We start from the raw sequence: 211985 nt of genomic DNA, 5'->3' as shown, positions 1-211985 counted from the left end.
CTGAGGAATGCAACCGCGCGTTCTCCACTTGTGTAATTGCTTTTCCGAGTTTTCCGCACAGCTTTCACAGATAGAGATACAATCCCCCTTTCGTTTTAATCCACCAAATCCGCCTACGAGGTGCGGCATAACAGGAGGACGGCAATCACCCCGTGCTCACGTAAATACCTTTATGTATATCTATACAGTGAAGGCGCGTGGCACATCGTGGGCGTCGGTTGCCACGCAACCTGCTTCTCTCGCTAACGTGAACTGTCCTATCCTCGTGAACTTCGACCACATCATCGTGGCGATGCGCTCCATCATGACCGCTAGAATGTCACGACGAGGGCGTTGTATTTTCGATAGGGCGAGCTAATATCTAAAAATATCAGCCAAATTAGGAAATTAAACACGAATCAAATTTATCCGTCCAATTTATTTATTATAATCAAGTTTGCGGGATGTAGATATTATGGTGCGATTAGCTTTTTTTTTATTCCAAAAATAAATATATAATAAATGTCATCTTCAAATCTCAAATAGACTTATTTATATTTGTCTATTAAATTAGCATTTATTTTTTTTTTTTTAAATCGCGCATCTAAATTGATACAAGGTCTGAGATTTGTTTAGCGTATATTCGTTACGAGATACTGCAACGCATTGTTAAGTCCGAGTGAATTCCCAGACGTCGGGCTACACTTCTACCATTTGTCGGTCAGCGTATCGTCAGACTATGGATTAAACAGACAAAAAGAGAACGAGAAAGAAGCTGTCGGACAGAGATCGACAAGGAGCCGTCCACTAACAATAAACCGCTGAACAGAATTTGCTGTTGAGCGCAAACGCGGTTAACCCGAAGGTCGCTCGTTAATTCGCGAGTGTTAGTGTGCTATGAGCTATCTCACCGTACCGCAGCAATTATTATGCAAAATATTAATTTGTGAATAACATTATCTGTCTCTATTTTCAATCTTTTGAAATATACAAGATGTATCTAGTCCTGACAAATCTATTCCCATTTTATCTGGCCATTAATTTTGCGTTAAAAACGAACGGGAGAAATAAATAAAAATGATAGATGCCAGCTAGTTTCGGATATCGTGCTCATTGTCCGTCTCTCGTCCGTTTGCTGATACAGAATAAGGGTATTATCAATAGAGGGGATGCTGATCTCGTCGAATATATGTCTGCGACCTCGACCGGACCTTGGACGCGCTCCTCAGCTGAGACACAGCCTGCGAATACGGCTTTTATAAGTGGAAGAGAGAGAAGAGAGCGGAAGTGCGAGGGACGGGACACGCGGCTTGGTAATGTGAGGGCGTCCTACAGGCTAAAACCCTGTCTGGGAATGTACTTCTCTTACCCAGGGACAGCGCGCATTGTCGAACACCAGTGAAAAGGTAGCCTCGAGCCGTGTACGTCGCTGGAAGGATTCCTCCGCGAAGATAATGCCCTCCAGCGTGGCTTTCCGATAATTGGATTCTAAGTACAAAGCCGGCCCCCGCAAACATAAATCGCGGACGCAATCGGGGATGATCCTCAGCAGGTTTACTTTTAGATTTCTAACTAATTCTATGCACTAGCATTAATTAGAATTCATAACAATTCGTAAACTTTGCAAATAAAATTAAAAGATACAGATTTATTCTATATACACTGTTTCTTTGACTGTTCAAGAGATAAATTGCAACAATATAAAAATCCTAAAAAACATTATAGAAAAGTTCATGATATATTAAATTTTCCTGTTAACAAAATTATTCGATCCAAATTATTCCATCTTTTCAAAAAGCAATATGAGTTTCTAAGCAACAATGTTTCGAGATGATTCACGTTCAGATTATAGCACGATCCTTTCATATTGTTGTGTGTGTGTGTGTGTGTGTGTGTGTGTGCGCGTATAAAATGATATAATATAGAAGTCCCCCTTTATTATCTCTCTCTCTCTCTCTCTCTCTCTCTCTCTCTCTCTCTCTCTCTCTCTTTCTCTCTTCCGGGTTAACGCACTTTCCTCCTTCGATGACCTACCTTGTCGACCTCCGCCCTTCGACAGTCATCCCCCTCTTTCTACGTTCTAGTTTTCCACGTGGCAAGGTCGTGACCCTTGCGAAAAACCATTCTTACGCACGAAATAAGCTCGCTCTGACCCAAGTTTTTTCACCCCTCACCAACCCGAAAATTTACGAGCGGCACGGCCTTCAACCATCTTTAAGAGGCACATGCGTTGCCTTTTCGCGATTCTTTCCCGTTGATTCTCAAGGGTTCTTTCAGTGTACTCTTCTAGGGACGAATTCATGTATCATAGCCCTCATCGCGATGGATTTCAGACGTAGTAGTCATCTTAATTAAATTCATTGCATAAAACTTATATAAAACACTTCTTTTACGTATAAGACACATTGTAAAGTTTTGCTAATTTAAATATTGAAAATAACTGGAATACAAATAATTAGAAAACGCATTTTTTTTTTTTTTTTTAAGGAAATTGAATAATTATGCTTCGTTGAAATAACGGCAATAATTTTGACTAACTCAATTCAATTTTTTGTACAAATAATTTCTGCAAGCTGTACTAATATATTTCTGTAAAATCTTTCAAGTCTTGACCGCGAGTCTCGATAAGTAATCTTTCTCGTTACATATTATATTCTCAAAAAACACAATGTACGATAGAAAGAGAAAGTTTAAATTCCACGTAGAAAACAGTGAGGAACGGGATAACTGCACCTTGACCTACCATCCTTGGCCGTCATACAAGGTATGGATTAATATTTGTGCCCCACGGTGCGCGTAAAGAGTCGGCCAATTCGAGGGGAAGCTAAGACCTTGAGCCAACAAAGAGCAAACACTCATTATCAGCCGCGAGCAATGTCAAGTGACAGGCGAGTTTCTCTCCTCTCACTTTTCGCTCTCTCTCTATCGGATAGATTGCGATATCGAAGTCTTGGCGATGCGAACAATATTAGTACGATGTACGATTAGCAAGATTACAAAGATTAATAAGATTAGCATTATTGCTGCAACCTGTGACACGGGATATATCTCTCTTTACCATCTGATATTTATTACTTGTAACATAATAGAATATATGTATAAGATAAATAAAGTCTTATCGTCATCGTTAAGATATTATTTACTTTGTATTAAAAAAAGAAATGTTCAAAAAAAAAAAAAAAGTTTTACCTCAATGGTTACGTCATGTAAAAAAATTGTGACAAAAAAATTATTAAAAGAAAATGTTTTGACCAGACAAACGCATATTTTTCTTGATATTTGTAAAAATGTATAAAATAACCGCAATTTTAGAGGTTTTTGGGCACTAACTTTTTAAGGAAGTATTTTTCGGTGTTTTCCATGTTTATAGGAATTTTTTTACTCAGAATTAAATTTTCTATAAAATCTCAAATTTTGGACGAAACGTTTGGGCACACCCTGTATAAAAGCCCATTAATATATTAATACAAATTTTTTACATGTAAAAAATTTGTATTAATATATTAATGGGCTTTTATACAGGTGTGCTCAATCTATATATATATATATATATATATATATATATATATATATATATATATATATATATATATATACGATATATGTGTGTGTGTGTGTGTGCAAGGATAATATAAAAAATACGCGTGATTGTATTATGCATCAACTGATATAATATCTAAACCGATCAGATGTTGAGGTTAGCGGGAACGAGATATTGAAATCAGGGTTACGGACAAAATATGATAAGTATGTCGAGCAACGAGGATTGAATTGTAAGTAGGGAAAAGAATCTTTTATTTAGCACGGAAATATTAACTGAAGAAAATTCCTTATTTCTTAAGTACACGAGCACAATACTTACTAACAAAAGATTCATCTCCCCGGCAATCTTCGCCCCGGCATAAAAATGACCAAAACACAATCCATAACGTCGGAACACGTTCGTGAGAGATTTATCTTGCTCGCTTACATGATCCCACAGATTCAACGATGATAGACGATTCAGGTTATCCATGGATCTACGCAATTTATTATTCATGATCGAACCGAGGGTAAGAAAAAATCCCGAATACTCGGCTCTTATTTTCAGAGAAAAATATAGAACGGAAGTTGAAGCAAGAACGCGGAAGTCGGGAGAATGTTTGTTCCTCTATCGACATCAAAAGAGATGTATCTTCGAGAATAAAGTCATAAAGCCATAAAGCCATAAGCCTCTTGAGGATCGGAATAACAAGCTGTTTTTTTTTCAGATTCAACATAACGAGAATCTATCGATTATCTATTAATATTGATAATGTACAATAAATAATGATAAAAAATATACTGGAAAAGATTGAAATTATATGCGAATAAAAGAACGCTTATATCAAGCATGCTTAAGCTGTTATGGCAATTCATATTGCGATATTCGCATGCGAGAGTCTCAGTTAAACTTAAACTTTCGAAGAACATGAGTTCTTGAAAAGATAGTGTCGATTTAATTGCAATATTCTGTGCAGGCGCGCATTTAATGAATGCAACGAATGCGTTTTCACTTTTCCAGTGCTTTCACTCTCGCGAGTTGAGCCACTTTTTCCGATATCGAACACATTCACCCCGAGATATCGTGTAACTTATATCGCTAGAATTTACATGACGCGATCTTGTAAAAGCGAAAAAAATTGGCAACTGTTTCCAGAAGAAAATGCATGTTTGTCTAATTTTTTTTTTCTCCAAATTTTCAAAAAATAATACGGTATACAATGTTGTTAAAATTATTTGTTTTCCACGATAGTCTTTTCCATGCGCAGTGTTTTCTTCAAGTACACATATATCTGCTATCTATATTAATTATTTCGCGCCACGATCGGATGGAATTTCAATCGAGCATAAAAAACAACACTGATAAAGCGTAATTAACCACAGAGTGATTTCAATTCAATGTTTTTGCTTTTCCTTCTTCAACGGCCAGGTCATTAACCTTTGTAAATCTTTACACGTATTTTAAGGTTTCTAATGTTGCTAGATATAACGGAGCCCAATCTCTTGGATTAACTAATTAATTAATATTAATAATGCGCAAATGACATTTTTTAAAGATATTTTTTAGAATATATCATCATATATCATAATCTCGGATCGGAATCTTGTTATTAAAATTGTTGTTATTTGGTACCTTTCCTTAAATCTACTTCCTCGTTTCTTCCGTCCCGAGATTCATTTCGGTACTGCATCTCTGCGGCACGATTACTCACAGTCCCGTTAAAACCCGTTGATATCGACTCCGGAGAAGCCCCGACTAGTCTGAATCAACGACCCACTTACCTCGAGAGCCACGCGTATCTTTTGCGTAAGTCTCACGTTTCGTAGTAGTCTACAGTAGAATTTTGCATGTCGTCACGTGAAATATCGTCTGATATATCTGTAAGATTCAACGTCTGCCGCACGACATTGTTCTTGCGTCACTGAACGTGACATTTTTATTCATTTGTGTAATCAAACTTTAAAACGCGCCGTGACGTTTTTCTATCTGTGTGACAGTTTATCTTACAAGATAAAAAAGTACGATAATATAAATCAATATCTGAAATTAAAACACTGTTTTTCATTTAATTAAGCAAATTCTAAATAAAGTTTAATTTTATTTGCCGCTTAATTATCTAATATATCTAATGCTAAAACTTTTTGTAAATCTTCACAGATTTTTGATAGCTCGGGCCACTCCGCCGGAAGTAATAACTAGCAAATCTTGATTAAAGAAGGATCGATACTTCGAAGAGTCTTCGTTACTGTTAGCCGAGGCCATTCTTTTGATTCGAGTCATATCTGACTTCAGGGTCGATGAACGCCGCGGGATTTCCTCTTGTCTTCGCCGCGGTGACGAGGCCGAGGTGACCATACGGTATTTCCTTTCGGTCGGGCAAGAGCGCGGGAGTGAACGCGAGCGCGCGTTTATTGTTAGAGAGGAGGAAGAAGTAGTTGGCGAGAAGGAGGAAGGAGGAGAGGCGAAGGAGAAGGTGGAAAGAGCAAATGGAGGAGGAAGGTATAACTGTACCATCTTTCCGAGGCCTGCCAACTCTTTTCAGGGTTCACGAACCTTGTCGACCGGACCGAATTCGAAGGTCATTGCTCCAATTCCAGTTTTCGCGAGGAATCCCCGCGCGTCGCCCTTCGCGAAATCGAAATGGTCGGTTACTTCTCAATTTCTCGACTAAATTCGCAATGTAAGTTTCCCTCGTATATATGTGATATATATATATTTTTTTTTAATTAAAAAATTTTTATATATATCTATGTACAAAAATATAAATTTCTTTTTTACAAACGCGTACGGCAACTTTATGCAACTTTATTGCAGCAATAAAACTAAACTGAAAATATATAATAAGAGACTGCTCGTTCAAACTATGCAAGGAATAAATATCAATTCAAACGAGACTAAAAGTCAATTGCACCAATGGCCTTTATTATTAACCCTAATTAGCGATTCTGTATATTTTTTTAGATTAGCTTCGAGCTGTAGCGTGCACGAAAAAAGAAAATTTAGTTAATTACGGTCAACGCTAATCAACGTTAATAGAGACGTCCCTAAAAATATTGTTTATTTGGGTTGCTCGACCACACACCAAAGCGTCGGTCAATGTTCGACGTAAGCACAGTCCTTGATAGAAATAGTCATGGCGATGTGATAAAGAGCTAGCTGTAATTTGAGCCGACGTTTTGCTGAAACGATAAGGCTCATGTCGGGCGCTACGCGTTAAGCGACCCTGAAAGTTCAAGAACGTCGGGGTGAATGGCCGATATTCTAAGTGATTTCGCCATCGTCGCTATTCTCTTCAAGGCCAAATATAAAAAAAAAATTAAGAGAAGATATAAACCTCGACGGATGTGCGCGGAGATAAGTGTCAATCAAATAAATCGCGCGAAATAAAAAATTATTCTAGGCATAGAATGAAACTGTTCGCTCGTCGAGCAAAAATATTCGCTCGCAACTTGTTTTTGATTCATTTCATATATCCGATATTATTACGGTGTTATGATAAAACCGCTATGTTTATTCCATTTTTGTACATTCTTTTACAATCTATAATCTTCTATAAATTGTAAGGAAAGTGAAGGAAAACGAAATTTTAGGGAAGCTATAAGTAACAATTAACATTAATTTAACGTTAATTTCTCTAAAGTATCTCATATCTATGATCCTTCGTTTAAACACGTTAATAAATAAGTTAGAACTGTATTAACTATTCAAAGAGGAGAGCGAGTTCGCGCGTTGCTCGTTTAATCGACGGCTTTCAATGCCCGGAAACTCGTCATCGGATTACGTCGCACCCGCGATGCGGCGCAAAGAACCGAGCCGGTCATTGACCGTGCTCCTTAACTGGTATATTTTCGTCATCTTCCCGAAACGCTCGCCAGTCCCGGGGTCTTTACGCTTTTACGTTTCGCCGGTCGAGTAAAGCTACGTACGTCGTTCGTACGGCGCGGCGCGCGAACGCCAGCGAAACCGTGTCGGTCATTGAACCCGACGACTGTTACACCACGTAAACCACGTCTCATCCTCGGGAACGTTGCACGGAGAGAGTTTATCTGGTGGGAGGTGATCATCGGTTTCGTTGCGCGATATCGATCTCGAAACGAGCTCGTCTCTATGCGCGCAATATATAATCAGTTTATACAGCTACGTATAAAGAATCTTCAATCAATTGTTTATAAATAAATGTACATATACATATATATACATAGAAAGAGATTTATTTATAATCATATAATTTATATATGTTATGATATATTAGATATTCAAATTGATGCTAATTGAATTAATCCTTTTTTCTCTCTCAGAGTGATATTTGAATTTTTTAAAAATAGATATTTATCTTTCAATTATTCTATATTAAGCTAATTTGTCACGTAATGCTCTAGAATTTTCCTTGTAAAAATATATCATTTTACTTCAGTAAAGCTACTGACTTTTTGTCGCACGTTATGTTCTCGTTCTGATTTAATGTACAATAATTAACACCCGGTTAGAAGAATTCGTAAAATTAATCACTGCATTCCGCGTCGTAAACAGAATGAGTTCTTCTCTGCACGCGTATCTAGACAAATGAAATACAATACGAGTATCACGGTAACTTGGCAGAAGTGCGAAAGAGATTCTTGCCTGCAAGTCAAACAGTAGGTAGTTGGCTCAAGAAATCACATATACTTATTTAGTTGCAGTTTGTAACAGATGATAAATATAGGAATATGAGTTAAAATTAGAGAAAAGAAGTGAATATTAATTAATAAAATAATAATCATTACATAAAAAAATTATATGATTACTAGTAATTTTCGTGGTATTTATTAGAGTGCATACATTGAAAAAAAAATATTTAAAATACATTTTTTTATATATTTCTTCTCTTGTATATATAGAAATACACACGCACATATATTATATATATTTTATTTCTCATAATTTCTCTTCCTCTCTCTTTCATTAAAAAAAAATAAAAATAATTGCTAGTTCTTATTGTTTTCTATTTAAGCTTCTCTGAAATGCAATGATTTTTATCTGTAAATTCTAATAAAGCAATATAAATTATTTTATATATATATATAAATATCACTTAAAAAATTTATTAAAGATTTTCCAAGTGTGCAACCTGAATGGTATTGTGCGCGTAGAAAAACGTGCTTCTATGTATGTTTCTAGATAGTAATATTACATATTATTTCTATTCAAATCCGTATGTACTAAATTCTGCTATCCTTTGTTTGCACTTCAAGAAGAAATATTGCGATGGGACGAGTTGCTGCCAGGAACGAGCACTCGGAAGTAACGAGATACAAATAGAACCCCTCGCGCGATTGCAGCGGTATAGTAACGGGTAGAGGTTACTGCCCCCGCGCGTATTAGGTCACATTTGCGCCCGTTTCAACTGGCACTAGTGAATTGCTCGACGATTACGTCGCCTTCGCAGGACCGCGGAACCGTTGACCTCTTGTTATAGCAAATCCTCGAATCAATATCTATGCTTTATTTGGAACAAGCGCGCCAAATAAAGAATATATGTATAATACCTCCCCAAAAAAAATAACTGACAAATATTATGTTATAAATCGTTTATAAATATTTGTGAACTAAATCAGTGTTCGTGAAAAAAAATATTGACGAATTTATACTTTTAATATGCTCGTAGCAGGAGAAAAACTAGTTAATAATTTTCTTAATAAAGCGCTTGCATGCTTTCACTTCCTCACATGTTACTACATCTCTCTGCTTTCTTTTTTTCCTTTCACATTTACTTTTCATAGATTCTATAGTCTATGTCGAAAGAAACATCGCCGTAGGATTATCAGTTTCTCTTAGCATTTCCCAGAACTCTTTATTATATAAAGAATATGATTGGGACATTTCGTAAAATCGATAAAGTTTTGACGTGGCGAGTACATAATGATAGCTGTGTTATTTCTATCCGAAATATCACTATAGATTGACATATCAGCGAAACGTCAAGATATCTATCAGTGATTAATCAAACTCCATATCGAAGAGTCGCTTTCGAAACTTTCTTTTATATCGAAAAAAAATGTGACGAGCATCAATATCAATATCATAAAAAATAAAATCTTACTATTTACTAGCACTTTCAAGTTCTTTGTTCTCATTTATATATATTAGGCCGCAATGAAAATTAATACACTCAAAATAACATGATGCGTTTCACCATGGCTGTTCCACTTTTATTCTAATAATTTCGGACGCGTATATACATTCGTATCGCTGAGTATACTCGAATATATTATATGGTTCGGTAACGCGGGAACGTGGAGATCGACTGTGTCATAATTTCGAAGTGTCACGTGATACTGTCGTGGGGCCCATTTGTTGGTTGAACCGCGACCAACACACATAATTACACGGTCTATCGTTCGAAAACGAATTGGTTCACCGTCAGTATAGTCATTTCAATCTGTCTGCACATCTTCCTCCTATAAATTCCTTATAAAATACACACAGTAAAAAAATTACGCCCATCCTGCATTGTAACAATAAGATGATCGGATGAAGAATTGAGGAGAAGAGAGAAATAAAAATTTTAATTCAATGAGACTAAAATCTCCGAAAAAAAAAAAAAAAACAAATACATTACATTTATCGATCTCTTTCACACGGTCTCACGGCTCTCTCTCGTTCGTGCACGTGAACGAGAAGGAAATTGGGCGCCGTGGTATCGACCTCTGGCACTCTCTCACTTCGACTCGACGCCCGCGCCAATGCCTGACCAGCGAAGCGCACTTGCGCTGAATAGTGACGAGGCCATTGACACTTGTCTACGTACGTACACGCGAGTGCAGAAATAGCTTCGACGCTCCGCTGCACTCATCACCGCGCGATAGGTGCCGGCCTTATTTGCAGGTATCCTCATTTTAAATTCTATCACTCTAGAATCTCTCTTAAGATATTTCAAGAAGATATCTTTTTATTAGAAAAACTAAAAGAGATGCGCAATTTTCCGAACACACTCCAGTCGTTCGTTGTTCTCATTCTTACATGGAGTGCGTTGGATTTGCAATCGCGAGGAGAATGATAAAATTGTATCGTTCCCGAAACAATAAACATCTCGAAATGCGACGTTGGTTGCGTAACATCGTTTTTATTTTTACGGCGAAACGTCGTCCTTGGATAAAACTCGCGAGCGATTAATATGCGACCAACATGCGAATATCGTCCTCTGCCGAGCTCGAGATTATCTTGTAATCAGCGAATAAACGAACAATCGAAATTCGTGTCCGTAAGCCGATTAAATTGATCGATTAAATCGGTCAATGATAACGACGCATAATTTTTAATCATTAGCAAATTATCCGTTTACATATTGAACGATTGCGTCGCATTGAGTCGTTTCCTGCTCTCAAGGACTCCGTATCGCGAATCGATATCGACCGCTGCGTGTTTATCACGAATGTTCCAGCGTACAAAACGAATCGACGCTTTATCGCGAATAGAGGGAAGAGTGTTATGCCGCGCATAACGGATGTATAAAGACACACGATACGCCTGATCACCTGTCGTCGGCACTATCGCGGCGAGGGTGTCGTAATTACCAAACTAAAGTCTTAGCTTATACGACGATACCCAGCTCTCCTCAGCCGTCCGGTATCCGATTTCCTGTTATTCTATGTGACGGAGGTGTCCCCCTGACACCACGTGATACCGACGATCCCGATATCATCCGATTGTATATCCACGCACGTATATACGCTATCGTTTGATATTTTTAGCCTTATCGATTGATGTCCGCGCTAGGAAAGTTTATACCGAGCGATCGATCAATAAAAAACTTTTTTAAAGAAGAGATTTTCCACGAAATTAGTTTAAAATGTCAAACTGCGGCCACAATAAATTTCATTTATAAAAAGATGTTTGGAATAAAAAAGAGATTTAGAAAATATTTTGCATGATCATTATATATATATATATACATATATTTGTTGCGTCCTTGGTTGCAACAGGTTAGCACGCGACGCGGAGTCCTTTACAGTTATTCGTGGTGGCTGCAGTTCGTTGCATCGTAACGGAACTCCAGTTCTTCCGCAAAAGATCAGTATCCGATCGTAGTAATTACGTAAATGTACAATTACTATGGTCGCGTCGCTTTGCAAAAAAGGGTAGAAACCTTTTATCTTTCACACGCTCGTTGTCAGGCGTTAACTTGTCAAGGTCTTAAGAGCGATAAAGATAAAGATTTGCATAATATGTTATGTTACATGCAGATTAGAATATACAAAGCTAATTATAATTATTTTGTAATTACCGCTACGCGATTAATAATATGTCGATAATTATCATAAACGGAGAATAAAAAATATTCTAATTGACAAGGAATTTTCTTCCTCTTTTCTGAGAAAATATTTGAATCCGTCATTTTTTTTTTTTTTAAACTTCTATTAAACTATAATCTCTTGGAGTCATTAAATCACTCAACGTCATTGTGTTTATGGTAAAAACTACAACGCCATATGCACAAATAAACCCACGAAGCACAAGTGGGTCATCATGTCGAACGTGTTGCTCAAGCGCGTCGAAGCGAGCCGTTGAAAAGCCCTTCGAGGGGCGAGTCATACGTGAAAGCGCCGGAAGTCACGCCACGTAACCCAGTTGGGCGCGTCAAGGTCTCTAAAATATTCACCTTAAATAGCTCTAATTATCATCCAGACAGGATAAACGCGTACGTATACACCACACACGCACACACACACACACACATACGCGAACACGAGCCACAAGTCTGCTTCTCTGTTGCAAATAACATGACAGAAGGAATGAAACTTATTTTCATAAAATCATTAGCGACAAGAAAACGTCTTGTTCCGTTCTGGAATTCAATGAATAATCAAGTGAATCGTGCGATTTTTAAAGAATAATACTCAACAATGAATAATCACTTTTAGGGACAGGCACGTGGACGGAACACGTGTTCGAGAGAGAAAAAAATATGTACGGTTGTTTGTCATCGACATTTAACGCTTATAAAAAGAACTTACAGACTCAACTTTATGAGCTCGACGATGATTAGAGGGTGGATGGAATGGCAGTCTTATAGAGAGGGAAGGAGAACACGAAAGCTGACCTTGCGCCTTTTCAACGATCCGGCTAATAATAATATAGCGGACGTATTCAACGTTCGAAAACGCTAGGTTGCGCGTGTCGGAATCTCCCTTGTCTCTCTTTACGCTTCGTCCTCCACTCTCCTCTCACCTTGGACTTCGTACGTTTATTCTATTTCCTCTTCTTTGAATATTTGAAGTTTTATGTTGAAATAACGAATGAATGACGATATCAAAACGTATATGATAAGATAAAAAAAAAAAAAATGAAGCAAGAATATATTTTTATTCCCATTGCTACACTCTCTTTCTGGCTTCGATTAATAGCATCCTGTGATCCAAACAGCTAATAATCCTTATAATATCTTCATTGTGACTATTATACGAAAATGGATTGCAGTGTCTTAATTAATCTACATATCACGCCGCGACTGCAGACTCCTTTTCTTGCTTTTTTTTTTTTCTCACTCGTTATCCGCGATTCCTTCTACTTCGTCAGCTTCTGCGTTGCCGCACACGTGTCGCTGCGTTAAGTATTTCGCTAACCAAGGTCAGAGATAGCAAATTCACTTCCTAGAATCAGGGGGGCATATCGCTGATAACCAATGGCGCTCGTTCGAGATGACGACTCGTGACTCGAGGTGCTCGGATTATCTTTCTTCGCGGGAAAACAGTTCTGCTTAGATCTGGACCTCCGGTGGACAGACGATCCACACACGTGTCAGAGAGAACGATAATATTTATAATGGAAATACTCAACGGATTACTGAGCTTTTTATTCAAATTCCAAATTCAATTTCACTTCAAGGTGAATAATTTTAGACTACTACATATCTTTGCAAAACGCTGATCAAACGTAGACGATAGAATCGTTCGTCGAATATATAATGCTCAAAGTTAAGGTGCTATTTATATACATCATTGATACGACAGCTCGAATCCCCGATATACATCATTGCGATATATATATATATATATATATATATATATATATATATATATGTGTGATGTGTGTGTGTGTGTGTGTGTGTGTGTGTGTCGGGCGCATTATTATTCATAAATATAAAAGGAAGGCTGACGCATGGTCGCGGGAGCTGCACTAATCGTTCGCAGTCGGTCCGATGCGACCGCAGCCTCGACGCCGTCCGATAACGAGGAAAGATTATGCTCAAGGACAAGGCCGCAACCGCGTCTCGTCTCGCCTCGTCTCGCCTCGCCGCGCCGCGCTCGCGCTCGCGCGCGTTCGCTCCGACTCTGCCTCCAAACGACACGAGACATTGCGACAAATCCGCGACGCGCAGATATATACGCGTGCACGTTAGCAATATGCTGCGCATATGCGTGACGATACAACATTGATGTGTGCGCGGTTGTCCTTGTGATGCCGCCGCCACCGCTGCCGCCCGCCACCGCCGTCACAAAGTTGTCAACAAGAACAAACTGTCAACCAGAATTCCGAAGTACATTCGACGCACGCGGTCTTTTAGATATGCCAAGTTCTATGTGACGTTCTCTTCTAATAAGACATTGATCGAAAAGATCGATAGAAAAGGGGAAGAATTTCCGAAAAAGATTACACGATACATATACTTAATATAAATTTGTGAAATATAAAAAAAAAATATTTAATAAGTTAAAAAACTTTTTTTGACTATAAATCGTAATTATATGGCATGCTTGAATTACCGGTTCAATGTCGCGAAAAGGCATGTATACCCTAAAATAGCATCGGTTTCTATTGGGTCATCTCGCCGCTCAGCTTGCCCCCCAATTTGCTCTTCCTACTTGATGTCTCTAATTTTAAGCGAGTGTGCGCGCTTACACATACACGATACTAGTTTGTAGCGAGTAATCTTACACTGCCTCCGTGTAAACTAGCCGTAACACGTAACCGCGCCTCCCTCGCGCGGCAACAGTGAGTCCGAAACTCCTCGAAAACTAAAACTGTCGCAAGGACGAAGACCGAAGGCGTTGGACTGTTTTAAAGCGTACGTCGCGGTATTTGACGTTTGACCTTCGACGTGATTTCTGGTCAAAAAGATCGAACATCAGCCCTGGCTGCTACACGTAATGCTGACATAATATCTATATGCGATTCGTTATACGGCGCGTCCAGAAAAATTATATCAAATTTGACGGTCCCGAGAGAATGAGTCTCGAATTGCGCGAGGGATAGCGGCAATTACGATAAAATAGAGAGAACAGAATAATGAATTCACTTTGAATCTGCGATATAAGCCCATCATCGAGGGAATTCGGAAAATAAAGTGGTAAAGAGAGCAGAAGATAAAAATCGAAAAGTGAAAAGAAGTCAAAAGTAAATTAGTCGAGGATGAAAAATTCTATTACATTATTATTGCAACTCTTGTTTGGCAAGTTTCGGCGCAAACAACATTATGTAAGCGCTATACATAAGTTTATTTAAGAACTCGTATCACGCGGTATGTTTTCTTTGTATGTTGTCTCATTAATATATTATTCTCTAAATTTTGAAACTTCATTTCTCATTATATATATATATATATATATATATATATATATATATATATATATATATGTATGTATGCAGAGAAAAGATACATTATCCAGATACATAGATTCCAGATAGATAGATATGTATAATATTTTACAACTGTAATTTTTTTTCAATTTTATGCGAGAAAGAAGTTTTGATTAACATTCGATGAGGTAAGAAAAAAAAAATACATAATTAAAAATTATAATTGTTAGATGTATTGCAAAAACTATTGTGCTTCGTAATCTTTCCTCATAATCGTGTCCATGAAACTACTAGAAAATAACATGATGCAATCAATGATGTGCGTTTGTGTTTCGCAAAAAATTAGTTCACTTAAGAATATATGGTGAGAATTAAATTGAACAATATGTTATCTGTCAAAATATCATACGATATGAAAAAATATGATATGAAAAAAAAAAAACTCACTGGACCACAAGAAATTTCCAGAGATATCGAGCCGATATCACAAGAGCATTAATCACGCCGCACGAGGTTAAGATCGCTTGAATCTGTACTTGAACTCATCTCGCTGAGTCACTTACAGCATTATCATCGGTCTTGATAACAATGAATACACGGCAAAGATAACCTTCGGCGTGCTAGCAAAGCGCAACCAGGTGAACTGACTTCTGCTCAGATACATCCGTTTAGAAACTCTCAATGCGATCGGTATAATTCAATAGTGCAAGATATATATTGATTATTCGAGACTAATATAATTGAGTTTTATATATTTATCGATGCGTCAGAAAAGACGCGCGGGGGAACCCGTTTATTAAAAAAAATTATCTCATTTGCAAATAAAAATTTTAGATTATGAAACAATGTGTATATTAAAAAAAAAAAAAAAAATGCGAAAAATCATGAGCAATAATACTGGGATTCTCCTTGAAGCAAAAAAAAAACAGACTTTACATTATGTTGCAACTCTAACGTAAAGTGACGTTACGAATAAATCTACGAAGAGATCAAATGATAAAGATTTTTCTCACAGTTTCCTCAAAGTCTGAACGCGATGCACATATTTTTACCGACAATTTATGGGAAATCAACAGGATTTTCCACTATCTTTATAAGAAAAACATATGAGATAGAAAGAAGATTGGTTTTCCTCGCGTTAGTCACATGCAAATTCGTTCGGTACGGCGTCTCGATTCATCGTAATTTTATCTTACATACGTATACACGTAAGCGTATATAAAACGTTCGTGTGTACACGTGCGCGCTCTTCTCGCGCCTTCCTCTCCTCTCCTTTCCTCGTACTCGTTATAGGAAGGTTCCATCGGCAGAACCGACGAGTCGGTGGCACGTAGTGCTCGATGCGACGTCGTACAAGGACAAGGCCACGTGGTCACGGGCGGCCGGGGCGGACACACGTCGTACAGATATATATCGACTACTGGTCGTGACCCCCGCCTTTCCTCCCCTTTCCCCCTTTCCCCCATCCCCCACGATGTCGCACCGCGCGACCATCACCATCACTACTACCTATCGACGATATATATGTATACGTATGTCATGATTAAATACGCGCTCGATACATATGTGCGCGCACGTCGTTTGACCCTGTGTCGCGGTCTCGTGGATCTTCAGGGTCACACAATACGGCAGCGCAACAATGGTGTGTGGTGTGACCCCCTTTAACCCTCTTTAATACTAAACGAAGGTAAAGAGATAGCGAACCGGCGGAGTATTGTATTCGCTTGAGAGTTTTTCGTGTATCTTTCGTCCATTAGCGAAGTCATTATGTTTAATAAAAAAAAAAATATTAACATTGATTCTAATATAGATCTGATGTGTGGTTAAAAATATTTTTTAACACAATTTTATCATTGGAAATTCTCAAATTTAATTTGTTCCAGATTTACGCGCGCAATCTCTCCTTCAACTATTTTAAGTATATATAATTACGTAACATGTAACTTATGTAGTGCGTATATTATCGTGAGATTAATTTATTGCCCGAAAAATTACTTTGGGGAATGTGATGATTTTATTTCGTCACGTTTCTCTTCACGTGAGGAATGGAGGCCACACTCGACATTAAAATGCCAACAAAAATGACGAGAAATTAGACTGAAATATTTCGATACGCGAAGTTTAGAAATTAGAAGAGACGGCTAATTGACTTCTTGCCAAACTGTTAGATCCACAAAATCGTACACAATGTTTTAGAAAAGTAGCTCTTCCATCATGCTCATTCAAAATATCAGCTCAGTGGTGCCATGCAGAAAATATAACAAGGTAGAAAATAAATTACGTAACTCGCACATTCACACACACACACACACACACACATGCATTTAGATTGCTTGTTTTTACATTATACGTCTGTCGTTATTCGCTGACGGAACACGTGTCTAGAAGAATATCGAGGCAAATTTTTTTACTTATTCATCGCTTCAATATAAAACTGTATAATTTTTTTTATCGGCGACGCCAAGTCCGAGATTCGACTGAAAATAGACCCGGAAACGGGCGAGATAAAACGTAGGGAACGCATACTTTTAACCTTGACTCGCCTTATCGCAAGGCCAGCTTTCGGAAGCACGCCTAGTGGAAGAGGTCAATGTGGCATATTGCGCCACATCGTCACGTCGATTGTTATCACATGTTTTTAAGATTGCATGGGTCGAAAAAAAAATGCAATATTTCAAAACACAATATTACTATAAGAGATGCCGTTTATGATCAATTAGGGGAACAATATATTATACGTGGTATAAATTTGCTGGTAAGAATCTAAATATAAATCATTGTTCGTATTGTGTAAAAGAACGCGGCATCGATTATTCATACTTGGTAAAGATACCTACACGTACTGGAAAACCTATTAATGTTTCAACATTTGACGAAGCAGAAAATAATGTCTCTTTATTCTCATCTATGTTATTATCTATAATTTAATTATACAAAACTTTCACCAAGTTTTTGCAATGCTGGCGCAATCCCGGTGCGAGAAATTGCAATCTCACCTCGACTTGCAATGCCAGCCAACGACCTTGGCCTTGCCCGAATAAGACGCGGCCTTGGCGGCCGATCGATGCGACTATCAGCCGGTGCAAGTGCAGCGAGAGGGAGGAGCGGGAGGGGGAGGGGGGGGAAGGAGGAGGTGGAGGGTAGGCAGGGGGAAAGACTGGATCTCTGAACTGGTTCTCACGTATTCCCGGTTTAGATCACATCGCGTGCATCAACTGCCACCATCAGTACGAGCTCAGTCGCGCTACAGATCTGTATCACGCGTCATATTTGCCATCTTTTGAGCTTTGATCCTTCACGTAAATCGCGCGCGCGCGCGTATATTGCTTATAACTGCGCTCGTTGCATATTGCGCAGCTTGGCAGCAGTCACGAATTCCGATGCGGCGAACACCAGTTTCATCCGGAGACGAAAAGTCCTTTAAGAGAGTTCGGCAAAGCCGTTTACAACGTGTTTGCAATATTTCCCGGAACGTTATTCTTTATCGATGATACGATAATAAACGATACAAACACGCGGCCGATCATATGATGATAAAGATACAAATTAGTTTGCGTTGCCAGAAAGTGAAGGACGCGTTTCAAAGAACGTATTTTTCACTCAATATCGATCCTCTAATCCGATGCTTCCAAAATAACGATAGATATTATTAGCCTTATATCGAGCTTGACTTTCCATCTGTTGATCGGAGTTCGGAGTCGCTGATTCGACAGAAACGTGAGAAAAGAATCGGCGCGCGATCTCGGGAAGAAATCCACAACGACGAACATGCCCACCCTCGATGCCCTTGGCACGAAGAAATAACGTCTCTCCACGATTCTGTCGAAAGATTGCATAATGTTACGCGAGACGCGGCGGCTTAATTCCGCCGTGTCTCTGTATATATATATATATATGTGTGTGTGTGTGTGTGTGTGTGTGTGTGTGTGTGTACTTCGGCCTCTCTGTCCTTTTTTTCCTGCGCCCCTCACCCCTCGCGCATCACCCGCGCAGACGAACACGCCGTATCCCCTCTGGATCCCTCATTCGATGACGATAACTTCGAAGTGACATGCCATTTTTTTTTTCTTTCCAATCCGACGGAAACGAATAATCGCGTCGCGATAAATTAAAGAGAATAAATACGCTCCTCGCGTATTTATCAACTTCGAGGAAATGAAGATACGCGGGGCGATCGGTTTTATAAACTTGTATCAGCTGCTTGCGCAGTCAATGGTATTATGGCAACAAGTAAGCCGATGTGACATAAGAGGGGAAATGTTAAACTACACATAAAAATTTGTATTTACGAAGATAGATGCATTCGTAGAGAAGAACTTTTATTCGTCGATTTGTGCATTACTCGCGAACGTATATGAAAAGAGTGATGTTTTTCCTGCTACATTGATGTCTAACTGTTGAACTTAATCCCAATTTATTTTCGACGATAACGTCACGCACACATTGCGTGATACGAAAACACGCGCGTTATTAGGAACGCGCGTTAATTACTTCCGGCCTGACGATCATTCGATCACGGACATTCGTTATAAATGCGACCTTAGATCAGGCCTTGGATGCTCCGCTCTAAATTTCAAATCCGCCGCTTTAATCAGCTAAACTTCGCCGCACGTGCATAACGCTCGTAACACAAACAATGTACACGTGTACACGATACATCTAAATAAATAAATATAATAAATCACGAGAGGCAAATTCGACATGTACCGTCAAAAATTTGGATTTTAATAGAAACGAATGGTAAAATAATTTAGTATTATAATCGTTGCTTATATCGTTAATTAAAGATCGTCAATTCGTTTCCATTGACGCGATCGTGCCGAATCTAGCTTGATATCGTTGGTTATTTATCGAACGACCTCGCTCATACATTCGCGATCACTTGACGTCAGTCGATGTAAATCGAGCGCCGACTTATCGATTCCATCTCGCGTCATCGCACGATGGATCCTCGGACAATACAATTTGTTGCAAATAGATGTTACCGTGGAAGACTATTATGCTATTGAGAATCGCTTTGTTGAAGCGTAATCGCGATGTATCGTCGCTATAGTCAGCGTAAAACTGCCAAGTCAATTGTTACATCGTAAAGCAGAATAATAAAAGGCAAACTTACAAATATTGTTAACTCAGCAAAAAAAACAAAAAAAAACTAATTACGGATTTTGAATAATCAAATCATTATGGAGAGGTTCCGGCAAATATTCCGCGACTATATTTTTAAAATTAATCAATTTTAAATATTACGTTATTTATCGTATAAAAATGTTATCACAATTCATTCCTCGTTTTAATAAAATGGCACTTAATAGAATTTTTGCCGATGAGAAAAATGAGTTATTTATCTGTAACTATTAGCGATAACTCTTAATCGCGATATATGACATTACTTTTAATTATATAAGAAATTTTAAACGCTATAAACGCCTGTGAGGAATGAATTATAACAGCATCGATTAATCGTCCAATTTATAGTTTCTTACGTAATTAAAAGTAATATCATATATTATAATAACACTTACTGATAAACAGTTACATAAAGAACTTATTCTTGAAAAAAGAGTGCCATTGCGTTATATCTTTTCATGTCAGTATATATTAGATGCTAACTAAAGACTACGCGTCAAAATGCTAAATTTGATCTAGTTCAGCTTAACGCAAACGAGACGGCTTTTCTATATACATACAAGGTTTCTCTACGCAAGTTGCAACTTAAAAAAAATGGGTTATGCTGAGGTCACAATGACAGTAATATCTGCGGTTGAAGAGTCAAGGATTCGAAACCTTGTAAAGTTTGTTGCAACTGTCCATACATATTGCAATTGTAGCGACGTTGCATGATTGGCGTAAAACAGATTGCGTCAATATGATGCAAATAAGTATATTAAAAAAAAAAAAAATCGGAATTTGTTAATCGAAAATTATTAAATCTGAGAATTTATGGAATATTATAAAACATGCAAGAGACTCTCAATTTATATTAAAAAAATTTTCATCACATTATTCATGATTTATTGACAATTTAGAGCGAAAACTTTAGTTTTACGAAATGTGCGACGATTTAATATCGTATAAAAAAGGATATCTGTTTTAGTCATCTCTCTACGCGCGCGCGTCTCATATAATATTCTACCATTTACATTTATTCGGATTCGGTTTGATCGAATTCGGTTAGGCCGAATTTAAGTTCATTATTTTGGGGAGAAAAGGGACAAGACGGCATTATTCTCACTGAAAGTTTGTATCCTTGACACACAAAAGCTATGACGACGTAACCTGAGCAAAGGGGCCGTACCGTTTGCGAATCAAATAGGCTGGGACAATAATGCCTGAGATGCATAAGATGAACTCCGCAGTTTACGATGGCCCCTAGTCCACTTTTTCAAAATTTAGTACGTTTTGTGTCAAACATATATTCAGTAAAAAATTATAAACAATAAGAAATTACGAAACAAAAATATGTACATTATTTAAAAAAAATTTTTAAAAACTTCTCGTTGCTTAAATCATTAAATAAATGCCAGTTCGCCTCGAAGAAGTTTTGTTTGACAGAACATTAGTTTTTTTTGATAGATATCTACGATAAAATCTGGTTTTGTTTTATTACGGAAAGCAGACTCTGGAGTATATTTCACGAATAAAGCAACATGCTGAGTATTCTAAAAATTCTGGAACTCATCATTTTCTTCAGGGCCATCGCGTCTTGGCCCCTTCACTTCCGTCCATGACTAGGTACTACTCGATGGTTCCTCATCCATCCATCCACAATTTAAATTATCAAAGATTAAACAAGGCAATAGCATCACGCGAGTGTAAATGTCACGAAACCGGAAATATATGTCATCATGAGAGAGACTAGACTTTAGTTAGGCTTCTTTTTAATAATAATAAATCATTATATCAACATTATCGAATCTAATCAGTCATATGATGAACACATGGCACTAACATAATGAACGATAATAGAGTTCGTTTTTTATACATTATGCGCTTCAGAAAGCTACTATATACGGGATCAAGGTTGCTCTGCAAACAAGCGCTGACTTTTAGTCGCATGTTTACCCTATAGGTATTTGTAGCTTATCGGACATTTTAGTATACAACGAAATTAACATTTCAATCATCGAGCTATACGCATGGAATAATATGACTATAAATGAGAGTTACGGCAGAGTGACCTAACTTCGTTCTACATTTCTTTTGTGTATTTTTCTCCCAACTTTTTCATGTAAAATAGATTTGTATGACACAGAACGTATCAAAGAATGTAAAAGCGCGTGTTTAATTTTTATTAAGAATTTTAATATATATATATATATCTTGCATTACAGTTTCTCGAGTGTGATTCGGAGCAATGTTGTTCGAGCGTTTCTAGCCGTTACGATAATTAAATGAAATGAAAATCAGCAAGATTCCGTCTTGTGGAAGCGAGATTGCGTTATCGTGTTATTCCGCCAATTAAAATCGATCGTTCGACATTTGTTGCCCCAATAATTCAGAGAACCAAGACGGCGGATCCAAGGCCGCGTAGCGCGTTTGTGTAAACGTACAATACGATTCGCATTGATTTCTGACGGCAACTCTTCAAGGCTAACCGCAGGAATGCGTAATGCTAATATCGCGTATGAGTCTTTAAGGGATAATGAGAAATTCGTTTTCCTCCGTGATAGAGATATAAATTAATCTCTCTTCACTTTCGTATAATAATTAAAAAGATTAATTTTTAACCGTCTCAACTCTTATCTTGGAACATAAGTCCGTTTGCAATCCAATTCCTCGGTCAGGTAATCTCGGATCCCCGTGTCCTTCATATTCTCAGACTCTAGGATCTTTAGCCATTAACCGTTCCAGTATATCCGGAGGGAGACGTTTCTTAGTCCGAGAGTCCGACCGCTATTTTTAGACGTCATTGACATTTGCACGTAGATACGTTCGGCCGTACCGCACGACGGGATCAAACTTATCGCGAATTGTCTTGATCGTCGGCATTCATCGCCGAGAAAAAACGTAAGCTAGCTCTAGAAATAATTAAACTTCTTAATTTGAGAGATAAAAAAATTATCCGTTTTTTATCGCGACGATTATTCAGTTAACAAGGGGGCTCGTTTCTAATATAAACTTTTAAATTGGACAAATTGGATCCTCACTTTCGATCGTTCCCATCACTACTTAACGCCCTCTCGGTCGCGCGCATTTTCGCTGGTCCTCGCCCACGCGTACCCTTCAGAGTACGCTTCTACGGTCGATCGGGCCATAATAATAAGGCGGAGGATATAAACGCAGGCTTTCTCATTGTTCGAACTCCGGGTGTGCGGGTGTTTTCGCGATATTTTTGGTGTCCCCCGTGACGGGGACGGCCGAGAGAAGCGAAAAAAAAAAAGCGCGGATGCATCGTGTTTTGCGAAGACGATTGTCTCGTTTAGCCTCGTATGTTCGACGCGTAATTTTCCAAAAAGTATGGACGGTTAGCAGTTGGCAAGTTTACGATCACCATTCTTGGCAAGAGTCAAGACCTTATATCCGTCTGCGAAAACTCGGATACGAAAGAATCTAGGATTTTTAAATATATTCCACAAAGATATCACATCTTCTTTGCGTAAACAAAAATTTGAAATTTGATTATCTATGGATCTAAACCAAATAAGCTACAAAGCACATTTTTGTATATAATCATTTAATAATGTTTTTTTTTATATTTATAAATTATAAATTATTTTACATAAATATTTACCATATATAAATTTTATAAATATATATTATATATTTATTTATTATAATATTTAGTTATATTGTAAGATTAAGTATTCTAATTTTATTAATAACATTCATGTAATCTTTACGATATTAATAATCGTAATTTTTTACCGATCATAAATTTAAACTTTGCATTTAAAAAAGCTCGTTATCATTTAGATTCATAGAATGATATGCGATAGCAAGAGAAAGAAAGTTTCACCAACTGGTTGGCAGCTGTTGCGATTGTTGTAAAACTACGGTGTGAGTGACAGTATAGTACATGAAGAGAGAGAGGGGAAAAGACCAAGTATAATCTACTTTACTTTCACCGAGTCTCTACCATAATGCGGATTTCCGACCAGTGAGAGTTGTATTTCGCACATTTCGCACCTTGGAGAGAATCAATCTTCTTTTTTTCTCAGAATAAATTTGATTACTATCTTTCCTTGCTATTTCTTATTTTTTGATATGAAATATATTTGCTATTCGCAAACATCAACTTATAAAGCTATTGGGAAAGAAATTTTATTTAAAATTAATTAAAAATTTAACATGTTTACCTATTACAATTTTTATATCCTAATTTGATATTTCAATTTTTTTACGTCACCGTAATCAAAACTCCTGTTAAATAAATCGATGTGAATCGTATTATTTTTGTATCATTCATCAAATTCGAGAGAAACGTATAATATTGCATAAAGCAAATTCTATTTAAAATTAATTAAAATTTTAACGTTTTTTATCTATTTCGATTTTTATATCCTAATTTAAAGTTTTATTTTTTATATTATCACAATCAAAATTTCTATTATTAAAATAAATCGGCGTGAATCGAATCATTTAACAAATTCGAGAGAAGTGGAACGTGTAATATCACCGATAAAAGGCGCTCTTTATCAGCTGTTGATTTATTGCGATCCACGACTCGTAAATTTCTCCGAACGTATTCCATTGGATCAGTGACAGGTTGCGAATCTAAAGAAGCGAGAAAATCTTGAATATCGCGAGGAACCCTAATCGATTGACGCCCTTGACACGTGCTCTGGTTACCCGTGGCAAGTCAATGCCAGAATAATTACAGACGGGAATCTACATTGGCGAAATGGCTTGGAACGAACCATTCGCTTAACCTTATTAAATATCATCATCAAACACACGTTAATACACAATATTAATACGCACGCGAAATTGAATGCCCTACTTATTTTATTTCCATTTTTCGACAAAAATATAAATTCGTATTTGTCACGCAAAAATTAATTTTTTGGCTTTCCCTCTATTATACTATTCATTATAACGTTTTTATTTCTTTTTAATATATTTTTAAATAATATATATATATATTTATATACCGTAATATAAATTCCTTTAATATATATTTTTTGTAATATTAGATCTGATTTATATAAGCGTCCTATATCACGTACTGTAATGTACGATTGCCTATTATGAGCGTTAAGAGTTCGGTATCCGCGATATCCCATATAGTTTTACTTATTACGTCTCACCCTATGACACAATCAGGCTCTTTGGCACGTGCCGTATATGCCCTCACATCGGTTTACAATGCCGGGATAATTACAATGTCTCCCGCGATTCATGGACGATCGAAAAGCGCCCGCGACTACTCGCCCACGTGCTGTACACGTCGTGAAACTCAAAAGCGGCCGTTCACGTGGGCCACGTGGCGTGAGTGTCATGTGTGTGCCTCTCACGCTTTCACGATGTGTAACCGCCTTGTTCCGCATCGACACGACGGGTCATCGCCCTCTCGGTATCGTCGCGTATGCAGGTTGTGTAACGCGAAACCAAACAATATGTAGGTCGCGCCTATTTCGTTTGCTTTTGCCCGCCTCGGTCCACCTTCCCCCGATTACATCAACGATCGGTGCGGTCTGTTGGCCGAATAAAAAAAAAAAATGCCGTCAACAAGATAGTCTTCTCTTTTATGGTTACGACTTTGCTCAATTGGACGCTTCCTGTGTTCGCGTTCTAATTCTTCCGCTCTTAAACGCTTGCCTAACAACTATCAACGAATACAATGGAAAATTAGATTAAAATGTGAATAGTTGTCGAGTTACATAATTTCTAGACTTTAACTAGATATAACAAAGCAACTTTTTTGTCATTGATATTGGCCAATACTCAAGATATGATATTGATATTTAACTATATATATTTCAGCAAAATATAATATATGTGGATTCTTACATATAATACAATTTATTACCCCAAAAGCACACGTGCTATTTTTAGCTTTATAATCACAATCTAACTATAATTAAACATCTCTCTGCTAATTATATTGTTCCAACTGTAATATGATATCTATTCTACGAATATGTATCCGTTTTCAATTAATGCGATAGAATCCGAGCATATACGGCACGTCGATACAAATAACGTCAAAAGATAAAGGCCTGACCTTGTCAGGCGCAAAATTGATAAGAATTGTAATTCACAATCATAACCTTGGATTACGTATATACAAGTCGTACATATATCACCTTGAATTGATTAATTTGAAACAAAATTCTCGAAATAGCTTTGAGATTAATTTTGAAACATTTAGCCATAAAACGGGTATAGACGATATCAAAATTTCGCAAGGTTCAAACTTCAATGATTCGCGATATCATAATCGTATTCAGCGCACATCTAAAGTAAAAAAATTTAAACTAAAAAAATAATAATATTATAAAATAATATTTTTATGTAATGAGAAAAAAAAAACAGCGATAAAGATATTATTTTGTTACTGAAATTTCGTTCAAGTTAAGAACACAGTTATGTTACAGTAAACATTTAAAATTTTTTGATATTAAGCAGGCATATATGTACGATTCAATCTCTATATATAGATATATACACATATATAATATATATGAATATGTGTGTATATATATTAAGATATCGTATAATTTTACTCACAGTACGATGCGCAACAACGGAGTTGTGGCAAATATTGATCTGTAAAATAAAAATATAATATATATACAACTTTGTATAAAACAAATTGTAATATACATGGCAATAAATAGCAATATTCAGAATAATTAATATCTCGAAAAATAATTTTTATATTAAGTAATAACAATAAATAAATAATTATAAGTCTAGAGCAAAAGAATACTATATTTTATTATATTTCTATATAACAATATTAATTATTAGAAATATTTTATTAAAACATCTTAGGTATTTTAAAGAAATCTAAAGTATTCTATATACATATATTATGTTTCACAATGTGTGTGTGTGTGTGTGTGTAATAAAAAATTGTCATCGTGGAAATAAATGAGCAATTACTTTCACAAGCAGTAAATAATAAATTAAATAAATTATAAGTTGCTTACCCTACGGTTGCTCCGCCGTCGCCCGACGCCTCCCCGGACTTCTCCTCTCTTCTTCATCCTTTGCTGCTTCATGACATTCACTCGCGCGCGTATTAATAAAATGCGATCATTGCGCGGCACTCCCCATGTTAATCGCACACACATTTTATTATATTATGGAAAAACAAGACAGAAACCCATATAAGTTAGATATTCACTCCGAAATCATACAGGCAGACACTCGTTGCGGTAATGCTTTTATTATTAACAAATATACTTTTAAAGCTATTTTACTATCATGCGTTATATGATATAAGTAAATAAATACATAACTCAAAGAAAATATTATCTTATTATCCGTCGAATTATTCGCAGTGACTTTCTCGAAATGCTAGGAGACGCCAAACGCAATTATTTTCTACAAACACAACACAATTAGAGATTATCAGCCCGCGCGATTAATCAACTCCCGCGATTTACTCGTAGATATCCGGACAGCGGTGAAACAAATATTTATTAATCAAAGAATATTTTTTGCGTATATTGCGATCTTTATAAACAATAAATAATATTTTTTCACAATGGATCTTTTAATAATATTAAAGTCAAATATATTTAGCTTCGCGTTTTGAATTTTTCACCTATTAAGTACATTTTAGTCGTCATTTTTCAATTCATTAAACAATCATTAAAAAATCAGTATTGTAAGTATATTGTTTCTTTAATGCATAAATCCCGTAAAATATACGTATATCATTAATATATATATTATTAATAAACAGTCAATATATTATAATTTTTCATTAAACGGCCCCATCGTCGTACTTTCGTATGTCGTTTATCATAGAAATTAATTAATTGCGCGGATTGATAACTACTAATTCCAATAATTGGAAGAAATAATTGCGTTTTAAGAGATAATACGAAGATATACGCAGAGCGACTCACGCCGCTGCCTGCCCGCTCGAGTGTCGCCGTACGAATGCCAACAAGGCCACGGTATGTAAACAATAGCGCGCTATACCTTACAAAAACAAACGCTAAACACTATGATTACATTCCACTCGGCAATCACAATGCTCGTAGAATTCTCATTTTTATTGTTCACCAAAAATTAACTAAAGACAAATAATGCTTGTGAGCATTGCGATCATCAAATGCAACGTAGCTTACGTGATGAAGGTTGTATTTCATTGTCACTATAAAATATTTAACAAACTACAAAATAAATTCGCGCAAAATTTTCTATATTCATTAAATTTTAAATTAATTAAAATATAAAATATTATTAATAACCGATTGATGTATCTCACATTTTTTTATTACTTTAAGCGCCTGATTTTATGATCGTATTAATGTAATACATATATAGATAAATATCTATAAAAGATGACACCTCACCGATTCTTATTTTGATACAACAAAATAACATAGTTTTTTTTGTTTTGGTTGGAGCTTGTTATAACGTGTTATTATTGAGTGGTACGACCGTTTTGTTGTCATTCCCACGACGACACTCAAGGGTCGTAATATAATCGCAGATGGTAGTGGTACGATTCGCTCCATATATATCATCGCATTAATCTTTAGAAACGCAATCATTTCCTGCAATTATTAGAATTAGTAATTAGCAGTCCTCGTAATTAATTAATTCCAATGGCAAACGACACGCAAAAGTATTACGGCAACAACTATTTGATTTAATTTGATGAAAAGTTATGATGTACCGTTTATTAATAATATCTATGCTTCGAATTTATGCATTAAATCTAAAATATATTTTTATAATACTAAAATTTTTGCTAATATATTTTCGAATGTTGTTTTAAATAGATATTAATTCGCTAATTCGATATCAGAATATTGTAGATATCAAGTTTTTTATTATTTTTATTTTTATTACTTAAAAAATTTTTTTATTTTTTTATCAATCGCTCAATTTTGCGATTCGTACATTATTTCGAGTTCTTAGTCCAAAAATGACGAGTAAAATATATCACATGACTATTTTTAGTTGTTTGTAGAAAATGATCGCGTTTTCACGTTTTCTAATATTTCGAGATTATAAAAGCTATACTTTCTTCAAATTATGTATTTATTCTTATGTTATATAACACAGCTGGTAGTAAAACAGCTCTGAAACGTGTATTATTTGTCAATAATTAAAGTAGCATAGCTGCAGCGAGTAAGATCATGAACCTACTCGTCCGATTTTCAAGTTAGTTTAAATAGTTAGTTTCGTATGAGTTTTTACATAATATAATAAAATGTGCGTATGATTAATATTGGAAGTGCCATGTGAAATTCCGCGCGATGATCGCATTCTATTTGTAGACGCGTCAGTTATCGGTAATTATCGCGAGTGAATGAGCAGCATAAAATGAAGAAAGAGAAGAAGAGCCCGGAAAGACATGAAGCAGCAGCAGCAGGACAATCGTCAAGTAAGCAAATTATAATTTTTTATTTAATTTATTATTTGCTATTTATGAAAGTAACTGTTTATTTATTTCCATAATGACGATCCATCATTGTGTAATATAATATATATAGAAAATACTTTAGAGATTTCTTTCATTTTAAAATATACTTAAGATATTTTAATAAAATATTTTTAATAATAAATATTTTTATATATAAAAAGGATCGATGTTTATATATATATTAAAATATTTAATATGAAATATGGCATTGCAGATTCATATAATTATTTAAATTAATATCAAAACTTTATATAAGAGTTAGATTTTTATTGGTATTATATATATATGTATCATACAGATATATAGAATTAAATTGCTATATTTTTATTAGCGCAACAAACACGTGAACGTTTATATGTTATATTTATCATACAAAATAAAAGCGCGGTTCCCTGTAAAATAATTACATGTAAAGAAAAAGAAGCAAACTTCTTAGTTTACGAAACTTATTGATGTTGATGCAATCGTACAAACTATAAGTTGTGCAAAGAGTGCACTTTCCGAGATATTTCTGCGCCGATTGCAAACATCCTTGACGTCGAAATTTACAAAAGATGAAAACATTATCAAAGGTTTCACGAGCTGCTTCTTTTCTCTTTGACTGTTCGGTCAATCGATCATTCATATCTTGATCATTCAAGCTCTATCGAAATAGGGAACTTAAATCAAGAGAAAGAAAGAGAACAAAAAAAAAAAAAAGAAAATTCTGTAATAAATACTATAATTCTGAGATATATTATAAAGTCGTGCGCTTTCTTTTCACAAATATAAAATCATCTGTATAGCAAATTTTTATTTTATGTACACTAGTTTTATTTCTCAAATTTTTACTTTCTTTCTTTTCTACTTTCAAAATTCAAATATCGTTAAGTCAATTGAAGAATAACTGATTAACGGAATTTTTTTGTCATTGCATTCGTAAAAAAGACTACTAGAATATAATTTTTTGTAAATATTATACAACAATAGAATCTAAATTGATAGCATGATGCAATGCACCACCTCGTCGTTGTTGCAACCAGGAAATGAATCAGATAGAGTTGAAAATTTCTCGCGATCGTGACTGCTGCAAATATGCCAATTTAAAAATGAGAAAAGGGCAAAACCGTGTGCTCTGGCAGATATGTATAGCCGAACACGAATCTTTACGAATGCTAAAAGGTTGAAATATTTTACGCAACTCCAATCATAATTAATAAATTATTTAAAATCATTAAAATTCTTAAAATTTAATAATAACATAATTAAAATTATCTAATTATTTAATTAATATATTTAAAATATTTGCTTATCTTTTTTATTTTGTAAGTTTTTTAATATAACTAAAATTATTTTTTTATATATAAATAATCATGTATAATAATGTGTAAATAGAATCAAGTTCCAATAAAAGCTAAAGAACCGAGCTGCGAAAGATGCAGCGAGCGTGTTACTTTCTCTCTAGTAAAAGTAAAAGTTGCGATATCACCAACGATAAATGTAATTCAGCAACGAGTTCAGCATTTTACTTATTTAAGATGCTTTCTCTTAAATATAGCTATATAAATTGTGACTAGATCAACAGTCATATCATCTTTAAAGATTAATTAGAGAATTTTTGCTACGATCGATAAGTATCATTCACATAGGAATATATGCGAAAATTAATTATGCAAATGAGACAATAATAAGAATGCGCTGTTATGCATTTTATTGCCAACTTGTTACATGAAAGATGTAAAAGAATATCATTGCATTCATGTTTTTAAATTATTATAATTTTCAACATCTTCATAGTACAGTCATCTTTGCCGAAAAACTTTTTGTGACCTAAAATTTTATATATATGTATAAACATGTGTGCACATTTGCAAAAGTTTAGAATATCAAAAAGATTGTTTCCGCCCGGGATCGAACCGGGGACCTTGTGCGTGTGAAGCACACGTGATAACCACTACACTACGGAAACGATATACCTCTGACTCTGTTTTGAGCGCTTGAATATTGAGACAAACACAGTTCTTAGTCAAAATTTCATAAAACATTATGTTCTGTTTTCCTTGAAAATTTAAAAAAATATTCAATATTTATAAATTTTATTCTAGTACTCAAGTGTCAAATAAAAAGCTTCTGTCAAAATCTACTTGGAAATACGAGACTTTTGTTATTTATTGGCAGTAAACATGAGATTTTGTCGATGAATTCTCGCACAAAGACGCAGCTAAAATGTGGATTTAGGAAACGCTGATCTTTGTGTGCACACGAGAAATCTCATATGATGGTATGAGAATGGCGGATCGCCGGGGTAGAGCAGGTCGAGCCGTCTCAAGGCCACTTAGGCACAAGGGCAGCTTCAGTCTAGTGTGAACTCGACCGCGCCCTTCGAGGTCGTGCCATCCCATTCTCGCACACGCATCTTTATTTTTCTTTCGTCAAGTCAACGCGATCAGAGTTTGCCCAGTCTTTGTGTGTTTCAAGAGACGACGAGATGAATGAGAATGAATCAGCCCGGAGAGATCGATAATGCTCGCGAATAAATTTAATTAATTAAATCTACGAATGAATTTAATTAAATCATTATTTGATATTTATCATTATTATATTGATATCTTATTATTTTTTTTTATATTCTATGGTCATAACAAAAAAAAATAGATATCGATTACAATGTATGATAAATGACGATGATTGATAAATGATAAATAATGATATAATTAATCTATTTACAATAAGATTACAATAAGATTATCGATTTCTGAATTAATTCATCTTCATTCATCTCGTCTTTTAAAAACAATGAAGTTGTATACAATTCTACTTGAATCTTCTATTCTATCAAATTTTAATATGAATAAATTTCTTATTCGAACGACATAATATAAAAAAAAAATCAGTTTATCAATTGGTCACAATATGATAGCCTTAATCGTGCCAAAAAGTCTCTTTCTCACTGAATCGAAAGGTCAATTTTGATTAGTATGAGAAGCTCGACGATTGTCATTGAATTAATTGCTCGTCGGATACGACAGATAAGTCAATAGACGTATCTCCCTTCGCTCCCCACGTTCCCCAGAAATACCGAATTATAATTGGACGTCACGCGATAGGGAACGAGGAACAGATCAAGGTTTTGTCGATGAAGGAAACAAGATTGTTTCGGCGAATAACTCGATCTATTTCGAATTTATGGTAGGCTGGATAATAATCAATTACAATAAACCATTTTGTCGAATAGAAAACTCGGGTAAAAAAAAAATCGATGTTTTTAATCAGACAGACATCTTAACTCTCGAATACTCTAACGATCCAAAAAAATAAAAACTTGATGATTATTATTACTGCATTGTAATTGAAATTATATAATCAGTTCAATTCTTAAACAAAGAAAATTTGATTAAATATTGCTAATTATTTTGATTTATTTGTAATTTAATTGATGATACATTTTTCACGGAAAGGAAAAGATGCTGTGGTATAAAGTGGGAGCGAAAATATATATAATAAATATTGCCTTTGTCTGGAGGCCATGATATAAATACAAGACAGAAAATTTCGAGAGTTGGCGCAAAGGGGTGGAGATAACAAAATTTCTGACGAAAAATGGCTGAACCGAACCTTGACTGAGAGAAGAAACAGCAGGATAGAAAAAAGGGCGGCGCAGCTCAGCGAGAGAAGGAGGGAAAGGGAGACAAAGAACCGAAGGAGCCCTCATTCCTTTAGCACGCTGCACGCTGCATGCTCGTTCTGAGCTCCCGGGGTTAACGCACTACGGTAGACACAAAAATCCCCCCAAGGCCGGTGCATCCCTGTTTGTCGGTTTGTCCGTTCCACATCGGTTGACCGTCCCTTACCCCACCCCTCGGACAACCCCCTCAGCATTCAGCGCCCCTCCAACGGGGCACCCACGCGACCGATCTTATTCGATTCCAGGGACGTGCGAACGAAGAAAGAGAAATTTGCTTGAAGAAATTGTGTAAAAGCATCGATCAAGTTAAATTATTATATATATATATACAATTGTATAAGATGTTAAAGTTTTTATATAAAAATCATCAGTGGAGTTTTCATCAGAAAAAAAATCCGACTTGAAAAAAGTATGATCCGTAAGATCGATAAAAAAAAATGACTCGTATCTTATACAATAATCTCTCAAAGAGATATTTGAAAATTTGCGAATGCAGATTTCTCGCGCTTTATTAATGTTGTATCGTGAACACACCGTACAGCACAGAGAATGAAAGAAGAGGAAGGAGAGGAAAAGTATAATCGAGAGCAAGGATCACGCGTATGGATTGGCGTGAAGCGACGAGTGCATCGGGTGAACGGCCGGCCGTGCATCCAGACTGCAGACGTCCAATAAAAATATCTTACGTTATTCTTTCTCTCTTTCCTGACCATCGTTTTACCCCCTCATTTATCGCTAAATTATTTTTATTACCGAATAACCGTGCGTGGTACTTCTTACCAAACATCGTTGGTCAAATGATGCTTTTTAACAAATTAAAAAAACGAGTAAAATAAAAGTAGTAAAAATTCTTATTACTCGGAGATATTAAAAAAAAACGATTTAGATAGTAGAAAAGATTTCGAAGTAATGGAGACAAATTCTCATAGCACTTTCGTTCAACAAAAATTTGAAAAACTATACGTCGATCAACAGCGATTGAAATATATATAATTAATTATAAAATCCGTATACAATTTTTGAAAAAATTTTTGCAATACTTATAATGTACTAACTCGTTTTAATTCTAACAGCCATGTTTGGTGCTAAATATTGCGATAAGGGCCAATGATCCAGATGGACTTTCTCTTTGTCAAGCTCGAGCGCATTATCTCCTCGTTATTGATACGACCGTAGGACAATGCACTCATTCGCTGCAGACGTAAATAAGTACACGAAAAGACGACGATCGAAGTTCTTAACTCGCATTGTCGGGATCTATGATTATGCCTCCGTGGATAAATTCTCCGCGCCTCTTCTCGCAAAAGGCTTCTGATTCACTTTAAATTATTACGAACCAGCCGAAGAACGGTGTATTCTGGTCGAACAGTATATTGTTTCTCTGCGACGCGATGTCGATCGCAGATCTTTAAAACGGTCGAACGTTAATCCCGCGTCCCGACTTGATCCTAAAAATAGGATCGGAAAAAGCGCGGTCGATGCGTCCCGCTAATAATGCTGATACGCAAATAAATGCCTTAAATATTTTCTACGAGATATATATTTGCAAGAAAATAAAAAATAGATATCTTTAATACAGTACAAATCAACATGAGAAAAAAAACATTTCCGATCATAAAAATATTTTTCAGATATATTTTATCATAAATTTTTTGACAAATTTGAATTTGACGTTTCCTCGACAAAATTTTATAAAATAACTATTAAATTATTAATTTTGATAATCTATTCTCTGCTGTTTGCGGTTGAGCGAATCGGAATTCATTCACAAATATATACATAATTTACATGCTTTATAAATAGATTTCCTATATAAAGCTGTGATTTTGATCCGTTTTGGCATCGTCGTGTATTGCTCGGTCGCGACTGTCGAGACGGTTCACGATATGAGTCACTGAGAATATAATCCGAATATACGGCCGACTATGACGCACAAGGTCAAGGTTTCAAACGGTTATCGAGAAATAAATTAAAGTACGTCCTCTCTTACACTGTCTATGGCATCTAACCAACGTGACGGGCAAATTAAAGATAACGATGGCTCTATAACGTGTGTGACTAAAAGTATGCACAAAATTGCATCAAATTATTTCTCAATTATCTTCAAGTATATATAATTTGCAAAACAAAGATTTATTTATATACCGCTATGATTAATTTTTCCTAGTTATCTAAATTTAACACATTATTAGACTTATAGACTCGTATTGATCGATATTATAAACAGTACTATAGATATCTATTTTCAAAGTTGACACTTATGACAACTACATATATTCTATATTATTCTAAATAGTGTAAAAAAATCACCGGTTAAGCAGCAATATAGCTTAAATTGAAATAATTATACGCGCAATTTAAAAAATTTTTCTGACATTAAATATATTTTATCGCACTAATCTAATTAAAGATACAATCTGGCAAATTTATTACATCAAGCAATATAGCAACGATTTAGTGTCAGCCTGCCTATATCTTGATAAACATTGTTCTCGGGTCAATCGCCATTCTGAGGTGATTCCCTTAACAGAGAGCGGGGAAGGTAAATCACTCGACTGACCTCCGATTAAACAGCGTCAGTAAAACGATCACGGTGACCCTCAACTTGCTCTTACTTGTTCTTCGTTGAAGAACAAATCGATGCCTCGAGCAGTGTCAATGTCAGCCGTAGGGCAGATGCGACCGGCGCCGGGGAAGCAGCAGCAGTCTTTGGCATTGCGTCATCGTGACGTCAGTTAACAACCCCTTCGCCGCTAGACTTGCTCTGGCTTGCCCTTGCTACGAACGATCGATCCTCCAACCTGTACTAGATTCTCCAACCTGCGGCGTGGACGCACCTTCGCGTCAGTCCAACCTGTTGATCTAACTGAGAATAAACTCGATTCCTCCCCTTCCTCCCTCCCCCCCCCCTCTCATTACGGAAAATACCGAGATCTTAATAACATAACAACATAAATGTACGTTCTCAGATATCGATTACATCCATCATCGAGAATAAAAAAGTGATAAAATGTATCGTTCGATTCATAGAAGCGATGTCATGCCGATTTCTCTTATAATCTATAAAAGTCAGATAATTTAGCAATAAAATTTTCTTAATTTATGTGTTTTGCGTTTATGTTACAAAGTAAAAAATTGAGGCATAATATTTTTATTTGCAAAGGCTACTGTAACACAAGTTAATTATTAAATTCGAAGTATTAATTCTTCGAAGCACACTTCTTCTGATAACTTTATCCACGCTCTATAAATCGTTCCAAGCCATTGATTCTCAGAATGACAATTGAAACAGGATGAAATAAGATTGCGAACCGGACGCCAAGGAGACAGAATAAACAAAAGGAAAGATGATAGAGAGAGAAAGATTACACATGCAAAACGGCTCGGTACAACAAGAAAGATCTTGCACCAAGGATTCTTAGAAACATTTTTGCTATAATCGAAAAGGATGCTTCCTCCCCGACATTCAAAGCTCTCTTGCAAAGACAAAGAACGTACTAACGTACAGGATATCAAGCTGGGTGGCACATGGTATCGAATTACCGTGGTTTTACTGGACAGAGGGTTTTCGGGTGGTCGAAGACCGAAAAAAAGCTACATGCGAAAGACTCACGACCGCGTTGAACTCAATCCAAGTTGCCAAGGTGGCAAGCGAGTCTTTTTTTTTCGTTTTGCGAATCATACTTGCGACCACCTGTCCAAATTCGAAGGTTCTGTCGCTTTTCTCGTTGGAAAGCAATAAAATATTTAATTCATTCTAAGCAATCAAATAGAGCTCTCCAACAAAAAAATCTACGAAAAGACGAAATTTATATTTATCTTAATCTTGATTATGAGAAATTAAATTCTACTTGTTTAACAAAATATCAAGATGCCGCAAACCGCAGACGGCAAGCAAAGGTGGCAAATATACGGTTCTTCCTCTTCAAGATCATTCATCGCCCGTGCCGCATCACCTGCCTGTTGATGCAGCCGAGCTTGCACATTTCTTCGATCTTAATGCTTATTTTGTAACGGGAGATAATGACTCCTGCATACATATATGTATATACAAAATAATATAATATAATATATAAACAATGCTCGCTTTTAAAAATGAGATATAAAAAAAAAACATTGACTCGATATTATTTGCACAATAAATGACGATTAATTTGCATCGATATCAAAGATTTGTGAGCATAAACGCGACTAAAACTCGTGATATGATAAATTACAATAATCCATTTATTTCTCGGTTCGCGTTTGAGGCAGGAAATGAAATATTGAAAGAGCATTCAAATGTGACAATTTAGATATTATTCTGACCAATAAAATGAGGTCATTTAATTTTTAACGATCCCCCGAGAGATTACGAACCACATGCAACCGTCTGTCGAGGGTCACGTAAACGCGGGTGCGCCGAGGGCCAGGTGTTTCACGGCGTACGCCGATTTTGTAGGTCGTCATGGCGTACAGACACCCCGAGTCCTGCGTTTAGCATATGACTGGCGGCAACATGGTTTGCCCCGTTTATGTAGGTCGCAAACTATGCATGGGGTTATAACATTCAGGGCCGTACAAATCGAAACAGCCGTCAGCTACTTCACTTATATATCGTAGCCGTCTGATATACCCACAAAATGAAACTTTAAATACGCTTTCCTCGATAGATTTCCGTCAAAGACAGACGGTTATATTGAGAAAATTCTGAAGCAAAACTCAAATCTAGACAGAGAGACAAGAAATAATTTATATTCAAAGCGATACTTTTACTGTATATCGAATGAAATGAAAAAAATAAAATTCCATAAAAAAAACTGTAACGATAAAAATATTTGGCGAAAGTTTCTCGAAAGACTTTTCAAAGTTTTGTTGATATCGACGAATCGTCATAAAGCAAAAGTTTCAATCTGAAAGAAAATTCTGCGAAAAAATTTCATCATCGCGAGCACGAGCCTGATGTATGCGAAATGCGGTTTATTCGAGCAGGTGTTACAAGTAACGAAGCACCCGTTGCCAAAAGAACCAAACCACCTGTCCATTTTTATCAAACATATTACATACGTTATACGTTCACACTTCGGAGCAGCGTCGGTCCGCTCCTCCACGTGCAATAGGAAATGAGGTAGCTTCAGTCCACATGCTTGGAAGCAAACCGATCTGTCTTTCATTTACCGGTCTTTTTAACGAGGTTAAGGAAATTATTAATTATATTGTATTATATAATGAGAATAACTAACACAATGATAAATCAATAATTTTTAGTTATAACTAACGAAAAAAACATTGATATAAATTAAATAACAAAAATAATTTAATTAATTTTTTTATTTATTTTTATAATATCATTTCGCGTTCAATAATAAACTAATTTCTTTCGATCAATTTTAAAGAATCCGATTAATTCATTTAATTTGAAAACGCTAAAGAGATATCTTAAAAATCGAATTTATATGCAGGTGTACAACCCCTTTTATTAAGTTTTTCTACTTTCTGCATTCTGACTTTTCAAGGTAAGCTAAGAAAGAGAAATCGTCCTTCGTCTTTAAAATTAACCATTAACTCCATTGATGAAATAACCAATAGGCGATCCTTTAATCGGACACAGATGTCGTTCCCTTTTCTATAATCGTGAAGTTACAAGCTAAGGATGGACGAAAGATGACGATTGAATGACAAAGAGCCAAACTTTAAGACGTGATTATTACGTTCATTGTTAGAAGAGGCCTTGAATAATATGTAACGCAATTGTTCGTTGTACCTCCTGAGGACAGGGTGACAAGACCTGACTCCTTGGAACTTTGCCGCCATTGAAAATCTACGAGACAGGTCAATCTATTGATCTATTCATTAGCACGTGTTAATTTAAGAAATATTTAAAAGCATATACGCTGCTATCCCAATCATTTAATTTACTTAGTTGCTGATAATTATCTTCATTAAAATTATCTATGGTTAAAAATCACAATTTCTCGGATTGCAACCTTGTTAGTATCCTTGCCAGTGAAAAATCATGTCAAGGTTTCTTATAATACACATTATATGTATACATCACATTAGTCGCATGCAACGTCGATATAGATAATAATCCTGTTTCAATTCTCCTGAAGTAATTACTTTAGATATAAAAAAAGTAAAAGATAGAGAGACAAAACATGCATTTTTGCCAATGAATTCATATTTGATTTTATGGATTCTATTGGATCGATAAATTGTAGAACATATAAATATATGTATTTTTTGTCACTTTTCATATAGTTACATACTATTTTTTTTTTTTTAATAAAAGTAATATAAAGACAAGCCATAGATATTGTTGAGATATCTTTGATTAATTAGAACTACCGGAAATTGAATATTGACCTCGCTTAACATCGATCTCGCTATTTCGCGGCATCCTGAATGACGCTATGAGTAACACGATGAATGACTAAGATTTCTTCTTCCTACTTCCATACCGCTCTTTAGATGATATCATCGCCACGATCTACATAACAATTGAATTTTACCCATGCAACATATTAAATTGACTCATCAAATAGTTCATAAATAATCTGTAATATAGAATGAGCCCAAACATTCCAGCCAAACTTTAACATTTTATTACAGAAAATTTATTATATAATTTCTGAACAAAAAGTTATTTATAAACATGAGTCAAAAAATGTTTCTTTCAAAAGTTGACGCTCAAAAGCTGACGCTTTTACAATTGTATAAATAATACAATATAATAAAAATACGAAATGATATCGTTACATTATGCGATAACTACTCATCAGAATTTGCGATGGAAGTATTCAATTATGCAATTATTATTACTATAATTGCACTAGCCAATCTTGCTCGTTATACTTTAATGTTTGATATTACTTAGCTTTTCTCTTATCTTATGTCGTCCTCTCACCACAAGTGCTTTCAGTTAAAAGCTCACTTGCGATCAAAGATATTGCTATTATCAAGATCCTATTACAAGTGACCAAAAACGAAATTAAAGTGAAGATGATAAGAGCGATCGATCACCACCTCTTCACACAATATGTGTATATATTTTACAATATTAAATATTTTTTATTAAATTATATTATCAATAATCTCTGAAGTTGCACATGAAATATATCAATATTTTAATGATTTACATTCAATAAATTGAATCAATATAAATCAATTTTTACTATTAATTATCATTTAAATTCTAATATTATTCACATTAAACAAACTAATTGGAAATATATAATTTGCACCAAATGAAAATTTGACGATATAAATATATTTTAATGGTTACATTCATAAAGTGTAAGATGCACCGTTAAGATTCTTCCGCGACCTACAAGGACACGTGAGGTCAATATGCGTGGGTTGTTGCACTGGGTAGGGTTGGATCGATACAGCTTGCACCGGGGTGCACAACCCGGCTAGCAACGACCCACCATCATGACCCACCTCCTCATCCATAGCAACAGGCAGCTATTTATGCGTGTCGAGTTAACCCCTTACGCGCGTGTCACTTTCTGATTAAATGATGATAGCGAGATCAGCATTTCGTATTCTTAAAAACATTGGAATCTTATAATTATATAATCAGCATGCAAATTATAATTCATGCAAATTACAATTAAATATATTGTTAAACTATTTCAGAAATTAATTTTTTTTAATAACTATTTTATATTAGCTGTTACATAAAAATTTAAAAAAAACGGGTGTAAAGCGTTTAACTAAATTCTTGTAACATCATTAAATAAATCGTTTAGAGCAATTTATATGTAAAAAAATAAGATATGATTTATACTTGGGTAAATTATGAATACATTATTTGGGAAACTTCTTTTCGGAAAGTTTTATAAAGACTGGAGAAAAAAGGTAATGGAAAAAAATTTATGACACGAGGAAGACATTTTGTTGATTAAAATGTAATCAATGAAACGGTTGGTGTCGTGCCAAATATCCGGAAATGTCTGTGTTGGGTAGAGCAGCGATTTGACCTTTCGAGAAAACTCAGTTAACTAAAGCCACGTTCAAAGTGGGTGTCATAGTAGATGGAAACGCAACCGCGAAATTGGTTGAAGGTCAAAGGTAAAAGGTCACGATACAGAGCGAGTGCTCTCATCTCTCGTGTCATCCCGTTTATTCTCATCTTTTCTACTTATCGAGATATGTTCTGTCACCTTTAAAAGCGATTGAAAAGCAACATCGAATATTTGTCTCTCTTTTATGAATTTCTAAGGTTATATTTTTATTTTTATTAAAGATTAGAGTTACAAACTGTACAAACAACTATATAATATATTGTAATTTTTTGACGTTTGATATTTTTAATAATTATGCTTGTAGAATACAAAAATAAGACGAAAATAAAACAAGTTAGAATTGAGCCTTGAGACGAGAGCTAAAGTTTTCCAAGAGGGTGGCGAGATCCTTAATGGTATACGAGTAGGGAGAGGAAGAGTAGAGATAACGCGAATGTGTATCAGAGGGTGGGGTCATTTTCACAGTTAGTGACCTCCAAATTCCCCAAGAGCGCGCACGTGCCTACAGTATCTTCTCGCTTGTTCCTTATCAAGAACGAAATATTTTCCATCCCCACTATTATTTTACGAACAAAGAGGTCTCTTTCTGAGCCTCAAAATTATAATCTTGAAGCCATCGACGTAAGAAAGAGGATCGTTCATCAATTACTTATATACTTTCTCGCTGATTCGATAATTTCGATAATATATCGTTCTACAAAAAAATGCAATTTCTTGAAAATAATCGTACAATAAAACAATGTATAAAAATATACATATACAATTTATATTGTAATTTTTTTTTTTGTATTCAAAACCAACATTTTCAATAATTAAAGAATAAAGTATGTATGGTTTCTCTTCTTTCCTCTTTCTTACGTATGTTTTTTCCTGTAAAAGCATTTTTCCTGGAAGACTGGTCATGTATTACGACGACATATTACTACGTCTAGTACTAGTATGGCAGTGAGGCTGGTTGGAGGCCAAGGCCATTTAAAGTTCGCCCTGGGAGTGCCTCTATCCATTCAAAAGCTTTTATATGGCTCCTTGACTCGACACTCGACACTCATCACACAAAGTTTTATAACGATCGTGACAATTGAACTGCGTAATTTTTCGACTCCGCCTTAATATAATATTTATCGAGAAAAAATGAGCATATATTTTCTGTTATTAATATGTCATTTTTAATTTCAATTATTAACATTCTTCGCGACACATAAAATACTATTTATTATTATTTGCTTCAATATATGACCCTTATATAATCAAAGTAACTAAAAGTAAATAAAATATTATTTTTAACGCTATATTAATGACTAAGACTTGTTTCGTCAAGGTTAATTTATGCGTATTATGTCGTAATCTATTGATATTCATAAAAGTGGTCGTCCTTTCTCGTCGCCCATGTATTATCGAAAAAATGACAATATCCGATAGAACATATCACGGCACGATATTACGGTCTCGTATGAAATAGTTTGCAAATCGCAAAACTCAAAGAATATTTTTGCATATATTCAAAATCATATCTCAAGAATTTACACAAAAAGTATTTTTAGAAATCAATAAATATTAATTATCTTATAATTATTTCAATAAAATTAATAGGTAATATATAATATTTAATAAATCATATGACGGTAAATTTATTTTTTTTTCTTAATTTTTATTTAATAAATATATATAAATATATATAAATATATATATATATATATATATATATATATATATATTTTTTATTTAATAAATATAAATACAGATATACATACACAAGCGTAATATAAATTTCCAATAAACTTAAACGATAAATAATTGCCTCATGAAGAAATTCTTTTCTTGATATAAATGCTTTTATCATTTCGTGGATATAATGTTACATTTTAAGCAAAATCACTGCAAGGCCGTAATGTGCATCATATCAACACGTGATTCGATCGCGACCGTGAACTGAGTCAGGAAAAGTGAAGGAGAAAATGCGCACCGGTGACAATCGAATCTTATCAGTCACGTGGCATAAATAAGAACAGGTTGAATGCAAAGAAGCTTATAGAGGAGAAAAACGGGAACGCGGGAAAACGGCACAATGCCAAGTTCAAGAACGCAAAACATATGACTCCCCTATCATTTTAGTATGCGCAACTGAAAGAGATATATGATAATCGAAAAACCGCGTAATATGCGCTCTCAAATATTAAAATTTACATTAATATTAAAATAGGCTCTATATATATATATATATATACTACCCGAAAAGTGTTCTTAACGTAAGTGTACATTTTATGAATTCTCTCTCTAACAAAGTATAGTAATGATGAAAAAATTATATAAAAAAAAAATATTTTATATGATTTTTTTAACAAATATTTTAATGGCGATGACATAAGACTGGATCATCTTTGACAAACGAAGCAAATGCAATATATTATTCACAGAAGCTGAAAATACGTGCACAAAGATCTTAATGTTTCTGAAAAGTAGAGTTCTTTCGCATGATAAAAGATCACCTTGGATGACAGGTGCATCTTACCTCCGTACACATGGCAATGCATTCGCCATTATTCGTATATATATATATATATATTTATCGTCAGTCTACTCGAATGTATTTTATTCTACTAAAGAAAGTGCGCAACATTTTCGCGAATACGTAATAAATTTATAACACAGATTTATCTGTCATGGGTATATAGAGTGTATTAGACAAATAGAAATAGAAAGCTGTTAAACGATATTTTGCGCAATCATTCGCGGAAGGAGAGAAAACTTTCCAAGTTTGAGAGCAGAGCTTATAGCGCGAACATTTACGGGTTAACGGCGCAGCACGTTGAAGGTTAAACTCCTCGACCTTCGACGATACGTCGATTACTTGAAAATAGCCGTTGTTTGTTGGAGCAATGCGCGCGACACACGATGTCCTACGCACACTCGTCTCATCAGAGACGTCCTTCGTATCCGTTCTTTTAGCGACGCGCACGCACATTATCAGCCACGTATGTTCCAGCACTGGCATCCACGTGACCGAGATTACACATGAATATAGCGCACTTGCAAAACTTTTCAATCGTTGTAAATTAAATCGCAGAAAAAGTTGTATGGATTAATTTTTTAATCCATTAACAAATGCAAAACATTTTTTGAAACAAATTTTTATTTTTATAATTATTATCTTGCAAGTGCTAATCGTGATTTTACTATCGTACGTATTTGTGTGCATAATCAATTGACGCATTACGTTATAACGTATGTCTATACTCAGTATTGCTCTTTTTCGCGATTAAGCGATCAGAGTCCAAACGCGACCTTCGTCGGAGCGGAGAGGACGATATCCTATTGATAGGTGCGGCATAAAACGTTGCCCCCTCGGGGTTTTATCAGAATGTTTCAGTGACAACGTGACGAAGCAGTACTGATTCTCGAGTCATCACTTGAATATTTTAAAAATAGAATATACAAATCTCTCAAAGTTTCTTCAAGAGCCCTTTGAATATAATTGCGTTTATAAAATTTTCAAAATTTATCTTGTAAAATTGTTTGTGACATTTAGAATTTGTTCTTATTGTTATCTCTAAATGAATATATCTTCACTTTAAAGTTACTATTTAGATTGTAGACTTTAATCAAAATATGACATCTTTCGTTAAGCTTTTTTGCTAAGAATAATTTTAAATAAACACATTAGTTTTGACTTTTCTTCAATTTCTTTTTTAAAAAATTTAATTAAAATAAAATAATTCATACAAAGGGTTATCAATTTCGCTGACACATGAAGAACAGTCAAGGCCGCAGACCTCTCGTTTGAATATAAATTGCACAAATTAGACTCACCTTTATTGCCGCCGCGTCTGTTTGTTCGCTGATTGGTCGAGATTACGGTACCGCTATCGCGCTTTAACTTCCGACACTTAACTCCATCGCAAGGTCAAAAGAAGAAGTGTTTGCTCTTTTTCTTATTTAAGCAAAGACAACGCGACGGAAGTAAGATTCTTTTGAAGGAAGGGAAAATAGCATATTTATTCTTTTCTCTAAATTTATGTATTTAGAGGGAGGAAGAGAGATGTAAAATATTTTTAAAATATGTTTTACTATTCTTTTTACACAATAAATATTAAAGAGTAGTGTTTACAGAAAAAATAATATTTATTTAAAAAATTGCACTAAATTTTATATTTTAAGCATTTTTACAAATTTTTCATATTCTTCAAACACTTCTTACAAATTGATTTACTTATCATAGAATTAATGCTTTAAATTTTAAATGAGCATGTATTTGATGTTACAGAAGATAAATATATTCCCGAATCAGCAAACTGTATAAGGAAATTGCGGTTTCTGCGTGATCGTCGTTCCCACAATCATAGATGCATTGCAATCGCAAGATCATCGTCGATCTTGAAACGTGACACGGGATGTTGTGGCAAAGAGCTATCTCATTTTTACCAACGCTTCCGTCCGCGTATGTAACGTTTCACGAGATTAATTACAAGCGTGCGACCCTTGATATGATAATTACAATTGATTAAACAATATTGTGCACTCTTTTCTGAGACAAAAAGAAGCTTGACATTCTTAACATTGAATTTCTCCAATTAATTATAGTATTACAGACTGTGATCTCATGTGACAAACGCTACTCCGATTATCAATGCGATAATCATTATAATATTAATCGCGCGTGTAATGCACAGCAGATTTCAGGATATCGATCGTAATATATCTGCATCATTTAAGATTTAAAATTTAAATAAAGTAAATATTTTGTTAAATACCCCCCGATAAATAAGCATTGTTACTCAATCGTAAACCTACTTTCTCGCGACACACACACACAAACGCGAATAAACGCACAATGAACCCTTTTCTCCTCCGCAAATGCTCGTAATCGTGGAGAAAGTCGCAAACATACTAAAATCGCAAAGAAGTTTGTTTGCACTAAAGCCAAGAGTTTGCATTTTTTTGATTCATATGATATCGTAGATTTGGCCTTCATCAATATGCTATAAAATGATATTGTATCACATCGCAATATTAGATTAGAATGTTTAAATCTCGTATAAAGTGCCCGAACGTTTCGGTCAGACTTTGAGATTTTATAGGAAATTTAATTCTAAACAAAAAGTATGCATACTTTTTCTGATAGTTGTAAAACTGTATAAACTGTGATTTCAGAGGTTTTTAGGCTCTAACTTTTTAAGGAAGCATTTTTCGATGTTTATAGGAAACTTTTTGTTTAGAATTAAATTTCCTAAAAAATCTCAAAGTCTGGCTGGAAAGTCCAGGTTTGGGCCCACCCTGTATATTACAAAAAGATTCGTAAAATAATTTTCAAAAGAATGATCAAGCGACATTGCTGTTAAAAAAAACGATAGCACTTCGATACTAACAAAGGATACCTTTCAAGTGAGAGGATAGCGGTACTCGAAAGCGTTTGAAAAACATGCCGGATCGATGATTCACAAAAAAAAAAATAATTAATAAAAATTAACTGAAATATAAATCAACTAACGTTCTCGATTCATGTGACTGTCAACATTTCATATTTTCAGATTAAAATTTGCGAAAAAATTTGGAAAAATTTTTTTCGAAAAAATCTTTGCAATGTTTTTGACAGAACAATTTTATGAAATCGAAGATTCGCGAGAAGATATACGAAAACGACATTCAAAAACATATCGGTTGCACAAAAGCTGGGAAAAGGGATGAGGAAGGGGAAGTGATCGCGCGCGTTTTTCATTCACGCCTGCAACGGCATGTAACGGATTTGCGAGATTATTTATGCGATCTCACAATGGCAGTTACGTAAGACACACTGCGTGGAACTGGAATAGCGGGAACTGGTCTCGAGCCAATAATTGCTGCGTCTTAATCGGTCGACGTCCTTCGGGGAAAGTGGTCTGAAAGAGAAACCTGGGAGCAATCTTTGCCGGAGACGTTCTTTATTTATCCGCGTGAGTCGAACGCTTCCGGCCTTCAGTCGGAATTTTTTCTAAATCGTCGTCACGACTACTACATAGAAACTTAATTAGGGACATCGACGTAGAAATTATTACTATATCTCATGCATTCAATAATGCGAAATATCATCAACGAACTTAACATACTAATGTATTACGTCCAATTATTATGTTTACTCTTTTTTTTCAATCTAACTTCAATAATTATTTTAATAAATTACTGATTAATCGAGTTCAAGGTCGATGATTAAGGCTTAAACCAGACATCACGTATACATCTCCCCCTTGTGTAACGAAGCGATTCGGGCATTGTGTGAGACAAAAACACCGTAGAACCTTCATCGGCACAAACAAACAGATGCTGTCCTTCTTGGACGCAAATTACCTTTGTCCTAATTCCGAGTTTCAATGATATTTTAAAAATATCATTAATTATAGATTTAAATTCATTAGTAAGGTTGATTATATGTTCAAATCTAGAATGGACATTTCACACTTCATTTCTATCGAGATTTTTAATCATTTTTAATATAATTATAAATTATTATCAATAAATTATAATTACAGTGATAATCGCAAAGCGATCATTGAATGGTGATTAATTTCTAACCATGTGCATATATTTCGATTGCTTGTGCTGGTCGAATAAACGATTCGCGCACCAAATGAAAATGTGTAACTTGACTGTATATTCGCGCAAACAATGGGACGTAAACTAACTTCAAAGTAGGTGAACAGGTCACAATGATTCGCAGTGGAAGCGGAGTGCTATATCTCCGCGCTCTTTCTTCGCGCGATCAGAAAGGCTCGAGCATATCGAAAGTGGAGATATATTATGGGAGAGCCACAGGAACGATACACTATTGAAATTCGTCGCTTTCGCCACACGTACAGCCGCACAGTCGACCACATTTATTGTAATCCTAAGTAGTCCCATAAGTTTCAAGATGACTTTTATGAAGATACAAATTTAATTCTCCTCGGTATAATTGATTACCTTGTCACGGTATGTTTTTCTGTTAAACAAATTCATCTAAAGAACATTTCAGAGAATATATGTTACGTATATCACATATACATGCAAAATAAACAACATCGTAAATAAAACTCACGGGATGAAATAACGAGTCCCGCGCTAAATGTCAAAATCTCGTCGCATCGCTTCTGATTTATCGTTTAACATCTTTCACTTGGACACGTCGAGATATCAAGAGATCCTGACGCGAATACGATTATTTAAATAACAGCTGCATCACGATCGAGTGGCGCTTGATTGTACTCTCACTTTCTCTGCGATATTGCTGTCGCGGCGACCCGATTTTCGACGACACAATTCGCTCTGGCAAATGGGAAAGTGAACGTCGTTGTTTTTATGTTCGCGCGAGAGAAATTCTTTCCAAAGGAGAGGCAGTAGTCGACTTAATATAATACTACAATGAGAATAAATATAGGCAACTACTGTACACAGAATTTAACACGCAATATCGTTATTAGTCGTTCATAATAATATTCATATAATTTTTTGTATTTTTCATTTTTTTAGTTGCTTTATAAGGAGTCGAAATCATAGAAAAAGAAAAGTAATATTTCGCGAGCTTTTCGAAATTATTATAGAAATTCTCGACACACAAAGAAACTTTGAAATGCCAAATCGATAAACTTTGAAATGCCAAATCGAGACTTTGTACATGTCAATCCATGTGTTGACAAAAACATTATGATATTTTCGCTTTTACGAGGTCATTCGAACATGGCCCTCGCGTGCCATTCACAGATTCATATATTATTGACACCGTCACCACGTTATTGATAACGTCACCAAATGGCATTACCACATAATTATCGACAATAATTGTGAGCAGCTGATAATAATGCGACACTTGATTTTATAGAAGGGCTCTTAACATTTGCCTATTATTTTTCAAAACCAAAGCTTTTTTTTGTGAAAATTAAATTGAATTAAATTTTTTTATTACTCGATGTTTGAGAATAATATTGATGCTTTTCGATAGTATTTTCACACATTTTTATAAGCAGGCCATAATCTAATCTACAAACAAATAATTAATATGTTAAATACAAGACGACATAATTAATAATTAATGACAATATAAATGCTACCATTAAACATTGCTCAGTATTAATAGTCGATATTAGAAATCCCATAAACCAAATGTATTTTCTAAGAATTTTTTTCGCTCGAATCTAAATAAAGTAATGTAGGCGATAGGTAATCGCTATAATCAAACAGTCGTTAATATCAGTCCACCTTCGCATCATTTTACGTCCGTTACCGCGGCGTTTACTATACCCCCGGAAATAGCTTTCACTTTCTCCTCACCGCTTCGGCCGGTTAACTTTCCCTGCCGCTGATATCGGTCGCTACCAACGAGTCTGGATGCACGCACGTATGTTCTCGTAGACCGGGAAAGGGGGAGAGGAGGGGGAGGACGAATCGGGTTTCTGGGTCGTCCCGATGGAACAAAGAGCCTAACCGTTTCTCTCGTATACTCGCGATGATTCGTGAACTCGTCATGAACCCGAAAATACTCTTATTGTGCCACACTATTGCCTTCTCTCTTCCCCCTCAAATAATATAACGCAGAAAGTGAGTGAGAACCGCACTTTCTATATGTATTCTATTTCGTTGATTAAACGCGAGATATTTTACTGCGTCCTTAAATGGCAAACATTTCATTTTGGAACTCGAAACTGGAACGCGAGATCGAGTTGTAATAATGATAAATTAACGATCCCCCGTTTCTTTTCTAAGTCTGCTTTTAATCCAGAGGAAAAATCAAGTTAATGAGAGTCAATTAAAAGAGTGTAACGAGCTAAAATATGATTTAATATTTACACATCGTTTATTACAAGATGAAACAATAACGATGATACGATTCCTCAAAGAGAAACAATAACGATGATACGATTCCTCAAAGAGAAACGATTTTTTGTCGAATTTCCTTCGATCATAACAAGACGTTTAGGATATGTGTATGTGGCATCGCCCTCTCTCTCGAAGAGCGAAAGGAGACGAGAAAGTGGAACGCGGCCAACGGCCTGCTAACCCGGTGACATACATTTCCCGCTCGCCTCAACGAAAGTGAAAAGAATCGCTCTTTTATCGACTCGCAAAATGGTATTTACAAGCGGAGAATACCTGACAAATTGCATTTCGCAAATTCACCGCCACGTATGCCAAATGTGAAACCGATACAACCTACAGAGATACATAAAACCGCTACTGCATGGTTAATATTACATGAAATTTAATCGTGTTTATAATCATTGGTCATTAAAAGAATAAAGAACTTCTAATTTCCTCGATTGAATTTTTGAAGATTCGAAAAATTTGTTATCTGTGGACTAATTTCTAAGCAACATGATATTTGAGCTGAACTAAAATATTTAAAGCGTGTAACCGTAAAGGTTCAGCAACTGCGTGCACATTGAGAAGTTTATTTCGAAATCTCGTCCTTGGATTCTTATGACTTTGGTAAACATTTGTGAAAATATCTGACTTTTACCACACACAATAATGGAAGAATTCTTTGGAAAAATAAAAAGATTATCATCGCCTCCATGAAGCATTGTAAAGACGACATGACAAATGTAGTATCAGTGAATGAATTTTCAAAATAATTTTCAAGAGAAATACGCGCGCATACATGCACATTGTACTATAAGAGTGAAATATTAGAATAGGTTACATGAATAATTTTAGAAATTTCGCGGCAAGATCCTTGGCGGATATATCGCGATATCGTGCTCGAATCACCCTCTCCTTAAAAGTCCCGATATCCTTGGTTTCGCTTTTAGCATTAAAATGTGAACATAAGTGCACTTTGGTCTCCGCCTTGAATTTACATGTATACATCATTCTGCTGCAAAGCACACATATGTAAATTTATTCATTCTTCTAAAACATTATTGCCGCGGAAGATGTAATCTCATAGTTTCACAAGCATACGAATCACTTCGCAAATATATCCGTTAAAAAATAATGGAATTACACAGAGTTGACAGAGTGTCAACTAATTTTTCCAGGAAAAATCCTATTCTGTCAATAATGTAATCATCCTCGTAAATTAACTTCACAAATTGTGCAATGAAATAAATAAACAATTAAGCATTTCCGTAAACAGATTTATACATATAAATTACTCTCGTCTCTCTTGGCACGTGTTATATGCCTCTGAAAGCTCGCCGCGTGATTTAATTATGTTCTGTGTGGTATGGGGAGTATGCGGCTGTTTGACAAACAACGACACTGCATTTAGCGCAGCTCGCATTTCTACACGAGCTTCTAAGAAATTCTCGTCTAACGTGAATGCGCGAATGTCGCCGATGCTTCCGGAATTGTGGGAATTTCCGTTGTATATTTTAACCGTGATTTTAGACGATGACGATTACGCTATTAATACAGCGATTCACAATGAGGAATCGACCTTGGACATACAGGTAGGGAAAGAAAAATGTAATCACGAAATAAGTACAAATCTTGCAAAGATCACATCGATCGATACGTAACACTAAGAAAATGTACCGTTCGCACGCCAACTTGAACGAAAATAATATAATGCCATGCACTTTTTCTCTTGCGAGAAATTATATTAATGTTTTCCGATTAATGCGAGAAATTCTGTATGTAACAATATATTTAAAATTATTTAAAATAAAATAAATCTATATTTTATTCATAGAGAAAGAGAGAGAAAAAAATTGTAAATTAATTTTTATTCCTTAAAAGATTGTAAAGACATTAGTGTTATTTGTAACAAAGACGGTCGCCGTCTATCTATCTTCCAAACTGTAATTGAGCATGACTGAAACTAGGAGAATCCTAACAACCGTAATATAACTTGTTTGTATTTTGAAAACTTTGCAAAAATTTATGAGAAACCATTTTTCTAAATCGTTACATAGGGTACTCGATTCTCAAGTTTTGCTGAATTGCAGCTGATTAATGTCATAATGTATCTCCGATTGTCAAAGAGCGAAAAGAAAGTAACCTTCCATTTCCAAGTTACTATGGTTTGTTTCCTAGACGCACGAAAAAAAATCTCAGTTGAAAATCAATAAGTACTGTCCCACCCGCTAAGATATATCTATTAAAGTAATGTGATATTTACGAGCGGGCCGTAAAAAAACGGATATTTATGTCCGCGTCCTTAATAAAATGGATTACCGCATTCTCTCACGATCGTAGTTATAATATGACTTAATAAACAAAATATCTTATTTCCGAGATATCAAATATAAATAAATCAATGCAAATATGATGCAAGATACGCAGGACTATTTAACACTACTTAAGATTAATTTAAACTTTAATTTAGATTTTGTTTTCAAAAGAAATATAACGTGTATGTTACGTAAGAAATCTTATCTATTTTAAGTATAAATTTCCCACAAGTTTGTAGATAGAAAGTTAAAGTTTGCAAGTTTGTTCTATACAATTTTTCGCGCTAAATATGCTTCAATACTTGAGTTATATTTGCAGCGCGATTTGATACGCGATTAAATTTAAGCTCCATGAATAGCATACACAATAAGTCTAATTAGAATAAATCGGTTTTATATGTCATTTTCGTGTATTGCATCGCAACGATAATATGAGTGACATATACGAACATTGATGCGCCCACGTGGGATAGGTATAGATGTAGCCTCGAGATTTCAGGTCGATAGCCGTGACGTCAGTGGCTCGCGCAGGCGAGAGAGAGAGAGAGAGGGACAGAGAAACGGCGGAGATGGAGAAAGAGAAGAAGCGAAAGAACTGATGAAGTTCAAGGTTACCGCGCTCGAATGCACGTCCTACGCGGAAAATAGGAAAAGAGGGCGAATGGATTTTCCAGGAAAAACGTCAACGCCTAGAAGAGGCGCGCTAAATCCGCAATGGAGCTTATTAGAGGTAAGGACTTACGCTGTTAAAGGGGCGCGTCTTTTAACGATAAAATAAATAAGAGCTTGTGGCCATTAGAGATAAAATCAAATGAAGGAAGTTCAGCGTCCGAGTTGTAATGTAAATATTATATTTTCTAAGAAAATATTTTTGATAAAAATATAAAAAAAAATATCTTCATACACACATTTCTATTTTTTCAGAAAATATTAAAAAATATTAAAGAAAGACTTTTAAAGTATTAAAGATTTTTATTAATGATCTCTCGATCTCATGTATGCTGCCACATACGATAACATATATCATTGCGATATATGTATATTAATATTTTGCGACTTCGCTTAGTTTCATCAGATAATGTTTTGATGACATCATCGTAAAACAATAATTCACTGACTACGCGGAATAATGACGCAGATGGTCACCGACTACGCCATGTTATCAGTCGATTGGCCGATTACATTGAAAACTTTATCGCATTCGTAACATCGTATGACATGAACGTTTGACGCAATCGACTTTGTTGTTCGTCAAAGTATATCGAGCCAATATTAATCGTTGAGTTTCTTATTAAATTTAGGATAATGTTTTTGTCGAAAAATGCGACGTATTTTATAAACTTGTTACATTCAATGTTACGTGCATATAATTCAAAGCAATAAACGTAATAAAATATTCTCTAATCAATTCGCTGGTTGAAGACCGAAAAAAATCTGATGTCTCGATTCTCGAGTGTCCTCGAAATCGTATTTGCGTTGGCACGTCCGGACGTGACCCGGACTGAGCAACCTTGAACTTGTTCGCCCTCTCATACAATTTACCCTCAGCTTCCAATCTTCCACCGCCTCTTCTTTCTATTTCTTATCAAAGAGAGAGAGAAAGAAAGAGGCGCATGTACATATATATTTATAATATGTAATATTATACAAAAAATTAATACATATATAAATATTTGTTAGAACGCAATAAATATATTCTTGACAAGTAATAAAAAAAAAAAAAAAATACAAATCGATAGATCGTGTAAGATACACGGAGATACATGAAATGTGAGAATGGCACGAGGAAAAAATGTTGATCGACGTTATATTCCGTTTTAAATGCGATGTCATTTACAGGATTCGTTTTACCCACGATTCCCATTTACCCCTCCGCTTCCACTCGCACCCGCCCACGTTCGTCGTATATTCCGCGTGACAAAAAGTCGTCCTACCATAGCGAAGGGTTAATAGCGGCGTCCTACTCCCCAGGACGAGCCGACCTCGCGCGCCTCGCGCCGCTCTCGACGAGCAGCCGCGTATAACGGGTTTGCCCGTGACCAACGAGGACCTTGGCAATGGCTCACGGCGACGGAGGAAGCGCGGCGGCAGGGTCGCCGGCGTCGCGACGCAGACGCCGAATGCGCGCGCAGTTCGCTCGATGCATCCGGAGGTCGCCCTCGTGCGCGCCGGGAGCGATAACCTTGACCTTATACGCGCGGCCCGGTGGCGAACAAGGTCCATCCACTCTTGAACGGTTGAAGGTCGGCGGTGCCGCGGCCGGGAAGGGGGATGGTGGCGAGGGTAAATGCGGGGAGAGAGGAAGAAACCTAGCGAAATCTCTAGCCATTCGCTCGATCTCCCTCGAGGACGCGTTAACGATCCTCAATTACCGCACCCTCGTCAATTCTCTCGCTTATTTTCTCTCTCTCTCTCTCTCTATCGTTGTCTTTCTCTTTTCCTCGCTCTCGTTGTGGATTATATTCGTTCTTCCTTCCCGCTCTTTCTCTCTCTCTCTCTCTCTCTCTCATGCGCGAAGATTTTTATCTTCTATAAAAAAAACTTGGAGGCTATAAAAGGGAACGTCAAGTATATATTCGCGTAGGTTGTATGAGAAATGAAGAGCACACGCGCGATAAACTTTCTCACCGCTCTCTCATCTCGAATTTTTAATGCCCGATTTATTCAATCTTAATTCATAGTTTCACAGTGTATCAAGGACGAGATGCGTAATTAATGGACGAATGATAGATAACGTTGATAAATAAACAATTGGCAGTTGATAAAATATATTAATTAATGATGTACTCACCATCCGCCCGACATCGCCCTCCCTCCCTCTAGCTCTTTCTTCCTCTCGCTCTCTCTTGTTTGTTGTCGATTCTCCCGATTGTTTCGAACACTTGTCTGTCGAAACTTGTTCACTCGCAACACGCACATACGTGTAGATAAAACCGTGATTGTTTATCATCGGAAAACGGACTAAATCGCGATTCGCGTTTTCACTTAAGCATCGCGACTGGTGCACACTACTTCGCCGCGGTTCATTATTACAAATAATTCATTCACTCGCGAATACGACTCGAATTAATACGCCCGTCACTTTGCACGACATTTTCGACACTCACTCGCACTCGCGATACACATCGGACGCGATAAATCACGCGAAATACGGGGAGATGAGATCCGTGCGATCTTCGTTTATAGGCGACACGATACAACAAGCGATTTGAAAAATTCCGTTTACGCGACGATTTCATGCCGGTGCCTGATAGGTGGATCGTAGCGTCGCCTAATGTCACTCGGCTCGCGACACGAGGGATACCAACCTGCTCCGTGAACGTGCCCCGAATTTTTTTATCGCGAAGTTGCCGTTACGTATTTTAAGTTTTTCCGCAACCGCGACGCGTCTAATGCCGCGCACGCATTGGCTCGTATGTCTTTTTGCCAATCATCTCCTTTTATGGCTACGTCCGTCTCTTTCTCCCGAGATTAAGCAGCTGGTTTCGCACGACACGAGAACACATATGCCACGGTTATCGCTAGTTCCTCGCTAGTTGCTTACTTTAAACATGCTGCTCATAATATATGTATACACGTCGATAGAAAAAAAAAAAACACGACTAATTATCGCGCGAAAAACAGGCTAATTATCGCTAAGAATCGACTTTTACTCACCGATCGACCTAACCATCTGTCCCGGTTTTATAAATATAATTCACTCGCTCTCGCGCGGACAGGGCTCGAATTACTGTGATAACTATATCCGTTGCTTTATACAACACTATTATGCCCAATAAATCTCGATGTAATCAATATAAATCGCGCAAAATTCACGACCGTTTGTTGCCCCACACGATACGCGATACTTTGATTTCTTCCGAAAAATTTCGAATACGTCACAACTTCAACGTCGATGCCTGATAGGTGGATCGTAGCTCGCTCGGTTCGCGACACGAGGAGTACCAACCGCGAGCGACCCCGAGTTTTTTGCTCGAGTGTTACCATCATGTGCCATTGACATTTTTCGTAAATCGCAATTATAGAAATGTAGGAAGAGCATAGATCACCCTCATTCAATCGGCATTATTACCGGAAAAGATTCATTTATGTAAAAGGGATAGAGTTCGCTATCTTTTTCTAACGCGCGGAGATTGTGCACATACGATTGTTCGGAAACGATTCGCTTCTTCTAATTCTGATAGAGAGCGAAAGACAATCTCTCGAGTATCGCTATCTCCTTTCTTGCGTCACCATGTCTGTCTCGCTCACGGGTAACCTATACTTCTTATTCTATACGAACGTAGTACGTATCTCCGTATATCGCGCAAAGTGATTTCGGGATGATAACTTAGTGTAGAGAGACTCTAATTAAAGTTACGTCATAATGAAATGTCATTATTTTTATCAAAATCCTGCAATTAATAATTCCTGACAGAAAAAACCGATATGGGCGATCTCAGACTACGTTCGTCTTTATGTTACAAACGTTCGATTAATCAATCAAGACAAAGAGATCTTTGCCTCGATCAAAATAAAACTAGCACAAATTGATAAAAAATGGATCAGAAATCGAGCATCTCAAGACTCTGATTAGATCTAGTCTGTCACTAATTAATGCATCGCTCGGCGAGCGAAGCCGTTAGTTTATTCACGATAATTAATTCGTCGTGATCGTGATAATCAGACACGTCTTTTCGATTAATTATGACGAAAATATGTTGCTAAAAATAAGTGTTCGATATATAAACGTGCAAGTGAACGTTCGAAGCAAGAGAGAAAAAACAGAGAAGCCACGAGAATCGACGCATCGTTCTTTGAAAAAAAAAAAAAACGAATATCATCAAGTCATCTTTTCCTTTTCTAGCGAAATATCTTTTTCTCTCACGGTCTAAATTTCATGGAGAGACAGTCTATATATTTTCCATGCCTATGACCGTGATTTACCCGAGAAAGTCAATATATAAACAACGACAACTTTGCAACAAAAAAAACTTTTCAAGTACACCGTTGGCACCCCTCGCATTGCTGATCCTGCGAAGCTAGACGACGTTGCAGATCCGCGAATCAGCGATCGGCGCGAACTTGTCGCGTAAGTTAAAATTTTCAAATCGCTTGAGTTATTATATCGCGCTTTGTAACCGACGTGTTGAACGTGTCGTGCGACGTGTCGCGTTTCGCTGCTTTTCGTCGTGACTTAATCGTTCGACGTACATCGCGAGTGCAGCGAATAATGTCGGGAGTGTCGTGTCAAGTAGCGGGCGATTATCGGATCCCGTTAATTCCCGTTAATTCGATCTATATTCGCGAGTGGATCAACTCGGAGCGGGCGAAGACGGAGCGTAACAAGGACGGTGGCGTCGGTTCCTCGAGCTTACCCGAATCGCGATAATTAGTGATGTTTCTGAGTAAAGTGAGTGAATAAGTTCTTAATATGCATATAATACATATATATGTGTGTGCGCCGAATGAGTGCTCCGAGCAACAAGAAACATCAACGACGACAAAGAGGCAACGGCGACGAAGGGACACTGGCGTATCCAGAGAGGATAGGAGGATCGACGATAAAAAAAGGAAGCGATATCGGCGATGGTGAGTGAAATTTTATTACATTAGCGCGACTGTCTATTTATTTCTTTGTTCGAGATGATTTTCGAGAACTATTGCATCATCTCGATGAACCGGTTGAATCACGATAGCACATTTCCCTCGAAGCGCGTTGTCTAGATTCGTTAAATAAACCCGAAAATAGACGGGCCGGAAATAAACGGGGCGTCTAAAATTTCGAGATGTATGTATGTATGTACGGGCGGCATAATCGCCCGTGTGCTTGCGGTTAAAGTCTCATGATCGAATAAAATAGTTGTCTCGGACCGATCCTCGCGCAGATTAGAGACGGTGGAAAGTCGAGGTCGCCCTTGACGTAAGCGCCTACCACGTGTAGATACACAAATACACTAACGTTACTTTTCTCACACATATCACATTCTGAGAAAGACGAAACGTCGTCGTCGAATATATTATATACGACGACGTGAGACATATTGAAGGCGCGAAGAGAGATGCGTCGTGAATTTTGAATTATTAATAATCGCTGTGTTTAAAATTAATAAAATCGTTTATCTCTCCTTCCGCAAAGTTTATGAAATTTAATAGCAGCGTAACACGATCGTGACACGATCGCGATCTTTGATGTAAAAAGATATACTTAGCCGTGTGTAAGGCTGGTTCTTTCGATAACAAGTAAATATTATTGCATTTGAGATATTTTTATTTTAGCTTTTTTTTATGTTAAAGTCGATACGCGATTTTTTGCTAAATTTATTCATTGTTTATAATTTACATGACACGCGCTAGTTACAAAGCTAAATACGCACATCTCGATTCTAACTTTCTTATCAAATCATTATGCAGGAAATCAATCCCTCCGTATATCCGCGTATATCTGCTACGGTAATATGTGCTATTTAAGGTCGATCCCTTTTCTCAATAGCGTTGTAGTAATATATCAATTTGGGGTTGTAATAAGCCGTCTCTACATCAATCGGCCTTGACATCGACCGTTGCAGCTACGCAGTTGCAACAAAGTGCATCACCGATATCTGCCAACTGTTAGAACGACTACGAAAACACGATCATAAATTTAACAGCCCAAAGCGGCTCAGACATAATACTTGAAATAATTTGCTCTAAATTTATTAAATTTATTATTTATATGTCACTACAATATTTTTTCGTTCGTTAGAAAAATGTAACGGAATTTTTATACATTTTTTTTTCGGATAGCATATATTGTTGGCAAAGGGATATCACGTAATTTATTTTTCACGCAAATATTTTCCGCGGCCGATGACGAATCTTGGCGCCCGCACACCGGGCGCGGAAATCGGTTCGATGCTACTTTCGCGAGTGACGGTGCATCGACGCCGACGCGAAACGTTTTTATAGATGCCATCGGCCTTGTCCTTGACATCGACCGCAGTGTCCTGACGCTACGCAGGCGGCACGTAGTTACATCGAGAGATATCCGATATGCGGTACAAGTTCGCAGAGGAGTTTATGTAGGAAAGGGGATTTAAAGAGGGTATATATATATATATGTGTGTGTGTGTGTGTGTAGGGGATGCGAGTCACATATCGGGATCGAATGGGTGACGCGAAAATTTATTCACTCTGGGCGTAGAATATTTCATAAGATTACTGGAGAAAAGTTTGAGAAAATAATCCTCCGATACGAAAGATGTAAAGGACGTTTGTTTGCACAATGTAAATAATTCTTTTCTGATTTCTTTACATAGAGAACGGTAATATAGAGCGGTTTATGATTTGTAACTGTGTAACTTTCGTTCTGTACGTTTTATTATGGATAGAGAAGCCTCAGATTATTTCCGTGTATATTGACATTATGCACAAAGCAGAATTGCTTGAAATAAAACAAGGACAAGTTCGACTAATCGCGAATAAGATCGTATTTCACGACTATTTATTAACACGGTATATTTTGCGCTCGTAGAGACTATATTGGATTGGGCGTCTTTATGTAAACAATATCTAAATGTAGCCTTTGCAATTTATATGTATGTCGTTAGTAATTTATGCATACTTTCCACATCAATATTTATCATATAACATCCTCTATTAGTCACAAATAAATCAAAATTAGCATATTTAAAGAAAGAAATCTAAAGTTTGAAGTGAAATAGAAACATTATTTATTTACATATCTCATTAATTATTGGAAAAAATTTTGCATAGCAAAAGGTTCTAGTCAGAACTGTTAAATATTATTTATCATATAAATTTAGGGGAATTATTTACTTTTCCTCTTCATAGGTTTTGTTCTTGGTCTGTTACCGCCTCGACTTTTCTTTCCACGTCCTTTAGTTTTTTCCTTAGCTTTAGCCGCGCGTAAGTCCTTCTTCATTCTTGGATCGACAACTTTATATCGACCTTTCACACCAGGGGGCCGAACTGCCCGCTTCTGCGCGGTATGTTTCTTTGCTACGATATACTTAACTTCCTTTCTTGGCTCTTTCTTGGCTTTCTTGTACAATCTAATTAAATCAAAGATCTCGTATTAAAATGAGTACATTATACATTAAATCAGATATTTCGTAAAAAATCATACTTACGCATTAATTTGTCTAGCCTTCTCTTTGTCGTTGATATCTGCATTATCCATCAAGTTTTCCATTTTCTTCTTGGCCTTTTCAAGTTTGCGCATTGAGCGTCTCTTTTTTCTCGCCTTAGCTTCCATTACTTTCTTAATTGGTCTAACATTTAAGTCTTTGACTCTGTTCTGATATTCTTCGACAAGTTCCTTAGGTACAGGTGCTTCCTTCTTCATATGTTTTTCCTCATCCTTCACAAACCAATTAGGTAATTTTTCATCATTAAATGCGTATCTATTCCAAGCAGAGTCAATCAAATTTCTTCGAGATTTTTTACGAATCATCAAAGATCCGAGTGCTAAATCCTCAGGGGTCAATTTTCTTTTTTTTACTTGGTTATCTGTTCAATCATAAAAGAATATGTAAGTTAATATAATTAACAACTGCCAGCAAGTATTACTTGTCTCAGTCGGTAAAATTTCCAAGCTTTCTTACCTTTTTCTTGAGGTACTACTTCAAAACCGTCTTTTCCGCCGATCTTCTTTACTTTTTTAGGTGCCATCATTTCTTCCATGTCATAATCCGAATTTGAATCGTCGTTTTCATTAACTTTGCGTTTCTTTTCCTTATTAATTTTTTTTTCTGTCTTCTCCTCTTCTCCAAGAATATGTCCACCCTTCCTCTTGTATTGTTCGATCATTTTATCTAATTCATAATCTGCATCATCTTCATCCTCTAAATTTTTAAATGCGTCTTTTTCGAACCAAAGTTCAGCTTTATGAATCTTTTTAGTCTTTTTATCCCGGAAATCTAAGTCAGTTAGCAAAGGATTGTTAGAATTGTCAAAATCTTTACATTGTTGTTTCTTCTTTTGTACTTTTTTTGTACTTTCGTCTTCTGAATCTTCCAGACCTATTTTGCAATAATAATTTTTATTATAAATTTTAAAGAAGTGAAGAAGAAAGAGAAATAGAATATACATAGAAATCTTTTAAAATTAAAAAATTTGAAAAGAAATATTCAAAATTAATGTTAATACTTAAAACGTAATACCTAGTCCAGATTTTTCACTATCTGTATCATCATCTGATGCAGCATCGGTATCATTATCTTCGCTATCTTCTGCCTTATAGTATAAGCCTTTGCTGTCCAAATGGCCTGTATCTTTCTTGTAAGAAACCGTCTTTGGTTTGACTTGTTCTTCGTCCGAATTTGCATCACTCTCTGCTAAAACATCAGGCGTTTGATCTGTAACTTGTTCCAATTGCTCATAGGTTTGAATCTGACTTAATTTAAACATATCATCCCTTTCTAATTTAGGTCCTTCATCATTTTTATGAATCATTTGCAAGTTAAGGCGTTTATTCAATTTATTTCTCTCTTTGTTAGCTTTCTTCTTCTTGCTCTTCAATTCTTTAGCTTCCTCTTCCCTGAGCTCGGCGATCTGTTTTTCAATTATCACATCTTCCAAATCTTCCTGCTCTTCGAGGCTAATAACTTTAGATGCTGCTGTAGTTTCATTTTCTACTACATCTTCTTTCTCTTCTGTTTCTGCTTGTGTTCCTTTTAATGATTTCCACCAATTAAGCAATAATTTTAAATCCTTCCGACCAAGTACTTTGATATCCTTGCAACATTCTCTAACTTCTTTAGTTGTTTTCTCATGATTATTGATAACTTCATCATCTATTACTATTTCAGAAGCATTCTGCAAAGCTTCAATTGCATTTTCACAGGCAATAAACTCTTTTGCGGACAATTTATGATATAATGTGTAATCATTTTCAGGATATCCTTCTGCTTTTTGTTTCTTCTGCTTGTCCGCTTGAAGAAAGTTTGATTTGTTTGTAGATTCTATTTCTAATTCAGAAAATACATGCTTTGCATCAAAGAACTTGGAATCTAATTTATCAGGAGCAATATAATATTGACACACTACAAAGATTTCTGCAGATTCATTACGCGAAGCTTGAGGTTTAGTAGCATGTACCTACAATAGAATTATGTGATAATCAAATGACAGACAATCATTAATAAAAAAGATATTGCTCTTAAATAGTAATAATAATATTAATACCTTTTTAAATAGCTGTTTTAACACCCAGATTAATGGATGATAATCTTTAGATCGAAATACTTTTGTTACAAACCAACCACCAGCTTTTAAGAATTGAGTAGCTAATTTAACAGCTGATAATGTTAACACAGCTTGTTGATATGCATCATGAAGCCAATTTTTTCCTACATTGGGAGCACCATCGTTTAAAACAATATCAGCTTTCCATGTCTTTAATTCACGCGAAATAGCCACTCTACATTTATCTGTTGTAATATCTTCTGTAAGACTGATACATCCTGGTATAGGCTTTATCGGAAACAGATCTACGCCTATAACTATAGATGATATTGGCATATTTTGTCTGGCAACTTGCATCCAGCCACCAGGTGCTGCACACAAGTCGATGCATACTCTGGACTTTTGCAAAAATTCAAACTTGCGATTTAATTGAATTAATTTGAAAGCAGCACGTGATCTGTAACCTGAACCAAAAATTCAATTTTAGTCATTATTTTAATAAGAATTATTAAATTGACACAAATACTGTGGCATGTCAAGCTATTATAAATTTTAATTTAGTAATCCCATCTCTCTCTTTTATTATGTATTAATAATTATTATTTTCTTTACCTGTTTCTTTGGCTAATTGATAATATTTATCTTTTCTCTGCTTTCCAATCTTTGATTTTTTTCCCATTTTAATAAAAAATAAATGTTAACTTTTCATAGATAAATATACACATTTAAAATACGTGCTATTCAATATTTATACAACGTGGTTTTCACAACGTTTGTGATATAGGTTAGAAATTATTATTTCACATATACAGATGTACACACACACAATTGATATCAATAAATACTACCAACTTAACCATAAAAAATTTTCCTATTTTTCACATGAGCAGAAATATATAGAAATTAGATGTTTTAATTGGCGCTCGAATAGAGAATTTTTAAATCCAAAAACGCAGCTATATGCAAATAGAGCCATTTTATATTAAAATGATACCGACTTGTTTTCTTCTATAAATTTGTTGCAGACTGCGCAAATTTTGGTGCACTCGCTTTTAGCGTAGCGTAGATGCAACCTGTAGTAAGGACATTGAGTCGTATCCATTTTATAATAGCAATTTTTATCTTTCTAACCGAATTACGTTGTTTTCCTAACATATAAAAGGGAGAGAAAGAAATAAGAGAATGTGGAAGGTTGTAGTTCGTGGAATCCGAGAAACGTTGGAGCGACGTGTCTGTCGCACCAACGTTTACTCGCAATCATCGCAGGATAACGCGAAGAACGAAGTCAAAACAAGCTTGACATGCCAACAAAAATTTCTTTCACCAATTTTTATTACCTATGATAAGAATTTTTGCGGATCGGCTAAAAGCGCCGGTGCTAAAGGCAAGAAACACGAATGGAATACCAAGCACGGTTGGCCAGAGGCTGTTGGTTGGGTAAATATTTTTTTCAAGATAAATATTATTTATCGTAATGCATCATAGCAACATCAAAAAAATTTTATTGAGAATCGCTAATGTAACTTTTGTTTTATTAGTCCAGTATATTGGCAGCTGGATGGGTTGTATGCCAAACTCTTTGCTTCCGTAAAAGAATCTTTGATCGAGACAGTAATGAGACTTTAAAAAGTAAATTATATGATTACTCTAGAGTTTCATTTATATTCACGCAAATATTGAATTTAAAACCAAAGTGTATTTTGCCAGTCACTAACTGTATTGGTAATAGTAATAAAAAGTCCAAGCTGCAAGTCCAAGATTCAGATTCACAATGGAGTGCAGCCAAACCATTCGGTCCTATCACCATTGAAGAGGTGAGGATGCTATGTTGCAGAAATTATACTCTGTAATTATGTGCTAGAAATATATAAGTAAATTAATTTGAAAACAATATTTTTTATGCTCCTGACTAAGCTTATCAGGAAAAGATATATATATATATATATATATCTTCCTGATAATATATATAAATATATATATATATATATATATATATATATATATATATATATTATGTTATTGATATATGCAATTTATGATTATAATAAATAATAAGTATATAGAATACATACATATATATATTTATATTTATATATCTCTTTATATATACGCATTCTTTATTTAGTTATACATTTTCTAACAAATTTGAAGATGTTTCTGTAAACATAGTAAGAAATTTTTTTTATTTATTTGTTTTATTTTAATACTTATTTATTGCATATTATCTTTGAAAATTGAAAATTATAAGTAGTGTGTCATTTTCGTATCTTTCGTCAATAAAATGTATATTTTAAAGTTTTTAAAACTAATTATTAAACTTTATATTTTGCAAAATTTACTGCATAAATTAAAAATGTTGTGAAATAAACAAGAATATTTATATATTTTTTTTATTTTAAATATTTTTTTAGAATGATTGACTCTTTCTGTAAAGAAATAAATATACATATAAAGTGTTGTATCCTTACATAGATTTTTTATATTCTTAGGCATTTAAAGAGGCTGCCGACGAATTTACAAATACTCATAAAATAGTATTAGGAGAATATGAACTTCGTTACGGTATAAAAGCATTAAAGGAAAAACGCTATAAAGATGCTTTGATGCATTTTTCCGCGGGCGCTAATCTATCATCCCCCGGAAGTATGTTTAATTTAGGTTTATGTTATGAATTAGGCATTGGAACTTTAGCTGATCAAAAAAAGGTACGCTCTAATATTTAGATCATTTTTAGAGAGCTATAAAAATTAATTCTAAATGAGTTACAAAAACTTTTCCAATCTATACAAAAGATATTCGATTTATAATAAACATAAAAAATTTAAAACTGAAAAAACTATGCTCTTAAAAAATATATCAAATTATAATTTTTCTTCAGGCTGTAAAATATTACAACGATGCCGCGGCCCATGATCATGCTGATGCATTATATAATCTAGGAGTTTTCCATGCCCAAGGAAAGGGAGGTTTACCGATTAATATTGATATCGCGCGCACTTATTTCGTCAGAGCAGCCAAGTTGGGTCAGATACAAGCGCAATATGCACTTGATTTAGAAAAAGCTGAGACTTTGCAGAAAAATAACAATATGTTTACTATACCAAACACATGTTCAAAAACTGAAAAAAATTTTAAAAATAAGACAAATGATATGCGCCTAAAATTAAATGGTTACACGTTGAATACAAATGTTGATAAAATATTAAGTACGAATATCATGGAAAAATGTACGCTCGAATCATCAGAATATGAAAAAGTAGTCGAAGATCCTACTCAAGTATTTTTAGATTTCCTCGGCTTAAGAGAATCTAGTCAAGCACCCATTATGATAACTACCAACAATTGTCACGTGCCATGTTAAAAAAAAATACTTTTGCTATATCAACATCAAGGTGCGCTAAGCGGAATCATGTAGATAGTACAAATGTATTAATTTTTACATTTAGTTTCTATTTTTTTTTTGTGTTAAAGTTTTTGTGTTTAGTATTTATACGTAGAAATACGTATTATATGTATAAGAGCAATATCGATGCAAATATTTGCTCAATTTATAATGTCATATAAATCTTTTATTTTACTTTAGGTCGCAATCTTGCCCTCGTTCGTAACATTTTCACATTTCGTTATTTTCATATTTTTTATTTATGTTTAACAAAACGTTTGAAAAAGTATATATATATATATATATATATAGTGCTTAAAGATTCTTTATATTCATTTTGTTAAAGTTATATGTATATATAATTTCATTTAAATATATTGTGTATTATATGACGTTTACATTGAGCGGAAATTTTAAAACTACTTATGTATAAATATAAGTTATATTTTTTATATTTATATATAATGGTACTTAAGTCGTGGTTGAGTTGGAACATAACTGTGATGAACGATTCAAAAAATTAAATGTGGAAATATGCATGATACGACATATTATAATTGAGAAAAATTTGGGTATCGCACGCCCTCGCAAAATTCCGAGTCCTGAGATTGTAATATTTGATGTATTGTAGTTGATAATTTCAATTAATTTTAAATGTATATATTTTATCGAGTCTTACATTGAAAAATTTCATTTTATTGAATAAAATGTACATTTTTAGACTTAAGGTTTTATAATATAGTTTAACACAAACGACAGTAATGACGTTTAATAATTCGTGTTTGTGCAAAGTACATATGTGAATTGATACATATAGATCTAGTATACAAAAATAAATTTTTTTAACTTCATTTTTTTAACAATGATATCTCCTTTCCTTAGAGCGCTAGTAATTGTAATTGTAAATTATCTATTTACCAATGCGCGTTACGTTGCAGTACGGTTTTTTTTATAAATTCGCTATGATTGGCGTATAAATTTATTTGGCGATTTACGTCCATCCACCTTACATTACGCGCGTCATCTCCGGCCTTTAACGCGAGTTTCCCGACAACACTACTGTCCTCGTCGTGAAAATTTATAGCTACCGTCTCCATCCAAGCGTTATCTGTATTTCGCGGATCGTCCACATATCCTTTGTAAATCTCGTCGCCTTTCGCAAAGAATTCCGTTATAGAATCTTGAAGCATCTTTCTTTCACCATCATTCTTTTCCAAAAAGTTTAAAGCTTCTTCCATGAATTCTCTCATTAAGGTAATGGAGACCGTTTCATCGGGATCAATCATACCTCCCGGTATAGCCCATTCTCCAGAATCTCGCCTTTGTATAGCAACGAACTGTAATATGGGTTTCCCTGTGTGTTCGTTTACTTCCACAGTTTTCGCACTATCGCGTTTCCATCGCGTAACGATCGGATCAGCTGCGTGATTCGGTCCCCATCGGCCTAGAAGCCCTCGTCCTACGATACCGGTTCGTCCCACAGGATTTAAAGGATGACCATCCGCGTTCACAATGTAATTACCCGTAAAACTCTTTCGATTCACCTTATCTGTGAAGAATTGTATTTCGAATATATAGCGCGATAACGTTTCGCATGCGCAATATTAGCTCTAGTTTACGGTGTATTCGTTAACCTCATAAATATGACATTCTCTGTGTATTTTTTTCCCGTCAATTATTTACGTAATTATGACAATTGTCCTAAATTGAGACAAAGAAAAAGTAGTCTTTACCATCTATCGCATTCCATCTTGGTTTAAAAGTGGGTTCGTTGATGTCCGGATCTGCCCAAGGTTTACCCTGAAGAGCGGCAGCGGTATACGCTACCGGTTTATACTCGGGATACTCAACTGTCCATGGAATTTTTTCCTCCGGCACCGTAAATCTCTTTATATTACTGGACGGATATAAACCTTGCGTACATTTCTGATGAAGCATTCTCGTGCATCTAGTATTCATTTGACAACTCTTTCCAGGAAAATCAATGCAATGAATATGTGACAAGATAATATATATACATACATACCTAGTATTAACGTAGCCCGAAGTGTAGAGAGAGAGAGAGAGAGAGAGAGAGAGAGAAAAGAGAAGAGAAAAACAGAAAGAGATCATCTCTTTCCAACAACAGATTGCAGAAATAAGAGAAAAGATATTTTTCTCATTATATTTTCTCTCTTTTTCTATATAATCTTTAGCAGCAAAATATTATAGGATCTCTGCTCGATTTATATTTATATATTATATCTATAAGTTTTTGTTTTTGTGTCCAGTAACCGTTACTAATAATAATTTGCAGGTTCCGTATTGATAAATCGAATAAAATTAATGAAAACAAAATATGTGAGGATATACTGATACTCTTTCTGTTCTAAATTATATTTTCTTGGATTAAAAATTTACCTTAGGTCGAATAGGATGCAAGGAAAAAAAGATTGAAAAATTTCTATATCAGTTTAAATCTATATTTCATATCATCTTAGATTTAAAAAGTACAGCAGATTTTATTAAAATCCTCGAGTTATATAACATTGTACTATGTCGGATTGTTAACTGTTGCACATGTTTTTTACATAATCTTTTAAACATAAAGATCTCATATGATATAAATGATAAAGCATTCTGACATGTGACATTTTTCTGTGCAAGTCAAACTGCATATTTATTTAAATATGTGCAATGCTATTAAAATAATATAATTGTAAAATAATATAATTGTAAAATGAGATATTGATTTTTTCATAATACATACATAAAATAAGTTGCAACTTACATAAGACACACATGGATTTTATAAAATTGTAAAAAATCTTATTTCATTTAATCCTTGGCATATATGTATGGCATGATATTAAAATATGAATTCCATGCATCATAATAATGACACAATTACATGTTATAATATATTTACAAATATTGGCTTGTTTCCTCCAGTTCTTGAAAGTATACAGATTTTTGTAAAGTACTTTTTTTTTTATTACATTTGCTTAGTTTTGTTTAACTTTTCACAAATTTTTTGTATTTATATGCTGGAAGACTAGATTAGAAATATCTATAAAATTTAACAAACTCTAATAACACTTATCTACTTAGATTGGTAAAAGTCCGTTTATAATTAATCTGGATGTTAATGAATAATACTTGATGTACTATTAATGCCCACTACTTCAAATAACTCAAATATAATTCAGTGTTTGAAGTGACATTAAAAAGAGGCCGAAAATAGAAGATTTATGTTTTTGACAAAAGATATAAAATATTTTCATTCAATAAAAGATTTAAATTTTAAAGCCTCTGTTGGTGTCCTTTATTATTCTTCAATTATTTATTTTATAAAAATATATATACTCTATACAATTTTATATTTATTATTTATAAAATTTGTGCATTTTCAAGTCAAGATACAAAAATAAATAATTTAATAATTTTGAAAAAAATATTATTCCTATAAATATATCAAAAGTCATTTTAATTTTTATACTCTTCAAATACTGAAACAATTAAAATAATTTTTCAAATATCTTATTTATTTACCGAGATCCATCGCTCTTCTGCAAAATACAAATGATTTAAAGAATCTCATTCTGTAAAAATAATCTTATTTTAAATCTTGATTTTGAATCAACATTAACAGAATGAATTATTCTCAATTGCTTTTTTGCAAATTTTTTCATTTTTCTTTTAGATAAGCGCGGATGGTACTCTTGAAAAAATAATTTAGGCCAAAGATACCGACCAAAAGTACAAGCTACAAACTAGCCAAACTACAAAAAGTAGTTTTAATTTATCATTGTATGAAAAAAATGTGTAAAGTTCAGTGATTTCGTTTGAACTTTTAAATTCATAATATTCAATAAAAATATCTCTTAACGTACTTCGATTATATAAATAGCTTATGCATCTCAAATCTGCATTCATTTGCATTGATGCTTCATTGATTTTGAAGGAGCGCTCAATTCTTACACCGCTTGTTCTTATTTTCGCAAATCAATGTATTGATCTTTTTCATTGTGCAATTCTACGATCATTGATATTATATGTGGAAATGCATTTTAATATCAGGAATTTTGCCTAATATGGATTTCTTATTATAGCGAAAAATTATTGAAATATTTCCAAGATATATTAAATAAAATATAATCGTACGTTATTCATATCTTATATTTCAAGACGTAATTATTTATTGTTTTTAATTGAAAACTATTTTTATTTTAGGCATAATTCCTTATGAAATAACCTTATAAAATAATTAAAGACCAGAAATCGCTATATTTTCATTTGTTACCGAGTCAGAGAATTCTCTCTCTCTCAACTCTATATCATGAATTCGTGCGTTTTACTTCTCATAAATAATTCTTTTATCAAACGCCGTGATCAAATTCATGATATCCTTCTGCTCCGGTAAACACAACGTCGACCCAAACACGCATTGCTTCTGGGCTGGGTGCCATAAGATGATAAAGTCTAGATGAAGTCTTGACGATGAAAGTAAGAGAAGGTTGCGGCGATCGAACGGTATTCATATGATCCACATAGACTTCCTCGATCGACTACAATACGTTAATGTTAATATTTCAGTATTAGAATTTTTTCGATAATATAAAGAAGCCTTCATGCTTACCTGGAAATAAATTACACCGCGAGCCTTTCTAGACGCGTTATCACTGTAATAAGACAGCGTTTTTCGCTTGCGATCGAACACAAACCATCGCTTGTTCCAATGATGAAACTTTTTACTCATTTTTGATAAATAGCCACTGCAGCTTGTCGTGTCGACCGTAACATCATAAATCAGAGGTAATTGATGCCCGGCAGTCTCTATGTGATGCCTTAGATCTAGAGATTCCGACTTGATGGGAAGATATCTTGTAAGTGGCCTCTGTGAAATTCGTCGTTTATTGAATTTTGATTTATCAATAATGTAATAAATCGAGCAATTTATTTGTGTTTATAAAATATAATATAAAATAGAATATATGCAATATAATATTAAAAAAATTATTAGTTAAGTATAATTTCTTTAAATAAAGATTTTTTTGATTATTTTCAATTATCTTTTTTAGCAGTTGTTGACTGTTGTCTGTCCCATTTTTTGTAGATAATCGAAATATGTTAGGAAGTTACCTGAAGTTTTGCCTTTTCGCGATGTTTGACAGGCTGCAATGGGCTAAGGGTGTCCATCTCGCTAGATGTCTGAGAAAGGGGGCGACTTCCGTTTTCGTCGATGATACCTCCGCCGCTACCACCTCCGCTATTGTCGCTAAGCCTCTCACCTTCCATCGATGTTCTTCTGTCGTCTCTCATCTGGAAATAATCCGCAAACTTTCGTTATTCCGTTTCATAACAACTCTCTCACTATACTTTTACTAGGCGCGTTCAGTCATTAGTATTACATAAAAAATCAGAAAAAATATAATTTATTTAAATTTTGTTTTAACACTGTCAGAAATATTTAATCATTCAAAATTAAATCAAATTAAATTAATATCTTGCATTAAGTTTTTCTGCATACATGTTTACAAACTTCACGTCTTCGTCTGATATAACGTTTTTTCGATCTGCTTTTTACATAATTTATCCACATAAGTGACATCGTATTGCGATTCAAAAATTTCGTCCGTATAATTTTGCAGAAAACGATGGCAAATATGCCAAGACGTCTCGTCTCGTTTCGTTTACACAGTTCCGAGCAGATGACGGGGGAAGACTGATGCTGGTGGCTGAGTGGTCCAGCGATATAATTCCCACCGTAAAATGTGACTCCGCACTCCCACCCACTTATTCGACGAATGTTGTGAGCACCAAAATTGCTCGCGCAACAAATTTCGATTATTCATTCATAAAACATCATGCCAAGTGATATATATCGAGTGACACAGATTGCTAAAATATACAGGCGCTATATAAAATATTCTTTATATATAATTATAGAAAGATAGAGGGAGAGTGTTGAATATGATGGGTAGATAGAATAATGACAACAAAAATTACAATTAAATATTTGATGGAAATCAATGAAGATAAGTTGAATTAAGTTATTGTTATCAGCAAAATTATTATTACATTTTAAATAAATAGATCAATTATAATGTAACTATATATATATATATGACATCAAGAATTCCTTCAAATAATTGCTCTCTTAGAGTAGTTGAATGGTCCAAGCGAGATGAGAAATTCCGTCAGCTTGACAAACCCAGGGTGACTCATCACAAATACTAATTTACAGCCGACATTTCGCCTCAACTTAACTCGATGCTAACAATAAGTAAAGTGGTAGGAATATAAGAGAAATACATATGGCAAAGACATTTTTCTAAAGAAATATTTAAACATATTAAAAAATTAATTTGATTATAAGTTTATTTTTGACAACGGTAAAAAAAAATTGAAGTAGAGTATATTTAATTAAATGTCTGAAAAATTACACGAAAGATTTATCTCACATTTTATAAATATACAAGAAAGGGGTCAATTGCAAAAGAGTCTCATGAATCCAACATCATCAATTCTGTCATTATAAATTATCACTGCAAGCTTAATCAAGATATTATAAAAGCTCATTTATCCAAGTATAAACTATTCTCTGAATTCTGTCCAACACTCGGCATTTGCGCACCGCGGTCCAGATGCATGCTGTACATCGGGAAAAACACGTGCGCAATGACGAAAACACTTGCTCCAGAATGCAAATGGATATACTTGCGAAATGTCAGTGTTGAAAAACATAATGCGTCTCCACGACGTACAAACGTATGGTGGTGGCCCAAGACTACGCGCAGACTTCCGGCGATAACAAATATGTTTTCGGTGTAAAAAGTTATACTCAAAGATGATATCTTTCAATTGGCAAAATATTTTCACGAAAAAAAATGAATGCCATACGAAAAAAAAACATTTTTTGTCGCATTTGGAGCAACTGACATATACATATAATATGGTAAAATTATCTTTTGACAAAGAATTTCTTTTTTTGCGTTGTTTTCCTCTGAACGACTACAGTTTTTTTTTAAATATTTGAAATATTAACTACATATTTATTTCGAATATTTTGGTTTATTCACATTATTCATGAAGTATATTAGTATTTGCTCATAAAATTGTTCGAAATGTATATGGCTATATAGCTATAAGACTGAATTTTTTTTGATATTAATAAATAATCGGGATAAATAGAATAGTAAATTTAATAGAATAGTAAATTTAAAATAAAGTAAATTTATGATACACTTTATTGCTAAAGAAAAACATATTTCAACATTGTCGTAAAATGAAAGAAATTGGAAGGAAGAACGATAAAAAAAGAGACAAGTAAAAAAAAAGAAAATAATTACTTATTTATATTCTGCAGTACTCTTGTGCGTGTGCGTGTGTATAATTTTCTATATAAGAACATACCAGTAATTAAAAACTCCACACAAAAAAAAATTGTGAATGTGACGATTTCAGCAAATTATATACTGAAAAATTTTTTACGCGTGTTAGGAGGTCAAGCGCACGAGGTGTTCGCAATATATAAGTCCACGACATAAATTACGTCTCGAAGCAAGAGAAATCATGCTTGCGTGAATACTGAAAAATTTTGAGACCCGAAGACTGTCAAGAGACACTTCTTTAAACAGGTGTGCGATAAAATCCATACGAGCAGAAATAGATTGGAAGATAGATTTTCTCGTAAATTCGAGACGTAACATTTTGGAATAAACATATGCAAGTGACCATGTTTAGTAATATTTGACTAAACAAAATAAAATATTCTTTAAGATTAAAATATAAATTATTTTTTGTAAATAAATTATATATCTTTACATTTTATAGATATTTTTGCAGAATATTTTCAAATTAATTGTATAAGAAAGAGAGAGAAAGAGAGAGAGAAGCGTTAATTTAAATGTATATTCATACATATATGTGAATTATATGTGCTCAACTTTTAATAAATTAAGTCTTTAATATAGAAAATAATAGTGTTTCTCATGCATATGTAGTTGTTGATGAGTAACAACTTTATTTGTATGTTTTGATCTTAAAAAAATTTTGAAAAAATAGTTCTCTGACTTTAAAATAGACAGTATCGCTAATGTATCTTGATTCGGAATTCTTTATAATTGTTTGTAACTATTTTCATTTTGTTTGTGTAATTGACCCGCTTAAAAACTATATTAGTATATTTGCAACTGAGTTAAAAAATATATTTCAATTTTAAAGATATCTCAAAACTGCTTGCGTCATATTTTTTAGAATTAAAATAAAATAAAAATACTTTTTTCAGTTCGTTTATTATTTCCAATCAAATTCAAGAAACAATGCGACCAATAATTTTCAAACGCATTGATGCTATAAAGCTTACAATTCTCGCTTTCTGTAGGAAATTGATCCCTACGTAAATATTTTATAGCTCATGTTTGCATGTGCCCAAAAGCTTATATTGGCCTTGTTATCATTGCTCGGATTAGAAATGTTGTGATTTATTTGTTGTTTTTCATCAACTTCAAATATATCATAATTTTTGAACATTTAAACTTCAAACAACTACAGGTGCTTCCGAATCGAGATATATCTCAGCATTTTTTTTATTTTTAAATTAAAAGAAAAAAAAGTTTTTTTATAGCTTCAATTACAAGAAAAATATTAATTATAAACAATTAAAAACGAAATAGTGTATCATTTTCTGTGATTGAAAACTTAATTTATTAAAAATAGAATTGCCAAAAATTCACACAAGTTTTAAATATAATTTAAGCATTTTTAAATTTAATTTAACATAGAGTGTTATCTACTCACGTTATCATTTTGAAGCAAAGTATAAGAATTATTCGACGGTCCTGGACTGGGAGAAGTAAGCTCCGAAAGTTTGCTCGGAGATAATTTTTCACTGTTTGCGCCTTCCGCACCGTCACTACTTCCGCTACCACTGAAAATGAATTGATGAATAATTAATTACAATTAGATCGTAGATATATATAGTCTGTTTTAATCGCAATAAAACTTTTAATTAAACTATTAAAAAAGATAGATCCATTGTAAGACCACATTTCGTCATTATATCTTGCGTAAAAAATATTGCGTAATTATGTAATTAATTCAAGATCAAAATAATAAGACAATAATAAATTATTAAAAAAAAGTATGCATGTATAAACATTTAGGAAATTATTAATAATTCGAATATCCGGCAATCTTTTATCGTAATAATATCGTAGGTCTTTTGATATCGTCGAATCGTGTTGACACTTTATTTACGTTTCAAACTTCTCACTGATTTAGCAAGTGCTATTATTAACTGGAACGTGAACTCTGATTTCCGCGAATTTTATTCAGTGTCTTCGACACCTCATGTAAGAAATATCGTGCACTTTGAAAATCACATTCCTAGCTTCTGACCATCGCGAGACGGAGACCTATAGTCGACTATAGCGCGAAAGGCAGGTATTATTAAAACCTAACAAGTACAAAGTGACTTGGTAGACCGGTTCGACGATACCACCGGCATAGCATTTAATTCTTCTACAATGTTAAATGCAGCGCGAACGATACCCGAACATTCCGATCTCGTTGCTATGCCAACCTCGGCCTTGGTTAGCTAGGAACATTCTCTTGTTCCCGATAAATGACCTTTCTGATTTTAATCTTTGCAGAATACTTATCAATCTTTTCATTCAGTGGTAGAGCTATCACGTGGTATACACATTGAATGTTTCGAAGAGTTCTAATTTAGATTTGGATTAGATAACAGGTATCATCGCCGTGTATCGTAAATTAACTTTAAACAATCTAATACGCTGTAGATAAATTAATCTTTAACATTTTACAATTACTATGCTGTAATACACATTACATTATTAGGCAAATCGTTTATCGATTTGGTGTAAATAAGTTGGTCATACAAAAATTTAATATGTGCGAAATACGGTCAAAAAGATGATATAATATAAAATATTATTAAATAAATTTATAGCCGATTTAGAAAGATTAAGAAAGATTCTAATTAATAAAAATCGATAATGTGTAAAAATATGAACGGGAAGGTTCTTAATCATGTTATTATGATAATTATGATGATTTTCAATTTTTATATATTAATGAATAGTTCATATATAATGCTTAGATAATGAAATATTTTTAAATGCAGTTATGTCTGCGCATCGTGCGCGTAGATAGATTGCAACGTATTATGAAGAGGTCGGAAGGTGAACGTTGTTCTACTTTTTGCAACGTGTCGCCTTGTTAGTCTTATCTCATCTTCATTCTATATGCGCGTGAAATACACACACATGCACGTATATATAATATTTTGTTATTAATAATAATAAATATAATGTTTTATTTTGCTTTATTTTAATTACTTTTACTTAATAATTTTAGCTTATATTAGATAATTTAGCGCTTTTAATAATTTATTTTCTGCAAAAAAAATATATATATATATATATATATAAGAGAATTAATTAACTAAACTTACGTCCTTTAAATTAAAATTTTTTTATTACCTGATGTTCTCAAAAGAATAGATTTTGAATTATTTCGTAAATAATTAATCGATTTATTGTCTTCTAGTAGTAGAGAAAATTTCTTTTTAAAAAACTATGACTCACAAATAACGTTGACAAATATCGCGTGTGTGCGTCTCCAGAGGACGATAACAGTTGTCGCGAATCCAATCTTTAGCGCAGATGTAACAACGATTACTAGTGAGTAAGGTGATCAGATTGCACCCTGTAATTCTGGCCTCGTTCAGCACCATCCCGCCTATTTCTCTGGGGTTCATTTCGAAGCATCGTCGACGATAAATACCGAATACACATCTTAATCCTCCTCGTTGTCAGCAAGCCACTGTTCGTTCATCATGTCGCGACATTTTCAACATTCTCCTACATCTTCCCTCAATTTTCCGTACACGTTAACGCGAGTTGAACCACGGAAAGACACAGCTACATCACGCTGATATCGTATCGCGCGATAACGCCCCGCCTACCTTGCACCACTCGAGAACGAAGACTCGAGCCGAGTGCTGATCAAACCGACGCGATATGCGGCCCTCGCACGCGATTAGTAATTGCTCTTAATAGTATCTTGGATATTGACAATAACATTATTAGTGAGACTAATACGTGGACTCTTTAAGTAGACTGAAACGTAGATTCTTTAAATTTTTCGAATCTTTGAATTTTTCCGAATCACGATTTCTTTAAAATTGCGTTTACATTATATATATTTTTTCTGCTTTAGAAAAAAGATTCTTTGCTTTTTGGAAAAATGAAGGGCGAGGGGGAGAGTGTATTTATAATCACCGAATAGATAATCGCGGTAATTTATTTTACGTCATAGATAGAAAAAGTTTGGATTTTAAATCGGACACGCACACACATGTAGAGTACACTCTATTATATATTAGTGCACATATCGAGGCGCGTCGATGAGGAAGGTTTCATAATAAGCCCCAATCAACGATGAAAAAGGCCGTCACGATAACTGCGATAATGCGCGATAACTTAAGCAGCTTGTATTCTACGTACTTTGTATATGAATAGTGTACGTTTTCGTGCATTAATTTTTATATGACTTAACAAATTTCTGTTTTTTATCGTAAAATCACTCGCAAATACATGCAAATATAAAATGCATATTTATGATACATTTAAGCATTGTGAAAAATCATTAATAAACATTCTCTGAATTCTGCCGATATCATTATTTATCTATTCATGAAGAAATGACTTAAAAATACATAAAAAGGGATTATAATGTAATAATATTTTAATCATTAAACATGAAATGAAAAAATAATATTTATTTGACTTACCTTTCTGTTGGTCCAGTGGAATAACTGGAAGACTCTTCGCCAGATTCAATGCTGTTGAAGGATGCGCAATTCATTTTCCTTTCTTCCCATTGCGAGCGAACCTCATCCTGCACGCGCCTTTTCAATTCTTCCACTCTTCGTCTTTCCTCCGAGATTACTTGACTCCCTAGAAAGACATTAACATTTTTATTTTTGTTTTTTTTTTTTTAGCTCGATACGTGTTACAAAATTTAATTGAAATCTTAAATTAAAATTGTTTGTACCTTGCTTAGCTAAATGAAGCTGCCGATTTCTCTCAATTTCTTTCAGGGACTCGATTGTCTTTCTCCCCAAGCTGCCTTGATTGTTTACGATAGGAGAATCATTTGTCACTCTAGAGATTCTGTCGAAGTCTTCCCTGCTCGGGGACCGCTTCTCCTCGGAATATTCAATAGAGTTTTGGGCCAGATAACCGAGTTCCTCGTTTATTTCTCGTACCCGATTTCTAGCCTATCGCAATCATTAATCGATTTAGTAATTATCAATAAACGATACAATACATTAACCCACTAAAACAACGTACAGTGATTAATTGTTTAATAATTTTTAACATTGCAAGAAAATAAGACAGAATTGCATTTATTATTTTTGAATTTACAGTGTACTTTAGCAGGTTAATGTTTTTTATAGTTACATTACTAGTTATACTATACTAACTTCTTCTAATCGTTTCAAATGCCCCAATTTCTGTCTCTCGAGACATCTAGCCTCTTTGGTCGCTGTATTTTTTATCTCGGATCGTTGCGATTCCAAATGATTCAGTTGCGACTTTCTGCCTTCGATCTTGTTTGTAAGCTCGCTTAAATATCTATAAAAATATATAATGAAATGTCAATCTCGAAAAAACATACACGAAATATACATCTCAAAAAAATATATGAAATATTGATCTTAATAATATATAAATCTGTATTTCTGATAGAAAAAAAATCTGTAAATATCTGTCAAGAAAACTTATATACGTAGAATGCATTTTGTGATTATTCAGATATAGATAGATAGTCGGACTTTTTCTAAATATATATTTTTACATTTTTCGATATTTCGTACGTTTTCTTGGAAAAATGTAGATTTCGATTTATGTATTTTCTCGATTAAAATGTACCTCTGCAGCTCTTCTCTCGTGGCCAATTTGCTCGCCTCTTCCTCGAGATGATGAAACTCCAAATCTTCGAAAGCTTTCCTTTCGCTCTCGAGGATGTCTTGTTGCGCTGCTAACTTATCAGCAATATTCTGCTGTATAATTTCATCCGTGCAACTGATTAATTGTTCATCCAGTCGAACGCAAACTTGCTGCGCTTTTTGAACACGCTGTTTCGCTTCAGCTTGCAAATTTGAATGAGTCGCATTATCTTCTGCCATTTCTCTTTCCAAATCGTTTATTCGCATCTGCACCTTAATCTTCTCTCCCTCGTCTTGCGTGAGCTTCAAAGATTCCGATTCATATTCCGCGGATAAAAGCGCCTTCTCCAATTCGAGCTGTCAAACAAATAACATTAATTTTTAATATCTTTCGAGCAATTTTCAAATGAAATTTTTATAACTCGAATTTATCGAAAAAATAAAATATCGACAAGATAATTATTCAAGATGCATCACTTTATCATTTATAGATTCCAAGCAATAATTATATAATATGCGACAATAACGATAGTTTAATTAGCGATAAAAATGAATCTTTACAATATTTTATTTTATTTTTTATTTAAAATCTATTATTTTTATAATATATTTTTTATCTTATATTTTAATTCTTCTATGAAAATAGATACTCTTTTTATCTGCAGTGTCATCGTTATTGCCGTATTCTATATATGAACATCGCGCACTGAATATTAATAAAGACTGATTAGAAACCGCAAGGAGATCTGATATAGAAAAAGATTCTACAGGAAAACGCGAGAGAGAGAGAGCATATCTAAATATTAGCTCGGGATGTTTAAAGCTAGATAACGGAGATCCGGATTTAGAATTTTTGTCATCAATTATTGTATTATTAATAGAAATATATTAATTATCTAACAAGAATAATTATTATAATTATTATCTAACAGGACAGATACTTACAATTGAACGTCTTAGCAATTCCATGCCCAGAAAGAGAACAAATAAATAACTTATTTAATATAAAATATACGATGTATATGTGAAAGGACAGTGACATACACAATTGTGAATTTATCTGTTAAATATTGTTTAGAAAATTCAAAATATTATTGAGTATGAAATTACCTCTCTACTAATTTCTTCCTCTTGAATCTCAATTTCGGCTACGCTCCTTTTCAAAACATCCATATTGCCAAGTATATGCAGTTTCTCGTTTTGCAAAAATTCTATGTATTTCTTCCTGTCTTCTTCTTCTAACTGCTTTCTCTCTTTGTCAGCTTTCACCTCGTTAGATTTTGCGTTGTCCTTTTCGGAATTGTTTCGCTTAGGAGTCATGCAGATTTCTTTGGGTTTGGAAAGCATAGATAGCTGCTCGATCGCCTCGAGGAGATCGTCGTTCGATATGGCCAACTTGTTCTCTATCATTTCGCACGAGTTCGATAATGGGCCGTTTTTCTTTGGCATGGAATGATTCTGATTGTTATTTCGCGTCGTCGGAGATAGCGTAATGTTTTCGTAAAGATTCGCGTTTCCATTTTGCGTCGCTTGCGATTCGATTTTCTTTCCGTTTCGTCGAATCGTTCCATACATGGACGGTGAACCTTTGGTATTGTCATCAGCCTTTATATAATTATCGGTTTCATTATTGGTACAACTATTTCTACTATTGCCGATGATTACGTTTTCGTAATTGCTGCTACGGGAAACCGAGCCTGAGTAATTATAGTTGCCATTTGTATTGTAAACATTAGAGTACTTTGCCGTTTGATTACTGTTCGATGTTGTTGCATGTGGAGATCCTACGGGAACGTCATGCGAATAATTTTCAATTTGAGCAGAATGATCTTTACGATTGGCAGGGCACGAATTGCCATTTTGAAAAATAACTTTTGAATTTTGCACGGATACGTTTTCATATGACGAGGTACCCAAACTGGTTTGTTTGCCGGTATCGAAGGAGAAATGCGGCTGGTTTTTCGACGGACTTTTCGGACTGTCGAAAGGTGAGGTGTAGCCGAGTCTCTTGTCACGCGGGAGAGATCCATTTGTTATGATCCTGCAAAGTATTTTTATTATACAATTTTTTTATCTCCTCCTGATAAAAAGTAAAATATTTGAAAATTTAATTTTACAAAATAAATTTCTACAAATTCTTTAAATCGTTTATTTTGCAAAACATGAAAATTATTGAAAAAAATTCCAGAAAATTAATTGAAGCAAAAAAGAAAAGAAATATATTGAAATATGATAATTACCGATTATGCTGCCTCGGTTTTTCGACAGTGCTCTGTCTTTCATACTCGGCACACATCGTTAAGATTTCCTCGAGTCTCATTTTCTCTTGCCTCTCGACCTCTTGCTCCCTCAACCTCTCTTCCTGCGCTTGTTTCCGCTTGGTCTCCGCCTCCCTGCGTTTATTCTCCGCGTCGGCTTGCCTTTCCCGCAATTCCTCGAGGGAGCAGCTGCTGCCGACACTGGGAGTAGGACTCTTGACCCTCGCGTAAACTCTCTTTTGCTCGCTATACCGCGGATTCCGATTGAATGCCGGGCTCGGTGGTTGAATTCGCTTAATGTTCGGATTCGAGCCGAAACCATGAGCGGTAGACGGTCTCCAAATCGCGGGATTAGAATCTCCGTCGTTATTGGCATTGCAGATACTCGGATTCGATCCGTATTTCTCCAATTGTACAAATTCCGTGGTGGTCGTTTTCGTAACAATGAGACTCTGGCTCATGTTGAAATCCCCGTCGGCGAGATGATCGAGTTCGTTCGAGTTCTGGCAAGTCATACTTTGAGACATCAAGTCGCCGCTTCGGGCGGCGACGATTTTTGGCGCCGTCATCCCGAGAGACGGCGATCGTACGTTCTTGCTGTTACCCTCGCGGTAATATGGCTTGCACGTCTTCAGGTATGTTTCTGCCGAGTACATTCTGACTTGATTGTGATTCTGACACTGCAAGTTTGTTGGGTTCGATCGAGTCGGCGTTCCGAATCGCGAATCCGATCGCTGACGAGCCTCGTCGTGATAACTGATCGAATTCTGTGAGTCGAGATTACCATTCACTGGAGATTTTGTCAAAGATACGAGGCTCGACGATCTCGAGTGACCGAGGATTTGATCGGCCGGTACATTCGTCGTGAGAGCGCCGGCAGGAAAGACCTTCGGCGAGACGCAATTGCTTCTGTTTTGCTTCGACAGCATCTCGAATTTGGTCAGCTTGCCCAGAAAGCCGATCTCGTCGTCGGAGCAAGAGTTCCTGGGAGATTTTCGCGGCGCGACTGGTGGCTTTCGCTCCAAGTGATGATTCTCTTGCGGCTGATTATCGGACAAGGCGAAACTTATCGGTGCCATTGAGATTCTCGAGTGAGGAAGGACAGATCGTAGATGCTTAGCCTCGGCTGGATGATTGAAGCGCATATAGTTTGATCGTCCTATCGATAGCATGCAGCCTGAAAAACATTTAGCGCATTGTTCTCTTTATTCCAATAATTATTTCATTTTATTTTATTTTATTATAAGGAAATTTCGTAATAAATACGTAATAATGTCGCATCAATAAATCAAGATATTTTTAGTTGAAATATTATTTTTGCAAAAAACTTTCTTTGCGCTTTAGTTGCGTAAATCAGTTACGATTATTCGTATTTAGGTCAAGGTCTCTTACCTTGTGCGAGTCTCACTGGCGAATTTATCGGTACACCATCAATAAACGTGTTTCCCTTTATGGGATGAAGAGTGACCACGCCGTTATTGTTTTCGATCGCGCAATGTACGGGCTCGACGCCGGTGCCGGCCACCAAAATATCCGCATCTCGGCTTGATCCCAGCGTGATCTTACCTGCGAGAGAAATGGAAGGGAAAGAGGGATAACTTTATTTGTCGAAAGAAAAAGCGAGAGATTGGAAAAAAAACCGAGCGCTGCAAAGAGATTTTTTATCTTTTTATTTTATAATAAATTTATTAATTGAAGTTATTCACTCTTCCGAGAAGCTTAGTTTGTAGCAGAGAACGTAAGATGCAAGATAAAAATAAAAAAAAAAAGAAACGTTGCAAGGAAGCATGACTAAATATCTCTTACGGTTGAATGGAAACCAGGCGAGCGTGTATACATTCCGATTGAAATTCTCGCGGGCTTAGTAACGCACTTTCCAACATAACACGCTGAGTTACGTTTATTTTGGCAGCTCGCGAGTGTATCGGTATATAAATATCGATATAATTAAATTCTCGAGTTCATCCGCGGAATTGCCTCGCCGCGCTTTAATTCCGAATGCGGCGCGTAGAGCCCGGCCAGTTTACAATATTAATTTGAGCCTTCTGGGAATGTCAACGACCCGGCAGCCACGAGGATAGCGGATGTATTCTCTCCGCCAGATATACGCAAGATATCTCGCTATATAAGTATATACGGAAGTAAGAATTAATTGCTGCTCGAATGAAAATGCATCTTGAATTAACAAGATTAGAATTTTATTAATCGTTTTCACCTTTGAAATTCAATTCAATCGCCATAACCATTTAATTTTTAACGTTCTATGAAAATACGTACGCACAGAGCGAACGCGACTTATCACAGCTCTGTAGAATCGGCTCTCGATTGATCTCTCGATAAATAACTCGCACTAATTTCCGTAAAATAATTCTGGGCGTGCTCTCCGTTCTGCGCGACGCGCGGGTAAATCGTGGTGCATTCTACGAAGGACTGCAGTTATATTTAGTTTTAGCGCGGTCGTGCACTCTCTCTTGCATTTTCGGTCTTTTTGGAAATGCGTTGGCCACGACGCGCGTTGTGTAGAAATATATAAGTGTCCGACAGTGTCTAGATTTAAGCTACGGCTGAACTAATTTTTTCTCTCGCCGAACATGTTCGGGAGAGAATGAATCAGATCATATTCAGTACTCGCAGGAAAATGATGAAATCATACGTCGCGCAATTCGAATGCATCTATTTGCAGATTATTCGTTCGAATAGCCACTACATCTTCACATTACATTAATCAGTTATATTGAATCGATGCAAAGTGTATTTTTAATAATTTTTTACTGTATAGAAAAAGTTCGAATTGACGCGAGAACCGCGAGAGCTGCGAAGGCGAGGTATCGAAGATCGAATTCCGTCGCGTAAATGCGTATTGTGTCTCGTATCGGAGAAAGTTTCTCGTGATTTCAAAATGAAACGCGACCGTAAATTCCAAGTAAACGCGGTGTTCCGGCGTGTACACAGGCAAACAGACAGACGGACAGGACAGGTGCTCGGGGGAAAGAAAGGTACGGGCTCTCTTATCTCGCGCGAAGAGAATATTCTGAGGAATTAATAGGTTGCTTTCCGCCGTTAATTAAATCTCTTGGCAATTAAGTTTGAAATTAAATTTCTGTTGTGACCCACTTTACATTTATCGGAAAACAAACTTTTTTTTTTTTTTTTTATTTCGATTTATTATTCTATCCGCTTATAAAAGCCGAGTAGATCCTATTGAACGGATATTACGGATATTACGGATTTATAAGAAAGCTTATGTTTCATGGAATTGCGTTACTCGATCGCAAACGGAAGATAACTTCCTGTCGATCAATTCCATCCTACATATATCTATCTTCGTGTTAAGCGTATATGCAGGTATGTGCGTCCGCCCAGACAGATTTATCTGCGTCACATGTACATTGAATGCTCGTTTACACTGTTCTCTCACTGTATTCTCCCTCTCGCAATCTCGTCAAAATTCATTCGTTTATTTTTTCCGTTTTACAAAACTCGATCTGGAAGACTTTCTCGAACAATCCGAAAGTTACGAAAGTGGAACAGAAGTTAGGAAGCTTGACTCACGCAATAATTTTATTACGCTCGGCTGCATGACGCATCAACTGGTATATTTAAGAGATTCTAGAATTCATAAACCAAATTCTCGTATATACCACCATTATATCCATTAAAATCGTTTTTCCTTTCAAATTTGACAGATTGACGGTAACTTATCGTTAGTTATAATATTGGCTAACATTTCTTTAATCTATTCGTCATTTCATTCGATTTACGATATTGTTTCAGGGCTACTAGCGCTTATTCTTACAGAACGGAAATATAGGGCCTGTGGGGATCTTAAAACGGCCCTGCCGACTGCGAGAAAAACAGTCTTTACACCACTTATATATCCCGTACGTTTATATATACCGCGCATACGTGCATGCAGTTCCTTCGTATGTATATATGGCGTATATATAAAAGCCAAAGCGGAGACCTCGAAGGGCTGTGCAGTCGCGGATATTACGGTCTTCATATTTCCTATCGTCGGATTTTCAATCTCAACCGAACACAATGCTTGTTGTCTCGCTCTCTCGGATACACGATTAAACCTATATGATGAAATAAAGATTTTATCGTCGATTCTTTCCGGGATATTTGGTATCATAGAGACCAGAACAGTTTATTTATTTTTTTTTCTTTTTCAAGTCATTCTGTTTACTGTAGTAGCTACACTATATATCGGTGAGAGCCTCGGCGCCGAAAAGCTTTATCAGTTTGGACGACGCTATTCAAAGCTATGGATTAAAACACCGAATGATTCACCATGACGGTTACGTGGCGACGAGCTTATCTGACGCTACCGATCCGGCTCACAGTGTCACGTAAATAATAGAAAAATGCGCGAATAGAATAAATCGACTGCACTTGGTGCACGCTCTCTTTTATTCTCCGGAATTTAGTACGATTAGATAAATAAGCCAAATAAGCTGGTTAATAATTCTTAAACTCTTCGAGAGAGAAGTGTTTGTCGCTAGAGACGGGAGAGGGTGAAATAAAGCGCCACGTCGCTTTGTATCTAACCTTCGGGTAGAGGATGCAAAGTCACGGCCGTCGACAGTCGTCCGCTTCCCATGGAGACGAGATGCGGTGCTTCCGTTTGCACGCGCAACGCCCGACCCGCCTCGTGCACCTCGAGACCGGCGGCCGCTATGCTCGCCATGCCTGTAAAACGAAAGCATTCGTAATAAATGCGCGGTAAATTAGCAGGTGAATTAGCGGAGAGATTGGCGCGTCGAGGGGAAATGTAACGTAACGATCCAATTCCAACAATTCCCGGGAATCTATCATCTCTCATTTTATAGCTGCCTAATAAATTGAATTTAATGGCAAAATGATTTAATCATATAATATCGGCAAGAAAAAAATTATTTTTAATAAGCTTCACTATATATCGCGAATTCTCACGAGCATTAGGAAAACTGTGGAGGAATTGTAAGTTGATTGCTGTGAGAATTTGCATCCTCGCCGAGAAGTATCATTAAAATTACGCTACTCGACGTTGGGACATATATCATCAAGGGGAAAAGAGGGAAAGTTTATCGAGCCTTATTATTAGCTAGAACGAACGACCTCGTCGAAGATTATGGCTATCGTTTCACGAGAGATCTCGATCCAGATGAGTTCCACGAGCGAAGCTTCACATTGGCGGATAAGAATGGAGAGGGTTGCCCAAAAGGAAAAAGCAGGAACGAAAAACCGGTCTTTCCGAGACGAGCGAAGATTTTTCTATCTTTTTTCTTGCTCTTCCCCACATCATAAAGTCTACGCCAGGGGTTCTTAACCCTTTTGCGACCTACTGCATCTCGCGAAGAGATTTATGATACATATATATATATATATATATATATATATATATATATATATATATATATATTCCGCGCTTATAAAATAATTTTATCGCGATTATTATTGTTTATTTTATTTTTATTAACTCAAGTCTCGTTTAACAAATGCTTGCAATGAATAAATTTAAAATGATTATTTAAAAAGATTTTTACATTTAATAAATTCAGATATAAAAGAAATTTTAGAAAGTTTCAGTCAAGCTGAAAACTGTCGTTGCAGTTGACACGATGCCTGCATGCCATTTATAGGGTTGTTCATCTCATGTGAATGATCTTAACGAGTTGAAACAACTTTAATTAAGCGCATTACGTTAGGCCGTCTCGTTGAACTTTGCTAACGCGTCTGGCCACGAGGAAGTAATGTATTTTACTTGCAATTTCTATACCGATTAGCCCATTGCAGAGAAAATGCATGCAAATGTTTAAAGAAATATAAAAAGAACAGAATATAAATATAAAACTCACCCTCGCGTAACATTGTCTTTCCGTTTAGAAACAATAACTGTGAATAAAAATGTTATTGGTGCTTAATAATAATTATAGAAAACCGCTATATAGGGTAATTAAAAAGAAAAAATGTGTAACTCTCTTTAAATGTAAGATAGCAAAAGGAAAATATCTCTTTTAAATTTGACAAAGTATAGATTACTATTACCAATTTTGCTTTATTTATCTGCAGTATCATATAAAGAATCATACTTTCATATCTGAAATTTTAGTGGTTTATCCGTGCGGTGAGACGGCTAAACGCTTGTGGCGCTATACGTTCGTGTAATACATTCTCGCAATCTGCTTAAATTACACCTCCTCGGATTTCATATCGGCTAGTAATTTAAAGCCGACGATTAAGACGTTGGATTTCGTTGAATTTCTTAAGTGGAAGCGGAGATCTTTGTGAGGAAGCAGAAATCTTATCGTTATCTCCGGCTACGCTCTACGCGTACATTGAATATCGTCTCCTCGCTTCTCGTATGTTAGCGGAATCTGAATAGGTCATCGTTGCAGATCTGATAGGTCATCGACTTATTACGCAGTTTAATCGCATCGTATATACGAGTTTGTGCGCGCCGAACGAACCTTCTCGGTGAACGATCGGTTGGATCGATACTCGGTGCTGTCTCTTATACTCGGAATACCAGACTGAGGCATTTGATAAGATATCCGATAATAAACAGCGCGCACACACACGTTTGTCTCGCAACATGATGGAGTGCGTGAAATCGATAAAATTCAAGACATACTGCAAAGATATATGCTATAATCTCGAAGCGCTAAACATTCGCTAAAGGAATGCTATAATTCAGAGAAAGGATTGTCATCTTATTTCGTAAGTCAAATTGTGAAATGTACGCGTCACAAATTTTCTTCGTGACACTTCATTAAAATCAGTCATGGCACCGAAAGCGCAGGTGCATTGTCGGTCTCTCGCGTGACTCTATTCGAACAGTAGACACCTGCCTGTGTGCAGATGAATACATTGGGGTTTATTGGTGAATTAACAAATATAAAAATATTAAACATTCTAAATTAAAAACTCAACTATACTTAAATATATTATATTATATTATACAATATTAAATATATTATATACTTTAAATATATTTGATTACATTTATCAAGGATAAATATTTTATGCATATAAAGCTAAGAGAAGGAGAGAGATAATTATTGAAAGAGAGAGAGAGATCTACGTACTGTAAATTATCAGGAATTTCGTATAATTTTAGGAAGATAAGTTAAGTAAATGAAAAATAAATGAGAGCGAATTCTTTGCGAGTTTGCAGCTATATATGGTCACAACGTACGTATATTATCGTGCAAATACAGTTGGTAGCAACGGCCTTGGACGCATCGTTTCGCTCGTTTCTCCATAATAGTCTTTTTCCGTCGCGTCGATCTGGAAAGGCGAAACCTCGAAAATATTTTTCCATGTCGCGCACGGCACTTGGTATACAAACACGTAACGCAAGATCTCGCGCATCTAAAAAGATAAGGAAGCAAAAAAGAGGCGGTAGGCAAATGGCGTGCGTAAATGTTTGCCATCAGCACGCGAGACGATAGCGCGCAATGATAGCGTGATTTAGATGAAAACACATAGTCACGCCTCTTTGTGCAAATTGCAGCTTAGCGCGCCTATCTAATATTAGATTAGATTAGCCGTTATAGCACTCGTAAAGGAAATGCAAAGACGCTCGTGTATACTCGCGACAAGCGCGTTAAGGAATGACGTGTGTCAATTAATCGGATCGCTGTCATCATCGACTCATACTCTCTTTTGGCGAAGCTTTTCTCTCAATGGGTCAACGGTTCGTTCTCCATTAGCGGCAGTTAACGCGACGGTATAAACGTTTACCGATGACGTCAGTTGTGCTACACGCGGAATGATTTACAATGATGTCCCGCTATTCGCGTCGCTTACGAAGATACGAGTTTTATCTTCAACATTCGCGAGAGATGTACACGGTGCGCTAAGTTGATACTCGGCTGAGAGATATTTTTTTCATTCTGATTACTATGAAATTGAACAATCTTAAGCAGATTGATACAATGGTGTCGAAGAAACAAGTGAAAAACGTATCAGTCATCGTTACGAATTTATTTCCGATAAATTGTGGAGTCGACGTTTTCTTCTTTTCTCTGTCTCTCGTAACGAAAACAATTTCATCTCTACAAAGTTACTTTAGACGCGACTCAATTACTGACAGATCTCCGTCTTGCGCAATCCCGAATTAAAGGAACAGCACAAAGAGACTAGACACGGCTCTCCTTTCTCGCTTTGAGCTTCGACGGATGCGGGTTTATTTACAGAAACCGTTTTAGCAGGAAGAAGCACGTTCGTGTCAGGTACCCCGACCGTAAGCACTCCGCGTCCGGTCCTGTCCGCGCTCCGTTCCGTTCTGCCGCATATAGAACATCCGTTGCAGTGTTGCTCGCATACGTGCAAGACGCTTTGTGCACGACGCTTTCTCACATACGATTCGGTCTCATATACGGGATATGAAGGATTCTCAATAAATTTGCATCGAGTAATTTATTACGGCAGGTAGGGTTCACTCTAAAGAAATTCGTCTCAGAAGAGAACGAATGAAAATATCATCGTATATTTGCTGCACTTTTTTACGACGAGTGACTGCATACATACTCGAAAGATGTAATTAGTTTTCATCGTAAACAACCGCCGTCCAGTATAAGAATCGGATCGAGATGTTTGTCATTGACGATGACAGCTTACTCGTTAAATGCCGTTACATCGATATATAGACGAGGCACATGGGTAATTGTCTGAATTTAAGGCAATTGAGAGTGTAAAGTGATGTAGAATCTGACGCATCCAGCAATAGCGATTCGACAGCGATGAACGATTTAAAGGAAAGCGATCTAGGTCGGGTGAGAGACGAGGCGCGCGATAGACGGACTCGGAAATGCCATAGAAATCGAAACCAGTAATCTATCGCGTGACAATTGTTCGTGCGAACGTTTCACCAATCATCAGTTTCGCTCGTCTCTGGCGGCGACATCTGCCTGGCAACCGCATCTTCCTCTTCTCGTGTCTGCTTCTTCATTTTTTTTACCTCCTCTTATACGCGGACCCTTTCGATAGCTTTCCCATGAACTGCATTAATGCACCAATGTACTTATAGACGTACGAGAGATATTTGTCGAATACAGCGGAATTACGGAACAGATGCGTAGTAGTATGATTATTATTATAATTATTCGTTTGTTTGGGACACGATTTTGTGATTGATAGCGTAACTAGCTCCAGGTTATATAATAGATATGAATTATAAATTTTTTTTTTTTTTAATTATTTTTTTCAAAGTACCATTTTTCTTTGTTCCTTTTCTTCTCTCTCTAAAAGTTGAATCAAATACGAAGAGCGCGCGTAGGCTCTTTTTTCACTTTCCAACACCCAAACAGATTCCCACTCATTTTCCATTGAAATTACGTGGGTAGAATCCGATCTGCGTTTGCACGCGCTTTATAATCGGCGTCAATATCGATTAACGTCGCGCCTCTTGAATATTTAAATGGCACGCGCATTAAATCGATTATTAGAATATTAGATAGAACCAAAGCAGAAAAGAGAGAGAGAGAGAGAGAGAGAGGAAATTATCGCCTCGTCACAATCCCCGAAGCATATTATGCCATCAGCGGTCAAAGCGAAAGTCGTGCAGGAACGTAAATCGTAACGAGCATAATGCATTAAATCATATGTTCAAGAGGTCTTTATTTCTCAAGGCCGATCTCTGCCGACGTTACGAGCCTTTTGAAAAACAGCATGTTTAACGATGTGTAACAGGTTTTTCGAGCCAGGCATTTGCAACGGTCGCTACGTCGATTACATTATCGATCCACGTCCATCTGTTTGCATATCTTTGTTGCGCGTTCTCGCGTTACATCTTCGTTGCATTTTCGTGTGGCGAAAATTAGAGCATGCCTTACATCGTTGTTATTGAGAAACGGCGACGAAGGGCGAAGAAATCGGCGTCACGTAATGGCCCGCATAAAGGCAATAGAAATAAATGACATTAAATTGTTGGGTGACTCGTTTTTAGCGGGTTCTATTGGCAGCATTGGAGAATTGGAGACGTGCATTAGAGAATGAAGATGAGATCAAGACAAAGCCTGCGTATTTATCTAGAATCGCATGGCGGCTGCTCTTTAAAGTTAGAAATGTAAGCAATTATCCGTAACAGATTTTTTACATTTATATTTTAGTTTATCTTACAGATAGCACAACTCTCGAGAGGCCATATATATATATATATATATATATATATATATATATATATATATATATATATATATTTGACTATAATTTTTTAGGCAAGATAAAATAAATTTTCAAAACTTTCGAAGTAATTTCCGGTAAAAAAATCTGCAAAAAGAGAGGATTTTTTTCAGAACGCGATCATATGCTTTGCGACGCACAAAGACATTGTTCGGCCTAAGGGATGCCTACGAACCGTAGGCAGCTGCTCCACAATAGGGTGAACTATACAGGGACAATGGAACGAGACCGAATCGTCAAATCGATCCAGGGTTGCTTTCAAGACCATTAGTTTGTAGTAGATTTTGTATATATCGTTATAGTGAAACAAAATCATTATTTTATACAGTAATGTTCTCTCTTAGGTGAAAGAAGAGAGGCAAATTTTCTTAATTTTCGAAATCAATTATTGATTTATAAATATTTAAAAAATCTTGTTTATGTATATACGTATAATCTTTCCTGATATCTTAATACCAGGTGAATTTTTCATACTTTTTAATCCTGTTCAGTTCACCCATTTTTTAAAGAACTTTTTCAAACGAATATCCGTGCGATTAGAACAATCGAGATTTCCGATAATATTCCCCGTGTTCTCCATATCCCTCGTATCCTGCATATCGGCAAGGTCACGACCTCCACCGAGAATCGTGACTGGATTGTACAGAGCTGCTATGTACAGGTCGTTGCCATCATCACGCCGTCACGCCGCACTAACCATCTCAGTTTAATTTTCGTTTATTCCAGATATATTCCAAAAGAAGTAAAACAATTGTTTGTCTTAACAAGTTCAGGATTATAAAATAATCGAATGTTCATTGTCAATCGTTTTCTATTTGACAAACATCAAGTTTCGTTCATTTCGTGATGGTAAAAAAAATCTCAGATCAAAAGAGTAGCTTTGCGATAATTCTCTATATGTAGATAAGACATTCGATTTTTTTTATATTTTTTACGCTTGAATATGCGTTTTGCCGAGTACAGATTATAAGACGGTATTCTATTTCATGCTGTGTTTGGCTCAGCGTCCATCAGAATGCAAAGATTTGCAAGCGAATATTTTCTTTCTCTTTTCCCGCAGATTTTCTCCTGTCATTTTAATTTTACAAATTATAGAGCAAGAAGTATAATTAAAAAAAAAATAAATAAATAAATAATAGGTATTTACTCTAGTAAGTTGAGTTTCCTAATCTACGAATTCAGTTTTCTAAATAATGAAAGTGATATCTAGTTGACGGGCAGGTCTGATGATAACCTGATAAGTCCGTCCTTGGCCTATCCAACAATCAAATTTTTTATTCAGAACGTGATGTCATACGCATGGCAAATGGAACGTACATTGCAATGAGTTGACGGCATGTAGGAAACTTTCAGTTTCCGTATTGTATCAGATGGAAGGAATTGTGATGAAATCTCTTACGTTCTTTATCTATTTTCATAACTAGTTTTCGAGTTGCAGCTTAAGTTAAATTAAAGTCGCGACGTTAGAGAGAAAATAAATTTTTCTTATCTATTTTTTTGAAAACTTAATTCGTCGATATCTATTTAATTTTTAAACACGAATTAATTCCATCATTACGCTCTTATCTAAAATCTCATTAAGAATAAAAGCTGATTTTCTAAATTTGTTATAAAATATTATCTTATATGGGAGAGAGGGGAGGTTTCTTCTATACTTTAGAGTATAATATAAAGACCGAAAATTATACAAGTTTTTTCGAAGTATCTATAGCTTATGTTAGACATATTTTTCCGATACGCGCGCGCGCTTGATAGTTTTTTCCCCCCACTTTGACTTATGGATTCCTACGATCCTGATCGCTCGTATATGCGCTAGCAGCTCGCATCACGATGGAGAGGAAATTATCGAAGGGCTCACCGACGCTACCTGGAAGGGTCCAGACTCGAATTCCAATCTCGCTAAATCGGCGCAAAGGCTCCTCCAAAGTGGCAATCCGATTTTTTTTTTTTTTCAACGCATCCACCAGGCGTTCATGAGTAATGCGAGAGACCGGCGCTCGCGAACACTCATATTTTTCCGCGCGGATGTGCACTCGCGAGAAATCAATTTGTCCCTCCTTATTCTCGCAGGAAAAGGAGTTTCTTCTTTCGAAAAATCGGCTGTCGCTCTTCGACAAGCGCTCTGCGCGTCGCACTACGTTGCGTCACGTGCCGACTTACGCTATACTGTCGTGGCAACGGGTGCTCCGATCCTATGTTCCATAGCAACATCACTGTGCGAAGGCAGATCCGCTCGGCGATTGGTGTAAACTATATTGGAAGGGAGAACGGAGAGAGGACTTTGTTCCGACGATATACCGAGCACGGTTTAAATTTTGGCGGGGTATAACACGTACAACTATTATATCAGACATATATAATTCTAAAGAATTAACCAGATAGAATTGCGAACGTGTGTGCTTATTTTATTTTTAAAAATATGTCAAGTGTACAGTGGGCTTTTCAACCCCATTTGCTAAAATTGCAGTCAATCAAACTTTCTGACGTAATGGGTTGCAAGGATGGCGGTAAATAAGGATAATTCGCTAATCTTGACGGCATACTCCATACCGGATAATTAAGCTCTTCGGTACCGCTCAAGTCCAGCACGTTCTCGAAATATTCTTTAATAATGTCTTCCGAATTTGGCCATCCGCCTCTAGGTTGAACTGTCAAACTTTTAAAATTTTTCATCGCAACTGAAAATAAAATTTTAATTATTGGAAAGTTAACATAATTTGTGTTTTACGTAAATTTAACGGTGAAATGATCGGTGATAAAATGATTACCGAGCTGTTGAAGTTCCCATATCATATGTGGCGTGTAATGTGAATATCGGCAACTCAAACCGAAAGCACAATCTCCAACAGTCATATAACGTTTGCACGGAGTCTTCGCGTATTCTTCCTTCAATATTGTTTCTGGATCTATAAACACAACACATAGTTCACTATCAGTTGCGAGAGATTACGTATAAGTGAGGTTATGTATGATAATTAACATATTTCATAAGAAAATATTGTTGAAAAAAATAACTCACCTTTAAATACGCTATAATGATTCGCTCGATTTTTTGCATGCTGCAAACTGGACAGGTGCTTTTTACGAGCTTCCACATCATCCTTGAAAGATCTGTCGCAATAGTCGCAATAATATGTCTTGCCCATTATTGATACGATTAGTGTATGTAATGAATATAGAAAAAAAATATGCGAATTAATAATTATTGTGTACTATATTAATAATTATTGTATACTATAAGTGATGAATGAACGCATTGAACACAAGTTCCAACTTTTATAAACCATTTCAAAGGGAGGATATGTAAACAGAGAGTGACAGAAACGATATAACTGAAAAGAGTGACATCTGACCATATGAATGTTAACTGAATGCCAGTCGTAGTTTACTTTTAAATGCGCGTCAGATAACAAAGATTACACGCGCGGTTTCTTTTTCATTCCGAGAGAGAGAATATTTAATTATATTTAATGTATCCTATCGATTCAATGAGAAATTTACTTTGACAGATTTATATTAAACAGTAATTCTTAGACAAAATTAATATTTCCGGGAAATAGATTACTTTTTATTGCTTCTATCAAAGAACTCGAGCAACATTTGACATATAATGCAATTATCTGTCCATACAAAACGATACAACATGATATAGAAATATTAATCGATACATTATTCAAATAAAAGAAAGATTAATTATATATATTTCATTATATTGTTTACTCTAGTCATTGCATTATCATATATATATGCTCGTTATCGTATCGGATCAAACCTAATTAATGAGTTTGCAGATGATATTAAAGCATCCATACATTTAGCAAGGTATGTATTTTAAACAAATGGATTACATGTAATGCACCGCTCGTATGAGCAGTACAGTCAGTTTTATTACATTCTTACAATATATTTTACCACAACTTGTCTTGTGCACCGCTAAACTATTTATACGTGATAAAGTAACGTATCGACAAGAATGACTATTATTCGTCGCAACGTTTCGCATTCTATATTATAATTCGATAAGTATTCTTTATCCACAATATTCACTCCGACATAAATTAGATAACGTTACTCGATGATAGGTCATTTTCGACGATATCTTTTCTGTCAAAGCTTTGCTTTAATTTTTCTACAAGCGACAATCGTAGATAATCTATGAATAATATATATATATAATCGTGTTACCCAAGACAATATTTGTTCGTAAATTACTAATTAGAAAACGATAAGTAAAAATCGTGGACACCTGTACAGCACAGCGACAATGCTGTACGGATATAATTGTGAAATCTGAAAATTTGTTTTCCCTGGAAATTTTGGGAACACTACTACTGGAAATTCGAAATATGATCTTAGAGCTAGAGATATAGAATATAGGAAGTGGAAAAATTAAAAAAAAAAAAAAAATCAGAAATAAAGTAATCGGATAAAACAGGAATGAAAAAATGCTGTTCGACTATATCTGTTGAACAATAGTTGCACGTACCATTGCAATCAATATCAATTGTGAATATTGCGCACACAATAAAAACATGTTATATTGAGAGAGAGAGAATGGCCGTTTGTATTATATGGCCATGTTAACTTGTACAATAATTTTCAAACTGCAAAAATTTTATTACAATAAAATACGTGCGATTATTGCTCATAATCAGCTCAAGTTAAACGTGTAGTATCGAAATCGCGTAATGTTATTTAATTTGTCTTTAGCAAATTGATATCAATTGATATAAATATCAATACAAATTACAAGAGTATAGAAGATAGAAATGATATTTGCTTCGTAGAAAAATGCTTGGACGAATGTGTGAGGAAGTTAAAATAATAAATTCGCAGTACCCTGCTTCTCTGTGGACGAATAAAACTGGCATTGAAGAATAAACAATTATTCGAGTAGTTGAGTTGCAAAATTATTCTCGTTCGCTGCTTCGCATTATGCACCTTGAATCGCTTACTAATCGCACATTGCGTTGCTATCATTATACACGAGAGATGATCGATAGCGTACACACAAGAGTTTTTTTAGGCCTGGTAAAATAAACTCTCATTTGAAGATATTGTTGCAAGGATGTTAATTTATATAGGGTGAGTCTAAGTTTCGATTAAACTTTGAGATTTTATAAGATATTTAATTCTGAACAAAAAGTTTCCAATAAACATGGGGCGAAAAATGCTTTTTGTCCGGAATTAAATTTCCTATAAAATCTCAAAGTCTAATCGGAACGTTTGGGCCTACCCTGTATATAAAAAATGGATTAGGTGACAACCAAAATGAAAAGGTAGCGGTTGTTATTTAGGAAAGATAAACTAAACTAAATATTAAAAGAGAAACATAATAAATGATTGAGCAAAAAATTGAGTTTTAACTTTGGTATGTGAAGATTTTGAGCAAGTAAACACACATTCAAAGAGATTATTACTGGAAAGAACGGACTTATTATTTTGACGGATTTGTTCAGTTCCTGTCAAGCAGTTATGAATTCTGTATATTACGCACACGCTTTTACTCGATGCAGTAGAACTTCGATTTAATAATTGATTTAATTGCTCTATTATTGACAATAGGCCGATAATTTTTTTTTTTTTTTTTTTTAAGCATATTCTTTTAGATGCCTTTAATACATTGACACATAAAAAGTATCTGAAAAAAACCATACGGTTGAGACAAAACATATTAAGGAATTTTAACAAGAAAAATTACATATTCACATATCTATGATGATCTAAATTTTACTTTAAAATTCAAATATGTCATTATTCTTTGTTAGAGGTTCTACTGCATTAATAAAATAAAATATAATAATTTATTTCTTATTTAATGTTTGCAAAATTATATAAAAGTTCGGAATTTTTCCTTAGTCCTTTTTATATCCTTTTTATATATATATATATATATATATATATATATATATATATATATATGGAAAAGATTTTTTTCTAAATTTATACTTCTTTTAAAATCAAGTTGAATAGTAATATTATGACAATCAAGATTCCAGCTCATTTTTAAAGCAATATGCTTTCTTTCCAAATTCTCAAGGGAGAAGTATACACGTTTTTACACTTTCCACATTTAAAATAAGTCAAATACACACATTCGATTTTTGAAGGGGGAGAGAGAGAGAGAGAGAGAGAGAGAGAGAGAAAACAAAGGAGAAATTGTAGGAAAATGTAAAAAGTGCATTCAAGAAATATACTTTAGTTATCACATTCCGTTTTAACGCTATTCAATAAATTAGGAATGTTAGAAAAAAAAAGCAAAATCGTGCTTCAAACATTCGTGTCGTAATAAGGAGTATTCGAAAACCACTTTCATAGTTAATAACTTTAAAATTGGAAACACTACAACCATACCGTTTATTTTACATAAATACAGGAACTTATAAAAGTTATCATGCATATTGGTATTGGTGCATCTTAATGTATGCCCCGTTTATCCCGTGCGCAGGATGTCAAAGTTATACTCTATCGCTTCTTTTATCGAGTTCCATTTAATATACCTACCAGATATGAGAATTTTACGTCGCTGTGTTGTTGTAAATTACAGTTTACATCGAATATTGTATATCGTCTAATCATATAAGGAACTATCTGTCCTTCCTTCTTTCTTTATACATCCTTTTTACTCTTTTCCTCAATCATAATGTTTTATCCAATATATATTATATTACCATACTTAGAAAAGTGTTTTAAAATGTCTGCCTGGTACTTTGTTCATATGCGACAGACATAACTCATAAAAAATGTAAGTATAAATCGATAGTATAAGAATAGTTCAAGAATAATCATATAAAGTGAATCGTGTGGAACGCACTGAAAATCGATTTACAGTAATCGGCTCAAGGAACAACTTTTTTTTTTATTTACCATTATACTCTCTCTTTACACAATGCAACTTTTTTCCAGATCAACTTTTTTTTTTTATATATCCACAAACGATAGAGATATCTAGATGTTCCCCCATTCGAGTGTTTCAACCTGTTTATATATCTCATTTGAAAAATCCTCATTCTAGTCAAAGTAGAAAGCGCTTATTAACTGGTCACACTGGTCCCGGGCGAGAAGGCTGGATTAATCGTTAACGTAAGATAAACGGTATCGTTGTTTACAATTTGTGGTCCGAAGTGAACTAATATAATCAAAATTGTTCCGGCTATCCGTTGTTCATCCTTTCTGGAATGCCTCGTATATTTACGCGCATAACTTACTATAATTCACGAATGCTACATTATGAGGTATAAGTATAAGAAATAGGGGATGGCGTTCAATCTATTAAGAATGGCACTGGCTGTAATAAGTAGTAATCTATCTCCCGGCATCCCTCTGCGTTCGAGTTAAGCGTCTTATTTTTGAGTTTCGTCGGCAGTAGTATGAATGTTGACCTCCTGACGGACCTTGTGACCGCGGAAACTCGCTTGGATCTTAGTCGCTGCCTTGTGCAAGTCCGGATCGGCCAAGTCAATCCCCTCTAATTCCTGTACAGCGTCATGCATCTGGAGCAAAATTTGAGAGAAAGAATATGAAGCGTATGAGATCTGTAATCGTGCCTTTATTCGCGTCGCCGTTCGAAAAATTTTTCGAATACATCTTTCTCGAATTGAATCTCCGTCCGTGTACCGGGTGTCTCGTATTTAAAGAGGTTACTCTTCTTATGTATGGTCGATGAGACTTAGATTGCGCGGAATCCTGCTGTGCGTCAATTATCCCGTACATAATTAATCGACACGGCACGAAAGTAACTTAAACTTTGTAGACCATACCGGTCTACTGATCTCGGGATGAGCTTTAATAGCGCTTCAGTACCCAGACGATCATCTTCAGCTTGGGAGGCCGCCTCCTGTCGATTACTTGCCGGGCATGGATCGACATAACGTCAAAGAATCTAACAATAGCTTTCTCTCACGAACCTCGGCACAGAAATGATCGATCACGACGACCTTGCGCATCAAAACCTGTCATTACTCCATCGATCGAATCAATATTGTCATATTAGATTCAGAAAAAAATTGCTTTCATTACAGGAGCTTATATTTATTTTTTTAAATATAATGCATAATGGACAATGTAAACATAATATAACCGTAATGCATTTTCCAGAAAGATAATTTCTGAAAAATATGGCTTTGTAATCAATTTGCTCTAATTAGTATTAGAATATTCATTCATATTATTTCTTATACACATTTTGTATGTGTGTGAAAAATTCTAAATTTGATTTATTATTAAAACAATCTGTCAACAAAAACTAATTTCTTTAAATAGGTGTCTCTTATACTTTCGTCATAATTAATTCCGCTCCGCTTTACCAGTTTTTAATCTTTCTTGACAAACTGATAATGTATATGTCTAATGAAGTTTTCTCAGGAAATTAATCATCATTAAGCGAGATTAATTAATTTGCAAGATTGTCAAAAAAAGAAAATCGAGAAAAAATATTTCTATTTTCTAAATTTTTTAAAATTATTATTTAATGATATAGATGTATAAAACTTTAAAATCAAACATAAAATTTCGTTAAAGCAAACTTCTGTATTAAACGATCGAAAGCAAAAGTTTGTTCTATAGTAATAACGATATAACGGAAAATACACAATGAGGTGGATATAACATTTTCTTGACACTTTATAATATTAACTCATTGTCAGAGGAGAGATTCTGCGGACAGTTAATAGCAGAGCTCATGTTTAAATTTTCCACGGAAGGTCGAAGGGAGGCGGATATTGGATAAAGCAACTTCTCTTTTATCTAACTTTTCGAACTATTCTTTGATCAATAGTTAGCGGAGTCCATAGGTATATTTAACGAGATTAACTTACCTTTTCTTCTATCTTGGCAGTCGCACTCTCGACCATGTTTATCGCCGATTTGGCGGCAGCTGTAGCCTGCTCCTTTCTCGACATGTGGCCCCGGAAAGTCGCTTGTATCTTCTTCGCCGCGTGACAGAGCTCTATAGAGTGCAAGACCGTTTCGAGATGCGTGATCTCTCTTCGAGCTTCGAATCCATTTCAAATCATGTATATTCGCTTACCCTTGTCGTCGGCAGAGAATTCCTCCTCCAGTTGTTCCTTCGTAGGTTCCTTTTCAGGTTCCTTTTCAGGTTCCGAGGGTGCTTCGTCGGTCCTCGTCCGCTCCGACGCTGTTTCCGATACTCTTAAACTTTTCCTAGTGTGATGTCCACGGAAAGCTGCTTGTATTTTCGTGGCTGCTGCCTCCTCCTTCTCTTTTTCTTTCTCTGTGTCGTTTTCTTTCTCCTTGTCCGAGGACTCGGTTTTCGTTGCAGTCTCTTCCGCCGCCTTTGAAATATCTTCAAAGAGAAGCAATTAAAGTAATTTCAATTTTAATTCAATTTTAAATTAAACACGACTGCGGGATATTATATGCGATATTAGAGATATTATGTGCGATAAAGTTCGCTAAAAGTTCATTTCAAGAAATGATTAGAATTTAAACAATCATGTAATGAAATATACAATACATAAATTAAATTTGCTACAATCCTATATAATTATCAGCTTGCATAAATTTTTCTCGAAATGAAGGGAACCCTAAATTGATCAGAAAATCCGTAACCGACTGGAGAAAGGGCGCGGCTACATCCCGTATATTAGAAATGGCCGCCGTGTTATCCACAGTTCACCTACATTTATTCCGAACATTTCACCTTCCACAGACACGTCCAGAGAGCGACAAGTATCGATTAGCGTTTCTATTTTCGCGCTGCACGTTCGAGATTACACACGGCCCAATATACATTTTTAATATTTCACGCCCTCGTGGGAGATGATGTGGCAAATGCCGATCGATTCTTTTGATCTTTCTTGATTAAATTAAATCTTCGTGTTCCCGCAATGATTAATCGATCGTATGTTATACCGATAACGCGCCGATTAATGTCTATGTTCAACTCTCGTGTTCTTATGCGATTATTTCACGCGATATGACCTTTTCTTAGAAATCACAAAGGATAATCGCTATAATTTCCCTCATTTCTTCCGGCGAAAGAACAATTGTAACAAAGATTAATCCTCGCATCTGACATCAAGGTCTTCCAGGTTCCATTAAGTATTCTTAATGGTCCAACTCAATTACCGGTATCTCTCTCTCTCTCTCTCTCTCTCTCTCTCTCTCTCTCTCTCTCTCCTTTCCTTGAGAAATAGGATCGCGTCTTTGATTGATTTGGTTGACAATGATATGTGTTGATTTGTTTCTTAAATACATACTGTTGTACGTTTAATCGATTAAAATTTCGTAAATTTGCAGATAAATGCAAATACAAAGTGTATGAGATGCGAAGATTAAGTGTGATATTATCGGAAACTGAATTTTCTTTTAGAAATGTAGACAACACTTCAGCTATTGAGCGCTTTTGCGCGACACGGTTTCCCTAGGTTACCACTCGACAAAGTGGGACTTCAAGGAAGACACTGACATTTTCACGACGACAGCAATGAATTCTTCCACAGTTAGGCGCTTCTCTCGGACTGTTTTATCACATTGTGCATAACGGACGAATCGACCATGCAAGTCCCCGGTAATTTTATCGACGTTTATGTTTATGTACGCTGTAAAGCTCGGAAAGAAAGTAAAATGTATATGAAGAGAGAGAGAGAGAGAGAAAGATGATAAGATCGCGGACGTTTTATGGGCGTGCATATATAGCGAGTATAAAATTTCAGTTAAAAGCTAAAATAGTGCTTATCTAGGAGCTAGCCTCTATTTGTATCGCAATCTCCTCTTCTCGAGCATCCTTCACGTGCTCGTTTCAATGTTTTTTACGTCAACAAAGTATCTTGAATGCTTGGCGCTCTTATTTCTTTTTCTGATATCACGCAAGGATGTTTCACCATCGATCCACCCAGACCTTGTTACTAGAACTACCCTCAAGAAAATCAAATTTCCCGTTGAAGAAACATCGTTATCTTCATTATGAAATCTCGTAACTTCAAATAGAATGTAAATTTCATTTTATTAGTAAAACTACAGACAGATTTGATTGTACTGTGAATTGATTTGTTTTTCTTTGTAAAAAAAATGTATTGCATAGATTTTTATCGAGAGAAAATTTTTATTGATTAAGATATAGATTATTGCGACTATGAAATGTCATTTTCTAATTTAAAAAATAGAAAGTCTGTTTCAATTTCAGGTTGCGGATTAATTGATGATTAATTGATAGAGTAATATTAATCAGCCTTAAAACATTTTCTTTTTTTTTTAGAATATTTCGCGATTTGTAATGATGTGCAAAATAATCAATCGATCGTTTTTAAACGCGCGCAATAAAGATAAATCGAAACCAAATATTTGGCGAGAGGAGATTTGCAAATCTCAGGTTTTACTCTCTTTGATCGAGATAATTCTTCTTGGCGAATGTGCGCGAGAATTCATTTTGTGCATTTATTGGTTTACGATCCGTCAGACCGTGCGAAAAATAGCTGTCGATATCAAACAGCTGATCTCAAATCGATTTAGAGCTTTCGAGCGTGCAGCTCGACTTCCCCCGCTTATCGCTAACGATAACAATCTCTTTTTACTTGGCCCAACGGTTATATGGTTGGCGTTCGATACGCATCCACGGATGTGCAAGCAAGAAGTAAAAAAAAAAGAGGCTCGCGCGTCCGCACCTAACAATCGCCTCGTCGATCGTATCATCATTTGGCTTTTGCGCGCTCGATACGCGATTAACATTGCGCGACGAATGCGATTCGCGTGCCGCGGGACAATATCACTTGATCCCCCGGCCGGCCCCCGCCGCCTCTTTTAACCCGGTTTTTCACCGACGATGTGCATGCACGCGACGAAGAATCGCCGTTGAATCGCGAGGCGGATTTCTTATCGCGCCGCGACTCACCTGCGTATCGGAGTCGCGTCGCCGCTTCCTCGCTCTCGGATTTTCTCACCTGCACAACCACGCGCGGCTCGATCTGACGTGCGACTGACTGTTCCCGGGTTCCTGACGACCCCGTTTATAATAGCGGCCGATCACGGCCCTGCCGCTGCCGCGCCGCTCGTTCGCAGTCGCGGCCCTCTCGATTCTCGCCTCGCGGCGAGACACACCGCCGCGGAGCAGGGCCGTCGCAGGTGTCGTTCAACCCTCCTCTGTGCTCCGAACTTTTTATTTGCCGCTTTATTTACCCGCTTCTAACTTTAATCCTCCCGAGACTCGCGATCGGATGACTTATCTTCAAATTATATTTACTCGCGAAACTGTAAATCTGTGTCTGTGGATTCAAATGGTTGACGTATCTTGGTCCACTTTAGACTCTCCTGAGTCAAGAAAGATATTGATTTTATTTTTCCTTTTGTTTTGTTTTAAACTATCGAGAAGATTATTTTATTTTTATATACTTTTCATGCATACAAAATACTTATAATTGTGCTATAGTTAATTGTGCGCTTATTGCGCTCTTTCGTTGATTCTTCTCTTACTATACTAGTGATTTCGAATCATAAAACCTCGTTTTTTTATCCTACTAATTCACAAATCAAATCTGAAAATTATCGTATTATTGCACAATGCGAAATCACGATAAAAAAATCGTTCAATGTGTGGTGATGTTTTATCTTTCTGAGGAAACGTTATTCTCTCTCTCTCTCTTTATGTTATCCTTTTCAAAAAGTATCACAAAGAATATATACCACTTTAAGCCCGTCAGCAGTAGTATCGTCACGGCATTTAAATCGCTAAGAAGCCGGCAATGGTACCAAAGAGGATTAAAGAAAAAGCTTACGTATACAATTTACAATTTCTATTAAAAAGATGCCAATAAATGATGAACACACTAATATCACTTTATATTATATATATATATATATATATATATATATATATATATATATATATATATATATATAAACGATTCATCTGGCTCATTAAACATATTATTATTATGCACTCTAGTCTTAAATAATGAAAATAAAAACGGCAGCACAATGTTTCATTTATATTCAACTCGTGTTGAGAAAAATTACAAAGACGTATTGTTTACACATTTTGCCAACTTTTATTTTCTTATAATCTCCTATTATCACGTTTCATTTATTGTGCAATATTCTTTTTAACGAGAAACCGATCGCGATCATTTTCAACCTGGAAATTATAACGATCTGCAATTATATACAGAAACTAGGTCAAATGTCTTATATATATTGTTATAATTAAATTAACGCTTTGATCTATCAAACGCGGAAAAAAAGCATTTTCAATTTATTGGAATATTGCATTTTAAAGAAGGAATTATAGAATATTTCAAATATTTTACATAAATATACTCATCCGTAAGAACGTGGCTCGAAACTACAGTATCTTTACAGTCGATTAACATATAATATTTCTTTGCAAGACTTTTATTTGTATCAATGTAATTATCCATCATTCTACGGTAACATTTCTATCTTCCATCGATGAGCGACACATACAGAATATCTGTACGTCGGTATTGATGAAACCCAATATCTCGCATGCAGAAAATCGCATCCAAGTAATTGATTCCGCCCGAAAAACACAAATTAGCTTGTTACTGCAGCCAGTAAAGCAGGATGTGCTTAAATTAAATAATTAAACTTGCATGATTGTATCAACTTATGATAAGCTAATCTCCTTAATTACTACTTATTTAGTATATTTATTAGTTATTAATTAGTATATTTTATGAAACATGGTACGCAGATCATTCATGTGTAAAAAAATATTGCCGCTTTATCAGTGATATAAGAAATTATATTATTTCAATCAGAGATTCTTCCGAAGAAATTTCGTAATTCATTCCTTTGTTCTTTATTATTATCATATTACAGTATTTTCGGAAACTCAATTATTCGACAGATAAATATTATGTAATGATTTAAATGCTGACGAGAAGTGATCTGCTCCAAACAGATCTGCGTAAATTTTATTAATAAATGATAGAGTTGTTCTTTATTCTCTCTTTTTCTCTTCCTATTAATTCTATTATTTAATTTTCTTAATTAAGCATCCATTATCTCACTACATTTTTCGATTATAAAAGGAAACTTTTGTAGATATAGAAAGCAAAGGGTTGAACCTTGACATACATCACGCAATCAGTACTTCCATTGGTTTTTCGATATATCCCCATCGCATTCCACAAGCGACCCATTTTTCGTTTGCCAAGACAAAACAACGTTTATTGTTTTTATTAAGAATCTATTTTATCATTCAAAAATCGTACGAGAAATCATAAATCAAGAAGAAAATTTAATGACATTTTAATAAGCTTTGTCCACACGCATTATATTAATATTAATTTTGTCTTTTCATTATACGAGATTGCGTGTTTTTTAAATTTATTATTCATATATCTAATTTTGCTGCAAGGATATCTATATGAATGAAATATTCAGACTAAAAAAATTCGAATTTATCTTTTTTTTTTTAATATTTGTATCACAAAAGATTCATTGTTTATATATTCAATTAAATTTAAAAAAATATTTTATTTATATTATATTATTGATATTATATTTAAAGAGTATAGAACATATTTTAAAAGTTTCTACTTAATTTCGGTCGATAAATTTTCTTATTGATCTCTAACGATGTGTAATAATCTAAAAGTTCCCAGGAGAGTAATCAAGATTCTCTGATATAAATCTCATAAAGAATATAATAGATAAAATTTTAATCAAAAATGTTAAAAATTTCGATATTCCGTTACTGCGCACACACTGAATGCATTCATTACGCAAAAAACAGTCGTTTGTCCCGCCGATCCTACTGATTGCATTGATATTACTGAAGCGTGTACGCAATCAGCTCGAAAGATCTAACGAAATGTGTATATATGTATTGAACAGAGGTACATTTATCATCCGTGAAACAAAGCAGACTTTGTCATTGTCAAGATAAACAACGTCAAAGTTATTCGGTGTGTGTAGTCGCGTAATAGAAATTAAAATTCATAATTCTACAAAGCAGAGTGATAAAAAGCAATGATGTAATCATCATCAGACAGATTAACGTCATGCAAATTATAATAATAGAAATGTGCACAAAAGAAAATTGCGTTTATTGCATGGCACATAAGTTCGAGTAATGATCCCGCTAATACTATTTTATACAATTAATAAATTAGAAGGGATCGCGCTCACCCCCGTTCTTGACCGAGTCGTCTTCTTTTCCTTCTTCCACCGCCGGCTGAACGCTCTCCTTGCTAGTGTTGCACCCCATGTCTCTCCTCTTGTCTGTTCTTTTCTAAGCTTTTCTTATATCTGACTAAATCACGTTGTTGAGAAGAGTCCGTATTATTGCAGTTCCCTTGTTAACATTGCGTGAAATAAAAATCGTATCAAATTACCACTTTTCTTAATAGAACAATTAGTTTCAATAATAGCGATGTACGGTACTTGCGTTCTTCTTTTTCAAGATGCTGAGTAAAGATATAAATTTTCTTCGCGCCCCTTTGACTTTTTTTATCTCCTCGTCATTCTTCTTTTCTTGTCTCTTCCACTCTTCAGTCCTTCCTCTTTCTCGCCCGTTTAGTCTATTAGCGCCCAATAATTTGATTAAAAGTCGTATTATACACTTTAAATATACTTTTAAATTATGGCCTTTATCTTTTTAGTAATGAAATAGAGAGACAGCCCTCCTTTTAATCACAGTTCGCTTTAATTTCTTTGAAGCACACTTAAGAATATATTCTCTGGATTTTTAATTAATTAAATAAGATTCGATGATCTTTATTCAAAACTACTTTGCTCTTTTTCTTTTTCCTCCTTTCTTTTTATCTCCTTTTATCTATTGTGCGCGTATATGTTTCGCCAGCACGTTTCTCCTGCTTTTTCCCACCCCTTAATCTTTCGTTTTATTCGGGGGTTACTGACACGGGTCGCGTGGCGCCGGCACCTGCTAGACAATCCTTCACACTCGAAGGTAATCCGATGCTCTCTCACGCGTCTCGTTGTCACGCGACGTCCGGTGATGTCCTATAACGTCTTTACCTCTTCGACGAAGGATTCAACCGGTCGGATCGTGACTCACCGAAAGTCAAACATCACGAGCACGCAGACGAGAAATCCTGTCCTCGACGTCGCGAACAGTACTGGCGTCACTCGCTTACGACCCTGCCCTTGCTCACGTAGCGACTAAACGATTTGCACCACAGAGTCGCATTATATATTATACATATATATCGCGCAGGATGTATATTCGCGCCGCGGAAAATTCCCCGTTTCTCACACGCGTGGAGAAACGCACGCGGAAGCGATCGCCACGTTTCTAGCCACGTTTCGGCCGGCGCGTAGCGGCATGCTTGACGGCAGGAGTTAAAGCGCAAGCCTCGGTGTCACCCTATGGCGTTCGTCCTTCTGTAAGGGATTCGGCGTGTAAAGGACTACTCGATATATAGATTGTAGCGGCACGCTTGTTGAACGGTGGGCGCCGTTTCGATCCGGTCCCGGTCGCGCGCCGCGAATGACTATGTATGTCAAAAATTGTGCCGCCACTCCCAACACTCCCCATACTCTACGCCCGTCATCCAGAGCGAATTCTCCGCGACCTTTAAAGCGCACGATCGATTTCGCATAGACAGTGGTATTTCGCTCGCCTAGACAGTTGCCAGACCGGCGCCAGCCTCTCCATTCCTCTCATTTTCTGGAACGAATATCGATCTCATGGTCTTCACGGTGCACGCACATGTAGCTCGCTGATATATCTCGGCTGTTAAGACGTTAGAGCACGAATTCGTGACGGATATATAAGGATAAGGATAAAGATATTACGGATACACGATACGAATTTTTCTACGTTAGAAACACAGCGTATCACATGTCGAGAAAATAAAAAAAAATTTATATATTACATATATATATATATATATATATATATATATATATATATATACCGGAACACGTTTGTACAAAATTTCCTTCTTTATTAACAAATAATGGAAATGAAAAATTTCTATCATTATAATATATAATTATGCGTAATCACATATCTGATGTACTCCATTTGTAGGCTTCTTCTTGCAGCGCTACCTTTGCATTTTGCGTCTCGAACCACTTCTTTTCGTATCCGTTACTTCTATCGACACCGTCCCACCGGTAACCAGGTTTAATACCAAATCGATTTGGCGCGTATGATCCTTGATATTGTGGCGGTTCTAAAATTGACAAATTATCAGGTGATAAACTTTATGAAATATATAATATGAAAAATCATAATAGAATTACGTTTGCGAACTAAGTACCTGGTTTTCTTTTTCCCTCTTTTATCTGCTTTTGTTTTATATACTTCAACATGGGATCACCTTCTCTCTCTTGTTCCCTCAATTGTTTATCTAAATCTGCATCATCCGCATATCTTGCTAATGGTTTATTCATCTCATATAAGTCATCCTTTAATTTTTCTTCGCGATCCGTCATTTGTTTCAGACTAGAAAAGATGTAAATTACTACATATTATATATCATGGGAAGATCACAGAATGAGCTGAGTTATACATATTTATTAATTAATAAAAGAATTTAAAATCAAAATATATTTCCAATGAAAGATGGAAATATTAATAAGATGTAATAATCGATAAAAACAAAAAGATCGCTTACCCTTTGCCCCATTTGGCATACTTCTCATCTATCTCTTGTTGTTTTTTTTGTTGTTCACGATTTTTCGCTGCTTCTTCTTCAAAATTGCGCTTTCTTCCCGTTTGTTTATCACGCACAATTGTAGCTTGTCCTTTTCCGCTAACCTCGTTACTTAACTGAGACAATTTAACATTTATTATCTCTATGAATGAATTATTTTTTTTTTTTATAAATTTGTATTGTAAAAAACAATACCTTGCTAAACAACTCCGCATCTTGTCGTTTATGATTCTCAATTTCCTCTCGCAATTCTTTCGCAGCTTGAAATCCTGCTACTTTTCCGTCTAATGTTTTTGTCATTCGGTCGTTATGACTTTTCGAATGATTTTCCGCTTGTCCGCTTTCAAGATCGTTTGTTTCTTCATCCCATCGCGATTTTTTTCTTTTCTCTCTTGTATCCGAATTTGATTGAGATTTACGATCTCGATCTTCATATTCCTTCCGCTTTGCTCTGCTTGACCTGTTCAAAAAAATATTACATTAATCATTTCACAGATATTCGAAAAATGACAAAATATACATAATATTTGATCGTTATTTTTATTGGAATTCTATTGTTTTATTTCGACAAAATTATCATCAATTTACTTTGATATATCTTTTTTACTAAATCTGGATGAATTTTTATCATAATAATCTTGTCCTTTGTCGATTCTACGTGAACTGGAATATGGCGAATCCTCTTTCCGAGATCGGTGTTCTTTGCGTCGTGATGTGCTTGAATATGAATCTCTGCTTTTTTTATTTTTTCTGCTTTCATACAAATCTGTATCTAAATTCTGCTTGCGTTTTCTAGATGGGCTAAAATCCAAATCACTGTCTCTGTTACGTGAACTCCTATAGTTTCGTTCAGATGTACTGTGAGTCGAATGTTTCATGTTTTTTCTAGATAGATCTAGATCTGAGTTGTAATTTCTAAATTGTCTTGGTGGACTCAAATCCGAATCATTGTCGTTATTCCTAGATTGTCTAGATGGACTCAAGTTAGAATATTTATTCTTAGACTGCCTAGGTGGACTTAAATCTGAATCATTATCCTTAGATTTATCTTTAGATTTTTTACATGAATTTAAATTTATATGCTTATTCTTAGAATATCTAGATCTAGGTGGACTCAAATCCGAGTCATTGTCGTTATTCCTAGATTGTCTAGGTGGACTCAAGTCAGAATCATTATTCCTTGACTGCCTAGGTGGACTCAAGTCTAAATCATTATCTTTAGTTCCACCTTTAAATTTTCGATGTGAATTTATATCTAGATCCTCATTTCTAGAATGCTTAGATCTAGGTGGACTCAAATCTGAGTCATTATCTTTAAATTTATTTTCAGATTTTCTATGTAGTATTATATCTGCATGCTTAGAATGCCTAGATCCAGATGGACTCAAATCAGACTCATCATTCTTATTCTGATTGGCATCTATTTTATCCATTTGAAATGTTTTGTCATTTGTAATACGATTAATAATAGTTAAATCCCCTTCTTCATTTTCAGTTATAATTTTCCATTTTCTTTTGTCTGTGAAATTAACTGGTCCACGTTCGTCAATTATACCAGCAATTTGAGGAGCGTCTTCTCCATTTAAAAGGATATCGAATTCACCCTCTTCAATAGGCCGCATGTTCTTCAAATCTATGTCATCATCTATAATTTTTACTCTGTAAAAACATGACATGAGATATAAATGACATCATCAAACAAAAAATTCCAAACAATTTACAAATACTAAAAAACTTATAAACTTCAATTGAACACTGTGAGAAATTAGGAAGTTCTCAGTTTCAAAACAAATATTGATTTAATTCTGTATAATTGTAACGCAATTGTATCTTATGCATAAATCTAAACAGAAAAGTAGACAGAAATAAAGAAAGTAATTTTCTTTCTAAACAGCTATATCTAAAAATCATAAATCTGCTTCTTGTTAAATTCCAGAAATGCATGATAGTCACACAACATAACGCAATCTAAATAAATCTAACCTCAAACATAACCTCAATGCATTCATCATTGATGTTACAATGATTCTTACGTTTTTGTTCTCGTTTTGGATTTTTTCTTCTTTTTTTTCTTTTTGTCATTTGTATCGCCCGAAGATATGTATTTTTTCAAATATTCCTTTTGATTTATTACTTTATTTTCCATATCGCCAGAGAATTTTAAATTACAGACAGTTTGATGCTTCGATGCACAGTATAAATCATTAGACGATATATATAATTACAGATTTTTTTTACGAGATCTTTAATAACTATGCTTTTATCGATAATAAATAACAAACTATATCACACACATTAATTCTTCTATTCGATATTTGTGACCGGAGTAGAGTTCTACTCTTGCGACCACACTACACGACGTTGCATACGTAGATGATTGTTTTCATCCTCAAGTGGCTCAAGTTTGTGCGAAGTGTGAATCAAGCTTGACAGTTGCCCGGACTGTTCTAGTTGTCAAATGCGTGCTCCAAATCGCAATTTCGAATTAATAATCATATGCAAAATATTTCGCAAACGAATTTTTTTCGATTCATATTTTTTCTTTTTTTCTTTATAAATGAATATCTAACGAGCTGCTATCTGCTATAATCATAAATATATAGATAAAATTCTCTATAATAGACAAATAAATAAAAAGAAAAAAATAACTAAGATTACAATTCTATAAAAACAAAAAATTTATTTTTAATATACTTCAATCTATATCAAAATTATCAGCATGAAGAAAAAGAAAAAAGAAAAAAAAAAGAAATATTTGATGTAATTTTGATTATATTGCGTATACACGTATAATAAAAAAAAATATGAGTATAAGATAAATGCGAATAATTGTTTCTTTTTTTTTCAAACAAAAATATTTATCGATTCAATAGATATTATTGCATATATTTTATATTTATATGAATATCTGCTATTGCTAAATTCATTACAGATTGATTCATAAATAATAGATCTCAATAAATAATTTTTTCATTATTGCTTTGCACTTGCTAAGCCTCATCGCGTCTTTCATTTTTATCGATAAACCTTAACGCGGTTCAAATAACATGAAATGTCAAAAACGGTAAATATACAATATTGGCCAACATAAAAAGTATCAGTCAGGTGAGACCAGTCAGGTGAGACCAGTCAGGTGAGATGAGAGAGACTAGTCGGAAATACAGGACTGGATTGGAAGTGGAAAAGAAGTAGCCAGGAGGCAGGAGGTAGGGAGCGAAAGTGAGTGCGTCTCCAAGAATGGGCAAGGAGCGGACCATTGCGAAAAGGTGACAGGAATAAGGTTCGCGGTGGGCGACAACCAGGAGCTATCGTATCGGGGCGAGTTGATGCTCATCAATCTTCGTTCGATCATCTACATCGATCGTGAAAATTGAACCCGTGCGGAATGTGCCGCTATCTTCGAATGGACAAAAATGCGATGATGAGGTGCATCGTGGCATAACTGGTACCACTATTCTCGCTAGCCTGCAAAAGAGTTTGTGGAAGAGAGAAAAAGAGAAAGACAGAAGACAGAAACGAGAGGGAGAGACGCGTGCTACGGACGTGCTGATGCGATGCAAGCCAGTGATTCTCACCTCGCATCATGAGATAGCGAATGGAAAAAAAAGATTGTTCCTTGCGCATACCTTGATGTGCATTCAGTGAGCGTGAAGCCGCGGTGACGTAAACGCTCGCACGAACCGTCAGTCTCTGTAAATACATATAGTTGAAAAAGTGTTCTCCTCGGCGGCAGGATGACGAGGAAGCTCAGCAAGTTCTTAATACTTTTCGATAATACAAATCTACTGTATTTCCCTGGACACTTCTTGTCCGGTCGTGTTCTCATAGAGCTGGACGATGAGGCTTAGTAAGTAATATTAAAAAAAAAATCAGAAAAATTTGCATTAATATTTGAAGAAATTAATTTTATGCATATAAAGAAATCAAGTTAGCGTTAGAAGTTTTTTTTACCGATGCGATACGATGCTAGATCGAATCCTATCGAGTGCGTAAAGCAAATTAATAATGTGGGATACGTTATCGTAGTGTTTCCGGACTTCATTTCCATGTTGTGGGAGAAGGTGTAGTTCGGGTACGCAGTCAACGTGCCGAAAGAGTTTACGATAAAGAGAACTACATTGATTTTCGCATGCGATTGCTGGGCGAACCAGGTGAATTAATTATTTCGAGTTGTGTCGCATGTACATAATTCAATGACTATGTCATTATTTAAAATCCTAATTTTACGTTTTAAAATACATCTCTATCTTTATAAATAACACAATGAATTATATTTATGTTCACCGTATAATAATAGCTTAACATGAAAAGTATCTTTATAATAATTTGCAATTATAATAATTATATAATTATATAATAATTATATAATTAAATATATATATATATATATATATATATATATATATTATCTATATTATTTTTAAGAGGTTTTTGGGCGCTAACTTTTTAAGGAAGTATTTTTTTATGCATGTTTAGAAATTTTTTGTTTAGAATTAAATTTCCTATAAAATCTCAAAGTTTCGCCGAAACGTTTGGGTCCACCCTGTATAATTAAAGAGTTTTAATAACTTTATGTTCTTTTCTGATGGCGACGCAATTTTATATAGGCGAAGGGCCGTCATTGCTATCGCCGGGAATACACAGTTTTCCCTTCAAATTGGGTTTGCCGTTGGGTCTACCTTCTACTTTCCTCGGAAAGCACGGATGGGTGCAATATTATTGTAAAGCGGCCCTTCGCGAGCCAGGTGGACTTACGCATAAAAATCAACAGGTCTTCATCGTTATGAATCCGATCGATTTAAATCTGGAACCTCCGATATTAGCGGTGAGAGTTTCGTTATGTTAATGAACAAATTAACATTTGCAGATTTAATTTATTTAAATATATGGTCTCTTCACGTCACAATAATCCCTTCGATAATTAAATATTTTCGTTTTTTAATTGCTGGAAAGCAATTTGGATGAAAAATTATTATAAACACCCAAGCTTTACGAAATCGATTAAGAGCAAAGAAAGTGTTTCACGCACGCAATTAAATGAATACTCAATTTGCATTACCATAACCGAGTTCCAAATACTGGTCATCAACCCGTGAGGAAAGCGTTGCAAATAACTTGAAGCGCGGCAAAGAATTTAAAGAGAGAAAATATATTCGATATAATATATTATATTTAATTCGCAGACATTTTTTTTAATAATATTAAAAATAATAAAATGCAGAACATTCTGTTTGCATATGATTCGTGTTTGCAACGTAATAATACTCGTATAGATCGTGGTGAAATCACGATCCACCCATATTTTCCGGCAGCGATACATTTGCATTTCTAGAAAATTGCGCAAGAAAAATTTTTGCGTAGGTAGAGGCAACATTCATTGACGGGCATTGTTTAACCATAAATATAGGCGTTTAGTAGTATTAGTTCAGAGTATTTATATTTAGAGATGCAATCTTCTTTTTAAAATGTTTAAATGTTGTTTCTGATGTCGAGTAGGCTTATTAAAAAAAATTCACATATAAATAAGATATTTTTGTAATTAACAGCAACCTGCGAGACAAGAGATCGAACAGCGTGTGGGTGTTTCTTGCGTATCGGGCGGGCCTGTATTCTGCAGAGTGAGTCTGGATCGGGGTGGATATGTACCTGGAGAAACAATCGGTATTTCTGCGACTGTCAGCAATCGCAGTAAGGTATACGTCGTAATTAACGTAGCTAACGAATGTAATTTCGATATTTTTAATAATTTTGAGATAATGTTTTAAAAAAAGCACGAAAAGTTTCTTTGAAAATTTCTAATTAACAGGTGACGATGAAGTCGACCAAGGCGTCGCTTACCGAAACGATACAATATTTATGTCGGGGTAAAGTGCTCGCTAGCGAGACCAGGGAACTGGCGAGCGTTTCAAGAGGAAAAATTCGACCGGGCGAAGGCGAAGAATGGTTGAACGAACAAATGTACGTTCCTCCTTTGCCGCCGACAAATTTGCGAGGGTGTCATTTGATCAACGTTCTTTATCACGTTTATGTAAGTGTTGGAAAAAATATATAATAAAAAAATTCCATCGTCAGAAACGGAAGCATTTCCGTGAGGACGCTAAGATCCGCTTATAATAAATATTTCTCGCAGTTCGTCATAAGTCCCAAAAGTTTGGACAAAGAGATCAAGTTACAAATACCTATCGTACTGGCTACGTATCCGTTAAGGCCGGAGGGTGCACCAGCTGGTACGGCGCCATCCAAACGGGGTGCCCATTACCCATCGACATTACCCATCTTCCGACCTTGGCTCGATGACAAAGCTTTCGAGATACAAGAATGAAGGTCGATCTATCTATTATAGATATATCGAGAGTTATTATAAGAGAGTTATATATATGTGTGTGTATGTATGTATGTGGATAAATAGTACCTTGGTTAAAAGTACTAATTTTCTACGATCACAAAACTGCGCGCACATGCGCTTATATAAATACTCCAATAAAAATCTTCATCGATTTTCTATTGCTAGTCACAGCAACGCTCGTGTAAAATTTTTAAGAATCGATGATGATTTTTGAAAATATTGAACTTGATGCAAATATATATAATTGCTAAAAATTTTAATATTACATAGTATATTAAATTTTATGAATACTGACAATACACTAACTCTCTTTTCATAAAGAGAAACAGAAATGTATAAATTGTATAATATTGTAAAAAATGATTGGCATTCATTACACAGAAATATGCAGAAAATAAGTAACATAAAATTAAAAATAAATCAGATTAAAGTGTATTTATGAAAAAAAATTATATATTAATTTGAGAAAAATAATTAATGATAAAAAGGCCTTTTATGCAGTAAAGAAAAACTTTTTAATTGCCCATTTCTTTTTTCAATTTTGCTAAAACTTGATCTGTTGTGATTCCCGATACTATAACTACTTTTTGTCGACTTCGAGATCCCTGCATAAAATAGAAAATAAAAGTTTATTGACATGCAGATATTAATAAAATCATCTTGTAAACTACTGGATTAAATATACTTACACGGTCCAAAGATACATCGGATTTTCTTAGTTCAAAAATCGAGGCTAAATACTTAACAAGTTCCGCATTTGCTTCGCCTTCCATTGGTGGAGCTGAGATTGCAATGCCTACTGCTTCGTCGGAAATATCTATAAATATTTATTTACACCTTTTTAAGTCATTATGATTTTGTTAAAAAAATCTCGTTTTTTTATAAAAAAGGAATGAATAATCCTCTATAATAAAAATTCAACAAACATAAAATTTGTTGAATAATATTTTTTATTACCGGTTACATTGTTACATTTTGCTCCGGGTTTAGCCTGAATTTTTATCGCTACATTTCCATCTTTATTTAAGACCACAGGTCCTGTAGATTGATTCTGCAAAACAATGTATTAATTAACAAATGAATATCTTGATACATGTGTGTATCAAGATACACTTTTGGCATATATGTAACAATAATGCGTTCATCAATGTAATCTTTCGTTACATATATTATATATTTCTATATTATTTAAAAAAAAACGAGAAATTTTGATTGGTCAAGGTGTGTAAATTATATATTATTCCCTAGCGTTGTCTTGTCCAGCATGCAAAAAGCCGTAAGCCTCAAGTTTAAGCAAGTTGATGGATAATCAAATATCTTACGCTTTTCGCTAAAAAATTATTTCTCAAAAAAATGTTCCCTAAAATTTTAATATTAAAACTTTTATTTTAAATTGTTTTCAATAATATGCCATCATAAAATTAATCAATGCGTTTAGAATAAAAAGCGGCGCTAAAAATATATGAATGATTGATTACTGCATCGCTTTTTATCGTCCAGTCATATACATACTATGTAAAAAACATTTCATCTATGTGCGGTACTTTGTCCAATTACATCTTACATGTAACTTTCAAATTATATGTAATGTGAGCTGTAACTGTACGGTTGGTAGAAGTGAGTCTAGTCACTTTTATATTGATACTGAAAAGTGTCAGAGATGTTAAAGTGTCGAATAGAAAATGTCATATTATTTTCGCGATAGGTGATCGTATATCCTGCAAGCAAGGAATCGGTGAGCTTTATGCTAAAATAATCACTCACATCGGCAGTCGCCCCCTTCCGTGTCTTCTCATTTTTCGCGGATCGTTGTTTCGACATTTCACGCGTCACAATTAAATAAATTTTGCAGCCGCTTTTATTCAGTCGCGTAATCATGAATTTTTGATGCCATTTATCATCTGTGTTTATCTATTAAAACGGAATATACTACACACATATATGAGTTTTTATATGTTGTTTATGACTTTAAAACGTAAATTATTTCGGAGTCTCTTAACCTGAATCTTAACAGCTTTCACGATGTGATTCCGCGCATGTGCTGCGATTATTACCAACTCAAATATAGTAATCTCTACATCCGCCCGCTATTTTTAAAAATAACGGAAATAATACTTATTATACAAGAATCACGAATAATTATCAAGATTTGCATGTTACAGATCAATATGCCGAAAAAATTCGTGGGTGAGAATAGTAAGGCGGTTGCCGCCCGAGCTAGAAAAGCGGCAGCTAAAGAAGCCGAAAATATAAAAAAAGCAATGGAAGCTGAAGATAAGGCCTGGGAAGATAATAGTAAACAGATGTTGAAGAAAAAACAAAAACAAGTAGGTTTTAGCATTATTATAAAGAATCTATTTTATATTATTAAGAAAAAAAATAAAAAAAAATATAATTATATATTATTATTATTATTACATATTGTTATATATATACAGGAAGAACTTGAGAGAAAACGTCAACAACAATTAGAAAAAAAAGCGGAAGCTAAAGCTTTGCTTGAAAAGGAAATGGCAAATATAAAAGTCGGTGGCAAACAACCAGCATCCAAAATTACTAGAGCTGAAATTGTTGCTATCACCGAGAAACGAAATCAAGTGGCTATGAAAAAAGAGGAGGAGAAACCAATAGAAGAAAATTTAAATAGAATAACTTTGGAAGCTGAAACAGCTCATGGTATAGATGAAGCTATATCTATTTTAAGGTAATTATTTTCAAGATATTAGAAAACAATTGATGGAGTATTAAATGCTCTATTAAAATTCGATCTTATGTACACAATTGCAGTGATAAGAATAAGTGTAGATTGAAGGTTTAGTCGCAAAATCGATAATGCATATGTGCAATTGCATATATAACAATTGTATTTATTTTCTTTCCTTATCTCGATTTGCATCATTTTATTTTCAGTTCAAAAGATCCAGATATTGACCGACATCCGGAGAAACGAATGAAAGCAGCATATGCAACCTTTGAGGAAAAAATGTTGCCAGTGATTAAAGAACAAAATCCTACCTTGAGATTGAGTCAGTTGAAACAGATACTTAGGAAAGAATGGATAAAATCACCTGAGAATCCGCTTAATCAGAAATTACTGAATAAATGATAATGATATCAAATAATATTGATATCAAACGGACGCGCTCGGTACGTACTTGCGCACATCACTGACTGATTATTTAATCTCTAAATGTTAAATTTGGTTATTAAATAACAATTACACTGCAACAATATAATCAGCTGTATACAATTTTATTTGTAAAAACGAATAACTTATATTAAAAAATACTATCTATGAAATAACGATATATATAAATGATCTTTGGTGTATATGCTATTCCATAGCCTCTGTTCACGATATTTGCTAGATCACTTTGAATATAACTCTTCTTTTTATCTGGCACGACAATGAAATAAGTTTCGAGTAAAAATTATTTAGTTTAAATAAGATTTTGCATATACATTTCATTTATGATATTTATAGCAATAACAATTCTCTCAGGTATATTAAAAATTCAGATTTAAAATGAAATAAAATATATATTGATAATTATAAAGACAAAATTTCCAAGTTACTTCAAGTGATCGGGGCGAATAAGTCATTTCATATTATTTTATTAACACAAATTTTGGCACATTTACGAGGCCACTCAAATTATATCATTTATCTTTCTGATTGAATTGAATCTTCTTGAATCTCATAATATTGCTGAATTCCTTCCACTTAATATACGCAAACTTTTTTATATTATATTTAAATATTTGATAAAATCTGTTAATCGACTCAGTCGACACAATTTCAATATCATATAGATTTTTAGGTGATTATTTCTAAATTGAAATTATCATATAATATCACTGCCATTTTTTGTTTTTCCACAAATCTATAAAACAATGTATCATATGATTTAATTGCTGAGGGCACTCAGTCATTGGGCTATGACCAGCCATTGGAATAGCTTCAAGGAAAGCTTTCATCATTGTCTGAAAAATTTGAAGTAAAAAATGAATTTATTGTCATATTGTTCTTGACAACAAAACAAATGGTTGATATGTAAAAAGTTTTATATAATTTAATATTTTTATTATTTATATATGTTAATCGCGCGGTTAAGGATTAATCGTAATATAAACTCACCCTTTCCATTTGACACTCCTGTACCAGCGAAACTTTATTGTCCCTTAGTCCGTGCACTAGAAGCGTCGGTGTGCATATCTTTCTGTGAAAAGCATAGTCACCTTGAGGCCAGATCATGCCGTCCAATACGTATTTCATGTGGGAAGGCCACTGTTCCGTCGATTCGTGACCGCAATAAGGATGCTGACGGCCTCGCGCGGAATATAAAATATCTCGATGAAGACCGCACATTAAAAAAGGTGCGAGAATTGCCCTGAGACAGCAGTGCCCCGCGCATTCCGTACTCGGCGGGGCCAGAGGAGTCGGACCTCCTCCCGATATTAGCACTAGCTGGTGAATATTGCTATCATATTTACAAGCTAATGCCGTAGCAAAGCTACATCTGGAACATGATATACACATATTCATTTTACAATTTATCTAAAAAAAATTAACAATTTTTAAAATAAATTTTTTGAAATCAAAAAAGAACATCTCACACAGCTTTTACACAAAAAGCAACATACCCATAATTATGTGCCACCAAAACACACTTTTCGCCGGATTTGAAAGCGTAATGATGTAAAACAGCGTCTAAATCCTTGAGTAATTTGCTAAAATGATAATCTCTAGATCGTCCAGGCGCTGAACTCATACCGTGTCCAAGCATATCGGGAGCGATGCAAGGATAACCAAGAGAAGAGAAATATTGAAGTTGATGTTCAAAGATCTCTGCCGAGGAACCAAAGCCATGTAGAAAGACTATAGTTGGTTTTCTGTTCCTTCGAAACGTTATTGAATCGCGAAGACTTCGACGAATACTTTCTTGTGAAGAAATACCATCGAACTCCGTCCATTCTTTCTTATAATCCTTGAGTTCGATAGGAGCGGTCTCCATTAATTTCGTATCGAATTTCGATCGAGTTCCGTGGTTCAGAGGCGTGCCGTTACTTTGAAATTCCAAGCGTAGTTTCTCGAAATTAGTTTCTGTGTTAATGGCATCCTCCTGATGCTCCACTTTATCGGAATTACTAGTTGGTAATATTTCAAGGCTGGACGAAGTTTGTATAGTCTCTTGAGAATTGATCTCAGAAATCGCTTTTCGCAAATTTTTCTCAGGGTTATCCTCCTCCGAATTATTCGTCAGAGAACTTCTTCCTAATTTTTCATCGATGATTTGTAAAAGAGACTGCTCAAAACTGGGCTCTTGATCAAGTAATTGAAATTCGATCGTTTCCACGCTGTTTATTCCGGAATCCACGCAGTCTAATTTTTCTGGAGCGATGCTCTCGGTATTTCCTTGTATTCCAAAATACAAGTCAGCTGTTCCGTAAAAAATAATATGTATAAATATAAAAAAGTTCTTACATTGTACGAGACGAATCTTAAAAAAAAAATACAGTATTATAATAAATAATCTTATTTTCGTAAATATGTTGCTTACCGCGTTTTCTTGCGGAATGATCAAAGTCTAAAGAAACTAATTCGTCTGTCGAACCGACAAAAGCGGGATTCACATAACCCTCGCCTGCCGAAACTCTAGCAAATTGCTTCTTACATTCATTTTTTACGCTCCATTGCTCTTGCGTCTTGTCTATTGGAAGGCGGGAATTAATATCGATAAAAAAAGACTCATCTTTGTCTCTCTTTCTCGAAATTTTATCTTTGGGCTTATCAGACTCAGATTTCAAATTATTTTTTGTTTGTTGCCAAGAGTGTTGAGCACCATTTTTTTCTTTGCCAGTTACATGTTTAACAGTGTCATCGAGTACTTCTTCTAGAAGCGTATTGATATACCTGATTTGTTTATAATTTATATTAATTTTTATAACATGTGAATTTATTTAATAGTATATGCAAGAGAGAATATGAATAGAGAAAAAAATTAGAAATCAATGAGGAAATTTTATTTATATGATAATATACTGTTAAGATATTTATTTGAAGGTGATAAAATCTTGTACTTCCCATTCTTATTTATTGTTTCCTACTAGAACGATAAACTTACCTTTCTAAATCTTTAACAATTTGTTGTTTTGCATTTTGTTCGAACGTCTGGCGATCCGTTAGTGTCGGAGGCACCGCCGTCTCGTTCGCCTCATTTATGCGATCAGCGACCGCGTTATCCCGCAATTTTTGTAGATTCACCGAAACTTTTTGCTCCAGTTCCTCAATGTCGCGCGCGTTTTTCTCGCCCTCGCAGAGGCTCGTTCGGATACGATTCAGTTCCGCGGATATAATTCGCTCCTCGGTCGTGCTCAACGCGCCGGTGGACTGGCGGAAGGAGCATCTGCAGTTACCGGACGGATGCGGCCTCTTGGTCCATCGGGCGAAGAAATTATCGTTGACTGATTCCGGCCGGTCGATCGCCGTGCTCTCGTAATACCAGCCGCTCTTCAGGGACGGCTTGAGAATACGCAAGGTACGTCGCGGTGCCACGATGAAGAAGTCGCAATCGGGCAGCTCGATTCTTCCGGGACTAACTCGACTCCGATTCCACCAACACTCGAAAAGCTTGCCGTACCAAGGAGACCCCGTTGGAGGCGAGGGAGTCTCCTCTACTTTCGTTGCCATTGCCTCTTCTTTGAGACAGTCGAATCATAAATACATCAGAATAGCCGATTCTTAAACATCGAGTACGGAATATACGCCATAGCACTGGTATATATTTTCTAATTTGTTGTCTATAAAAGGAAATATTAAAATGTATTAGTGATCTATTTTATGCGTGTATAATCTCGATTTTATTTTAATGAGTTGAAAAACTGATTCATATTTTTTTTGTAATTTCTTGAGTATACGTAATAATTGTATCTTTATTCAATATAATTTATGCGAATTTAAAAATGTTTATATTCAACACATCAATTATGGGTAAATTAATATTAGCTAAGCAGTTATTATTAGTAGATGTAATTTTTGTTAGTTTTAAATGCCACTCGGTACGATCGATTTCCTTCAAATCGTCAGTGTTATAATTATAAACTGACGGATGTTTATTGCGCAAACATCGACTTTCTCGGCTTGTAACGCTTTTCATACGTTCTATGTAGTCAGGCAATCAGATTTCCCCGCGAAAAACGAAAGTCTTGTTTTCTACGCTCGAATAATTTGAAATAACCTTGGATGAATATTTTTTTTCAGGAACGATATTCTTATCTAAAATTGATGCAAATTGGCGCTTATTTTTAAGAAAAAAAAAACGTAAGTTACATATTTTTGCATCAACATAAATTTGAATAAAATGCCGTAGGTAAAAATCTAGATTGGCACGAATTCAACCGAATAATTGATTGTACGTTCTTTTACAGCGACGTAAGTATAGTTTATCTAACGGAACGATCTTTCATTTAATCGCACCAGGAAAAGGATAACATTAGAGCGTATAATGTACATATGTAATTCAATGATTTCACTTTTTTTTTTCGCAGAAATATATGCTATACGGGATGCGTTCATCGACAATGTTATTCTTAAAAGCTTTATAAACATAACAGTGAATGAAGCGTCACGAGAGTATCATCAGTTTAAAGCGTATTAATCCAGCTAGATTGGACGAATTATCTACGTAGGAGGGAGATGAATAAGCGTATATATACATGAAGAATTTTTCTGTCGTATCGTCAATATTTTCAATATTTAATACATATTTGGACTTCGTAGATTTTGATGTGACAGTTTTATTTAAAAAATACGTGTCAATTTTTTTCGAAATTGCCATTAAAAAAGACATATGCACGACAAGTCTTTCAAGGATATTATGTATATATTTGACGATACGTATTATGTCTCTTGATTTTTATAGCCCCAACACTACATTAGACTTACAAAGTATTTACAGAGCAAAAATATTAATTACCTTCTTTAAGCGAGCGATATATACAAGATACATAATAACACCAGGGGACATGAATGCACTGATCTAACGAATGACACTTCTATTTCAGGATGCGCACTATGAATATTAACAGAAGCACAATATTGACGTTCGCAACGTTCGCCTCAATTGTCATCGAAGTCTTGGCGAAGATTTAGCAACCGCGTTCCAACGATGTAATGCGTCCGTATGCAATCGGTCGCGTGTCGACGGCCACTGTGTTTTCGTCAAAGAGCGTACGCAATGACGATACGTCAGGACGACGCGGACGTTCATCGGAGCACGCTGTCGAACGGACTCGCGCCGAATGGTACCACCGCGGCGGAGCGTGCATTTTTTTTTTTTTTGTGGGCGTCTCTCAGCCGGCAAATTAAGACGGGAAAATTGAGGACGATTAATACTCGAGACGCGCAGCACGTTGGCTCACGGCGGCCATTGTACGTCTCTCGGGCACACACGGATGGGCTTAGCAAGAGAGAAAGAAAAAGAGAGCGAATGAGAAAAAGAGAGAGAAAGAGTGAGACCGGTGGTACCCCTACCATCGGGAAATCGCTTGTATACAGGGCGTTTAGAAAGTCCGCATCGGCTTTACCTACCTACTTTGGTTTGCTTGTAATCATCATATTATAAATGAAATTTCTCCGCAAAATGTACATGTGTTCGTTATAAAAGCAACGCTATTTTTTTTGCGAAAGTGAAAGTTATAAACGACACTGTACATCTACATCATTTAATAAATATTATCTGATAATAAAAGATCTACAATATAATTAAAGATTCAAGTATTAGAGATCTCTCTCTTTCTTATGCGGACTAATTCGTATTTTGACGCCACCCTTTGATGTTATCCCTTTCGGGAACGATTATGTTTAAGTAGACTGGTAGCGGTATTCTCCCTTGAATGGAAATCTTCACGACCGGAAGAGATTTTATAAATCGCGAACATACGTGGACACGAGCGTGAAAGATTTTATAATTGTCTGACCTATTAAAGTGACTCACGATGATTGCCTCGGAAAGGGGAGGGGTAGGTAGGTACCAGTAAATAACAGTACTAAATAGTAGGACAAAAAAAATGGACCGACTATCTCGAAAAAGATCTAATTATTAATGCAATTAACTATAAGTAATAATAAAAATTATTTTTTCTAGAGAATAAAGATAAATTAAAATTTTATAAAAGTGTATTTATACCTGAGTAACTATGTTATCGATGAGTAGCGCAAATAAAGGAAATGATAGCGCATTTCCTGTTCTATAATCCAGAAGATCACGATAAGAATGAGTGTCGTTGACCTAATGAAAATAATGATTTTATCGTTCGGTTTATGACAAGAGAGAAAAAATTGATTGTTTGAATTCAAAATATCAAATTCAAAGTATTCTAACTGATGCTATATTTTCAAGATATTTAGCTTCGTCCATAAAATGAATAATTTATTGCGAACAACGAGACTTGTTCATATCCAACTAGCCAATGTAATTTCTTCCAGCGTGCATAAGAAAAAATTCGCGCGGTAGTATGCATACACAGGATGCGATAATGACACTTTTTTGAATAAATGTGTTTGCGGAACAAACGAGTACGAGATAGCACTCGAAGTACATTATAAGGAAGAAAGTAGTAAACTTGAGACGTTTTAACGGACATGTTACTAGAGAAGCGTTAAAAGATAATTTATCCTTAAGCATCGAGTCGATATCAAATGTCATCTTTGTGTTACATAATTTTTTTTGTATCGCTTATTTGATTATGTACTCTGTTCATATCGTGGACATTAAATCTGGAGGGATTGAGAGGCTGATTAATTATCATTATAAGAAGGTATGTTAGCATTTTGCATCATCTGCCTTCGTTACGCCGCGAATACATCCCGCTGCATACAAGTGCATGGTCGATTGTGGATTTCGAAGAAGCTCCATGGCGGAGGACGCCGATAAGCAGTGCAAATTTGACGTTGCACTCCAACGTTGTCAGGAGACAGATAACAATTTACGCGTTAATATATTAGCCGTATATGCGACGACGTATCTTTACGAGAGTGCGTGCGATGCAAACACGCCTCCAACTAAGACTTTGACAGCGCAAACTCTTCGATGGTCATTAACCCCGCCGCCCCGGTAAGCGGCTTAAGGTATAAAGGGTTGCGTCGCTCATCCCGTCCGATTACTTTTGTTGAGAAATCTCGACACTATGGAAGTGACGCATTTGCTCGTCGTGTATCTTCTCGCTGCTCTAAGCGTACATGCGTCGCACGGAAACGTCGAAGCTGAGGTCACCGAACAGGAAGGCATCACCGAGGATCAGCAGAAAGTGCATGATGAATGCCGGAATCCGGATTACAAAAAATATCTCAAGTGTTTAATGAGACCGAAGAGGCATCATCATAACGGCCATGGAGACGGACTGTCGGAAAATGGTAGATTCAAACGTTATAACAATCGAGATAAACACACAGGAATTCGCGAGTCTGCTTTGAAGTCTACGTTCAAACATATTACGCAACATCTGTTATACACGACCATTTAGACAGATAGACGATCGTATTAAATTAAAATTACTGGATCTCTTATAACACAGATGTAATTGCGCAATATGGTTGATTAATGCAACTGTTGTGCGACGGATGAATACAAGAAGTATTTCGAGATGACCTTTATTCTTATATGATTAATTATTCTTGAATTATGTAAATGATATTATTTTACCCGCGTATGAAACATATTGTGACTGTAAATGATAACATTTTGCAGATCCTACTCATTGTTTGGAAGCGTGTTTTAAAAAATGCGACCATCATTTGGAACATGACGAATGCGAGAAGAAATGCAGTTACTGCACGAAAAGAACCAAGCACAGGCATCAAATCATTACGGAATACGAGACGGAATGCGTATCGGGAAATTGCGGTCCGGCCAATGATGGACTAAGAACTACCAACATAACAACGAACATCGACATCAATAATATCATTAATACTTTTAGCAATGCTACTAAAAATGGTGCACTTGATACATCTGTTATTCCTGGTATGCCTGGTAGGCCTGGTAGGCCTGGTAGGCCCGATATTCCTGGTAGGCCCGATATTCCTGGTAGGCCCGATATTCCTGGTAAATCCGACATCTCTGGTAGGCCCGATATTCCTGGTAGGCCCGATATCCCTGGTAGGCCCGATATCCCTGGTAGGCCTGGTGTGCCCCGTAGGCCCGGTATGCCCGGGATGCCCGGAGGTGATCATGAAAATGGTGGTAATGGAGGTAACGGTGAGAATGGAATAATGGATAAAACAGGAGACTGCTGCCGTGAGTCCTGATCTTTAATTAATATAGGATCTAATTTCTGTAAACATAAGCGATTTAAGATGATAGGATGCATCCTGATAAATCATCTTATATAAATAAATGCATCTTGTAAAATCGTCGATTCAATCTCCTCTTTAATTTACAGCACCTGTAGCATCCCGCTTTCCATCGATTCCAATAATACCTCAAATTTCATTGGTACCACAAATCACATACGGTGTAGGATTCGGAGCCGCAGGTGGATGCGCGCAAAATCAGTGGCTCTGTATCCAAAGCGGCGTTAAGGAAGTACAGGTAAACGTATTGTATCAAATTTAAAACATCCTATGTCTATATTAAAATATAATATACAATCGTAATATTTTTTTTTAATGCTGATAGCCTGATTGCTCCGGATGCGGTAATTCCGTCTTACGCTATAGATGCGATGTAAGCTGTTACGCAACTTATGCTGGCGCGGTGACTAAAATTAAACCGCCTTGTAATAGTCCGGAATGCGTTGGAGGTGAGAGTTTTTTATTAACTCATTATAATTAATCTGAATTTTAAACAATATCTCGTGTTTTTTTGTTTGCACAATCAACAGATACTTCTGATTTTTGAACTACTTTTTTATTATTTACACTATATCTTCAATAATATATTTATTATATTTTTAACCCATATTTATTATATATCTTTTATTATTTATTTATATACTATTACGAATGCAGTAATACTATTCTGTCTCTTAGGTTCAATATAATTGCTGGATACGTTGAAAGCAGTTGCAATGTGAATGTGAAACATCATTATTAATCGTTTGAATTTTTTATATTTGTGTTAATATTATAAAAAAATTGCTTATAATTAACATAGAATGCAGCTTTAGATTTCCCAAGTAATCCCCTACTGTAATGATCAGGATTTCCTAAGATTAGCTTATGAAATAAAGGCAAAGTTATTTTTCTTTTCCAAAGATCTTGTCTTAATAATTGCGTTTAATATGGAAATTCATCATTATTCAATTTTCAAGAGATATAGAAGAGCGTATACTGATGAGCGATCACGTACATATGGTTGCCGATCTCCTGGCGCATTGCGAGAAAACTATCAGAATTTTTATGAAAATTATTAGGAGAATAAATTAGATTATTTCCTATTCTTAATGAACATATAGATGCATGAAATTGGAAAATCAATTATGTTATGAAAAAAATACGTCCACAAATCTATATCATTTCGATGTATGAATATTATAAATAGCATTAGAACGTAACATGTATAAGCGAACGAATGGTCGAACTGAGATCAAAAACGGGATTGCCTTATATCTTGCATTATACCGTTTATATGGCATAACATAACGCATTGACAGCCGTCTGGTCGTCGGCGTCGACCGCGTCGCATGGACAAGCGATGTGTTCTCGAATTCCTAAGCGAGCGCAAGAAGACTTCGTCAGGTGTCAAGGTAGAAACAGGTGCTGGACAGACGCGATATTCAGATGCACTGTAACGAAAGACTGTGATATGACAACATTTATTTATTAAAGCTGAGCAAAATTAACGGAATCGGTCTTTATTTGCGTCAAACAAAACCGAAATGTCGAATAGAATTTTTTTCGAGACGATTAATACAAGGACGAAAAAATAAATCGAAACATAGCGTTTTCTATCTGTTTGTAAAAGATGATTTTCAGAATATTTTGATATGCAATTAGTAATACGATTAGTAGTACGATTAATTAAATTTAATAAAATTTAATTTAATTTTTCACCGTTTTTTCTATGATGAGACGAAGTAATTCTTGTTTATGATAATTACTTGATCATTTTATGCATTTGCACATTTGCCAGTGTATTTTGAGAAGAGATTTTAATGTGGATCTTCGAGCCGCCGAAGCAAAAAATACATTTATGAACCTGTTACGTTTCGCAATCCACCGATGAGATTAGATAGCGAAAGTGTTTGTAGCATCTTAAACAGGCGCAGCGTGGGAATAGCAACTTGTTTCTCCTACTCCTATCTTTCTCTCAATTATGAGGTGTGGATGGATCCCTTTCTAAGAGAATTAAGTGCGTCGTTTGCGTGGTTTTTGCCATATTCCATGGATAACAGTGAGAAAAATTGAGCTGATATATTCGAGAAAAAAGATAGTATTAATTAATGCTTTCATTAAATGTAATCAGTTTCTTTACATCCGATGTGTAAAAGCACCAGATGTTTTAATATACGAAAAGCTGTAATTAAAAATATCTCACATTTATGATCTTATATAACTTATTAAAATGTTGTAACATCTCGAAAGATGCGTTTACGGATCGACGTTAGAAACGTCATATCGAAGATACCCGGAAGTAATATTTCACGAAAGGATATTTCGCACGATACTCGCGTAAGTGCAATATTTTACCGCCACAACACATCGATAGTTATGTACCTGAGAAACTGTACTAGGCGGACTTGCCCGTAAGCGACGCCTTCCATCGTTATTGTATTGTGAGAAAAGACAACTAGCCGGTACACATACACACGACGCCTGTAGACATGCTATGCTAGTTTCTCGAACGATAAGAATGCAACGTTTCACGAACCGGACAGCGTGGGCCGTCCTGCCTCCGAACAATCAAATTTACTGCGAATACAGAGGATTGTTCCTGTCATTTCTGCCTACTCTTACTTGACTATTCGTTAATTCCGTTTTAATTCTTTGAAAATATTTTTGCAACCTTGAAAACTATAGAGAAATATTTCCGATTTTCTTGCGCTTCAAAAAAAAAAAAAAAGATTAATAATTTTGATTGCATATATAGAAAATATTTGTACAGCTTTGAGAAAACTAAGTTTTAAGAGATGTTTCTAATTTTCTTGTGCCTGAAAAAAATATATTATTAATTTTGATTGCGAAAAAAAATATAGATTGCGGAAACTAATTTCAGAAAATAAGAATTTTACGAATATTGTGCTATCGAACAGGGTAAACTCGATTCTTTTCTTCTTTCAATCTACACCTGGCGTAACTTCTCAAGCGCATGACGGAGACCACCTACGGATACGTGTATCCGAACCCAGGTGGAATCATTAGAGCGAGAGATCGGCGCGTAGACATCCGCATGCGTATACCAGACTGTTAACATCCATCGGTTGGTGTATCAAAATGTCATGCCGTCAAAAGTCTCATTCTATACAATCTAGTTTTTTTCCTTTGTAACTCTTCGTTCATTCTCCCCATGTGTACTTTGCGTAAAAGAGTTGGAACGCGCTGCACGATACTGCATTAACAATATGCTACTGCTTTTCTCCCCCGTTAAGAACATTAATTTTTCACGGTGCGTGAATCTATTTTCCTGTAAGACTACGAGGGTGCTCAAAGGTATCCCTCGAAGGCACGTGTCATCAAATGAAGCTGCCAATTAATTCGAACACGCGTCATATGTGTACATCGACTTCCTGTGCTTATAAAAAAAGTCTAATATTGTTTTCTGTTTCAGGACATTGGACGAAATATTAGATCAATAAAATATACGAGATGGAAAATAAGACAAGGACAAAAATGAAGATTTTATATTATCTTCGCGTTCCGATCTATTTCTACGTGCACGATACGCACACTTTACACAAAAACATTTACGTTTATATAACATGTACATTTGTACTTTGAATAAAGCAAAATTTATGTCTAGCGAACATCAGACGGTTAATCGATTATTTACATTGGGACCATCAAGATCGTCGGTTGAACAATTCGAGAAGTCACTGATCCGTAAAATGACTAGCATCGTGGGTATCGTCGAGAGCGAATGGAAGTTCGTTGGGGACTGCCCACAGTCAAGAGTTAACAAAAGTCCGTTACAATTATATTCCTCGAAGTAATCATTTGGTTGAACATTCAGAAAACATGATGAAACGACCAGTAATCGATTTAAGCAATAGCACGTACCGTTTCATTCAATTTTGAAACGCAATCCCATTTAAGCGATTCGAATAAATACAAATAGTATACGAGGCTAAATATTAAGTGAAAATTACGATCAACTTTAATATGTACATAGATATATTCGATTCATGAATATTTTTGTATATATATATATATATATATATATATATATATATATACATGTATTTAAGTATATTACTATCATAAGTCATATGTATAAATATTTAAAAAATTTTATAAAAGTTTTATAAATATATATATTATATTTTTTTAAGAATTTAAAAAAAATAAAAAATAAAAAATTTTTCAAGATAAATTTAAAAATCATAATAGAATATATAAAAAACGGACGAATAGCGTTAAATATAAACTTTGTATAAATATTGCGTATACTTTTTCAAAGTGCTAATAAGATGTAATGCTTTAAGAGGTTTTCTAATTTAAGAAAGAGGTTTTCTAATTTAAGAAATACTCATTCAAGTTAATTATAGAGAGCTCTTACGAATTCCTCATGATCGTTTCACGAACGATCAACGTCGTTGTTCGTTTTAATTATTTTCTTAATTGCACCATGCGACGACGGTACATTTAATTAGCTTTGTGATTGAGTCAATGAAAACAACAAACACACATAACAGCGGGACGTAATGATTGCGGCTGGATATTACATCGAGGAGGAACGATTGCTTTTATAGAGATACTGGTTTTACACTGCCTATCGTTCGCCGATTGCTAAATAAGTCAACGTCGGCGTGGATTTTTTTTTTTTGCAATCGATTTGAATTTATTCAAGAAGGTTGCCCACGACCTGTACGACCTGTCTGGAGTGTCTGGACTATTGTTAATTGCGCTCGGGAGTACCGCTCGTAGGATCCGATTATACGCATACGCTTTTCCGGTGAGGAAACTCAATGCGCGTCCACTGGGACGAAAACGAAATCGAAGACTCTTGATTTTCATATTTTTATGAAGTCACCAAGGCATTTTATTATCAGAAGAGATCGATACTTTTTTGGCGATATCATAAATCAACACTCTATATATAACACAGTGTCCCTCCCCTTCCCCCCGTCCTTCTGGTATTAATTTATCGCCCGCTTGATCACATGTGAGATTTGTGAGGAAGGCGTAGGCTACGTCAAAGTGTTCCTTACACGTCGTTTCGTGTGTTACCCACGCACCCATCCCCGTGTATTAGATTAGTGTCTCTGAATAACGCCATTATATACGGGGTGTTTAATTCGCGGGTATACAGCTGGTTTTTTTCCTGTAACAAAAAGAACAGATCTTTCGTATCAAGCTATATCAAGCACCCTTCTGTACTTGTTCTCGCCAGTAGCCATGTTGAATTACAAGATGAGTCTATGGTGTAGGAATCGCTTTTTGCTCGGCTCAAGGCCTCGGCGAGAGATGTGAATGAATCTAGAACCTGTTTCTCCCCGCATCTTCATCTCACACTTGCCCGACTTCTTTGCATTCAAGTTGAACGATAATTTTATTGAAAATAACATTCAATATTCTTTTATCCACATTATCGGTATATTTTTAATGCATAATATTCATCCTTGCTTTGTAAAAATTTTTGAAAGCAAAATTTTTCGTTTCCTTTTTTATTTCCATGGAATATGCGTGCTTATAAAGTTGTTAAAAAGATTTCATCGACATATACTATAAGTTAAAGGAGATAAAAAAAAATAGAGAGAAAGAAAGAGAGAGAGAGAGAGAAAATAAATATTATCATTGATAAATTATTGCGGATAAGAAAGAGACACACACATACACATACACAAACAGAAATATTATCCATATAATTGTTAAAAAGAAAAAACAGGGGCGAAAGAAAGGTAGGAGGGGATTGTGTTCCTGTGCAGGTAGCGCCACGCGTAATCGGTACGACTATGTGATGCCGGCAGTTTCTTGCGAGTCTTGCCGGTGAACAGGTCGCGGAGTCGCGAGAACGGGGCTTCTTCCCTCTCGTCGATCGGTGGCAGGCGGTATCGGTATCGGTTTCTCTCTCGCGTCGGGTTCGCTCTGAAACAGACGGCCGTGTGAGTCGCGTCGTCGACCGTTTTATTTATCAGTGCGTTTCCGCATTCACGGACGCGTGGTAAAATCCGCGAATTAGATCGGAATTACCGATGACGTATCGCTTTAATCGCAAGACTATGTTCGCGACGAGCAATAACGTTCTTTGATCGAAGGTAAGTTTTCGGTCACGATGTGTGTGTGTGTGTGTGTGTGTATGTATCTACTATTTTATCCTCCATTCCGTATGTCATTTAATAATCGCACGCGCTGCTTCCTCAATTTCGCAATAAATTTAAATAGATAATTGATGATGAAAAGTCTGTTTCGTTTTTTTTTTTTACATCCTCAGAGGGTAAAGTTAATTATTGATAAAATTATATGATATTGAATACTTTGTATGCCCATCAATTCTCGCCGCTTTATGTTCAGTCGTACTTAATATTTCTGACAGAGGACATTGATGTAAACAAACGTCGTGTACACACACAGCTAATGTGGAATTTAACTCCAATGCATTATCTCAAACAATTATATGTTTATGAATAATATATTTTCAATATTGCTAGAGATTATCGATTTTTGATCAGATTTCTGCTATTAATAAATAGTGCTAAAAATTGCCTTTCTCTTTAGAGAAAGATAACAGAAATATAATAATAAAAATTATTAAACTTCCCGTAAACAAAGATGTCAGCTCAACTATAAAAGTTAAATTAGAAATTATTTATCGAAATATCTTTCACTTCGATAGTGAAAGATATTTTGATAAATAATTTCTAATCAAAATCTATCACAATTAATGTTGAATAATTATAATGATCACACGTTAAAATAAGAGACGTTTTTTCTTAAACGGTATTTTTATAAAGGCATTTTTGTGGAACAATTCAGCTAGTCTAATAATTCTGCGTATATCTAAAAAAAAATTGCGTGCAGAAAAAAGCTAAATGTATATAAAAAATTTCAGAAACTTAATTTTTACTTCTTATAACGGAATATTTTTGAAGATCATTATGATTATCTTAAATCTTAATCTTTGTATATTTTATTGAGCCTAATTACTTCGAAGGATATATTTTCGAAAAATAGAAACAAATTAAAGTCAGTTGATGATCTCGACTAACAATAAGTAATTTGTTACTTATATCTTTGTAGTTTTTTAGCGCAACGAAAGCAAATATTTTGTGTATTCGATTTTGCAGAAAGGAAAATAAATGTTGAATATCTTTAAAACGTTGGTACAAGAAAAATATATATATTAGATTGCTACGATTAGACACGCCATAAATCTAGAGACATACGTTATATGTATATGTTTATGCGCATCCTTTATAAATAAGACCATATAATCGCATTAATATCATAATATCTACCAAGGCTGATATTTCTAAGGCCATTAACAATGTGAATCATATTTTTTTTCCACGACATATAAGTTAATAAACTTGAAAAACATTAAATTTTTTATCGTGGCAATTATCCGACAATTATAACTAAGAAGCGGCGATATTTTTAAATGTGTATCTAAGAATACATGCGAAGTACATTTTACGGAATAAATTGCATATTATATATATATATATATATATATATATATATATATATATATATATACCTATTACTCATTGCACGTAATGTATTGCATATCGCTTTCGAACTACGTGTTCAAAGAATAAATATTCACCAAATCGATATCGCATCATGAATAAAGTAACGTGCACGGATGTGATGACACATTTCAAATTAAAATAAAATTAAATGGCGGTAAAATTTAGAAATATTTTGCAAATAACTGCACGGTCTGCAGGGAGCTTTATTGTCGTAAGCCATGCGCAACCCATTTCTTACACTATCATGTTGGCGGTTAATATTATAAACAACGTGATTAACTGGTAGATACACTAGGCACTATGTGTGCACTATGTACCGCGAACTCACCTATTTCAAGATAACGGTATAACATCATAAGCGATGCGCGAGATGCATTACTGTTATGCAGTACGCGCGCTTTATTCTGTGAAATTAAACACGCCCCTTTTAACACTCTGACGGACAGCCGAGAAATATGATATTAATAACTGTAAGTATTTTTAAGAAACTTTACGTCTAAATTTTCATCTAATATCATTTATAATAAAGATATTATTTTACATAATTTTATTTTCAGAAAAAAATATCTAATAGAGTTTCTAAATTAATTTTTTACCCTTCGTATTAAAACGCAAGGACCCGCAGGTGCACACATTTTTACCCTCCATACGACATTCATTATTACGTGCACTTATATCGACCTCATCATTTTTTCGTCTCATGAGGGGAAGTTGAACTGTGTGCATAAATTATTCCTTAGTTTAAGTAATTTAAATAGGATTAAAAAAAAGATATATAAAAATGCATTTTTAATACAAAGGTTCTTAAAATGCAATTGAATTATAAATGAATCTGCTTCTATTAAGAATTCAAAAAAATCCGGGCTCTCTATGTCAATTATCAATTAACTCGCAACTTTTTTTTACTAAATTCACGAAATCTTTAGAAAATGATCTGTCGACGTTACTCGTGTAGTGAACGTTGCGCTGTCGAGGACACGCAGCCTCCGGGCCGATAGTTTTACTTTCTACGGGATGCCGTTCGGTCAAGAGTAAAAAAATATGGAAAAGATGTATGCCGGGAATTAAAGAGGAGAGCAAAGAGAGAGAAAGAGATCCGTCGCGCGCGGGCGACCGAGATATATATATATACCGTATTTCACGTCGATGCGTGACACCGATTTCGTTTAACCGATTCGTCCAAGGAATCGCGCTTTTATTTTTCGAAGTCGTGTCATCAAGGCCTCGAATTTTTGGACCAGATCTACATGATTGTACAAGAGAACCTATAACGCGCGCGCCAGCGGTCTCGTTATTACCTGAAACTATATGTCTAATCGATGATGAGGGTGATGGGTAGCTGTTGTCCCTTGTTCACAAGGACAATGGACATCTGCTCGCTGGCACGTATAGCGCTTCTCGAAAGGCACGGCAGGTTCCCATGGCTTTTGAAGAGTCAGGTGTGCCTAGCAGTGAGAGCGCGAGGGCTAACGCGAACCTTGCAAAGAGATATCAGTATCTTTCTCTTTCTATATTTCTATATTATTTATATTTGTATATACATATAATTTTATAAATATTATTCGAGCAATATAACTTTTAAGCTACAAAATGTTCAATTTAAAAATTCTGGTTTTAAAAAATATTTATTTTTATAATATATATCGTTATTGAAGTTTGTTATGCTCGTTGTTGAAGAAAAAATAAAGTTTTTATCTATATGGACATTAATTTTACATTGATAGCCTCGAATTGAACGAAAAATAAAGAGGCTGTGTCGTAACAAGTTCCAAATTAGGACTTGGCTCTCGCTCCGCTATGTTAACAGTTTCAGTTCACTGTTTCCTGACAAGAGTTCTGCGTAAAACTTGAACATAAAATTATGGAAAGAAATATAAAATTATCTTACTATTGTGCGAAAGTATTATAAAACGAAATTTTGGCTAAAAATAATTGTGCTTATTCTTTTGTGCAATTTAATGACGGAAAGTCGGCCGAATATTTCTACAATTGAATACAGTTAAAGATGTATTTATTTTGCTAATACATTTACTCGGCCCTGTCATTCCAATTGAAAAGCCAGATAGATCCTTGCTTTCTCCACTCGAATTTGCAATCGCTTAGATTGCATCGAAGATATCAACCGTTACTTTGTTCTCTTCTAGATATACTCTTGACCAATGCCTTCAAATTAAGTCCCAGTTTATGCAGATGTATTTTCTCTTAGACAACGGCATGTATAATAATTCTTTCTTTCTCTTTAGCTGAAATTTGTCGTTATAAATTTTGTTGAATGCTGTCATTATCAATTCATCAATCATTATCCTTTTATTAATTTTTTAAAATATATTATTAAAAATAATATTAAAATACATAAATACAATTATTATTTGTCGAGTATAACGAGGAAAGATAACATTTGATAAAACAAAAGTGAGATAGAAGAATCGCGATGTAACATGTTGTGTAAAAATAAGAAATAGAAGGAAAAAAGGTATAGGTTCGTTGTCCGATTATCTACCTGCGGTGCTTCTCTCGCGGTCCATTTTGCTCCTTTTTATTCAAAAACGTAAAACAGACATACGGGCATGTGACAGATGTACATACATACACGATGGCGACCGTTTCGTGGACGAGGGCTGACGTCATCCGACGACAAACCTTTCAAGGAAGTCCGAGGCTGTCTCGCGAAGTCCTCCCTTCCACGTTTCTCTCCTTTCTTTGCTTTTTACTCTCATACGTACAGGGTGTTCCGTAGTATTTACCGTAGCCGATACCGTAGGATTTTTAAATTTGAAAAACGTTTCTTATTCAATATGTAATTTTTGATATTACAAGTATTATTTACAATGAATTAAATACACTGAGGAAAAAAACAGAGATTCTTTTCGAAAACCGATTCTCGAAAAATATGTTAATGACATAATTCGTTATTTTATCATAATTTATGTTAACACGAGTAAATAATTTTACTTGCAGCACACTTTAACTATGCGTCTTTTCAAACGTTATACAGCCGATACGAGCCCGCAGCTTGTTTCGGCTGTACCTATCTCCCAAGATATTGCCGCTACTGTCGAAAGTAATACACCTGAGACATCGGAGAAGAAATCAAAGACAGACGACAGATTGGAAGATAATCTTCCCATTAAAGAGAATATCGACACGCAAAAGGAACCGGTGGATTCCTCTATTCTAACTCGTAAAGGTAGGAATATGATATATATTATTTGTAATATTTAAATTAAATTAAATTAAATTACAACATTGAGTGTGTGTACTTTAACATCCGTATCAATGTATATAACTTTACTGTTTTGTAATATCCGTATCAATGTATATCACTTTATTCTATAATAAGCAAAAATAGCGAAGATTAATTTTGACATTTTAATATCGAATCCTGCATTCTTACTCGTACTTTGAAAGGAATTTCAACTTGGGGACGAAAGATGGGTCGGAGATGGGATCAAATGAAGAGATCGGACAGTTCCGAATTGCTTTCGGTATCGCGACGGCGACGACGATGGAGCCCGCATCGGAAGAGCAGTTACGATGAAACGTCGAACGAAAAAGAAAACGTAAAATATAATAAAACATCTTAACACGCTTTATACACGCGGCATGATTGCTTTAATTAACAATAAGATATTGACCGAATAAGTCTCTCATTGCGCGGTTATTCTGAATAATCGATACTTTTAGGGTAATAGCGAGTTCCTGAGGCCAAAAAGAATTCCCAGGGTAGAATCGTTGAGAAACTTCTTTAGGACTGGCGGCGAACATTCTTTCAATTCCAAGAGTCCTGCGAGAAACGCGACGATACAAGAGGAAGACATCGTCGAAATCAGACATTGCCCGATGGAGAAGACTTTGAGCGAAGGAGCGATCAAGAAAATTCCGTTTCGAGGTATCTACTCCGAGAATATCGACGCTAGCGAATTCGCTGAAATCGATCGAGAAACGTTCCTTCGTCAAAAGAAATTGCAGCTTAGTCGTAGTATTCAGGATCTTCAAGAGCAGCGAAGAGTCTTGGATTACATACTCAAGAATCAGGAGATTTTGAAGACGCAACGAGGCGACGCGTTCGTGAGAGAAACACTGGAGAACGTTGCTATGAATTGGAAGCAAATCTCCAATTCTGATTGCGCTTCCACGGAAGAAACGAAGAGCGGCTCGACGCGAATGCCTGATCATCAATCTGCTGCCGTTAACGCCAATGAATTTAAGGAAAACGTTTGTCATCCCCAAGGATCCTCCGCCGCGCTGACCGGTTTGGAAGATTTATTGAGCAATTTACGCATAGGTTGCGATGAAAGTGGCTACGATTCAGATAGTACACGAGCCGGTGCGGATTCGCCGGACAGTGAAAAATTGACAGTACCTTCGTTGTCAAAGCCGCGTAGTTTCTCATTAACGTCCGACGATTATCACGGTTTGCCGCTACTGTTTCGTAGTGATGCCTCGCGGAAAAAAGAGGCAGCGATCGACTCAAATTCATCTGGAACGTATACTTCGACAGACGTTGAACAAGTTGACATTGCTGTCGACGCCGTGACAAGCAGTGCTTCCTTCAATGCTTCGACTACAACGCAATCTACCACCTTAATGTCGGAAGACGACACGGATAGCTGTGATGATGATACTTTTGCCGATCTTATGGAATATCAATCAGATTTAACAAGAAGTTATTCTAAAAGCGAAGCGGATTTCTTTCCGCAGTGTCACGAGGATCTAATGAAAGCAGCATCTTCCGCGACTTCCGCTCCACTTGGCGAAGATTTAATGAAACTCAAGATGATGGAGAGTAATAATCCCAATGTTATTCTGACACAATATGACGCTTCTGACGATGCTGATACACGTGGCATTGATGATGCCAAGACAAAGGTCAACTTCAGGGAGAGAGAAGCTTGTGTAACGCCAACAAATCATGTACCTCAGATGATCAGATTTCAGAATGTATTGAAAGATAAGAAATATAGAAATCGCAAGTGCTCCAGTCCGAGCGTATTACATCTTTTAGAGCACGCCGCATCTCCGTGTAACGACAGTCCTCCGGCTAATAAAGCTTCTTCTCTATCTAAGACGATGACTAACCCACTACGATATTACAGCCCGAAGAGATCACGCTCCACTCTGGAACTCGATACAACAGACGTGACGAGGAACGCGGCGAAGAAAGTGTTGACATTGAATGCTTGCGAGGCCGCTTTTCCTACAATTTCCAAGACAAAAACCCTAGTACGACGCGAATTAAAAACGATGAAACTCACGGTGAACTATAACGAGACCCCGGCGGGTCTCGGTATTTCGGTGGAGCGACACGAGGCGGCCAGGCCGTTTTACGTGATCGCTAGGATGGATCCAGACGGAGAAGCAGCTAGATCGAGACAGTTTTGTATTGGTGATGAGATCGTCCGAGTCTGTGGACGTAGGATACGCGGTATGTCGATGACAGAGGCGCGAAATGCTTTGCGAAGCTGCGTTGGCACAGTCGAGTTGCAGGTAGCGAGGGAGCCGAAGAAAATCGGCGATACCTGGGGCGATGTCTTGACGCGAACCCGAAGCGATCCCGATTCGTGGATTTTGAAGAGCCAGAGAACCGAATTTCAGCCGGCTTTTCGCGCATCATCTTCGACAAACGCCAGCTCATCTCTTGCCATTGATGAGACGACTACCACTATCCGGAAAATAACGGGGATGAAAAAGTTCCAGATCGTGAGGAAACGAAGCGCCGAAGCTCCCGCCGTTCAACGAGGTTCCAGTTTAGCCATGGATCTGCTGACAGTTGTATTAGTAAAGGGCGCGCCGAAGAAATTGGGCTTCTCCATTGTTGGTGGTGTGGACAGCAATAAAGGGCGCATGGGTATTTTCGTGAAAGATATTATGCCTGATGGACAAGCTGCGGAAGAAGGTATTGTATTTTTTTCGAGACGTGATTAAAATGAGAATAAAATTTTATGGGAATAAAATTTAATGGGAATGGATAACGATGAAAGATATATAAAGAGAAAAAAACAGTTTCCATATTTGTTTGCCTGTAATGTTATTAAAGGTACTCTGAGAGCAGGGGACGAAATTTTAGCCATCAATGGCTCTTCATTAGACGGACTAACGCATGCCAAGGCGTTGCAGATGTTCAAGAACACTAAAGCCGGAAACTTGATACTTCACGTTGCGCGAAGAGACCCGACGCATAAACGGTTGTGTCACAAACTATGCAGTTTAGAATAATGCGATGTTTAATTTTTAACACACCGGTTAGTTTTTGCTTCGCTCTATTAACAATCTCACACTGGACAATCTTCACCTGTTTCTTGCTTTCATCGTTAATTAATAATTATAATTATATGACGTTTAATAATGATCTTTTTCTATGTTGCAGATACATCACGCAATCAAAATCGTATGATTGCCTCAATAAATTAACGAAGTCTACCGACGAGTGAAACTATTGCCATTACCGTCATTATCGAATTAATCTTATTACTATAAACAGAAATGAATTTGAACAATTTGAGAAATTTTTTTTTATATACGACTTTTTCTAGGATCTGTTAAATTAATAATTTATATTTCAAAAAGATTATATACTAATGATATCATGCGTTTAAAATAACTTATATACATCTTGATTAGCATTTTAATATATTTCCAATAATAATTTATATGCAAAACAATAAATGTATATATATGTAGGCTGTAATCAAATCATAATTGTGATAACAATTGATTATTTTTACCAATGGATAATATTTGTAATCCACTTCTTTTTCTAATAGATTTTTTTTTTTTTTTTTGACAAATAAGAATATTTAGCTCTATGTATAATATTAATTTTGAAATCTCTGAAACAAAATCTCAGAGAAGATAATGAAAAGATGTCTCCATTTATTTACATATTGCATATTTAGCTTAACTTGTTTCAAAAAAAGGAGGAAAATAAGGAAAATTAAATTATATATTGCTATTAAAATATTTGCATTCTAGGAACACAGTCTATTTAGTTAAAACGTTATATTCTAACGTTAGAGATATTAATTAAGGAAATAGAATAGTGCGATAACAATATTATGTAGCTTTATAACCATATCCTGTTAGATGTAGTATGCTAACAATTTGGAATATGGTTTGACTTAACAGCATTGTAGGATTTAATATATGTTTTTATTTAAAAACATATTGAGTAAATCGAACTACGTGAAAACTAAAAAAAATATCTAGTTTTGTCCGACACATAAATCATTGCTCGCGTATCGTAACTACAATAATTAGTAATTCTCATTAAGTTATTTGTTAAGAGACTGACATAACGAATGTCTACCTGCAAAATGCTGTGATATCAATTATAGTCGTATCGGCACTGTATAATATTATTACTGTATATTTAATAATAAATGTGATGTTAAATATAAAAATATACCTTTTTACAGGTTTCTCTCTTTTAATTAAATACTTCAAAAAAATTTTATGCAAATTTCTAAATTTTTATCTATAGTTTGTTGACGCTCAAGTTGAAGACATCGGTCACAAGAAGTCACTAATAAAGTATTTATATTTCAGAATTAATCTTTCAACGATAAAAATGCCGTGAAATAAGATACACTCGTTTGCACCACCTTAAATCGAACAGGAACGCATAAGCTGTTTCCTGTATATATTGTAAAATAATTTTTGCAGATTCTCTCTTATACTTACCGTGGCGAAAAGTGACATCGACAACGGAAACAAATTACCTGCTGTCAATTTGCATGGAACAATACTTCTATAAAGAGTTATAATTAACAATGACTTTAATCTTGGCGAGAACTTATACCATTGCGCTGCATATCTGTAAGAAAAAAATATTTTTTAAAACTATTTTTTAAATTATTTTATATAAGAATTTTATTAGAATCGCGATATGACACAAAGTAGAAAATATCGAAAAAAATTTTCTTAAAATTTTTGATATCTTAAATATTTTGTAAATGTATCCCTGAATATAATATTATAGTTAGAAAAAAATTAAATTGCGACTTTATTCTAAGAGAAACTCCGAAATTGATTTGCAAGTTTTGAAGCATATCGAAATTTAGAATGATCAAAATAAATTAATTTTAAGATACTTTTAATAAGTCGAATTCCAAAATTTATGAAATTTATTTAATGTACACGTAAATATATATGTAAGAATATAAAATTATTATTACGTTTGGTGAAATATATTCTGACTTGCATCCATTAATTTCTGGCCGGAATAACACGCGATCATCAATTGTAATAATGCTCCCATGATTATAAACGTAAATCTAATCATTTCTTCCACTTGGTCTAATACATAGACAATCTATAATATATTTATATTATATATCAAATATTATATATATTATATATATATTATATTGTGATATATATATATATATATATGTATCCATGTTCTGTCTGAAATATAATTATAATCTCACGAAATTTTTACGTATGTAGTATATAACGATGTCGATTATGGGAAAGTTGGCCATTTAAAAATATATCCTATGTATGAATAATTACTCTACACTTACGCGAACTCCAATCAAACTGAAAACCGCGCCAATCAATATTGAAAAGCTAATTCCCACAATCTTATACGTGTCGTTCAATATATCGACATACCTGCAAAATAACAATGATTTTATATATAATGAATCTCATTCTTTTATTACATCTAGATCATCTTTGGCGATTTTTTACGAAACATTGATCGAAAGACAACAAACGCGAAAAAGCTCACGCTTACTGTAAAGCAAGTTGATGTTTCTTCAAACACACAATGTACTTTCGATATATCATTTTCTCATTGAACAATTCATACTCCGTATTCGCGTGATATCCAGTCTCGTTGACTTCATGCACATGCGATATTATGTTCTCAATTTGTTGTCTGCAATACAATCCTCGCGATATTTCATGAAAGGATGATATATATATATATATTTTTTTTTATTTATATCATTTATATTTTTATGTTTATATTTATTTATTTATACATTTTTATATCGTACTTACCCGACAACTTGGAATAAGCTACATGCATGCGCAGTGCATGCAACATGCATAGTATCAACAGACACCATGATGGTTATACCCATCGTGATCATGATAGTGGTATATAAAAATATTTCTACAAAATACTTATTTTGATCTACACCGTATTCGGCGTACACTGCAAAATGTCGCGGACGCGATTCATTAAGAGGTAGCACGATATCAAGAAGCATCGGTCCTAATGAAGGTATTATGATAAACATTGACATCATAACGTATACGAGTACTGCAAATTTATTAATTTTATATATATATAGGTTTTTAAATGTATTTTTATACAAAAATTATATCGATCATTACACACACACACATATAATTTTTTTTTTTATAAAGTAACACCACTTACTGGAGTAAGATACTGAAAATTTGTGTGCTATGGCAGAATAAGTTTTCATAATTTGAACTTCGAGTTCATTCGTAAATATATTCCAATGATTTTCCATAGTTTCATATAAATGCTGAAACTAATCACAAAAGACAAACATGCAGAAACAAATATATATATAATTGTTAAAATAATAGACAGAATGAAAAAGGGAAAAGTAAATTTCATTTAAATAAAACTTAAAGATAAAATAAATGATATACATTGACGTTTCGAATATTTACCTTGCTGCGATACCAAAGCTGATTCAATAATTTTACAAGGAAAGCCAACGTTACAGTTATTTGATACAGACATTCAAAGATCATTTGTTTATTGTGTCTATGCATGTACAATGTTCTTATCTGCAATTCAATTGTATTGTAATTCGAAAAGAAAATATATATAATATGGCAAAAATAATATTTGGCATATATATGTGTGTGGATAGAAACTTTTAAAGACTAATCGAACGTCCAGAAATTTAAATGTATCGATTATTACCTCAAATGGCAAGTAACTTAACTCGAGTACAAAGTAGAACATCGGCAATAAACATTTCGCGAGCTTACGTTGGAATGGCCAGAGACCTAAGCACGACAAAAATATTCTATTGATATTGTACTCTCGAAGTATATTCACCAGCATGATTCTCTTCTGCTTGTTACGACAGAAATGACCGCGTACACGTGTTAACCGATCTTTGCACGACCGAAGAAAAAAATAAAATTATAGATGTGTCGGAAGAATTGTAAAATTATGGGATGTCAAATATATCAATCTCCCGTTACTTATGTACCATCAAAATTAAATTGCTACTTGTCTTTGAAATGCAATTTCTTACATGTTCTTACGTCTTTTCAGAATGACATTTATCGATGTGAGAGTAGCTGGCGAGGATATGAGAATAATAAAGAGCAGGTGAGCGCTCTGTTTTATCTTGAATTTTATCTTGAATTTTATCAACGAATTTCTCTCCTATGTTACATTTTTTTCTCTCTTTAAACATTGATAAATGCAGGTACAATTACTTTCAAATGTTTGTCGTATGCGTATATGATTTATACTCAAGGAGATAATATATTTACTTATATGTCTACTTACCTATTCTTATCAATATTTAATAATCGCTTTCTTTACATGCGTCTTTTTAATGTAGCCAGTCACAGTGTACGATCATATACCTTTTTAAAAGCTGTCGTATTTCTCTCTTGATAGGAAATTCAATCTCTAAACTATTTATAGACGCGAGTCGCGCGTCGCAGAGTCACATTTATTGTGCAACCGCACTTCGAGATGTGCTCTCAAGAAAATTCGTTCAAGGTCTGTGCTTTCGTATCTCAAAGAACGGTCTTCGCAAATAGCGTACGACCGGCCACGTTAGTTGTAAGTAATGAAAAAATACGGGAAATATTATATGACACCGGTGAGGATGTTACGAGATATTTGTCGGAGGTGAGTTTTTCGGGCGTAAATTATTAATTAAATAAAGTGCGAATCGACATATTTTTTTTTTTAGAAATATCTCGGAATTCGATTTCACGATTACGGCTCGTTGGTGCTAATGCCCGGAATAATAGACTCCCACGTACATGTAAACGAACCCGGTAGAACCGAGTGGGAAGGATTTGACACCGCTACACGAGCGGCCGCGGCCGGTGGTGTTACCACGATCGCGGATATGCCTCTGTAATGATCTTTATTCTTCTCCGTCGATCGTGTGTTCGTGAACGTTTAACAATTATCCTTAAACTTACGTTATTTATCTCATCTGTTATAGGAATTCTATTCCGCCTACTACTACCTTAGACAATCTCAAAGTTAAGGCGACGGAAGCGCGAGCAAAAATATTTGTAGACGTTGCGTTCTGGGGCGGTGTAATTCCAGGAAATCAGGTATATTACACAGGGAAGTCTTTAGATAAAATTTTTGCATATTTGAACACACATTATATATTACATATGAAAAAAAAAAATTATCCTCGAGTAATGACGTGGGGACAGATGTCGCGAGAAATCAGCCGAATCGAGATTAATTAGTCTTTGATGGATAGAAATGCCGTGAAATAAGACATGCCCGCTCGTACCACCTTAAATCACAAATGCGCGTTTTATACGTTATTTTCCGTCCATTGTAATAAATTTACGAGTTCTTGTATTATACTTACCGCGGCAAAAGTCGTCATTGATAACGGAACTAATTTACCTGCTGTCAAACTGCATGGTAAGCTACTTCGATAAAATGTTGTAATTAACAGCGATTTTAGTCTCGGTGAGTACATATACCATTTTGCCGCATAACTGCAAAAAAAAATGGATGTTGACATTGATAAGATATTGGCGAATTTTATCTAAAATTATTTTGTCTTTTCTGATTTATGAGTGAAAAAAAAAGTATTAACATTTTTTAAGTGTGATTTAAAATTAAAGATATTATCTTAAATATTGTTTTATCTAAACTATTATTTCGAAGTCGTAAATAAATATATTTGAGAGTATAAAATAATTATATTACGCTCGATAGAATATATTCTGACTTTCGTCTATTAACTTTTGACCAGAATAACACATTATCATCAATTGTAGTAACGCTCCCATGATTATAAATGTAAATCTAATCATCTCTTCCATTTGGTCTAATACATAGACGATCTATAATATTAATATTAAGAAATATTACTTATAAAATTTATATGATAATATAAATTTTTTATACAAATTTCATTGTTATGTATATTTATTTTAAATAGCAAAATTAAAATTTAGTAATTTTTGTATCTAATATATTTTCTTTATAAAATCTAAGTCAATATAGCAAATATGTATTGTCGCGAGAAAGATTTTATTTTGTCTCTGAGAAATTCATTTAAAAAAAGCTATTTATTTTTGTTTTCTACTTGAATGATAAATCTTATTGAGAAATAAATGTTTATAATAAATAAGACTTACTCGAATTCCAATCAGACTTAAGGTTGCACCAATCAATAATAAAAAAAATATTGCAACTGTTTGATGCGTCGAATTCAATATATCGACAAATCTAGGAATCACAATCGTAGTAAAAACAATAATATTGTATTAATTTAACGCATTATATATACAAAATTGAAAAATGATTCAAAATGCCTTACTTTAACGCAAGCTGATATTTTTTTAAACATGTAATGTACTCCTGATATATCGCTTGTTCATCCGACAGATTAAGTTCTTTGTGCATGCAACATTTGTGTTTTTCTACATCTAGTTTTAACGTGATGTTTTCAATTTGCTCACTATGAAATATACATATGATTCTTACGATACGCTCCGCAAAAAGCTTCAAATATCGTATACACTTACCCGATAATTGCGAATAAACTGCACGCATGAGTGGTGCATGTGAAATGCATTGTGTCAGCAGCCACCATAATGCTTATACCCACCACAATTATAGCAGTAGTATAACAAAAAAGTGGCAAAAAATACTTGTCTAAATCTACTCTAAATTCGACTTCGATCGCCAAGATTCGTGGACGCGATTCGTTAAGAGGCAACACGATGTCTAAGAACGCCGGTGTCAACGGGATCGCTATAAACATTGAACTCAAAAGATACATCATAACTGCAAAATTTTATGAAAAATATATATATATTTTTTTTTGTACATTAACAATCTAATCAAAATTATACTTTCTAGAAGCCATCGGTAATTTTGTCAGACTTACATAATATAGGATGTACTCACTTGAATAAAATATCGTAAACTTTTGCGATATGTTGGAATAATTTTTTAGAATTTGAACTTCCAAATTATTCGTAAATATATTCCAATGATCGTTCATAGCCTCGTATAAATATCGAAACTGTTGGTAATAACAATATCTATATCAAAGATAAATAATCTTTCCGAGATAGTGATTGAGAAAATATAAGCAATGCATCTCGTTGATTTGAAATATTTACCTTGTTGTGATTCCAAATCTCATTCCATAGTCGTACTAGAAAAGCAGTCGTTATGACCAATTGATAGCAACCTTCGAAAACCATTTGCGCGTCGTCCCAATGATCGTACAACATTAATATCTACGTACGCAACATCAATCGTGAACCGAAACACATACAATAAAACAATTATATTGATATGCTAAAATCGTCGTTAAGCGCGTTTTGATTGATTACCTCGAACGGGTAGTAACTAATTTCAAGCACGAGATAAAAGATCGGCAACAAATTTCTCACGAGCTTACTTTGGAACGGCCAGAGGCCCAAGCGCGACAAAAATATTTTATTGGCATTGTATTCACGCAAAACATGTATCAGCATATCCTAGCTTTTTGTTCGAGGGCTACGATACAAATGACACGTCTTGCATGTACTATCGGCCCTTTGCTAAATTCGTTGAAAATTATTAAGTGTCACAAAAATAAAATGTCAAATATGAAATACATAGCTATCCCCGCCATATAATAATACATTTGTCTTAAAACCAAACTGACATTCTCGTATCTTACAGTGGCATTTGTCGCATATTTTTTTCAGCATAATAATCACATATGCAAAGTGATATTGCGTGACGCAAGTGCAGCGAATATTCTATGCGAGTAATAATAGCGTGAGGGAAAATGAAATAATATGCACTGCCATTCAACTGCAATTTTACATTTTTAGTGTGTGCTTTATTTTTAATAAACACAGGTGCAGTCTTAAAATTGCTTCTTGTGTCCAGAAGCGGAAGTAGCCGGTTAATTTTGATTAACTCGGCAATTTTATAGCACGATTTGCAAGGAACTAATGCATAATAGGAGCAATAAAAATATAAGCGTATCGGCCCAGTCATATATATAAATATAACTCCGTGCATCTATCCTTTGCTACATACACAATAATTTTTTTCTCTACAAGTAAAAATGTCTGGCTTTGTTCTATAATAAATTAAAGTTTTTAAAATAACTTTACTTTTAAAATAAACTGTAAAATAAAGTAAGTAGGAGAAGTTTGAAATATTAATTTGCTATTTAAAATAAGTTAATTTATTTATTAGAAATATTATATATTAATTACTTTTGCTAATACAATGGAGATATCTATTTCTTACAAAAATAGACTATATAAATCATTATTTTCGATTCATCGTAGTTTGAAATAGTATTTCATTATTATTTTTTTCGTATTATTATTTTTGTATCATTTCATAGTGGCATTTGTTATAGCAATAATATCGCATGACATGAGTAGAATGTTTGTCAAGGTTTGTTGACAAGTAACAGAGGACACTATGAAAATAAATAATATTGTGAACGAAAAAGTATTTTATACGTTATTTTCTTATGGTTGCGATCAATCTCTCTTATACGTTGCAATTTTTTTAGCACGAATTGCGATCGTTAGTAGACGCAGGTGTAGTCGGTTTCAAGTGCTTCTTGTGCCCGAGCGGAGTGGACGAATTTCCACACGTCTCTGTGGACGATGTGGAGAAGACCTTAATGGAATTACTCCCTACAAAAACTGTACTAGCGGTACTTGTGCTATGTTATATCACTTATAATATTTTTATTACATCTGTTCATATTACGAGAATTAATCGAGCAAATGTAATACTTGCAGTTTCACGCAGAATACGAACAGAATGAAAGAACGAATTCATTAATTGGTAATAATTAACGTGTAAATAGCACTTTCATCTAGGATTACACAGTTTTTTCGTATCGTATTTTCAGACGATCCAAATTTGTACGACACTTTTTTACATTCCCGACCTGACCACATGGAAGTTGATGCTGTAAAATTAATCTGCGATTGGTGTACAAAATATAAGTAAGAGATTTATTGTTTATTCCAATGTTCATGTAAAAGTGATGTTGTATAAAACTTTCTAGCTTTCGATGCCACATAGTGCATTTGTCAAGTGCGGAGTGTTTGGCATTAATAAATGATGTTAAGGCTCGTGGTGCACCTTTAACCGTGGAAACGTGCCATCATTATTTAGTACTCGCCGCGGAGGAGATACCGGAAAGTTCTACTGAATTCAAGTGTTGTCCACCGATTAGAAGAAAAAATAATCGAGTAATTGTATAAACAAAATTTCTTATCTATAAATTTTTGTATAAATTTTTTCTATCTCATCTTATTATATTTTATTTCTCGATTTTCTATCGCAATTTCAATCTCATAATTATATTATATGTTCTTTCCTTGATAAGATTGATTAGATTTCTTAAACAGTTTTTGAAAAAGTTTGTTCTGTATGTACCTGTCAAGTGCATAAAGATACATAATAGATTTCTGTAATTTTATTTAAATATGTGACTAGAATCGGGCTTATTCGGCGAGGCAAAATAATTAATATTACTCGAAATTTTTTAACGTTACATGTGTTCAGGAACAATTGTGGCAAGGTATTAAAAGCGGAACGTTGGATATGATTGTCTCGGATCACTCTCCTTGCGTGCCAGAATTGAAAATTCGTGGAAATTTTTTGACCGCTTGGGGTGGAATCTCTTCATTACAATTTGGTGCGTGTTGATATAAAAATAAATTTTGAAGTGATTCATCACAGAAAATAGTATGAAATGTGATACTGTGAGAGAAGCAAGTAAGTAAAACAAAATCAAAATGTTTTACAGGATTATCGCTGATGTGGACAGCCGCAAGAACGAGAGATATGTCACTTTCTGAAATTTCAAAACTATTGAGCAGTCAGCCTGCAAGATTATGCGGTCTCGACGATCGCAAAGGTAATCTATCGGAAGGAATGGATGCGGATTTCGTTATCTGGCACCCAGAGGAAACCATCAAGGTCAGTTCTGTCATACACGTTATATTTCAAGAAAATAGTCTGCGTAAACAAGTCATCAAAGAATTTATCTTATTTCCCTAGATTGAAACAAGTAATATTTACCATAAAAACAAAGTGTAAATTAATACTGATTTAAGAAATGGAAAGTATATGATACAAATTTCAACAGATCTTGCGAGTCGCATATTTAATTTTGCAGTTAACACCGTATCAAGGAAAAATTTTATTTGGGAAAGTGATCGCAACTGTCCTTAGGGGACAATTCATTTTTAGAGAAGGAAAAATTCTCGAAAAACCTGTGGGAAATTTATTGTTGAATGCAAATTTTTTGCAAGCGATAGAAACTCAGTAAACTTTATTTCACTTTGTAGCTCACAAGTCTTTCACTCTCTTATTTCTGTTTTAACATGAATTTTTAGCACAACAAAGAAAAAAGAGAGATATTTAAATAATAAATAGAGAAAAAATTTTCGTGTACAAATAAATCTACAATTTTATTTTATATCGTTAATATAATAATATAATAATATAATAATATAAATTTGTATCTTTTGAAGGGCCTTCCTAAACACAGAAGATTAATATTTATATACAGAGTGGATTCAAACGTTCTGGTCAAACTTTGAGATTTTATAGAAACTTTTTGTTCAGAATTAAATTTCCTATAAAATCTCAAAATCTGACCGGAACGTTTTTGTCCACTCTGTATAGAAACATTATTGCTCATCCAGTATTAGGAATATCTGACGTCGATATTGTGAAACAGTTTCAAAATTCGAGAGAAACATATTCATAAAAGTGAAACTCTTCAGCGCCGATATGGGCAACAGCAAATCTTGTCTGTGCTGTATATTGGTCAATGGGGCACCAATATTCACAACAAGTCGCACGACGTTCCTCGAGAATGTATAAAGTGAAATGGTTCAGTTTGTAGCGCCGACATTTTATCACTATTGTTCTTTGACATTTATTTTTTGACGCTTAATTTGCAGTTTATATAAATAATCTTCACAACATGAGACAATAATTTCGCAAATTTTAAGATATAAGTAAAATATATTAAACCTAAGAGAAAACAATGTCGTTGTCGAATATGATTTAATGTGACATAAATCAATATTTTTTTTGTAATATCTCTTTTTTTCTTTTTCCTTATATACTTTATAATCCATGTATATAATTTTATATTATATATAAATTTTATATAAATTTTATTATATTTTATAATATATGTAATTTATAAAATTTTTTTCCATTTTTTAAAATACATAGCAAGAACATTATACATTTATTTCGTTCATTATACATATATTTCATCCTGTAGTTACAAACGCAATGGTGAATCTTCCTCGAGGAGGATGGGAGTGACCATTCACCGCTCTGCTACCATGCATCTGCGGTATAAAAGCAACGTCCGTTGTCGCGCGCTCAGTTTCATTCCGGAGTAACCGATTGCGAAGCAACGCTTTCAACGTGAGTATCACGTGGCAAAAAAATCTTGTCCGGGAAAACGAATCTTGTTTTTCAAAAAAATTTGCTCACACGTGTATCTCGTTGCTATAATTTTTTTTCTCAATTATAAGTTCTTGTGCGCTTTTTTATCGCTTCTACGCAAAGTATATATACACATGTTTAAAAAAAAAGGACGATAAGCGTTAACGCGTCGCACTTTCATGCAAATTTTGATAATTTTGTGACCATAGCTGTCGATTAGAAATATTAATTTTATTATAAAAATATCTCTTTTATCACAGATTATTGTTCAATTAAAGTTTTTTTCTGCTTGTACTGTGTATTGCAAGCTACGACGCGACAAAGTTCTTAAATGTTGTACTGATTCCATGCCCTCGACCATTAAGGATCGGACCATCACTCAGCATCGCTTTCGATGCCAACGAAACTCTTGTTCCAGTGACCAGCATTCTGTTACATTATATTTTATGCGAAACAAATTTATATTTATGCGATATTAACAAGACATCTCATACAATCGCTGCATAAAAGAAAAATATTTTTTGTGTAATGTGATAATTATGAATATTACGTGCTAGATTGCGAAATTTTTTAATTATTACATATTTGATTTAGAGTCTTCATCGCCTCCGATTATTTAAATATTATAATATCTGCTTAAAGTTTAGTTTTAAAATATTAGAACTTCTTTGAATGACGTGAGTTCGACAATCTGTTTTCTTATTTATCTTCAGATGAAGTATTATGTTATAATACTGGCCGTGTTACTTCTGGCGGGCGTGATCCTGGCTTATCCGCAGAAAGACGGGCAAATCTTCAGCAATGAGGCGATACGACAAGCTCAGAATACCTATCTCATCCCTAAGGATGCGACTATACAGAAGGTCCAAGAAGGCATCGAACTGGCCGCTTACGAATCAATCCCCGGCGATCAAAGGATCAATCTTTTCGAGATCTTGGGCGAACATGTGCCACCCGAAGTGGTGAACAATCTTCAGACCCAAATCGATCAAATAGGTCGAAATTAGATTCCTACAATCGTCGTCATCGTCATCGTCGTGTAAAAAATAATCATGTTCTATCTCCTATTCTTCGTACTTGTAAAAATATTTATGAACATACCGTTTTTGTACTTTGCTTTTGTATGTCGTAAAATTTTCTTTTGATATGTAGAATTTTTTTACTTTTCGTAAATAAATATATAAGGAAAACAGCTCGTAAGGATATCTGACATCACCTGCCGCGATTACGCTAGTTCATGAAGAGATAATAACTTATTGATGGCATTAATAATGCGCGGATGGAGAGAAATATAAATACTAAAATGTATTTTATAACAATTCCATTAATATGTAGATAAAAACTTTAAAATCCTATTTTGCATTGAAATTGGCATACCTCGAAACGCACAGTTTGCACATCGCTAAAATAATCACGTATTCTCGTAAAGATCGCTTAGTTTGAATTATGTATAGCTACACTAATGATATATGTCGTAGAGAAAGTTGCAATACTCGTTAAAGAAGCGTACTTTCACTTCTTGTATTCGTCATCACTCACTGAATAACTCTTCTATCTTCTATCTGTCGTTTATTGCACATGTCACAGGAATTTCAATCTAATCAAGGCACGATAGGATTATGAGATCGTATTTTTCATTTTTTTGTTCTGTGCTAATTTTATTGTCTCTTATTATAATACATATCCATACTGAACGGAAAGTGCCGATTTATATTTATTTTTGTAGAACTTTCACTTTCTTTTATATATACAGCCGTTCGTGCGTGTGAATGAGGTAAATCTATCAGAGAAGTCGTTATATAACAATATACAGTTCAATCACCTTACGCTGTGTTACAAAAGTTTAATAAAAAAATAGTTACCTTAGAGATGATGTGTCCTGTCTCATTTTCTCTGTAATCTCTCACACATACATTGTACTAAAAAATCATGTATATATCTAATAATCTATATAATAATACTATTATATAATATAGTGATGAATTTCTCTCACGTAAGTAGGGCGTTTTAATAAAAACAATCATTTTCATGTATCAACATTACATACATTTTGGAATATAAAAACCACAAATGACATTTGTACATTAATGATAAATAACTTAAGAGCAATGTTATTTCAGACGTTAAGTGTACAAATCTCTGAGAACTAGGCGCGTAAATGAGTTTTGGATAACATTCAATTCATTTCTTCGAATCAATAAGCCTTTCATTTTTTCAGCATACACATAATGCATGATGAGAGAAATTGCAAGTATATTTCCAACTCTTTAAATAATCAAAACAGATAAATAAATAGCCAAGAAAAATTCACTATCGGGATCAACATTGTATGATGAATCGTATTTGCCATGTTTACATTTGCCTGTCTAGTACATTGTCTTGCATTTCTATCATTATTTTCTTTATATAGCTCGCTATATATTAGAAATGCTTGTGTTAATGTTACTTTATTACATCATATTTCTTACCAATAGATACGAAATTTAGATATATCTTTCATTGATTCGAAAATATTACGAGATAGAGGGTAAGATTTTAAGATAATGCCTCTTGGAAAAAAGGGATATTTTTAATTTATTCCATTAATTCATTATCTATATACACTATATGCGTTGTTGAAAACTTATTAAAACGGATGTATATTTTTATAGTGACCCTTACAGTATCAAATGAGGAATGGAATGAGATATATATACTTAATCTTAAAAACTACATTAATTACCAAAAACACAAAAATTATAAAATAGAAAAAGAAAAAAGTAGTGAAGTTCTCTCTTCGGTACCTTTCTCGGTATTTTACTCGGTACTTAAGAAACAGATCTGAAATCTAATATATATGCATTCCAACATATTTTCATATAAAAAGTTTTTTTTATGTACATTTAAAACGTGATTGAAGGATATATCCATCACTGTTAAGATCGATGTATGAATTTATTGCGTATAACAAACTAAATATATGAAAAGTTAAATATTCGAGAAGTCAGAAAGAAAAAAATACAACGCCATAAATAATTAATTCGCTCCTGCTCATTCAATGCAAGAAAATGTACTATTTTTATGGATCAATTGCTATATCTTAAGTAAGAAAGATTTACTTAGAATCAGCATGGTTTTTGTTGTGATTTTCTGAGTGCTTCCTTTTCAGTGCGCAGATCCTTTGCATTTACTTTCTATAAATATTTAATAATTAAAAATGAATAAATGAATTAAAAATGATAAATATTTATAATCATGAATGTTCTAATAATTATTTACCTAGATTTCTTAGACGACCTATCATTTCTTTCCGAACTTTCTTCACGCAAGCGTTTTTTACTGTTGGATGAAGAATGCGACGACTTACTTTTATCGCGCTTATCATGTTTGTCATTCTTCTTGGGGCTAAACAAACAAATTTCCAAATTATGACATCATTAAAGAAATAAAACTTAACGGTAATCACCTGTGTTTGGATGATTTGGAAGGAGACCCCTTCTTGTGCGAGCCCCCACTCCGTGATCGATCCGTTCTTTAATTATTGAAGCACAAAACTCAATATAATTTCGCAAAGAAACTTGTACTTTACATAGGAATATATTATTTTTAAGCTACAATAATCATATTATATTACCTATGTTTGTCTGGTGATCGCTTATCCTTACTACTGGACGAACTTTTGCTCTTTGAATTCGCGGAACTCTTGTGCTTATGCCTTATAAACAAAACAAAAAATATATGTATTCACAATATTCAATAGATACTAAAATATCAAACATATCTATGCATAATACCTGTCTTTTGAAGGAGATGGAGATTGTCTTCGATTTGATTTCTTCTTCTTGCTGGAACTATAATCATCACGATAACCATCTCCTCTCTCCTTGTCCTCTTCAGCCGCTTCTCGTTCCAAATCTGACCAATCTTTACCCGATTCTTCAGAACTGCCTAATTCTTCTTCTAACAAAATACCCCAAACAAAAAATATAAAATGAGTTAAAAAATAAGAGAAATTAATAAATATAATTAGATTATTAAGAAATTAATAAAACATAATTTAGGACAGCAGTACCTTCACTGTCAATATCTTCGGAAGCTTCAGAGTATTCACTATCATCATCAGATTCTTCCTCACTCTCCATATCAGATGGCTGAAAATAAATCAAAATACAGACAGAGAAAAAAATATGTATATATAAATATTGTTTTTTTGCGTTTTTAGAGAATTCATAGAAGATCTCACCTCGTATGCATCATCTTCTTCCTCCTCTTCATCTTCAACTTCTTCATTTTCTGCATCACTTTCAGGATCTAAGAAGGTCCAGCCTCCACTTTCAAAGAATCCTTCAGGATCATCTGTTATAGTCTTCATAATCTTTGTCCAATTTAAAGATTGAACACCTTCCGAATATCGAATATCACATGAACTAAAAGAAAAAATATATTCTATAAATATAATAATTACAGTACATATTGTATATGTATATGTTGTATATATGTGATGATATATTGTTAACTTTATGTTAAATAATATAACATCACTTACTTTAACCATTCCTTGACATGATCCAACATATTCATAGGAATGGCATTTACCATCGCTACCTTTCTGTGATAATCTTTGAAGACAAAAATCATGTCAAAGTTCTTCAAATGGAATTGTACTCTTTCAAAATGAACCAATTCAACATCTTCCAATGTAATAACAAATGGAGGCTAAAATTAAATGTTGCATACAATGTATCATTTACTTAGTTTTGAAATATTGATTTTATTAATATTTCTATGATTTTCATCACAATATATTTTTATTACCCATTCTGTGAGATTAACCAAACATCCGCTAGTTGGTTGAAGCAAGACAGTGCTTCTATATGGTGCACCAGGAAAGCCCAAGTCCCGAAATGGAGTATCAAATTCAATTTCTTGCTTTGTCATTCCTTCAACCTTTATACAATTCAAGATATAATATTATTAGTATAATTAAATATAAGCCCAATAATCTATAATTTCATACACACACCTTTTCACAGAAACTCCTAAAAGCAGTTTTTAATTTATGTCTCAATTCTCGTTCCGATTGTTCAGCAGCAAGATCATCGCGATCATGCATATGTTGATGTTTACCTAAATCTGTAGTAATTTCTCCAACTTCGGTGTAAAATTGTACATCTACATGTTTCTTTTTACCAAACATAATAGCATGCTGAAAATATAATAAACATTTATATAGTTATGTACTATACAGATGCAGGAAATTTGTAGATTATATTAAAATAGAAATTAATATTATTTTTGTACATAATGTGACAATTAAAAAATATTTCTCTGTTAGATTTTCATTATAATACATACTTTTAAGTGGAAATGAAGCAGTATAATCATTTCACCATCACATGGCTGGAAGAAGGCGTTTTTAATGTTATTATAAAGAATGTCTACTTTATCACCGCGGACCGAAGTGTATCGAAATCCATTTGTGTGCGCTTCTAAACCACCCGTCATTCTCTTTGTAACAATATTTGGTCGAATGTATAGATCTTTTAACTTTGGATTGCCTTTATTTTGCGACAATACTAAGGTATCCTGTTTTACAAGATCCTCCTTCTCTCTTTCTTCTGCTTCTCGATTCTTGAACTTCTTTTGAACCTCTTTAATTAGCCTAAAGGCTGTATTTAAATTTGACGACGGTGCGGAGATCTCACCGGGCTCTTTGGTATTTGTACTTCGATATGTTACTTCTTTAACAAATGTTGCATCAGGCTGAGGGTAAGATCCACCTTCGTTTCGCCCCATTGTTGCACCAGGATGAAAAAAATTTATTCTAAGATACGTATAATCTCCCTCTACCGACTGTGAAATGTTTTTAATTGTCGATATGTGGAAGGGTACTGGAATACCAGAAATAGGTAAAATCACGGTCTCATATTTCTTATCCACATATAACTTTAACTCTTTAACCTCTGGTTCACGTGGCATGTGGCTCAAACTTTTGTATGATACTGTGGATTTACGTATTTTCTCTTGTTCTTTGCCGCCAGATTGTTGGGCCAATCGCGCCTTAGCAACTTCGTTCAATTGCTGAGCTAATTCTTTCTGATGTTGCTTTCTCTTCTCTTCTGAACTGTGTTCTGTTCTCAATTTAGATTCTATTACAGCTGTTCTTTTTCCACGTCCTAAGATTTCTGGCTTTGGCTCATTTTCTTTTCCACTTCCCTCTTCCTCTTCATCTTCTTCATCTTTTACATATATGCCTATATTTTTCACTTTCTTTTTTGATGGAGTTAAATTAGTAGCAGGCTGTCCTTCATTCACCAGAACTGTATCGCCTATAAAAAGGGCATATATTTTCCCTTCTTTGTCTGTTGCATCTGGATTGGTAAGATTTGCAAGACCAACATTAACATTGAATACCATGCCCTTCTTTGCTATTGCATTAGTCTTTGGGCCTAAGAGTAAAGAACTTTCTTTAAATTCAATACCCATAGCAAATCCAAAATTCTTGGTCAAATGATTTAACATTTCTGATTTCTCTTCTTTTACAAATTTAATACCAGCCTCGTAAACTTCACTTATTTTTGTTCCTGCAACTAACTTTTTCAAAATCTCCTCTTCAAGTTGTAACAAAAAATTGTAATTTTCCTATAAAAATATATTATAAATTATAACATAGAGAATTTTTATAAATTGTATTTCATATAAGGGCTTATACATGTATTATTATATAATTAATTTTATATATCATTTCCAACATACCTCAATAGTCTTTGTGGGATTAACCAATAAAGTTCTTACTATATTTGAACAATAGGATTTATAACGTGCTCCCAATGAACAAACAATAACTCCAAAGTGAAGAGTAGTATTTTTGTCACTAACAGCACTAAATTTAAGTGAATAATTTCCACCGCTTTGTATAATAGCAGGATAACACATATCAACTTGTGTAACATCTACACCAGATACATATTTCTTATTTGTGATGGCTGTGTCTACGCCTTCTGCCAATTTTGAATGTTTAACTTTCTGAAATAAACAATTATACATTTTTTTTATATTTTTCCGTTTGTAATTCAGTTATAACCTCATATACAATTATTGAAAAAATATACCTTGTCTGAATCTATAATTTCCATTATCTGATCTTTCAGATATTTTGTAAAAACGTCTACTGATACAAGACAAGCTTTCTTTATAGTAAATATTTCGCTGTCTTCTTTTGGACACATAACGTAAGCAGCCGCAGCACTTACATCAATCTAAATTTACACAGAGAGAAGAGAAAAAGATAAATATTTTGATTTTTAAATTTATATATACTTATTGTATTATCTTTTTGTCTGACAAATATTTTATATGCTTACTGTATCAAAAGATTCGTTTTTTAAAGCAGCTCTCCAGGCATCCATAAACGCACCAGGATAATTCTCCTTCAAAAACACTCCCAAAGTTTTGCCCTTTTTGCTTTGTTTCATTACTTCAATGAGTTTTGCAAAATTTGCTTTGTCTTCATCACTCTTTAAAATGTTCAAATAGTGCTTAGTGCCATTGACAATTTTGATAATAAAATTTTTTATATAAATTGTACAATATACATACTCTATCTCTCACAAATAACTTTACAGGCGGTACTTCCGTATCTTCGGTTTTATGATTTTCCACTTTCCTCAGAAATTCAATCTTCTTCTTGCTAGCCAAGAAATTAATAGACTCCTCTGCCAGAATCATTATTGTATCCGTAAGTTCATAGCTGAGTAGCCATGTCTAAAAAATTTATACAATTATATTAAATTAGTTATTTTCTACTCGATGAAGAATATAATTTACCTTGATAATAAATATGTTCAAGTTTATTTATTTTTCAATCATTGATACAACTGTATGATATACCTGACCGATAAATCTATAATCTAAATAGATATATTGCATAAAGAATGGTAAATGTTTACTCTTAGAAAATATCTTCATATTCTTGTGATAGATTACTTGTAACAAGTACAGAAGATCTATAATTAAGATTTATATGAGAACTGTCTGAAATATACATACTTGCAATGCTATGGACTTGCTGTAGACAATGTCTTCGTCGGAGCCGACAGCGGAGACGAGACAATCCATTTTACCGAAACTGTCATCCGTGCCGACTTCCCCATCCTGTTGACAACAAAAGATTTCGAAATAAATACAAAGCTTGGCTCGCCGGGATACCAAAAACACCGCGAAACACGTGCATCTCCCGCGCACACATACACAGAGCACGCTTACCTTCCACGCGGCGTACAGACGCTTCATGCGTCGAAAAAACATATCTTTGTCAAGAGAAACGTTTGCCATGATTAATCAGCAGCCGTTACACCGATTCCGCTTATATAGGCTGCGTTCAGCAGAGAAAAGCGTTCAGCGAGCGCTTTGCGCTGCACCCCCAACAGTTTCGAGCAGTTTACGGTTTCTGCTGAACAGACTTTTATTGTTGGTAGCGCTACCACCAAGATGGCGTCGACCAGCGATATAGGCGCGCTCCGTTTGACCATGAAGTAAGTAAGAAGAAGTAAGGAATTGGTATCTTTATTTTTAGTCACGTGATGTTTTTTGGCGCTGAAAATGAGCGTCGAACGTCAGCGTGAAAAGGCACCTATCATCTGCGCTCATTTGACACTATAATATTGAAAGCGTTTGACTGACCAATCGGAGCAAAGATTTCTTGCCCGATTGCTCAATCGAACGATTGCGGCGTCAAATGAGTGCGGAACCATAATATGCCATTCTATCTTCTACCTTGAACTAGCATTTTTAACTATAAAGCCCAATCTGCAAGCACACACACATATACACATGCGCGCGTGTACATATACTATAGGTAAATCAGGTATAGATATATAATGCATTCACTCACCAACTACACACATCATTTATATATATATATATGTATATATGTATATATGTATATATGTATATATATATATGTATATATCACATATACATGTATAACCTGTACATACAACCGCGTTTTCTACTAGGCGTCAAACGTCTTTCGGGTAATCGGGAATATCGGGATGTTAGAGCCGATTAGGGCTCTCGTTTCGCGATAAAACTCGCAAAGCACGGCTGCTTAATGTGTACTATTTAATTTTCATCTTATCTACGTGTACGTATATGTGTATTGTACATATATAGATACATACATATGCTGCATCCGAATAGATCGCATATATATTTTTGTAAGCTTTGTCGCGAAATTGCTTTTTATTCCAGCGATTGATTGAACTATCGCTACTTGTGTCCGGGTCGATTATTAATTCGATGTTGCCTTATTGTTCGGGAAGTGTGACAGAAGCGGAGCTGTATAAAAGAAAGTGAAATTAGAAATTAGTATCGAACAAGTGTTGTGCGATTAAATGCGCGATAGTTGCCGCAACATCAGAATGAAATATGTATCCACTTTGACTGGGGACTGTGCTTAGATTTACACAATTATGAAAAGAAGTTCGAGCATATACTTCACCCGTGAGTCCAGTCCTATTCTGAGGAGAAAACTCGTGGAATATGCCTGAAATAATTTATGGAATCCTGTGTATAGGATCTTACAGCAGTTGCAAGTAAAACGCGCGGCTCCTGTATCATGAATGTGAGTATATTTATCAATATTTGTCAATAATTAATTGTATCTCGAATTAAATCATTTCCAGATGTATCTCTTAATATGATCTTTATTATGTCTGGCAAAATTTGCAAATGATTTTGCATGCTGAGAATACAATATCATTCTTCATCTTCATTATTTGTTGTGTTAATTATATAATTTTTTGTAATTATATATATATATATATATATATATATATATATATATATATATATACATATGTCTTTTGAATATTAATGTATTTTGAATTGAATCCTGGAAAGAACACAATGTATCGGTTGTGTGATAAAAGTCAATTGTAATCTTCTTTCACACATATATATATATATATATATATATATATATATATATATATATATATAAACTATTTTCAGAATATTCCCGTTCTCTCTACATTATTCTGGCATACAGTAGATGGTAATTTGATTATGTAACTGATCTTGAATTATTGACCTAAAAATCTTGATAAACTTGTTTTTGATGACAACTTTGAAATGTAATTATAATTTTTTATCTATTTTTAGTTTGAAATGTTAAATAACACAAACTTGTTTTATAATTTGCAAGAAAGTTTTCTTTTCAGTTGCACTTTCTTATACTTAAACTAGGACATATGTATAATTCAAATTTATGTATTTACAAAGGGATTAAATAAAAAGAAACATGTAAAAAATCTCCAAAAGTGCAGCTAAAAACACAGACCTTTCGTATGACAATAACAGTATATAAATCTCATATTTTTTTCTTTGTATATTAAAAAAAAAACATTTTTTAAATAATATGAGTAGAAGGAAGAAATATGCCATCATAAATATTTTTATTATTAATTTTCATTAATAATTAAAAAGTTTATAACTTACTTTTTCATACTATCATAAAACAGTAATATTATTTATAAGTATATTAAAATATGTTGATAAAACAGTAACATATTTAAAAGTATATTGTTGAAATATATATATATTTTTGTGTGATGTGTATATAATTATATAATTTTTTGTACATTTTTTGTATTGTGCATGTATCTATAAAATTATTGCGTGTTGTATGTTTCATCTATCTTAAACTAATTATTTTGAATCATTAATATGCAATTGTTTTTTGCATTATTTTTGGGTGTATCTTGATTAATCCTAATATAATTTTTCATTCTTTAAACATATTTATAAATAAATCATAGTGAATTTTAGAAAATGTATCAATTAAAAAATTCTTTACAAGTTTCATGTATTGTAAATAGGAATATAATTGTTATTGGCAAATAATTATGTGTTTAAATATTTTATTAACATGATTGGTTTAATCTGACATGATCTGTCTAATCTATTTTTAATTCTCAATACTAGGTGGTCAGCATAGCAGAGAGGTGGTGTCGAGAAGGTGGTTGACACGCCTTCATTTATTTGAGATGATTGAAAGTGTATCACGCAGAGCGTTGAGTGGCTCCAGTGGGAGCTACCACGTTCGTGGTGCTGAACTGGCGAGGAATCGTAGATTAAAATCTTTATCAGCCATCGTTACCTTTCTTGATGATACACAGCATACATTTCAATTAGATGTAAATACAATATTTTCTTGATTTAATGATGAAATCATATTCAAATATAATAAATGTGTATATGTTTGCGTAGAAACGAGCAAAAGGACAAATTCTATTGGACTTGGTGTTTCAACATTTAGAACTTATTGAAAAAGATTATTTTGGTTTACAATACTCTGAAAATGGAGTCAGTACAACTATTCCTACATCGGATACAATGGTAACATTGTTTAAAAATCACAATATGTCATAGAAAATTAGTTATTCTATTTCTTTTTTAATATTATTTAAAATATAAATTATATATTTCAAACATATAGTAATATTTTAGAAAATAATATCAACAAGGAAGTAATTTATTAATCTTATATAAAAATTTTCAGAGATGGTTGGATCCCTCTAAGCCAGTGAAAAAGCAGATAAGAAGTAAGGGTAAAGATCGTATTTCTTAAAACGAAATGTCTTCAAATTATATGGAAACTATATATTTTTCATATCTGTGTAATATCTTTTTTCGTATCACTAAAAATGTACAATATACATTTGTTCTTTTCAGGTGGACATTTCTTTTTTGCAGTAAAATTTTATGTATCCGATCCTAGTAAATTGCAAGAGGAATATACCAGATATCAATTCTATTTACAAATAAGACGAGATATTCTTCAAGGGAAACTTCAATTGCCAACCAGTACAGCTTGTTTAATTGCAAGTTATACAGTTCAATGTAAGAACATATTAGGAATATAATCTATTGATTATATATTTTCTTTCAAAATACAAAACATAAATAGAACAAGTTAATACATTGGATCTTTTTATTTGATATATATAGCGGAATTAGGAGATTATAATCCAGAGGAACATGGGCCAGGCTACCTTTCGCAATTGCAATTGATACCTGGACAAACAGAAGAAATGGAAAAGAAGATATCAGAGCTACATAAGTTACATAAGTTCGTATATCTTGTAATTCTGTAACTCTCAGTATGTTTTTACAAATCTTGTTTACTTTAATATCAGCAAAAGTTTGTTTTTTTATTTATAGGGGACAACTGCCAGCTGATGCAGAATTTAACTTCCTAGATCATGCAAAGCGTTTAGATATGTATGGAGTGGAACTACATAAAGCCAGGGTACATAATAAATATCAAATTTAAAAATATTTTTTATAAAACGAATGTGTCATGTATATAGCATATATATATATATATATATATATATATATATATATATGTATATATATATATACTATATACATGGTATACATGCTATATATATATATATATATATATATAGATACTTTATTTATTTTTTAGGATTCAACAAATAAGGAAATACAATTAGGTGTGACATCAATTGGTCTTGTTGTATTTCAAAATAGCATAAAAATCAATGTGTTTTCATGGTCAAAAATAGTTAAAATTTCTTTTAAAAGGAAACAGTTTTTTATACAACTTCGGCGAGAACAGGTGGGTTTGATTATTTGTTAATTAAAAATGTGCAATTTTTCTCGTGAATTTTAGAGATGTAAATTAACAACTTTGTTGCAGTCTGAAAACTATGATACATTACTGGGTTTTAACATGCAAACTTATCGTAGTTCTAAAAATTTATGGAAAGCTTGTGTCGAACATCATACTTTCTTTAGGCTTCACAGTCCAAAAATGCGACCAAAACGGTTTCCCCTCACTTTGAGTAGTAGATTTACATATTCAGGACGTACAGAATTTCAAACAGTTGAAGACGGGAAGCATAGAGCACGGGTAGAAAGGACATTTATACGGTAATTATAACAATAGTGATTAAATATAATCAATTCTAAATCTTGTAGGAATATTCTTTTTTTTTATAAAGATTATTTAATATTTATAGATCACCTAGCAAGAAAATAGCTCATGCTATTACAACGGGAGCTGTTACCGATGACAAAGGAAAAATAACAATACCTCCTGGAAGATCGTCACGATCTTATGACAATAAGGTTCAATCTCTCGGTGCTCGTGAACCTCGTCAAGCATGGGGTGAAGGAAATCCAAGTGACGAGTTAGTTACATACAATAATTAAAATTACATAAATGTATTCCAGAACTATTGTCACTCTTTTCTTAACTGTGCATAATTAACAGGTGGAAGATCAAATTTACGAATCAAGTTTACAAAATCTATAGATGGAAGAGAGGACAATTGTTCTGGAAAACATACAGTGTAATTTTTTACATTATGAATTGTATAGCACGTCATTTTTATAAAACAAATTACATCAGCAGTAAGAACAATGCGCAATTAATACACATTAATCTTATTTAGTATCCATAGTTTCATTTGTCTCCTCTTATAGTGAAGGTGGTTTTTTATCTTTGAGGGAAGAAATAACAGGAAGCTATACACAAGGTGGAGCATTTTCTCCAGCATTAGGATCTCGAGTATTCAGTTATGCAGACGATGATACAACTGTTGAAAGAAATATTTATGATCTGCCAGATTATAGTGAACCTACTAGTTCGCCAGCTCCGCAAGTAAATATATTTGAATATCCAGACAATAATAAAGACAAAAATTCTATAAATTTGTTATTATTTTAGATATTGGAAGACGGTTTAGTAACAATATCTCTAACGCCAGACGAACAAGGTCGTTTTGGTTTCAATGTAAAAGGTGGATTAGATTTGGATATGCCGATTTTAGTCTCACGAGTAGCTCCGAATACACCCGCTGATCGTTGTTATCCAAAACTGAATGAAGGAGATCAAGTACTTATTATTTTAATATATATCTCAAATTATTAGTATTCTTAGATTTATGCGATTTTGATAAATATAATATCTCTTTATGTATCGTAAAACAGAATGTTTCTCTATGCAGGTTGTTTACATCAATGGAATTGACGTGAGCGGTTTACTGCACGAACGCGTAGTGAATTTAATACGGCAATCACGTGATCGTGGATCCGGCGAACTTACATTAACTGTCAGACCAAACGCTCTATATAACGCACTAGCTGGTACTGACGAAACCTCCGAAGAAGAGCCGCCTTACAGGTATAAAATCTCATGTTATAAATTCTTTCATATTGAACATAATTTGTGCTAAATCTAATTTATATACATACAATAAATATATTGTTTTTGCAAGATATGTGCCTGATGCACCTCATGCAGTTATTGGATCCGATGCGCTGGCGCAATCTATGTTACTGCTTGCGGATGGTCTGGCGAGTGGTGCTCTTATTGCGCAATACGAACAATTGTACAGGAAAAATCCAGAACTAACGTCTCTCGAATCGAAGAAGCCGGAAAACCAATCGAAAAATCGATATCGGGATATATCACCATGTAAATAAAAATTTTCAATTTGATTATATTGTCAAGTTGGTCAAAAAAATTTACATGTAGAGAAGTAGCAAAATGACAATATCTTGGATTAGTCAATGCGTAATAATAATACAATACATATATCTTTTTAGATGACGTTACTCGAGTTATTTTGATGGGATCAGCAAATGGAGATTACATTAATGCCAATTACGTGAACATGGAAATACCTGGTTCAGGTATTATTAATAGGTACATCGCTACGCAAGGTCCTCTGTCTTCCACCGTTGCCGATTTTTGGCAAATGGTTTTAGAAGCCGGTAGCACGCTTGTCGTTATGTTAACGACTCTAGTTGAACGTGGTCGTGCAAAATGTCACCAATATTGGCCGGCATATAACGAGACGCTTACATTAAGAAATCTCACACTTACGTCTACTGCAGAAAATGTCGAAGATACATTTATTTTTAGAGAATTTATACTTCGTGATGTTAATGTGAGTAAAATTTCATGCTATTGCATACAATTAGTTATATTTCCTTCAGGACAGATAATAGTATATAAAAAACGTATATGATAGTATATAACAGTACGATAACAGTAAGATAAGAGTATATAAAAAATAATATGTATCTGTTAATATAAAATAAACATTTTTATATACATATGTTTATATTTTGTATTTTTAATAAATTAATTTGCATATATATATATATATATATATATATATATATATATATATATTTATTTTTGCAGACTGGAGAAGAAAGGGATATAACACATATGCAGTATTGCAGTTGGCCTGATCACGGAGTGCCGAATGATTGGCGACAATTTACTACGTTTACAGAGCGCGTTAGAGCAGCTCGTACTGGAATAGTCGAACCTGCGGTTGTGCATTGCTCTGCTGGAATAGGACGAACCGGTGTTTTAGTTTTAATGGAAACTGCACTGTGTTTAATTGAAGCTAATCAACCAGTGTATCCATTAGATATTGTACGTTCTATGAGAGATCAGAGAGCAATGATGATACAGAATGCTGTAAGTTGATGATCTCATATTGCATCGTTTTTTATCTTACATATATTTATATATATTTAAATAATGTAAAATATTTTGTCTCTATTTGAATGATATCTCTTTTCAGAGTCAATATAGATTTGTGTGCGAAGCAGTCCATAAAGCCTATAGCGAAGGAATAGCTAAGCCACTTCCAGAGTTCAGTAGATGAAAATAAGAATTATTTGAAATGGGCAGCATGTTGTAATTATAGCCATTTCTTCTCTTACATCTTGCATCAAGCATCATGTCATTAGAAGGTAGTTTTATACTTTGACAATAAATATATAATATATATTTAATATAGCATAAAACGAGTACTAAAACAGACATTTATATTGTAAACTATATATCTCATTTATACATAATACTGACGTCCAATTCTCACTCAATGTTGTACTAAAAATTGCTATTTCTTTCATCTTATCATATGCAAACGGTCGATTTAGTACTCTAGTGTGATTAATTCCATTTCTTCACACACAACATTGTATCGTACAAAATGTGATCATATTTTTTTGCTTTTATCCATGTGAGTATATATTATAATATTTTATAATAATTTAAAAATATTTTATAATAATTTAAAATATATAAACTTTTCTTCCTACATATAACTCAATGTACGTAGAAAGCATCGAAAAGGCAATGTATTATGATATATCGAATTTGTAATGAAAATAGATTTAGTTATATAACAAAAATTGTAAGGTACAACGTATAATTTCAATGCAATTTTAAATGCTTTAGATAACGAATTCAGTTTTATTTAAAATAATTTAATATATATAATTAAATTTTATATACTATTATTAAATGGAAATTTTGTGTATATGTGCTTTAATAGTCAACATAACAAGAGCTGCTATTATATTATGGAAATAGTGGCACATATTTCTACACACACTGACTTTTTTTTAGATTAAAAGTCGATTCTTTTTTTGTAAACATTTTTTACACACGTATTATTTTATATTAAAATTTTATTATTTTTGACATTAGAGAGGAGAAAAAGATATGTTAAAAAGACGATATGAGATCAACAAAAAAAAGAATAATATTAATGCATAAATTAATATATTTACACCTCAAATTAAAGTACAATTACATAAATAAATGAGAAGTTTATATATAGATATGATGATAAAAAGAAGTATGCACACAATTTAAACAAAATATACACAAATTAAATAAATTTTAATATACTAGATATTTATATAGCAATTATCACATCAACTATCAAAATGTAAACTTGAGCGATTTTAAAAATAATTTCTTTATATAATGTAAGTCCGACGATAGACTTAATTATGAAGATAATGAAAATGGAAAATGCGATAACTGATAGCTTCGTATCAAATTCGTGCTGTGCGTTCACCAAGGAATCATTATCATTAACAATTGACATGATAAAAACTGAATCTAATTTGTTTAATAAAATGTGAAACATGATCCATTCGTAAAAATTAATCATACAGAAGCTATTTAAAAGCACAAGAAGTACAATCTTCAATATTGGCAGCTTAAGGCAAGCTATTATATATAGTTATCTTGTTTTGTATAGAAAGAATATGGTTGTATTCAAAATCAATCAAAAAATTATGTAGAAATCATAGAAGTGTTAGTTTCTTTTAAAATTTTAGTTTCTTTTTTATTCTAGGAGATGAAACAGACAAATTCCAATATTCTGGAAATATAATATTTGACAAAAAACGTTTCACATTTTTTCCAAAATATGCATATTGATCAAAATATGTGTATTTTGTGTGTGACTGTTCTTTCGGAGATACTGTAGATGTTTCATAGATTATTTAATTTTTATGCAGCTAACAAGATAAATGTACTAACATATCTCTATATGAAGTTTCAGCTTTTTAATTAACTTCACAAGTATCACACTTTTTCTGTTTAATATACTTACTGAATTTTTTATAAATATATAATACCTCATCACATGTATTATATATATACACGTACACTGTTTAACATAATCTATTTTTATAATAATATGAAAAACTGGTACTACAAACATTATTGGAAGGCTAGCGATCTGTAATCTTTCATGCATGGCAAGAGAATAGAAATTATCTTTAATTGATTTCAAATTAATTATATACATGGATATAGCAATTTTTTCTTTCCATTTCATTTATATGCAAAATTTTTTACTAATTAAAATAGACCTTTATTCTTTTTACAGTGCATGAGAGAACAAGAGAAAAATGAAAGAATTATAAATCTATCTTTCTGTTGACATAAAATAAGTCTTTAATTCGGCAAATATATAAATTAAAATTATTCAAAATATTACATTATGATATACGAAAAAGAAAAAAAATTAAAATACGCCACTAATATATATCATAAAGTATGTACATATTAGAAAACAATATTAGTGTGTAAGTAAATTATACTTTTCCTGGTTTATTTTACATTTTGCAATATATGTATATGTGCGCACGCGATGCACACACACGGAGTCCCTATAATTTATTATACATTTATATTATTACACATTATATAAAAAAGTTAACATTTTGTGTAAACATAACATTATGAATCAAACAATATAAGCCAATTAAGTTTATCAATTCAACAAAGTAAAATAAGCTGATTTCAAGAGAATGCAAAATGTGTGCACATCAAAACAAATGTCTAATATAGTAGGTAAAAAATAAAGACGATTACATATATAAGTATTATATATATGTAATAGGAAAAAAAGAAAGAGAGAATTTGATACAAACACATGTCAAAAGTTATATATTATAGGTTCCTTATTATTTAAATTTAAATAATTGTGTACTTGTCTGCAAATGTGAAATGCGGATCACAACTGTCCATTTTTTGCATGTATGCAAATGAAAGTATCTTTAATTGCATATATGTTATATATCAATGTCTTCATAACTGCAATAACATTACATTGAAATATTTTTCCAAAAAACTTGCTCAGTATATTGTGCATGTCGAATTAAAAAACAAATAATAAATAAACTTTATTAAAATTTATTATTTTAGATATATTTATCAGTCGAAATTTTAGACTGTAGTGCCTTGTACATATTCTCCCCACATAAGCGCAATCGTGTTAAACATACTAGTAAAATATCTAAATTACATGTTGTAATTCTGCTTCCAAAAGCATTAATGATATATAAACAAATACAAAAGTAATTAGTTTTACAGAAATCTTGATGGTAATATTATTATTATAGATGTCTAGTCTCATTTTTATACTTTTGGAATATAAAATAAAATTGTTGTAAAACAATTTTCTTTAAATTATCTCTTTCCCGAATTATTTCTCTTATAATTACAAAACAATTATATTATAAATATCATTATTTAAAATAATTTATATATCTATGAACAGAAGGAATGAATGCTATTAAATGTAATAATTAATGCATGAAAAAAAAAATATTCTTTAAGTAGCAAATCTTTTCTTAGAAAAATTTTAAGTCAAGTTATTTAAACAGAAATATCGATATAATACAAAATATCTCTAACGTTGATAATTTATTTTTCATTAAAGATAGAACATTTTATTAAAATTGAATAAAAAACATGTAGACAAAATGAGAATAGCTAATAGATGCAATACAAAGTTCAAGAAATTCAAATTCAAGAAATTAGTTCAAGAAATTTATTTAATTTGTTAAAGAAGTTGAAGCTGCAAATTACAAGAAGATTTACAGATTAGAAAGAATGGTCCCTCCTGACCAGGTATGTATGTTGAGGGAACAATATGATATGTTCCTGCTGGTACGTCTTCTAATTCCAAATACACAAAGCCGGATCTGTAAGTAGAAATAAAGATAGATCACAAGTTTTTGTTACAAAATATAAACAAAAGATATTTTTTACAAGGATGTGTGTGTGCAAAATATTAAAAAAAAGTACGAACCTAAACGGTCCAGAGGTTTTTGTTTTAAATGCAGTTGTTGCATTTACGTCATTTAATACGACAGTATTAATGTCAAAGCCTATTTGATATTGTTTAGGCCCTTTTAAAATAATTAATAAATAATTATTATTATTAGCGCTTTCAAGCACTATTTGATATCGCGGATTATTCACATATGTAGAATGGTTGCCACATCCTCCTGCTGTAATGCCTTTCCATTGACCTGTTACCTATAAAAGATCATGTTAATATGTAGACATATATATAAAAATATATAGACATATATGTAAGAGAATCTAGAGACATTCATTTAGAGAAAAAAATCTAGAAAATTTTAGAAAAATTAAGAATATAAAAAAAAAGATATACCTCCTCTTCATATTTATACGATTGAGGTATTTTTCGCAATATGAATGGACATGTTCCATATGCACGAAGCGTATAATAGATTGTATTCGTTTTCTCATACTGAGATATGACCAAAGTATATTTTGTATCACTTTGCTCTCCGAATTTAATTTTGCACAAATAATGCGGGCTGTTTATTTTCACACCATCAATGTACGGCGGTGGATCATCTAAATATAGTTTATCATATATTTATCACTGATAGCTAATAATATAAAATTGAAAAGTAAAAAATCGAATGTATACTTACACGGATAATAGACTCTTTTTCCGTCATTACGATAAATTAAAACAGTAATATATTCCTGATTTTGTCGGAAATCTGCTATATCTGTAATATGCCTTGTAAGAAGTATCCAAATAGCACCAGCTCCTCTGCCCTGTATGTCCAATGAAAATTGTGGATTATCGCCAATATTATATGCATCTTTTACAGGTCCAATACCAGCTTTCCACATTCTGTAATAAAATAGAATTATTCTCTGAACATACCACTATTGTTATATATGAGAAGAGAGTGGTTACGGCTGTGTAATATGTAATACAGATATAATAAAAAAATAACATACTGATGTATGCAATAAGTATAATTAAACAGTCCTGGATTCCAATTTAAATAAAATACATCGAAGAATCGACATATACTGTCGTAATCAATCCAAAAAATGCCATTATCAAATTCTGAAGCAGATTCTGGATCGTAATTCAATTTTTCTTTCAAATCTTCAGTCCAGTGTTTTATATCAAGTTCCGAATAATTGCCCTTCCATCGCAAATGAGACCATGGATTTTTCAATTGTAATAATCTTTCTCCCTATATGTAATATTAATACAATTTAAATTAAATGCTTCATTTTTCTGAATTAATTATAAATGCATAACATGTTAAGAAAAACAGAAATGTTATTTGTATTGTATGTCTACATTATGTCAGGAAAGGAGATTTAAAAAGCAGATATTAACTGAATAATTTTTTTCTTTTGTTTTACTTACATTAATCTTTTTCACGTCAAGGACGGCATATGCGTGACTCGGTACAAGGCCGGTACGGTCTGTATCCAAGTCTGATAACTGTCCTGTGGCTACAGTGACTAGTACATCTCCCTTATGAAGTCGTAATAGTAATGTATCAAAGAGACTATCCTTATTAAAATCTGCTTTATTTGGTCTGATTGCCCACCTTTCAGGTATCCAACCAGTTAAGGCATGTAAATCTATATTCTATATTGAAATAAATGTGTACTTTATTAATAAAAAGTAAATTAATAAATTAATAAAAAAACAAATTAATAAAATAGAATTATAAATTAATTAATAATTGAATACTGATATAAAAAAACTTACACTATTTGATCCAGGGAAATCATAACCACCCATTACTTTCATATAAGCTTTTTCGAGCAAAGAAATCCATAGCTCCCCTCGATTGCTAGAGTAGGAACAGAGTAATTGGTTGTATCGGCTTACAGGCAGAAGGTCATCTATTATTACTTTACGTGGAATGCCATTGATATGTAGTTTCACCATATATTTTCCTAATATTACATGTGTGTTCATCATTTCTAATATACTATATAATAAAATCTAATAAAATACACGTATTTTTTTTTATTTATATACAGAAGAAATCCTTGTATGAAGAATGAATTATACGCTCCTTAAAAGCATCTTTTAATTGTATGAATTCAATGTAAAGAAAAATAATATTATTATTAATGTATAAATTTAAAATTGTGCATAAAAAATAATCCATGAACAAAAATATAATAGAAATGTGTAAAGTGCTTGTATGTGTGTATGTATCTTCTCCATGTAATTTAATGTAAGTATTTTAAGCTTGGAACATATACAATTAAAAATATGTTTTATGTATAAATTATGTTTTATCATCCAACAAATTAATTAAAATTAATGAACTAAAAATAATTACCGAATGGATTATATATAGGCTCTTTGTGTTTATTCTTGGGATAAATAATGGATGTTATAAGTCTTCGCCCAAATTTTTTTTCATATTGAGCACTCACAGCGAGCGAAGCAACAAAAGAACAGTCGGAAACTACCTAAAACACATGAAAGGCAATTAAATATTAAACTAAATACATATTCAAAAAATATATATATTCTCTGCAGTATTCTTAAGTTTGAAACTAATATTGTAAAAATATATGTTTAATAAATGTATATGCATATATACTCTCTATGCATTGATATTATATATCATTATTATTAATGATCAAGTTACTAACAGTCTGTTTTATGCTGAAGTAGTCAACATGATGACCAATGACCATCTTAGGATCAGAATATAATTCTTCTGGCCGACGCCATCCAGCAAAATCAAGTTTTTGCTTTGGTGCTAGTTCCAGTAATCCATCCTTGTCAGTGAATGGAATATGATATTGAAACTTTTCAGCAAGATCAATATTCATAAATGGTACAAATTCATTATCATTTATGTGAGAGCTGTGAAGCAATACTCTTTTCTCCTCTTCAGTATAATTGGTATTACCACCAGTTACTTTAAGGTGAGCACTGCTTCCCCGATGTAGCGAGGGTTTAATATTTCTTGCTAAAATTTATTCAAATAATAGATATATTGAAATTTCTCTCATATATACCTTTTATCTTTGTAATATATTTACATTACCTGGAGCAACTGATGGCACATTCACTGATTGTTCAAGTTGTATTGATTGTTCAGTATTTGGAAAATTAGTTTCTGGTACAGATGGTAGTTCAGCAAGACTTTTCATAACACTGTTATCATTAGTACTTTTTATTCCTTTCAATGACTCTGCCCGTTCGACAGCAACTCTAACAAGATTTGTTAATTTTGCTTTTACATCTGGGTCAACAGTTTTCTGCAATATATCATATAGACTGATAGTAAGATACATCATTAAATAATATATATGTGCAAGAATCAATTTAACAATTTTATATAATAGTTATCAACCGAATGTTATACTTACTGCACTAAGACCAAGTTCAGCAGCATCAGTGTATAACTTTATTGCAATATCTTTTAAACCTGCCTCATCTGCATCCAATGCTTGGTTCATGAGAAATTTACATCTCTGTAATTCAGATTGATGTAAAGGTTCAGCTTTACAGCTATTTTGTTCCTCTTCTTGAACTAAAAGTATCACAAATTATCGTATGTATATATATAATTCGTACAATTCGTGCTTATAATAAATTTCTATGTCATCATCAAATAGCTTACTAAGTTGCTGTATCGATAATATCCTATCACGATAATCTGAAAGCTTTTCTTTATACATGTCATCCAATTCTAATTTAGTAAGAAGTTTTATAGCAATATCATAATAATATAATGCTTGTTTATACTGGCTATTTTTATCAGATTGTACAGCTCTACTAGCAGCAAGTAATGCATCATCTAATGTTTGTGCCATTTTAGCAATGTAGAATAGTGATAAGATTAGAGAGCCAGGATCCAAAATCAATTGACGAAGAAGTCACTTTGTTGCTTTAAGCAAACAAAAAATTTCACAGAATTTTAAATTCTTCACTCATGTAGACTATATTTAATTATAAACATAAAACAATACATAATAAATCAAAATATCAAAATGTAAAATAAAAAGAAATAATATTTATATACATAAAGATATGAAACCTGAATCACTCGAAATCAACCAACGACAAAATAATTTAAAATTTTTTAATCAACAATTATAATACAAGAGTATTTAAATACATGAAATGGGGAGGGGGGGAGGAAAATATATACAGAACGAAAGTGTTGTCAAATGTCAAACGACGTAATATTCCAGTTATCTCTCTAGCTAATCAACTTTCATGATGAAATGTCATGAAGACTTGCCTTAAGACATAGACAATAAATTTCATATGCCAACAACCGCTAAAATATTGACATATCCGAGCTTTAAGCACAAAATCGGACGTATCGTTATTTATTTGTCGAAAAATATGCAAAGTGGAAAATATGCGAAAGAATACGAGATATTTATTTGTGTAATCTTATCAGACGAATGTGATTTTAAGAATTGATGTAAATTGGAATTGTGTGACATATTACAGGTTAATGATTCACTCGAGAACCAATTAACATTACTATTATACCGGCTTGTTAATTTTTCTAATTAAGAAAGTCTGTTGACGTGCCAAAAATATGGAGATAATATGCGAAAGAGTAAAAATTTTGAAATTAAACCCATATATTTTACAATAAAAAATAAATTTTCTGTGATTTGATGAAGCTTTATAAAACGCCGGTTTTTTTAAATCAAATCGGTTTACTTAATAAATTGCATAAATGATTGTAGGAAATAGTAGCATCGAGTACTAAAAAGAAAAACAACATTGGGCACGACACATGACAAAAATAAGAATGAATAAAGAAATGCCGTTAAGTGTAGAATGGATGCCACAAAATACATATGTACGAAATTCTTTGGATCATTTGCTGCCAGGTGAACGAAATCAACGTAGTTTTGTATTTGTAAAACAGGAAGCAGAATTTTTTGAAAGTACATTGAACTCTCAATCTGTACAAAATACAGTTTTGCACTTGCAAGTTTCATCCAAAGAAAAGGATAAGAAAATTAAGCAAGAAAGCAGTCATTTGGATGTATTGGTAAGTTTTTAATATATCTTTATATAATTATATATGTGTGTATAATATCTCTAATATGTAAATGATTTAAATTATACATGTTATATATTACATATGTTTTCAGTCTAGTCAAGCAGACTCTTTAAATCAATTACCCAAAGAACTGACTGAGGGTTCTGAGAGATTGTATAATAGAGGTCGCATTGACATAATAGAAATGACAGTAGAACCAACATTTCCCTATAAATATTTTTTTGTTTATGAAAATCAGCCATCCAAGTTTGTTGTACTAAGAGCTCTCTGTAACAATACGGTTAAAGAAGTTGCAAAGAATTTGTTAGATGTATTGGCGATCATAGGAGCACCACGAGTGTTACAGAGTGGTAATGGACGTAAGTTTGCTGAACAAGTTGTATATGAGTTACGTTCATTGTGGAATGATTCCCTCATATTGCATGGGGATGTACCTAAATATGAAGTTAGCTGCAGGGATTTTAAAAGCTTGGTCGAATCCTGGATGAAAAAGAATCCAACCAAAACCTGGTGCGAAGGACTGAACTTTATACAGATTCTCCACAATTCGACATATCGTAGTCAGAATGGTAAAGTTCCATGCGACATATTATTTGGACGAGATGTACGCGAAAACTTTCAAAACTTTGGTACAGAAAAAGATACAGAGAGTTTATGGACAGAGGAAGAATGGATCAAACATTTGCCACATAGAGAAAATAAAGATATAATTACAACCACAAAAGACACACAGAAGACATCGAATAGTACCAATGTAATAATGCTAAATAATATTGTATTATTATCAACATAACATATTCTGATTAATTATTATTTTGAATGTTTCAGTATTGTGAAGAAAATGACAACATACAAGATACATGCAGTCAAAAGGCATTTTCGAGAAACGACGACGTAAATGGCTTTAGCTTTGTCAATATAAAGAATGAATCTCTCACGAGCAATGTGCGCGCCATAAATTCAACGAGTAGAAGTGAAATAGAAGTAGGAAAAAATGAACTAAAAAACGAGAATATACAATTTCTCAAGTGCAAGTACTGTCAAAAGCAATACATGAAGCTGGGACATTTGAAGAATCATATGAGAACTCACAAAGCGCAACGGGCTCTCCGATGTAAGCTATGCAGTAAAACATTTAGTGTTCCAAGATTATATGCGAAGCACATGAAACAGTCTCATGGGCAAGGTAAATTAGCTGACAAGGAAAAGGAAGTACCAGTTAGAAGAAATACCAGAAGCAATGCCGCTGAGGCGATAACGACTGTATCTAATGAGGAAAAATCCGAGATTCGAGCGGCACATAACGAATTATCAGATGCCGAGACAACAAACGAAAATTGCGACGCATTATTGGACGATATGAAAAATTCCAATAGCAAGACTGCCAAGATCTCGAGTTATACCAGTAAACGAAAATTGTCTATGGAGAGTCGGAGCGTGTCGAAAATGCAATTCACCTTACAGTGTACATATTGCGAGCAAAAGTTTAATTTTCCTAGCGTGCTGGAGAGGCACATGCGGTCGCACACAAACGAACGACCATATGTATGCGACGTGTGCAACAAAAGTTTCAAACAGCTGGGTCATCTTAGCCAGCACTCGCTGACGCATCATGATTACCGCTCGTTTCAGTGTACGATGTGCGGCATAAAATTCAATTCGCTGGACTCGTTGAAGCAACACGCGCATTTGCATAAAGGTAACGCGACAACAACGACGACGACTTCTAAGATCCGCGACGTCTATCGTCTGTTTGAATGCGACAATTGCAAGAAGGTATTCACGACGAAGAGCGTCCTGGAGCGGCATATATTCACGCATACGCAGGAGCGCCAGTACGACTGCAAGGTGTGTGGCAAACGTTTTAAGCAGGCCGGTCATGTAAAATCGCACATGCTGGTTCATACGGGCGAGCGCCGCTTTCAGTGTACCGTGTGCTCGAAGCGCTTCAGCTTGTCAAACTCGTTGAAAAAGCACATGTATGTGCATAACGGCGAGAAGCCGTATCAATGCGATGTATGTGGCGCGCGTTTCCTGGAGAAGCGCAATCTCAATGGTCATCTGCTGACGCACACTAACGAGCGTCCGTATTGCTGCAAGATCTGCGGCAAGCGGTATACTCTGGCAGACACTCTGCGCCGTCATGTGAGTGCTGCGCATGAGGACGGTCGTACTTATCAGTGCGAGATCTGCGCCAAGATGTTCAAGCAACTGGCGCATCTGTCTGTACACAAGAAAGTGCACAACGACGAACGGCCGTTCCAGTGTCATTTATGCGAGAAAAACTTCAAGCACAAGAACGTGCTCAAATCGCATCTGGCGATCCACGCGAATGTACGGCCATTCGAGTGCGATGTGTGCAAGGCCACGTTCGTCAGGAAAACGAATCTGCAGACGCACATCTCGTCCGCGCATATGAACGAGCGCCCATACGCCTGCACCATTTGCGGCAAGCGCTTCAAGCAGATCAGTCATTTGAACGGTCATGTGGTCGTGCACAGCAATCTGATGCCCTATAAGTGCGACTATTGCGACCGTCGCTGTAATCGACTGGACAATCTGAAGAAACACATGCGTCTCCATACAAAAAACAAAGAATGAGAGAAATGTGGAAAAGCGAATTAGCCTCTTCTTTCAAGAGACTAGAACATAGATTGTAGAAAGCTAATGAAAAAAATTTCACACGAATGAGATTATCACGAGTTTAAATCTCTTTTCTGAGTTAAATCCATAGCTTTTAAATGAATCCTACATTTACAACTACTAATATCAAATATGAAACTTTGTTATCAGTAAATTTCGCCAAATTATTAGTTCTATACAAGTTTCTAAAAAAAAAATAGCGAGATTACACGAACTATTGAGAAGATTGAAGTAATGAGAATATTTGATGTGGATAAATTAAAAAGTATTTTATGTTTTTCTAAAATGTTATTGCAGTTGTTATAAAAGATCATGTGTATTATAATTAATATTTTAATATCATTTTAATTTTTATAATTATATTATATTATAATTATATTAATTACATTTATAATTTTATTTATATACTTCTTATAGTATATACTTTAGCTAATGTGAAGGAATATTCTTTAAACATTTTTTTATATTATGTGTGATTGCGCGGTATATAATTGTATATTTTCTCTTTTGGATAGTTTTTTATTACAATATTGTTTTGATAATGACTGATATCTATATTTTACATTTTATAATACTTGCTTGGTGATATATAAGCTATAAAATTTATATCTATGTAGCAATAAAATATCTTTGAAGAGAGATATGTGTGTGTTATGTATGGAAGACTGTATGTCTGATGTGAAAATATTTCCTTATATATAAGCAAATTTTTACAATATAGACTTTTTTATACACTACATATATGTACTTAGATAGAGATAAAAATATTTAATAGAAAGATTATATGCAATATATATATACAATATAAGTTATATCATTTTTTAAAATAAATCATTATAATTAAAAAATTATTACATTATTCTATCATTACACTAAAGGAACATTTGAGAGAAAGGGAGATTAAAGTTAATATTATAATATTATTATAATACAAATATTCTTTCTTTCTCATTGTTCACTAAATTATTTACAAATAACTATTGTAAAATTTGATGAATTTTTCAAATAATTTTGGTACAATTTTCTATAAATTATCAGATTAAAATTTAAAAATAGAATTAGAGCTTATCTGAGAGCAAACTTGATGGAAAATGAACAGAATTTTTTCATAGATAATAACTGACATATGTTCAGGAAATTAAGAAAATTTATCTCGAATGTATATTGGCAATTATGCAATTAAATAATGAATATGCGAATTGATTTCGTCGCATATCCGTTATCAGATAATCAGATATCTCTATATGTACTTTGTTATCTTTCATATTTTGCGTGATATACATATGCATACATCGTGGTCAATTGTGCGTGATCAGCTGGTCAGTTCGTCAGATACGCGTGATTGTCACTGGTTTGTGCGTGGTTATGCGTGATTTGTAGCAGAGAGGCTTCTCTCTGGCTGTAGTTGCGCGCATATAATAATAAGTTCTTCTTCTTTTGTGACTGATAGATTAATATTATAGGCTTCTATACAGAATTTGCCTGTTCGCCAGTTGATATATAATAAGTTTCGTATGCAGTATGGGGTACAAGAAGGGGTTAAGATTTGGGACTTTTTTCACCGTGCTGATTGTGCTCGCGGCAATTTATTATCGTAACAATGAGAACGTCCTGCAGAAAAGATTGCTGACCCTGTTGCACGGCCTCGAAAAACTTGAGAACAAGCATGTTATCACTAGGAAGCCGAAAGTCGCTGTAGGTTATGGCGTATGCACTGATGTCTTTATCGACGCGAAACACTTGCTAAAATATTCGGACGAGGTCGGACGACCTGAACACTTTGACGAGATCAACACCGAGCTCGAATTACTCAAGAGCTTCGGCTATTACTTTCGCCATGGGGCCGCAGCCGAGTAAGCTCTGTTCGGAGAGTTTCAGTGTCATTTTTATAGAATGGTCCTACATATAAAAAATATATAAGCATATTAAAATCACGTATTTAACAATTTAGTATATTAATTATTAAAATGTCTTGATATTATTTAAAGTGTATCAATTATGTATATACCTATAGAAATTAATTGCAATTAATTGTAAAAAAAATATACTGTTATACAAACATAGACTGCTATACAAACATAGACTACTATTATATTCCTCAATATTTTGCTAAAAATGTTAAAAACTTTTTTCAGGCGTTACATGGCAAACAGAACTCTATTTGATGATCTGGTGTCGAAGGCACGTTCGTTTTCTTCATCTTACTCGACAATTGGAGGAAATGCTGCAGTTATGGCGATGCGATTTGCGCGAGAAGGATGCGACGTGACTCTCGCGGCTAAGATGACCAAGTCATTATATCAAATGATTCCACAGGTGATAAATGTCGTAGGTGGCGAAGTAAAACGCGACGACATTCACCTTATCTTGGAATATAAGCATGGCGAGGTATGGGGTCCTTATTCTAGTGCTAGAGCAAATAGGTATGTATTAATGGTAGAAATATATACAATTAAGTAAATTATACAGATTAACGCATGCTATTTTTTTTGTACTTCCTAGATATATTATCCATAATGATATGAATAATCCAATGATCAGCTCGTTTGATGCTTTTGACAAAATCCTGAAGACCTATGATCCCGATTTACTAGTAATCAGTGGCCTCCAAATGATGGACAATTATCCATTTCAAGAAGGTAATTTTTCTATCAAAATTTCTTTTCTGTCCACGAATCTTTATTAAACAAGTTTCATGTTGCGGAATCGCGTATTTTACAGATAAACGGAAGAATCTGCTGCTGAAAGTGAAGAAACAAATGTTGGAACGGTCGAGTTCTACCAAAATCCACTTTGAGATGGCTTCATTCGCCGAGGATAAATTGCTATTCGAGCTTTGCGATCTTGTAGTTCCATTTGCCGACAGTTTGGGAATGAACGAGCAGGAAATAGCAAATTTGTATAATACTATGTATTACGGCAACATTTCATTGGTCGCTGATTCGACTCCGCGTGTCGCAACGGTGTTAGATCAGATGAGAACGTTATTTAAACTTATACGCTTGAGAGGTAAGTCCATCGCGGATGCTAGAGAGCTCACGAGAATTCATGTGCACACGTTGGCATATCAAGCTATATTCACCGTCAAGAATTCCATCTGGAAAAATACAATGGCTGCTGCGGCCAAGGCGTCGCTGACTGCACATAGACATGTATGCGCATCAAGTAATGTGAGTATCATTCAAAATTTATATATAATATGAAGCAAAATATGAATGATTTATAGAAATTATTTATAAATATTTATCTAAATTATAAAGCTATAGTTACCAAATCTGCAACTTTGCTCTTTAAAAAGATTAGAAATGTTAGATTGCTTAAAGTATGTTAAAGTATGTTACATTTATATCATTATCCTATGTCAGATGGTTTTAAAATGTTTTTATCTTGATACAGATCGATGTGAAAAAAGCGACGCTGATCATGGACGATAGTTTCTCGACGTCTATTGTTGATGGAACCCGAATATTATTGAACGTCGACAAACCAGTATCTTGTTGGGACGAAATGCTGAAAACGGAACAGGAAAATATTTCTATTCAGGTGTGCGTCGCACCCGTATTGGTTTGCACAGAAGCTAGTCAGACGGCTGGTGGCGGGGACAATATTTCCAGCGCAGGCCTAGTACTTCAGATCTGAAATACGGGATTCATCGATACAACATGATCGTTTAAGTATATTATATTACGAATCATATTCCTTTTCCCCCATCGCAAATACGTAAATGCGCGAATCAAAATCTTAAAGTAGGCCTTTACTCATGTTTGTAGCATGCGGAAATCGTGCAAACGATCGATTCACTTATTCCACAATGGTTTTTACATTCCACTTGACTGGAAATTAGAGACTGGACACACATATGACTTGTTACACATTATTGAAGGATGTAAAACACTATTTATATTACATGGAATTAAATAATTCTGTGCACTTATATGTGCATTTTATCATATTGTGACACTCTGCCTATTACAATTGACAGCGATTTTGGTACTAACGTCAATGACTGTGAACATTACATTGTTACTCTCGCATTTGTAAACTAATTTTAATCGAAAAAAGTTTATATATATTCCAATAGTGTACACAATTATATTATATAAGCTAATCGCAGTACACTGTGGTAGATGTTTTCATAAATACAGTTAATAAGATGATCATTATTGAAATTTTTGAAAGTATTGAAAATTCAGAGTAGAAATGAATATTTAACTTAGTGGTATGTAATATGTATTTCGATAGTTTCAACAATTATGCATTAATAGAGATTCTTAGATGCAATATATTGTGATTGTAAAAAAAAACAAAGGCAATGTGATATTATCTTAAGAAATCGATTGTAAGATTAAAGTAAAAATTCTAAAAAATAATCTAAAGAGAGTAACGAAGAGATTGGAAATAATCATTTATAAAAAGAATGTTTAATTTTGAAAATTATTATATATACCATCAATAATTTTACATTCCAATATTCAAGAGTCTCTATTAGCGAATTCAATTCACACTAGTGCATACTAAAAATTGCTATATTTGAAGTATTTAGATTCAATGTAAACATGATAAAATAATAATATAAACATGATAAAATTATGTATGTTTCATTAATTCCGCGTACAGCAATTATATTTTTATTGAACTTTAATTATTCAAAATTTTTATATTGTCTTTTTATATTTAATTTATATTTTTATAAGATACTTCAAATGTAACAGTTTTTAATGCGGCCAATTCGTTTATATGAGTCTTTATATAAAACCTCAATTGATGTGTCAACATTGTTTTACGTTTAGAGTTGATTTTATATATATATATATATATATATATATATATATATATATATATGTATATATAATGCAAACTTGAAAGTTTGCAAATATCAAAGAATAATATTTAATACATAATGATACGCGATGTACGACATTATGTTTTTTTTATTAATATTACACTTTTTGTCCTTTGATATACATAACTCATTGATAACATCCGATAAGGACGCTAGATTGTCCAGATTACTTGCAAATTTTCAACGAGTATTTTTTGCAATACACTTTCTTAATACAGTTGAAACTTAAGATCCTGACAATCATATATTAATTGTTGCTAATGTTTGCTGATATTAACATCAAATGGATCATAATGCATCATGGAAAAAAAAAAGAAAAAAAAATGCACGGAACATGGTACGAGACGGGAAAAAATCATGAGATACTAACGAGATAACAAATATTACTATCTAATGGACAATATTCGTTTTGCTGCATATCGTTAAGTAATCTTTACAGACCATCGCATCACTTGTACTTACAATATATAATTTCAAGACCATTTTTTTGTAGCCATTTTATTTTTCCTTTTTTCTTTACTTTTTTATCACATATTTGTTTTTTAAGATAGAAGATACGTAATTGATAATTACTGATGAAGTATTTATCGTACGACATGCCGAGATGAGTGAGAAATGACGGATCAATGATAACGGACCTACTCTTTCTAATGCAGAGTAGGAAATCTTTATGCGTGTAAATTATTAGCAACAGAGTCTTTTTATTAATACAAATCTCGTGGATCAATCTTCTCTACCAGTGTGAAAATCTTTGCGAGCGTGATTTATAGGATCGTATCTCCCTCGTCGATGCCCAACATGCGAAGATCATCAGGCCCAGGTTGAGTATCCGCCTCTGTTTCCGCCTCCTGCATAATTTCGGGTGGTGGTTGATCCATGTATTCAGGTCCATATCCAACGCAGCCCAACATACTGTACATTGATGAATACATAAGACTAGACTCCTGCTGATTCTGCTGTTGCTGATGCTGCTGTTTGCTTTCTGCTGTCTCTTCTTTAGGGAAGATTATGTTTAGAGCTTCCTGCAGATCATCTGGCAACGGAATGCTCGGATCCGCCGAACGTTTCTCCGATGGCTCTGGTATGTCAGATACATCGGAGTGCGACGGTGCAACTGTTACATTCGAGTCTATTGTTGATGGTAATGGTGGCGGAGGTGGAGGCGGATTCTGCGGATGGTTTTGCACGAAACCCGTGGTGCTCGGTATCGGTGGCGGCTGAGTGGTCATGAAGGCAGCAGGTGGCGGTACGGCCTGACGAGGAGGAAACCTCGGTGGAACAAACGGCGGTGGATTCGACATAAACGGCGGAGGCGGTCGATTCGGTGTAAATTGTGGTGGTGTACTTTGCACCGGTGTTGGCGGCGGTCTATTGTGCACGACTGATTGCTGTTGCTGATTTGGCGTGAAGCTGGGCGGTGGTCTATTCAATGGCGGTGGTGGATGCGGGGGTAGCGGCAGTTTTGACACACTCGACGTTTGTTGTTGCTGTTTTTGTTGCTCCACTATCAATTGTTCCTCTATAACCGTCTCCTCAGATTGGTCATCTATTTCCATGTCAACCACTTGAGGCGTAGGTTTGCTTTCGTTTAATACAGGCGGTGGAGGTGCCACTAAGATTTTCATAGGCTGATTAATAGTTTTGTTTGTCAGTGAAATTGCTGCGCTGCCGTTATTATTCAAATTCAACGGAGTAGCTAACTTGGTGATATGCACAACACCTGGTGGATTGATGATTTCATTGGGCACTTTTGGCGTATCCTCGAACTTGCTCTGCTGATAGGGCAACGGAGTAATGTCTTTCTCTGGCAACTTGGGCTCTTCGGTCTTCTTCTTGAACAAAGGTAACCTGCCGATAAAGGGTAACTTACCCTTGGCCGCCTGCGGCGCAGATTTCTTGCTTAGGACGTTGCCTTTTTTCGATTTGGACTCGTTCGATTTCTTTTCAAACTTGGACTCATCATTCGATGAATTATCATCTCCCCGTCTGTCTTTACTATACTTGTCATAATTCCTCTTCGGACTATTGTCGCGCCAATTTCTGTCGCGTCTCGGAGAATCGTTGCTATCTCTGTCCCTGTCTCTTTTTCGACGATCATCATAGTAATCGCGATCTCGATCCCTTTCTCTGTCCCTGTCACGGTCCCTATCTCGCCGGCTTCTTCTCTCGTACCTGCTACTGTATTTGCGATCGCGATCATCCTTGTAGCGATCTCTGTCGCGATCCCTTTCATCTTCTTTGTCCATTGATTTACTTTCAGGCGGCTTCACCGTCATATTTACCTGTTGCTTCGTCCAGAATCCCATATGTGGCTTCGGCATTTCCTCCGGTTTCGGCAACTCGATTGGTTTATTTGTGATTGGTTGCTGCGATTGCTTCTCCTCTTCCTTCTTTATCCAGAATGGTTTAGGTGGTTCCTTCGGTCCCCAAGCCTCTAAATCCTCAGATTTCTTCGAATAGCTCTCCTGATGTAAATCTTCCTCCTCTTCCTCTATTGTTTTCTCTTGATTTACTTTGCGAGTCTTCATTTCTTCTTCCTGCTTGGCTTTCAGTTTATCCCTGATCGAATTCAGAAGTTGCCTGTCATCCGCATCTGATGGATGTTGCTCGGGCAGCGGTGATTGATTTATCTGCGGTGCCTTTGACCAATTGTGCCCCTTCAATTTTAAACGCTGATAATCTATTTCCTCATTAAGAATCGCTTGTGTCGAAGCCTTCATCTTGTTTCGCATCGCCACGCGTATACTCTTTGTGGTATCCTGATCGGATTCAGTGTCGGAGTTCTCTGACTCGCTAGACGTATCACTAGCACTACTTCTGTTTCTACGTTTCTTAGCCTTCTTCGATTTTTTCTTGTTCTTCTTAGACTTCTTCGACTTTGTCGGTGGATCATCGTCTTTTTGTTTTTGCAATTCCAATTGTATTTGCTTATGCTTTTCTTCAGAGAACGCCTTTTCTCGATCGGCCATCCAATCAGTTTCCCAATGCGGATTTTGCTCCACGAAACGCTAAACAGCACATTATTCAAATAAATTATTTATATTAAATATGTCGAGTTGATGCGAGATCTATCTCTCAACTTTTTATTAGATTTTAAATTATTAACTCTTTCAGACGACTATTTCGATTAATAGAAATTATTTCGAGAATAATTTGTAATTATCATTTTGTTTAAACTTTACTTTAAAGTTTGATGATTTTTTTTTATATCTTTATCAACCTTTAATATTGTATTGTTCAAATATCATATGTTTAGATCACTTACAGAAAAGTTTTCAGAGTGACGTTTAGACTTCAGATGTAGACTGGCACAGTGAAGATCTCCTATCCAAGATTCGCATAGTTTGCAATACCAAGCTGTTGACGCACTGAAGAATTGTAGCCCTATAATCAAATATTTTTTCAGTTAGCATTATTTAAGTTTTGAAGCAGGTAAGCATTGTAAGTTCATAAAGAATGACCTTATATTCTGCCACGAAACATTCATGTCACTGAAAACAAAAATAATATATTAAAAGATGTGTTCGATAAAAGATACAGATTATATTAAATTTCTTTAATCCCACGATGATCTGTGAAAAAACAGAAGGAAGGAAGAAAAAAATCAGTTTTATTTCTCTCGCAAAAATATCTACATTATACAAATAATAATGCATAAGTATATACAGCTAGATAAATTAATGTACATTATATTTTTATGAATATACTGCAACAATTTTTCAATCTCATTTTCAAGATTTAAAAATATTCTTTTACTAATGAATAATTTTTTTTCTTCTATGATAATTGTATAGACATAGTTTATGTCTAAAAGATTATTTGCAGTATATTTTACAAACAGTTGATACAATTTGTTGTATAAATAAATTAATATAATATTGGAAAAAGATAATACACATCTTTTCAATATAAATCATAGTAATAGAATTTTCTTCGCATAACTTCACCAAAACTTACACATACATACATCTCAGTTATGTAACAACACAAAATATTTTATATATATTATCTTATATGTCATTACTTTTTCCTGAGTAATACACTCCACTATAAGATCTTGATATATAGATCTAGTCCTGAAGATAGTTGTAAACGTACCTAAATTGTGTAAAATATATTGCAAAAAATAAAATTAGAGACATGTGATGACACGATAAAGTGACATTGATTGAAAGTCGCTCGGAAAGTGTGCTTCTTGAATCCAGCTAAAATCCAATGCATCGCTGTGGTGTTTGCAATATTGCTAGAAAATTTGCTGCCAACAAAACGATCGAGAGATTTTTATACGATATGTTTTTTACACATATTGTATAACAAATTAAAATTGGTTTTAATGTTTTGACAACATCATATATTCAACGATATCGCGAACGTTCTAACTTACTTAAGGCAAACAAACTTTCAAGCAACTCATGATTGTGTTGATCTCTTCAATACATACCGAACACCACAGTTATTCTGTGCACAAGCTACGGAATTATATTCTATTAGTAATTGTCCACTGTAATTGATCTTACCTTTGATAGGTGTTCTTTTCGTCGGCAGTCCAGGATAATAGGGTACTTCTTTCTCTGTCCCTTCACCATTTCGCTCATGCCATGGCATATCAACAATCTTGCGTTCCTATTATATAGAATAAAATATAAATAGTAAAAACGGGTTTGATATTTAGATGCAAGAAACTCGGTACTGGTTCTTTTCTTTTATAAATATTGATATGCATGTGGTACATAAAAAATTACAGTATGTACCAAGTACCTGCTTGTTGTGATCATTACTGTGTAATATATCATCCAGTTACAAATATAGTTTGAACTACAAATATATACACAGCTTTAATTAAATCCATTTTTGTTCTTTCATTACATAAAAAGAAATATATATATATATTTTTTCTTCTACCTGTTCTAGTAACAAGTATTATTTATAAAAGAACCTCTAAATTTATTTTCTCCAACATTCAATTATTTCAGGAATGTATTGTTTTATGACGCGATTATATTATTAAAAAATATTACTTACTAAACAAGCCTCTTTGTGCTCATTGCTATGTAGATGATTTAAATATTCCTTTGCTGTCTTAGGAAAGATATCGCAGACTTTACACCAATGCATTTCGGGATCGTAGTGAACGAAATTGTACATAGGCTTATCCTCTGATGATCTTCTCTCCCTAACATCTCTTTCCGCTTTGGATTCCTTATCTGTATCGGAAACCGATGATCTGTCAGGCGAAGGAGACTTTCCTTTCGGAAAATCTTCTTTCGGGCTTCTTGAACGCTTATTTAATTCTAATTTAAATTTGCTCTTCAGGTCATCCACAGTAACTTCGTCACCAATGATGCCAGTGAGCATATCGATGACATTGTGAATAGATTTCATTTTATTTTGTATCTCGACCTGTACATTTAATTCAGATTAATATTAACCATAAAAATGTACCCACAATATCATATATATTATTTACCTGCAATTTCTGATTTTCTTTTATAATTCGATTATTTTCGCGTCCACCCTCTTTGCCTATCTCGTCACACTGTTGACGCAGAATTTCCAGTTCACGCTGCAGCGTAGCAGATTTTAGAACATATTCCTCTCGTTGCTTAGCCAATGTCGCTTTCTGTTGTTTTACTTCAGCTGCGATTGCTGCTAAATGTTCAATTTAAAGGAAGTTTGAAGATTGAATAAAGAGATATAGACTTTTTCATTATCAACATGCAAAAAAGATTAGTATGTTCATTAAATGAACGTATTAATTTGAATATTTATAAAATAAAAACATTGTTGCACACCTTCTTTTTTGACATCCTCAGGTCTTGTTAAAGATGTCACTAAACCAGAAGAACCACTGTCAATTGGTCTTGACGATTCTTGTTGAGATGTCAATGATGGAGGTGGTGGTGCTTGCTGATTGTTATATGTTACTTGACTTCCTTGCCAGTTGGGTGGTGGATAATCCTAACAGAATAAATACGAACAACCAATTTCGAGTCGTTCAATGACATTCTTATTGACCCTTACCTTTATTGGATGGTACTCAAATGAGGACTTTGGCTAATACATGAAGTCTTGAAGAGATGTGTGTAACGATCTGGCCAATATTATAGGTTTCCAATGTTGATATAAATAAAATAAGTAACGCGGATGTTATACTTACTAAGGAATCCACAGTCGTGGTTCAGGGAAATATAATTATGATATTCCAAAGAAATAAGAATATTACCAAATATAAATCATAATCGGCGCGATTATTTTCGAGATGCTTTGCAAATGTATGCATAATTTTTAGAATTCTCAAGAGGACATGCTTTGCTTGAATATTTGCATTTGCATGGTTCGCCAATGTTCACATTGTTTCAACAACATATATAATTAATCCTTTTTCCCTTCTCTATATAAAACTAGGACACCAATTGTATTAATCTTTTTTCAAATAGAACTTACACTTCGATATCCAGCAGGTTGTTGATAACTGTAGTCATAACCCGTGCCATAGTTGTAGCCGTAATTGTTATATCCCTGATTATAAGCAGATATAGGTGGTGGTGGCTGACTTGTGTTTGGTGGGGGTGCCTATAAAAAAAAATATATGAAACAATAAGTAGACAAAATGTTCAATATAAAATCAATTATAAAGTCATATAAATACATTAATAAGATATATAGTTTCATATCTCTCATTGCTATTTATATATATGTCTAGCAATCTATAAAACTATTTATACCTGGTATTGATTATGTACTGCTGAAACATAACCAGTAGAATTGTTTGGATTCGGTACAGAACTCTGAGATTGAGATGGAGGAGGTTGTTTCCAATTGTCTTGCGATCTGCTGGATTCCTTCCGTCTTCTGTCTCTGGAACTCGAACGAGATCTTCTGTCTCTAGACCGCGACCTGCGATATCTGCTTCGTCTCGGAGACGGCGATCGATCATACTTCCTTCTTCTTCTGGCATGCGAGGAGTCGTCTGAATCAGCACTGGGACTCCTAGGGCCCTTGCGTCTGGATTCCGATTCCATTACTAATACTTGCTTCAAAGTTCTATCAAATATAAATTTATGATTTATTACAATATGTATCATATGCCATATAATAAAAATTATGAATTTAATGTTTCATTTAATGAAAATTAAAGGGTTTAGTACAAGAATAAATTCAGATCATACTTAAGAAGTCATTTCAAGACACGTGATTTGGTCTAGTTCGATTTTATAAATTGATTTTATTCTTAAATCTTTGATATATGAGCTTTCGAAACTTTCTCCGACAGGCATTAAACGCGATAACACGCAACAGTTTCAGGCATCTATTGCAGCCATTGTTATCCTCTCATCGAGATGAATCGAAATTATTTAACATCATTGGAAATGTTATTACGCTGCTCACCTTGACCGAACAGTTCCTGGTTTGTTAAATTCTAGATAACGTACAATTCGTTAAAATCTCGGCGTGTCAATAATGCTAAAAAATAGTGATAGCACTCGACATGCCGCAACGCTTCGTAGATAAACCTGGATGTACAACGGATAAAGATAACGTGATGATGGCGTCGACTTGCGCAAACGATACATAATCTAGTTCGAAAACTCGAGTCAGCCCAACAGTTGTCGCGCATTGTGAATTCGTCATTAGAGTTAAAAAACCCCATCTTTTGAACAAAACGTAAAGTCCCTAAATGCGAGATCTTTGAATAATATATATATATATATATATATATATATATATATATATATATATATATATATATAAATCGATATAAAAATCAAAGTCGATAAGTAAAAAAAAAAAACGAATCATAAACTTTTTTCAAACAAACAATCGCGCACGGACACGGACCCTACTTGTGCACAAAATGAGTTTCCGGTAGCTCGAATAAAATTGGTGGTTAAAAACCGCGCGAAAGTTTAAAAGCGTTTTGAAAATGTCCGAGAAATCTATAGATTCTACCATCGAAGAGGAGGAGGACCGCCATATCAAGCGGAGTAGAATAGCGAAGTGTTTCAAGGCACTATTCTGCTGCTTCAGACGCGAATCAAACGCGAGAGAGATTATCAGATACGATCCCCACGAGTACGATTATATCATCGAGAAGCTCGTCGTGAAGCGCGTGCCGCTCGCGCTTTTCGTGATCCCAGCTGATCTCGCGGATCGACGTAGATCCGATGACGCGATGTCGGATGACATTTCGCCATCGTCGTCTTTGTCTGCGTTTGGCGGGAATAATTTTAGCGCAAATGCTATTACACGTAAAACATATCCCACCTCGACGAGGATGAACAGATCTGTATACGATTCTGCGGCGAATAAAACTTTGTGCTCTGACATAAATAAAAATCAAGATTTAAGGTTGGAAAAAGATCAATTTATTCTGTGATAATTTGAATTTTTAATCTTTGGGATATCACATTTTATATTCTGCATAATAATAAGTAGCATATATATAAAGTATCAGATTTCAATATGGCTGATGTGTTATATATACTTATATATTGCTCTCCACTAATTATTTCTAAAATATAATATTAATTATTCCTAATAATTATATTCCTAATATGGACTATTATAATTTGGATATAAAATTAAATTGAAATTGAAATTTGATCAATTCTGATAGGATAACGCTCCTACATGAATTAATTTATTTAAATTACTATTTATATATAAATTATATAAAAAAATAATTTTCAATCAATATTATTTTAATTATTAAAAAAAATAAATATTATATAAAATAAAAAAATTTATTTGAGGAGAATACACAGAGATATTCTATGAGATCTTATGAAATATTGTTTTTAGCTTGGATGATCAAGCAAATTCTTCGACCTGGAGACAGGGAATTCTGAATAGATTCAATGCACCTCCGCATCCGGACTTGAAGGAATTCGAAAGGTCGTCCAAGAATCCGCCGAATTTTCCGCGAAGCAAACTGTCATTCGCGGAGGACATTTCTGTGACCTCCAACACGAAGACCGACATTTCCTCTAGGTCCTCGACGTCCTCCATCACCGTTCAGGACGATGTTTCAACTCGGGATGATTTTGCTCGTGACGAATCTGTTCTCAAAAGTGAGAGAAATGACAAATCACAGGCAAAGGAGAAGGATATCGAGAAAGATCGAAATAAATTCGTTCTTGGACGGAACCGGAGGTACATAGTATCACCGTTTCGAATAAGACGAGATTCTCTCGATCTCACAAAATCGAAAAATGTCGTCGGGGATTTCGGCGTGGACGGCAAATCGCTGGCATATATTCAAGAATCCGTTGAGGAGAAATCTTCGGAATTAGTGAAGGATTCGAAAGATTGCGATATACAATCGAACACGGTCAGATGGCGAATTACTATTAGACGTCGGCGCGCAAACGCAAACTCAGAGGTATGCCATGTACTTTCAAGAAAGATACAAAGGTGCTTTCGTTCTTCTTTGGAAAGAATGATTAATTTACCGACAATTTACAAGAAACAAAATATTTTTGAAAATTATTTGATCCGATTTTGCAGAACTTGTAAAGATTTGCACTTAGAGAATTTTAACTAAAAAATCTTATTACATGAATTGTCATATCATTTTCTCAATATTTTAATTATAATGATAATCATTATATTAGAATTTAAAAGGATAATTTAAAAAATATGTAAGGAAATATTATATTTTTATAAAATATTTTCTCTTTTAAGCCGCCTTCTTCAGAAGGGAAAATGCATCGGTGAGAATATATCACCGCATGTACCGTCAGCTGTCGTTCACCTGCGTCTATATGTTCTCGCACCTGTGGACGTTGCCGCGGCGACGAGCGTGGCATCATAATGGCAGCGATTGAAATATTTTCGAGCTCCGTCATTTACAAATATAAGAGCAAGATATATTCCTGCGCCTCGATCGTCGTCTTCGTGTTCATTGTGCTATCTTTGCTTACGCCGCTTTTTATAATCTATAATGCTGGAGGTAAAAATCCTAACTTTCGCATCTCCGCTTTGGAAAACCGTGCGCGATAATAATCTTTGATGTATCAAAATTTCAGGCATTTGGATAAGAAATCGGATGCATGCGGAAACGCCGGACGTACATTTCGAGTACAAGTATCTACTGCTCGCGGAGGTGGATCCTTACGAAGAACCTATCGTATGTTCCACGTTTACGACTTACAAAGAGAACGAGATCAAAGATCATTGTATACTAATCAAGGTCGTATTTTTATTATTAAGTCAGATACCCAGAGAAATGACAGGTCGAAAAAAACGGCTATTAGACATTTAATATCTAATAGATATCTAGAAAAAACAACGTTTTTTTAATCTATATTTTTCATTGGGTGAGCTAGAAATACAAGATTTGATTATTCTCGCCACTTGTATAAATATTTTAATCAGCTTCATTTAGAATTAAATGCGATTATCTTAATACTGAATTTTATATATAAAATCTTTAACGTTATATATAATCTCCATTTTTTAAATTATAATATTAGTTATATATATTGATATTATTTGTTTAGATACTTTTTATATTTATGTTTAATTATTAATTATTGTTTACAGGTACGAGAGAACGATCTAAACGGCGACGGACAGAAGGATTCGTTGAAGTTTGAAGCTTATTTTTATACAGACAAACCAGTAAAATCTCTGAGACTCTTGTTGTTCTTTAATTTTCAGTTAAAGGTAAAATCATACGCTTATATTCTACTTATAAATTTTCTTCTTCGGATTTGACAGATTTTTATTACTTTACAGCATCTCATTCAAGCGGCAATAGAATCTATCGGTGTGTTCGATCAGGTGTTAAGCCATGAAGTTCAAGAGATACGGTTCTTTGGTGATTTGGAGTTACGGCAGAAGGGACTCTTGCGCAGCGAAGGTCTCTACGAGACATACAACCACAGCGTAGATCTATCCGATTATTCTCTACCTGAACTGCTGTTACACAATTTTAACCGAAAATGTGCGTATATTAATGTTTTTAAACAAATTTGTTCAGTTTGAAGATGCAAAGAAATTATACGGACAATATGTTTACTCGACAGTTTCAGCCAGAATCACGAACGAGCGAGTAACGTGGCGAACCGGCTTCTCTGGCGAAGAAGCGGTGGCCGTCATCGGCGAATTATTTTACGTGGAAAACTTTATTTACTATCAACCAAGTGTGTGGGAGGAATTGAAATGGGCATGGATCCAATATCTGTCATGTCTGCTTGTTTTCGCATATTTGGCCAAGCACATTTTAGTGTTTCTATTTACCAACAGATACCTAAACACGTATATCGTAAAACCGTGGGCGGATATATATATATATATATATAAATAAGTGATAAATAAACGAAGTAAATATCTAGGTAAATAGCCTGTGGTAAATAACTCTGCGTCTCTTGCGCGCATTCGATTGTAAATTTTTCTAATATTTTTCGTGCAACATTCAAGGCATTCTGTTCTTGTTTCTTTGAAATCTTTATGATATCTTTTGACAAATTTGTAAAGTCCTTTTTGTTGTATAAAAAAATTTAAATTTGAACAATCAGTATTTATACATAAATATAAGCAGTACATAATGTTAAAATTTTAATATTTTTAAATACATTAATGTTAAATATTTTCATATGTATATAAAATTTCTTTATAGATATCTTAGAATTTAAATAAAATGTTTATCAGAAGTAGAAGCTTTGATGCGTGAAAGAAAAAAATAGGATTGCCGCTTGCGCGCAACTATTAGTCACACAAATTAAATCGATAAAAGGAACCGCGGATATGCCATTTCCACCCTCGATGGTAGCGCCAGTATCTATCGTTGACGTCGACATCAAGCCCTTCGGGTGTTCTCGTGTCTGGCGTCGATTGGCGGTTCGATAAGGGTGGAGACTGCGCCATGTCCAGCGGTGATATCTTCGCCATTCTCGCGTGTACGCAAACAGTACAAAATAATCACACGCTGGCAGTCTATCGAGCGTGAGCGATACAGAATCGACGTCAAAATGGGTAAGTCTGCTGTAAAAGCATGAGTCAGTAGGATTCTGTGGAATTCAGTTCATCTAAATAGCTAAAAATTTCACAGAATTTTATTTTAATAAATTTTGACTGATTTTTTTACAAGAAATAGATAACTTAAAAGAAAGCTGAAGGAGGAATTGATACAGCGGAGAGAAATTTTCCGAGACCGGGAACAGTTAGTGCAACATAAAAATCTGGCACGTATCTGAAAGATATTTTTGGAGATGGATTTTGGAGATGGATTTCATAAAGATAATTTTCAATATTTTCTTCAAAAAATTAGAAATTATTTTTGGCGGGATAAATTTTCTTATTAAATTTATAAGACATCTTTAAAATATTAAAAGAAAATATTGTTATGAGATATTGTTTATATATACTATACGCAATTTCTCTATAGATACATGTTATTATACATTGTATTCAAGTGACAATATTTGCGACGCTCACTTGATTTAAAAAAATTAATTAAGAAGAGCTTCCTAATGCTATTGTAAATGATATGGCGCATGGAAAGTTGTATGTAAATTTTGAGACAAAAAGTGAAAAATTTCGCTAAGAAACTAATGATGAAATTTTTTTGGATTATCCTGACAATCTTTACTTAAGAGTTCTTTACTTAAGAGTTCCTTTTTTGGATATAAGATCCTTTAACTCCTTTTCTTTATGATATGTTCTACAAGAATATGAAAGTGTTATGATTTTGATGCGTGTTTTAAATGTTTTTTATAAATTAAAATATTTTGAATGCAGAGTAGCGAAAGAGAGGGACACGGTATTTTAATCATGTCTACGAAATCGAAGGAGAAGGTCATAGCCGCTATCCGAAAGCTCTTCCGACCTTCCGATAAGATCGCGGAACAGGAGGGAGCCAGCGGCTCGACCAATTCGCCGTCAAGGAGACTCTTAAGTCGTCATCATCGTCCAGATGTCGTCACTCCGTTGGATGATCCGATGCCGGAAAATCTAGATCCCACTCATGTCGATCGTAATTGTTTCTTCAAAACGAAAAAGTCCGCAAAGGTGCGCGAAGTTCCTGATTGATTTAGTAAAAGGGTTGCTGAACAATGAAAAGCTTGCAAAACGAAAGAGATTTGATAAATTGATACTAGCTGTTTTTTTTTTTTTAAATGGTTTAGTTTGATAGCTAGATAAAGTAAATAGCTTGCTTGATCCTGTAATTATTCTTGAATTCCGAATATTCCGAAAGTTTTAAATCAGATCTGCTTGCACAGGACAATAACGAATACAAGGCCATCAACGACAAGGATGTAGGTTTGCGTCGACTGATGAAGGAATTCAACAGAATTCAGAGGGCACAGCGCCACGGCGATTCGGCCTTCACCGCTGAGCTTGTCAACGACAATGTCTTCGAGTGGTCTGTTCGGTTGCACAAGATCGATCCGGACAGTAGATTAGCGGCCGACATGCGTGAGCTGAAGATACCTCATATACTGTTGAATGTGATCTTCCCGAAGGAGTTTCCGTTCGCGCCACCTTTCATGAGGGTAATCTCGCCAAGGATCGAGCAGGGCTTTGTCATGCATGGCGGCGCTATCTGCATGGAACTTCTCACGCCGAGAGGATGGTGTTGTGCATATAGTGTCGAGTCGATGATTATGCAATTCGCGGCTAGTGTTGTGAAAGGGCAGGTGAGCGTTGTTTTAATCTGCACCAAACAGTTAATCGTTTCAGATATAATATATTATATATAATAATGCATGATTATGTACATAGAATAATGTATTATAATAATGTATCATATGATAACAAATTTTTATAGTTTCTTAAATCATACGCGGAGTTCTTCTCATCTTTTAAATTCGGAAATTAGAATGCAGTCTTAAACATGATATCTTTTCAGTTAACTTTGCGAATTCTATTTTGTTTTATTTTTTGCTATTAAAAAGTGAACAAAATTTCAAAACTATTTGCCAGTAAAAACATATCATTTTAATATTTTTATACGTTTTTGATTTCTCAGAAAAAGATTTCTTGTATTTTTGCAAAGTCTTTATTTCTGCACTGCAGGCACAAGTGTCGAGAAAGTCGAAACCGAATAAGGAATATAATCGACAATTGGCCGAGGAGACATTCAAGAACCTGGTGAAAACGCACGAAAAATACGGCTGGGTGACGCCGCCGCTCGCTGAAGGCTGATTTTAGAATATATTATCGTTCAGAGCCAAAAGAGGTCCGCGTCTCTTGCTTAAAAAGAGGCGCACGAACCAACATGATTCTTTATTCGATTTTTTCGGAAATGCCAACAGTGATTTCTTTCCGTCAGGAAATCCAAGTGTAATTTTGTTATCGCGAATATACACATGTAGCTAGAAAGGAATTCGTCGAATTCGTCGAGTGAACAGAACGCGCGCGTAAGTTTTTTTGCACATTTTCACACATTTTTCAACTTTTGTAATAAATACGTAGGGACTAAAAAAGACAAAAGATTCCTTGAGATTGTTAAAAAAAAAATTTTAATTTTTTGCTTTTTTTTATAACGTGAAAATAAGTACGAATCGCAGAAATAACTATATTTACATGGCATTGAAAAGAGATGCTGGAAAAAAGTTTGTGAAAATTTTAAAACTTTTTTAAGTCCCTATAGTTATACAACTACGCCAAATTAGTTATTAAGACGAATATAAAACCGTTACAATGTTATCTGTGCTTGTCAAATCGGCACAAGTTTGCAAGACTTATCCTTCAAATACTGGAAGCTCATAAATAAGGTATTTTGTTTCATTCATTTTTTAAACATAAATAAAGAAGAAATGAGAAAAAGATTGCTCAATAATGTATGGTATATTGAATTGTTAAATGTTCCCAATTATATATATATGTAACAATCGAGGAGTCGATAAAATGTAAATACAAACAACGAAAATAGTAGACATAGTGTTGCTTCGCTTTAATAAAGTTTAGTTCCAGTTTGTATGAATAATTTAAAGAGAATAATACTTGTGTAAAAATTCTTCCGTGGAAACAGAAGTCTTGATTATGAGCTTCTACAATATAAGTTTGTTTCTTTTTTTAATACTATTTGTCATGTACAAATGATTTTCAATATTTTTTCCATCCATTTGATCGCAAAAGTCTTTAAAATATATAGTCATTATGTTGGACATATACTTGTATGTGCCAAAAAAATATATAATTAATTTAAAGTATCAATCTCTTCGCAAATTTTTAAATTGACATTTTATCGCGAAGGTTCGCGCGACCATCTAAATGCATATAGCAAGAACGAACTTATATATGATGTTACGAAGTTCTAGCTAACAAGAGACTCTCAATTGTCCAAACAGTCAACTTTAATGTGATGCTGAGAAATAATAATATTTGTATAAGATTTTGAAAAGTAAAAATGCAAGGAAGAGTGAGACAAAAATTAAATACAAATAAAATATTTACAAATATGTGTGAGAGACCGTTATTAATCTTTTTGGTGTATATGTTAAATATACTTTGGGCCTATGTACGCTTTATCGTACAGAAGTTGGACGATTCAGGCGTATATATCGTATTTCTTTTCTATCAGTCAAATCATCATGCACATATCATATTTAAAAATTTAGGAAATAATAAACAAAAAAATATAAATCTTGCAATACGAATCTCTTTTATTTCTGCGTTTATTTTTAATAACTATAATTGCAAGTTATTATACTTTAAGCGATTTTTACAACACCGTTTTATCAAATCTGTTGGAATAAAGTTGCTATTCAAAAATTGTTATTATATTTCTATAAAATCTCCCTTAAGAGATGAAATGCTTTTATATTTATTATAATGATCAAAATAATTTAATTCTTAACAATATTCTATACAATATTCTATTGTCTTGTTTTACAGAAAATGTAATCTGTTTGCTTGCATACAAGGCACACAATTAGTCATTCTTGAATGTACTTTATTTTATGATGAAAACGACTTCTTGATACTTGAGCAGTTATTCATTTAGAATATATATGTGTAAATGATATTTAACATATTATTCACTATAGTCACAATATTAAGAGCGCAGATATTATTCACGTTTAGAATGCGATAAAATTCTTGATGATATATAAATGTTTCGTTTTTTTTTCAAACATTATTTTATTATCCCTAATATTGTTTTTAGTAAATATGTTTTTAATTTTATAATGTCGATACAAAATTAATATAATTTATATCTTATACTAGAATGAACATATTAATCATCAAGTAATATCGCATATAAGATAGTTTACTCGAAACAAACAGAAGATAAATACATTTTAAAGTAAGAAAAATCTTTAGAATTTTTTCCATTGGAAAAAATCAAATGTTTTTATAAGTGTAGGTACATATAATATTTGTATATAATAAAAAAATATATTTAAAAGTTTAGTGTAATAATAAAGTCAAAATAAAATTTCTAATGATTAATAAGTTATCAAATTTATATATGAATGTGATGTATATTTACAATTAAAGCAGATTTCTTTACACATTTTTTGCATATTTTTATTTTTGAAGCTATTATTAATGTAACTATATTAGTCTAACTATAAATTATAACTATATATTTATGTATATAATTTGAAATTACTGATTTATGTATGTAGTATACAAAGAGTTTACATTATTTTTCGCTATATATATGTACAATTCGAGGATCGAAACCAGTATCTTCATTTCGCTAAATTGAGATATAAATGCCATGTGTAATGATAATCTTTATCTCCACAAAAAATTAAACTCACCGAAATTATATAAATTTTTTTGTTATATAATTCAACAATTTTTCTAAATTTCTCTATTATGCGCATAATTATAATTCTATTATTATCTATGTACTCTAAAATGGTAAACAAAAATGTGAGATACATTTACACGTTTAATAATTATGTTAAACGTGTATAATATTGAAATTCTTGTATACTCAGTTGGTAATCGACATTAATACAACAATAATCGACACGAGTATAATTTATGCGTCAAGATTGACGATAGCAATGTTGTTTTAGATACAAAGCAATAAGATACATAATTACGAATATATAAAAATTATAATTTATATTATGCAAAATATAAAATATAAAAATTACAAATCTACATCAGCAACTGCTGTGTCATTCACATGCGCACATTGTCGTTTAACTTATATAATAATGCAGCTATTCGACAAAGTTCGACGTTATAATTGACATTATGATGATTATAATTTTAATTTACCTACCTAAAAAAGTACGACGCATGCTCGAAACACATTCTCGAATTTAGGCACCATAGTTCAGAATATTTAACAATAATTACAACTATTTTCACGCACTTTACTCGGTTTTATCTTCTTGTACACACAAGAATAGCTTAGCACACATCATGTTGAAATTATCTGCAAAATATGTAATGATAGTATTAATTATGCAAATGCGAATGTGTCTTTGACGAGCTTCCAAAGTTTGAGTATACAACTTACGGGATCCATTTGCGAGCCACGCGGGCTTTGCTTTCCAATCGATGAAGATCCAATACATGGGAATTCCAGACAGGATTATGATTATGCCTACGCCAACTTCCCAAGGTGAAACGTAGCATGGAAAGATGACCAGAAATACGCAAATTATGAAAAAGATGATTGGTAAAAGTATAAAAACCTAGAAAAAAAGATGAAATAAAATATTATTTGTAAGAAAAGAAAAAAAAATCAAAAAAATATAGATTTTGATATTTTCTTTGAAAAGTTGTATGTACCTTTATAGGACGATGGAGATCAGGCTTTTTGTAACGTAGCCACAATAGACCAGACACGGAAAGTGTGGTAAATAGAGCCTCAACAAAGCTGACATAATTTATCAGAACGTAGACATCTTTTATGATAAGAAGCACCAAAGTGATAAGGCACTAAAAATTATAATTTAACGATCAGAATTGTAATTTAATAATAGCAAGAATGGACAAATTGTTTCTCGATGCTTTTAAAATTAATACCGAATCGCGACAAGATAGTAGTTTAAAATTAGTTTAAAATTTTAAATAATTTTTGCTCATATCTCAAAAGCTATCGATCTAAACAATTAGGAAGATAACCAACATATTGAACAAGCACGCAATTAATTAATTAATTTATAATTAATCTTTATTAGAAGATAAGATAATTAATAACTAAATTATACAATGCCTATAATGGTACGACGTGACTTTGAACGGCGATTAACGAGATCAGTCTTTTTAATTTGCGCGTAGAAAGGAAAATCAGTAGACTTCCGCTGCCGATCATCAAAGAGATTGACATGAAAAGATTCATTTATTGCTTTCAACGAACTGCAGAGATTAAAATGCTGGATTATATACTGCTGTCACATCGCCGCTCCAATCGGCTGCCTTATTTTATTAAGATGCCAGTTTTAATTTAATTTCGCGGTGCTCGATTTATATATATTAATTACTCAAGTCCCTGCCAATTAAACAAATTAAATTATCGTATGCAAGATTACATCAACATCAATTAAAAGTGTAACGAACATTTACGACCGCTTTTTTTTAGTATTTGCTCATTAGTCATAGCTCATAATTTTCTTAATTCTTTTTTCTTAATTATTTTTTTCTCAGCTGTGCAAGTAAAAGATATATGATTTGTTGAATATTGTCATTAAGAAGGATTTAAAAAGAATATATATATAATTACATATTTTTTGCAATTAAAGGGAAAGTTTGAAAGATAAAATAATGAATAATTATATAAGTAATTTCTTGTAAAAAGATAGAAATATTCGAAGGTTTAATAAATTTATAACATACAAATGTCTCATTGTCAGGGTGACAAAAAATTCAACGATAAATTTAAAAATTAAATTCCATCTTGATATGTCAATCGTATGTTACGTCGAATGTCACACGTAAATATTTAATAAGTCCCATTCCTATTATCGCTAAATGAATGCACTGCGCAAACAAACATGAGTTATACGGCGATAACTATTGATGAAATAGTTAGAGCTTAGAAATTGTTTGATTATATTGGTGAATAATAAAAATGATAGGAAGTAAGATACGTTCACCATTTGACTTTCAAGGAGAACCGGTTGTAAAATTGCCGTAAAATTACATACGTGCAAGATGTTTGCAATGTTTATTCACTTTACTCGATTTTTAATCTATCAAAAATTTAAATTCAGCATTAAATTATTAATAATTTTTTACCAGTTTGTAATCTGCATCTGTTCCCCTTTTTGCATTTTGATTTTAATTTGACAAAGAACGAAGATGTGATACTTACGAGGAAGATGAGGGATGGCATCGGCGTCAAGTTGCGGACATTAATCAAAGCAATGGCAGTGGGGAGGTGTCCGTTTCGGGCGCCGACGAAGAACAATCTGGACGACGCAAAGATCGCGCCGTTCAATGCTCCGAAAGTCGAACACGCCACGAAGAATGGTATGATCCACGACATAACGCCCAGCAATTTATCGCCGAAGGTCTAGAAAGGAATTTTCGCTGCGATTTAATGTCACGCTAGTAGCAAAAGTGGAGCGGCATCTTGATTATAGCGAAAGCGACCGCGAGATTGCGCAATTTTTTCCGCGTTGTATCAGATCGATTTCATTTTACCCGTATAACGAAAATGTTAAATAATCTATCGATTTTATCATGGATGTAATATTTGATCTTTTTTTTTGAAAAGTGATAGTATAGATGGAGGAGATGTTCGCTCGCATACTTGTTCCACTTTATTCCACAAAATATACATGTATGTAATTGTTATAAATAATTTAATACAAGTTTAAATTGTGTAAATTAATCTTTCTTTTTTTAAAATTTATGTTTAATGTTTAAATTTCTCTTTAATGTTTAAATAAATATATCATTCCTTTTTATATAATAAAAACTGTACTATTCTTTTTATGACGCTAAAATATTTCTGCAGATTGGCAACGAAACATGGTTGTTTGAATAAATGAACACATTCAGCAGAATAAACTACTTAGTAGCAATCGAATGTGACTGGTTTTTATTTTTATTGTTAAAATCAACAATGTAGTCTTGAGTATTGAAAACAATAATTGAGCATTTGTTTTGCTGAACGCGGCCAACATTCCAGAATTGTTTTAATTATTAATATGTTTAAAATTCTTCCGGTTAAAATTCTACTTACAACAGCGACAGCATTCGATGCAAGTATTTCGTCCTGTGTGAGTACAACGAAATACGCGATGTTCGCGAATACGTAAATCACTGTTACAACTGGCAATGATATGCAAATAGCCTTTGGAAGATTTCTGTAAAAATTGATTAATATAAATATATATATTTTAATTTCTCATATTATATTTTTGTTTAAATAATATATAAATAAATTTAATTAAATAATATATAAATAATTTTTTAATAATACGATATAATTTTAATAATACAACATTTATTTATTTTATTTCCCATCAAAATAAGCAGAATTTGAACTGTTTTATTTTTTTTCTGTATATTGCGAGAATTAATAACAGAGATACAAAAAAAATAAAATGAAGAGTTTGCAATTACTTGTAAGGATCTTTTAGTTCCTCCGTCACGAAATTGAGGTAATTCCAGCCCGAATAAGAGAAGAGTCCGGAGTAGATCGCGAGGGCAACGTAACCGGGCTGGGTGTTGGTACCAGCCATCGGACGTTGAAAATTCTCCATGTGGCCTTGACAAAGCCATACCAGACCTGCTCCTATGACGATCAGAAGAGCGAAAATTTTGGTGGCGGTGAAAAAGTCTTGTACCCTGGTCGCCCATTTGACATTGTAACAATTGATGGCGGTCAGTAGACCTGCAAACGCATTTTCGCTTACTTGCATTCAAAGCTTTATAATGACCTTTCTTTTTGAATTATCTCTTTCTGTATTTGTTATATTTGCTTCAATTTTTTATATATTTTTCATTTTTTAATGAAATCATTACATTCATCTCTGCTAACGTTTACTTTGCTTATTAAAGGTAACTAAAAATTATTCCAAAAAGAAAAAAATAAATTAAAAAAAAATATAAAAATAATTAAAATATAAAATTAATTAATAAATTCATTTTACACGTGATCACAGCAGCGAGGAGTCGCACCGCTTCGTACGGCGGTTCGCATCCAGGCCATACGGGTTGCAGAATGTATTGTGCGAACGTGAGCGCTGTGATAGCATTCCCCGTTGGTACCAGGATGAATAACGCCACCCAGAGATAGAGAAATGCTGGCAAAGGTCCGAAGGCGTCGCCTATGTACGCGTAATCACCACCGGACCTGGGAATCATCGTACCTGTATAAATGCAAAAAGATATGATCTATTGCATTGTCTAATTTCGTCTTCATATAAATTTTTCATACATTTGTTAGATTCCATAAATCAATACCCGTACTTTTCAAATCTCAATAATTAGTTCAACAAGAATGCATATATAATTTATCTCTCTTTATATTTCTAAGAATAAAAGATAATATTTTACATCACATGCTTATTTATATTATGCTTATATTTTATTTCCTTGCACGTCTTATGAAGTAATCGGTATAATTTTGCATAATAAAAAAGAAAAAAATTGATAATTGCGTGTAACATTGTTTATTTGCCGCCAGATCGGATCGAATCACATTACGCTTGTAACCTGTCGTATTATTGCACGCGCGCAGCATCAAGAGAATAGATTCTGCTTCCTCCATAAATCATGTCCCGCATAATTATATGCAGTCTTATCACATGGAGTCCCGCCTATCCCGCTGTTTTAGCGATATCGCGGTTTTTCGGTCATCGGCGGATTCACAGCTCGCATATCATGATATGTTTACTTTCTTACATTTTTTATTCTTCTTATTTCTTTCTCTCTCTTAGATCTTTTATGAATTAATTAAGAGTTGGAAAAATTGTCTTTTTCAAAATAAGAGGATACGGTTTCTAAAGTCTTAATTATAATATCTTGTAATGTTCAATTCAATTTTCTTTTCTAATTTTCAGAGCATTTTAAGCATCTTCAATTGAACCTGCGGCACGCGATAACGATAACGCGATAATAGTAACAGTGGACGTGACATATAATAGTGTAAATTTAATGATTAGGTTTGTCACGAAGAGCTTGCTACGATTTATACACTTGACTAACGTTCGTTTCCTGTTATTACAAGGTAATATGCTTTTATTCATCTCCCTTTATTCTCAATTTATCAATGGAGTCTTTTCCATATGTTTTTATATGTGACAATTAATTAACTATAAGTCAATTATGCTATTCAAATTTGCCTAATCGAACTTGAATAATAAATCCATCTCGTTTAAAATAAAAAGTCAAAATTGTATTTTAAGGTAAATCAATTAATTTGTATGTATAATAAATATATATAGGATGTTCCAGAATTAAAATATATAAAAGCATCTTCAAAACATCGACATCTATAGCTAATTGAAGATAAAATATTCGGTGTCAAAAACAAAGTCAATATACAATATAATGTAAGCTTTATTTTGAAATATATGATTACATCGTCGATAGATGGTTATAGCCGTTTGATACACTTTGATCTTTCGCAATGTGGCACATTTGTTATAACCGATCTTCGATATCGGAACCGTTGTTATGTGTCATTGTATTGCTGTTAATGTAAGATCCCTGAATGCATGTTACATGAATGCATATTATGTGCTCTAAAAATTGAAGGCTTAAGTCGATGGTAAAAAATGATGAAAATAGATAAATAATATTTTTATAAATAGATAATTTATTGTAAATAGATAACCAAGATGTAAATTTATATATTTCTAAAAATATAAATATAATAAATGTATAGGTAAACTCGATTGTCAGATATCAAGCGTGATAGGTGTATATTTAAAACATACGTCAAATAAAGAGAAAATTAAAATAAAGGCTATTTATGTCTCTTCTGAATAAGTATTCCGAGTTTTTAAATAAATAAAAATTTATAAAAAGATTCCATATTTTATAAATGTTCAAAGATATACTTTTATATAAAGCAAAAAAAATTGAAAAAGAAAATATCATATCATGTAAAATTACAAGTTGTTTGAAAGTTTTCTTATTCTTATAAAACATTTGAAATATAAAAGAAATAATACAGTCCATCTATAATATGACAATACTTTTTATGCTATTAATGTACAACAAATGTATAACCTGACTGTGATATTTTTTATGAGCAGATAAAAATACTATAAGATGAAGAACAATTGGGACTCGTTAAATGAAATGAATGAATGACTCGTTATAATCTTGATGGCAAATTTGTTAGACATTCAAACAACGGATCTTAATAAATAATCTTCTGTGCAGAAATCAAACTTTGAATTGTAAATTTATAATACCAATCTTAAAAGATCGATAACTATCAATAATCAAAATATCATGTCTCGTAAGGATATTAATTTTTATTGAAAGATTCTTGTTGTCACAAAAACATTGTCAAAAATACAAAAATCTCTATTTATATATATATATTAAATTTATTTGATTTATAATTATCAAGAAAAAAAAATATATAAATATATTTTTTTTGCCTCGAATTAAATGTCAGCGATCCAAAAACGTTTGGATAATATTCTTAGACGACGTTATTTCCCGTGATTTTATTCTCTCATGGAAGATAGGCCTTTTGAAATTTACATTCGGTCGGATCATTGATTCCGGCTCATCTTAGTCATCGAGATATTGCGAGAGAGTGCAAGCTTTTTATCAACATGTTGCTATATTAAAACAATATCACGTGCGTACACGCAAACAAAGAGACATTAAAACAAGAGAAGACAAAAACAAATATAAAGAATATTTATTGTCTCTCATAGATAGATACTACAAGTTTTAAAAGAAATAAAAATTGGTGAGAAGATTACAATTTATAAATATAATTTGAAAATATACTTTTATGTAAGACTAAAGCAAGAAAGAATTGGGAAAGAAAATATCGTGTTATATAAAATGAGTTGTTTGAAAAGTTTTCTTGTTCTTATAAAATATTTAAAATATATGTGAAATAAAAAAGAATACAAACAATTTAAAAAATTGTTCAAACAACATATATATATATATATAATAAATTATCATTATTTATCATTAAGAAATTTTTAAATTGGCAAATTATCATTTTTTATTATTTTTTTGCATTAATGGTAAGTTAATAGCATATAATGGCACCTTGATAACATATAATGACATTTATTTATAACTATCAAGAAAAAAAAAATATATATATATATATATTTTTTTTTACCTTGAATTAAATGTCAGCGATCCATTTAGAGAAATTTAAAGAAATATTGAAGAAATAATTTAGAGAAATTTCAAAATTTTGTTTTACTGTATTGTATAACACAATATACATTGCGTTAAATTACTATACTACACTTTTTTTATAATATAATATAATATAATTTTTAGAGAAAAGAGTGTATATATATATATATATATATATAAATTTTCTTTTTTCTTTTTTTAATATTTTGAATATTTGATATATAAACAGATAAAAAGAAACTGGAGGTCACAATAGAAACAAGAAAAGCACGCACTTGTGCAAAAATCCAAGAAACGTGTATGACCAAAACATGTATGCGAAATTACAATATTTTATATGTTTATCTTTTGCAGAAAAGAAGAAAGAGATATTCTTTTTTTCTCTCTCTTTCTCTCATTCAAAGTTTTCCTCCGAGACGTGTTGGACATCATACCGTTTCTGAGACCACCTGTCGAGCCTGCCAATTCAAAGCGAGGGGAAGCTCGAGGGCAGTAACCGTTATACAGAATTTCATCATTCACTCACCTAGCTCGGCGTAACATAGAGCCCCGATGAGCGATAAGATCCCGGAAAAAATCCAGACGATAAGGGCCTGACCGACGCTGCCGCTGTTCAGAAGCACACCCTTTGGCGATACAAAGATACCGGCGCCGACGATGATGCCGACGATGATCGCCACGCCGTCCCATAAACCCAATTCCTTCTTCAGTTTAATACCTTTGCTGTCATTGTCGGGCCCCGCGGCGACGGGCCGCGGGACCGTTTTCTCCGCCGGCGCTACCTTGTCTGGCATCCTCTCGCACGTGCACCGAGTCTACCTATACCTACGTTCCCCGAAATTGGCGCGCACGAATGTCACACGCGTTTCCCGCGTGACTGTTTTTTGCAATATCGGAATAACGCGAATGAGTGACTTGCCGCGTGAGCATCACCGTACCACGTGGCGGGAAGAGAGTCGAGTCCGAAGAATGAAATACGACGGGGAAGAAAATGAGAAAAAAAAATGGGAAAAAGAAGCACGCGTGTTCGTTAAGCACCACGTGGTAAGAGGGAACGTTCGCACAACGGACACCACGTGCGAGGCTGCCGTGCCGGTTCACGTACGCACTGCCGATAGAGCCGCACGGTCCCTCGCTATTTCACTGCGCTCTCTTCCACGCTCTCTTCGCGCGTTGCGCCGAGTACACGTCGCATTCACCACTGCCTCTACCCTCCGCGCGATCCTGCGTCGGCGATCGAACTGACGCGACGTTTGCAGTAGCGCGCGTCCAGTGGCGCGGACACGATCGCTCCGAAATAGTGTCAGAGAGTAATATCCTACCGGCATCGATTCCAAAATCTCGCAGATTCTCTATCGTGTGTCAAGCATTTTTTTTCTCTTCCTCCCTTTTTTCCCCTCCCCCTTCCTCTTTAACAGCTCGAATAAAATGCGATGGAATTGGGAAATATTTATTTATAACTCGACTCGTCTTTTCGGGAAATCTTTTCTTATCGACACTCTATCAATCTTTTAATTTTTTTTTCTTTTTAATGCGATAAAAAAAAAACAAATGTTCGTAGACGGAAATTTTCGCTACATTGATATTATCTTCTTATTGTTTCCGCAAAAATTTTTGTTGATATCATGCTGATTTAGGAATGATATCACTTGAGAAGAAAGACGATGAATAATTAAAATGTTGATGAATTTACTTTTCGAAAACGTCAAACGGAAATTTTTATAATTTGAAACTATATTTCGAAGTAATTTTTTCGTAAAAATAATTTGGATGCTGAGAGAGATGTTGCATATATTACAAGCACTTTTTTTTCAAATTTAATCATCGCGATATCTTCCACTTCTACGCCATTGTGCCCACCTATGTCTTACGGGTCCCAGATATGTATTGCGTCAGATATGCCAAAAAACGTACACCTGCGAAAATAATAAGGCATTCTTCGAGACGTGATATGGATAAAAGCAATAGAAATAGGAGCGATAACTGAGCAGATTTCGGGGAAAATTATTCTCAGGTGACAATCCATCGAAAGTTATTGACAAAGTACACAGATATTGATAACTATACATACAATGATTTCCGTTTCCTTTTCACAGCAATTTGCGCGATGTGTTTCACAGAAATATTAATCGACCATTAACACTGATAGACTTGTTATCACAGCCCGCGCTTGTCGGCTTGTCACACCGATGTGGTTAAGCGTTCTAGCACGTTGCGTGACAATAAAAGAAACACAAAACAGCAGATTTCGATTTCGATCAATTCTTCCACAGTAAAAAGATTAAAACGTCAAACGTCTAGTAAAGAAATTTGAAACAACAAGATAATATACAATTGCAAATTATTTCTCAAATGTATAAAATTGTTTTATATATATTTGAACCTTCCATCATTTTTTTTTCTTCCGTTCTCTGTTGAAAATTGAAATTTTAATTTATGGCTCAATTACCGAGATGATTAATGTCGCGATCAAGTTTTCTCTCAGAAGAATCTTCTATTTCATCTCTTATCACAAGAGTCGCTTATTTCGCAACGCTGTAACTTTATAAATATATAAATAACACTATATTGTATACGCCGTGTAATATTATTATGCCATACACGTTGAGACAAATTTCATAATGAAAATATTCGAATCGCGGTATCATTTGCACGCGTATGTAATCAGTTCCTCATCCGGATCATCGATCGCGGAATCATCGTTCGCGCGGCGATTTCTCGAGCGCGAATCGCGCAAAAATTGTCGGCGAATTTTCTCGGCGCGCAGCATCCTCTCGCCGGTGATCGTCGTGTTGATCGCGAGTCGAGATACGCGGCGCACGTCGCCGGCAACGAAGAATCATGTCCTCTCGTGAAAAGACATAATTGATGCGATACATGTGCGATACTACAATTGCAGTGCGATACTAAAGATACTAAAGAGCGTTACGTCCGAGCGAACCCTTGCTCTTTCGCTCGCGGAGAGCACGCATCATTCTCTCGGCATTGGCGCACGCAGCTGCGAAATAATCGCGACGCCAGAATCTGTTCTTATTATAATAGATATTTTTTTAAAAATCTTTAGAAGAACTATTGGTACAAGTTGTATTATTTAAATAAAAATTATTTTTCGTCGAAGCAGTTTCTTTTTGTACATTGAATTGAAGAGGAAAAATACGAGCGAATGCATCTCATAAAAGAATGAGATTTGTAAAGAATCGATAAGAAACGCTAAAATATTTTTATCGCAATAATTGAAGACTTGACGTCAAAAACATTGCACACGTGCCATATTGTTATAGAAAATTTATTTTTTAAAATCTATTTTTAATTTTTTTTTCTAAAGACTATCGCAAAATTTTTTTCAAGGAAATTTTAAGACAGGCATAATAATTAGGCATACAATGAATAATGTATTCTAGCTGTAGCAATATTCTACGCCAATGACATCGCACGTCCGTTCGTTTCGTCAGTGCCGCGCAACCTTCTCGTCATTATCATCGCATTATCATTTACACGCAATTTATTAGTGTGCGTGACCGCGTGTAGAGCGCGAATCGCCGTGACAATTGAATCAGTCAGTGACAGAGCTTCTCGTTGTTTTTATGAAATTAATTATTTTTATTTTAACAAATGAGTTGGATTTAATTACTATTCTTTCAAATACGTTCTCTATTTTTTTTTACAAAAAATATTTAAAATTATATATTCCGCAATTTTTTATCATTAAACTAAGCTTTTTAGAATTTGTTTAAGGTTTCTCACAATATATGTATTTCCGGAATTTATATATACAAATAAGCTGAAATTATTTTAACAAATGAGTTGGATTTAATTGCTGTTCTTTCAAATACATTCTCTATTTTTTTACAAAAAAATACTTGAAATTGTATAATTTTTTATCATTAAACTAAGCTTTTAGAATCTTTTACAGCATTTTTTTTACCGCACTTTATTTTTCCTGTTCATTTAAATTCTGCACAGA

The 211985-nt window shown here is 34.2% G+C and overlaps 27 protein-coding genes, 1 non-coding gene and 1 pseudogene across 46 annotated transcripts; 13 read left to right on the top strand and 16 right to left on the bottom strand.

Moving 5' to 3' along the window:
• Positions 1-13137: 13137 nt before the first annotated feature.
• Positions 13138-13870, bottom strand: LOC126858038 (uncharacterized; annotated as a pseudogene).
• A 17617-nt stretch (positions 13871-31487) lies between these two features.
• On the bottom strand, positions 31488-31560 carry Trnav-cac (transfer RNA valine (anticodon CAC)). Its single transcript has one exon. It is a non-coding gene; the product is annotated as a tRNA-Val (tRNA).
• Positions 31561-60075: 28515 nt separating this feature from the next.
• On the bottom strand, positions 60076-63382 carry LOC126857994 (pre-rRNA 2'-O-ribose RNA methyltransferase FTSJ3). Its single transcript, XM_050607978.1, has 6 exons — positions 63182-63382; positions 62570-63033; positions 61546-62482; positions 60988-61404; positions 60514-60892; positions 60076-60435 (listed from the first exon to the last, which is right to left on the bottom strand). Exons 1-6 carry the CDS (start codon positions 63246-63248, stop codon positions 60192-60194), a joined length of 2508 nt encoding a protein of 835 aa, XP_050463935.1. The 5' UTR covers positions 63249-63382; the 3' UTR covers positions 60076-60191.
• A 207-nt stretch (positions 63383-63589) lies between these two features.
• On the top strand, positions 63590-66802 carry LOC126858010 (uncharacterized). Of its 2 annotated transcripts, XM_050608013.1 has the most exons (5): positions 63590-64006; positions 64108-64198; positions 64277-64383; positions 65059-65274; positions 65448-66802. In XM_050608013.1, the coding sequence occupies exons 1-5, from the start codon at positions 63752-63754 to the stop codon at positions 65928-65930; spliced, it is 1152 nt and encodes a 383-aa protein (XP_050463970.1). In that variant the 5' UTR covers positions 63590-63751; the 3' UTR covers positions 65931-66802. The 2 variants fall into 2 exon arrangements, with proteins under 2 accessions (XP_050463970.1, XP_050463969.1); XM_050608012.1 differs by having other exon boundaries at positions 64108-64383.
• Positions 66627-68102, bottom strand: LOC126858018 (ADP-ribose pyrophosphatase, mitochondrial). The gene is made up of 3 exons (XM_050608026.1): positions 67978-68102; positions 67685-67919; positions 66627-67500 (listed from the first exon to the last, which is right to left on the bottom strand). Exons 2-3 carry the CDS (start codon positions 67908-67910, stop codon positions 66866-66868), a joined length of 861 nt encoding a protein of 286 aa, XP_050463983.1. The 5' UTR covers positions 67911-67919; positions 67978-68102; the 3' UTR covers positions 66627-66865.
• A 297-nt stretch (positions 68103-68399) lies between these two features.
• On the bottom strand, positions 68400-93513 carry LOC126857989 (pleckstrin homology-like domain family B member 1). Of its 3 annotated transcripts, none has more exons than XM_050607962.1 (13): positions 93199-93513; positions 85722-85862; positions 82563-82736; positions 81153-82347; positions 80023-80953; positions 78896-79269; positions 78448-78598; positions 78015-78240; positions 77752-77917; positions 74733-74862; positions 71073-71252; positions 70570-70827; positions 68400-70498 (listed from the first exon to the last, which is right to left on the bottom strand). In XM_050607962.1, the coding sequence occupies exons 2-13, from the start codon at positions 85858-85860 to the stop codon at positions 70310-70312; spliced, it is 4113 nt and encodes a 1370-aa protein (XP_050463919.1). In that variant the 5' UTR covers positions 85861-85862; positions 93199-93513; the 3' UTR covers positions 68400-70309. The 3 variants fall into 3 exon arrangements, with proteins under 3 accessions (XP_050463919.1, XP_050463918.1, XP_050463920.1); XM_050607961.1 differs by having other exon boundaries at positions 93208-93513; XM_050607963.1 differs by lacking the exons at positions 85722-85862; positions 93199-93513 and adding an exon at positions 83448-83530.
• A 217-nt stretch (positions 93514-93730) lies between these two features.
• Positions 93731-94695, bottom strand: LOC126858025 (zinc finger matrin-type protein 5). Its single transcript, XM_050608033.1, has 3 exons — positions 94360-94695; positions 94109-94246; positions 93731-94018 (listed from the first exon to the last, which is right to left on the bottom strand). Exons 1-3 carry the CDS (start codon positions 94484-94486, stop codon positions 93783-93785), a joined length of 501 nt encoding a protein of 166 aa, XP_050463990.1. The 5' UTR covers positions 94487-94695; the 3' UTR covers positions 93731-93782.
• Positions 94696-95149: 454 nt separating this feature from the next.
• LOC126858022 (neuromodulin) lies at positions 95150-107699 on the bottom strand. 2 transcript variants are annotated; one of them, XM_050608031.1, is made up of 5 exons: positions 106711-107699; positions 106452-106617; positions 100369-100644; positions 100157-100287; positions 95150-98833 (listed from the first exon to the last, which is right to left on the bottom strand). In XM_050608031.1, the coding sequence occupies exons 2-5, from the start codon at positions 106528-106530 to the stop codon at positions 98684-98686; spliced, it is 636 nt and encodes a 211-aa protein (XP_050463988.1). In that variant the 5' UTR covers positions 106531-106617; positions 106711-107699; the 3' UTR covers positions 95150-98683. The 2 variants fall into 2 exon arrangements, with proteins under 2 accessions (XP_050463988.1, XP_050463987.1); XM_050608030.1 differs by having other exon boundaries at positions 106707-107698.
• A 512-nt stretch (positions 107700-108211) lies between these two features.
• LOC126858000 (BUD13 homolog) lies at positions 108212-111324 on the bottom strand. Its single transcript, XM_050607992.1, has 6 exons — positions 110980-111324; positions 109535-110605; positions 109142-109406; positions 108908-109062; positions 108551-108735; positions 108212-108463 (listed from the first exon to the last, which is right to left on the bottom strand). Exons 1-6 carry the CDS (start codon positions 111090-111092, stop codon positions 108291-108293), a joined length of 1962 nt encoding a protein of 653 aa, XP_050463949.1. The 5' UTR covers positions 111093-111324; the 3' UTR covers positions 108212-108290.
• Positions 111325-112055: 731 nt separating this feature from the next.
• Positions 112056-115995, top strand: LOC126858015 (arrestin domain-containing protein 2). Its single transcript, XM_050608019.1, has 6 exons — positions 112056-112793; positions 112973-113097; positions 113554-113771; positions 114493-114639; positions 114753-114974; positions 115077-115995. The coding sequence occupies exons 1-6, from the start codon at positions 112681-112683 to the stop codon at positions 115266-115268; spliced, it is 1017 nt and encodes a 338-aa protein (XP_050463976.1). The 5' UTR covers positions 112056-112680; the 3' UTR covers positions 115269-115995.
• On the bottom strand, positions 115760-117315 carry LOC126858027 (UPF0235 protein C15orf40 homolog). Its single transcript, XM_050608036.1, has 4 exons — positions 117057-117315; positions 116250-116343; positions 115982-116109; positions 115760-115897 (listed from the first exon to the last, which is right to left on the bottom strand). The coding sequence occupies exons 1-4, from the start codon at positions 117168-117170 to the stop codon at positions 115808-115810; spliced, it is 426 nt and encodes a 141-aa protein (XP_050463993.1). The 5' UTR covers positions 117171-117315; the 3' UTR covers positions 115760-115807.
• On the top strand, positions 116874-118528 carry LOC126858024 (coiled-coil domain-containing protein 124). The gene is made up of 4 exons (XM_050608032.1): positions 116874-117027; positions 117455-117619; positions 117731-117996; positions 118203-118528. Exons 2-4 carry the CDS (start codon positions 117461-117463, stop codon positions 118396-118398), a joined length of 621 nt encoding a protein of 206 aa, XP_050463989.1. The 5' UTR covers positions 116874-117027; positions 117455-117460; the 3' UTR covers positions 118399-118528.
• LOC126857996 (uncharacterized) lies at positions 118526-124972 on the bottom strand. Its single transcript, XM_050607981.1, has 6 exons — positions 123269-124972; positions 121418-122093; positions 120854-121206; positions 119937-120732; positions 119431-119812; positions 118526-119276 (listed from the first exon to the last, which is right to left on the bottom strand). The coding sequence occupies exons 2-6, from the start codon at positions 121981-121983 to the stop codon at positions 119148-119150; spliced, it is 2226 nt and encodes a 741-aa protein (XP_050463938.1). The 5' UTR covers positions 121984-122093; positions 123269-124972; the 3' UTR covers positions 118526-119147.
• Positions 124973-125338: 366 nt separating this feature from the next.
• On the top strand, positions 125339-127547 carry LOC126858012 (uncharacterized). 3 transcript variants are annotated; one of them, XM_050608017.1, is made up of 6 exons: positions 125339-125706; positions 126041-126383; positions 126438-126589; positions 126735-126883; positions 126971-127094; positions 127324-127547. In XM_050608017.1, exons 1-6 carry the CDS (start codon positions 125481-125483, stop codon positions 127332-127334), a joined length of 1005 nt encoding a protein of 334 aa, XP_050463974.1. In that variant the 5' UTR covers positions 125339-125480; the 3' UTR covers positions 127335-127547. The 3 variants fall into 3 exon arrangements, with proteins under 3 accessions (XP_050463974.1, XP_050463973.1, XP_050463972.1); XM_050608016.1 differs by having other exon boundaries at positions 126420-126589; XM_050608015.1 differs by having other exon boundaries at positions 126041-126589.
• A 4881-nt stretch (positions 127548-132428) lies between these two features.
• LOC126857991 (uncharacterized) lies at positions 132429-141546 on the top strand. 3 transcript variants are annotated; one of them, XM_050607969.1, is made up of 6 exons: positions 132429-132707; positions 137140-137331; positions 137553-137704; positions 137829-140040; positions 140182-140329; positions 140512-141546. In XM_050607969.1, the coding sequence occupies exons 3-6, from the start codon at positions 137576-137578 to the stop codon at positions 140573-140575; spliced, it is 2553 nt and encodes an 850-aa protein (XP_050463926.1). In that variant the 5' UTR covers positions 132429-132707; positions 137140-137331; positions 137553-137575; the 3' UTR covers positions 140576-141546. The 3 variants fall into 3 exon arrangements, with proteins under 3 accessions (XP_050463926.1, XP_050463924.1, XP_050463925.1); XM_050607967.1 differs by having other exon boundaries at positions 137103-137331; XM_050607968.1 differs by having other exon boundaries at positions 137103-137331; positions 140182-140386.
• A 97-nt stretch (positions 141547-141643) lies between these two features.
• On the bottom strand, positions 141644-144204 carry LOC126858011 (odorant receptor Or2-like). The gene is made up of 9 exons (XM_050608014.1): positions 144061-144204; positions 143802-143921; positions 143539-143656; positions 143154-143418; positions 142885-143028; positions 142670-142760; positions 142319-142455; positions 141825-141957; positions 141644-141745 (listed from the first exon to the last, which is right to left on the bottom strand). Exons 1-9 carry the CDS (start codon positions 144202-144204, stop codon positions 141692-141694), a joined length of 1206 nt encoding a protein of 401 aa, XP_050463971.1. The 3' UTR covers positions 141644-141691.
• A 615-nt stretch (positions 144205-144819) lies between these two features.
• On the top strand, positions 144820-150871 carry LOC126858007 (allantoinase). Its single transcript, XM_050608005.1, has 11 exons — positions 144820-145011; positions 145076-145245; positions 145337-145451; positions 148904-149050; positions 149139-149184; positions 149252-149348; positions 149411-149597; positions 149914-150046; positions 150158-150330; positions 150412-150444; positions 150530-150871. The coding sequence occupies exons 1-11, from the start codon at positions 144853-144855 to the stop codon at positions 150680-150682; spliced, it is 1413 nt and encodes a 470-aa protein (XP_050463962.1). The 5' UTR covers positions 144820-144852; the 3' UTR covers positions 150683-150871.
• Positions 145468-148629, bottom strand: LOC126858030 (odorant receptor 63a-like). The gene is made up of 9 exons (XM_050608039.1): positions 147714-148629; positions 147498-147617; positions 147280-147397; positions 146895-147156; positions 146687-146827; positions 146505-146595; positions 146071-146207; positions 145724-145856; positions 145468-145645 (listed from the first exon to the last, which is right to left on the bottom strand). The coding sequence occupies exons 1-9, from the start codon at positions 147855-147857 to the stop codon at positions 145592-145594; spliced, it is 1200 nt and encodes a 399-aa protein (XP_050463996.1). The 5' UTR covers positions 147858-148629; the 3' UTR covers positions 145468-145591.
• A 111-nt stretch (positions 150872-150982) lies between the features above and the next one.
• LOC126858028 (uncharacterized) lies at positions 150983-153016 on the top strand. The gene is made up of 2 exons (XM_050608037.1): positions 150983-151803; positions 152538-153016. The coding sequence occupies exon 2, from the start codon at positions 152538-152540 to the stop codon at positions 152829-152831; it is 294 nt and encodes a 97-aa protein (XP_050463994.1). The 5' UTR covers positions 150983-151803; the 3' UTR covers positions 152832-153016.
• LOC126857990 (FACT complex subunit spt16) lies at positions 152765-160315 on the bottom strand. 2 transcript variants are annotated; one of them, XM_050607966.1, is made up of 17 exons: positions 160069-160315; positions 159853-159957; positions 159403-159567; positions 159168-159320; positions 158916-159062; positions 158560-158829; positions 157159-158445; positions 156827-157009; positions 156619-156750; positions 156350-156519; positions 156047-156230; positions 155876-155954; positions 155598-155760; positions 155438-155518; positions 155270-155335; positions 155083-155208; positions 152765-154997 (listed from the first exon to the last, which is right to left on the bottom strand). In XM_050607966.1, the coding sequence occupies exons 1-17, from the start codon at positions 160135-160137 to the stop codon at positions 154991-154993; spliced, it is 3387 nt and encodes a 1128-aa protein (XP_050463923.1). In that variant the 5' UTR covers positions 160138-160315; the 3' UTR covers positions 152765-154990. The 2 variants fall into 2 exon arrangements, with proteins under 2 accessions (XP_050463923.1, XP_050463922.1); XM_050607965.1 differs by having other exon boundaries at positions 154382-154997; positions 155598-155763; positions 160069-160314.
• Positions 160316-160811: 496 nt separating this feature from the next.
• On the top strand, positions 160812-170365 carry LOC126857992 (tyrosine-protein phosphatase non-receptor type 4). 3 transcript variants are annotated; one of them, XM_050607970.1, is made up of 19 exons: positions 160812-160948; positions 161056-161428; positions 161818-161939; positions 162790-163001; positions 163075-163203; positions 163367-163415; positions 163540-163707; positions 163816-163936; positions 164029-164116; positions 164300-164452; positions 164534-164766; positions 164856-165026; positions 165322-165499; positions 165566-165733; positions 165846-166021; positions 166116-166315; positions 166447-166790; positions 167051-167335; positions 167442-170365. In XM_050607970.1, exons 3-19 carry the CDS (start codon positions 161924-161926, stop codon positions 167523-167525), a joined length of 2775 nt encoding a protein of 924 aa, XP_050463927.1. In that variant the 5' UTR covers positions 160812-160948; positions 161056-161428; positions 161818-161923; the 3' UTR covers positions 167526-170365. The 3 variants fall into 3 exon arrangements, with proteins under 3 accessions (XP_050463927.1, XP_050463928.1, XP_050463929.1); XM_050607971.1 differs by having other exon boundaries at positions 160812-161428; positions 163367-163409; XM_050607972.1 differs by lacking the exon at positions 161818-161939 and having other exon boundaries at positions 160812-161428.
• Positions 170366-170988: 623 nt separating this feature from the next.
• On the bottom strand, positions 170989-175448 carry LOC126857987 (calpain-7-like). 3 transcript variants are annotated; one of them, XM_050607951.1, is made up of 13 exons: positions 175432-175448; positions 174901-175167; positions 174647-174810; positions 174322-174535; positions 173921-174243; positions 173602-173734; positions 173016-173206; positions 172665-172892; positions 172241-172485; positions 171922-172130; positions 171633-171841; positions 171264-171493; positions 170989-171156 (listed from the first exon to the last, which is right to left on the bottom strand). In XM_050607951.1, the coding sequence occupies exons 2-13, from the start codon at positions 175091-175093 to the stop codon at positions 171015-171017; spliced, it is 2481 nt and encodes an 826-aa protein (XP_050463908.1). In that variant the 5' UTR covers positions 175094-175167; positions 175432-175448; the 3' UTR covers positions 170989-171014. The 3 variants fall into 3 exon arrangements, with proteins under 3 accessions (XP_050463908.1, XP_050463907.1, XP_050463906.1); XM_050607950.1 differs by having other exon boundaries at positions 175318-175441; XM_050607949.1 differs by lacking the exon at positions 175432-175448 and adding an exon at positions 175303-175408.
• A 115-nt stretch (positions 175449-175563) lies between these two features.
• LOC126857985 (zinc finger protein 85-like) lies at positions 175564-179726 on the top strand. Of its 3 annotated transcripts, XM_050607948.1 has the most exons (5): positions 175564-175742; positions 175988-176298; positions 176402-176669; positions 176757-177064; positions 177139-179726. In XM_050607948.1, exons 2-5 carry the CDS (start codon positions 176038-176040, stop codon positions 178909-178911), a joined length of 2610 nt encoding a protein of 869 aa, XP_050463905.1. In that variant the 5' UTR covers positions 175564-175742; positions 175988-176037; the 3' UTR covers positions 178912-179726. The 3 variants fall into 3 exon arrangements, with proteins under 3 accessions (XP_050463905.1, XP_050463903.1, XP_050463904.1); XM_050607946.1 differs by having other exon boundaries at positions 176402-177064; XM_050607947.1 differs by having other exon boundaries at positions 175564-175854; positions 176402-177064.
• Positions 179727-180199: 473 nt separating this feature from the next.
• On the top strand, positions 180200-184278 carry LOC126857979 (ADP-dependent glucokinase). The gene is made up of 5 exons (XM_050607935.1): positions 180200-180806; positions 181089-181376; positions 181456-181592; positions 181675-182123; positions 182350-184278. The coding sequence occupies exons 1-5, from the start codon at positions 180475-180477 to the stop codon at positions 182590-182592; spliced, it is 1449 nt and encodes a 482-aa protein (XP_050463892.1). The 5' UTR covers positions 180200-180474; the 3' UTR covers positions 182593-184278.
• On the bottom strand, positions 183867-191347 carry LOC126857978 (zinc finger matrin-type protein CG9776-like). Of its 2 annotated transcripts, none has more exons than XM_050607933.1 (9): positions 191186-191347; positions 190522-190840; positions 190241-190369; positions 189589-189754; positions 189264-189445; positions 188819-189196; positions 188314-188419; positions 187062-187180; positions 183867-186804 (listed from the first exon to the last, which is right to left on the bottom strand). In XM_050607933.1, exons 2-9 carry the CDS (start codon positions 190816-190818, stop codon positions 184561-184563), a joined length of 3621 nt encoding a protein of 1206 aa, XP_050463890.1. In that variant the 5' UTR covers positions 190819-190840; positions 191186-191347; the 3' UTR covers positions 183867-184560. The 2 variants fall into 2 exon arrangements, with proteins under 2 accessions (XP_050463890.1, XP_050463891.1); XM_050607934.1 differs by having other exon boundaries at positions 189264-189442.
• Positions 191348-191720: 373 nt separating this feature from the next.
• LOC126858037 (uncharacterized) lies at positions 191721-193611 on the top strand. Its single transcript, XM_050608044.1, has 3 exons — positions 191721-192145; positions 192599-193178; positions 193481-193611. Exons 1-3 carry the CDS (start codon positions 191721-191723, stop codon positions 193511-193513), a joined length of 1038 nt encoding a protein of 345 aa, XP_050464001.1. The 3' UTR covers positions 193514-193611.
• On the top strand, positions 193488-195140 carry LOC126857983 (transmembrane protein 231-like). Of its 2 annotated transcripts, none has more exons than XM_050607943.1 (5): positions 193488-193748; positions 193825-193925; positions 194342-194464; positions 194537-194744; positions 194827-195140. In XM_050607943.1, exons 1-5 carry the CDS (start codon positions 193610-193612, stop codon positions 195105-195107), a joined length of 852 nt encoding a protein of 283 aa, XP_050463900.1. In that variant the 5' UTR covers positions 193488-193609; the 3' UTR covers positions 195108-195140. The 2 variants fall into 2 exon arrangements, with proteins under 2 accessions (XP_050463900.1, XP_050463899.1); XM_050607942.1 differs by having other exon boundaries at positions 193825-193988.
• A 314-nt stretch (positions 195141-195454) lies between these two features.
• On the top strand, positions 195455-199913 carry LOC126857984 (ubiquitin-conjugating enzyme E2Q-like protein CG4502). Of its 2 annotated transcripts, XM_050607944.1 has the most exons (5): positions 195455-195775; positions 195891-195984; positions 196541-196810; positions 197023-197439; positions 197819-199913. In XM_050607944.1, exons 3-5 carry the CDS (start codon positions 196574-196576, stop codon positions 197945-197947), a joined length of 783 nt encoding a protein of 260 aa, XP_050463901.1. In that variant the 5' UTR covers positions 195455-195775; positions 195891-195984; positions 196541-196573; the 3' UTR covers positions 197948-199913. The 2 variants fall into 2 exon arrangements, with proteins under 2 accessions (XP_050463901.1, XP_050463902.1); XM_050607945.1 differs by lacking the exon at positions 195891-195984.
• Positions 199914-200730: 817 nt separating this feature from the next.
• Positions 200731-208831, bottom strand: LOC126857982 (Y+L amino acid transporter 2). Its single transcript, XM_050607941.1, has 8 exons — positions 208548-208831; positions 204823-205041; positions 204293-204563; positions 203910-204033; positions 203034-203234; positions 201509-201658; positions 201234-201411; positions 200731-201149 (listed from the first exon to the last, which is right to left on the bottom strand). Exons 1-8 carry the CDS (start codon positions 208813-208815, stop codon positions 201088-201090), a joined length of 1473 nt encoding a protein of 490 aa, XP_050463898.1. The 5' UTR covers positions 208816-208831; the 3' UTR covers positions 200731-201087.
• Between the last annotated feature and the right edge of the window lie 3154 nt (positions 208832-211985).

Source organism: Cataglyphis hispanica, chromosome 23 (assembly GCF_021464435.1).
Source record: "Cataglyphis hispanica isolate Lineage 1 chromosome 23, ULB_Chis1_1.0, whole genome shotgun sequence".
Classification (NCBI taxonomy): domain Eukaryota; kingdom Metazoa; phylum Arthropoda; class Insecta; order Hymenoptera; family Formicidae; genus Cataglyphis; species Cataglyphis hispanica.
This window is presented reverse-complemented; position numbering and strand designations above follow the sequence as displayed.

Coding starts and splice junctions, on each gene's coding strand:
- LOC126857985 (XM_050607946.1), top strand. CDS start 176,038: ATGACAAAAATAAGAATGAATAAAGAAATGCCGTTAAGTGTAGAATGG. Junction 176,299..176,401: donor GCAGTCATTTGGATGTATTG/GTAAGTTTTTAA, acceptor ATATGTTTTCAG/TCTAGTCAAGCAGACTCTTT. Junction 177,065..177,138: donor AGACATCGAATAGTACCAAT/GTAATAATGCTA, acceptor TGAATGTTTCAG/TATTGTGAAGAAAATGACAA.
- LOC126858027 (XM_050608036.1), bottom strand. CDS start 117,170: ATGATTACGCGACTGAATAAAAGCGGCTGCAAAATTTATTTAATTGTG. Junction 116,344..117,056: donor GGAAGGGGGCGACTGCCGAT/GTGAGTGATTAT, acceptor ATTGTTTTGCAG/AATCAATCTACAGGACCTGT. Junction 116,110..116,249: donor AAAATGTAACAATGTAACCG/GTAATAAAAAAT, acceptor AAATATTTATAG/ATATTTCCGACGAAGCAGTA.
- LOC126858011 (XM_050608014.1), bottom strand. CDS start 144,204: ATGCTGGTGAATATACTTCGAGAGTACAATATCAATAGAATATTTTTG. Junction 143,419..143,538: donor ATTTTCAGTATCTTACTCCA/GTAAGTGGTGTT, acceptor ATAAATTTGCAG/TACTCGTATACGTTATGATG. Junction 143,029..143,153: donor AGCTTATTCCAAGTTGTCGG/GTAAGTACGATA, acceptor ATTGTATTGCAG/ACAACAAATTGAGAACATAA.
- LOC126858024 (XM_050608032.1), top strand. CDS start 117,461: ATGCCGAAAAAATTCGTGGGTGAGAATAGTAAGGCGGTTGCCGCCCGA. Junction 117,620..117,730: donor TGAAGAAAAAACAAAAACAA/GTAGGTTTTAGC, acceptor ATATATATACAG/GAAGAACTTGAGAGAAAACG. Junction 117,997..118,202: donor GAAGCTATATCTATTTTAAG/GTAATTATTTTC, acceptor TTTTATTTTCAG/TTCAAAAGATCCAGATATTG.
- LOC126858030 (XM_050608039.1), bottom strand. CDS start 147,857: ATGCTGATACATGTTTTGCGTGAATACAATGCCAATAAAATATTTTTG. Junction 146,828..146,894: donor AGTTTATTCGCAATTATCGG/GTAAGTGTATAC, acceptor TATATTTCATAG/TGAGCAAATTGAAAACATCA. Junction 145,857..146,070: donor CAGAATATATTCTATCGAGC/GTAATATAATTA, acceptor TTTTTTTTGCAG/TTATGCGGCAAAATGGTATA.
- LOC126857989 (XM_050607962.1), bottom strand. CDS start 85,860: ATGGCGAGCATAGCGGCCGCCGGTCTCGAGGTGCACGAGGCGGGTCGG. Junction 77,918..78,014: donor GCTTCATTTAGCTAAGCAAG/GTACAAACAATT, acceptor ATGTCTTTCTAG/GGAGTCAAGTAATCTCGGAG. Junction 70,828..71,072: donor GCGAAAAGGCAAAACTTCAG/GTAACTTCCTAA, acceptor CGAATTTCACAG/AGGCCACTTACAAGATATCT.
- LOC126857996 (XM_050607981.1), bottom strand. CDS start 121,983: ATGGCAACGAAAGTAGAGGAGACTCCCTCGCCTCCAACGGGGTCTCCT. Junction 121,207..121,417: donor ATTGTTAAAGATTTAGAAAG/GTAAGTTTATCG, acceptor TAAACAAATCAG/GTATATCAATACGCTTCTAG. Junction 119,813..119,936: donor TTGGTGGCACATAATTATGG/GTATGTTGCTTT, acceptor ATCATGTTCCAG/ATGTAGCTTTGCTACGGCAT.
- LOC126857994 (XM_050607978.1), bottom strand. CDS start 63,248: ATGGGAAAAAAATCAAAGATTGGAAAGCAGAGAAAAGATAAATATTAT. Junction 62,483..62,569: donor TAAAACAGCTATTTAAAAAG/GTATTAATATTA, acceptor ATTCTATTGTAG/GTACATGCTACTAAACCTCA. Junction 60,893..60,987: donor AGTAGTACCTCAAGAAAAAG/GTAAGAAAGCTT, acceptor ATGATTGAACAG/ATAACCAAGTAAAAAAAAGA.
- LOC126858010 (XM_050608012.1), top strand. CDS start 63,752: ATGTGGAAGGTTGTAGTTCGTGGAATCCGAGAAACGTTGGAGCGACGT. Junction 64,384..65,058: donor GTCCTATCACCATTGAAGAG/GTGAGGATGCTA, acceptor TTATATTCTTAG/GCATTTAAAGAGGCTGCCGA. Junction 65,275..65,447: donor CTTTAGCTGATCAAAAAAAG/GTACGCTCTAAT, acceptor ATTTTTCTTCAG/GCTGTAAAATATTACAACGA.
- LOC126857982 (XM_050607941.1), bottom strand. CDS start 208,815: ATGCCAGACAAGGTAGCGCCGGCGGAGAAAACGGTCCCGCGGCCCGTC. Junction 204,564..204,822: donor CCTCGCTGCTGTGATCACGT/GTAAAATGAATT, acceptor ATGCGTTTGCAG/GTCTACTGACCGCCATCAAT. Junction 201,150..201,233: donor GTGGCTCGCAAATGGATCCC/GTAAGTTGTATA, acceptor CATATTTTGCAG/ATAATTTCAACATGATGTGT.
- LOC126857992 (XM_050607970.1), top strand. Junction 163,937..164,028: donor GAGCTACATAAGTTACATAA/GTTCGTATATCT, acceptor TTTTATTTATAG/GGGACAACTGCCAGCTGATG. Junction 166,022..166,115: donor GAAGAAGAGCCGCCTTACAG/GTATAAAATCTC, acceptor TGTTTTTGCAAG/ATATGTGCCTGATGCACCTC.
- LOC126858015 (XM_050608019.1), top strand. CDS start 112,681: ATGACGAGGAAGCTCAGCAAGTTCTTAATACTTTTCGATAATACAAAT. Junction 113,098..113,553: donor GCGATTGCTGGGCGAACCAG/GTGAATTAATTA, acceptor AATTTTATATAG/GCGAAGGGCCGTCATTGCTA. Junction 114,975..115,076: donor ACGTTCTTTATCACGTTTAT/GTAAGTGTTGGA, acceptor TATTTCTCGCAG/TTCGTCATAAGTCCCAAAAG.
- LOC126857978 (XM_050607933.1), bottom strand. CDS start 190,818: ATGGAATCGGAATCCAGACGCAAGGGCCCTAGGAGTCCCAGTGCTGAT. Junction 190,370..190,521: donor CAGTACATAATCAATACCAG/GTATAAATAGTT, acceptor TTTTTTTTATAG/GCACCCCCACCAAACACAAG. Junction 189,755..190,240: donor AACCTGCTGGATATCGAAGT/GTAAGTTCTATT, acceptor TTATTCTGTTAG/GATTATCCACCACCCAACTG.
- LOC126858007 (XM_050608005.1), top strand. CDS start 144,853: ATGTGCTCTCAAGAAAATTCGTTCAAGGTCTGTGCTTTCGTATCTCAA. Junction 149,185..149,251: donor AAGAACGAATTCATTAATTG/GTAATAATTAAC, acceptor TCGTATTTTCAG/ACGATCCAAATTTGTACGAC. Junction 150,047..150,157: donor AATCTCTTCATTACAATTTG/GTGCGTGTTGAT, acceptor AATGTTTTACAG/GATTATCGCTGATGTGGACA.
- LOC126857990 (XM_050607965.1), bottom strand. CDS start 160,137: ATGGCAAACGTTTCTCTTGACAAAGATATGTTTTTTCGACGCATGAAG. Junction 158,830..158,915: donor AAATTATAGATTCAGACAAG/GTATATTTTTTC, acceptor TGTTTATTTCAG/AAAGTTAAACATTCAAAATT. Junction 155,955..156,046: donor AAGAAGATGATGCATACGAG/GTGAGATCTTCT, acceptor ATTTATTTTCAG/CCATCTGATATGGAGAGTGA.
- LOC126858025 (XM_050608033.1), bottom strand. CDS start 94,486: ATGGGCAAGACATATTATTGCGACTATTGCGACAGATCTTTCAAGGAT. Junction 94,247..94,359: donor TCATTATAGCGTATTTAAAG/GTGAGTTATTTT, acceptor TTGTGTTTATAG/ATCCAGAAACAATATTGAAG. Junction 94,019..94,108: donor ATGGGAACTTCAACAGCTCG/GTAATCATTTTA, acceptor TTTTATTTTCAG/TTGCGATGAAAAATTTTAAA.
- LOC126858037 (XM_050608044.1), top strand. CDS start 191,721: ATGTCCGAGAAATCTATAGATTCTACCATCGAAGAGGAGGAGGACCGC. Junction 192,146..192,598: donor AATAAAAATCAAGATTTAAG/GTTGGAAAAAGA, acceptor TATTGTTTTTAG/CTTGGATGATCAAGCAAATT. Junction 193,179..193,480: donor GCGCAAACGCAAACTCAGAG/GTATGCCATGTA, acceptor TTCTCTTTTAAG/CCGCCTTCTTCAGAAGGGAA.
- LOC126858000 (XM_050607992.1), bottom strand. CDS start 111,092: ATGGAAAATAAAGTAATAAATCAAAAGGAATATTTGAAAAAATACATA. Junction 109,407..109,534: donor AGTAAAAAAGATATATCAAA/GTAAATTGATGA, acceptor TTTTTTGAACAG/GTCAAGCAGAGCAAAGCGGA. Junction 109,063..109,141: donor ATGCGGAGTTGTTTAGCAAG/GTATTGTTTTTT, acceptor AAATTGTCTCAG/TTAAGTAACGAGGTTAGCGG.
- LOC126858022 (XM_050608031.1), bottom strand. CDS start 106,530: ATGGGGTGCAACACTAGCAAGGAGAGCGTTCAGCCGGCGGTGGAAGAA. Junction 100,288..100,368: donor ATTCTCTGCCGACGACAAGG/GTAAGCGAATAT, acceptor TGCACTCTATAG/AGCTCTGTCACGCGGCGAAG. Junction 98,834..100,156: donor CTGCCAAGATAGAAGAAAAG/GTAAGTTAATCT, acceptor ATTTTGCTCCAG/ATGCATGACGCTGTACAGGA.
- LOC126857991 (XM_050607967.1), top strand. CDS start 137,115: ATGCGTCTTTTCAAACGTTATACAGCCGATACGAGCCCGCAGCTTGTT. Junction 140,041..140,181: donor TGGACAAGCTGCGGAAGAAG/GTATTGTATTTT, acceptor ATGTTATTAAAG/GTACTCTGAGAGCAGGGGAC. Junction 140,330..140,511: donor AGAGACCCGACGCATAAACG/GTTGTGTCACAA, acceptor TCTATGTTGCAG/ATACATCACGCAATCAAAAT.
- LOC126858012 (XM_050608015.1), top strand. CDS start 125,481: ATGGAAGTGACGCATTTGCTCGTCGTGTATCTTCTCGCTGCTCTAAGC. Junction 126,590..126,734: donor TAAAACAGGAGACTGCTGCC/GTGAGTCCTGAT, acceptor TTTAATTTACAG/CACCTGTAGCATCCCGCTTT. Junction 126,884..126,970: donor GCGGCGTTAAGGAAGTACAG/GTAAACGTATTG, acceptor TAATGCTGATAG/CCTGATTGCTCCGGATGCGG.
- LOC126857984 (XM_050607945.1), top strand. CDS start 196,574: ATGTCTACGAAATCGAAGGAGAAGGTCATAGCCGCTATCCGAAAGCTC. Junction 196,811..197,022: donor AAACGAAAAAGTCCGCAAAG/GTGCGCGAAGTT, acceptor CTGCTTGCACAG/GACAATAACGAATACAAGGC. Junction 197,440..197,818: donor CTAGTGTTGTGAAAGGGCAG/GTGAGCGTTGTT, acceptor TCTGCACTGCAG/GCACAAGTGTCGAGAAAGTC.
- LOC126858018 (XM_050608026.1), bottom strand. CDS start 67,910: ATGAATACTAGATGCACGAGAATGCTTCATCAGAAATGTACGCAAGGT. Junction 67,501..67,684: donor AAGATGGAATGCGATAGATG/GTAAAGACTACT, acceptor AATTCTTCACAG/ATAAGGTGAATCGAAAGAGT.
- LOC126858028 (XM_050608037.1), top strand. CDS start 152,538: ATGAAGTATTATGTTATAATACTGGCCGTGTTACTTCTGGCGGGCGTG.
- LOC126857983 (XM_050607942.1), top strand. CDS start 193,610: ATGGCAGCGATTGAAATATTTTCGAGCTCCGTCATTTACAAATATAAG. Junction 193,989..194,341: donor ATCATTGTATACTAATCAAG/GTCGTATTTTTA, acceptor TATTGTTTACAG/GTACGAGAGAACGATCTAAA. Junction 194,465..194,536: donor TCTTTAATTTTCAGTTAAAG/GTAAAATCATAC, acceptor ATTACTTTACAG/CATCTCATTCAAGCGGCAAT.
- LOC126857987 (XM_050607951.1), bottom strand. CDS start 175,093: ATGGCACAAACATTAGATGATGCATTACTTGCTGCTAGTAGAGCTGTA. Junction 174,536..174,646: donor CTGAACTTGGTCTTAGTGCA/GTAAGTATAACA, acceptor GATATATTGCAG/AAAACTGTTGACCCAGATGT. Junction 174,244..174,321: donor TGTGCCATCAGTTGCTCCAG/GTAATGTAAATA, acceptor AATAAATTTTAG/CAAGAAATATTAAACCCTCG.
- LOC126857979 (XM_050607935.1), top strand. CDS start 180,475: ATGGGGTACAAGAAGGGGTTAAGATTTGGGACTTTTTTCACCGTGCTG. Junction 180,807..181,088: donor CGCCATGGGGCCGCAGCCGA/GTAAGCTCTGTT, acceptor AACTTTTTTCAG/GCGTTACATGGCAAACAGAA. Junction 181,377..181,455: donor TCTAGTGCTAGAGCAAATAG/GTATGTATTAAT, acceptor TGTACTTCCTAG/ATATATTATCCATAATGATA.